This window comes from Struthio camelus, chromosome Z (genome assembly GCF_040807025.1).
Source record: "Struthio camelus isolate bStrCam1 chromosome Z, bStrCam1.hap1, whole genome shotgun sequence".
NCBI lineage: Eukaryota > Metazoa > Chordata > Aves > Struthioniformes > Struthionidae > Struthio > Struthio camelus.
Genome location: NC_090982.1, coordinates 61,068,795 through 61,357,152, shown reverse-complemented (window position 1 = coordinate 61,357,152; position 288,358 = coordinate 61,068,795). Strand labels below are relative to the sequence as shown.

General features: G+C 41.6%; 4 protein-coding genes across 23 annotated transcripts in view; 1 reads left to right on the top strand and 3 right to left on the bottom strand.

Annotated features, from left to right (window-relative positions):
* Positions 1 to 115,114: 115,114 nt before the first annotated feature.
* On the bottom strand, positions 115,115 to 248,363 carry LOC138064647 (rho guanine nucleotide exchange factor 28-like). 12 transcript variants are annotated; one of them, XM_068928190.1, is made up of 38 exons: positions 248,294 to 248,363; positions 247,540 to 247,611; positions 239,401 to 239,444; positions 217,247 to 217,394; positions 214,643 to 214,936; positions 201,006 to 201,189; positions 198,786 to 198,966; positions 195,314 to 195,386; positions 190,856 to 190,902; positions 189,315 to 189,375; positions 168,889 to 169,019; positions 166,155 to 166,432; positions 163,389 to 163,584; positions 161,900 to 162,011; positions 158,734 to 158,814; positions 157,704 to 157,743; positions 156,985 to 157,108; positions 155,486 to 155,618; positions 155,053 to 155,108; positions 154,042 to 154,093; positions 153,298 to 153,445; positions 153,081 to 153,202; positions 152,051 to 152,191; positions 151,405 to 151,655; positions 150,415 to 150,537; positions 149,901 to 150,018; positions 148,786 to 149,040; positions 147,664 to 147,740; positions 146,779 to 146,957; positions 145,984 to 146,078; positions 145,029 to 145,211; positions 142,209 to 142,343; positions 141,367 to 141,461; positions 137,848 to 137,886; positions 137,711 to 137,758; positions 135,390 to 135,869; positions 132,891 to 133,191; positions 115,115 to 116,218 (listed from the first exon to the last, which is right to left on the bottom strand). In XM_068928190.1, the coding sequence occupies exons 3-38, from the start codon at positions 239,431 to 239,433 to the stop codon at positions 116,061 to 116,063; spliced, it is 5,172 nt and encodes a 1,723-aa protein (XP_068784291.1). In that variant the 5' UTR covers positions 239,434 to 239,444; positions 247,540 to 247,611; positions 248,294 to 248,363; the 3' UTR covers positions 115,115 to 116,060. The 12 variants fall into 12 exon arrangements, with proteins under 12 accessions (XP_068784291.1, XP_068784295.1, XP_068784294.1 ...); XM_068928194.1 differs by having other exon boundaries at positions 168,889 to 168,956; XM_068928193.1 differs by having other exon boundaries at positions 214,646 to 214,936; positions 248,294 to 248,356.
* An 8,738-nt stretch (positions 248,364 to 257,101) lies between these two features.
* On the bottom strand, positions 257,102 to 267,006 carry LOC138064640 (U3 small nucleolar RNA-associated protein 15 homolog). Its single transcript, XM_068928101.1, has 12 exons — positions 266,851 to 267,006; positions 266,206 to 266,298; positions 265,911 to 266,095; positions 264,675 to 264,853; positions 263,834 to 263,959; positions 263,051 to 263,186; positions 261,827 to 261,911; positions 259,346 to 259,495; positions 259,047 to 259,148; positions 258,694 to 258,827; positions 258,099 to 258,157; positions 257,102 to 257,568 (listed from the first exon to the last, which is right to left on the bottom strand). The coding sequence occupies exons 1-12, from the start codon at positions 266,938 to 266,940 to the stop codon at positions 257,345 to 257,347; spliced, it is 1,563 nt and encodes a 520-aa protein (XP_068784202.1). The 5' UTR covers positions 266,941 to 267,006; the 3' UTR covers positions 257,102 to 257,344.
* Positions 267,007 to 267,246: 240 nt separating this feature from the next.
* Positions 267,247 to 277,731, top strand: LOC104152928 (ankyrin repeat family A protein 2). 9 transcript variants are annotated; one of them, XM_068927910.1, is made up of 10 exons: positions 267,247 to 267,318; positions 268,062 to 268,462; positions 269,414 to 269,485; positions 270,547 to 270,705; positions 271,184 to 271,249; positions 272,471 to 272,568; positions 272,732 to 272,857; positions 273,260 to 273,326; positions 273,422 to 273,502; positions 274,311 to 277,731. In XM_068927910.1, exons 2-10 carry the CDS (start codon positions 268,174 to 268,176, stop codon positions 274,379 to 274,381), a joined length of 1,029 nt encoding a protein of 342 aa, XP_068784011.1. In that variant the 5' UTR covers positions 267,247 to 267,318; positions 268,062 to 268,173; the 3' UTR covers positions 274,382 to 277,731. The 9 variants fall into 9 exon arrangements, with proteins under 9 accessions (XP_068784011.1, XP_068784012.1, XP_068784009.1 ...); XM_068927911.1 differs by having other exon boundaries at positions 267,248 to 267,313; positions 274,534 to 277,731; XM_068927908.1 differs by having other exon boundaries at positions 267,248 to 267,313.
* Positions 277,732 to 286,129: 8,398 nt separating this feature from the next.
* The window catches only part of LOC138064844 (transcription factor BTF3), a 7,394-nt gene continuing 5,165 nt past the window's right edge, over positions 286,130 to 288,358 (bottom strand). The window contains exons 5-6 of the mRNA XM_068928977.1: positions 287,060 to 287,116; positions 286,130 to 286,509 (exon numbers count right to left, since the gene is read on the bottom strand). Of these exons, the coding sequence (XP_068785078.1) occupies positions 286,463 to 286,509; positions 287,060 to 287,116 (104 nt within the window). The 3' untranslated portion in view covers positions 286,130 to 286,462. The remainder of the gene's footprint in view (positions 286,510 to 287,059; positions 287,117 to 288,358) is intronic.

Genomic DNA, 288,358 nt, shown 5'->3' with positions numbered 1-288,358 from the left:
TTTCAACCAAGTTCCCCACAGTAAGGGCATTAAACTACTGGGAAAACTGGCAGCAGGAGTGGGACTCTAGTCATATCTTTTCTGGAGTTTGCCGAAAAGGACCAGTGTGGTTTAGGCTCCAGGCTCATTTTCTGACTCTGAATCCAAAGTGAAGGGATTAGATACCCAGCTACTTTTGAGGAATTGCTCTTAGGCTGTAGACCTCACCTTGGTATTTTGTGCTTAGCTTAGAGCTCCCCTGACCTCTGGGAATGCCGCTCTTCTGCCTCTCTTTCTGCCTAAGCATGATATCAGGGTTGGGCTCCTAACTGAAGGCTGAGAAGTCTGCTGATGATACGTAACCTGAGAATAAAGAACCAACTTGCAGAAGCCAGGCTCCTTTTTGTAGACTTAGTACTAAATCTTCCTTGCCTATTGTACTGATTTATCTATATTCTATTAACTTTTCCTCCTGTGCCTGAAAGCCCTAATCATGATTATAAAGTATACTAAACTCTATTTAAACACAGGATCCTTAGCCCTGGCAGTTGAATCTCTGTTCCCAATTGACTGAAGTCAAGATGTTCGGGCTATGTGGAGCAATTGATAAGATCAGGTGTTTATGCTTCAGTCTTGAAAACAGCTTTCATGTGTACAGTGTCTTGAATCCAGTGGGACTTCTTAACTTTGTAGAATAAGACAGTGTTTGCAGGCTGAGGAGATCAGACAGCTACAGGGGCTGCACACTTCTTGTAACTGGGAGAACTGAGGCCAGTTTCTCCATTTAGCACCTCTGAGCATCTTGGCCCTGTTGGAGATGGGAAGTGGAAATGCTCAATTGCCACATGGTAGACAGTTTTCTTAGTATCTTTCTGCTAGACTGCTGCCAAAAGATCTTCATAGAAACTTGCTCTCCTGAGGTTTTTCTAGCCCAGTTTACAAATCTGCACATTCTGAGAAAGGTCAAAGACATTTCTGTTTTGTCTGCTTCTCTGAGCTGATGGAAACCTTCCAAGATCCGCCCAACATACCTCCAAACAGACTAAAAGCTGGAGTCAACACCACACTCAGTTCATCTCACTAGGTTGAACTGAAATTGCATTGATATGTGTTTGTTAGTGATGACAAACATGACTGAAAAGTTTTCTGTTTATTGAAGATCTGAGTTAGTGAGGGGTTACCGCACAGGCACAGCTCACTTAATATATCTGGGTATAGTTCAGACCAGGAAGAAGGGTATGAAGATAGACGGTTAAATTAAAGAAGGAAAGAATAAACTCAGTCACTGTAGGATTCTGGAATCACCTTCCTTCAGAGACATATGTTTCTTCTTAAGCTTGAACTCTCCTTAATGCTAGTGCTTCAGATCTGAAGATGATTTGTGCTGATATCAACAGGAAGTTCTGTTATCATGCCAATGCGAGTATCGTGACTGAAACTTAACCTGACTTCTGCTCAACCACGGGTTATTTTGCACTAGAATTAAAGTCTTTCTGCTTCGAGGTAAAACTCAAACAAAATTCTCACTGAAATCAATACCGTTTACCTGAACAAGGTCCACAGGACTCGGCCAGCGTAACACACAGATCTAAGATATGATTTCATATAGCTGGAACAAAGAGGGGAATATACTCAATGTCAAATAAGACTACAGATTATGTCAGTGTCCTGTGTTGCTTTCCATCTTAAACAGTCGAAGTGATAACAACAACAACAATGAAAATGAACTAGTTCTACCATCTTTCTGGCACTCTGAGGCATTCAGGGAGTCTCAGCCTCCAGAGACAAAAAATGCTATATAGCAACATTGACAAGGACAGACATTCCACTGGAAAACTCAGATTATACATGGGACTTGGTGGTTTAACAGTGGCAAAGGTTGCCCAGAGAGGTTGTGGAGTCTCCATCCTTTGAAATATTCAAAACTAGACTTGAAACAGTCCTGAGCAACCTGCCCTAGGTGACCAGGGTGAGCAGGGGGCTTGGACCAGACGATCTCCAGAGGTCCCTGCCAACCTCAATGATTCTGTGACTCTGTGATTCGTAATCTGTCCCAGGCTCCTTCACTGAACAAATTCTTATTAATAGTTCATGCATCTGAAGCAGTTTGTTTGCAGTTGTGCTTCCAAAGAAAGCAACCGCATATTTGGGGGAGAGACATGTCGTGCAACTGCTAGGTCCGCATCCAATTTGAGGATAATCAGAACCCGACACTGACTGTTCAACAATTAGGAGTATTTTAATCTGTTGATGTTGCTTAGATGAAGACGAGCATGAATAGGAGTTTTCAGACTAGTTACACACCGGGAGATATGTATGCAGAATTTACTCTGTAGTTAATCTTTTCAGTCTTCCACATCTGTTGGAATGCATACTGACCCTTCAACCAGGCTACCTCTAGTAAAGTGTTCCTGGCTCAAATAACCACTTGAAGTGTCTCAATAGTTTCCAAACAATTTTCTTCCTGTTTAGTTAATGTTAAAGACCTACATCCACCAGGCAGCTAGAGATTGCATTAATTTTTGATGGTGGACACAAATATTTTTCCCCGCCTTGGGAGGGAACCAAATAAAAATCATCACAGAGATGGAGGCCCTCCTTTATTTTCCTGCAAAGTGTTAGAAGGGAGGGAGAGCAGGAACTTGCCCTTCCCCTGTTGCCCAGGAGCCTGGCTCCCTATTTCCATTGGCTTTAGCCTTGCCCGTTTGAAGCACTGCCATACTCAGTGGTGCCATACTTTGCTGGATACAGTACTCCCTGCTAATAGCAGCACTGAAAGAAGCAAGCATGAGCTGTGCTCTCCTCTGCCCAGTATGAGCCTAAATCTACCCTCTGCTATGGTTCACACTAAAATCTGATAGTGGCAGAGGACACCATATGTCCCCCTCTGCTGCCTCTGTTACGGAGGCAGTAGCTATTGCAGATGGATGGTATAGATGATCTACAGTGCCTCCATTAAGTCCAGAAAGGATAGTGAGTCAGAGCCTCTGGGTTCATGGGGGAACGTGCCTGAGCTTGAACCAAGAACTAATTTGAACCATTATTTTTCAAATTGAACCTAAACTGAAAGCTACTTCAGCACAAACCCACTTGCATATTGGTATCATTTCAAAGAGTAGCTTGACTTGAAAACTGCAGGCATAGCCTGCAGTTTTCAAAGCAGAGCTGAGCAGAGAGATAGACTCAGGAGCAGGGGCAAAAAAGCTGCGAGAGAGAGCTGCAACACATCTAATCCGCTGCCAGGATACGCCACACTATTGAGCTCTAGTGTCACGTTAATGCGCTCCAGGACCTGCAAGAGCCTCCTGGTACAGCAGGGCGCTGAGAAGTGTGAATGAACCCGTGTGCAAGGAGCTTGCTGGGGAGCTCCTCACAAGCTCTGCACTGTGCCAGGTAAACACATCCTCAGAAGGATGCCTCAGTGCTAATCCCCATTACTGCGAAAAATGTTTATCTTCTGTCTATTACAACCATGATGAGCTTCCATCCCCTAGATCATGTTCTGCCTTCCGCTTCACTAAAGAGTCATTTGCTATCAGCACACTTTTCCCTTTTGAGTTGCTTTTTAAGATAAAGCAGATAGATTGAGTGTATCGGGTTTCCCACCACCAGGCATGTTTTATGGATCATTCATTCACTGAGTCATGTAGCTCTTTTGAACTATTCCCCATTTTTCAACATCAATTTTAAGTGGGAACACCAGATTTGGCTATAGTATTGCATTTGTTCATGTCAAGTTATAACAGTAACTGGGTTAGCTTGAGTGGCTTAGAGATAAAATATCTGCTTTTTCCATATGTTCATGTTCAACCTCATCAAACTAATGACCCTGGCTGAAAGAATAAGACTGTTGCTGGTATTTAATTCATTTATTTTTATTTACCAAAGAACCTGTCCAACTTTTAGACACCTGTATAAATAAGACTTGAGAAAAAAAATATATGCTGTGGCTCCATTTGTTCTAGTTCATTCTCCTTTGAGAAAAAAATGTAAATATGCGTCTTAGTTTGCTCTGCAAGTCAGGAAATCTTAATTAGAGAGGTGAGGTCCAGAATATGGGACCTTCCATGGTGACTTTCCCTTTTAGTCCTGCGCGAGGGATTCTCTTTTCAAATGCAAGAAATTGCTACCCCCCTCAGATTTCTGTCATCCTAGGCACCATAGCATTGCAAAGGAGAAAGTGCGTGATGAGTTAGGATCAGCAGAAGGGACTGAGCTGTCCGATGGCAGAGAATCACCTGAGTTTCCTATGTTGCTGGAGGAAGACCCATTAACATAATTATTGGAGTCCTTGAGCTCTGGAGGAAAACTTACACTGAGACATTTGAATTCTGGGTCCTGTTGTGCAGTGTCTCATGGCACTTCATTCGTACGTAGACATACCACTCCACCGGGGGACAGCACAGGTCTGTTGCTTAGTGTCCAAGAAAGTCAATATTCTACTATGTAGGTGGTTTCTATTCACTTCTTGCCAAAAAAAATTAATAAAAAAAAAAATCCTTCCTGTCTTTTTTGGCAGTGCAGCAAGTCTGTTTCTCCCTATTTTCCATTGTTATGGCTTTTGAAGAGGTGGGTGGTAGAGGAATTTTGAGTAGGGAGTGAGGTTTTCTGTGTGTTACCTCTTGCAAAGTCCCCAGCCAGCAACAATGGTGAGTATCTCCGTTTCAGCAGGTGCATTTTCCAGAAGCTAGCTGCAGAGTGGGGGAACAAGTTTAGTCTCTGCAGGACTGTACACCTGCTTCTGCTCAGTGTATTAGTTTCATTTCTCCTCCTTTCTGCCCTTCCTATAACACCCCCCTCCTTGTAGCTAGTTCTCTACCTCTGAGAGGTTAGAAGTAGCAAAAATCTATATGATCACCTAATCTATTTCCCCATCATTTAAAATCGCTCCCTCCAGCATATTTTCTCATGTTTTGTCTGTCCGGGGTCTCACAAACCTTGCAGTTGGAGGCTAGAGATGATCATGAGGCCCCAGAGAGTACTTTCATCTACTCCAGAAATTCATCTGCTCTTAACTGAAAGATGTGTGTGTATGAATATATATGTGTGTGTGTAATATATATATACATTTATATATGATGTTTCAGGTTTCTCACATTTATTTCCAGAAAAAAAAAGTGCCAAAGGCATAGTTCTTATAGATTTAATTAATAAAACATATGCCTGATAGAAGTTCACAAAAACATCTGTTATTTCATTTTGAGAAATGCCAAGTCTGCAGTATGAATGGCATCCTGGCCTGCTTCCAGCCTGGATAATTGCATTCTTCCTACCTGTGAATCTTCCTGCCATTTCAGTTGGATGTAGCATTTCTTCCAACCTCCTTTGCCAAAATATTCTGTACTATTGCTGTGTATCCTTAAATGGCCACCGTGTTTCAACCCAAAGATGACTTTCTATCCACTCACAGATTCGGTAATATCAGGTACAGACCAGGTACAGTCAGCAATGCTTCTGAGATGGAAATTTCATTTTCAGAGATATTTAGAAACAGTGGCTATGCAAATATGCAGTAAGAAGTACTGACATAAAGATAGTGCTAGGCTCACCTGGCTGTCCGTCTTCCAGAGCAGACACTGGCTTAGGCCTCCCTGGCCTGGCACGTGGGTAGAAGCAGCACCCACAGATCTGTGCAGGGACATTGCTAGGCTTCTCTGCTGCAGAGCTTTCCATCGGGCCACCTCCTGCACACACCACTGGAGCTGCGAGAAGCTTTTTTTTTCCAAATTCCTGAAGGGCAAAAGTTGACATCTGGGCATAAGTGTTTTTTGCTGTAGTTGTTGAAAAGATTGAGACTTCAAATGCAAATGAACAAATGAAAACATTTTAGGCCTCAACTCTTCCTCATACCATTCTGTTTGTTCAGGTTTCTGGCTTGCTGACGGGCTAGTTCAGGATCCTCTTGGCACTCCGTGGTCTGCACAACACATCCAAAGTGGCAAGAATGCTCTTTCCCAGTAATTGGTTCTGACTTCTTGGTGAAAAGAGAAATGAGACTGATACCTGTGTAGAAGAGTGAGCTTACAGCCTAAACAGTAGACCAAAAAAGACGGAAGGCATGAAGAACCAAAACTGAGAACCTTTTTTACCATAGATGTGCATATAATAGTGGAGCTGCTCCGCAGCACAGCCCCTGCACACCCCCAAACCCTCACCAGGTGAGCTGGCAAGAAAGCAGAAATCTGCCCAGGGTTTGCAGGAGATCTGCTGGAGCTGCTCACAAAACCTTGTCTTGTCAAAAGCTGTGTGTGGTTGTCTTTGACTTCCCCTTTGCCCCCGGGGTGAGTGACAGCAGAGGGTGCCAGTGTGCTGAATCGGGGCTTCTGAAAGCGCTGGAGTAACTCTCCTGACTCTGGGCTTGCCTCTCCTCTGCCAGCAGAAGAGTGGGACTAGAGAGGGGCTCTTTCAAAGTCTTTCCTTGGTCTCATCTTTTCAGGTATTTTCATTCCAAGAAGCGGTAAGGGGCAACCGCTATTCCTATGGCTTAGAAAAATGCAGGGATTGAAAATATCAGCGTTTAAAGTGAGAATGCTAATCACAAAACTTATTTCCCTGGAAAGCAGGAACAATTTTCAAAAGTGATTGTGCTTATTCCAAAATTTTATTCCAAAACAACATCTAGAGGAAAAAATCAACCTCGGTATTTCTCAGAATTTGATTTATTTATATTCCATTGTTTTTTCTCTGTACAATACAAAATTGCAACACAAAAGGTGGATACTGAGTGGTCTTTTCTTCTCAAATTAGTTATTAGAATGATATAAAGTGTGAAGGGGAACATCTATGTAGATTCCCTTTAGATTCCCAACATCAAGTCCAGAAACATGAATGACGATAAAAGTGGCTCCTAATCAGTCACTAAGCAAGGTTTATTAACAGGCAAACTGTGGGAAAGGTAAACTTTAGAAAAGTTAAGTACCTGAGAAAGGAGAGCAGCTAGCAAACAGTATAAAATACAATTTCACAGTAAAGTGACAAGTGAGTCACTTAAATGACATGAAATTGATTTTTTTTCCACTGGAACTGTGCCTTGTTTTTCTGACATACATAATGAGGTCCTGAAAGTTTATTTCTGCTTAGTTTTAACTGTTTTTTATGTGCTTGGCTTTTGTCTGAGAAATAGGAAGAAAGTATTCCACGGTTTTCTGCTGAGCTATCAAGCGGGTGACCTACATATTTAATAATGATGCTCCTTCTTCAGAGGTATTCCTAAGTGTCTGGTTGCTTCCTGCGTATATGCATATATGTCTACAGAGTGTTTTCCACAAGTGAAGGATATCATAGCCAAAGCGCTTAAGTGACTTGAGTTACCTTTACATAGCCAGGTGTGCACAGAAACGAGCTCTTCTGCCTCTCCTCTGCGTAGGGCTGACAGGATTGTAGAGCTGTGCCTGTGTGGTGTTAGCAGGGCTTTATCACTGCTGGTGATAACCTTCACTGGCATCTCTGCTCAGCTCTGCAGTGGGCAGTGAAAACAGGTCCTGAGTTCCCAAGACCTGTCAAGCATTAGATTTAGATTCGTATCCAGCTAAACTTTGAAGACATCGTTCCCTGTAAACTTCTCCCCAGCTCTTTTTCAGGCTGTCTTTGTAGTGTGCCTTCACTAACTTTCAGCCTCCGTAGAGGTTACACAGAAAAAGAAAATGTGAGTTTCTAACGAGGAGATTTTGCAACAAACTCCTTTCAGGCTTTCTTCCTGCATGATAAATGAGAAAGATGAGGAAAACTGCCTTCTCCCCCTTAGAGCTGTGCTCAGGGCAGGCTAGGTGTTTTGGACACAGAGGAAGGGCAGAAGTAAGGAGACAGAAGTACTTCTTTTCTTTTTGCTTTTAATATTCTGTTTACCAACAGACACTTCCCCCTCAAAATCCTTTGTAATTTGAATAAGGAAGAAGGGAAGCCAATGTGACTGCACTTCAAATAAAAGCTTCTCGTGGAAAGCCTGAAGTAAGTGCAAAGGTACACAAGGTTTGTTTAGCTTGAAGCAGAGAAGGAACTTTTGGAAATAACCCTTCAAGATAGCAAACATAATTTGGTTTACATTTTGTCTCCCTCCCTGTCTGCAAATGCCCCCATTTTAATGGCGGTTTTGCTTTGTTATAATCAATGACAACACAGTCAGTTGGGCTCTGTTCTTTGCAAACTGGGGCTATTCTTTTATGAAGGAACCTGGTTTCTCCCTTCCTTACAATACCCTTTTGTCGTGCAATGGACATCTTGCAATGAGTTCTGAAAATGCATGCTCATCCACCTGCCGCTGCACCCCAAAACCGCTGGGCCTGGGTACACACAGGCCAGGGCTGCAGAAGTAAGTACTATCACGTGCAAGTAGTTCAGGTTAAGCATGTGCTAAGGTTGAATGGTTTGAATCTAGATGTTGTAAACACCGCTCACATCAGGTCCCAGGAATCTCGTGCGTGCCTTTAGATGCCCGCTCAGGGGGGGGGTGCAGTAATTGAACTGTTCAACATGCAGGTTATATAATTGAATACATCCTAAGAAAAAAGGAAATCTCCCAGGAAATGTTTATTCTGTGAACAACAGAGTCAGATTTTCTTGCTTCCTGACACACAAGGAGATGGAACTGCAGACGTCCGCTTTTCTCCAAGGCAGCGCCGTCGGTTCGCAGCACTCGCTCTCCCACGCTCCCCTCCCACTGCGCCTCGCCTCCCTTCCACCTCCCGTGCAGGCGGCGGGACGTCGTGGCAGGCCAAATTCGGTATCGCGTGTCTGGGTAACCTTTCCTCTGCTGTTTGGGCCCTCTCTGGCTATGCCTTTATTTTGCCCAAACTCTGCCTAACAAATCTTGCACAAACTGCAGGCCTTGCACAGCGCCATGAGCGCAAACTAGTGCAGCTGGGTTAAAGAAAACATTCAGCCACCCCATATCAGAAATCATGTGTGTCATCAGCGTGGTACCGCTGCAGTTTCTCCTGCCGTCCGTGTGCAGAGCGCTCTGCTCACCAGGCTCAGGGTGGGGAGCCTAAAACGTCAGACATGCCACAGAGCTGTTGTGGTTTAGCAGATAATGGTGTGTCAGCTGAGCCGCGGTAACCGGCTCTGTCTCTGAGTGTGCGTGTGTGTGTATGTGCGTGCTCTCAGCCCATGGTAAGCACAAGGTGAAATATGTTAGTTTAACTCCCAGTAGAAGAATTTTAAGCTAGTGAAATTCATCTCATGCCTGCAGCCAGCTAAGAGGGCAAAATATGCTTAGTTAAAGTATTTCACATGTTAAATTGTGTGTTTGGGCCTCTAATCTCTATATGACTCCGTCTGCAGGTTTCTCCTTTCCCCTCACAAATGCCCTGTGTTTTCCCCACAGAAGGGACCTATCCACTTATGATCTCAGCCTGGTCTTATGAACACTTGTAGGTTTTCAGAGGAGGCCAAGGAAAATTGGGGCTGTCGTCATGGTGCCCTATGGCATACAATTTTGTGTTAAAGTCGCATTAAATCGGAGCCAGTTTAAGACTCTCCAAAGCTCCTCCAGCTCCTAGCTTGTACCTTTCTTGTTTAGACTATGTAATAACTGTGATGTCTTGCTGGGATAGGAAATTATTACCCTTGCAGTTTCTGATCAAGCACACCATAGATTATGCAATGAGTACTGATGCTAAGTTTCAATTTTCTCTTCAATTATTCACATTTCACAGTATTTAAAGGGAAAGCACATCATTTGCAGGACAAGATTTTTCCCATCCCTGCCAGTCAGGTAACAAATATTTGCTGCAACTAGTTCACCCAGCAGAAGAGCAAAGAGCCTTGCCTCCCTCTTTAGGTGAGGCTTTAGTGCAATGTATGCACTAGATAAATAGCTTCTTCGTGGGGTGAAAATTATTATTGGAGGGTACTCTGGAGAAGCACTGCCTGGGGGAGTCACCGTTTCCAGTATTCAGTGTTACATCACGGCTGGGTCAATGACCTTTTCAACTTGGCTGGGAATCCACTGAGAAACAGCTGTGGTGTTTTTTCTCTTGAAATGCAAAAAGGAAATTCCTTGCCTTAATGTCTAGCATTGTTAGCATCACTGCAGTAAACTTCTTGGGGATTTTGTAGAACACTCGGTGTTGTTTTTTAACTGTGAAATGCTGATTTGTTTGTCATTTATAGGGGTTACCCCAGGGTGAGCCAACACAGTTTAGTCTTGAGTTACTTTGGTCCTTGAGCCTGTAAAAATGTTGCAGACCTTTAAAACCACAATGGGAAACAGATTACACAGAGACATATTTTGCTCCCAGATGCTGAAGAGTTTTGTGCAGAGGCAACCAAGCTCAGTATTTGGAGACTGCAATTTTTCTGCTCTCATTCTAGCTCTGATAAAACATTTGCTAAAGTCAGTCACTGATATACCAGGGAAATACCTGCTATTTTTCAAGTAACAGTATTACAATATATTTCGGAATCCAAGAGATCAAAATGTAAAACATAAGAAATTGCTATGTGAAACAGCAGTGAAGTCTCCAGAGTGGGACTAGAGACATCCAAGAGCTTTGAAGGAATGAAGAATTGATGTGACTGAACTTGTAGCAGTAACAGATGCAATAGGTGGATTTTCAAAATGTTCACTGATAGGCAAGTTTGCTCTGGTGAAGTCAAAAGGAGTTTCACTATTTACTACGAAGGCAGAAATAGGTTGATGGTGTGCAATTTGAAAAATCTTACCTGAGACGTCATTAAAGATGGCTGTTATCCTGGAGGCCTGGATTGCAATGAATATTTCACTTGTCACATAGAATAAAAAGGTCGGTCTGGTGTTGCCCACCTTACTTCTGCTCCTTACAACACCTGCACCACGACTTACTCCCTACCTGCCTCTGTTGCCATCTGTCTTTGCTCCTGGCCAGTCCTGTTTGGGAATACCTGCACAGAGAGGTACATGAGCTCTTGGGAGATGGAGGGAAGGGTCGGCGTGAGTATTCAGGGAGCATGGAGAGGAGCAAAGGGGCATGCAGACAGCTGGAGCAGGAGCTGTACGAGGCGTGAGCTTGCTTAGAGATTGCCTCCTTGCTCGCTATCTAGGCTAAAGGAGAAAGCACTAGCTGTAGGATGGACTGTTTATATTGGGATGGACAAAGTCATTTTATCACTTATCATTTAGCCAAACTGGAATCAAGGAAATGTAGGGAAACTCCAGTATCCAGTCTCAGAAGGGAGCTGCGCCTGGCTAGACGTGTAAACCACAGGTGAAAGGCAGCCTCCCTGCCGCTCTCATCGCTCTGCCCCTTGCTTATCACCACATGTAGGTTCATCTCTTGTTTCTGCAGCTCTGCCACTCAATATCTAATTTTCTCTGATATCAGGATTCTTCTTCACACTACAGAACATAAGCCCCCTTAGATTTAGTGCTCCCATGTTCACAACAGTCCTGTGGATTTTGTAGCTCTGAGAGTGACATCCTTACAGAAAATCCTGTGTGAGGTTGTTTCCAGACCTCTGAGCCTCTCCTTCCTGTTGGGGGACAAAGATTTTCCCTTGTGTTTCAACTTGGTGGAAAAATTCTCACCCTCAGGAGACGATTGGCACCAGTGTCTAAAACTCCATGGGCTGAAGCAGGATAAGGTTTGTCAATATATCACAATTGCTGAATTTGTGCTTAGCATTGTTTCTCTTTCATTCTACCTTCAGGTAAAAGGCTATCACACTAAGTTACTGTGTCTGTGGCCCTGGAACAGGTGCTCCTGCTAATTCAGCCAGTTCCACAGAAACAGTGTGAAGAGAGGGTCAAAATTTCTGATTTTCAAGACAGGAAAAGAGCCTTGCTAAGAATGATCCTAGGAAAAAAGTGGCACAGTAATGAGGTAACATTTGGAAATGACGTGGACAGATAGATAAGATAGTCCAAGTGAGAGGAATCTATGAAGAACTTCTGCTGGAGTAGAGAAATCTAGGTGGCTTTATGGCAGACAAAATTCATTGCAGACGAAGGCAAATTAATGCAAGTTGGAAGGAAAAATCAGAATGACGTATTTCTTGGCACTAAATTAATCACAAGCATCCAGAAAAGAAGTGTCGCAGCAGACATCTTAGCCAAACCATCTGCTCTGTGTGCATCAAAAGTGTTGGCAAACTGTTAGAATGTAGCAGGAAAAGGATAGAAAACAATTATGAAAATAATATAATTATATAAACCAGTGACATGTCCTCTCTCTTCATTCCTGGTCACCTAGCTCTAAAATATTAGTGCAAAAATAGTAAGAGCCCAGAGAAATACGTGACAAACATGGTTAGAGAAACGGAAATGTCTTTTATGTAAGGAGATCCTGGAAAGTTTAGTGATACTTAGATTAGGGAGGAAGATAAGTGACAGCACGACAGAAGCATACCAAGTAATGCTGTAAGGAAGGTAACCTTTCTCATGAAACAAAAGCACGTGGACATGAAACTGAATAACAAGACATTTAAAACTGATAAAACAATACTGTTCATATAGTGAATAATGGATTAGTTAGACATCCATACAAGCAATGGGAACAACTAGATTCTTTTAGAAAAGGCAGGAAATATAAAGGGACTTAAATCTTTGTGATTCAAGGCATAGACCAACCATCAACTGATAGCATTAAGGAGAAATTTACCCGTATGTGCAGGTTATACTCTTAATATCCTTTTGGAACAACTTTTCTGACAAGAATTTGGGCACACTTTGAAGCAAGGTACCATAGTGGAGAGGACACATCGTATGTTGGACAGGCCTTTGTCACTACTGAAGGTAGCTATGTCCACACTGCCTGCTGTGGTGGGGAAGAGCAAGACCTGCACCATATATAAACAGGGTAGCTGAGGCACTGGAAGTAGATGAGGTGCCAGGGTGCCATATCTAGGATTTCTATGGCAGAAATACCTGTGGATATGCATGGTGAGTCCAGTGCTGCTAAGAGGCATTGGCCTTAGTGTGCATGTTCTGCTTGGGGCAATGACTGATAGATATGCTATCCATAACTGTATGGATATAGGCATACAGTATAGGCAGTAGGTTTAATCTCTCCAAGATTTTCATCTCTATGGTGGCCTCTGATCCAACCTGACAACCTGAAAAAGCCATCAATTCTGGATGGAAAAAGGAACCAAGTCTGGGGAAGCTGAGATGCATGGTAGCCTTATCTAGACTTGGCTGCATAGAGCGTTGTGGGGGCTAAAGTACTCTACTGAGAGCAAACATCTGTGGAGATGCACCCTCAAATTTTTCTGTGTGAGTAAGGACAAAAATTTCTAACAGATGTAGTGCAGCAAGTAATTGTTCAAGATCACTTTACCATGCCTGACGTCCTTGTATAAACTACATGCGCTTGTTTATATGAAAAACCTAGAAGCGTTTCTTGACGACATGCTGGTGAAGTCATTTTGTTCAGTAACTGGAAATGATGTGTATGTTTTGTCTTAGTCCAGACAGGAAGTTGTACAGTTGCTTGTCAACCTTACCATCTCCTTTTCTGAGGTGCAGTGATATGTTAACTAGAACTGATTGGCACTTTTTTACTCCCAACAAAATGGTATTTTGGTAAGTGTTTCCATAAAACTTCTGCCTGGAAGATTTATAAAAAATTAGATGAAATGCTTTCTACCTGCACTCTTCGGAGTATTGTTCTGGCCTATAGGAAACCCAAATTCTAAGTCCTTGATCTTCCTGAGATGCATTGTTTCACTCTAAAAGAAGTGGCTGAAGTGTTCCAGTTTGAGTCAAAGGGTATCTCCTGTGTCTGCATCTCCTGAGTTTCTGGTAGCCAGTGGTGCCACAGAACACTTGCACACACAGTCAGAAGTTTCATTTTCACTCCAGTATGAAAATCATATTTCAAAAATCATAAACGTTGCCAAAGAAATGGAACAGTACTTCTCTGGGCACTCTGGATGATTTGTCTCCATTTACCACTCACCTTGGTATAGTATAGATAGTATCTACGTATCTGGTCCACCCAGCTTGTCACCTGGCAGAACTCTTTTCCCAAATGTCAGCCTTTTACAAGAAAAATCTATGAGACAGTTCCTCGAGCTCTTGGATGAGAGCTAGATCTCTCCAATTCTGCAAGCCCAAAGGTACCCTGGATGTCGTGGTACTACTACTGAATTCGCAAGGGTTCACAGACTCACTGAGGCTGGAGGGGACCTCTGGAGATTTTCTAGTCCAACCCCTTGCTCAGACCAGGGACACCTACAGGAGGTTGCTCAGAACCATGTCCAGTCAGATTTTGAATATCTCCAAGGATGGAGACTCTACAACCTCTCTGGGCAACCTGTTCCATTGTTCAGCCACCCTTGAGTTAACATTTTTTTTTCATAAGTTAAAAATGAATTTCCTGCCTCTTATCCTTTCACTGGGCACTACTGAGAGAATCTGGCTTTATTTTCTTTGGTAGGATCCCCCTGAGCCTTCTCTTCTCCAGGCTGAAGAGTCCCAGCTCTCTCAGCCTCTCCTCATATGTCAGTCCCTCTCCTCCAGTCCCTCAGTCATCTTTATGGCCTTTTGCTGGACTCATTCCACTATGTCCAAATCTTTCCTGTACTGGGCAGCCCAGAACTGGACACAGCACTCCAGATGTGTCTCACCAGTGTTGAGTAGAGGGGAAGGATCACCTCCCTCAACCTGCAGGCAACACTCTTCCTAATGCAGCCCAGGATGCTGTTGGCCTTCTTTGCTGCAGGAGCACATTGCTGGCTAATATGCAACTTGTTGTCCACCAGGAGCCCCAGCTCCTTGTCTGCCAAGCTGCTCTTCAGCTGGTCGGCCCCCAGTATGTACTGGTGCCTAGGCTAATTCGTCCCAAGGTCCTGGACTTCACACTTCCCTTTGTTGCACTTCATGAGGTTCCTGTTGGCCCATTTCTCCAGCCTGTTGAGGTCCCTCTGAATGGCGGCACAACCATCTAATATATCAACCACTCCTCCCAATTTTGTTGTAGCTATGCTGATGTCCTTGGGGCTTCTCAGGCAGCCAGGGGGCAGGGGCAAGGGGACAAAGGTGAAGAAAGGAGGCTTTTGAGGGACTGATCAGGCAGGCTGAGACCAGCCACCGTCTAAGCATTACACATCTGGAACTAAGGGTGAAATCCTGAGGATACTGAAATCAGAGAAAGTTTCACCACTGATTCCTGCTAGGCCAGGCTCTTTGGTCTTCTTTTCAAAACTGTACTTGCTTTTTGCTTTCTTCACATATATCTTAAACTCTTTTGTTTGACTACTGGAGAGAGGCCTTTGGTCCCTGAGACAAGGACACTGGGTCAAATCTCCATGGTTGTTGGGCACACCTTGGCTATAGCACTGTTGAGTTCAGTGGCTTTCTTCCAGCAGTTCACCTATCCATTATGTTTTCCTCAGAGGATCTGAGGAATAGTTGTCATTCCCACTTAGGTTATCCATATATTTCCAGAATGCAGGTGAACTGCTTAATTAGAAACATCTTCTGTCTCCTAACAACACAAAAATTTCCCAGCTGGAAAAAAGGGGTTTCTTCATCAACAACAAAGCAGACGATTATTGCAATAGGACTTGCTTTCCTGTATTCTTAAATTGAGTTGTTTAGACTGTGGTCAATGAATATATTTCCTACTAAGCAGAAAGAGCACCAAATTAAAATTTCATTCTGTGAAATGATTCTCCAAAATGTCTAGCTCTCTCCAGACTCCTTTAGCTATCAGATAATCTGGGCAAAAGCTTTGTCTGAAATCAAGAGAGAGCTGGAGTTCTTACCTCTGTCACTCTCTCCCTCTCTCTGTCTACACACACAAAGAACAAAGTTTAATAGATAGCATATGCTGTTCGCCGAGCCTTTGTTCCTGCCCCAGCAGAGTCGATGCACTGCCAAGTCTCACTGAGTTTCAGTGTGTCTCCCCATTTTTGGCTTCGATTTCCTGCAATCTGAAGCAGTCTCACATAAAACTCTGAAGATTCACAGTACATTGAAATGGAAAATTTGAACCATCACTCAGAGAGTGCATTTTTCAAATCTGACTCCTTTCAGAGACCAAAACTTGGCAGGTCTGCCTACAGTCTGATAAGGATAAATGAGAGACGATTAAGTCTCCTCCTTGTCTCCATATAAAACCCTAAGCAATGATCTTTGGAAACTGACATATCTCATAAAATTAATGAGTATGCTGTAAAGTCCTCTGCTTTTATTTTTTGCAGGTTTTTTGTTTTTGTTTTTTTAACACTATTTCAGTACTGAAGACATTAGATCTGCCGTCAAGCTTAGGATATTAAAAAGGTGTCTAGTCTGTGGTCTAAGATCTTAGGTATGTGGAAAGATATGGTGGCTTTCCATCAATGGCTGTGTAATTCTTTAACCTGCCTCCTCCAGGGGAATTTCCTGGGTGAAAAAAATGTTGAATTCCTCTATATTTGGCCTGTTGCAATTTGTTATTCTGTCTCTTTCCTTTGATTCTCACTGATAAATTGTTGAAGAATTTCACAGACTTTTAGCTTTATGACTCTTATTAAAGGTCAAATTGATTAAGTCACAGTGCACTGATAAAACTTCATGAAATACTGTGAAAATGTGGAGGCTAGAGACTGTAAACTGAGATGGGCTGGTCCTGAAAATCCCAAGAGTTTTCTTTTTTATGTCTTCAGGGTAGAGAAGAAATATCTGTAACTGTGTGGTTTGCTGATGAGTTTTTTTATATCAGATGTTTTCTACCTGGTGGAGAACAATACTGCATGGTACGTGCTGTTTGTAAAGTCTACTTGAGACAGGCTGAGATTTTTTTTGCCTTGAATTTGACTAATGGAATATATTTGAAAAGTCTGCAATAAACCTTTATCTTTGTGTATTGTCGCTGGCACATCAAATGGGTGTGAACTTGCACGCGGACGTGTCTAATGGCTTGAGAAATGCCCTGCTAGACTAGCAGGATTTTGCAGTCTAATGATTTAAATACCCAAATTATCTTGAAATAATGTTAAGGAAACACAGTTGACAGAAGCTGACAAAAGCAGGGAGATGCAAGGTTGGGGCTGGCATTCCATCCCCCAGACATCATATTGCCCTATGAAGAATAACAAAAATGCAGTGATTCAAGTAAGGGAAGGTCAGTTTGTTAATTTTGCGTGTCCTGGATGCCGACTCTCAGTCGCCTTGCTTTTACAAAACTGAAATTACAGGCCAGTTGAGTGAAAGCTGGAAACTGCACTTGCTGCCAAGAACTTTATTCTGAGATTCTTACTGCAGCAATGAACCTGCTCTTGGGGTATCCCCATATAGTCATGGGTTACAGATACCAAGTAATTTCCAGGAGGCACAAACGTTTCAGGAGGCCTATGACAAAAGCTGAGCTTGTGACTCTCTAGCTGTTAGGGTGGTTCATAACGTTCTAATCCGAGGTCCTGTCTAACCCCTCAAAAGATATCTTGGGGCACGCTAGTCATTTCTGGCTCTTCCTCCTGGGAAGCTCCAGGTAACAGTCTTCTCCCCTCTTCTTCCCTCCCTGTGCACTTGGATTGCACCACCTGCCTTCATTTCCGTCAGCAGGAGGTCATCACTAGCACAGTGCAGTAGAAACTGCACCTGCAGGTAATGAATCTGCGGCATGGATCACAGAGCAGACTTGCTTAAGGTGTTAGACCCATACCCAGACACAAACGTGATCCAAAGATAGGTTGGGTTTCACTGCGTCTTCCCCCCTACCAGGACAAAAGCAGATTCTTGGTAGCAATGCTCATAGCCTCAGCAAGTAAAGCTTCTTCCTCTGCATGATCCAGGATGCCACCTACACAAGATACCCTGAGGTGCGACCCTCCCTGGACACCTGCTTTATGAGCAATGACATGTTCTGAGTTTTTCCTGCTGAGCAAGAATCAGAGCTTTGGTCTGTGGTGGATTGAGTAAGGCCCAGCTTCGTTGTTGTGGTATAGGAATGATTCATTGCCTTTGTGCCACAGCGAGCACGTGTGAGGAAACCTAATAAATATCCCTATTCAGCCAAAATAATGGGGAGAATTAAATTGGTTGGCACTTAGATCAAAGCTCATTAATGTTGCATCTAACACTTGACAACCAGAGATAATATCAGAAAGGGGGTTTTCTTATGCCATTTTCTGCATGTGCTGCAGTGATTGTTCATGTGTAATGAGATCATATCTTAGCAAAGAATGAGAAATAGCATTTTTGCCGGTTGTCAAGACCTATCTGAACATAAAGTTTGTTTAAACGCATTTTTTTGCTATGAGCTCATATTAAGTATCAGCAAGTTTATCCATCTCTAATTTAGTTATATGGTCATTACATGGAAAATCCACTTCAGATAAAGCAAAGCATTTTCATCCTCTAGTTACACAAGTATCAGGTCACAGCAATTATGTGCAAATATCAGATACCTCCTATGCCACTGCATGGTTAACTTGTACACGTTCTGCACTAATAATGAGGAGCTTATTCTGCACAACAATGTAGTGAATGCAGCATTGCATCAACAGGATGAATGCAGTGGACAAGTCTACTGAATGAGCTGTGTGTGCCTCTACGCGGTCCTTGTTGAAGCGCGCCAAGTCTGATAAATATCCCAAATAACTCCTTCCCAGGGGCTGGCCTTCATGGATAGCAAAAGCAATAGCACAAAGCAATGCAATGCTTACACTAGCAAAGGCTAGTGTAAGCCTCCCACAGTGTGTTTGACTGTCCTTACCCTACTGAGCTTCATTCCTTTTCTGTGGACTCCCAACCTACCTCTTGTGTGCAGGAAGGAGTAAATGAGCCACACCTGCTACAGCATTTCAGCCATCTAGCCTTGCCTTTCCATCCCTGCAGCCAAACCCCTCACACACACTTAATCACTTCCCTCCTCAGCTACTGCTGTCTTCGTCGCAGGACTGCTTTCTCCCTTTGCTGGTCTGTCAGGATTTTGCTGCCAAAGTCATCTTTCTTATTCTGGCCGTGACATCTGTCTCTCTGGATGTTGGCCCATTTCCTCGTTGCTCTCTAAAGAAGTCTAATGTCCTAGTCTGGAAGACCTTCTGTTGTGCAGTTCCTCTCCTGAAATCTAACCTGGTTTCTCTACCCTGTTATTTCCACTCAGTCATGCTGGCTATCTCCCTTCTCCCACAAAAGTCTGCATCCCCTCTTCCCCTTGTTTCACTGGCCTCACCAAAGCTGCTCCTTCTGGCATTTTGGCATTTTGCCCACAAAAAGGAACTGAAGAAAAACAGCAAAAAGAGCCATCCATATGCCTGTGTGCGCCTTACTGACACCACACGCTCTTGCTATTGTCACCTTTGTGCTTTCCCTTCCCCATCATAGCCTGTCCATCTGTGACCTGCACTTGCATCGTGTATGTTAAACATATTAATTCTTCGGAGGAGATATTTTCTAGTGTGCCAAGCTGACTGATCAGACATGCCCACAGAAGAATTTTTGTCATATAGCAATATTCTCCTATAGTACAGAGCTGCGGTAGACAAGCATTTCGGGTATGGTGAGAAATGACCAGATATATTCAGGAGGTACTTTTTAAACTGTTATATTAGAGTAATGCTAACTGCAAACCTAAAGGAAATGGTAAGGCAAACAAATTTAAAGCAAATCAAATTTTGTAATAACATTGGAACAGAAAATATCATCCTTTGAAACTGTGCAAATTAATCTTGACTTTTTTTCTGGAACAATTTAAAAATAAATGGTAAAATAAATATTGCCATCTGGGCCCACCATGTGAGATGTATTTTGAGCTCCAGTAAAGTTGGATCTTGACAGAAGAATCTGACAGTGCAAATGCCAACTGACCGTTAGCTAAAGCAGTCTGATCACAATTCTATTGTTGCTTGTCTCGGTGGCCCTGTTCAGAAAATAGCACAAGCAGCGCCAGACAGAAAGCGAGGGAATAACAAGCTTCAGTCTGCAGTCGCAGCAAAAGCCAGTGCTCGCACTACGTTGACCATAATCAAGGCCATCAATCACTTCTCTAATGTATTCTTCCTGGCTCCTGCCACATCCATATTTACCAGATCTATCAAAATCTGCCTTTTGTTTCCTTTTTCCCCTCAGTGGCTTGAAGAAAACAAAACCGAAGCCAGCCAAAATCTAAAAATTTGTAAGATGTATTATTCACTCCATACAATCAGATCACTCCGAGAGAGCTGTTCCAGTCTCCTGGCTGAAGATCCCAGGGAAGAGGTAGGCAGTAGCTCAGGCTCTTCATAATTCAGACTGTACATTTGTTCCTTTTAAACGCATCCATTTTATCATTTGTGTGCGTGTGTGTGTGTGTATGTGCGTGTGTCTAAGCCGTGGAAAAAGCTCACACAGCAAAGCTTTCACATGGTCCTCACCTGACAGTCTTACCCATAATCTTACCCTGTGTCTGTGAGGCAGGGAAATGAGCTCATTTCTGTTTGTACATGTAAGCACCTGCATTTGGTGCATAATCTCTCTCATCACCTTTTTTGGTCAGTGTTTCTAAATCACAAGCCTGTCCATATCTACTTGATATAGAAAAGCAACTTAAGGAAATGCAGAGAGCCCCAGAGAAAGAAGCGCTAGATGTCCTGTTTTATAATCATGGCATCCCTGCCATGAAGGCTATCATCTATCACAAAAGGACCAAAATTCAGTGAAGAAGCCAAAGAAGGGGTGTTATGAGCTGGAAGGTGGACTGCCTTCTTCCCTAAACAGAGGTCCACATCCTCTCTGGGAGGGAGCAAACCCACACAACCCACACACTCGTTCCAGAGTCCTTCCTCTCCTTCCAGCATCGGTCTTACCCGAACTGAGCAAAATCCTGAGATCCCAGCTTAAATAAGAGGTCACAAAGCCCAAGTCTATTGACTGCAGTGATAACCACCAGCAACCTGACAGGCTCAGGCTTCTTGGAGGCATCATGGGTCTCTATATCCAGACCCTTACCTCTGAGAGGTCGACACACTGGTAGAGTGTCTCTGCAGTTAACACCTCGTATTCACTGCCACTAAATACTTCCAGCGACATAAAAATCACATTCCTATAACATTTTTTCAGAGTAAAGACATATTTATATATTTTTCAGCCTTTTTAATTATACGCATTGAAAATTAGTTCAATCTCAGACCCATGTTTCTCAAAATAGCCCTGCTACTTTATGTTGTCTCTTCCTACCCCACCAAATATTTTGGTATATGACCATCTTCTGAGTGGCCTTGGATGATCCATTTTTTCTTTGTATAAATCTGCTTCTCCATGTCTAAGTAGGATTAATAATATTTAACTTTTTCACTGTGGTTCCTTGTCATGTACACACTTCTGAGATGTACAGAAAAATTGAAAAGTTTAATGCCACTACCTTTACACAAGCTATATTTTTCAAAATTCTGTCAACAGGGCTGATTTTAGAGGGACTCTCAGAATGGAACCTAAACCTTTTCAAACGCCTTCAGATTATTTCTGTTTTTATGCAGTACATATATTTTTTTCCATTAGCAGTAAGTTCTAAAACAGGGCTATTCACTTGTTGGTGGTTGGCAGGAGCTCAGCGTTCCAATGTAAAGTGATCTTTTTTTGTCTGCCAATAATGCAGTATTAACAAATTTGCCTTGATATTTATCTGTTTTTGTGTCTGTTGTTAGACTGTATGAAGAAAATAAAACTTGGAACAGCACAGCAACCATAATTTTATGATATCTGATATGGCACTGAAGACTTTCCTTCAGCAATTACCAGTTTGAGGCAATGCAAACTCCTATCATGTAAGACGTTCGCTTGCACGCTTTCCATCACTGGTCATTTCAAGATGCACCTTCTTTCACTGTCCCAAGAGCTCAGATTTCATTCCTGATGGCTGGAAACTTAGGTTTGTTCCCTGTCTTATTATTTTTTCTAGCTTCAACATAAAACGCAGGGGCAGCTGAACCCACTGTGAAGAAATATATATCTTCTCACATCCAGTATTTTAATTTTCACAGTAAGAATATTCGGTTCTTGTCATTCTAGTGCTTCCAGCATCCAAGTCAGCATATATTAGTGCTGGACAAAAAGTGCAAAGAAATGGCATGGTTAGTGTTTGGTTTGTCAAAACTTTGTGGTTAGAACTGAAAAAGACCCCAGACGGAGATGTGAATTGCCAGTAAAGACTTAGCTTAGGATACAATGAAACCGATTAAAATCATCATTGAAATCGCACAGTCAAAACACAGCTAATTTGACTGACCAAAAGCTTCTGCAATTTTGAGATGACAACCTATACATGTTCTAAAAATGCAGACTAGCCATTATCAGCCTGATAATTAAGATCTTTTGACAAGTAAAAAACAGCTTAGTTGAAAGAAGTGGCTTTAAAGAAATTTCTTGAACTAGAATTTCAGAATTCAATATTCTTCTCAGATACTCAAGTACTCACTGCTAGAGTAATTCCAGCTCTCTCTCTTGCCTTCTTATTCTACTGCCAGGTATCTGCTTGGGATAGGATCCTGCATAGCTTCCAAAAACAATTGGAGTGCAAAGAAAAGCATGCACAACAAGAGGCTGACAGTGCACCAGTTTATTATTCACAACTCGGTCAGATCAGTGGGCTGGAAATGTAAAGAAATTGTGATTTTTATCCAGATTGATGACTATTTTTATTGTAATATTGGTGATCAGCAGAGGCTTAGTAATAGTTGTAACAGATGTGGCCTCCCTAACACTGCACATAGGAGTCTTCTTGCCTAAGAGGGAATAGTAATTATCCTATGTTTTTCAAAACCGCCAGCCTGCAATTGAGTTGTCACAGCCTCCCAGACACTGCTCCAGGCACCACAGATGGTACCAGCTGACACACTTGGGGCATATCATTATGAGCATGTGTAAAGCACATGATCTCGACTAGCTTCCTGATAGCTAATGCATGGCAGTGTCTCAGAGAGCAAGATCTTTCAGGAGGCAATACAGGCTTTGCGCAGCAGCGATATGATTGCGGAGAATGTTCAAGAGAGGACACATCTGAAAGAAATTGTTAGCAGAGTTACAGCAGGGAACAATCAGCTTCTGTAACAAAATGCTTGTTTCCAGCCTGAAGTATCCAAATTGTTTTTATACGAGACCCAAGTCAATGCTAACGAAGGCCTTTTCTGTTTATTTTTAATGCTTCATCTATTGGATTTGCTGAAGATCATTGTTTAAGCTGAGGGTGAATGCATTAACAAATACATTTAGCAGCCCATTACAAATGATTTGTGTGCCAGGGGAGTAATAGGTTTGTGCAGCTAATAAAAAGAAAACAATTGCAAACGTTCGCTTGGAATTTACAACACTTTGTTTTTAGATATTCGGTTTGAGGCAATTGGTTTCCTAAGTCTGACAGTAACATAAATCACAGCTTGAAACTCACTGGAAGTAAAATTAAGTCAGCCTAGTGAGAAATGGAAAATACAATAAGTGTCATAGCATACAATCTTTTAGAAAAACACCTTCAAAGTAATTTATGCTGGTTAGAAATTAGCATTCAGTGCTGCCTCTCTGATAGCAGCCATGCAGTACTACATGAAGTGGAGCAGAATGCACAAATGGTTCCACCAAAATGTATTTTGCCTCTCTTTCTGTCCACAAACTATGTGTAAGCCATATCAAATTCAGCTATTTTTTGAAATTATTCACACTTCTCTTGGCAAATTGGTTTTCCTATGCAAACATCATATGGACAGTTCACTGCAAAAAAATGGATATTCAGAATGTGAAGAATAGGCTGTGTTGGTTATTTATACTATGAGTTGCTTAGTAATGGCATATAAGTAGTGCCTGGAAAACTGTGTCCAGGTCTTGACATTATTGTGATATAAATGATATGTACATAAACTAGGTACATGCATCTTGTGGTTTCTGTGAACTGAAGGACTCAGATGCAAGCAGTAAACAAAGGTTAGTGTTACACCCATACATAAACTTGATATGCATTGTCTTGTAAATCTTTAAGAGTACAAAATTAGAAATAATGTTTGCAAATACCCCTAGTCATGAGGTTTCAGTGCTTAAAAAATCTGAGGAAAGTGAACTTGGAAAGATTATGGCTTTGATCAAATTAGCTTTCACTTCTGTGTCCCTCCATTCTGTTTTTTTCCCCATTTTCATTCCTATCTAAGCCTGAGTCTGCATGACTAACACGTTCCTAGGGTATTCTCCATGCCGTCGACATGAACAAATGCATGGTCTGCTACATTTCATGAAAATTCAAGAAGCCCTGTAAGGGCCCTAAAAGGCACATTGGGCCACGTTCTAGGTCAGTTTACGTTCCGGCTAATCCTATATAAATTAGAGGGACTTTCTGTATATGAAATCTGTGCTGGATTAGTTTCTCATACAAATTGGTTAGAAAAAGGATGTCAGTAGTAAATTAGTATAACTGTTTTGAACATGAATCAGGCCCTGCATTACCGGACAAAACTCTAAGATAAACTGGAGGCCTCTTTGATTAGGTTGGACCCATTTCTTTTTGATGTGACAGCTAGAAGCTCCAGCTTCTGCTTCCAGCTAGAGTCTAAGAGATCTTGGAGTCAAACACCCGCCCAGGATTAGGGTCCAAGTCTCCCATAACTCAGGAGGCCATGCCTTGGGCCGGGGGGGTACCGGAGGGGCAGATCTTGTTATCTTTTCTGTTGGCATGGTCCTGCTCTGCGTAAAGAAATACTTACTCATGGGAAAAGGGAGTTATTTCTGTGGAGTGCCCCAAGGCAGTGTCAGCACAGATATCCAAAGAACACTTTAACCAAATAGATTTTCCGCTCTCACCATAGTCTCATGAATTTGACTCCAGTATAAGATCATCTTGTATGTTGGATACATAGGTCAACATATCATCCCAGTGTTGTGTTACCATAGTCTTCAGTTCCAAAACATGTATTTGAAGTAATTCAGTCCTGTTGGTCAAGATAGATCTAACCCTGAAAGGGCTTAAACAGTAGGATGGCAGCTTCCGATTACTGAATATTTTGAACTTCATATTTGTGCATAATAAATTGACCTCCATCTCTTTTTCAGATATCGGCTGTCCCTCAAAGGCATTGGTTACAACTTGTTTGTAAGCAGACAGCTGTCAATTGCACGAGAGCTTTCTGTGAAAGAGGTAAGCATCTGGAAAGAGCTGTGAGAGTATCGCAGCTTTCATGGCTGACTGAGCAGTCCCTTGCTCTGTGTTCCCTGGCTCTTTAGATTCAGATAGGGGACTGACCATCTCAGGACCTAGTTATTATTTTGGTGTCTCAGATTTTCCGTTTGAGCATGAAGAAAAAATTGTGAGGGTAGCCAATGTGAAGTAGAACAGTCTTTGAACGACAGAGGACAGTACTCTGGGGCAAAATTCAAATAAGATTATTTTCCACTTTTTAGTCTCTATCTCAAAATGAGACTGAAGTTTCCTAAAGAGCTAAAGTAGTTCACTGAACACTTTTACCACCTGTTTTTCATTGTTATGTATCTTGGCACTTACGAACTATGACTAGAAGTTGCTGTGCTATGAAATGGGCTATCATTATTTTTGGATTTACTGGACATGAGGAGCAAAGTTTTTAGAAGGTTTGTGGCACTATTTTATACAGGCTGGACAGGCTAGGGAATTTAAAAGATTGTCATTTAGGCAGAGCTTTCATCTGAATCTGAAGGAAGGTTTCCTGAATCTCAGAAAACTTTTTCTTCCTTGTGTTGCAGTCTGATCTTATTACCTTTAATTACACCATTTACAGCTTGATCATTTCCAAAATTCTTGCTATTCTTCAACATCCCCCGTTTGTGATTTGGGTTGATTTGATGATTTGGGTTGAAAAGAATCAAGATCCAAATTATTCCCAGTTCCAAGGTGTTAAGACTCTATTTCTTGCTGAACTACCACACTGGCTTGCTCACTCTATAATAAAGCTAAAACCTTGTAGCTAAGCCACCTTTAACTGTGATTCGCTATCTACAGTGAAATCCAGCTCTGAAACTTCCCTGGTTTGAGGTTTGGTTTTACAGAAACAAAACTAAAACCAGAAGTCTTCACCCCATGTGGAGGGTCATACTTAGAACAATAAATTCTTTTTCTTTATTCTTTTCTAATATGATGAGAAGTTGTGTTGGTGTGAGACGAAAGCATATCTAAGACCTCCATTTGAAGTTGCAGTGGGAATCTTAGGCAGTTAAAGTGAATCACTCAAGCTGATAGCAAGGTTTTGGCTCAGTAGGGCTCTACATATGATAGATGACTGTGAGACTCTTAATGATCACAAGTTCCCAACTCTCAGCTTCAGTCTCCAATGAAAGTCTACCTCTTTCAAAATATGAGACTTAACAACATTTCCTTACTGCTCATATGGAAAAAATCTGGCGCTCTAATCCATGTGTGTGCCTATTTTGAATCCTGCTATAGTACCTCACTTTTAAATTACTTTGTTTCTAGGCAAATCATTTATCCATGCCTGTATGTTTGGAGAATCCTATCTTTCCATAGGGCTGTGAGGACACACATGCGTATAACCGTTTCCTGCACTATATACCTTATTCCTTCATGCTCAGGCAAGACAATATGATGAAATATCAGATGTTAAATAATAGCACAGTTATATGTGAAACTTGAATCTTCAATTCTATGTTTTATTCTGCCAGGCAATCCTGACACAACCAATTCACAGCAAGAGAGCCAAAGACTGTAGTTTCCATTGTCAAACTTTTTGTGGTAGGCATAGATCTCAGCACGATACTGAAGTCATTTTGTGTTTCAGATGAGACTTTTATGCTTATTTTTCGCTCTTTTCTTCATATTGCGTATTTTATAGTTGCAGGAGCTCTATCACAAAAACATTGTTAGAACTAGACAGCACTGAAAGAATTGTTCCTGTAAGCAGTAAAGCAAAGAATTCTGTTGCCCTGCAGTGAACAACAAGGTAGAGCAAAATCTTCAGAGACAAGGTGGGGGGCTAGGAACTCCCAACCCAGAGGCACAGCTCCTGAGAGCTCTTCCTACCAGGAGGTATGACTAAAACACAGAGATTCACTGAATTAGAATAGTCAGAGGGAGAACAGAAAGAACACTTGCATTGGAAATGAGCCTGACATCTTCACTCAGAGTAGAAAATAACACTTCCCAAAAAGTGGATTGTCAGCAATGCAACACTGTCAAATAAGGACAGGCTTTTGTTCAAAAGGAAAAGGTAAACTAAAAGAATCCGTTTAGAGATTCTGTTATCTATCTCAGTTGAGGTGGCTGGATGACAAAGAGGTCAGGATGTGAAGACATTCAGTCTAGTAAGATGTATCAGATTTATGTACCTACTACAGTGCTTAAGTTCAGGACAACAATGAGCAATTCAGACCTCATACATTCCAGAACTGCCAGACCCTAATTTCTTATGCAGTCAGGGAGAGAAACATGTCTTTTGTAGGAATGCAACAGATTTTGTCACTCTCTGAAAAGCAGAGTGGCTGCGTTTGGGAGTATTTATTTTCTTTGTGATATTACAGTTATTAATTGTGCAAGTAATTAGATTAATCCTGAGATGAGTTTTCAGGAAGGACTTGTGTAGGATCCAGCTAGAAATCTCATGATTTAGCTCACAGTGTATAGGGGAACAAGTTGTTTGGGCAAGAATAATGTTTTGTCTTTTAGCAAGCTGCTTGGTCATTCTAATCCACATTCTTGTTTTAAACAAGAACAAGTTTTCTGTCTCATGACTGAATGTTATTTTTAGGACCTGCTGAGCTTTTGTAGATCATGTGATACATGTTGAAGATGGAATCTAAACACATGAGAAATTTCTGGGTAAGAGTTCCTCACTGCTAATTTTTAGATTTCACATCAGCCTATTTCCAGTGTCCTGCGATGACATAAGGAGCCCACCTTGGGCCTCTGTATTTGATAGCCTCCTACAAACAAGTTCATGTAACTCAAGACTTGGTAGAAATCAGTCATTCTTTCCTTGTTTGGATTATATCATTTTAGTGTAAGCTAATATATACTTAACTCCAAATGAAAACGTAAAAACCTCCTTTGGGATGCGCTTACCCATGGAGAAGCTGCGAGTTTAGCTGTTGCTCAACAAAGGAGGAAGAGCCTGTGTTTCAGCACAGAGTGTTCACTCACAGGGAAATATTTGCTGTTACAGCTTTTTTCTCCTCTGTTTTGCAGTCCGAGGAAAGGCAAAAGACAGGTGAGAGAGCAGCTGGGGAATGAGGGCTGGGGTTGCACCCAAAAAGCAATAGAATAGATTGGGTCAGGAACAGGGAGTGCTCTTGGCTCTCATCGTGCTTCCCTGCCAGCCAGCACTGCTCCCTAGGAAGCTGGCAGATAAAGCCAGAAAGGGCCAGCAGAAAGCACAGCTCCCACTTGATCTCCTCTCTCAGGCCATGGAAACCCTCGGCCTATTGAGAAAGAAGGTTTCTCTGCTTGTTCAAGGGGCTCTAGCTTCTGTCCTCCGGGCAGTTGGGGAATTTGCCTGATCAGCATTTCCCAGCTTCTGGGGTGCCCAGTAGGACACAGTCTATAAATGACTTCTTTAATTAGTACTCCCAGAACTTCCCTGCACCATTAATGCCCAGTTAATGGGCTAGTTAATTCAGAAGAACCTGAGCAGGGGAAAAGCCTGGAAACTGTAACTTTGCTATATACAAGACAAGATTATCTTGAAGGCTCAGCACACAGATATGGCTAGATTGTGGCTACAGCCACTTGAACAGGTTGGAGGGGCTAAAAAGTCACTACATGAACAGGACATCAGAACATCCCAGTTCTAACTGCCAGTGTGGGGCCTTTGTCCCATGGTAAGAGGCAGGTAATTGCAGGTTTCTTATCTGTCAGTGAAAGAGGATGTACCCTCACATTTTTCCTCAAGTAAGAGCTGGTGCACAAGCAATTACAGTAGGTCAGCAGACACACCGTAAGTTCACCACCTAATTCCTCCTGCAGCGAGTCATTCATGTGCCCATATCTCATGCTTTTACAAGAAGCACTTGAGGGCTTTAGCTCCTGTGTTTGGATTCGTGCTAACGTTAAAGGCTGTTTCCTGTGCGTTGGCTGTACATAAGCAGTGCCTAGCTGCTTTAGAGCTCCACTACTGTAACCCTCAGCAGTGTCAGCTGAGAGCAAGCTCCCGTGAGAGCAGCCAGATCACATCTGAGACCTGGGTGGGGATGGCCAGTGGATCGGTTTGATTTCCAATTTTATAGAGTATTTCCTTTTCCTCTTTTATAATTTTTCCATATTAATTTCTCCCTGCACTACCTAAAGAAGAAAGCCAAGAATTCTTCTTGCCCTTTATGTCCTGCTGGAACACCTTGGAGTAGTTGTCTGTTGAACTTAATCTTGCAGACCAAACTCCTTGTTTGCATACTGACTTGAGTGTTGGGAGTACAGTGCTCTGATTAGATAGTGTCAAGTTGCTCAGATGGCATCCAAGATCCAATTGCGTTAAATGGATGACACTGTAAATTAGATAAACACAGAACATAAACATCAAAATACAGGGCCATATCTCTTGGAATAGTTTCTAAGCAGTACCTGATGAAATAGGGACTGTATCACATTTTTATCATCTACTCCCAAATCTAACTACCAGCTGTAGCTGAAGGTCTGTTCAGGTACTGAATAATATTTTATTTTCTAAAAAAAGTTTCAATAAGCAAAAAGTAATGGAAAAGGAAAATAATAGGTGATCTGCCCATTTCACCTGGATCCAATTGCATCTAATCAATTGTTTTGGATGGAAATTGCTGAGTTATGGGCATTTGGTGTGAGATAACTAATGTCCTTTACGTAGACTCAAGTTCTGACCCTGGGGACAGAGATCTGTTAAAGTAAGACCTGACATTTTGCCCTAGAAGTGTAAAGGAATATGTGAGGTTATAAATGCTTTTACTTGAAACATTCTCAGCTTCCTCGGAACAGATGGGTCTCACTAAGAAAAGAGGCCAAAGCAGTCTATTAGTGTAACTCATCTCTCTGAACGCAGAGGCAGGTAACTTTCCGTTTTCTCTTCAATCGCTAAGTTTTCTGTTGGCCAGTGTAGCTTCTGCAGTTGCCTGGTATGGCTGTAGAAGTCAGAGTGACTAAGAGTAACTGAGTGAGCCTTACCCAGTGCTGTGTTTTGCTCATTAGTGCGTTTTCTTGTTTTCAGACAATATCTTTCTGAACACCTGAACTCCATCAGGAATCAAACAGAAGGCCAAGAAAGGCCCGGAGTCAAAGGGCTTCTGGTGCTGAATTCACAGCTTCGCCCCAGACTCTGCTCTGACTTGCTGCAATTGCCAGGAAGTCGGGAGGGGAGTGTGTCCCAGAGAGTGCAGGAAGGCAGAGCTTCTGCTGCCTTGTGTCACCATGCTCACAGTAAAAGAGAAGAGAGGAGGCCAGCTTTACTCTGCTAGGTACGTAGCTCTCATGAAACCTCTACTCAGGGCACTGAGTGCAACAGCATACACAAGGAAACTTAAAAGGTTTTCATGTTCAGCCTGACTGCTTTTCTGAGGTGTAGCCAAATTATAAGTATCTCTTGAGCATACAGAATGAGCTGGAAATGCTGTGCATACAGTCCTACTTCTATAAGGCTTTTACCTTCTGTTGGAAATGGAAACATCACAGTAATAACCTTGTGGTGATGTGTCTGGGTTTCCAATTTTAGTTGTAGCCAGTATGAAGAAAAAGATAACTAAGATATGTTTATTTTTTAACCCCTCTCCCTCCCACTCCCCAAAGGGTTTGCATGAATTTTTTGTGAAGGTCTCTGTCTCTTCTAACTTTATTCCAGTCACTTCACCCATCTGTAGGGAATAGGAAACTTTAGCATAGGCTTGACTCTGTTCTTGCTGGCATTCAGTGGTCTGTGCCACTGATGACTGGATCACCATGGCACACCTTGGCTGTTCACACAGGTCTCGGTATGCTTTACCTGCCTTTTGGAGGCTTTATATAGAACTGCCTGAATTGTACTCTTGTGCTGGCAGGCACCTTGGGTTTCTGATACAGTATTTTGATAAATATTCTTACAGTATTCTAGTAAAGGGCTTTAAATTCCTGAGAGCTTGTCATCTTGGGCTGTGGTCACGTAGTCTCTTTCCACAGCAACCGTGTTGCCTGAATGAGACTCCGATTTCTGCCTACTTGCTGCTCTTTCCCACACCAGATGGAAGTTACTGGCCCCTCGTGCCTGTCAAATGAGCTGATAGCATTAGGCCGTCTGTGAACCTTTCAGTCAAAATAGGCGGGATTAGCACAAGCCTGTTAGTTGTGCCGTGTAAGCCCGTGTAATGGGAACATGCGAGGCAGGGCTTACACTTGGAGGTGAGGAGAAGCAGAGGCCAGCAGGCTCTGCAGCTGGCATGCTGCAGCCCTGTGAATGCCGCCTCCTGGTCATCTGTGCTGCCCCGGGAGGGATGCCCTTATTCGAGTCTTGGCATCTGTACAAATGCTTAGCATGTGTGGGCTTGTGTAGGTAAGGGGAGAGTTTAGATAACAAACGAATTAGCCCTTCTCCAATTTGTTTCTTAACAGTATTCATTCACAAGGAAATTAAAGAAGAGTGCATATAGACTGCAGTCAAAATAGCAGTGAAAACTGCCCTTGTACTAGTGCCAATCCCTTTTTGCACAGTCTTCTCAGATTTCTTTATCTCACATTCTGCGTGTAACTTTTCAGTGCCCAGCCTCAACACTACTGTTTTTCAAATCCTACGGAGCAATTGTAACCTTTAATAATTACAGATGCATGAGCGTTTTTCCCCTAAGGCCAGCAGAAGACAAGGATGGTAAATCACCAGCCAAGGCACTCTGTGTGAAATACATTAGACAGCTCAGAGCTGCAGCTAGGGAGATTTCCTTTACATTGGAGAACCACTATGTCCTCATGAACGTAGTGCACATAGTGCATGACGGTTTATGTACGTGGCAACTCCAAATATTTGTAAACATGGATATTCATAATACACCTGTCATCAAAGCAGTTTTGAGTAAATCACAGCACAAAAGTACCACTGGGACTGACTGACTGATGTCTCAGCCCACCTCATAGTTGAGTGCACACAGATTTGGGGATGTTCTCCGCAGACAGTTTGGTCACACAGGCAATATCATTTACTTACACTAATTAAATGTTGATCATGTTCACACACAACAGGTAGACTCTGCTAACCTGTGTGTGCAGAGACATTTTTTGACAAGCAATGCGTGTAAGAACACGTACGTGCACAGTTTCAGGGATGCTAGAGGAGTATTTATGCATAACAGTTTCAGACTCATGCTTACCCTCTCTAATGAAGGCAGTAAGGATTTTTTCCAACAGTTACTTTCAAAGCAGAGATACCCGTTTTAACCTTTAAATAGCAAACATTGAAGAAAGCCTGTAAAAAGGCAAGATATAAAATATTCTTCACAGTACAGGTGAGAGTGAAGCTGTGCTTCACAGGGAAGGTTTTACACTGTGGTGATGCTGCATGGGTAGGGCACACAGCAGTCTCTTGAACTCATGTAAGCTTGCATTGTTCAATTGAGGCATTAGAGAAAACTGGGTTTCTACTAATTTATATCAGCTGAGGATGTGGGCCACTTATGTCATGCTGGATTTTCATTATATTTAGCGTAGTATTGCTCTGAAATGTGCAGTTAATTACACAAGTTCCTGTTTTAAGTTCCAGAGTAACTATTTTCCTGCCAGAAGTGGATTGCTTTTAATAGGATCGTGTCCCTCTGTGGCAATATGTGGTTATGTATACTCCATTCCCATCCTTATTATTAATGCTCTGTATCAAGAGAGTACAAACTCAAGGGGAGAAATTCTGCTGCTGATAAAGCCAGCGGTGTTCAGTAAGACCAGGTTCCCATCAGGGCTTTGCATTCCCACCACACCCTTTTGCTTGTCAAGCTAATGAAGCATCTCCACTAATTGCACTGGAGGGGAAAGCACTGGTCTGCCTATAGCCCTAAAGCACAGTCACATCATTTTTCCTCAAAGCAAGTAGGTCTGGCTATATCCTTTGAATCTCACAGTTGCTCCTGCACTTTTAACCCCTGGCTGTAGATATGTAGAATCCATCAGGAGATGCCTCCCTTCTAGGACAGCTCTGGAGCAACCAACAACCCCCCATTCCACCCCGCCACTGCCTAAACATATAGCAAATGAACAGAGCATCCCCTGAGGAATACGTGAAAGACACAGATCTGTCATCACAGACTTCACCATCACTCCCCCCCCTCCCACTTTGCTCTTCTGCTGAATAGTTCCCTTTGACATGAGGGTAATGCCTGTTGGTGTGATCTGGCAACCTTGCAGACTCAAAGTAGGCTGTGAATCATTTTTCTCCTGAGTGGATATTCTTTATTTTCCTCAATGTTTTGATGTGCTTTTGTAGTGAATTTCACTTTACTTTTGTGGCAGGCATAGTCGCTACCATGAGTAAAACTAAATGCAGACTTATTTCTTTGTGAAATGAAATAAATATATATAGGCATATAGGTTCTTGTCTTTGTACACTTATATACACATGCATACATACAGAAACATGTTTATATATAATAAAAGAGAGTATATTCTACTTATCGTAGATATCTAGTAAGGCAAGATTGCAATATTTAAAGGTACCTGATTTACCTTTGTGTTCATACATTAGACCTTGCTCATGAAAATATTGTTTGAAGAATTCGCTGTCAGGGAAATATTTGCTGCACAACTTTGCAACAGGAAAATTTTTGTAGCTCGATGATACAAAACCTATAAATGCGTGATATCCTTCCAGTGAAGGGGCTTTCCAGATGGGGGAGAAATGGGATTTTTTTGTGTCTTTTCATATAAAATATTGTATGCTATAGACTTGATACACCATACTTGAGATGGATTCTCCTACAGCATATATGCATCTCCTCCTTTATAACTGCTACCTCTAGTCAAACAGCAAGGCAGCTTATGTATGCCTGAGTCATTAACAGAGCCAGCATGATCCGTTAAAGGACAGGGAATACAGTGTGGAGCTTTAATAGATAAGGAGAAAATAAAAGTAAGGTCAGAATGGAAATGTTCAGTAGAAGTCAATATGGCTATTAGAGAAAAAGATTCAGAAATGTCCTAGAGAGACAAAGAAATCACATCATTATACCAGAAGATGTGACAGCCCATCCTGAAATGTAGTTTTTTCAGAGAGATGACCCCAGGCAACGTGGCTGTGTCCGAAGGCATTCATTCGCAAAGTTTCGGACCAAGAAACTATTGTGAATGTTTCCCATGGACCACCATGCCTCCTCTTCATAAACCTTGAGCTGAAGATGTTTGGAATTGAAAAGGAAATCCCCCTGCAGATCACATACAGTGGCCTTGAGGGCCACCGACACCCACATTGCACAGCAGGGGAACTGCTGCCCTGGGGGAAGAGACCATACAGCAGCCACCTCTGACTCACCTACTACCTGACTACTGAGAAGAGGAAAATGAAGTCTATTAACTCCCATTCTCACTGGAAATCCTCGGTTGTTTTGCCTACATGGGGCCATTGGGAAAATATGCTGGGCCATTAATAAAAACCATATCGATCTTGCTGTGCCTATTTTTGCTCCTCTAAGTGCAATAAAACTGGCAGCAGCGTTGCACTGAAGGAAATGTCACCTCCGTCTGCTCCCTCCTGCATTTGTGTGGGAAGGGAGGTGGCAAGGGCTGGTTATTACTTAGACAAAGCTTGAGTTGTTTACACTGAAACCTTCAACATACTGCTCATTCCGGTATAAGCGGATCAAAGCAAAGGGCATTATTACGTATTTGTGTAGGCCCAACAGAGTGTTAGGCACTTAATTTGCCATCTTGGCCTGTTCCTTTTGCTGTGATATTTCAGGCAGGGATTCCCATTCATCAAGTTGATCCCACTGTGGGACTGGAGCACAAGGTCAGCTATCACTGGCTCTGTCATGCTCAAAGGCTGCAGTGCTCTGGTAATTAAGACTGTTAGATGGGAGGGCCTCTTTTCCTGCTATTTGATGTAGAGTAGGTGCAGATGAAAGATTTATAGTTTTAATTCAAATACAGGACTTGTCTTTGACAACTTAATTGTGTTTGCAGAGAAGTTCTGGACCCTTTCTCTTGCCAAGTCATTACAGAAAGGCCTCACATCTTGGATCTACCAGGAAGCTGTTTGGATTAAAGAAATAACCAAAGGGACTCTGCATTAGTGCTGATAGAAGCAATAAACATTTGCTTGTCCTTCTTGTACTTGTAGTAAATACGTTCATGTTGGCTTTAGATGGTCAATTTTCATACTTCAAGACCAAACTAACTTTTCCCTAACTTTTTGCTGTGTCTATACTCATCTCTATAAATCAAATTTTCTTTTTTAGAGATCCCTTATTCAAATCAGTTAATGAGGCTGGTAAAATGAAAGGCTAGACTGAACAGGATACTAAAACCAGGTACTCATTTCTTTAATAAAAATGTAGTTATAAATAATAAAACCTGGTTTAATTCTACAAGGAGAATTGCTTTTACATTTACTTTATTATGTAAAATCACTGCAATATTTCAGTTATTCAAATCTCCTTGCACCTATCTAGTAGGACCTAAACATACCAATTGCAAAGTGAATTACCTAAAAGTTAGGAATCACTCAAGCCATCTGGCTAGTACACCATATTTCTCAAAGGTCAGTATGTCGTGTTTGACTTCATGCTAATTTCCTTGGTCACCCGTTTTGCTTCTGTCAGTGGCTGCTGGGAGAGGTAGGCTGTTACACGCTGAGTGGACAGAGGGAGGAAGATGATGCACTTCAGCAGATTATGGGGTAATTGCAGATGGTGAGAAACACTAGGTACTGCAGTACCTGGGTGCTGTGCCTGGCTCTGGCAGCAGTGACTATGGTCAGGGGGTGGAGACAACATACCTGCAGGTTACGTGGTTCATTTGTTCTGAAATGGGGCCTGCAAAGGTGCTTGAGAGTCTCAGGTTTGCAGTCTGGGCAGTAGCCCCTGTTCTGTTTGGGATAACCTCTCAGACCTTTACACAAATCAGCCCTTTTACAGCAAGGAAATGCAACATGGTCCATAAAAAAAAATGCTTCCTACTTTTTGCACCCCTCTGCACAGATTCACACTGGCAATGTAAAGGAAACAAAGCTAGACTACTACTTACACGGCCCTCGTTACAGACTTGGAGGTTTTACAAGCATTGCTGCGTTTGTCCTCAGAAAAAGAACTGAAGTGTAGAGACTTAAAGGCTGGCATTTAAAAAGACATTTCAGCCCCTAAAGTGACTGATGGTTTCCCAGTGGGATTATACAGAAGACCTCAGGCAGACGTTTTTGTCAGTACAGATGTGTATCTTCAAGCTCAGAAGAGCCATTTGATAACTGGCCCAGAGTCACACAAGAAGCCTGTGGCAGAGCAAGGCCCTTAGCCCCCATCTCCTGAGTTCCCAAGATCCAGTATTTCTCCTACATAAACAACCTTCTGCCAGCAAAGCGCAGCTTGCGGTACGTGGTTTGCTCCCTTGCAGCTCTTCTCCAAAGGGAGAGTGGAGGCAGGGGGCTTGCGTATACTGGTGGGAAGAAGCACAGGCGGTATCAGCAGCGACATGCTTGCAGGGGAGAGAGGGAGGAGAGGGAATGCCGCCTCTCCAGTACATGCAATTCTTGCTTTATGCGCTACAGTGCAACTTCCCCTTTGAAAACAGTAACCCAGGGCCTGTGGAGAGCAACAGACCCCTTTTAAAACTATGAGAGGGAATGCGCGAGGGGAAGGAAAGACAGACATTGGGCCCAGACATTTTAAAAAAATAAAGATAATTGCATTTATGCTGGGTGGGGGAGAGAGGGAAGAGCTTTTTGTTTTCATTTGAGTCTAGTTTCCAATTTCTGCCTTACAGAAGAGAAAAGCTAGCTTCTGAGGAAACTGAAGGCATATAAAATGTTTGATGAATGCACCGGGACCCTCCCCATGCAAGCAGCTTTGCCTGTGGCTCGCCAGCCTCCCACCAAAGAGCACCGGGACGTGTCTGCCTCGGTGAGTTATGTTGAGAGAGGCTGACCTGAGGCGGTCCCCGTGAGCCCGCAGGGGAGATGGCCTCAGCCTTCCTGTGGAGCTGGTTTCCTTCCGCTCCCGGGGCAGCCCACGTGGCCCGGCTGCGCCTGACCGGAGCACCTGGAAGCCAGGCAGTCGGGGTCAGGTGTTTGGTCTGGGAGTGGAAAGGGAAACAGCCTTTCAAGGGGTCGGGTGGCAGGAGGGGACTGCTTCTGAGAGCCCTTAGATGCTGCTATGACCATCATCATTTAAACTAATTGCAAACAGATCACTTATAGCACAATGATTATATAAATCCTCTGAAAGCTGTCACATAGGTTCAACTTGCGCTATGCAGGCGTAGGAAGCAGAAGACTAGTGCGAGTGGGAGAAAGATGACTTTTCAGTCCTTCCCAGATGAGTTCAAATATAAATTTCAAGTACTGTGCATACGCTTTGAGCATGACTCTCACCAGCTTTTTCTTTTCCTTTTCCTTTTTTTTTTCTTTTTCTGCTGAAATCGTATACAAAGGAGTAAGTATGAAACAAGGGTAATGACCTTCAAAGACACTCGCATACTTGCAGTCAAAAGTAAAGAAAGCTGAAGTGTATGACAAGGACACAGATGCTCCGTCTGTAGCAACCTCTTCACCCAGAAGGTAATGTAGCAGTGGTGGCTCCTTTTTCAGGGGTTAGCAGAAGCGACTAGGGCAGCAGAGCAATTTCATGGTGTCAGCGATGTGACTCTCCATGAAGTACATTAAACTTCTAGTCTCTTGTTTATATAAATTCTGCAACTAACCCCTCCTAATAGCTTATGTTAAGAATAAGTTTGTCAATTTTACATGGCTAATGGTACCAACTGCTTTGTATGTGTTGTAATCTAGATTCAGCCCATGTATCAACATGATGAAAAGGGGGCCCTTCAATCGAGAAGTGGTTTGCCCTCATGTTCAAGCATTTACCAACCTGGTTGCAGTGTGACCTCTGCAGGACACAGCTTAAGATAAAGGCTTTTCTGCCTTTTGCAAAAAAAGCAGCTCTTTAAATAAAGATCTTTCCTGCTCAGTGTGATCTGGAGCCAAGGCCGCCCAGCAATGTTTACATTCAACCAAAACACTGGGTCTGCGTTCATATGTTTTTTTACCTCAGAATATCTTTTTAATTTATACATCCATGGATCTTATTCATCTTCCAACTGGGTCCAAAATGCAACTTTCCTCTGCTTTTGCTTAGTGTTCCTAACAATCTGGCAGCGCACAGTAATTGTACGCACGTGGTTATAGAATACAGCTTTATAAACTAGGGAGTTTTGCAGCCTTCAGTTCTACAGTATCTCATCATGTCATTCAGTGGTAGAGCAGAACATGTGTCATGAAGTGACGATGCCTCTGCTTAGAAGAACACTACAGAAGCAATGAGAATGTATCTGAGGACAAAGTTGGCCCAAGTGTTTAAAAAGGACTTGAGTTATTTTCATGAGCAAATGTTGACAGAATTTTGAGGCTTATTTTCAGTGTAAGAGAGAGAAAACTTCTATAGGAGAGGAAAGTTTTGAGATTTTTGAAAGTTTTCTGACTGGGCTGGCTGTCCTTGATACAGAAAAAAGGGTCGTGAGAAAAGGCAACTTTTCACCCTCTCTGAAAACCTTAGCATTTTTTCTCTATAAATACCTGAAGGTGGATTTAGGAGCATACTATTAGACATCAAGCTTTTTAAGTGCTGACCAGTAATAATGCCAGATTTTCCCAACTGCATCTTAAATCCATTGCTTCTTGTTATAACCTCATTAAGTCAGAAGCGTGATAGATATTCCTTTAGCACATCCCTTTATATTTCTGTAGTCAGTTGTCATCTGTCTGTTATTTTTCACATCATTTATTGTATGTGTTACTCTCTCCTGAATTCTAGAGGAGACCCCAGACAGTTCTAGCGCTGTGGGTGTATGATTTTGGCAGGACTGCTCAGTTGCTGTTCCTCAGAAATAATCCTGCCTTGTTGTAGGGCCGGAACTGCTGCAGCAGAGCCTTTCTAATTACCTACAAATGCTGAAGGGAGAAATGCCTCCCCAATGTAGCAGTTGCACTACTAGATTCTGCTCTTGTGGAAACTGGTGGGAAGTTCCCATTGGCCAAAATGATACTGAATCATATGCGAACCGTTTGGTGAGCCTTTTGGAATGTAAATATAATTTCAAATGATTGTTGTGCATCTCGATTGCTCTTTAGCAGGGTAAATTAGCTGGCATTGAGCTGCCATGGAAAGACTATTATCAGTTACAAACCAATTAATTTAGAGCTAGCTCAGACTCTCTGCACTGTCCCTTTCTTTCTGCAAGACAGTATAGATGTCACACTCTCACATTCTCTGGGTTTTAATCAAATACATGCCTGAAAATGCCACGGTGTATTGCAAACCCTCAAAGCTATTTAGCTGTTTTCTTAAACAATCAGAATACCTGGAGTCCTGGATGGTTGCAAACAGCAGGTAACCATGGACTAAATGTGTGCATATGTTTCTGACAATAATGCATGTAGAGTTTCAAAGCATATACATGCCTGCAAATCTTTCTGGATTTCCCACATCTTTAAAATCAGGCCAGCCATTTGCATCTTGCAAGTATAGAGAAGATGTGCCAGATGACAAAATGAAAGGATATAATAATGTTGTGGACAGGAATATATATCTATTGGATTATCTCCCACACAGATCTGATTGATTGTTTTTTATATGGACAGCGTATTTCTTTATTGGAGAAATAGCAATTCTCACATTACAGAGTGCCATCTTTTAAAATATACTTTTGATTAATATCACTCAAAAGTTAAACATTGAGTTAGTTCAGTTCCTTCCAAGGAGGAAATTCAAATCCACTGGGGAAGTCACATACAACATGCGTAAACTCTTTTGCGGATGGAAAATGATGAAACATCCCAGAAACATCATTATTCCTCCCTACTTCCTGAAATCTGTTCCTCAAATCCCCCAAACTAACAACCCAATGGATTTATGATTTACAGAGAGGTCCATGGGTTTCTTAGACCATTCACCCAGCTTTGTGAGGAAGTGAGGGATTACAGCGAACTACACAAGTAGGTCAGCCAAGGTTCACGTCTTGACTTAACTGTAAGTTGATGGTGACGTTTTCCAGATATTTATGGGGAGTTCATCTTAGGAGATGCTCATTTTATAGACACAGGGTGGAATTTCCTAAAGCAGGTGTTTCCAGTGCCATGTGCATCCTTGCAGAGTAGTGAACACTTCCATCTCACTGGCTTTTTCAAGGATATTTGAAACGTGACAGAATGGTACCATGCTCAGTAGGTGGGAGAGGAGAAGGCTAAGACTTTTGCTTTATCCCCATCAGCAGCTCATCCCCGCTCACCACTCACACATGCATCTTGTGCTAGATAGGCTCCCAAAATGATGCAGGAGGGAGGTGAAAGTGTAGTTCCTTCCTCTCCACACCAGGAAGATGCTGAGGTCCTTGCTATCAAGGGATGGACAATGTCTCTGTAGAGTTAATCCTGAGTCAATGGAGCTCTAAGTCATAGCATGTTCCGTAAGGGAGGTCTGTGTCTCCAAGGCAGGCTGGCACAAGTCCACCTAAAGCTCTGGAAAGCACCGATAACTGTCTTCTGCTGTGAAATACTATCGCTGTAAATTTTAGGGTTGAAATCAGCAGCAGTTCAGGCAGGAGACTGCCTAAAAGCAAATGGTACACTTCCAACTCTAAATCTCTTGCTACTCTTTAAAATGCCAGATGGTCGGCTTATCCAGCGGTCTAATTGTGGCTGATAAAAAGCCAGGGGTGTGCATGTTGCTTTGCAGATAATTTTAAAAGGGCAGGTCTGGACCATGGATGGCTTCCAGTCTGAATCAGACGTAACACAGTACAGGATGGGAGTAGCCCAGCTGGGAGCGAGGGCTGGAGAAGGTGAGGACTGAAAGAGTGAGAGATCACTCAAGACCCTTCTGGATGAAATTTCCCTAGCAATGCTGGTTGTATGCATTTTGAGGAGACATTTTGACTGGTACTTTGAACAGAGATGATTTTAAGCGAGTCAGTGCTCTGTGGGCGTGAACTGGACCCCCTAAATCACTAGTCCATCACTAGTTGGAAAACAATGGTCATGGTTGTTGCAGATCCTTGACTTCAGAGCATTTGGAAATAACATTTATTGAAAGATAGGAGCAGTTTTCCCTTGAAGAATATATTATTGCTGCTTGTTGCAACTGTTAACAAGTGTTTCTAAAAATTGCCACTTCTTGCTATCGTTCTCCTTCATGAGGCTTAGAAAAATTCTGGAGGCAGCATTTCAGATTGTCTTTGCTCCATTTCCCGCTCGTTTGCACCTACTGAGGATCTGCCTCTCTTCTGTGTTAATCAACAGCACCACAGATGTTGTTGGTAAACCTTGGAGCACGCTGGGGTCAGCCTCAACTGACCCTGTAAGATGCCACTACAACATATAACAAGATATGGCCTTTAAGATTTCTATGAAATCTATTAGAGTATTTCTAGGAATATTTCTGTAATCTAAACACAAAATCTATTGAGTGACTGATGCTGAAAGTAGCCCAGTCTTGCAGATCGTTAAGAACAAGGAAGATTGTTCTTCACAAGGGCAGGATGTTTCCCATTAGCACCCGCTGACTTGCCCAGGAGCAGTTTGCAATTAGCAATACTCAGAGCGATGATGCAGCATAGAGAATACCATTCAGCCCAGTGGTGGCCAATGTATGTTGGAGGAAATGCTGCGGTATGATATTAATGCATTAGCTAGAAAAATCTGCAGAAGGAATATAGTCTTTCTCTCTTTAGGACATCTTTTTTTTCTTTTTTTCTTTTCTCTTTTCACATGTATTTGGCAATCTGGTGCCCACACAACTTTATAGCTTTGACAAAGGGAGCTGTAAATTTTTATTTTTAATAAAATCCTCTGGAAAGAGAAGTGAAGGATTTGAATTCTTCTGACTTTAGCCTGCTGTTGCATTGATATCACTTTAACTGATGATGAAGCTCAATTATTTTGCTTCAGCAAAACTTGAGTGTAATTTACCAGGCACAATCTTTTGTGTATAGGAGAAAGAGCCCAAATGCCATTACCTGTAAACAAGATTTGTGCCACTACGTCCCATACAGAGATTTGGAAAATATATTCACATAGGCCTCTGCCCAGGGAGCTCGGTTGTGTTGCTGGTTTTAAGGCCAATCTAAAGGCAAAAGCATAAATCTAAAAATGTATGTTAGCACTGGGGCGTGCAAGCCCTGAATGAGGGGCAACAATGTTTTAACAAAAGGGATTCATATAGGAATGTCATTTCCTGAAGTTGTATTACCTCTTTAATTGAATTAGCTGTACTGAAAACTTTTAAAATCTGGAAATCACTATCAAGAATGCATTACTGTGGTCAGGGTAACCGTAACAGGTTTTGGATCCCTTTCCCTAACACTTTTTTTCTCTTCCTTTCTCCTTTTGAGTGGGTAAGAAAGGTAGAAGCAGCATCCCTAAGCCATTCCCTGACAAATCATCCAGGCTGGGAATGAGGGGTGCCTCCCTCCCTCTTTTCTGCCTGCATGCATTCACTGCCTGGATAGCTGCTCTCTGTTTTCCCTGAGGACAAGGTAGCATGCTGGATGAAAGCATCTCCTGTACTGGATCTGGCCTGCAGGCCACTGCCTGAAATACACCGCAGCGGCAATGTACTAAGGTATGACCCTTCTTTATAAACAGAGATCGCGAAGGCTGGAGCTGCAAAATGCGAATGGTGTACCTACGTTTACACATACCAAGATGTAGTATTCTCGTTCCCTTTATAGTACCTTCATCTCAGCTTCTCTCTTACACAAACTCAGTGTTGTGTTATGCTGCCAACAAGCTCTAGATAGTTTGCAGAAAGAAACTGCAAAGATTGCCAGTGGACGGGGCTTTAAGGAAAACACGTGGTTATCCTGTCCCCCTCCGTCCTTCTGTCTGTGAGCACTCACATCCTAAGGCATAGGGACTGTTAGAGGGTAAGGTGGGAATCTCTGGGGAGTTAATTACTGCAGTGCTGGAGCACTGAGAAGGATGGATGTGCTCAGTGAGTCTGTTTATGACAGATAGATCCTGCCTCTGAGCACAAGTACCATGCACTGCTCCACAAGCAGGCTTCTCCCACGGCAGGTAGCCAGGGCCGCTCCTACAGTTTTCCGGTAGAACTGTACCAGTAGCCGTGGGGGGAATCGTCTGGCTGCAGTTCATTCCATACTGATGCTTCCAACTGCAGAGATCTGCATCTGAACTAGGATCTCTTGGGGGATCTGAGCAGATCTGAGGATTCATTTAGAGTCATTGGAAATCTGGTGGATACGGTCAGCTGAGTCTAAAGTGCTTATCGCCTTTACTTAAACAAGGTGTCTACACTGAGTCAGTATAATTTAACTTCTCTATATTCAGGGATAAGATTAGCTAAGGGTATAAAGAGTTTTAGTAATGAATGACCCAGGAGGAAGACGTTCCCAGACTTAGTAATGGTGGAGTAGCAATAAGAGTAATTAGTTAATAGAGCAATTCTGTGTGTGCCATCACCCCTTTGGGTCCACATCAAGTGGCACTGAGGCCTAAATACCTTCTCACTTGAATTAGGCCAGAATTCAGAAGCACAGTTTTGAATTTAAAACATTTCCAAATTTGCTGGTGCACAGAAGGAGCTTGTGCAAAATGGGTGATTAGATGTGTACCCCTTCATCTGCTTGACTGCAAAGAAAACTGATGGACACAAATGCTTTCTTTGCTGATTGGACTTTTACAAGTATCAGCTAGGTGATGGCTTTTTCCAAATGCCTTTTGTCATAATTGACACTACACCTCATCATGAAATCTAGTTCCAAGAGGAGAATCAAGTGACAAGGAATTTTTAAAACGGGTTTATTTAATACACTTTGCAGTTTAATCGTGGCAAGAAATGCTTCTTTCTTCATGAGCATTTGGCTCTCTGGGCTTCGGATCTCTAGGCTGAGCACAGTAAGAAACTTTTATTTCTTTTAGACTATCGGCTTTCGTCCCATCTGGCAATCAGGAAAACACAAAGTAAAAGGGTGTTTCCAACAGACTCCAGCTTCAGCAAAAGCTTTTTCAAGGTTTTTAACCAATTTTGGGTCTGCATCATAAAGCAAAAGGAACAGGACAGTAAGTGAAGAGCTGTGCTGTGTAAACAGATTGCTGTTGATGTGTGTTCCACAGCTGGACTTACGGCTACAGTAACTTGTTCTGATGTGATAAAATTTTAACATCCAGACTTCATGTGCCAGCTGATAAGCGATGAGGGATAAATTAAAAACAGTTTCATTAGCAGTAAAGAACACTCTGTATCAGGAGTCTGTCAATTAGGTGCTAGCACAGAGCATTATCATTATACAAGTGCCTTTTGGCTGTAAATGACTGTCCAGCACCTCCATTAGAAACTTGGGTCTTGAGGCTCGCTAGTAGGAGGCTCATTTAAAAGTTCATTAGGCTAAAACTTGGCAGACTGCTTGGCAGGCCAGATGTGCATTTTTTTATTTTTCAAAAAATTATATAAATCAGTTCAAGGAGCTTTGATCTAGAATTTGGCAAATAGCACACAAATCTCATGGTTTTATGGGGATGTTTTTATTCCGGTTAGGCTAACAATAGTCTCCTTAAAAAAAAGTGCCTTGTAAGCAGCTAACCATTCAAGCTAACTATACTGGCCTCCTGCATTTTCCCCTTCCCCCTTCTCAAATACTGCTTGGAAATGGCTGATAAAAAATACATGAACATGTCTAGTGGCCTTGTTGCCATGCTTCAGTGCCAAATTGAAACCATGCCACCCCATAACAAACCTTGACCTGCAGTGTAATTGCTCCATTTTTCATGGTTTCCTATTCTATCTTGGCCATTTCAAATTGCATTGACCTGCCACCCACTATCCCCGACAAGTTACCAGTCAGGAGTCCAGCTTTTAAATGAAACAAGGTTTTAACTCCAAAATGGCATGAGGAATGTAACTGCTTCAAGATGTATCATGTATTGCTAACCAAAGCCTGTAGTGCTACCTAATATATGACATCCCCGTGGTAATGTCAGCAAATGCTACTGCAGTGCAGAAATAGCTGAAGCTGCCTACAGTAAAGGGAATGAGAGGAAAGGTTATAGCTGTACTGGTGAACTTCATCTCTAGAAGCTTTCAAAATAAATCTGCTATTAGAGCTAAATTTTCACTGAATCATGTCATAGATTTCCAGAGGATTTTGTAAACTGAACAATATAATCTGTGATACAATGAAAAAAGGTGCTGGATGGCTAAAATATATTTTCAGTGGACTACTAGTCTTTTAAAGCAGTGGTGAGTAAGCCTCAGTAGAGTCAGAGTTCTCCTGATACTTTTGAAGGTCTCTCTTTATACTTAGATGCAGGTTAAAATATAGGCACTATAATTGCTCTTTCCAGGGTCCAAGCTCCTTCGGATGCAAAATAAAATGAGGGTATAATTTTAGCTTTCATTAATTTTTAGAATATAATGACTGTTTCTAGCCTACCTTGATACAAAGCACACCTTGAAAATCTAATTGTCCTCCTTCGACTGCTGGCTGCCTGAAACAAGAATTTGTGCGGTATGAACCATCTGTGCATCTTAATCACTAGAATATTGGGCTCCATCAGTGTGCGAGTAACAGGACTTCTGTGGCTGAGCAAAATGCTGGATGGCCTGAAGCATCCTCTGAGACGTATGATCTGGTCTTAGAAGAGTAAGCTGGGGGCCTCCTCAGAGCAGGCAATGCTTTAAGCTAGTGCTGTGGGCAACCAGAAAGTGTAAGAGGCTCTCCAGCCCTCTGAGCTCCCCCAGTTTCTTATGCTATCCTATGGCAGAAGGCAGAGGAAAGGCATAATTTTGGAGGAGAAGCACCTGCTTCTCCCAGACGAGGTCTGCTTGGCCCAGTAGGGACTCTTTCAGCTACGAAGAGGGGCCTTGCATTTGCTTGCTATCAAGTTCTTCAGTGTTGTTTCTTGATGTATGGTATTAATAAGGCAGGTGTTTTACCCAGTCCAACTGGTGTTTTTTTCCCTGGAGAGGTGTAATCCAGGGGTGTGGGAGAAGGATGTTCGTGTAGTAAATATTTTTTTATTTAAAAAGGAAACATTTTTTTTATGGGGGATATGAGCAGTGTTTAAAAGCTGCAGAGGTAGACACTCCAGGGATCAGCTGTAAACGAAGGTTAAGCCTCGTGAAGGCTCCTACCTTGGCTTTTTTATTGGGATTGCTATTGTGACTGAGGCCTTGATGTTTTATTACCCTGGCCATATGGTTATGTGGTTTTGGCGAAGGGTGTTTGGCGAGGGGCAGGGGAAAGGGAGAAGGAAGGGAGGTTGTTGTTATTGCTGCAGTGGAACAAGTATATTCAACTTTCCCATTCTAGTGTGTCCTTACTTACAGCATATGGACACCAATTCCACATTCTTTATGGGGAAATCACATGGGCATTGTTAAATCATTTAATCTAAACTTTGAAAAAGAAAAATAATAAGGTGATTAAGGGCAACCTGAAGCTACTTGATAATGTGATGCTGATGGGATGGGATCGTCTTTCATTACTGTGCTAGGACGAACACTAGTTGCAGAGCGCAGGGAAGAGGTAGGTGGTGGATTTTTCTGAGTTTTTTTCATATGGCAGCTGCTTATGTTCTTTCCATTAGAAGAGAGACAGATGCACAGAGAGAGAGCTTCAATGCCTTCTGCAGAGAGCTCTATTAGTTCTGAGCTGAAATTGAACCATGCTAATTTTAAAGCACTGCAATATAACCATTTTATTTCCTCCAGCTGTGAGTCTTGACTTTCAGCTGGAAAGAGGGGGCACAAAGGCAGAGCGAAAGGAGGACTGGAAAAAATAAAACCACAGGATGCCTGTCAATACCTGCTCTTGAGTTAGGAGACTCTGAGCACGACTAGATTTGAGAGAAATCATTAAAGTACTGCCTCTCGCTGGAAATGAGCACAACCCTCATTCTTGTCTAAGTAATCAGGATGTACAATTCAAAGATACAGAGTCAGAACTCCAGAATTCATTTCCTCTAGAAAACCTTTTTAGGGCGTTAAAGATACTGGGAGGGCATCCCAGTATCCTAATAGAGTGCATGTGATAGACGTGCTATCTCAGTTCTTATCATCAAAGAAGCATCAGTGAGAAGCCTTTTCAAAGAGACAAAAGGGAATTGGGCACTTAACTCCTACTGAGTGCCTAATTCCCCTCTGTGCCACTGAAAACCTCTCCTTAGAGGAGTAACCAATGAACTCTGAAGAACCCATTTCCAGATGTGGATTTATGAATTTATGATACTGGAAATTCTCAGCAGTGAAAAAGTGCTGAATTTATAGTTCATGTTTGGATTCTTTCAAAGAGGCTCACTTACTAGAGTATTGTTGGAGGTTTCCCTAATACCTGATATAAAAGTTTAGATGATTAGAAACATGAAGGAGTGATCAGCAGATGCCCACAGGTTTGCAGGAATTTGCTTTGGTGACATTTATGAAATGTTAGAGAAGTTGAGTGTTCCCAAAGTATCAGCGTGCACTTTGCAAGACGTCTGAGCGATTTCGTTCTACAGAGAAAATGAAAAGCGTCTGTTTTTTTAAGTCATTAATGAGATGTGGCACATGCTGCACCACAAATTTAAAAGCCAAGTGCACTTTAGGACCTGCTTTATCTCTCTGTTCTTTGACCGTCTACAGTAAATTAATGTAGTTTAACACATCGCACTCAAATGATGTCATTATTCATCCCATTATTTTTTGACATGGTGTAACCAAGTCACTGGACACTGCACACTGGTAGTGTGCAGTTTAGGTAGTGGAAAGGTTCTTCACAGTTTGAAAGTGACTGAGCCTGAGCAGTAAAACTGCAAAACTGCACTGTGAGTGGTAGTGCTCTAGCACTGCCTGAGCTGATACTTTGCAACTGCACACTAACTGCAAAGCAACAAGAAAGGACGAACATCATTGGTTGAGAATAACTCTTGGAAGTGCCAGAAGGGTGGCCTACCGTCTCTCACTAAAAGGAGAGGGGAGGGAGAATTGCCTTGCCTTCTTGGGGCCAGAACTATGGCATTTCTCTGAGACCTGCAAATTTGTTCCAGGCCGTCTATGATATTGCAGTGCCAAACCACTAGCAGCTAATTACATTCCTACTAGCAGAGCCTGGCTCTGGCAACTCAGTGCTTTAGTGGCCAATATTTTAGGTATTATCCTAGGTAAAACTATTTGTAATACATGAATGCCAGACACATTTCCAATCGTGTTAAGTATTAAAAAAAAAAAAGGAGGGATAGGCAAAAGGTGAATTTAGGCTGATGTCCAACAAAGTGCATAAATGCATATGTGCTTTCAAACGTGTGAAATATCTCATTGCTCTTAAAAGGACAAGCATATGTCTTTGCATTTAGTTTACCACTTTACAGTTGTTTTTTTATCTCGAGTATTGTGAAAGAGCTTGATCATCAGGCCTAGAATCTCCTGTCTTGGAGAGATGCTAAATCCAAAGCAGGCTCTTTTTTCCTGTGAACAGCCAGGAAGGCTGATGGGGTAATATGCACACTTTTATGCCCTCTGTCTGGAAGCAGGGCCAAAGGCAGATTACAGACTTACAGGGACATGGCCACTGAGTCTACCTGTTTAATGTGACCTCTGGGTAGGGGAGGAAATACGAAGCTTTATCTACTTGTTTCATCAAGTGCCCTGGAGCTGCTGCTACATGGCTGCTACTGGGGTGACGATGCTGAGCCAGGCTTACAAAGCCCAAAGTCTCATAGAGGTAGGCTGCAAAATAAGTATACAGACTTCTCAAAGGATGGTGCCGGCCTAGCTATCGCGAGGTCCTCTGGAGACTTACAACAGATGCCAGTACAGTCTTATGAACTGAAAGGTGATCATGACTCACCTCCAAAAAACGCTTATCTTCCCCCTGGAGAGCTTCAGCATCTGGTCGTAGCAACTTGGCTGCTCTTTGGAGCGGTACATTTTTCAGAAGAGAAAAGAGATAGTGTGTAGAGTTGCACTCCTTATTCATTCCTTTCTCTGTGGTGCTTTTTATTGAAAGAGTTTCAAAAAGAAGTTTTAGTCAGGGCTCCCGGGTTCTGATCCAGGGCTTACTAAGCATTTTAGTGACTTCCAAGAGCTTTAGATAGATCGCTGCATTGTAAACTTTCTGTGACAGGCGTATATCCACTACTGAGTAAACTCTACCTGTAGTGCAAGATGTATCACATTGGCAGCAATGAATGCAGGCAGGACTCAAACATGCATGGAAAATTAGATTAGACACTTTGATCTAAATTCAAAGGTGAGCAGAAGTTAAACCTTCTGGCTGCTGGTAAAGAAACATTTGCTCCTAGTAACCAATACGAGGCAGGTGCTAACTTGCTGCCATATTAAATGTTTCTCGTCCTGTTACCACCACCAGAGTATTTGTGCCTGGCAGAAATACTTTTCAAATATTGTCAAATTTGTTTTGTGTTATGCCAAAATGCTTGTTCTTTGTGGAAGGCACCCCCCCATAGTGCACCTGCAGGCTGCAGACTTCCATTGCAGCCACCACACTGCCATTGTTTGAACTTTCTCTACTCTGAACTCAGAGAGTCCCAGAGAACTTGGGTTAGTGAAATTCCACTGTCATAGTAACTGCTAATTATTTTTAAATAAGTCTCTCTTCACCCAAACAATAGTTCCTTATTATATATCGTCACAGATCTCTCACGTCCTTGCTCCTCATAGGATTGGAACAATTCCTTGTATGCCATGAAAACACTTCAGGAGAAACATAAACCAAAATCTTCTGGTCATATGGAGAAGGATTAGGTTCGCTCCTGTGCTCCTTTTTTTAATCTCTGTCACCGCCTGTATTGCATAACAATTTTCAAGCAGAAATCCCCCATTACTTTGATTAGTAGTTCCACTTTAAAATCAGTGACATAATATATCCTTTGGGAAGGAAACACATTCTGAGAATAAATGAAGGCCCAGCTTTCTGGATCTTGGATCACTAAAATAGATCTTTTAAAACACAAACCAACTATTTAAGAAGCTCCTAAGAGGCTTCCAAGGGAGAGAAATATTTGACAACTGGTTGGACACATTTTTAGCCTGCTAATTTCCCTGTTTTCGTTTTGTACTATTAACCTGCAGGAAACAAATACAGTATGTTAGCTAAACACCAACTGCACAACAAGGAGTGAACTGACATGACACAAATCATAAACGATATGATTTCTTAAGAGGTCTTGTAAAGGGCAAGAAATAGCTTTTGTTCTGTTCATCTGAATGCATTTGTGCAAGAGTGCTCACGGTTATGCTAGCAACCTGAAGCTGCCCTTCCAAATCAGCGAGCTTCTGGGTTTTAATCACTTCAAGTACACGAGCTATTCTAGTTACCAACAGGGAAACAGTTGCCAATCATAGTAGAGAAAAAAGCAGACCTACTGCAGGGCATGAAATTAAATTTTCCAGGTAGTAGCAAGTAATTGATACCACAATATGACCTTTGCTTAAAGCAGCCAATTTAGAGCCGTATGGAACAGCAAATGGGGTTGGCCAAAGCCTGTGACCACCAGCAAGGCTGCTGAGGAAAGAAATGACTCTAACAGGACTTTCCACTTCCACTGGCAGGTAGCTCAGTGGCTTTATAACCTACATGAAGTGAGGCTCTCATCTGATGCAGACCGTGGCCCAAGAATATTTTTATATAGATTTATTTTTAATAGGTCTTTTTTTGTAACGTGGCTTGATAAGACTTCAGCAAATATGCATGCAAATGACAATTCTTCTTGTTACTAGCCTATTGTTTGTAGGCAATGGCAATTTTTCTCCTGAGCTGATAGCTCAAAAATTACTTAAGAGCTTGTCTGAGTAATCCTCATCGTACCCTGCTATAGAAATCATGCATAGCTTCTTCCAGGAGGACTCTGAACATCTCTTTCCATCTCCCAAAGTCCCTGAACCCCTACTGACCCAGTAATAAGTGAAGCTGCTGAACTGTGTGTACGATCCACACACAGCCTGGAGTTGTCCCAATAAACAGAGGTGCCTGGGGAAGGCACACAGTCTGCCCGGCCATCCCAGCAATCAGGAGGGACAAGCAGTGACCAGAGGGGTGTGATCTCAACTGCAGCCTCCCTTGGCCTCCAGAGGTGCCCATCTCACCAGCTCTATTGCCCAGAGACAAAATCAAGAGTGGCTAAACCTCCAGAATAGATGCCTCAGCTAAATGACCAAAGCAAAAGAGGATGAGTTTTGGTCCACCTGCTGAAGCCAATAAAAACTTTTTCCAAGAACTGTGCATCAGGATCTGAACTCTCATCCTCTATCAATAAAATCAAGACGAGCTTTGTCACCAACATGACTGTATCCAGAATCAGGCTATAAAATTCCAGCCACACAGAAGGGAGCCTTTGCAACGTGACTGCCTTTCACACCTTACGAAATCCAGCAGCTGCTTAAAAATGAGTCCTCATACCCCGATTCCTGAAGGCCTTTCTATGTGTTTTCTCAGCATATTCTCCATAATTTTAGTGGGACTACTTGTGTGCCTAAGATTAGGCACAAGACCAAGCAATTCACTGAATTGGTGCCTGGAACAAGCTCAGTGTCACTGAGGCTTCCACACCGAGTACAGTGTATAGTACTGAATATCAAACCCGTTGCTGACATTTTTGTTGCTCTGCTGTAGCAACAGTAATGCATTCTCTCAGGCCACTAGCATTTAAAGCTATGTACTGAATACGAATCTAATACAGCCAAGAAATGCTGAAAATGCTATCAGCTGGGAGAAATTAGATACATATCATTTGGAAATGCTCCTCCAACCCCATTTATTTCCCAGATTATTTCTTCTTACAAATATACATCCATAATCAGACATGAAATTCTAGCTATTTGAGTAGAAATGCTTCCTGATTTGGGGCTTATTGGAATACAAAACCAAGTGCAGAAGCAGGAAGAGATTTAAAAAAAAATCCCTACACAATTAGATTTAGCTCTTTCAGCCGTATAATTTTATGATTGCAGAAAACTGAAAAGTCACAGCTCCTCTATTCAATTTAGATTGCAGTCAGATTCTAATTCAGATTTCAATTAACATTTTAATTTTAGAAAAATTGCCACAATAGTAAAGAGAAAAATGAGCTGCAGGGACTCTCCACACAAAATGAAATGAAACTCAAAGTTCAAAAATACAAGGCTGAATAGAAAACCGTTGTGGTTCATTATGACCACTGCATACTAGGGAAGGGCAACAAAGTAGGACCTGTCCTTTTCCCTTTTGCTAGGATTGCTACAAAAATAACTGATCTTGCCTTCCTGCAAAAGAGACCAATAACTGGTGTAAACTCTTTAGCTGTGGGTAGCACCACAAAGGAAAGACGACCCTCGACTGTCCTGCTGTCATAGCTAGACCTCGCCCTCATCCTGCCGTCGCTGAATTATGTTACTCTGGAAGTGGCAGGGATGGCTTGAGTGTCTCTGAAGCAGGGAAAAAAAAAATTTTTGCTGCCCCAGGATGAGGACAAAATGATCTCCTGGCGTGTGTGGACGTGTGTGACCTGTTCCCTCGCATCCTTGCGCGCACACAGGGCCCTTGTTCCCTCCCTCGGCACCGAGCAAATCCTTCCTTTCTGCCTCAGCCCCCGCCGCTGGTGTGAGGCACCTTCCCCTCACAGGGAACAGGAGCACGCCGCGCGCTCCCCTGAGGGTCCCCCCTTGCAGCCCCCTGGCCCTACACCCATGGTGGGGCCACCTCGCTGGCCTTCGCCGCCCCTCCGTCAGCTGCGCGGCGCGGCGCGGCGCCTGCCTCGGGGTGGCAGAGCTGCTCACACGCAGAAACCGCTGCGGTTCCCTCCACTGGTGTTTTTTGCCCTGGCGAAATAAAGCCTGGATTTGGGCCAAGCAGGTGCGCAGGTGTTTTCACATTGGGCTTGATTTTCCCCTGCCAGCACTGCCGCCAGCGCGCCGCGCAGGAAACTGCCCTGCAGTGACGCAGGTACCTTCTCCACCCACTTTTCAGGCCCAGAGGACTCAGCGAGGGTTAGGCAGCGAAGCACTCCGATCCGGCAGTAAGCCCAAGTTCAAAGTGGATGCAGAGCTGTGCTGTCCAACTCTACCTGAAACCGCCAAAGCAAACTCGGCAGAACACCCCCGTTTACAGCTATCGTTATTTTTCAGCCATCACATACCACATACGACGTGGACGTAACGGCAAGGGAGGCTCCGCGTAGCGAAGTTTCTCTCTCTCAATTTCCCTTGCTGGGCGAAAGCCCGCTCTGCCTCTGGCAGCTGCAGCGGCGCCCCAGGCCCGGCAGACATCCCGTCTGTGCCTGCCTCACCCGCATCCCCGTCCCAAACTGGCTCAGAGACCATTAAGGCCAGGCAGGGCTGCTCGAACCTTTTCACCTGGCTTCCTGCAGAACAGCCGATAGATTTTACCTAGTGTTGGCCTAGGAAGCCCTGGCTGGGCTGGGAAATGTCTTTCCAGAGGGGAAGCTGGTCTTTGTTTAGAGCCTGACTGAAAGGAAAAGAAGGCAAGCAGCCATGGAAAACGGCGGCCGCCGGCGAGCGTCAGCGGGAGCGCCGGCAGGCGCTGAGCGGTGCCGGGCCTCGCTGGGATGCAGCTCACAGCGCTGCTCGCCACGCACTGGTTTCCAACTTGAAATGATGAGATTATCCACAGGTTTACTGCGGATCCTTCTGGCCAGTCTGAACCAGCGCTCAGCTAGTCCTTTCTTAATTAACCTCTGTCCTGCAGACTGTATGATTAAATAGGCCGCTGCTTCTACTCGGCTTTCAAGTTACCTGTGGTCTTCTGCTCCTTCAGAAAGTTTCACCGCCCTGCCGAAACCAACCCATGCTGGCAATGGGAAAGCAGAGGGCTGAGAATATGTGCAAAGAAATAAACGTTTTCCCCTCGTTTAACAGTATAAAGGCCAAAATACATTTTCTGTGAAGCGATCTGACGGTTGGATATGCTACTGAAATGCTGCTCTGGCTAGAATGGGAAATTTGAAGAAGCTGTTTGAAATTATAATCTGGACTGCAGACTGGACACTACACAAAGCTGACACATAAAGCATAGGATGTTTTTTAACTCACCCTTTAATATTGATAGTGGGTGGTCCTGACGCCAAAAAAATTGTGGCATAACACTTTGCTACTTGCCCTAGATTACTCGTCTGGATGTTGGGTGTAAAGCGGGTAAAAGTACCCCTGGGTAAACACGATAATCGCTATCCCATGAGGCGCTCAGAGCCGGTGTTTTCCGGCAGGGAGAGCAGAGGCCGGCTGGTGGGGCGCCTTGGCCAGGGTGTGCGGAGGGGAGCACAGGCAGACGCCTGCACCATAAGCAGAGGTGCCGGGGCTGCTTGCTTAAAGGCCAACCTGGGTGAGGAGGCTATTAGCCCAGCAATGGCCCAAATCGATCAAGCCTGCAAAAAATTAGGGCTTATTAGCTTGAGATTAATTCCAGACTGAGAAAGCTGGAGCGCAGCAGGCCCCGGACGCTGAGCCTGCACAGCGCTTGCTGCGCGGGGCGGCCCCAGCTGGCTCCGCCGGCTCCGTTCTGCCATGCCCCCTTTTGCAGCTGGCCGTACCCAGTGCCCAGAACATCTCCAGCCAAGGGCGCCCGAGAGCTGGGGGGACCGTCAGCGGGGCTCAGTGCGCCGCAGAGAGGTGACTGCGGTCAGGAAAAAGGTATGAGCTGAGGGCTCAAAGAGGTACGAGGACAGTAAAACTCAGCTCATGAGTTTCTCAGTTCCCTTTCACTGTTGGCCTGTTCTAGCCAGTCTCTCTCTCTCTTTTGTCAAGCCGTGAAATTTCAGCGCTAATCCCTATGAGAGGCTAGAACAGACAACCTGTCTCCTGAATTTACTCATCATCAGCTAGATAACTACCTCATGAAAAGAAATTCAGCAAACGTATTATTTTTGTCCTAATGAAGTGCTCTTTCAGTTCAGTGAAGGGCTGTATGTCCTCAGCCAGCCCTTGGTAATTCTGACCTTTTCTGAGGTGCAGTGTCTTGGAGATTGGCAGCTAGCCCGGGGCAAAAGCCCTCCTAACAGAGCCCCACTGAGACCTAGGCAAACCAACACAGTAAGGAATTCAACAGGCAATCAATAAGACAGCCATCAAAATTAACATTAAGGGTGTCTTGTAGGGAACATAATTAATTTTATGATACCATCTCGGAACTAATATTTGAGTGTCATTAAGAGACTACATTGCTTTCAGAGCTTTTGGCTAAAGTAGTTATCTAGCAGTGTGCAGGTTGTTGTTCCGCCTAAATCAAACGTTGTGGGAAATAATGTGTAAAAAGACCCAGAGTTTTTTATAAGCTGTGCCACAACTCGCTGATTATATTTGTGTAGCCATCAGAAGCTTAGTGTTAATTTTTTGAGACCTTCTTGTATAATCTCTGTAATCTCTTGTCCACAGCAACTAGCAGCACCCTTGTTCAGTTCACTGTTACGTGCACTATCCTGAGAGCTATATTTAGAAAATTTGCTGTAAAAAGATATCAGTATTAAAAAAGTGCTAGAAATAGACTTAATTTACTTAACATTTATGACTGAAATTAATATTCTATATGAAATGCTATAATGTCTATATGCCTATTTGTATTCTTTGTATGTATAAATATGCGTGAACATGTGCACGTCTATATGCACACAACATTTTGTACTGTTATAGGCCATCTTTATTAAAAGGTAACAACTCCTTTAATCTCAAAAAATGTCCTGATCCATAACTATAGATCTACACTAGCCAGAAGAAGTTTGATTTGGGGAAAAAGCAGGTATGGTTCTGAGGTTCACAGCTGTCTCAGTTTTCTTTACAAAGAAAATCCAAAATTCCAGATTTTAAACGTTCTTTCCATACAATTTCCCCCCACAAGAATATGCGTGGATCAGAGTCACAAAATCCTGACTTTGAGGCTTCAGTTTAAACTCTTTGCTTGCCCCTCATTTAGATACAGACCAAAATGTAAGAAAGAATAAGAGATTTTCTGCTTCTCAAGATGGCAGGGGTCTCACAAGATGAATGATCCTCATGGTGTTTTTATTTTAGGAAGAAATCTGACAGTACAGATTTTGGAATTTTGCCAGTACTAAGCCTTAATCTGAATTCAGCCTCAGATCTGAACACTGAGCTACACCTCGTGCAAAGTCTCCTCCAAATAGTTGCCTAGTGGTGAAGAGGAAAATAAATGTTTTCCAGTCTTATTTAGGACAGTACTCCATCCTATCTCACAGCCTTTTGTTGTGATATTGATTAATGCACAAATCTCTGTCTCCTCAGCCATCTATCTCAGCCATTGCAAAATGTGAAATGGCTTTCCTTTTCCCATCATAATGATGGCACAATTGATTTCTTTTTATCTTACTGGTGAGGTGACAGGAAGTGGCAATCTTTTATTAATGATGTTTTTGTGTCATGCTGGTCTTCTTAATAATCTTTTTACCTGACAATGGGCAAAAGTAACACACAACGTATAATATTTGAGTTGAGATCCTCTAATTAGAAAGTATTCCATTTTGACCTGCAATATGCAAAGAATAAATGGAAATGTTAGCAGAAGCAAAAATAATTTTGTTCTGCTAGAAAAAATTTTATCAAAAAATAAGCCTATGGTGGTATTTCATAGGATCATCTGTTGTTTGTAACTTTTCACAAAAGCATCTGGAAATAGAAAGGGGCCATATATAGACAGTGCATAGGCTCAAATTCCTAGAATGTTTTGAGGAACCCTATGAGAGCTGAAATCTCCGGGGCACCAGCTGTACAATCACTATTGTTCATCCGCTGAGAATCTTTACAGCAGCCTTCTACAAAGAACCACTATGCTGTCTTAATTACAAGTTTAGAAAAAAAGCCAAAGAAAATTTCTGGCAGCACCCAGACTGACAGGAAATTCAAACATCTTCAAGTATATAAGCCAATGAAGCTGTTGAAACTGAACCCGTTTGCAAGGGGATTTTTTTTTGATGTGTGCGAGATGAGCCTGAGGCTGGAGGTGACTGTGTCAAACGGAATGAAAGAGCAGGAACAGGAGGAGGAGGGAGAGGATGAATAGAGCACCAAAACATGTTTTTTCAATGAGTGTTTGGTGGGTGTTACCATGCCCCCGTCTAGCAACGCTTCTGCCTCCGTGCATCCTGCATCCCTGCACAGCACAGTTTGCCCTGGGCACAATGCCAGCCGTAGCTGAGTAGTTGGGACTTGCCGGGCAGGAAATCAGCATTTCCTGATGCCCTTTGGGCAGACCATGCCCACAAGGCTGGCATAAATTCTCCTCCTTTCTAGCATGTGCCAACTACTTACAGAGACTGACACTGTAGTTTTATTCCCTTTCCACATTTCCTCTGCTTGACACATGAGGTGCCATCTCCTCAAATTTTAATCATCGGTATAAATTCCCTCTAGCTTCCCCTGAGTTTTTTTCAAAACGATCTTGTATTTTTGGATCTAGCTGTATATTTATTCTTCTTGATCGCATTCACATTCATGCACATACACATAGGCACATCCATTTTACAACTACGCTTAGCATCTGCTTAAGGTGAACTCTGGCAGCCAGACAAAACACAGCCCATTTTGATCTGCCAGGCTTCAATGAGTAGAATCTATCGAACTGACAGCAGCGGCAGCAAGATCACACAGCACATTGGGAACAAAACCTCTCATATATTGGGAAATTAAGATTTTTGGGACCCAACGTACTTGGAAAATGGAAACGTACAGAAATATAATTTGCTTTCCTGAGGGGGGAAAAAAAGCTAATTTTCCCATTAGTTAGCTATTCAGTCCTTTACTCACATTCAGTAATTTGGCTCAGGTATAGAGCATTTCACTTCCTATAGCCATTGTGTCCTTGATACTGCATTTAAGTGCTCTGCTCTCTGTTCTGAGTGGGTTGTTCTTCACAGCTCAAACCAATAGCTGTGAGGTTTTGGTTTCTAAAACAAGAAATCTCTTTTTCTTCCAAAAAGATTTCTATCTTGGCTATCACCAAGCAATTTCTTTCCTCGCTCATACAGCAACTACATAGTTCTTTTCTGCCTGAAATAGAATATCATCTGAAGAACTACTGGAGCTAAATTAACAAGCTCAGCTAGTGACTCACTGTAAAGTAAGGAAGGATTTGCACAAGCCGGCTCCCCACACAGTGCTTCCTGCATAAGAACTGGCAATGATGTCCTCCTTCCCCAAGCTCTCCACATGCTGTCTGCACTAAATAAACAAATCATTCAGGAAGGGACACAGTTGCAATGACCTATGGGCCATTCCTGCTGCTAAACAACTAGTAAAGCTGGCAAGGTGCAAGAAGGACTGCACCTGCAAATTTGGAGGAACACTCAACTCATGTGGCAGTGTGCTTGCTCGGGGCCTTGCAGCTGGAGGGGTTGAAGGTGCTGTTCCTTTTAAGAGAGAGTTGAGCTCCCAGTAATGAACGAGTTCTGCGGAACTTAGCATTGTAAAATATTACCAGCAAAACTATGCAAGATGATGCATTGGTGTCCCTGCATACTCCACGTATGGACGTCTTTGAAATGCTGTCACAACAGTCATAACATTAGTCTCAGGAAAATCATCATTGCAAATCACTGCGCTACCAGATCCTGGAGGACTAGGAAAGATTAACATCTAATTTCCATGCTTTCCAAATGCACAAATCAGTTCCTCATGTTGTAGGGAACAACTACTGTTCTTGATTGGGGTGAATGCAATGAGCTTGCACTTCTGTAGCTCTGAAAGAAATACGACCCTTGATCATTTTTTCTTCTTAGAGCCAAATGCTCTTCTGATATGTTCTGCTACTGCTGTTGTGGGTGCTTTCCTTTAGCCTTGAGAGAGCTGGGCTGGCCCTATGGTGACAGTGATAAACCTAAAACTCAGGTAAGAACAGGCCCCTTTACCTCAGCTGCCCTTTGCCACCCCAGACTGCCTCCATCCTGTCTCAGCCTTTCCTGGGGGAGCAATCAGCCTGCAACACTGCAACTGGCTGGCAGTCCTCACTATTCCCCAGCTTTCATGCCTTCTTTCCCACTTTCTGCTAATGGCTCTCTTTCCTAAGCTCTTCAAAAGCAGAGTATTACATGCTTTGCAATTTGGTTTGTATATGTCTTTCATTAAATCTGCCTGTTCTACTGAACTAATCTCACACTTTCTGCGCCTTGCAGATTAGTTTGCTGTTCAATTCCACAGCTCTCTGATGAGACAGGCTTTTTTTTCAGGTCTGTGATATTGCTTTCATGGCTAATTTGCTGTCCTCTGTTAGAGTAGGAATTGATGAATCTACTAGCATTGCAAATCTTCTTCATCATGTTCTTAAGGATTGCCAGGCCTCTAAAAAAATAAAACCGCTTCTGTCACTCACTCAGTTTCATAAAGATTACAATTTGCCATAGTGTATTTTATAGTGCGCTTATGTAGGAATATCTGTGGTAATATGTATTTATAGGACACTAATAATTCTATAACTTCGCAGCGTTAGCCAAAGAACGAGTCTGGGGAAAATAAGGATGTGAATATGTTCATCTACTTCTTAGATTGCTCTTCACAGTTTATAAAACACTTGGTGTCCAGACTATAACTTAGGTGGAAGCAGAGGGTCAAATCTGCAGCCAATGAAAGCAAAAAGAGTTCTAATAATTCCAGTACTTTTATCTGTATACAGTAGTTGAGACTCGTTCACAAGTTAGAAATATTTGGCTTCCTTAAAAAGAGTGAAAAATCTTGCTCTCAAAGTGTTATTCCATTTTATGTTTTCCAAAACAAACAAGCAAAAAGGAGGGTGCAAGGTTCAGCCTGAATCCCTGACCTGGCCTGAAGCAAAGTCACACGGTTTCATTGGCCCTGCAGAGAGAGTGACCAAGCGTTATTCAGGGATGGCAATGGGTGGCTAGAGGCAGGGAAAGGTGGGCATCTCTTAAATTAGCTTGCTGTAATCAGGAGCTACACCCTCAAACCAGGAGAAGTACTTATAGTGAGCAACTTCTCTGCTGTAGGAACTGCTGGTGACTCTCGCTCAAATACATACAGGGAAGGCAGTTGTGACTTCTATAGCATGAGGGAGAGCTACAATTCAGATCTTGCCATCCCTTCCTAAAATTGTAACAAAAAATCCCTTTTATCTCCTATTTTTGTTTGGGAGCCAATGGGAAACCTCTCCCAAAAGCTGAGGCCTTTGAGAAAATCAGTTTTCAGATATGGGACGGGGATTTGGCAGGATGTGGAAGTTCTTCTAGTGGCATTTTGCTATCTTTTAAAATTCCTTATTTTAAAAAAATCTGAACAGTTGTTCAAAGTAGTATTGAGAGCTGGGTCAATGGTCCACAGCAAGTTCTGCTGAGCTTAGAAAGTTTGCAGGAAAGCCAGAGTAGGCATGAGGAGGGGGATGTCGAAGGGAGGAGGAGCATGGAGGCGCAAGTGAAGGCTTAACAAAGAAAGGGGAGGCTGAGGACCTCAGGTACCCCTGAAGATTAGGAGTGCAGCAGTGCAGAAGAGCAGGACCGACTTATTCCGAGCCCTAAGACATGTCTCAGATGTCAGCAATGCAGGTTAAGAGCTGTGGTCAACAGCCATCTACCTGCTCTGCAATGAGGCAAAGCAGCAGTTGCGAGCGGTGCCTGGGTAGCCAAAACCAGCTGAGTACTCATGGCTCTGCAGATACTGCACCTTCTGCTGGGATCTTCTCCCCTCCGACTGCTTGTGGCACCACCCAGTGCAGGGACTGGCTTTACAGTGGAATGGTTGACATTTACTTTCCAGGACATAATGCTATTTGTGTGCTGTCAGCTAGTATGCCTATCCCTCTTCCTCTGTTGCTTTGAAATGCTAAATATTTACTTTCTTGCAGTAGGAGCCATAGTCCTTGATGTAATGCTATCTGCCATATAAAAGCTAGGGAAGGTGTCAGAGTGCAGCAGGCCCAGGATAAAACCCAACACTTCTCCGAGGATGAGGGAATTATAGTGCCCTAGTAAACCAGTTTCTCTGGATACTGGCCTCAGGGGCTCCTTTCACATACATGGGGGCAGGCTCTGTTTTAGGAAATTGGCACCAGCCTGTGCCAGTGGGCAACTGTTCAGAGAGCCACGCTTACATGCCCCCTCAGCCCTGCGAGGTTCTTATTCTTGTTAAAGTAGCAGCCTTTATTTGGCTGTAAGATTCATCTCTATTCCTAGCTGCAGGCACTTCCCCTTGGCAGTTCTTATTTATGGGCTGAGGTGCTGCTGCAGCCATGAACGGCGGAGGGTTAGGACGCTTTCTTTGTCTGAAGTGAGAATGAGGTGGCAGCTTTTGCAGCCTGATTCTGGCCATTTCCCTCCTGTCGGGGTGCAAATGCCAGCTGAGGTCTGACACCTTGTTTTATTGTGTGAAGACTGGAAAGAGATTTCTCAATTAGCTTTAAATTAACTGCCTCTTGTCATTATGAGTTCCCCAAGGATCGGTGTGAGGGTGCGCTTGAAAAGGTTGTTAGGCAGCCTGCCTCTGTGTCCACTATCTGGGCATCAACCAGACCGTGCCTGCCACTTCTCATCCCCAAGTTTAAAGCTTTAATTAGGAACCTCCTGCATGTCCAGTCTTCACAAGCACCATCTGGCACACCACAGAAAATATGCTCTGTTTTCATTAGAGGCAAATCCTAGGAAAGTCGTCTGTGTATGTTAGAGGCAGGGACTGGAAGGACAGTGGATGAGGGTGAAAACTTCCAAAGCATTTCAAAGTGGAAAGAATCTAAAGGGAAAATGAAATCTGCATCCAAGTCTGGTCTTACATTCAGAATATTTATGATTATGATGTTTTACACAAACATTTTCATTGTCAAGACTTCTGCATATGGACTAAGCTGCAGCATGCTGGAACACGACCACACTTACTACTTCCAACGCCAGACTTGGAAAATATGAGACTTCTTTGTATTTATGGCTTTGCTTTTCAGTGCACATCGTCACCAAGACTGAACAAGTCGTTTCCTCAAGATTCACAGCAACACAAAAAGTTTTTTACAAACTAGAGAGCATCTGGTTAAATGCAAATCCTTGAACTGACTCTTTCTGCAATTTTGTAATACCCTGCACTCAGAAATGTCTGTAACTTTTTCATATTAATACACACATCTATGTTCTTAGTAGGCTGGTAAGTTGTAGAGCATAATTCTAAATACCCAACTGTAGCTACTGAGACACAACTCTAACAAAAGTAGGAATAAAGAACAGACACTAGATTGACTGAAATCTTTAAAGCATATTAGAAGGTGATCGCCTGTGGTCTTTGTGTAATATCTGTCAGTCTAAGAGAGAATGAGGAAATTATCCAGGGCACACCTTGCAAAGCTTAGGGAAAGGAAAGCACATGAACTAGGATTTGTATTTGTGATGCCTCTTCCTTTAGTAGAGTGCCATTGGGCTGAAGTGTAATTGCTCCAGCCCTGCATGCCACCCAAAAAGCACACAAAGATCATGTCTCATCCAGAGCTGGCTGCCATGGGCTGACCAGATTTATCCAGGGCAAGCTCAGAGAGAGCAAGCAGTATGATGGAAGAAACCAGCAAACAGATCTTTCTTCCATGCTGCAAATTACATAAGAAGAAGTTTTAACAATTCACTTCAACAGGAGAAGCACGAGCCCAACTAGCAGGGTAAAGAAAATATAAACAGGAGAGGCGAAGTCTAATGTGTCTGTACCAATTGTCATTTTAAGATATGGATACAGGGATAGAGCCTTAGAAAAATAAGCAGCATGTATAAGGGACAGTGGCAAAATACAGAGGTGTTTGGGAGACTTTATGATGATTAGGTTTCTTACTGCAAGAAGTAGGTGTCTCATTTAAGCTTAGTTTGGACCGTTATCTGTGCATGGAGCTAGTGAAGACAGCTTTTCACATTTTTCGCAAAATGTAACATGAAAGTGTTATTTATTTCTAGTCACTTTGCGTGATACCTACAGTACAAGTGGAAGCACTCAGGCTAAACTATAATTGAGAACCAGTTTCTCTTAACCTTTCTTTTCCCTGTGTTCAAGGCTGTTTTTCCTAAAATTGGATACAGCATTGCTGTAGTGTCATATTTTACCCTGGAAATGGATGCATTTTCATGATGAAATTTATTTTATATGTTGGAGGACTTCAGGCTCATTAGCCTAATGTATGCTAAAATATTACTAATGTTCAATTTGGTTTGAATTTTGGATGCAAATTCCATTCTGTGCTTATTTCATGGGAACTGCTGGCCTTAACCCTCAGGGTTTAAATCCCCAGATGATAAGAAATGCCATATAACCTTTAACATTCAGGAAATTGAAACATACTGGGCCATTATGCTTTGTGGTTACACACACAGAGGAAGGATCTACTCTTTCTCATCCTTAATCTTGTTTGCCCAGATCCCGTGGGGAGCTCCCAGGGGCCACTGCGGGCACATGTGAGAACGGCAGTCTAGCTGTAGGTCTCCAAAATTCACCTTCAATGGCTATTCCCAAAAGCAGCTGGAGGGCCACTTTCCGCAAGTGCTCTGCTCCCACTGAGAGCAATGGGGTGCTGGTGGGTGCCTACCAGCTCTTTTGAAAATCCTAATTGCAGGCACTGAATGCTTCAGCAAATCTGCTCCTCTCTTCTCCCTAGGAAACTCTCACGCTTTTGAACTCTCTGGACACAATTACGGGTCAAAGTCTTTGTGACCAGCTCTGACATTATGGTTTAAATGACATTTTGCCTAGAGGCATTAACATGTCCTTCTCTCAAGTCGAGCTGAGAGGACCTTTATTAGCTCCTAACTGTTGTTTTGTTAATCTAATGAATGGCTCTTTAGGAAACAACAGAGAAAATGCTTATTAATGGTAAAAGCTTCATCCATTATAAAGCACCCTGCCCCCGAAGAGGTCAGAAAACGATGGAATGTAGAAGAAACTCTTACTTTAAGCATACCCGCCAGTCTCAATTATTCACCATACCAAACAGAGTTGTCACAAATTTTGTCTGATCCTTAGAGAAGGTAAAGGCCTGCTTCTTACAGGCCCCTAGTAAAAACCACTAAAACCCAGAGACAGCAGAATGGTTATTGAAATGAAGATTTTTATCAGTGAAATAACATTTGCGGCTGTGTTTGGCTAGAATACTGCACCTCAAAGATTAATTGCTCCAAGCAAAAAGTGGGCAGAGAATTGGGTATCATGCTACTGATGCTCTAAGAAGATGTCTTAATCATATTTTAAAAGATCTTGAATGTATTAATCATCTCATCTGGAAAAACTTTTTTGTTTTGGAGTGAGAGCCATTAACTCAGGCACCACTTATAGTGACATTAGCTTTCTAACAAGAACAAATAAAAGTAAAATTATCCCTTACCTCCAAACCAATGTATAATTTTGCACAAGAATATCTGATTTGATCTTCTCCTGACATAATGACTCAGCTGCATTTCTTTCATATTCTGTTTTCTGCTCCCTCAAGAGAAAGAGGAAGTAATGCACTTGCTGTGTAGGGACCTCTTTCAACTACAGCCTCAGAACAATTAACATTATCTCATTAGCTTTTGTGGTTCCTTGGAAGCAAAAAAAAAATCCAGATTTTCCTCTCTCCATCTGCCACTATTATTCAGCACAGACAGTTGGGTAAGAAGTTGCTTTAATTTGAACAAAATCTTCAGGGCAGAACTCCACGACTAAGAAAATGAATGTCTAGAGTATTCTGCTGCTCCCAAAATGGCTAACTCGGTAGATAAAATTCATTTATACACTGTTAAAGACAAAGGACTATTTATTTCTCTTTTCTCTCTCTCTCTCTCTCTTTTTTTTTTTTTCCCTTCCACAGTGGCAGTTTACTTGTGTAAAACCCCCACAGAGTTAATGCACAGCTTGTACCACAGATGGCTGGCAGGATGCATTGCACTCCTACCCTTGAATCCTGAGCTATGGACCTATGGTAGGTTGAAATGGAGACATAAAGAGTATGCAGGCGTCTCAGAAGAAAAAATCTGAGATTATGATCCTGTCTATATTTAGATTATGGGTTATAGTGAAACAGGGACCTCTAAGTTTTCTGAACTGCAAGGTCTGCCTGGCCAGGGTCCGGGCTGAAATGGGAGGTGCCAGCGGTAGTGGGTGCAGGCTCCAGCTGAAGGGGTGGCCAGGCATCAGGCAGTGCCTCCTGACCATTGTAGGACATGTAGGACATGTCCGCACTGCACTCGGAGGTGTGACTGCAGCACTTGGAGCCTTCCAGTTCCAGTGCTGCTCTATCCTGGCGGCACAAATGACATTTAACAGACACTAATTGTGTCTTAGCCAGCCTTTCAAGGTAAGCTTTTGCATGGGACTTTTGCGCTCATGGGCCTTCAGCACATTATACATTTGTGAGGTCCTGTAAATGAAACAGCAAAGCACTACAATATATTTTGCCCTCCATCTCCACATTTCTGGAATTACATCGAATTCACTCCAAGTAAGTAAGGTATTGTAACTCCAAGTAAGGTATTGTAGCACCAAGAGTTAGGAAAACGTTCAGCATATACATTCCTAAATATATTTACTATCAACACTCTCAGTAGGCTCAGTGTAAGTCTCTACAACCTTGTCTGGAATTTTTCTCTGGAACATCAAGGAAAACGATACTACTGCTCCTCAAAGGAGACATCCTGTTACCAGTGAAGTTCATGCCTTTCAAATCTTTGGTTTTACAGGGCACAGCAGTTTAAAGTAACTGTTGTATGTTCTGTCATCCTTCCTTGCAAGCAGATGAATACAGCAAACATCGCAGTAGCAGTGAAAGTCCCTCGTACAGTCAGGATCAATACCTTACTCTTGTAAGTGCCGGTTTCTAGCGGGGGGTGTCCTTGGTGGGATGAACAGCTGTCCTCAGCTCACTGCTCTGTACTTGTACAAAATTTACCTGAGAACTCCACACCTGCCCTTTTCCTCCAATAGACAATTTCTAACCATGGTCAATCTTATTTAGGACATGGTTCAGTAAAGCATATAAGCAACTACTTAATTTAAAGCAGATATGTATTACCATTGTTCTTAAGGAGCTAGGTTAGAAGCCAGCTAAACAGGCCTAATAAAAATACTCTTGAAGCTATAACAGAATAGTTATTTCCGAAATGATTTAAGTGGTCTAGAAACTCATTGAACAGACAAAAAGTGAAAAGTATATCTATTCTTACCCCTTAAAAAGCTTTTCTGGAGTTACAGCTAATTTATAGAATTTCTTGAGTAAAGAAATGTATCCATTGTCATTGTCTGGAGAAGATTAGACTCATATCTAGCAGAACAGTACTATGGTGACAGCTGCTAAAGCAAATACTGTAAGAAACAGCTATACAATTTTGAAAAAGTGGACACAATTTGACCTTGCTGGGAGAAGGCATAACCATAGTGACTTAAATAAATTACTGCTGTTTTTTCAAGGCTGTAAGTTTGACCTAGTAAGTCTAAACAGTGTCAGAGGCTGAATGCCCCCCTGCCACTCATCCTCCATGACTCGACTGGCTGTCTGAAAGGGAAGGATGGTGCTTTCTCACCCTTACAGTGTGTTAAGAGGACCTCTAGGATTGCTATAATCATATTAAGATCCTTCTGTGCCACTGCTCTTTACACCATACCTATGGAAACTGCAGCTGAAATGTCTCCAGAGCTCTTGCAGGGTCTTTCCCAACTGCAGTTTTCTGGATATAGACAGTACCTTTTAATCACCTGTCTAGTCACAACTTCCCACTTTTCTGATAAGTGCAATGGGAGACTAGTTATCAGTTCCACAGAACTAGCATAGCTCATGGATATCATGTTTGTTTTGTTTGCCCAATTAAAAGATCGGGTGTGAGTTTAAAATTCCCAGAAACCGCAGCAGCAGCGTTGCACTGCATATGGCAGAGGAAATGCAATTAATATGTCTGTCTGGAAGCTAAGAGGATATCAGCAATTGCTATCAAAACCAGAATTCACATGGAGATCATTGCAATTCAAACAGCTATTTGACCTGACTTTCAAAAGACCAGAATAAAGTAGCCTGATTGGATTCCTCAGGGAATCTGGTGTTCAGCTGGGAGAGGCTTTAGCTTTGTTAACTGTCTAAGCACTGGCAAGTGTTTAAACTGGAATAATAAGGTTTAAATTCCCAGGGTCAGCAGGCCAGCGCAGAGAGTGTAATTTTAAAAGAAAAGCATGCTTTATAAAGCAATTAATAAAAGTCAGACCCTAAGGTGGCATCTGTTCCATTTATTTCAAGAAAGGCATCGCAGAATATCAGCAAATTGCTTTATTTCTTTGCTTGAGTTCATTTCAAAATGTATCTAATTGTAAAAGATTCCCCAGAGGACTGCCATCAGGTATAGAAGTCATACGTAATTCCCCAGGGTTCAGCTTTGTCTAAGAAACTGTAAGAGGCATTTCACTGAAACTGCACACCAAACCAGTTATATAAAAGTGGCAGCCACACATGCTCACGTTCAGGTAGGTTGAGATTACCAAACAAAACAAGCCATTGTACAGTGTTAATTGCTAAAAAGAACCACTAAACCTTATTTTATTTCCCCTTTTCCTCCATTCTTAGTTGTGTTAATCCAGTAAGTGAGCAGAAGTTAAATATCACTGAAGATGCTATTTTAGGACATCTCAGATTGGCAAGAATCATAATTAAATGGTCATTACAGTCTCTTAATCAGCTATGTCTTTTCCTTCTGTGTTTGAAACATTAATCTCTTGCTTGTTTCAGTACAAGTTATGCTATAACTTTTATACAACAACCTTTGGTCTGATCATATAGCTCTACTGCAAGTCAATGGCAGCTTTAGGTGACCATGGAGCAAGCCTTGTCTTCTTACTTGTGCTGTAAATGCCACATAGCTCCTATAAATCAAATAAACTACTGGGCATTGGCAAGATTTTGGCTTTGTGCTTCTGCTCTCATTCTAGACTTGCAAAGAATACTTCAGTCTCAAGGACCCAGCCAGCACTTAAAATAAACAAGCATTAGGAATTCATTAAAAAAGCAAAATAAATATATACGTTTCAGTCTAGAAAACATTGATTTAAATTTCCCAGCATTGTCTGATACAATTGTGATTACTTATGTTACTCATTTCAGCTCACCTGCTCTGATGCCGATTTAGCCGCACCGCAGAGACTGTGTATGTAAATTATCTACATAGATTTGTGATCTGACCTCTCCACCAGAGCTTGTGCAATGCATTCGTATGTGCGGAGCACGCGTGTGGGATCTGAGGGGTCTGTGCAGAGTGAAAATCAGAGAACATTTTCAGAAGTACTCCATATGTTGCCTGCAGGATCCATTTTTAAAACAGACATAGCTACCTCTCTCCTGTTGAACTCAGCATAACGAGGTACCAGAGTATTTCTTCATAGGTTGGCCTAGTTCTTGTGAAGATACGTACCGTATAAGTACACAATATAAGACAATCCATTTGAACTGGTAATAATTCAGGTTTTTACCCTGAGTTCACAAGAACAGAATTAGATCCTTAGTGGGGCACACACGCAACTGACAAACGTTACAATGTTCAACCAAACTTTCTGTTCAATAATTTATACTAATTATTCTGCAGTGAAAGTGTATCATGATATGGAACAGATTATGCTTGAAAGGACAAATCTGAGACTTTCATTTTGAGTTATTCTCTAGATTATAACCAGAATTTAAAAAATAAAGGGTTATTTTACAAAGCAGTCTTGAGCAGCAGAATGCTCCTCGAGCAAAGTGCTGCTCTGTGCCTCAAGACAGTGCTCTTCCTTGTCTATCCTTTGAAGATAACTTCTACTGATCTTTGAAACGTGTCCACCTTGGGGGTTATGATAGTTCAGATGTGTGTGAGCCTGCTTGGGAGCTGCAGTATTTACCTGCTAGTCATAACAGTCTTGCAAAGAGCTGAAATTGAATACCCAAACAGTAGAAAGAATTTTGATGGCATTTTTTGGAGGTGAGATAAATTAAATTCAACATAAATAAGGGGCACAGGTTTTCCATGGCTAACTCGCTTTGTATCACTAGTTAATTGACTTGTAATCAAGGACTAATCATGCCAATGATGTTAATAACCCACTATCCATAGTTAATTCTTCTGAAAATTGCATATAGAGGAATTAGCCTTGTTCAGTTATTTTTAAAGACTTGCTCTCGGTTTAATTGATCAAAATTGTCTCTCAATTAAGATCTGTGTTTGTAAGTATGTACAGAATAGCCTGCTGTCATAATACATAAAAGTACACAGTGTTTCTCATCCTAGGGGAAAAAAATTCCTTTACAGCAACCTGAAGCCCAAGGCAGGAAAGCTGAATTTGCTTCCATGTAGTTCCAGCACTGAATGTGCTTTGGCAACATCTTCCATATATTCCAGAGGCAGGAGGAGGGAGATGGTTCAGATTTAGTTGTCAGAGCAGAAGACTCCTCTCCCTCCTTTTTGTCATCTCAACCAGTCATGAGGAGGTAAAGTGGAAGGCATTAGCTTAACATGAAGAGCTATGATTTTCTTCGTTATCTTCAAAGGAGGCAGCATCTTGTCACCTGCCATCTGTTTTACCTGCCAATTAAGGTAAGATACCTTTACTTTGATGTTTAAGGTTGGCCAGCAGCATAGCTTCTTCCTGACACTGCTGCACAGTATGAGGAAACATTTAATTCAAGGATATTCAGTGTTTATTGATAGAAAAAGGAAAACTCACCCATGTCTCACTTCTCCGTGTATCTAAAGCTCGCATTACTATGGCATTGCTGACCTGTAAATTGGCCTGTAAATAGTATCAGTCATCTGACTTTTGGAATAGGGAAACACCACCAAGACTAAAGTGCCATTACCTCTCTTGACCCTGTCTCCCGACACCAAATATGAAGCTTGTCATTTCCAACACCATGAAGAAGACCATCTTTCTGAGCTTGTCTAAATATTGACCCAAAGTGGAAGAGTACAGTTTGTCCTTGTGCACTTTCCCCACGGCATTGCAGCTGGAAGGTTACAGATCATGTCATTCATTCCCTGTGAGCTGTTGGTTGCTCAGCAGTTTCCCAGATAGGGCGACGTAGACAGCCATACAAGGATTTAGAATGGCAAGTTAAAATGAAGATTTCCAGGTACATTAGTAATATGACTTAATAGTTAGAGCCTTATTTGTACTGGCTTCAGCAAAATAACTGTATCTAAATATGGAATCCTTTGATGAAGAGCTAGTGTCCTCCCTCAAGACATGGCCCTACGTAGAAATAGGAGCTTGCATAGGATCCGTACCACTCGGGGACTGAGAAATGACATTGCTAAGGCCGTCAGTGCAAAAAAGGCTGGGGTATGGCATGGGTTTTTGTGCCTGGGCCAGCAGTGTTCAAACCTTCGGGATACCAAAGATTCAGCTGCAGTCAGCCACTGTGGCTATAAATGCAAGGACAAAATTTTTTCTCTATTTGCCTTCTCCTGCACCCATATGCAAAAGTTAGTCAATCCTGACCCTAAGTGATTAGCTGATTGTTGTGAAAAGTTAAGAACAAGGTAAATCTTTACATCCCAGTCTCACTGTGATTACAGCTTCTAAGACAGCAATTAGCCATCCTTCCCTGCGTCCCATCTGGGAGAGAGAAATAACATGTTACCTTCTGGAATGAAGCCTCCCTTACATGTTTTAACCTCTCTAGGAAAGTTCATGCTGGGATATTTACAGCCTTTGAGTCACTGCAATAACTTTTCCTTTGAAATCTTCAAATTAAAGGAAAGAGATTGATATTTCATGCCCTTTAGCTCTAAACAGTGGATTTAGAAAATGGGTTCCAGTAAAGTTGCCTTATAGAAAGAATTTTACAGTATTTGCTATTTTTGCTATATTCTATTATGATTATCCTAATTTGATATGTTTGACTTGCAGTGGTCCACAGGGAGCCATACAAGGAGACAGCACCCAGCTGGGCTCATCGGCACTCTCAGGTACAGCACAAGGATGTTTGCTGCTCCAAATGATCTATAATCTAAGTAATGTTTCAAAAAATAGTATAAATCGTGCTGTTCAAAATAGTGGTGGGAAATCAATACCTGCTGTGTTCCACAGCACACAATATCTGTAAAGAAAGATTACGCTTGCTCTGTACTTGCTCTCTTTGTACTCCCTTGTTCTGTTTTTTTACAGTTCTCATTCTGAGGTTATGAACCCTCAGAGGATGTAGCACAGTTATCCATGAACCTTAACTCACCTTTTGCATTGTACTACATAGTAAGCTCTATCATTAAAAATATTGTCAGAATCTGTCCTGTGTAACAAACAATGGTAGTAATCAAGTATTTCATATGTGCACATAGCACCTCAGTTTCCAAAGTGCTGGAAATGAATCTTTACAACACTCATGAGATAAATACGCCATGCAGTGGGCGAATATTGTCCTTTATTCAAATAAGGAATTGGAAACAAAGATTTTTCCATGCTGTAGAGTTAATGCGAATAGTTCCCAAAACATGGTCCTGAGGAAAAGCCATGATATGTGGTCTGCAGAACTGTAGCTCTTGCAGTTTAATATTAAAAAAGTTTGGTTGGAGGAATCTTGGTGGTTGGTCCAGAAAGTTTGGGAACCACTGAGCTATATTAAATATCACAATACAGTAATTTGACCCTGCCCTAGAATTTGTGTCACCTTGTAGTGAAAACAATTAATTGTGATGTTTGTGAAAAGGATCTGATTTTATTCAGAAGGAGTTTAGAGAAAAGATAAGCAACGTCAACCTGCTGCAGCCAGTGTCACAAAGCAATAATGTGATTGGGTTTATTCCCTCTGCTTTGTCACTGATTTGTAATGGTCTTTCTTGGGATCTCCTCAGGACAGGAAGCAGATCTCCCTCTAGATATTTGCTGTGCATTTCCTAATAACATAGGCAAATAATATATTTCCTAATAAAATAGGAAAATAATAGATATTTCACAAAGTGAAAATTGTATCTAACTAACTGTGGCATTAGTGTTAGAAATTACTTCATTATTACCTCTACAGCCAACCATAGTGGACCGCTTTAAAAATCCCATCTTTATCTGCCTGCCTGCAGAGCATCCTGTGTTTTAATTCTAGGAAGAAATCAAGTTTATTGCAAGTAGTTTGGATGATGAATTTGGCTTTTTAAATGTCATTCTGTTTATAAAAGTGCCAGTGTTGCTTTTATTATCACTCATACCAGCTAAAAAGATTCTTAATGGCAAAACAAAATAACTGAGAGAGACCCTGGGAACCTCCATGCCAATGAACTGACTGATGATAGAGCAGGACTTTTGGAAACAACCTTCTGGACATCCAGATTGCATGTAGGAGGGGGAAAATATTGGGTGGGAATGGGCTGCCTCAGAGCCCCTTCAGGTTGCTCAGAAGAGACCCTTAAATCAGTTGCGCTAAAGGCAAAACCTCTCTCGGTACCATATGCGGTCACTAGACTCATAGCCAGCAAAGTTTCCAGATTTAAAACAGGTATTAAAAAAATCCTGAATAATGAAAGCAGAATTCTGCAAATGAATGCAGCAGCTTCTCTAGGAGCCTTGGAATATATTTGCCTGAATATAAGGATGGAGATGGGGTTCAAAGAGATTGCCCACCTCTCTGGCAAGCTAGCCTTCCCTTTCTCTTCCTAATTTTTTTTTTTTTTAATCACATTTTGATCTGCTTTTGAGGAGCGCGCCATCAGGTGCAGCGAAAGCCCTTTCAGTGGCCTCGTATCTCCGGCTGCAGGCGGTAGCAGTAAATCAATACCTCGTCCTTCAATCATTTACACAGTGCCACGTTTCAAGGAAACGCACCAAAATGACAACCAGCGCCAGCCACCCCTCCTCACGGCCAACCCTAGAAGGGGAAAAAATCGGGGAAGGCAGGTCGGTGCTAGCGCCGCGGGGCGCCACGCAGCTGGGGTCCTGGCCGCCCGCGGCCCCTCGGGGGCAAAAGCCGAGGGAAAGGAACAGGGTATTAAAATAGCTCGTTACAGTCAATGACCCTCGCAACCGGCTCTTTTGGCCTGAGCCCCAGAGAGCCCTAGAACAATCTAGAAGCTGCCAGTGTTGACAGAAAAGCTATTTACAGCGAGGCAGCGAGTGGCGCACGTGGTGCTGCTAACAGCTTTCCCGGCCCCACGCTAGCTGCGAGCGTCCTCAGACGGCTGTCGCGGCCCCGGTGGAGGGCAGCCGGCAGGCGGAGGAGGCCGCCGCCTCTTGTGGGCCCGGCCCTCTCACCACGGGGAGGCGCTTAGCGTCTCCTTTGCTTGAGTTTCTGGGGAGAAGAAATGAGAACAAAACACGGGCAGGCAAAACAAAGCTCTCCCGCACATCTCCCGGCTGTCAAACCTGAAATCAATGGCTAAGGGAAGGGGCAAGAATGATCAGGCACCGGGAACCCCGAACGCAGTATTGCAAAACGTCCTGGAAACACGCTAGCTTGGCCTGACGTGTTCCCGCCTCCGGCCCAGGGGAGAAGGAGGGGTGCGGGAGCCCTGCCGAGCTGCCTGGCCGAGGGCCGGCCGCGGGCGGTTCAAGGTCAGCTAGTCAGAAACGCGTGCCAAGGGTTTTGGCTGTCCTCGACCGGCTGGTGTTCAAAACGGCTGCTCAGGGAGCGCGTGCGGACCTTGGCGTGCTGGGTCTCAGGCTTCGCTGCTGGGCCGTGCGGCCTCGCTCACGTGCTCTGGTGCAACACGCTCTCTCTCCATCCTCTGACAATCCACGTGCGAATAAAATATGAAAAGAGGATGCTCATTTTCACACTGAATGCCATTGCTTTAACTAGGTATTTTGTCACATGGCCAGCATTTGGTCAGAGTTGTCAGGCTGTCTGAAAGAACCACCCAGAAGCGAGGCTATGGGAACTGTAGAGCAGTGGTACTTTGCATTTCTACAGCCCTTCGTGCCAATGGCTGTCAGCGTGTGGATGCGCCCTGCCGCGTACCCCCGTCCTGCCAGCCAGCATTACGCTCTTATCAATACTGTGCAGGCGCCTGCCCTCGCCCCTGGTGCGTGCGGCTGCGTTGAGCAGCACCGCTCCCTTCCCTGGCTGTCGCTGGAGTCGCGCATAGTTATGCAAAGCAAACGTGTCAGCTCCTACAGCAGCAGTCTTCGGAAAATGAAGTCCCTGCACTTGCCTCTTAGCAGGAGGAAGATCACAACTTTTTGGTGTTTGAGTCTCATCTCATTCTTTTTCTCTGCTAATGGAGCTGCCTTGACTTCAAAGGAGACATGATTTACAGCGCAGTGAGATCCTCTTATGGCCCTGTGAGTGTAAACTGCTCTCAGATGCTCACGCGGATTCTCCAATCGTCCAGCAGGGTAATAATCACGCCGGGCCTAAATTCTGCCACCCCTTCCATAGCTGAGATCTCACTTAAGTCTTACTAACAGTAGTGAGTAAATGTGAATCCTTCATCTACCAGCATCTGACATCGCATGAACAGCAGTGGGATTAACCAGCAGGGGCCAATCACAGCAAAAAGTACTGTGATGTCAGCTGTTAAACCTGGCGTCAATGCTGTGAGCTCGGTACTCTGTTCCAGTGGCGGGGTGAGGATACACACTCTTACAAGGGCTTATCATCACCGACGTTAACCACAGTGTCCAGCTCAGGAGCTAGGGATCCGTGTGAGCATTATTATGTGCTCATGGGAAAAAAAAAAAAAAAGAGGCATGAATTAATAATGGTAGCAAAGAAATAAAAAACATGCACAATTTCCTTTTCAGCTACATTGTGTGTGATGCTAACAGGCATCGTTCTGCTGAAAGAGTCAAAACTTTCCAAGGGTTTCTCCTTAAAGAGAAGTCTTTATCACTCTATCTCAGACTTGGGAATAAAGACAGAGCCATTAAGGAGATATAGGGAAAGCAGGGTTGCTGTTGGTTTGTGGAAACACAGATGCTGTTTCCTACAGTGAGAATAAGCACATGTCAAATTTTACAGAACCCATAATACCATTTCTTGAGAGGAAGGAGGACTTAAAATATCAAGTCAAATTTTTACCAGATAAATTATTCTACAAGTGTGTGAATGTCTACATCTAAACATTTGTTCTTAAAGAAGCCCCTCTAGCTATGCTGCAATAGAAGCTGATTAAAGGACGTGCTGGAATATCAGTTTGAGACAACAATCAAGATCTGTCCTGATAACTGCAAGTTTCCACAACGAAATTCACACCAATACAATACATGTCAAAAGCAGTGCGTTGGCAACGCAACAAACTGTAGGAAAAGGACAGTAAAGGGTATCAGAGACTGATCACAAGGCTTCAAACTGGAAGTGCAGCCAGATGAGCCTGCAGATAGCTTTCAGGCCCTGCGTTTTGATGTACAAAGGCAGAGAAGTGCCCCTGTCACTGGGGAGAGGAGCTGCCTCTTGTTTTTCACAGGGAACCTCCAGGCAAGAGGGTGCAGTGCTCTGCTGGCCTAGCTGAGGCACCGCAGGCTCACACCCTACCTTACGCTGCAGGAACTTGTTCATGCTCCAAGAGCAACTTCTGAGCATAAACTGTAAAAACAAGGCAAGCCTGTTTATTGACCCCATGAACAGCATACCAAAATCCTCATATTTTTGCAAACCACAAGCAGCCCACAGGAGTCTGAGGGGAAGGGAGGCTCAGGGAGTTGCTCGCAGGCAGGAGATGACCATGGCACTGTGGAAGTCCCACTGCTTTACACCCGAGCGGGCCAGCTGGGGCTTGCTGCTGAACTCTTGACTCAGCCTCAGCTGGGAGCCCCAGCAGGCGCTGTGGAGAGCCCTGGCACCACCATGAGCTCACGGCCTCCCAAAGAAACCTCACCCAGAGGCTTTCACAGTGACACAGCCCAGCCGTTGTCACTTGGTGAACCTCCAATCTGGGAGCTGCACTGGTTCTCCAAGAGAGCTGCATATGTCTCCAATGCCACAGCTGGCACCTGTGTGGGCAAATGAAGAATTTACATAGTTGTTATGGCTGAAAATAGTGGGGAAAGTTCATGAGATTTGGTGCAGAACAGCCAGTACAGTACTAGTTCCAATGTCTTCTATTGGCCTTTCCAAAATCAGCCTCCATGAGATAAAATCATAGGATTAAACTATATGCATACTATAAACTATGCATAAATATATGCCAATTATACAGCATAACAGGGAAGGAGTATAGGATGGGTACTAGGGTGGAATAGCTGTTAGGCTTTTAAATTCCCACTTTCACCTATTACACGCTAACATCCCCCTAAATACCTTGTGTAGCCAAGCTCATAAAACTAGTACATTAAGCAATAGCTTTTGTCAGACTTTTTCCGCTATCCTGAATTATCTAGGTTCAATAAACACTAATGATATCACTTTCTCAATTTTCCCACAGTCTCACCTGATTAGAAGAAGAAAACATTAGCTTTGAACTACAATAGCCTTTTCACCTTTTAAACAGAGTTTCCCCCATCCAGAGGAGTAACTTTTGTAGAATTCAGCTTTCAAACATTGCTACAAAAATGGTATCCAGAACCACAATGCCCCGAAGCCTCTGTTCTGTGCATCTTGCAGTGGATTTTCACCCTGGGGGCCTCAGAGGCCCCGGGGTATCTGTGGGCTACCTTTATGAAGTCTGTAAAAGGTAACTAAGAAAAGCATGTCCCTGTCAACAGGCTAAAATTTGCTATCTAGGTGTCTGCACCTTCACTGAAAAAAAAACCCTGAAAACAACTGTTATATAACACAAATATAAACTATGATAATTTTTTTTGTGTTAGTGTGTACAGAGCTGAGATTTATGCACATATGAGCAAAGAGGAAACAGTGTGTTACACATTAGAAAGAGGAAGTGGGTGAGGTTTGTTTGTTTGCTCTTTAAGGCTAACAATAATCTGCAGTCCCTCTCAGAAATGTATGAACTGTAGAGAATCAAGAACTGTTTTGAATTTGGGTAACACTGCTACCAATTTTGAGGGTTTTCAAGGCATAAGAGGGGATGGGCTCGTTACTGGAGGCTGAGAGTTTAGCTGTGGTATTCGAGTGGTCCAAGTGGTTTGAATTGAACTATCCTAACATTGAGCTGGACTCAAGTACCTTACAAGAGGAAAGATTTGCAGGGTGGGCAGGAAACGGTTCTATTTTCCAATACTAACATTTGTCTTCAGCTTAGCCTTAGTTCATCTATGGCTGCAGCAGTTATCGTGACACATGCTTAGGCCATGAGCAGGCATCCACTGCAGAAACAGCTGCCGCTCGCTGCTCAAGCCCAACTCACATTTTTCCCCGTTTTCCCTCTCTGCTCCCTTGGACTTCTTCCTTTTGCTCTGCCCGGCACTTGGGGCATGTCAGCGCTCCTCATTACTTCAGTGCAAGAGTCCAACAGTCAACCTTGCAGTCAGTCTAAAGTGAGCATTGTGTCAAAAGAGTTAAAAATAGAAAGAAGGTTGGTGAGCTTTCCTCAGTAGTCTGTAATACCTGTCAGAAATTGAAGTGGCTTGTGCCTCCGCTAATGTTTGTCGACCGGTGTTCCTGTATGGGGCAGGTAATCACTGAAACCCGTGTTTGCTCTCTTAGTCTGGCTATTACAATGAACAGAGCAGCCTGTGATAAGGTAGTTATATATTTTAGAGTAGGTCTAAGTGACAAGATGCAGGAAGGAAGAGAAGAGCTGAACTCTGGAATTTGCACCTGAGTTTGTTGAAATCCCCGTACATAGGAGTTAGCCATGCAAATACTTTAAAGCACGTGAAGTGTGATCAGTTATTCAGCCCCAGCTAACACTATATTATTACTGAATGAGTAATAACACACTATCAGACCATATTTGCCTTGGCTGGTGGGTGGCAGAAAGCCATTATGGGCTTTGTTAGTATTAGTTTGCCTTGAACAACTTCACCTTATGGAAATATATTATTTCGCCTTAAGACATGACATGCCCTCGGAGGCAACCAGCGTGTTTTACTTGTGCAGCTACAGTGCTTTTGACTTCTCTGTTCTCCTTTTCTCTCAGCTGGCTTGTCTTTAGGCATATCTGGTGATAGGAATGTGATATAGTTTAATAGAGGGGAAAAATTGATGAGGATCTAACACTCTCAAACTGTGTAATCTTCCTGTCCAATTCAGTGTACTACCACTTAGTCAAACTTCAATACGATAATTAGCCTCTGGCCCCTTTGTAGCCTGCTCCACCTAACTCGCTGGAGATTTTGAAGATTGCTGCTGTTCTCTCCCTCTCTCATTACTGCTCCTGCTGCCTGAACGCTAGCTTCCAGTCACTGCACGTAGGAGGCTTGGGAGCGTCTGGACACACAGAGTTAAATCAATCCAAAGGTGATTTGTATCACATTAATTTTTTTCATGGAATTTGCCATATACAACAGAAGAGGCTCCCAAATGAGGTAATGCACATGGAAGGCATTGATAATATATTATGACAGGTACAGTAAATTAATTTGGAGGCTACTATAAACAGTGTGAGAACATAGATTTTATTGCAGTTTCTTCTGTGGAAAGATGGCAGAAGTATCTCTTTTCTTAGTAATTTAAGAGACTGTAGCTGCTTCCAAAATACTCTGAGGAAAACTTTGACTTCTTAGACAAGGGAGACTCCACTTGACTGGCCGGAGTCCAGTGGAGCTTTAGCAATTTAAACCAGCTGAAACCATGGCCCATAATACTGTGTTTACACCCTCAGCCCTGGAGAACATTTAAACAGGACCGATCCAAGTTTCTACAGCCAGTGGAAAGACTAACATTAATTTCAGAGCTAAATTGAGCCGTTAGCCAGACTGGGTTGATTCATTTCAAATGAAATGGAGGCATATACAAACACAAGTAAGTCAGATTTTCAGTTTCAAAAGGACGGCTCTGAGAAGCTAAGAGAACTGATCAGTGAAGCCAATTAGGCCAAAGAGTTCAAAACTATTTACACCAAAGGAGACCTGGAATTTCTTTTCAATAAAAACTGCAAGGAGCTCTCTGGAATTTGCAGCACAAGAAAGGAGGGCAACTTGCAGGGAAGGGCTGCAGACTGAACTGGATGGAGAACCACCTTAGGCAGTCCGGCAGAGTGTCTATTTGGAAGGGAGGAAAAAGCTAATCAACAAAGAAAACTTCATTTTGGAGGCCAGGAAGCAGAGCGCTGAAGTAAACATGGCCAAAAGTCAAAGCGAGTTAGAAGTTTGCAGAGGAAATTAAATAGTAATAACAAAAGGAAATCATAAAAAGTTATTTAGCTATTGAAACACAAAGATTTTAAAGGGGAAAAGAAATGGTGTTTTTATACCGAGAGGATTAGAGCTGGTGTATGTGTGTGAAAATACTAAATGAAACTTTACTTGGGTTTTCCGGAAGAATATTAAAATACAGAGAAAAGCAGGACAGATATGGGATGAGTGTAAGGAAATAGAAAATACCTCCTCAAAGGAGAAGCAACACTCTGAGGGCTGCACACGCTCCGCCAGCAGGGAGCAAATCGCTCCCCACAGGACTCGGAGAGCTGGCAGTGACTTCTACTAATTTTGTCAAACCATGAAGGAGAGGAATCCATATGGCCTGAGCACAGTAAATATAGTAACCATAATTAAGAAAGTGAACTTACATTTAAAGACATGTTAGCTTGATTGTAATAGTATGCAAGAGTATAGGACAAATTTCAAAGGAAGGGCATCATTAATGACACAATGATTAATGGAAAATCAAAAAAACAACAACAGCCTGGGTCTGCCAGATAGAGTACTAGACTAACGGAATACTTTTGTTTGGTAAGAGAACCGATTGCTTTGAAGAAGGAAATTGCAGTAGAGCTAAGATGTTTGAATATCAGTGAAGCACTTGAAATATGGGAAATTGTTAGTTAAAATGAAGAAGCAAAAAGGAAAAGCACAAGAACTGTAGTAAGAAGGTAAGAAGTGGCTTTAAAGGGAGATGTCAAATGCTTGTGCTGAAGGAACTGGGATCCTTTTTTAGCTGGTTTCATTAAGGACTATGATTGAAAAAGTAGGTGCATGTTAATGAAATTTGCTGATTAGCCAAATGCAGGATGCATCTTGGCAAAAAAACCCACATCTGAACATGGTACATGGAGAAGTAGATAACCTGCAAGCCTGAAATAATAATAATAGTTTGAAATTTAACCCTACAGATTTCAAGATCATGCCTTTAGTAACTAACAGTAGGATTTCTACAGTAGTCTAGGGATTCATCAGTTGGAAATAACACAGAAGGAGAAAGTCACCAAGTTTGGTATGACTGTGAAAAATGCAAAAATGATCGTAGAATTTATAAAGGAAAGTATTTCTAGTAGACAAAAGGAAGTATTCACAGCTTTGTACAGCACATTGATCAGATGTTATTTGGAATATTGAGAACAAGACCGGTAACCTACACTCACGGGAAAGGCATTCCTGTGGGAAGAACTGAGATGAAAAAGCAAAGGGGCAGTCTAGTCTCTGAGAAGAGATGGGAAGGGTTTGTCTTCCTTAGCAAAGGCTCTAGCGTGCTTGAAATACTGATGTGTTGGCTGAGTAGAATATATATACCAATGTGTGCTTGGGATTCAAAATCCAGGTGTTCTTGCACATATGTCCTTGTAGGGACCAGCCCTCATCTTCCTGCCTTAGGTTTCTCTAGGGTGGTAGCAACCTGAGGGAAGGCATATGCCTGAAGGTGCCCATCTCCATCTCTGGAGAGGAGATGGTAAGGCCTCTTCTGCTCTCCATCAGGTTTGGACTGTCCCACCTGACACACCAGGGAAGGAGTAAAAAAAGACACCTTTAAGATAAATGGATGCACTAATCAGAGATGTTCGTTTTTGAAATCTGTCCTTGTTCTTGAATTATCCCTCTGGGTACAGATGACCAGAGGTCTGACTTACAGCAGGCTAAGCTTAGGATACAGGAATCCTGCCTTAAGGGCTATATCCAAGGGTATGCTTTCTTATTCTAAGACATTGAGGTAGGGAGACTTTTTTTTTTTTTTTTTTTTTTTTTAATGCAACAGGTCAAAGTCAAAACTATTTGTCTGGGCAACAGGGTGAGGTGGGCTCAGCATCCTCCTCAGCCAGGAAAGTTCAAGCCCATATTTTCTACTTCTCATAAGAGAATGTCCTAACTGATAAGCTACAGGTGAATCTGGGATATGGATACAGCCCGATTCTCCTATAAAGCCCCTCCACTAGGCATCTAATAATGAAATATTGTGAGCCTATGGAGAGAGCAAGCCAGATGGAACAGCTTATTAAGAGGGCTTGACAGAGAGAAAGGTAGGCAAGCAGAGTGATAGCCTAAGCCTTGTTCCCTTATGCCTTTGGGATAAATAGAGATAAAAGTAACTGGTTTGCCCTTTCCTGGAAGCATGGAGGAAGCCTGCAATGTGATCTTTGTTATAAATAGATGACGATTCTGTAAAAGACCTGGAAGGGCAATGTATGTGCCCCTGTGCATAAAATCAGGTGGTGAAATGAGGCCTGTATCACATTCCTCAAGGGACTTGTACGCGAAGCCCCACAGCAGACACACACACACACACACAGGCATGCGCAATGGGTCATCTGGCTGCCATCTGGCCAGCTCAGCCAGGATGGTAGCATTCTGGGCACAGGTATTAGGCATCAAAGCGCTGGGGAAATGTAGGTGCCTCTCGGGCATCAAGCGTTTTGATGAGATCACTGTGGCTCAGTCTCTTGAGTGCAGTTGTCTAAATTGCATTACAGGTGGCTGAGGTCCTGGTTTTAGCCCTTTGTGGGGAATTCATCTCACCTAATTAATGTCAGGCATCAAGTCTAATCTAGTTGTCTGGGCTCCTGCAGGAAAGGAGATAGATGATTCAGCGCTCCTGCCTTGTACGCTCCTCTCCAGCAGACACATCAGCCTTCCCACTTTGGAAGCCTCTCTGCTGATTACAGAGACAGCTTGACAGCCAGCTTGGATGACACACCTCGCTGTTTGAGAGCCAACATTGAGTGGGACAAATCCCACAGCGTGGGCCTTAGCATGTAAAAATTAGAGTCCTGGGGACTTGGGCTCCTTTGGTGTTCAGCTGCTTTTGAGACTCGTACCTGGCAGAACACAGACAGAGAATCAATGATCAGCTTGCCTTTAAGAGACTTCATGCCAAACAGATGTGGATCAAAGAGTTTATGAGCTCCATTGGCAAAGATGAGAGATTTTTGCATGTTCAGCAAACCTAATCTCTTTATTTAACTTTGAAAATTTACAAGCTCTCCTGGCGCAGTCAGTGGAGCTTGTAACCTTTGTGATCAGATGAAGCCAATGGAACATATATTATATGAGTGCCAAGTAGTTCAAATGTTGCTTTCCCTCTTTCTTTCTTTAAAACAGCAGGAAAATAAAAGTAAACAGCCACCATTAAGATTTTTTGTTTTTAAAGAGCTTTCAAACCCCAGGAAATCTCCCAAATTAGAGAACCCGCAGCAAAAAATAATTCTGTCCCACTTATCTTTCTACCTTTTCTGTAAAGTATTTATTATCAACACATAACAAGACTACAGAGATTATCATTATTCTTCAATTGGCAACATTCACTTCAGGGATATCTTGCCTGTTCTAGGGCTTGATTTCTCAACCTGAATTTTTTCATTAACTCTAATGCTTCACTTTTAATTATCCTCATATTGGGAAATGACTTGATACAAATAATTAGGAATGCCAGTTTGATGTAGGAGTTCACTTACCACACACCTACTCATTTTCCTGTTTGCATTTGTGTAACAGGGCCCTGCATGTGTAGATAAACAAAGATGAGTGCAGTACGTCTGAGAACAAGTCAAATAAAGAAAGAAGCAGGTAAGCCAAGCTAACTCCTTATTGCCAAAAAATTCTGAGCCCACTGGATGCACCAATGGTTTAGAAGGAGCTGAAGAATATTACCAAGGAAAATGCTAAGATGGAACAGGACGGGGGGGATGGGGGGGTTATGTGCCCTGAGGGCAGCCCCAGCTGCCCCAGGATCTCACTCCCAGGCTGCAGAGGCAGCCAGCCCAGAGAAAGGAGCAGCTCAAACCAGCCCCCTGGACTCAATCATCCTCAGCGAGTGAGCCCACTGCCTACTGCACACATCTGGTACAGGCGGGCTGCAGGCTGCCTCGGAGGCATTTTGGTGGGGTGGGGTGGGGTGGGGTGGGAAGCAGAGCTGCTCTGGAGACCATTTTCCAAGGCAGTATATAGCCTTGAGTCGAGAGTTTGATTGAAAAGGGCTCACCTTAAAATGCTTCAGAGTGGGGGGGAAGGGGGAAAGTCATAGCAAAGACGTTTCAACAGCGGTTAAGGTGGAACTTCTGGCACCCCGCTTCAAAGGTCACATTGCTGGGAGAGTCTGACCCAAAGCCCGTAATGAGAAGAGAGCAGTCACAACCCTTTGTGTGTGAGTGTAGCTGTACATAGCACTGCAAAGGTGCTATCAGAGAATGAAGCAGTGTCTTTCACCTCTCCTTCTTAAACTTTTCACCCTGCAATACTTGTGAGGTTATTTTAACTAGCAGAGTTTCCACATCTCCTATGACTCTTGTTGCTCCAGAAAGTGACACCCGAAATACCTCCAGTATTTGTAACACATTGGTTAACTGAAAAGGGCCCAGGGCCACTGGAGTTTCATAGACAGGTAATTTTTTCCAGAAAGGATGGTAAGCCTTGGCTTCTAGGAGCCAGGATCTGTGAATGTTTTGTGGAAGAGTATGTGTGACTGTAAGAGCAAAGAGGTGATCATAGGAAAGGAGTCACAGGTTTTGTGCTGTGTCGGGTAAAGTCTCAGGTTTTCCACACATCAGGGATCTCAGGCTCTGCAAGTTACACTGAGTTTATTATTGAATCAGGATATTTGAATCTGGATCTAGATTTGGATCATCTTTTCCATAAAGTCCATAAAGGCTCAGAGCTAGGACTTTGGTTTCAGCTTCAGGTCTCCAGAAAGCTTTTTCTTTGTCCTCACTGTCCAAACTCAATTTTAAAGCTATCTTGTCAATTGTTCCTAGGCACCCATGAATACACATATGCATGCACATATATTTCTTCTCTATCTTTTTTTAAGAACAGCCATCTTTTTATAACTAAAAGTCAATATACATGCCTGTATTTGATAGCTCATCTCTGCAAGGACAGGCAAGCTGGTTATTTTTATCTCTATTTAGCCCAGTCTCCTAAGGAAACAAGATCTGACTACCTTTCTCTCGGGCAATCTTTCATCTTGACTTTTGAACTCGCTACCAATCAATCACAACCAAATTTGACAGAAAGAGAGGTCTTAATTTCTAGTTTTGTAGAAAACAAAACTAGAAAGTAGCTGCCTAGAGGAGATAGATTAATTTCTCCAGTGAAGGCCAGTCCTCAGCGTGCCCCCTCCAGCTAGGCAGCCAGCACGCCGGACTCCAACGCCAGCCGGCCCCAGTAGCAGCTGATGGGGGAGGCGAGGAGTCTAGAGGAGGAGACTGGGGAGGGTGCGGGATGGGAACTGGAGGACTCCGCGGGGAGCAGGAGTGTGGGGCACTGGAGCTGTTGCGCTGATGTACAGGTGGGCTGATCTCATACGTTTAAACTAAGTTTTAGCTTACGACACGTGTCGTATTCAATAAGAAACATAAAACAACCTAGCCACCTTGTAAAGGTACAAAGAAAGTGGCATCACCCTCCCTTCAAAGAGACTGTTCATTCACGTAAAAGGTTCCCAGACACTCTTTTTGTGTTTAGCAAAACAAACTCCCATTTATCTCAGTATTAGCAGGGGTAAACCAAGAACGTACCACTTGGAAGTGATTTTTCTGTTTCTGAATGAGAGGGAATTTTGCTCTTGTGCTTCTTCCTGATTGGTGGGATTTTATGTACAAGCACCCAATTTCTGTGCCTAAACATGGAATGAACCTATATACAGGCCAGCAGTACCTGTCTTTTTGATATATTTCTGGAATGGAGTAATAATGGGCTCCTCACTAGCCCCCTGATTCTGTCTGTTTTTAAAATGAAACATAGCGCAAGGGTCTTTTGTGCCCTTCTTTTGACACGGTCAGCAAGAGGACGCTGATGACAGGTAGCTAAGTTCAAGGGCAAATTTTTTACAGACTATACAAGCCAACTTTAGCAAGAACAAAATTATTTTTCAGCTCTTCGTGTGAAAGTGAGTGTGTTCCCCCTTTTGCCATTTGGCAGGTGCAAGCCTTCACTGCTGCTGCCCGTGGTAAGGTCTGTTACATTTCTAGGCACCAACTTGAGCGCTAATGCTCTGTCTGCTTCCGCAGGAAGTCATGCTATTCCCCGTCAGTATGCGCCTGCGTACTTTTGCTTTTAGTTACCTGAAGTAGAGCGCAAGCTTTGATTTGTCATCTCCCTGCATGGTAGCGTTTCTCTGCAGACACATACAATCCTTCCACAGAACCATTGAGGAGACCTCTCGTGGCCAGCTGCAGCATTTTCTACACTGTTTTAATTAACACTGTTAAAGGTAGCATTATTAGTCGTTGAACCTACTGTACAGGGGGGAATCTGAGAAAGGAAGATGTAGTGATTTGATTAAGGCCACAAAGTCACTGTAATCCAGGTCCCCTTTTCTGCTGTCTCTCAACTCTACTACAATTTTGTTATTACTTGTAAAGCTCCACCATAGGTAAGCTTGTAGTTCATTTGATCTCAATTAATAATGGCTTTGTAATCTCTGTGACAGCTTGTTTTAATTTTAGTAGTGGCTGAATGTCACCATCCTTGTTGCTATTCATGTCCTCCCATCAGTTTCCAGGCAAACTCCTTCCTGCAGCACCTTAAGTCACCTGACACCTATACATTTCTTATAGTGCCCTTGCATGCAAACACAAGCATTCAGAATCATGAGTCAGGCCTCAACACTTCATGAGTGTCTCTTAAAAATCAGTAATTTTGGTGATTTTTTTGGTAATTGTACTCTTTTGGAACGGGGGGAGTTCCATTTAGGGAGTTATGGCTCACAACATGTTTTGACAGAAATGTAGGAGGGTTTTCTCACACATTCCTGTGAATCTGGTTGCCCAGTCCCTGTCTGAGTCCACGCAGACCACTGTTTTCAGTTCAGCCACTTGTCCTCATTTTCAGGTCTTGCGTGGAGACAGTGAAATTCAGCTAGAGCGCTTCTCCCAGAGATGGAGTTAGGGCACAAACTCGACCTACCGCTGCCGAGAAACACAGTGATGACTCAGGCACCAACAGAGGCACTACTAGAAGCATTTCAGTTTGGCAAATCAAGATGAAAGAACTTGAATTGGGGGCATCAAAATGCAGTCTTGGGGCTGACAAATCCTTACTGAACACACAACCCAAAAGTGAGCACCTCTCATCCCGCAAAAGCACTTTGTGTTTCAGCCTCTTGTCTGGACCGAGGCCGAAGGCAATGGGAGAAACGCTGACATTGCCTGCAGCACTTTTTGTTCTGACCTGCTCTTGGGAGGAAGGCAAGTGAAATGATATGGTTAATCTTTACCAGTGAAGGCTGAAGAGAGGATCCTGAGCTATCTAGCTGCCAGCTAGCGCTGCCTTGGCAACAGTTTAATGGGCAATGGCCTGTACTTGAATGACTTCAAGAAGAGATGTAATCAACCATTTGCTATCTTTCTTCTTTCCATTAAGTTCAAAGTACTATATAATCACTTCAATTTTCTTTCAGCAGTGATAAGGCTCAAGTATAAACCACAAAGCCTGAACTCTCAGTCAGGCTCTATGCTTTATCCTGGATTTATCTTCAGCCATCATCAGGTGCTGTCTTTCTGCCTGACCCCATATGGAAACCGGCCTCCAAGGAGGGTCAAGCACTCACTTTCATGCTCATTTCTGCTGAAATGCTTTTCCTGGCAAGATTAGATAAAACAATTCCCTTTCATTTCAGTCCATCCCAAGTAAATTCTTATAAAAATCTACTTTAAAGCAATTCTTTTTCTTATTTGCTATAGGTTTATAGATTTAGACTATGGTCAGGCTATTTTTATGTTCACTATGCCAGGAACAAAGCCCAGTAATTTACTTGCTTGTGGGAAAAAATGATTTTTATCTTAAAAAGGCATTTAGAAGATATTGTCAAAAACTCCTCTCCCAGTCATTACCTGGTCAGAATCTGCAATGTGACTCAAAGCTAGACACAGTAAAGCAGTTAGGGGTACAGTAGGTCTTAAACAAAATTTGCATTTTTCCCTGTACTTTACATTAAAGAGTCGTTGATAAAATATAGAAGCATCCTCCCTTAGCGATGCTCCTGGGCATCTTCCAGTCACACTGCTCTCCTGTCACTTTTCCAGCAGCCTGTAGCAGGGATTTCTGCATCCCTGCATCTCTGATGCAGGACTTTGGTGCCAAACCCCAAGCGAGGGTGGCCCGGCAGCCCCTCTCACATGGCCAGCAGGCAGTACCCTCTCCGCGCTGCCTAAACAGAGGCCAGTGTGGAGACAACGCATGGAGACGACGCTTCCCTGTCCACATTGTGCCTCTCCATTCAGGAGGGTTAGAAACACCCCCGAGCCGCCCCCGACCTTCGGTGTGGGGTGCGCGGGGAGGCTGCACCCGGCAGCAGGGTGTGCATCCTCACCGGGGAGCTGGCGTGGCGGTGCAGGGGGCCAAGTCCTCGCTCACAGGGAAGAGCAAAGTTTCACTCCATAAGCCAAATGCCAGGATACACGCATAACTTGAAGTGAAATCAGTCATGTGGTAAATATTTCCTACGGCCTTACACATGCACACGCGTGTGCCCACATGCACAGGCATATACCCACATTTTCCTCTATATGCATACAGATGTGATCCCGTGCACAGCTGGTGGCCAGAGCACATTTGAAAATGAAATACAGGTGAGTATTCACATTTCAGTGTCTTCATCACATAAGGAAGGAGGGAGCTTCTTGGTGTATGATAACATGACAGGACATGCAGCGAGGACACAGAGCATTCAAAACATTTCATAGAGTTTGTGGTGGAATTAAATATTGCAGGTAGGGCTAGTAGCTCCACCCATTCTCAAGGTCACCAGACATTTTCCATTGTCAGACCCTGTTTTCACTTCCTTATACACCAAATGTTGGCCATTCGGACAGATTTTATGTGTGCCAGATGTTTGCATCAGGTTTCTGCAGTATTGTTTTTTTTTTCAGTTGTAGAAAAAACAGTCCAGGCACTTAAAAATATAAAACTAGGAAAGATATGTTTCTTCTGCAGTTATTAAAAGAATATTCTTGAGGCCCTTTCTCTGAGCATCTTTGGTGTCCTGTCACCTTCGGGAAAGATTTAGCAATCTGAGTGAGATTGCTTTCCCCTTGTGCACTGCTTTCTGCCATCCCACAAAAACATATGCAAATTCGTCCAGCTTGTAAAACTGTAAAATCAGCTATACTGAGTAGAGACTTTGATCTTACTAAATGATATATTGAAGACTATTCAAGCAAAATCTGCCCTGCACACCAGGCTGCAGAGAGCTCCTGGGTCAGCTCTCCCCAGTCCATCGCCTTAAGTGATTGGGAGACCAGCCCCCAGCTGGGGGAACAAAGTCAGCTCTCCCTTTTGTCTGCTGTGACTGGGCACTGAGGATCAGAGAGCCCTGACCACTAAACATAAGCCCAAAAGGCAGTGTGCACCCAGCTGTGCTACATGCACCCTAGCACTTCCCCTCACCCTGTTTTGAGCTGAAGGGAAAAGGCCTGATGAGACCAAGGAACCTGGTTCGACCAAGGCAGGAAGGAAGGACGACGATTCATAGGAGTGAAGGGGATCCCTGTGGTTGGACGCGCTACACATATACTGCCTCTTCCAGGCGCTCACCCAGCTGCCTCATAAAAGCACCTTTCTTTGCCCATTGTCCGGGTGGAAGGCCACTCCATACTCTGATATTTAAGCGTCTTCCTTTAAATTACAGCCTAAATGTCTCTGTGGGAAGTTTGTAACCACTTATTCTCTGCCAGTGCTGTCCTTTAACGTTAAAAGTGGTTTTCTTTCTTATGTATCTTTTCTTGGCTACCTTTGTAGACCGTTGTGATATTGCTAGACTGTGCAAAGACAAAGCCTGGGTATGGAGCTCAAGAGGAGAGCCTGGACCTTCAGTATGGGGAAGGAGAGGCCACGGGCTGGAGAAGGGGGAGTCAGGAGGGGAGACAAGAGGTTTACGCAAGAGAGGGAAAGCTGCTGTGACTGTGCAAGTAGAAGAGGAAGGAAAAGTATTGGGGGAAATACATTGAGAGACCGTGCTGTTCCCCATGCAGGCTGTATAGTCCTCTCATAATCCCCATGAGTGACCATATGATACCATCTCTTTGTTTAAAAACCTAGGAAATTGAACACTAAATCCTACGTGAAAATTGCCTGAACAGGCTCCTTCTGCTATGGCTTCTGCACATACAGCATCCAGACCTCCCCAGGCTAAGTGCCGAGCCAAGGAGAGGCTTATTTCTAGCCCCAGTCCTAACTCCAGTAGGAGATGATGGAAGTGTTCACCCTTCATCCTCTATCAGCTGCTCAAAAATTCCGTCTTTCCTCTAAGGACAAAAAATAAACAAGAAGAAAGAGTGGACTGTAAGACACATACTGCAAGCCAGATCTAAATATCTGGGCAGCAGCTGCAGTGTGACACAAGCGTCAGATACAGTCACAATGTTTTTCTCGGTAGTATCCAGTGTATAGGATGGACCATCCTCAAGCATGAAGCAGGAGAGTGCTGTGACTGACAGTATTGTTTGAAGAAACCTGAAAGAGCAAATGCTCTGCTATGTAAAAACTCCCTGGCAATGAAAATGCTAATATCCCGTGTGTTACAAAGTGCATATTTAAACTTAGGAACGCCTTCTGACCCAAGTCGATCTGTACCTCAGCTTGCCTGCTCTGAGCTGGCCATAACGCTCACCATCGCCTTACAGACCTAGTGGGAGGATACATTCATTGCTGTTTATGAAACGTTCAGGCTTCATAATGATAGGCACCACAGAAAAGCCCATAAAGCAGTTAATAACTTCATCCTCGCAGCAGGATTTACAGGGATGAGTAGTAAATAAGATATAAAGCCTCATATTAAATAGCAAGGATGGAATAAAACACTGAATAATTGCACACTAAGGTGCCCCATCTGCCCTGTGCACTTAATGAGATCTAGGGAAAAATTACTATGGGATCTTCTGAGAAACACAGGTAAGAATGTACAGGCAATCTTTATCCCACATACCCTACATTTTGATTACTTGATTTTGCCCTTTGATAATGCACTTTAGCACAGTTTCTGGTGTGTTCATGCATCATGTGATATAAACAAATGAAAAAAATAGCCGTACATTTGTCTTACCCTTTGCACTGCTTTACCATCGCTGGCCATTTACTCTTCTGGAAAGAATTACGCAGGGCCGCTGCGTAAGGTAGCTCAGGTTTCCAATACAATATCCTGGCTTTAGGTGCTTGTCCCTCAGAAAGCAACATACGCCAGACTGGGTCTTAGCGAAGCACAGAGGGAGGACTGCAAAGCTGTAGACTTTATTAAAACCCTCTCACGAATGAGACATCTGCCCAAAGTGCACGTTTCAAAGGCTTCAAAAAAGGATGAACTGCTAGAATTCACATTCTGCCACTACCCACAGAGCCAGCAACTTTCCAAACGCAGCCCCCCGCCTCTGTTTGAGGTGGTTTCATGGTAATGACAAAGGCAGCTGCGCACCTCAGGTTCGAAATGGCTGGTTTTTCCCTGTCTGCTTATGCAGCTGACTTTAGAAACGGGTGTTCTCGCCCGGGAAACACCTTTCCAGGGGCTAGCTTCAGGTGAAGCCCCTGAGGGCAGGTGCCACCACAGCTGCCGGAGCTGCACTCCCCGCTGCGCCCGTGGGGCAGCCCCTGCGCCCCGCTCTGCCCCAGCCCCCTGCCACAGCCATGGTGAGGAGGAGGGTGGTCCAAGACTGCCACCGCTCGCGCACCAGGGGCAAGACGTGGACTGCCATGACCTTGGCCGAACCTTCCTCCTTCCCCTGCGTGGAGCCAACTTGGAGGTTAGTTTGAGGTCTCCTGGGGAGCTGCAAAGTCCCCCCCAATGGCCCAAGGACACCAGGGTGCTCAGCTCTGCCAGGGCTGCGGTGTGAGAGGACATGACCTGGTTGTTGCTGAGGTTTGCACTGTCTAGAGGGTGTCCAGGAGCTGTGTGACGTCTCCTGAGAAGGAGACGTTTTCTGAAGAGAGCTCATTGTCTCAAGAGAGCTGCTAGGTTTAACATAAAAATTAAAACAGTCTATATTATTTGTTTTTCTATGAATACAAACAACTTACATTAAGGATCAAGAAGGCCAAAAATGTAACACTATGTATATAAATATATTTTTAAAAAAAGTCTGTGTGTGGTAGAGCAGTGTGCCCACAGTCACACAGCAGGCCAAGGGCATATCTGGGTAGAGCACGCTGGTTCCCTGTTTCCCAGTTCAGCACTGTTCTCAGGACTATGCTACATAGCGTCACGGGAAATCAGCTTGTTAATACTGGCAACCTGCAACTCAAGCAGCCTGCTGTAACTAAACGATGACTGTTTACTCTGCCGCAAGGAAGGACTGGGAACTTTGGCTGTGCAGAAAGAAAAAAGTGCTCACAGTCTGGCTAGCGCCTCCAGAACCACAGGAGCAATGGTGTGGACACAGTTGTCCTAGTACACAACGCTAGCTCAGGTTTCCAAGACGATATCCGGAGTTTAACGTGCTGATGTCTCAAAGTATAGGTTCCAAGCAACCTAGTATAGTCGCATAGGTTCAACATCGTGTTTAAGATCGTTTTTAATATATCTCTTTTATGGTCGTTCTGTCCCTTTTTTTCTTCTATGCTGGTATAGGTATTTTGTGAGGTTCCTTTGTTTTAGTCTTGATTTTTATACTTGTGGCTTCCTTTTTTTTGTTACTGTTGAACTTCCTGCTCTGTTGCAGCTCATTAAATTATTCTTTTTTTACAGGGCGACTTACATGCTTTCCTCTATCTCTCTCTGGAGATCAGAGTTTCAATAAATATGTTTCACATGGCTCTTGCAATGTTTCTCCTTTTTTATTTTCTACCCAGGGGATGAGGAGAAATAGGTCTGGAAATCAAAGAATACGTCCAAGGAGATAAGTAAATGTGAGAAGGAGCCTCATTCCCCCTGGATCAACAGCATCACTTCCCAGCAACTCCTGTTCAAGTCCTTCAAGACCAATGCAGGAGATTAGGCAGCGGCTGCATTTATAGCTAGCATTGCTCTCTCTCCTTTCTTTCTGAGTTGTTGGTTGTGGTCACTTATTCAGTTTATTTTAGAGCTACTTCTTTCAGGCCTTTCAATAATTTATGTCTCAATAGGGAAAAATGCCATCCAAAGTACCCCCATAAATTTACTAATGTCACCTCAGCTTTTGAAAGCTGAGACCACAAAATCCTGGACTATTGACCTTCCAGTGATACAATTTAAAGCCAAACTCTTAACTTATTGACAACTTATTGAGACTCACACAGACCATTTTAATTGTTTAGCCTGGCTGACTGACCACGGGGGGAGGAAATAAAGTTCCCTTGGAGTTGCTCAAAGCTTTGCACGAGGGGTACCAGCACACACTGCAAAGCTCTGTGCTTTTGTGAGCCTCTCCTGAAGCACCTTTTTTATCCTCTCCATCGTGGTAACAAGAGCTGGCCCTGCCAATGCAAGAAGACTTTGTGTTATCGGCCCTTCCTGCCCTCAGACACAGGAGAGGCCATTCCTGAGAGCTGCTGGTTCAGGTGATGAAGCTTTCCTGAAACACCAAATACTATCACAGCAACACAAAAGTTGTGAGAGAAATAAATCCCTGTCCTGACTGATTCAGTCATGTGTGTGTGAGAGACATATAACAATATGGAGGGCTTCATATCAGACCTCCACACCGCATATTGCATGCAGTGTCTAATAAAATATGAAACATTTAATTACAGTGAGTGATTGCTCTCATTTCTTCAGGACCCCTAGAGCTGTGGTAATTTGATGAGGGAAGATTTGAAAAATGATGCATGAGAACTTAAATGTGTTGATGAAGCACATCAGAAAAAAGTCCCTGCTACCTAAACAAGGGCACTGCAGTACTTTTAAAAGAAACGTGTAAATTTTGACCCAAAATAAAGGCATCTCTCTTAGAAAGAATGAAATGTTTCTAGACTAAGATACAACAAAGGACACTGAAAAATCTCTGGTTACTCTTACAGGCTTCTCAATTAATTTATTATTTTGCAGAATTAAAACGGATTCACTGGTAAAATCCAGTGAGATGTGATCTCTGTGATTAATCAAAATTATTATTCACTTGAAGGGCTCCTCTAAGGCAACCTTATTTTTCCTCCACTCGTCTGCTCTGGGCAGAAAAGCAGCCCCTGGGCAGGCTGGCTGGCTGATGAACTCGTTGCTGGTCCATCAGCCTGACAGCCATCATCTGGGCTCAATTCACAAATTAACCCTCCGCCCCAATATAGTACCTTAGCAGGACAGAAAGGAAGTAGAAACAGCAAATGGAAAAAAATATAGGCAGGAGACCTCCCTTGGTGGGATGGGCTGGTGGGGGGTGCTTGGTCATGCCCACAGGACATGAGTAACAGCAGCGGGAAGAAGAGCAGAGCAGAAAGGCTGGAGCAGGGCATCAGTGCTTCCGCTGCTTGTGCTTTCAGACCATCAGGGTTACTCCAAACATACCTGCAAGTTACTGTCCTGTCGCCTATGAAGAAACTACTGCATTGCCAGCCATGTTTTTATAATCATTTATGAATTTTATAAAAGGAACTTAAGAGAGAAAGAGCTATATTAATACAAATCAGAAGAATAAAAGAACTGCGGGGTAGATAGGTGCTAAAGGACTGCATTTCATCTTTTTAGTTATTTTGCAAAAGAGCTGTCTCCCTGCTCAGGGCTCTGAGAAGGGTATGCAGGACTATTAGAGGGGGAGGACATGGGAGACCACCTTTAAAGTGCACCCACGCTGATATGGCAGCTCTGAGGAGACAGCCCTGGGACAAGGCTGTGAAAGGAAAGCACAGAGGCTGCTGATGCCACTTCCACCTCTCTCCTTTGATGAGTTTTGCTTTTCAGTCTCCCTTTGGTGCAAAATGCTGCTAACTGATGACAGCTGCTGAACACCAGCACAGTCTGATTTTTCACAAATGGCCACTTGACTCAAACACACTAATCTACAGCTGGACACGCAATGGTGTGGCAGCACAGGAACACAAGTAGCTATGATCGCTTTTAAATGCCAGTTTGCTTATTTGGACGGGGGAAGCTGGGCACATGCCTGAAGCAGCCACTTTTGTAAATGAGCCTGGTAATGAATCAGCTTTGCAAGGAGTGGTGCAGCTGTGGTGGCACCTGCCCAAACACCCCTGCTGCCCCCAAGCTGGCTACGAGGAAATCTAGCTGCTCTTTCCTGAGGGCTCTCAGTGTCTGGGGTCTAGCCCATACCTAGACACCCACCTTTTAACTGCAGGGCCTCTGGCACATGACCACAGTGCAAAATCTGTCCAGCAGCCCTTCCTGCTCCCTGTTCCTCAATCCAGTCCTGGCTCCTGAGGCTCTCACCTGAGCTTAAGCGCATCGTCTCCCAAAATGTTGAGTCTTTTGTCCTACAAAGTATCTTCACAAAGCCTGGGGCAGAGAGGAGAGAGTAGACATGCAGGTATAAATAGCCTTTGCAGAAACCGTGTGAAGATGCTGTTGTACTTACTTACAAAATAAAACGGGACAGATTAGAGACGTCCTTAGAAAAAACAACAAGCTCCTGAAGTGCAAAAGCCCTCAGCCCAGCTGCCTTCCCCACAGAGATCCTTGAGAGTCCATCACGGTTTGACTTCTCTGACCTTGAATGACACCTATGCCAATCTGTCAAATGCTCACCAGCTCCACTCCTGCCTCCATCCATAGCTTCTGGTGTCCTTCTCTGTGACTTTTTTTTTCACTTTGTTTCTCTTTATCTCTATCTCTTTGTCCTGGGGTGGGTAATATTTCATTTTCTCCACTGCTTGCAACTCTTCAGATGTCAGGAAGGGCCATCTCCTCCCAGCTCTGGCAAGCACGTTGTCCCCAGGTGCTTTGTCTTCAATAGGTGGTGACAGAGTTTGCGCCATCGTCGCTGGTTTGGTGGAGAGCTTACCCAGCTTGCCTGCCCCTGCGGGTTACAGAAGCAATGCAGCAACTTCTGCCCCCAAAAATCTGTGTACCTGCCTGAATCGATCAGCTGTACAAAGGGGCTCCCCAAATTGCTACAGCATCTTTGCCTAAAAGGCCATAGCATTACTCCAGCTACAGGGAGGATTTCTTAGCCTGCCTTTGTCGCTTGCCTTTTGAATGGGATTTACAACTTTGATAACTGAAAGGAGGGAAGTTAGGACTTGCATTCCTGCTCTGGGGCTCCTGAGCCAGCAGCTAGACAGCCCTCTCAAGGAGGAAGGGAGAAGCCAGACCTTCAGTAGTTTGGACTGAAGGAGGTGGTGAAGCACAGCTATAGCTCTTGAAACACTCACAGAGCTGGCAGGGCTGAAGTTATGTTAGTGGATAGGATTGCCCAGAGATAAGATGCAGGGAGAAGCAAGAAGGCAGCGAACAGCAGAGCTTTACAGGGTACCGCAGAAAGTTGATGAGGCTGCAAGAGCATCCCCTGAAGGATGTACCTCACTCTGAGTAATTAGGGGATGACAAATGACATGGGAAACAGAGAAGGACATTCTGATTCCATCATTAGTGTTGAAACATTTTCTTAAATGAAAAAAATTAGTTTAATGGACTATGAGGTAATTTGTTCTGCACGTGCTCTCCTCCCACAGCTCCGTGCCAGCAGGCAGTACCATCAGATATTCTCACATCGGTTTCACGGCAATTACAAAACACAGAATAACCTACAGAGACTGGTTACTTATTTTTAGCATTGCTGCTTAGATTGCTTAGAACTGCAGAACACGCTGAGTCTCATTGTGTCTAAGAGGGATTTAGCTACAGTTTAATCCCAAACCAGAACATCCAAGGTATACCCCTAATTTAGCACCATGAAATTTTCTCTCTGAGCCCTGTAATGCTCCCTTTTCATCCAAACTTTACAAGTTTTGTAAGAGCTTATCAACTGTTTTCAAGGTGCTGTGATTTTATAATTTGGAGAGCTTAGGTGCTTGGTATTTGTTAGTCATGGGCTTCTCTGAGCTAAATTTGCCTTACCACAAGGAATGCATGTACCCAGACGATTTCCTCCCACCTTTCCATCACACGCCTAGGCAGGCACCCAGTTTTGGGAGATGCTGAATTAGTCATGTGGCACTGCCCATGGCTATTGGGAAACAACTCGCACATCTGCTGTCTTGGCATCAGACAAAAAAATGCACTTACACATCTGAAACCCAGCTCTTAGGAACAGTAAAGGTGTGCATATTGTTTAAATCTAACCCCGGTTGTTGAGGCAGCTTTTGATTCTTCTCTCACTTGCACTGTGCTGTACAGCTGTGCTATTCCTTTGGCGGAAGAAATCCTTGCTCCCGACAGCAGCCCTTGCTACTATTGAAGTCAGAAGGGGAACATGCCATCTCCTTGGGCTAGAGTCTCAAGCGGTATAAATCAGCATAACTTCTGTCTCCACTATATTGGTGATATGCCAGTTCCCACTGGTTACAGATCTGCCCTTACAGGTTTGTAACTCATCTGCGCCGTAGTTTGCTGATTTCCTGGATTAAGAGCGTGAAGATGGGAAGACTCTGGGAGGTGACAGGCACAGTTCGAGCAGCGCGTGGCATGGCTACGTTTACCTGGCAGTGCCAGACAAGCTGCAAGGTGCTAGAGAGCAACTGATGCCATCTGGGAGAAAAAATGTGCAGGAACATGCCAGCCTTCCGCTCTATCAGAAGTAAGGACTTGCACCTCTCCTCTACGACTGCCAGTGTTGGTAGACTTCAAAGCCTTCCCCTTTTTCTGAAGGGATCAGCAGTTTCTCAGCTCGAGGTGGCATGAGTAATCAAAGCTTTGTAAGCATGCCATAGCATTTACAGGGGATGTAACTCATACAGAAATAACAGATATATTTATGGATCTGATATTTTGAGCTTTGTGTAGCCCATAAGCAAAGAAAGAAGAGAATTAATGTAAAACCTCACCGATCTGACGTGACATGTTTTACAGTCAGAGCTCACTCTTCCCAAAAGCATAAATGACTCTACATGATATAGGAGAGTGAAGGAGTCAGATATAATTATCTACACTGTTACACAGGAGAGCTAAATAGCCTAAATCTTAATGAATTTCCTGTGGATGAAGCAAACTGTAGCTGGTTCTGAACAACTTGCTGCCTGCTTCAATGGCATTAGTAATATACCTTCTAATTTTAAAATATCGTGACATAGGACACTGAGGGCAGTTAATCCAGAACTGTGATCCCCAGTGTGTTGGCAGCATGTTTCCCTCAGAACCAACGCTTGCATTTTTTTCTCCCTGCTCACCTCATGCCAGCTCTTTGCCCTTGCCTCTCGTCCCCAGCAGTCCCTGCTTTTCTACGGCTGTGAGTACCAGCACGGACAAGAGAGAAAATGTTGCCCTTTCAGTAGTCCTTTTAGAGCACGCTTGCCCAATTCAAGCTGGCCAAGATGACCGACATTTATTAAGCACCATATTATGCTGGCCACCCCGCGATCCAATATGCACGTGAGTAACAGTGACTCCTTGCAGACTTCCCGCCTTCTTCGGAAGCAGCGACATGTGCAGTGAACAGAATTACTTCAGATGGTCCTGAAGAAAACTAAGCTGAATGAAAAGCGAAGACTCTTGTCCCGATCCCTTACGCTGATCTAATCATGTGCCGAAATGCCTGACGCCTGGGGGGACAAACAGAGGTTTTACCCTAAATGGGTCTCTACTTTTTCCAGGTGGCATTACCATTTTTCCAGTCAATCTGCCTCCTTTGGGAGTTCCTCCTGCTTGGGAAGCGCTGCTGTTCCCCTGCCCCAGCTCCCACATCCGCACAGTGAGGGGCGTCCCTGCTTGCTCCCGTAGGCAGGAGCAAACTCAGCCTGGCTTCGTGGGCTGCGAGTCGGGTTGCAAAACCAGGAGCTAACTGCACCCAGCTCACAGCTTTCACATTCCCTTTCAGGCAATAGCCTGGACTTTGTCTCCATGGAAATGAGTGACAACATTTCTGCTGGCAATCTGCAGGCCACAGCTTCAGCCTAGGAACATCATAACCAGCCGTGGGTTTTCTAGACCGGCAATTATACACCAGCACGAGGCCATTTGGCCATGAGAGGGGAAAAATGATACATGGATTTAAAGAGCGCGCACATAGATGGAAAGAAAAGAGCACAACGCAGAGGTGTGGGGCAGGTAGGCACCTTGCAAAGAGATGGGTCAGAAAAACGTTCAAGCCAAGCCAGTACATCCTAGCACATGACTTTGCTTCCAGCATGGGGAAAAAGAAGTCTTTGCTATGGTTTTAGTAGGGCTGATTCCTGGGTGAAAGACCTCCTGCAAGAATCCAGGACTCTTCCTAGGACTCTCACAGCATCTCATCCACCACAGCGATATCAAGAAAATAATGCATCAGTAAAACAAGAGTAGCAGAAGAGACATCCTTCAGCAAGTTACAGTTGGCATTTTCCAGATTTTTTCTAAGTTTCGTGAGTTACTTCAGTGAGGAAAGCAAACTGGAGCTAGCTTTCTTTGCTGTAATTGTATTTGTTTGTAGGGCTGTGCCAAGCTCTGCTTTACCGAACAGAAATAATCCTACAGCCAGGGAATCCCAGCCCTGACCAGAAATACAGCCGCTAAAGCGTCTCCCCAGCCCCAGTACGAGTCAGGCCCTTTACTCTGCGTTGCTTTGCTGGGGCTAACAGCACGGCCCAGCCCCATAGAGGGGCTCAAGCAGCCAGATGCAGGCATTGCTGCTGGTGCACCCCAAAATTCAGCACAAAGGGAACCCCGTGGTCACCCTCATGTTTCTGGGGCTGCCTTCTTGTCACAAGGCAACGTTTGCTTTGTAAAGGTCCTTCTCCTCCCATGCTCTTCACAAAGAGCACCAAAAGCCGTTTTTCTTTCCCTTCTCAATTTTTTCTCACTTGGCCAGGTTGAACCCATGTCCCCTTTGGAGCTGAGCCTCCCCTTGTGCCTTTTGGCTGACCTGGAAGAGCCAAGGAGGCAACCCCATCTCGGCTCTGCACACACAGGATTTTCACTTCCTCATGGCTAGACAGTAAAGCAGCCTTCACACGCTTGGCACGCCGTCCTCCAGACATTAAAAATGAAGCTACAGCTCTAAGTCGGCAAGGCAAAGAAACACACAGGTGGCAAATCTGGAAAAGACGATTGTGCGGCTCCATGTAGAGCAGGGCAGTGATTGCTTGTTTGCACAGAGTCGCAGCCCAGCGCCTTGTGGGGGAGTGACTGGGCTGCCTTTTTTTTTTCTTTTTTTGGTGCATTCAGGAATAGTCCCACTGCTGAAGGACACAGCCCTGCCTCTGAGTCCTGCTTTTCCAGATATTAGATGGAGGCACACTGCAGCCCTCAACTCAAGCAATTAATCATGTTCCTTAAACGTTGTCGACAGAGGCTTGTTTCTCATTAAACCACCTGAAAGCAGATCTACTGACAGTCCCAAGAGGAAAATAAAGAAAAAAGGTATTTGTTTCCAGACACAGTTCAAAGGCAACAAAACTAAGAACTGCTGAAACAGAAACAATTATCATTAATTTTTTTCCCCAGCCTGAGACAAATTCCCAGTGCAATGTCCTGCTGAGGCAGAACAGCATGGCTGTCTAGAGATACAGTCCTCCCACATGAGGTAGCAGGATGTAGCTTGAGCAGTGGCAAATTAGTGGGGCAAAAATCATATTTTCAACTCCAGAGATGTAGATGAGCATTAATTCTTTGATGTCAAAGATACAACTATAGGTTTACATTAGCACAACCAAGGTTCTGGTCCTAGAGCTGTGCAGTGAAATATGTTTAGACAAGCACATATAGATGTGTTTAGAGATGGCTAGGCACAATATGCAATGCATATGAATCCTCATGTCCCTGCTTGGCCAGCAGGACGAGCAGATCCCAGCGCCACGTTTGTGTGAATTAGCAGAATGGTGAATACAACGGTCAGAAGTGTCAGTTCTCTTCTGCAAGTAACAGCTTAAAATCCTTACAGCTGGTGGAGGTACAGGAGGCCCGATATTGGCTGCAAGTCTGTTTTTTTCTGTTTTTTTGTTTGTTTATATGTATTCTCTCTACATAAGTAAAATGTACCTGTTTTTGTGAAAGGATACAGCTGTGTTTCCTAAGTCTAGACTTTGAATTCATTGCTTTTCTTATCTCTTGGCTGCCTGGAAAATTACTGCCATCTGGCAAGCCAAAGATCTAGGCAGTGATCAGATAGATAGGAAGGTCTTGGGAAATCCAAATAGTAAGCAAGTCCCAGAAGCATTTCTGGCAATAAGTCCTATGGTGGCCTTTGCAACTCCATTACAACTTTGCTAGGCCGTTGCTTTTCTAGCATACAACGCTCGCGGCCTTAGTGTATGGGAAGGGTTAGCTGGACGGCTCTGCGGAGAATATGACCTGCCCTCTGAGATCAGTCATGGGTACTGCTGAAAACTTTGAATGGCTTAGTACAGCACCTTCTCCTCAGTTCCCATCTATAAAATGGAAAAGATCTTCTCTTTCTCCTGCAGCTGCACCCATTCAGCTTTGCAACAGGCCATCTAGGTAATCTTTTAATGTGAGGTGGGATCGATGATCCCGCCCCTGCTGGCAGCGAGCAGCACTGGTGTGAGAAGGGTCACGCTACAAACGGCCACGTCTTGGACGTGCACGTCAGGAATAAGGCGGACAACTCCCTTTCCCGCCCTTCTGCACCCACAGAAAAACTGAATACAGTGAGGTCCCTGGTGTCCCTCTAGGATGCGGATGGTTGAATGAGACCCAAATGCTAAAGCAGTTTCCCAGCTTTCTCCCTTGATGATCATACCTTTAGTCCACTTGAGCTTGAAGGGGAGAGTCAAAAAACTATGTTGGCCAGACTCCCATGAATCTTCAAAGTCTGTAATTTGCTTTTGTTTTCCAAATCATTTTTCCCGACTGTCAAGAGGGAAAGTCACTCAGATCCTCACAGTAGAATATCAAAGGAAGCAGTGACATTTACGAAATTGAACAAATGGGTACATCATCCTCAGATGTGACAGACGCCAGACATGCCTCCCTCAGCCTTTGCTCTTTCCTTTAGCAAGGCTGAAATAAACAACTTTCATGATTAATGAGAAAAAACATATTGAAAACATCAAATAATACATGATCTGAAGTCACTGCAGCCCTGACATCCCAAAGAATATCAGAGGCAGTCGGATTTTCCAATAAATTTTACCAATTGCTCTAAGTCCATCAGAAAGCTGATTACCTCCTCTGTGCCATTAGATCCTCAGCAGCCTCTCCCTTGCCCGGGCGCATGGAGTCACTCCAGGCCAACTGCCCGCGTAGCAGGTGCACATTGCGGCAGAAGGCGTCTGCAAAACTTCTCCCCAGGAGTTATGTCACGGCTCCGCGTGCAGGAGCTGACATTCATTCGGTCGAGGCACCAAGGGCAGCAAGCGAAGGGACAGGCCACCCTCCCTCTTCGTCACCCCGTGGGTCACATGCCACGTGCTCTAGCAATGGCGCTTGCTCGGCAAGCCCTTCTGTCCCTGATAAATACAGGAGCAACTGTGTGTCTGGCTGGCCCCTTTCCTAAATGCTCACGATGGGATTTGGCCTGGTCCCGCTGAAGCCTTCTCCTTCGTTTCAGGGGGCTTCTGAACAAGCTTTAAAAAAACCCAGTAACCTCAAACTACTCATCAGTGCAAGTGAAAGAACTTGAAATTCAATCCTCTACATTTTAAATATAATTAGTAGGATATAAATGATAAAAAAGAGATACAAATTGCTTTGAGTATGTACATTTGTGTGTAAAAATACCTATTAAGATCACAGGCTTTCAGCAGCAAATTCTAGATTATCTACAGATTTTATTGTATAGCTTTCATAAACAACTGACACAATGCGGACTGATGTATATCATGTTTCAGATCCTCAGTTGCCTTAGGTATTATTTCTAGACAGCATTTGAAGCCAAGGCTTATGTTCTTCAGTCCAAGAAGAATCTTTTAAGGAAAAATATTCCAGCCCACCTCCTGAACCTACCTCCTGCATAAGATCAGCTGAATTGAAGGTGAAATAAAACAAATAATCTGGAAGCAAAATTCCCTTTTGATATTGTTCTTAAGGTAACACAGTTACATATCATCCCTTACAAAGAGCAGTGAGCGCATAATAGAATCTAGGGTAAAGAACAGTGACCACTAGAAGTGTATTGATAGAAAATAATGCTATGTAATTGTGTAGTATGGAATTTGAAATAAGAGTAGAAACTTTTCTACACAGCAGCAAATGTCTATTGAATATAGTTCAGAGCAGTAAACATGCTATCTGCCTTGTAGGTCAGAATCAAAAGAAAGGAGATTGCAAAACCCAAAAGAAATGCCAGAGCACTGGTAGAACAATGCAGATAATAAAGCTTTTATAGGCTGGTAGACAGGATGGGCCAGAATAAATATAATAGTAATTCTCACAAAATCAGAGAATAATTTAGGTTGGAAGGCACCCCTCTGAAGGTGCCTAGTCCAACCTTCTTCTCAAAGCAGGCCTAACTCCAAAGTTAAATCAGGTTGGTTAGGGTCTTGCCTAGTTAAGTTTTGAATGCCTCCGAGGGTGGAGAAGCCATGGCCTCCCTGTACAACCTGTCCCAGAGTGTGATCACTCTTATGGTGAAGAATTTTTCCTTTAACTACTTGTCTGCTAGGACCCACAGCTCCTTCTCGAGTCCAGCAGAGGGCTAGGAAGACTATTAGGGGACTGGAGCATCTCTCCTATGAAGAAAGGCTGAGAGAACTGGGACTGTTTAGCCTACAGAAGAGAAGATTGAGAGGTGATCTCATCAATATGTACAAGTATCTGAAGGGAAGGCGTCAAGAGGATGGGGCCAGACTCTTCTCCGTGGTGCCCAGCGACAGGACAAGAGGCAACGGGCACACACTGAAACACAGGCAGTTCCATCTGAACCTGAGGAAAAACTTCTTTTCTGTGAGGGTGACAGAGCACTGGAACAGGTTGTCCAGAGAGGTTGTGGAGTCTCCTTCTCTGGAAATTTTCAAAACCCGCCTGGATGAGACCCTGAGCAATGTGCTCTAAATGACCCTGCTTGAGCAAGGGGGTTGGACTAGATGATCTCCAGAGGTCCCTTCCAACCTAAACCATTCTGTGATTCTGTGATTCTCTAGGTCTCCAGGTCCCTCAGGTCTAGATCTCCCAGACCTCAGCCTGCAGCATCACAGAGTTACTCCATCTGAGGTGCAAGACTTTGCATTTATCTTTGTTGAGCCTCCTTGAAGTTCCTGCTGGCTCATTCCTCCAGCTGGTAGAGGTCGCCCTGAGTGGCAGCACTCCAGCATCCTCATCATCTCCCCCTATTTGGTGCCACTTGTGAACTTTGTTCTGTCCCATCATCCAGGTTATTGATGAAGATATGCAACAATATTAGCCCCAGCATTGGTCTCTAAGGAACAGCACTCATGAATCACTGACCACTACCCTTCAAGCATAATGGTCCAGCTATGTTATCGCCAACCCTGTAATTCATGCATTCAGCCCTTATCTCCCCAATTTGGTTACAAGGATGCTATAAGAGACCATATCAAAAGTCTTGCTAAAGTCAAGTAATAAGTTTAGTAATAAGTTGCTAAGGAAAGAAATCAAGGCATAAATAGAGAACATGAATGAATGCCTGTTCCTGCCCTATGCAATAAAGTTTTAGCATCAAGCAGATCCTGAGAAAGCTCTTGGGCTTTTTGACATGGAATATGCAAATCTGTTTAACAGTATCCAAGCTTGATTTCAACAAGTTAGCTTGGATACCAGAAACAGTTTAGACACAGATGCACAGCGCTCGCTACAGGTCATTTTCCCTGCCAAGGAGTTTAGCACATGCAGAGCTTGAGGCTGTCACAGCTAAATTTTGTCTAGTACCCAAGGTAGCCGATTTATACGTAGCTGAACATTTTTGCACAGTGTTGATCAGTGTAGTCATATTCTAATAACCTTCAGATACAAAAGAACATTTCAAGAGTTATCTGAGATCTCACTAATGATGACATACAGTTAAGGACCTGAATTTGAATTTGAAGCCCAGGAAGAGAGAATGATACATGGAGAAGGCAATCTAGTGAGGAATTGTGGGAATGCTAATAAGGGAATCATGTAAAAATATAGTGACATTTTGATGTGCATTAATAAGGAAAGTGAAAAAAAATTCCTTGACAGAAATAGGTGGCAAGTAATTATAAGACTGGCCAGCAACATAGGGATCTGCAGAGCCAAAGAGCAGGGGCCTGGGGCCAAAAGGTTTCTGGGCACCTACCTAAAACTAAGCAAGCATCTGAATTGCCATTGAAATCAAGTAGCTGGTAACTAAATATGCATATTCAGAAACTACTTAAATAAGAAGAGTATTAAGTGTTATATTAGGAGAGTATGCTGTAGAAGAAACTATTTTATGCGTTTAAGAGCACGTGGACAAAGCTACACTTAAAGAAATGGTACAGGTCTCATTCACCTAATGGTGCAGGATTGAGACAGAAATAAGAGCGATATTATCTGAGCTGAATTCACTGGAATTTCATCACAAATCTGGGGAAACTTCTCCTGGATGGTTTGTTTCATTTCCGACATCTCCTAGGGACATGGTAGCTGAATCAATACCCCTCGCTTATTTCAGTCCTTTTTTATTTAGAAGGTTATGTATGTTTAATTCTAGCACATTCATTTCATCAAAACCATTCAGCCATTTCTGTTGATTTTTGAACCTTTTCTCAAAGATTTATTTTTTTTCACATTGTGGATAAGACTGTGCTTTTCTTTCTGCAAAAAAAGTTTTCTAAATCAAAGTAAGAACGAGCAAGCCTCTCATTAGCAACAAGAAAAACAGAAATAAATCTAGACTCATTCAAAAAGCAGGCTGTAATCGCTTCTAATTATTTCCATAACCCTAAGGAAGCCACACTTCCCAGGAGAGTATCTGAGATAATCCTTGAATATTAAGAAGAAGGAGGAAAATGCAGCAGATTTAGCAGGCAAAGTGGAGAGAGAGAAAGAGCGGACTGAGCACCTGGGGAAGAGACATGCTTCAGCATTTATTACTCTGACTGTTATTTCTTATAGTCTGGAAAAAAACATACATCCCTTTTCATTCCTTAGTCATACAGATGATTCAGACAGTTTTATGCTACAAATAATTCTGTTTTTAAAATACGTATTTCAATTACCTGATTATTATACGAGCTGCAGACTTGGGTATGAAATTTTGCCAAAACAGCTTAGAAAATCATTTTTTAAAATAGGATCCAAGATGAGAATTATGCCATAGAGATATTTTATTTAATAAGTCTCAGAAAGTTAACATCTTTGCTTCTACTCTCTACCTTTTTAGATAAAAGTATCTAATTTTGTCTTAAAATTATGTGTTGTAGTAATACATTTTCCTATTCAGAAATGCTGGATCCTTGTCCCCCCTCACACGGATCTTCTGAGCTTCTGCAAAATTTCACTTGGAAACACTGAAAATAGTTTTCTTTCACTGTAGAAATGTGTGCAATTTTGAGAAACCAATTTCTCTTTTTCACCAAAATACACTTAGGAAACATTATGAGCAATTTTTTGCATTTCTCTTTCCACTAGCTGCAGTCCCAATACAACCAGTTATGCACAAATCAGCCCAGATCCGGCGTGCTGTGTTCCCACCTCCCGAAGGCCTGAATGACCAGGTTCAGGTAATGTTTTCGCCATGGAATAGTTTTTGATTCCCCCCGCCCCTTACTTTTGCACAAGGCTTTGGAAACTGGGGTGCCCCCCAGCACCTGCAAGGCCTGAGCGCTCCCCTCCGGCTGGGAGGACGGCGGCGGCAGCGCTGGCTGGCACCACCAGGTCCACCCTCCCTCTCTGGAGGTGACCGGTCCTGTGAGTGGTCCCTTACTCTTAAATAACCTTCCCAGAGATGTTAAGAATACACATAGAGAATTGGGCACTATTAGACAAAGCGGAAAGACTTAATGCTGCCTTAAAAATCTCAAGGCCTGCTGCAGCAGTGGGGTGACGCTGCAAACCACTGCTGCGCAGAGGGCGAGGACGAGGGCTTTGCAATGGCCTCCTGGTGCTTTGAACTCAGCAGCGCTCCCCAGGTGCCAGCACGACAGCAAGGAGGCCTAAACTTCACAAGCACATGCATGAGTGTAAGCTTCTCCCTCTCTTCACATGCATGCGTTTATGTGTATATACATATATATATATATATATATATAAATGCCCCTAAAAGCTAGGATATGTTTGAGCTTGTTAGACTGAAATTAAATGCCACTCTTTAATCCTAATCTATTTCACAGGTGAACCGGCTCTTCTGAATTCCTGGATGTGGATGGGACATGGAGGTGAGCTTGTGCCTTTGACCCGGGCATTTTCACGTGACACAGCATGACCCAAGATGGATGCTGACTTTGATGGTCCCTTTTTATTTTATTTCTTTTTTTTTTTTTAATCTGCATTTTTGGGCAGAGCTAGAGAGGAACTGCTTTTCATGCACCAGCAGTTCATTTTACCGGGAAAACTGTCAAACATAAAATATGCCGGCTATCTTTCTCTTCCTTTGTTTCTCACCCACATGCACATGCACACGCACACACGCTAATTACAAGCAGAAAGCACAAATGACACTACATACTTCACAGCATCTGCTCAGGCCTTAATTAATCCAGCCTTCACACGATCACCATGGCAACAATGCTTACCAGACTCCGCTGACTTGGAATATTCAATAGATAATCTTACACTACATATTTTATTCAAATTATAGCCGTAGAATTACTACTGCGCTGGCATTGTAATGTCAGCGCTGATGGGAACAGAGTGAGCCCTCGCGCTGCTTGACCCCTCCTTATGCATTACCTCATTATAATGTATAATGATGTTCAAGCTAAGTGACATTAAAGCAGACACACTCTTTTTCAGTGCCTATGAAAAAGCCCATTACCACGTTTTGTGTATGTTTAAAAGAAATGCTTGGGCTTCAGAAAATGAATAGGAATATTTTTCAATGCTGTTCCTGGAACTCATATCATCAGGCCAATTCCTCTGTGAAAATATCAACAGCAAAAAGACTTTCCCTGGTGTATTTTCTATCTGTCTAGTCCTGATGCCTTCCTTCTCAGCTTCGTCTCCAGGCACCTTCGGCAAGGTGCGACCCCCCATTATTTAAGCGTTAACGGAAGTTGGAGCAACAGTGGCCGCCAGGGCTAACGGGAGAGCTGCGTATTTTGGTGGCTGGTTTGGCAAGGGAAGCCCTGTCACCAGCCTTCAGCTATCTCTCCTCTTGCTCTGCTGCTTTCCGGCAACAAAACCTCGTCCCGGACCCCAGCGCACGCGGCCCCAGCGGCCCAGAGCAACCCGCCACAACCCGGCCTCCCTGGGGACAACAGCCGACTGGGGCAGGCAGCCTCCGCATGGGGTGACGCACCACGGACAATGGGATGGAGGGCACCCTGGCGCGGAAAGCCGCCGCGTGCTTACATCTCATAAACCGTTGTGTCTTTCCTCTGGGTATTAAATTACAACTTTAAACACTGACAGCACATGCACAAGGTTGGAAAGAATGATTTTGCTATTGTACTCAGAAAATTATGTTGCTCTGAAGGTATGCACGAATTAAATGTTAATCTGAGTGCAGGGATAATCTAATTATTGCTTCTTTTTGAAGTAAGGGAAACAATATTTACTGAATAAATTACAGATCTTTAAAGGTAAAACTTTCTTTGAAGATTAAGCAACACACATGTTGTTAGTTATTATAACCATGGTTGACCCCTGTTGCTTTGTAAAAATTGAAATGAATTTTGAGCTTTCACAGAGATGTTACATATCCAAAGGCGTTTCACTACTGCATATCCTTCTCAAATGTCTTTAGACAGTAGGTGAAATGACAGCATAGCATCGATTACAAAATACATGAAAACCTGCTTGTGTGATCTGTGCACAAGCGCACAGCTAATCCACACTGCAGGAGAAACCTCCGTGGCAGCACCGAGGCCACTCACTGTGGCTGCACCCATGGCACGGGGACACGTGACATCACCTCTGGGGGCTGCATCACTCCCCTGGCGCCCGGGAGGACAGCGCTGCGGTCCAGCAGCTCGCAGTGCCTGCAGCGTGGCACCCGCATCTCACCACTCAGCTTCAAGCGAGATTCTTGTGGGAAAGGCCCACGTGCTTGGGTTTGTGCGGGAGCAACGCTCCCAGCACTGGCAGGGGCCTGGGGACGAGCCCGGGCTCCTGCTGGAGCGATTGGCAGGCACCAGCCAGACAGGGTAGTATAATCGCACCCTCAGACTGCTCCAGCAGTGGGTCCTCTGCCCATCGAAAAAGGCTTTCCGTGGAAAGAGATGATCCTTCTTACTACTGGGGCATGAATTCCCAGGCCTTAGTAAACCCAGTCCAGCATATTCAGCTTTGCTTTCAACACTGGTTTAGTCTAGAGCTACACAGTAGCTTAATTATACACAAAACCAAAAATTTTAAATAATTACAAATTATTGTGATGATAATGGAATTTGATGGAATTCTTGTATAGAATTTTTCATTAATAACTCTCTGGCCACTCTACAGAAGAAGCTGTTGCCGCTGTTTCTTGTGCTGCTTATTTCTCCAATTATTTGAGTCTGTATCACTTTGTCTGGTGGTTTATAATCCACATTTGAAAAACGTTTCATTCAGCCAGAGCATTTTGTCTCTAAGTCTTTAAAGTTTGGATTCAAGTCTGCATGTTCCAAATATTTGAAGGCCTTCAGATCTCTTTTATGTTCAGGCCCATCTCTGTAATTACCTAAAAATCGCTGACAGACGTTGCAGAAATAATAGGTTGGAAACATCTGAGCAACGTTTAGGGAAATGTTTCTGCTTATCAGAAGGCAATCGGGAAATTAAGTGGTGCACACTAATTGAGTTACATTTAATTGAAATTATAGATGGAAGGACTGCGTTCTGGGGAAATTCAGCTGCTCAGATGTTGCAAACTCCAAATTTCCCATAAGAAAGAATATTCTGAGGTTAGTATCTGTAAACCATGTCCTGTTGTGTGTGCTTTTTCAGAATATCCTAGACGTATTTTGACCATCTCAGGGGCTCTCTCGTTTGTGAGATTCCAGTGTAGTCCTGACCATGAGACAAGCTGAAGTGACTAACACCTTACAAATAAACTAAACTGCTTCCCCTCTTTTTGGTGGTCTTGGACAATGCAGGCATACTGCCTTTGAAAACTGTTATCCTGATCTTTTAGAAGTGTTATACTATAAATAGAATGAGAGCACCTGGAACCAGGTGCCAAATGGAAATTGAATCGTATTTACTGTGCAAACAGAGACGTCCAATAAAGCAACCGATTATTCCTACCATTTTCAATAATTATTTTGTATTGTGAGATAGTCTAGTACTCGGCATTCAGTTTTACATACCAAGAGTCATTTCCCAGAGTTGTAAACCACCTTTTAAAATCTGCACGTGACCGTTCAACCTCGAGTTACATACCTGCAGGATGACAGCCAGAAGGACTGGTGAGCTGGGGTGACTCACAGGCTCCTCCAGGGCCTCTCCTCTCAGCTGGGAGGTGAAGCAGGGTTGAGTATGTGGCCGAGTTCCAGCATGACTTGCTCATATTGGCCTCAGCAGCACCAAATGGCGTGCTCCTCCCACAGCTAGGTCTTCGGGTCACCAAATTTCCATCACTTTCCTACTGATAGTCCTCTGAGAGCCCCAGAGCTAGAACATTTTGCTACTCGTCCACTCTTCCTGTTAGGGCCAGCCAGAGGAGCGTGCCTCCTAGCTTGCCTTGAACCTCAGGGAGCACCATCAGTTTCTCAGGGAGTTCACTCCCCATCCAAGATCACCCCAAGCAGGCTTCGCCCCCTGTACCACTGAGTTTCACCTTCTAGTAAAAAATTATTTTGTGCCAGAGTTCGAAAAATATCAACGCAGGTCTATATCCTGGAGCTTTAGAGGTCTCCTGAGGACTCAAACAAAACTAAAGAAAATGATCTTGATGAGCCTTCCTACAGAAAGCCAGGGCAGCAACTGAAAATTAGATCTGACATGCTCCCAGTAACCTGTGTCGCTTAAGAGATGTGCCACAACATTCAACAGCACCTAGGGTTTCCTACAGTCTTATGACTTACTGTCCAGATATTTTACATGAATGTAGTCTGGATATCAAATGAAGGGTAAGTGAGGCCAAGTCATCATTTTCAGAGTGGGACCAAGTCTCTAAAATATCTGGAGAAGGAAGAGAACCTTACTCACAGATACAACTATGTGCAAGCTTTTTCTTTCCATAGGGCATCTAGAAGTACTCCCAGATCTCAAAGTGAATGACTGATTTGATGTGAGCTTCAAAGGAGGCCACACCTCCACTTCAGATCCTCAAAGTCCTTCCTTTGCCTGCAGCATTGCCACTGTCCAGCTTTCATTTAGATACAAACCATTTCTATACTATTCAAGAATCAGGGCACTTGGAAATAATTTTATAAAGTCCATGCCACCTTGTCCCTTCACCTGGCAACTGCACAGAAATGCTAAGTAGGACCACAGTTGGTTGTATGGGACTCTGCAAGGGAGACTAACAATAGGGGAGAGGCAATATCATCTCCACTAATGTTCTCTTCCAATAGACAATTTGAGTACGTCACCCTGAAAATTTACTCCTTACCCATATGGGACATCAGTAACATACATTCAACAGCACCAAAACCTGCAGGGACATCTCAGAGGGTGAGAATGGTTACCCTCTACTGAGTGAAAACAGGAGCTGCTCAATCATTGCCATTAAGGCTATTTCCATCCTACTGGTTCCCTTGCCTCTGGATTGTACTCTGCTGAGGATATTTGCTTCAGTTAGATGAGTTTATAATTGGCTTTCAGCATAAGGAGCCCTTCAGCTTCACTAGAACAACTGTGTGCATGTAGAACAGAACAAAATCTTTGCTTCCAGTGATGCATTACTTATTTCAGTCAGGATTAACACCGATTTCTCACATTTCTTGCGCTACTCAAGACCAGCGTGAGTGGGTTTACAACTTGATCTGAACGTCCTTGACGGGCTGCACCCTGGAAATCCAGACGTCCTGTCGTTTCACTCGCGTATGAGGGCAGAGGACATGTGCTGTTTGACAAGCTGTCTTCAGCTCATGGGATAGTTTATCCACGCAGGCCTCTGCAGCGAGTTGTGGTAGCCTGGGTTAGCGAATGATTTGCACCTCTGCATAGCTCCTTTAGGCATGATTTGGCAGTTTTACAGAATGCTGATGGGAAAGTTTCCTTGCGCCTGTTAAACAGCCTCTTAGGAGAAATTCTTTGTTTCAACTTGTATGCTTCAGCTGTCACTTTTGTAAATATCTCATCCTCTCTCCATCTGGCAGTGGGTTTAAAAAATATGGCATTTAACCAGTTCTCTGATTATCAGTCTAACAAACAATAAGCAGTTTAATAATTACTGATTTTTTTGTCTGAGTGGAAGGGATCTATGAAGGTGCTTAGGAAACATCCCGCAGGTTAGATGACACTTCCTGCATTCTCTACGCCCTGCTCACCTGTTTCATGTTTCTTTTCTCTCCTTCCTATTTCCACCTAGGATATTTTGAATTTCAATCTCAGAACTCTGCAGGTGCTCTGGGGCTGGCAGGGAGTCAGGGTAGGTTAGCAGCTAGCAGGTAGGGGTAGGAAATAGCACGAGAAGCCAGTGAGAAAGCAGAGGTGGTACCTCGAGTACAGCTCTTGCACCAATACTGAATCTGAAAAATCAGCTCTAGCTCTAAGATGAACCCTCAAATCCCAAGAGAAGTGAATGAGGAAATGGGTCCCTTAGCCTGCTGTGCCATCATTGGGACACATGGCTCAGTGACTGGTTCAGGAAGAAGGACAGAGGACCCAGAACTCCCTGGGACTGAACTCTTCTAGATTAGGCATGAGGATGAACTGAGCTGAGCCTGAGCAAGCAAGGAGAAGAGGAAGATACTCCCACACGGCTCATCACCAAGGTGGGCAATGTAGCTCCCCAGGAATTTGGGAGCCATCTACTGACCTGGATAGAGCTGCCTGCAACACTGATCCACACGTCTTTAAAAAAAACGTTGAAATTCCCAGATGACATCCTGGAGCATTTCACCATTGCCCATAAGATATCTGCAAGTTCCTCCATGATCCTCTTAGTCTTTGGTGATCTCTTAATATATATATAAACCGAACTGTTTGTTATCTCATGAACTTTTGCAGAGCAAAGAGCTGTACTAATGAGAACACTTGAGATAACTGCCAGCAAGAACTCTGGGGGTTGGTTGTTCCTTTGCATTAAAGCAAGGCAGAAGTCTATTTTCACATCAGCCTGCTAAAGGAAGCCTTTGTGCAAAATGACATTCAAGCCATTCTCACAGCCTCATCTCAGAAGCTCCTAGTAGGTGAGACAGGAAAACCTTTTCGGAGATTCAGCAGTTAACATGCCACGTGACTAAGACTACTGCGAATCTTAACAGCTACTTCTGCAGTGCTTTTACATGCAGATATGTACTAGGGACAAGTAAACAATAAATGCATCCCTTTACTTCAGGAAATAAGTCGGGACTTTGATTCAGTAACAGAGCAGACCTCCAAGCTCCTACAGCATGCTTAATGCCCCTTAACCTATGATGTTTCCACCTAGAAACTAGGAACACGGCACAGAGAAGGCTTTGAGCCACAAGGATTTGGGGCTGGAAATCTTTTCAAAAAGCAGCTTCCTTAGAAATGGTATCTGGGAACTCTCGTTATTTCCCCGTTTGTTGTAAAACCGTATGGAAAATTGCCCCATCTGCAGCTTCTGTGGCATGCAAAATTCAATCAGTGCATGTCCCTGGCATGTTATTTACAGCTTGTTTGCTTTTCTCTGAATGAACAACTGCATACATATGACTTTACCAGTGCTACAGCACATTGCTACAGAATTTACACCAACTTGATTGAGATGCAGTGAAAAGTCTTACTCGCTTTTGTCACCTAAATGGATGGCATATAAATTAATGCAGCCCACAGGGCACCATAAGGAAAATGACTCATGTTCCTCACACGGCAAATCTTAACAGATTTTTTTAAAAATCACCTCAGTAAACAATCTTCAGGGAGTTCTACTGAGAGGCCTAACCTGTATTTAATTCAGTCATTTGAAAATTACACCTGTGCATGGACAAGCTTTGTGAAAAATCTCTAGAAAATGCAGCTAAATGTTTTGTTTACCTTACACTGTAACAACAGCAAAGTGAAGCAATTGCTTTATTCTGGCCTCATCCTGTAAATGAATGAATGAACGCACAGCTCTAAGGTTCTGGATCCAGCCCGCTATAAGCCTGAGCCCTTCATAAATTTCTTCTTCACCATTTTTGTAGATTTGCTGAAAAAAGTTTTGCTGCAAGTTTCCCTTACAAATCTTTCAAAGCTGTAAGATATGATGGCTTTACTATCATACAATGACATTAAGCAGAATGGGCTGGGCAAAGTCTAGGTTTTGCAGTGAAAAAAAATCCCCTTTTTCTTAAATGATGGAAGAACGTTGAGAAATTAAAAAGCAATGAGAGCCCAGCCCAGTGCAGAGGAGGCCTGCAATAAGGTAACTGCTATTTTAATTCCAACACTGAAATGAATGACTAAATTCTGTTTTGAGCCTTCAGAGGCAATATGCCTTGTGAAGCATGGGAAAAAAGAAAACACAAAGTATGGGATCAAAAATAAATAAAAATAAATATAACAGGCCTTGCAAATATGTCCCCTTCACTTGTAATAGAGGTGAGTGGGGGAAAAAAAGCATTTTGAATATTTTTTTCTAATTAAAAAAGAAGAGGAATCATTAATATATGCCTGACTGTGACTGGAAATGCAGCCTGCTAAAATAGCTGAATCTCACTGGGGCTACACTTAAACTCTGCTAAGCATTAACAAATGCCTGAATAATGCAAAGTTCAGGGGTGCATAATACATCTTGTTATAAAGAGCACCTGCTCAAAACCATACTAGCCCATAGTTTAAACATTTTCTACAATTAAAATACCTAAATCCAGAGGCCACCTGCTTCCTGCTTTTGCCTTCCTCTGGTGTCTTAAGTCTACTGTAAACACAGGTGAGCAAAATAAGATGCTGCCTGATGGTAGAGGACTTCAGGAATTTGCACAACAGCTGCAGTATGGGCCAGCCACTTTCGACTCCCAGCCCCTTAATTAAAGCTGATGAGAGAAGCAGCATCCGCTCTTCCTCTCCCAGTTGCAAGGTACTTACGTGACAATTCCCATATCGGGTTGGGACAGCAGCCATCCATCCAGCAGTTTGTATTTGACAGTAACCAGGACCAGATGTTTCAGTGAAGGCATAATAAAATGCAGAGTGAGCAAGTATGAAGAAAACTGCCCATTTTTTTCCAATTTCCCACTGATCAGCAGGCAATGCACATAGCATGAGAAACGTTGCATGGCAGGAGGTGGTCCTGCCATTCAGAAACTTGCTGAAAAGCTGTCCAGATGGCAACCCCAATTATATTGCTGGCTGGTAAAAGAGGGAGGTTATGGACTGTTCTTACTTTAGGACCCTCAACAAGAGGGTCTCATTTTAATTTTTGTCTAACTGTAATCTTGAAGTTTGAAAATAGAAACTTGAAAATACATCTGTAGGCCCCATCTTTCCCCGGGGCCACTGGAAAACCAATTAATCTCAGCAGGGAATCAGGACCTATTTGTCAAGAAGGTCGGTGGCACAGTTGCTAGTCCAAGATAGCAGCCAAGCGGTAAGCCTGGTGGTAGCCTAGTAACAAGCAACTCCAAAAGGACTAGTTTTGAATATTCCCAATACCATGCCAATCCCTGGAAGAGAATCCTCCACAAGAGGAAATCCATGCTGACAAACATCTACCATCTCAAACCTTGCAAGAGGTTTTGCACAATGCAAGGCTCAGAGCAAAGCGGAAACCATATGACACTTGGGGCTTATCCAGGCAAACATGCACAGGCAATGCTGCGCTCCTCTGCCCTGCGAGCTGGGTGAACGCAAAGCAGCTCTCATCCAGGAGTCCTGCTGCACTGTTCCTGGTCTAATAAGCCATGCTGAGCAGCCCCTAGCCAGTCCAGAGGGCAGGCACGGCAAGCTGAGGGCTGCCTGCACCTGCTGGAGTGGCACAGCCTTGAGTTTGCCAAGCGCGGAAGGAAACCTTTTCCTCCTGTTTTCAAGCCTCTTTGGAGGACCTGCTATTGCATCAAAGCTGCAGTGAGAGGCACAGAACATTTATTCAATTCAACAAAGGTATACAAGGATTTCTGAAAGACAAAAGGCACAAAATAGGTCCTGGTTTCTTACTGCCTACCACACTGATGATCTTGTGAACCTGAAAGCAAAAAGGTAGCTAGCTCTTATGTGGAAAAGCAGCAGAATTCAAAGAGGTTCAGTTAAGCTAAAAACATACAGTTCTTCCCCTCTCCTCTCCTTTGAGAGGAGTGAGAAGGTTTCATCTGGTAAATCTTAATGCAAATATAAGTACAGGCACTTATTGAAATGAGGTGCAGTTATAATACAATAACAAACTGACTTACAGCATCTCTGCACAGAAACCAGCAATAGCATCAAACTGATGATAAGCTTTGAGACATGAACACTTGCCAGCAATTAATGTTGACACCATAAAAAGCATCCTCCTCTGAGCAGTTTCTGAGCCAAGCGACAAGGAAAATGACCTAATATAGCCCTCTAGTTAAGGGTAGATAGCGCATTTTAACAAAGATTATAGCTATCGTTCTTATCGTGCTGTCTTTTAGCATAATATCACAATTGTTAGAAGGCTACTGATCCATACTCTGAAATCTCAAATAGCAAGTTCATACCTCTGAGTTTGCCCTTTGAAAAAGAGGACTCAAGAGCAAAGCAACACCAGCATTCACAGCTCTTGGTGGCAGCTTTACAATTCCAATACATCATGTTTCCTCTGCTTCCCCTTGCTTCTTGCGAAGCATTTGAAATCACGTCATAAATTAAAGATTATAAAAAAAAGGCTTTGAAATAACTTAATCGTTATATTTATCATGGGGCAAATTTTGCACTGAATATTAAATACTATCCTTAAAGCCATTTGGTCATACAGAGAGCAACTACATACAATTAGAAAAGCAAACACAATTATATTCCAAAGTGCTACTGAGATCAGAAAATGAACCATCAGAGGTAAACAATATTTTCCTCTACTCTGTCTCCACTTTCTGCATCCTGCTGACTCTCTGGCTGGTGGTTCAGCAGCGCATCTACCCGCGGGGGCTGGATGGATCCATGGTTTGGACGGCCTGTTTGGGGACCCTGGGCCTGTGATGCGTTTAGATCTGCAACACACAAGAGAAAGACATGTAACAATCCATCTTCCTCAATGCCCCCGCACTCATAAAGAAAAAATACTGACTTTTTGATTAGCCGATTAGCAGTGTGTTAAAGCACTATTTCCTGTCTAGAAAGGAAAACACTTCTGCATAAAGAGTTACACCAAAACCTAGAGAAAGGTATCTTATCCAAATATACTGAAATCCTTCCAAGCCTTTCCACTGTTTTGCAATGGTGTAGATCAGCATCATTATATTTGCAATAGTACTAAAAGCACATGCAAAATGATCTATAAAAGAGTTTTATACCCATACTTTACTAACAAGACACACACTAATAGAAAGGCATAAATGCTCTAAGAGTTGGGCTGGAAGGCAACATACAGTACATAATTATCCTTTAATAGCAAGATAACTCTTTATAAAATTAATACAGTGTCCAATGGTACATAAATTTTACTTGCCAGCCTTCTCTTTTTCGTGGATAAAAAAGAATAAAGCGAGTAAATCTCAGTTAAGTCTACTTGACTTGCACTTTCAGTCTGTAATAGCTGTATAATCGTCCAACTTTTGCGGCCAAGACTATCTGTGTTAGTTCAGGCAAACCACCTACCCTATTCTTGTTTCAATCCTTAAGGTGCAAAGAAAATACTTGCTCCCAAACACGAATACATTACTTCACAAGGATCTTCATTTGTTATCTTTCAAATCCTACTCAGCTTTCTGTACCACTCGGGAACTACACTGTAGTTGGCACTTCTGCACCTTTTTTTCTGCAAAGCAACATTTACCAGAAAAACAAGCTGCGTAAGAAGGAAGCGCGTATTGTCATACTTGGGGATGAGAAATGACCGTCTGCACTCAACAGGGCTGCAATGCTTGCTCCTTTCTTTTGACTGCAATCCCAGCCTGACCTACCTCTGCTCAGCACAGTTAACTTTTCACTCTTAACTCTACAAAAGTGACCAAGTAGGAAGAAGCAGAGCTTGGCACCATTCCCACAGTCAGCATGGGTAAAGCCAGAAGCCACCCAACCCAGCAGCGAGGCTCTTTGAGCCCTCTGTCATTCATGCACAGAGGTAAAAAGGCATTTTGTGCCTCGCCTACTCCCTAACCCTTCTCGTAAATGTATGTGCAATCAAAACCTAGTATAAAGGAGATGCTTGTTTTTACACATGGCGTCACTCCCAACGGTAGCAATTTCAAACGACGCCTGCTCACATTTAGCATTCCCCAGGCGCATGCAGCTTTCTCCAGTCTTGCTCACTGAGGCAACAGTTTAAGGAAAAATAAGTTTGCTGGCACCTCCAGAGCCTCGGCCTCTGCGCCGGCTGCCTCCCTGCCACTGGGCCTGTGGAGCGGTGGGAGATGATTATGCCACGGGCATGTGGGAACACATCGCACCACGGCCTCTGCCTTCAGCGTACTCTCCGCTTCCATATTCGCACAGCTGAGGGGAGCAAACAGGCTTCGCGGATTTGGCTTCCAGTATGAACTGAATATATGCTGTGACTGCCACTAAGATTGCCGGTCTGTGCCAGCGGCAAGGTAGTTATATACCAGTAGTGCTGGGTCATAACAGAGTGACACAGGATGTCAGAAAAATAATCCCACGTTTCCTTTGTTTTGGTTTACACTGGATTGAAACAATCAAGTTTTGCTCTCAGTGAAAATCCAGAATAAGTCTTGATTGCGATTCAGTTACTCTGCATTTGCAGGATTTGACTCCTGAACTTATGTGAACAGTCCTTCTTTGTTAAAGTCGACATTTGTGTTTATTTCTTTGTGACAGCCATATTAGAAAAAGATTACGATTTGCAGATACAGATTTAAGAAACCAGAAATATCCTATGTCTGCTCTTATTTATGGAAACTGTATACCTTGGTTCTATTTATTTACTAAAAAGAGCACTACCAGTGAAAGGTCCTCATCCTCTGAACACTTACATTTCAGGGTAATTTTACCCACATTAATATTCCTTTTAAGTCCTACAAGTCTATTCACCTTAACAAAGTTAAGTACATAAGAATACCAGGCAGTAAGCACTTATTTGAAAGATCTGTTTCCAAAGTTTATGAAGTACCTAATTGGAGAAGCCTAATTACAAATTTGAAAAAACCTAGAAAAGAAAAAGAAGTACCTTACACGCAATTATTTTCTACCATCAAAACTAAACAGTAATTGCTCCATCAATTAAAACAGTAGCTGTTTCCAAATCATTTCTCATTAACTGTTACCATCCTGAGCAGCAAAGCTAAGCAATGGAAACTGACTGATCTAGGGGAAAAAAGTCAGATTCTGTCTCTATGGAAATAAGTGACTGATACCTAGTTTAGCTGCTTTTCTGTCGTTCCAGTTCTGGGGCACTAAGAGATCCTGCACGGTGGGAGAGTACCTAGGAGGCGAGAGCCTGTTACTACCGGAGTGACGAGCCGTTTCTGGGGCTGGAAACGTTCTGCCGCATGGGACAGACGACGGCACCGCACGGGCTGGTTTTGGCCGCGTTAGGGTGGGACAGAAGACAGGCTCTGCCTAACAAAAGCACAGCGTGGCCCCAGGCCGCGGCAAGCCACCTGGAGGTGGGCAGGGTGCCTGTTGTCTCCTGCTTTGTGCCATGCTGGGGGCAGCTGAGCCTGGAGACCAGCTGGTAGCACAAGAGGCACTGAGGTGCCAGGATGGGAGCAGCTGCTCCAAGAGGGATGGAAAACTGCCCAGAATTGGTAATAAGAGCCTCAGGTGAAGGGAGAGGGGAGGAAAGGGGACCTGCTGTATGGTTACTGATATGCCGGCGCAGGCTCTTGTTATGCAGAGCAGGGACAGCTGCCAAGAAGGCTTCCCCACGCTCGCCGGCGCGTGGCTGCTGCGCCCGCAGCACGGGGGCATGGGCTGCCCTTGGCACTGAACAGCCACTGCGGTGCCGAGAGAAACTCGCCTCTTTAAATGCTCCTCCAAAACAGAGAGGAAACCTTCAGAATCAGGCTGGAAAGTATTAGCTGCTGCCTACTAAACAACTCCAACAACTAAGAGTGCTCAGCAAACTCGCTCCCCTCAAAAAAAGAATTATTTAGGAGTGCGTGCAATGAGCGGGGCAGAGGACGGCTGGCTAACGTGGCTTCCACCGAAGGAGACTGCCCGGAAGCTCCAAATGTTCATCAGAACCTGGTGGTGCCCCAAGGCCGCACAGGGGCATGCACACAGGCAACCTCCCAAGCTCCTTCTCAGGCCTGATTGCTGCAGGGTTATGACTGACAGTAAGAACTCCGTAGGGATTATGTGCCAGGTAGATAAGGATCATCTGCATTTTACGAGCCTCCTTTGTTACGATCTTAACTCACCTGCCAACATCAGCCACCAAATGAGTTTTGTAATCTTCCTTTTCCTAGTCTTTAAATTTGCCATTTACTTCTTCCTTTCCTCTGCTAACTTTGGAGCTGCCAGAGTGCTGCTGCAGCCTGGCGTGCTCAGCTCAACAGCGCGCCCAGCAGCCCGGCAGCCACATCATCGCCAGCCTGTGGAGCCCAAGACGCTCCACTGCGCCGCATTGGACTCTCACTGGCCTGGGGCACACGCGGCCCCGCTGCCTGGCCTTGCTCCCACCGGTGCTCGTACGCAGCAAGGACGAGCAAAGGTGACTGCACCTGCTGCACCGTTCCTCTCTTACACCTGAGTAATACAATTTTTTCTTCACATTTAGACAAGCGCAGATAATATTATCAGATGACCAAAGGTTTAAGGAAGCTAAGGTACAGCTCAGAGCCTGTTCAGACGGCCTTCTGTGAGCCTCCACAGGCCCTCAGCTCCCCCCAGCGCCGGCAGCGGCCGAGGGCGGTCGGCATCTCCCCGCAGCCAAGCCCCTCGTGACTCTAGCGAGGCTGCTGGGCATCGCCAACACCGCTGCACGCAGCCACCTGCCTGTTCAAAGGCCTCATAAGGAACAGGAGATTCCTTTCTCCATGCCACTAGCCCTGGCCAAGGCAAACTTGCAACGGTCTGGGGCATGACTTGAAGGCTAGCCATGTCCTGCAATTGGGCAGACGCCCTAAAGAGGAATCCAAAGGCTTCCCTTGATAAAGATGAACCCTGAGAAAGCTTGGAGCTTATGCACACGCTGAAACCGCTTCTCAAACTATGCACAATTTAATTCTCTCATAACAATTCAGCTAGCTTTCTTAAAGAGCCAGATCTGCAGCTGCACCAAGTATACGCTAACCAAAAGCGGCCCCCCAATACTGCTCTTTCAGTATTGGGCCGATCAAACTCCGCATCAGAGGGATCTGCTCAAGGTCAGAGAGACCAGGTATGAGGTGACCTGCTATAGCATTTCAATGTTTTGGGGCCATGTAGCTAGTTCAGCCCAGCAGTGCTACACCACAGCAAAAAATATCACTTAATTCCAGCTTTTCCTTCTTTTTTCCTCAGCTCAGACTATTTCATATGTGCTACAAAAAATCAGTGAGGTTTTGGATTTTTTTCTCCTCAATTATCTCAAAAGGAGCTAGAGGCTGTTTTAACAGAATTCTGGAAAAAATCACAAATTGTCTCATGCACACAGACACATATTGCCAAATCCAATATTAAAAATGAATCGAAATTTTGCCCTGTTTTTCATAAGCATAGCTGTAGTGTAATGAGGACAGATATCAAGCAACAGCACAGAAACATTTTAATCCTACAAAAGGCATTTCTAAGCAACGAATACGTAACAATAAAAGGCAAACTGTACACCTGAAGCATGTGGACCTCAGTTCTCAAAGTAGCATCTTCTTCCAGATTCAGAGAACTATCAGCTATTGCCTAAAAATATGCTAATATGGTGCTGGTAGATGAAAAAAGTAGCATTATGCATCCTCACTTCCCTACCCTCCCCTTCCCCCAGCACTAAGAGACAGGATTTGTGGCATAATATAAACTTGACAGAAGGTAAGAGACAAAGCAATGGAATTTGCACAAATCTGAGATCAATACATACCCAAAACAAACACAGCCCTTGCTCCTGGAGGGGGAAGGGGGGGGGGGTACAAAAGCCGAGTAAACAGCTAATTAGTCACACTGATTCCCTCCTCCTATCTGTTGTCAGAGGATGTAAGCATTTCCACATCAAACAGATGCCACAGATTTTCTCCTTCACCCCCCTCCCTCTCCCCGAGAATCTGAGCTCTTCAGGTAGGCCTGCGGTGCCCGCAGCGACGATTACCCCGAGGGCAGGAAGACGGTATCTAGGCACTAGGAAATACTCCAGGCAAGAAAACTCTCAAGCGTCTGTGTTTTTGATATAAAGCCCTCAGTTTTTCTCCTCCAGCTCTGACCCTAACTGGACAGCATTACAGGCAGGTTGGAAGGGATTTCAGGAGGTCTCCAGTCCAACCTCCTGCTCATTGCAGGGTCAGCTGTGAGGTCAGGCCAGGCTGGGTACCAGAGGCTTTTTCTTCCCAGCTATTTCAGGAAAAAAGGGAACTCACCACATGGACTTTGCAGAAACATAGTATACACTGAATGAGGTTGCTGTGGTTTTCACAGCTCTGTGTCTTGTTTTAGCCCTGTTTACAAAATAAAATTTCATTAAATGAAGAGAGATTTATGCCACTTCTAGCATCAAACGTGTTAAAGATGCTTAACACCATTATTCCCTTTGAAAAAAAATACCTGGAGTTAAGTTTGCTAGTTTTTATACCAAGTTCATCTGGACTGACAGCTGACACATCAACTTCAGCCCAAAGCTATGTGAAATGGCAGAGCTGCTATACTTAATCCCCACAGCGACACTCATGCATAATGCAATGCGCAAGCAGACACCTAAAAAACAGTGCTAAGTGTAATAGCACTGGGTCTGGGACATTCAAAGGAATTCAGCGGAAACAAGCTCTCATTTGCCATTGCAATTCAATAGCAAATGGCAGCCTAACTTCTGTAAGCTTCACTGAAAAGTCCCCACCAGCAATCCTGCCACGGCTCCTTGTCTTTAATGATGCTCCTCGTGGTTTCTATCCAGAATTATTAGTAATAGTCAGTCCCCTGGGGAGCTCCAGGCATCTCAGCCTCTCTCCCCTTCCGTGCAGAGAAAGGCTCCAGGAGAGGTTTGGATTGCTTTTTTAGTGCCTACTATGAACTTTCCCAATTTCCAATGGATTTTCCACATTGCAGGTTCAGTTGTTTATGGATCTGCTAGTTGGAGGGAAGGAGGGGGAGAGGGAACAACACAGGGCAACACAAAACCTGCCTGGGCAGCACAGCCACAGCCACAGCCACCACTGATGGAATAATCAGGCCATTTCTGCTGCCTAGCACTGCGGAAGGTATTAGGCCCCTTTTGTATAGAAATGCCATCTCTAAGATTTGAGGATCTGAGGACAATCCTCATTAGTTTCACTGGGAGATGAAATCTCAAATACCCTGGAGAAGCTGGACTTTAGCACCTCAGAAGGTCCAATTTTACAGCAGGAACTGAATTGAATTTGTTTCCAGGTCTCAAAAACACGAGGGAAATATTTTGACCCTGAAGCTTCCAAGGAAAGAGGAGCCCAATCCATTTCTCAACTGACTGAATAAGACAGGAAATCAATCTGAGAATTTTAACGCTGCTATTTACTTTTAACCAGCCCAACAGAAGAAAAAACAGCTGCTCTATTTCTTAGGCAAACAAGCATCTTCATGAATAAGAGGGTTTTTTGTTTTTTGTTTTTTTACAAAAAACAGATGAGCAATTAGATCGGAATAGATCCTAGGTTAATCAGCCTCATCAGGTTTTGGTGCATATTTTTGTTACAAGACAGAGAGCAGAAAGAATTCAAAGTCTATGATAATAAAGATCTGCAACACAACTCTTCTTTCATGTCCGTACTCTGGAGTTTTGATTATGGTAAAATTACTGGAAATGTCATTATACTGTATGTTTCTGTTCTTTGTTTAGCTGCTGGCTTAGATAAAACAACGCGTTGCTGTTTTCTGGTTTCACCTAATTCCTTAGAGAGGTTTGGTCCAGAGAATTTGGACCAAGTTCTTGGATAGTGTGAAATATACATTTATTCCGCTGAAGCTGCCTTTTCATAGAGCTTCACAGTAGTTCCAACTCATTTATTTCATACTTGTCTTAAAGCCTCAGGTTTCGGAGTCATGTGATGATGTAGTCCTTTCTTCTTTTATTAAAGCAAGCAAAAAACACACTCTATTTCTAACACTGGCGGTATCAAAGACAGGATTTCAAAAACATCTCAAGCTCAGACACTGTCAGTGACAGTGCTTTAACATCAAGTTCTTAACATGCCCCTAAGTTAAAATAATTTTAAAATGTAACCTACTTACAAGGCTTTGTTATCAGTTGTGTTGGCTTTAAAGCACATAACCTCAGAAATATTTCTGGCATGCTGCTTTTAATGCATATCAATAAGAGAGGCTTAAAAATAGACCTGACTCTTAATCATAAACTGTCTGTGCATTAAATATCCACAGTCTCACATTGGCAGAGCGTACTCCCTGCCAGCCGTCTGCAACTGCTTAATATTAATTTATTTAGGTATGAATTCCCTATTAAGTTGTCTTTGTGTTAAGCTTTGAAGCTTTAGATGGTCAATTACAGACCCACACATGGTCCAACAGGTATTCTGCTAACAATGAACACATGTTTTATTGACCTACTTCTTTTCCAGCTCATTAAACACAGCTGCCCTCAAACGATCAAGAGAAAATAATCATAAAACCCCAAGAACACCCTTCCTACAAAGGATCACGGCGCGTGTTACCAGCGGCCTGTGCCGGCCCCAGCTCCACGCGGCACGACTGCCCTCCCGTGCCAGCCACCCAGCAAACTGCAGCCCTCCAAGGGAGGGAAGAGCAGCTACCTTATCCAGCTGACCACAACGCTGAGGACGCACAGGTAAGCACCTGCAGCCTCTTAATTCAGGTGCCTAACTCAGATATCTGAAACGAGGTGCAATTGCCACCCATCCCTGCCATGCAATCTGCAGACTGTTCAGCCAGGGGCTGAAGTTAAAGCAAACTGCAGTCCGTAGGTAAAGCTCCAGTTTGAATGCTAGCTAGAGAAACAAAAATCCCATAAAGATACAGCCCCAACAGTGTTTCCAAACATTTGACAGCTGATGAAACCAGTTCTGCTTTCTGCTAAGGGCCCATGCGTTCCTCCCCCACCATCCCAGTTAACACACCACAGGTAAAATGCTACAGTGCATCTTCCTCTCCTTCCCTCACAAAGAGCAGAGCAGTCAGCATTAACCCTGAAAAAACAGCATCTCTGGCCATGAACTCACTCCTTTTGAAACCAAGTGGGACATTTACATATCAAAACTATTGTTTTCAGCTCTCTGCTACCACAGACAGACATTAGTGTGCTGATTAACCTTGCTTCATGTTTTATGGTGTTTTTTTCAAGGACAAAAGTTTGCTTTGAAATAAAAATTAAATCAAAGACCTTGGAAAACCATCAGGCTTGTCCCCAGCTTTTGGGCAGTCTTTCAGATGCAACACAAAGGAACACGTTCTGCACAACGGCAAATATTTTCTTTACATAACACGAGGGCGCTACTTTTACAAAAGCGGAAGGGGCAGGTCATTTATAAAACACTCTCAGCCACCTCCTAAGCACCTCAGTTTTAAATGGTGGTTTCCCAACAATAGACCAGATCCAACACCTTTCACTCGTAAATGCTGACAAGATCAAAACCCAAAGTAAGAGGCAGAGGCTTAGTATTCTAAGCCAATATGAAGAGTTGCTGCAGAAGCAAAAATAATGCTAACACCTGTTTCAAATCAATTACATGCTAATCTTACCCTTTAATAGAAGGTGCTGTTTATTAATCAATGTAGGAAAAAATATGGGTGCTGCTATAAGAGCTAGCACCTGAGAAAAGCCTCTTATCTGATAGTCAGAGATGCTTGTTCTCCACTGAGCTCAAAAGAGAGGAATGTTCACTAATTTTTGCAGTTTGAGTATTAACACTGCCGTTCTTTTATCTTCCTGTGTTTTCAATCATGTTGACAGGAAGCACACATTGATGTTTGTTTCTTACAGTCATTAAAAAAACAGCAAAAATTGAACAGTTGCACATTCCACAAGTTTTGCATCGTAAGCATAGGAAGTTTCAGGGTGTGATCAAGTATTTTGAAATGGGTGCTGCTCTTAATTGTTTGCTAAATGCTCTATGAACAAATAACTGCTGTGAAAACAGTTTGCATAAAAGCTAAGGGAAGACTGTACATCAAAGGCAGAAGAAAAGCACAATTATCAAGCAAGCATATGCCTTCCTCCCTTCAGCCAAGTGCTCTTCTGCCGCGAACGGAACACGCTGGGATCTGCTCCCCTTTCTCTCTGCTATGGGTAACACCAATCTCACCCTTAAGCCTGAATTCATCACCGCCTGCTTCCATCTTGCTTTTACTCCAGGTTGTCTTCATCCTAAATTTCCCTGAAGAGCCTCTGTAGCTCCTACCTCAGCTTTTGCTCTATCCTCTCCATAGCCTTCCCGCCACTGGTTTGAGCACTGCAGCTCTGCCATGGTCCCAGCCCATGGTTCCAGAGCAGGAAAAAGTGGTGCTACCTCTTTGCACTTTAAAATACCCTCCTCCACTTTTTTCCATGTTCAGTTCAAAACTGCCTGTGTTTAACGCAGAAGCCTTTCTCAGGATCTTCTCCCCCTTCCCTTTGCCTGTCTGCTGTAGTGGTGGGTTCCTGCGCATGGGAGACAGCTTCTCAGCAGCGCTTGCTGTCAGCAACAACTGTCCTGCAATTCACAAACCTCAATTAAAAAGAGAAATCTCTTTTCATCCTTGCCAAATACACTCGTTTCTCTGTCATGTGTTCTTTAATGCGGGAGTATATTCAATGGCTTTTAAAGGCACATGGGTTTTTTGGATTTTCATATGGCAAACACTAAACAAATACAGCCAAATCACATTTATTTTGATAGCATTTCATGTTTAAGCTCTAAGCCAAACTTCCAAGGGACACTGGAGGAACCTAGGCAGGTTATTGCTGGAAATCTTTCCACCTGATTAAACTAAACAACATCCATACCAGCACCAAGGCTCCTCCCCTCTGCTGCCCCACCAAAAATTTACACCCAAAGGAAAGTCTTCTATAGCATCTGAGGAGGCAGAGCAAGATACTCCATGAATCTCCTCTAGCAATCTGGCTACTGCCAATATAACTTATGTGGAAGGCAATCCGGTGCTCTGGTGATGAATGCCAGTAAAAGACAGACAGACAATCTTCCCCGGTTTCTCAATAAATATTTAACAGCAGATGCTGCTGAGGAGGTTTCATATTACTGTAAGACTTCATTACTTTTACACAACCTGCTACAGGCTATTTCCTGGAATATGTAAAGTATAAAACTAAATAATTAAAATGACATTGTACTTTTCAAAATAAACCAGACAGATACATTTGGTGACTCAGCTACATGATTTTCCTGGGTGTGTTTGCATACTTGGTATCTTGCAAAATTTGATCATCCATAAACAGCTTCTCCCTGCCATTAGGGTGCATTATTTATTCATACTTGTGCATCTATTTCAGGCTTTAAGTGCATTACAAAAACGTATACAAAACATTTTTAATGTACTAAAGCAAGGCACTCCACCAGGCCTCCACCCACAGATTACATTACACAAGAAAAACACGGACCTCCCAACGTATCTTCCTGACATCGTACAACAATTAGCAAGACTCTACTGTTTTGTGACTTCTTGTCCTGAGAGGTCACCTCTCTCCCTGTGGACATACTGCCAAAGTCTCAACTCGGCACAACTCCTGAGCGGCAGCCGCTCAACTATAAACCAGGAGGAGCAGTTCTCTGGCAAAGCGTTCCCTGAGTAGAGTCTTCTGCTTGGAAATTTGCTCCTTTCCCTCTTTCTAGTTCCCTGAAACCCAGACCTGTTGGAACAACCTTACCTAAGTACAAAATAAATCTGTGTATAGGAGCTGATGGTCCAAACCACTCCGATCTCATTGATGCTAGTAATCCCACTGACTTGAAAAGCCACTGCACCAAAGTTGCTGGAGCAAACTGAGAAAGACATGTGCAGTTACCCAAGTGCCAGCTGCACCTCAAAAGAAAGAGGGTGAACAATCTCTACACTCCATTCATTATTATAAAGATATGACCCTATTTTTAACTTCCTTCCTAATAAGTGAACTCTACATGAGAAGGTATTAGAAAGAATACAATCAGACAGGCATTACATAGGAAATTCTGTACTTACATTAGTACACAAAATAAAAAGAGAACATTACTAACTGCCTTAATTAAAAAGTTATGTAATACCACTTCATCCACTGCGGTTATGTTCAGAAATGAGAAGTATTCTGAGATAAGAAAACGAGTAACAGAATTATAAGCCCCTGACACCAGGGAGCTGAAAAGCAAGTCTTACTTGAAATATACTAATTGCAAATGACATATAACGACATATTTTTCACTTTGGTATCACTTTGCCATGTGATTTAATCCCTTTTGCCATCTGCTTGAAACAAATGTCAGTGTTATTCCCAAGAGGAAAAAATACTTCCCCTGTGATTCACTTCCACCAAGTGTCCCACAGACACTGATGTCTAATGGCAGAGCATGAAACTTGGTGATCTGTGGTATGAAGAGCAGACAAATTCACTGTTACCAGTTGCAAAGTAAAGCAAAATCTTACTACTTCTGCTAATTCAATGTGATTTTCAACCTTTAAGATAAACGTGCTGTTGCTATTCAACTACACTGTCTTACGCATTTCCATCTCGTTTCATTTTTATTACAACTTATGCTGAGCACTGAATGAGCTCTGTGCATACCTATGCAGTCACCCACACTAAGAGTAGTAGTATATTAGACACAGAAAGGACAATTACCCAATTTGGAATTAAATGGATGTTCTCAACTTGACATCTAATCAATTAAAAAAGACAGAAAGTTGAAGGCAGCTCAAAATTTCACATCTGCCCAGGAGGCTCCTTTACAAATCTGAACCTTCATTATCATGTTATCCTCTAGTTTTAAGCAATTTCTCTCCCTTTCCCTTCTCAAGTAAAAGGACAACAGAAAGAATTCACTTACTGTGCAGGTAAAAAATGGCAATACTGGCACTATTAAAAATGCCATGAAACACACTGGGAAAATAAACTCAAAATACATGGAAAAGCATCTTTGCACACTACTCTGCAGGTGATAAGGGGTTGGTCTGCAGAGGGCTACAGAGGATGCTGTTTCAAATAGGAGACAGGTATAGTGGGTACTGTACAGGGTATAACTTTGCTTTAGTTCAGAAGACGAGCGAGTCTGACATGTTCAAAAGGAGTTTATACAGCAGTAGTAAAAAAAAATTAACTGACAACGGTCACATATGCAGAACTGTGATGACCTTTTTTGTACCTGTCACTCATTATTTAACAGGTTCCAGCCAATGAAAGCGACCTTATTCAACAAAGCCCTCAGTATGGGATCCCATTAACCACCTCCAGCCCTGGCAGCAATAACTATGCTTATTTGAATAAGGCCCTAAGTTACTGACACTTAGGCACTTGCCAAAATCCTCTGCTGGCTTGGAACCATGGAGTAACAGCTTGTACATTTTCAGATGGCTTTTAACACTCTGTAGTACAAAGCATATTTCACATGATTTTTATCACGCCTGCATCAGCTTTACATTGTATAACTCTTCAGACTACAAGAGATGTGTCTCACACAAATACAACGAGAAATCAGCCAGGCCCATACACTACCTTTCTCCACTTCCCTGATGCAAACATATGCAGACACTTTTGTACAATATCATTAGGTCATAACCAGTGTTAAGGCTGCTGAGAAATAATGTGTTGTTCTAAACCTCATCTCAAACATTACCAGTGGGAAACTAAACCAAATGAATCTGATCTACAGTTTTAAGAACAGGTTCAATAGAACAATCACCACTTATCTGCCTTAAGGAACAGGAAAGGAATGTCTTTGAAGAAAATCTGAAGTTATTGGATGCTACACATTGTTTCTTTTTGTCTTTTTTCCTATCACGAATTAAGTATTGTACATCTCTAGAAACCACTTTTTTGGAATGAAAACCACTGTGAATGGATTCTTTTGCCAAAATCAAACCATCTCCTTTGCTTATGTGCGTATAATTTCCATCCTTTAAGAAAGACTAAAATCACATCAGCCAAACAGAGCCCCCCTTTTTTTCCTCTGGTTTCCCATTTGGCTGTCTATGGAGACCACAATTTTTAGTATGCTCCCAATTCAGATTTAAACTACATTTTTCTTTATATCATGCATAAAGATCCTTCATGCTAACATTACAAATGTCTGGAAAAAACTCTCACAATCAAGTTTCAGTGCAGTTTCGCAGATCTATCACTTTTCAATTCTATTTCTGTAGCTACAACATCTGAATAACAAAAACAAAAGGCAGTAGCAGGCATTACAACACTGTACTTCAACGCTTAAAAGAATTAAAATTGCACGGATTCCTAAAATCAAAGAGGTGAATCCATAGGTAAATCCTTAGGCATCACTCCGGCTAGTTAACCTGACGTGTCAATTAAATGCAAGATGTAATTTATTCAATTCTCAGTCTAGCCTGACACAAAACCTATATTTCCCCTGATTCCTAATTAGCTAAAGTAGTTGTCTTCTTTCATGCAGATAATGTCATAACCATTAGTGTAAAGCATTAAGACATTTTTCTTTCAGCCATATTTTCCTGCTGTTGACTGACACACCTTTTCTAGTGAGTATACTTGTGCCAGTTTCTGCTTTGTGGGAACTTGCCCCAAGGGTCTGCAGTGAAGTTCCCTCCCATACATAAAACAATGACATATAATCATGATGCTAGCTATGTGAAGAGACATATGTCTTACCTTAGAAAATATGAATGGAAAATTATGCACTGGAGGAATGTAGCTATTTCCATTTGGTTATATTTATGAAGTTAAATTGCACAGTACTTAACATATGGTAGAATGCAGCATGATCAACTCCTTGGCAACATGAACAGGTAACGTTTCTAATTAAATAATTTAAGGTTTTTTGTTGTTGTTTTTTGTTTTTAAACAGACCTGACTTCTTATAGGATGCCTAATAATTCAAAGAAAATTAATCAAAACCAAGAAATGTCTATCGCATACCAGGCACATAAAACGTAGTATATGCAAGATATGGCCATGTACAAGATACGTACGTTTCCAGTAAACCATATGCATAATGTGTTTTGTAACTCTATTTTTACTTATTATTTAGGAATAATTTTACAAATAGGGTTACAAAACTTCACACACACAGCTCACTGAAAAACGCGGAAAACTGTCATGAAATTTTTGTCAGCACAGGGATATGAAAAGTTTCAGCTAGCTTTCAAACTCTTTCTGGTATTTCTTTCATTGCATCCCCACTGGCTTTCTTTCACAGTGATCAGAGCTATTTATTCTGCAGAGGAGTCAAGAAATACAGGCACGAGGTCAGAGATCTTCTTAGCTTCTGCTAAAGTCTCTAGGGAAAAAGCATGGCCAGAAAACACCACCACAAAGGAATTCGCTTCCTCGTATGAAATGTACATACTATCCAGCTTGATTCACATTGCTTAAAAACGACTAATTTACTTCATTTCCATGTGCAGAGCCATTTGCTGGGGCTTCAGGTGCCATCTGTCTTTCGGGGGAAGTTTAGAGTTCTTCTCATTCCCTGTTCCCCATACGGCAGCTCATGGTGCATGACAGCGCTAAGCCTGAATCATGCAGACTCATGCACTGCACGATCACGGTATAAAATACTTGTCATCCTCCAGGTTACAAATATGATTATGGAATGTGATCGCACATCTGTCTGGGGGGAGGTTCACAACCCTGCCTGCTCTAGCAATGTGCTGGGGGCTTCACGACACCATCTGCACCATTAGGATCCTGCAAGTATCTGCTGCGTTGCGTTGCCAAAGGTGTCTTATGACTCAAGTAAGGCAGTAACTACGTTTTTACAAATGCAACTTAGCCTAACCAGAGAGATTTCAACTAGCCTGTTACTCTACCTTTCGGTTAGGTTTTGTAGCCAGTGTTGCTTTCCAAGCTGCTGGGATTGCACTGCTGCCCTGTTACCAGAGCAAGATAAGGGTGGCTACACCAGAGGCAGTGACAGCAGCTGAACGCAACACTGGCCTGATGTCAGCCCACTGTAAGTGAAGGGTATCTTTACTTTCAGAAGGCTCCACCAGCTTATCTCAGAATCAGTGCAATTAAACTGGTGCAAGCCAGTTTAATTAAACCAGCCTCTCTCATGTGGGCTCAATGCAGAGTATCCTGGTTAGCTTGCATCTGAACCTTTGCCAGTGCAAGCTAATCCACTTTTGAGAGGTTTAAACCCACATATGTGTTCCTTTTCAAATTTGCACTAGCTTAGCTAACCTATTACTAAAATGGCAGCTTCAGTCAAACCCAAACAAGTTTCACCAGGCTAATTATTTAGGCATTTTTAGAACTATTAATCTCTTTTACTAATCAGCTTGGCTTGCTGATTGCGGTGATGAGACTAGCCTGCCCTGCCTTTCATTATAAAATGCTATTTTGGCAATCTGTATACTGAGGATGATGATGTGCTAGGAAGACTGTAGTGGATGCCTATTTAATATATTACCAAGAGCATTAAGGAGCCAGTTCCTTAATCAAGAACTTTTTTGTTCAAAGTACAACTTCAACAGCTGCACTGCTGGAGTGCTGACTTGTCATATGTCACAGGGATCCCAAAGGAAGTCGTGTGGGAGAACCTGGCCAGATCATTTAATCTATCACACCAAAAGTGCACGATTGTCCCCTATGGCTTTCAGATGTCACGCGTTCACAAGCTGTTCTACAGCTCTGACCGTAATGAATGAATGAAGATACCAAGTGAGATTAAAACTAGCACTGTGCAACAAGAGAGATAAAAGCTAGATACTTTAGAGTTTAGCATTAGCATGTTTGTAAGCTCTTCGGGGAATTTCCAGGGCACTGTGCAGTGCTCAGATACAAGCAATCCTCTACTCATTTTGGTAGCCACAATCAATAACTACCACAGAATTCACATATCTTTTGGGATTCTGGCAAAATACAAAAACAAAAAAAGGTAATGTAGTAAGAGCTATTCTTAACAAACAGCTACTCATTGTTAAAGATGATATTATCCTTTAGAAACAATGCCATTTTCTTTCCACAACAACAGAGAGCCTTTCAAGGTATTCTCCTTCATCCCCAATGAAGAAAAGAGGATGGTCTTCAAGCAGAGATTATTGCTTTAAGCTGGTATATCAAAAGCTGTTCTAAGTTGGAACCATCAAGTAATGCACATACGTTTTACAGCAGCCAGTAAAATGCAAGAGTGAATGCCAAAAAAAAAAAAAACCCACACACATACACACACACACACACACACACATAAAACAAAACAAAAAATCCACAAATGACTGGGAAAGGATCTGGAAACAGCGACATGCCAAATACCTTTATGCAGACAGAGATGGGATATAGTGTTTGCAAAAACTTACTGTATTTTTGTTCTGCTCAACTCATTTTCTCCTCTATCCTTGACACAACAAAGGGGAATACAATTGTTTCAGTAAAATCTATTGCTTTCATTGCTGCCAAGTTGCCTTCGTTCCTAGAACTAATCATTCTGAGAGGTGGCATAGTGCCCGTGCTACCTGTTAAATAAATAAATTATTAATTACCATTGTTAAATGCATCCTTGTTGCTTTTGCAGGAGAAAGACACCTGCTGGTAAGGACCACAGGATTTCCAGAGTTCATTGGTCAATGCTCGCTGATAAGAAGGGTCCATTTTGAGATCCACCTGATTTTCACTAGTCCTTGCTGTATCAGAATTTGAGATGTGCAGCCCATACACACCATCCTCATAAACTAGAGAGGAATCAGATCTGTTGAGACTGCTTAGAGACATATGCACTAGAGCTTCATTTAAGTAGAATGAATTTTCACCATGCAAGCTGTCCGATGAATTATGTCCCATTATCTGCAGAAGAAAAAAAATCCAAGAAAACAGCATTTTCACCTTTGCCCAGCTCCAGAAGAATCCTCCTACCAGGATTCTATAAGTTAACTGCCAGAAAGAGTGAGCATCCATAACAAACAGCCGCTTATTTTCCAAGACATTAAGACTAAAATATATTAAATTGGTTGTATGTTCAGGAATAAAACAGCAATAATCTAGTATATTTTGCCTTATCCCCTCTTAAAATACAAGAAGACACAGTAAAAATTGCCAAATAGCAAACAACAAAGGGCTGATACCTGGGAGGTACTGAGCTCTGCTTACTCATTTTAAGGGGTTAATATTTTGCCCAGTGGCTCAATAAGGGAACATTTCACATATGTAAGTTTGTGTACACTGCAATCCTAAGGTAACATTGCACCTTATATAGACATGGGAACATAGGCAATAGGACCGCGTCAGTCAAATCAGGGAAGGTAAATAGCATTCTGCAAGCTGCACATGGCTCTTGGGGGCTGAAAACGCAATCCCTGCAAAGACTCCCCACATGCAGATATTTATCAAGGTACGCTCATGAAAAAGCAGGAGCACAAGCCATCAGTGGCTGCAATATCTGGCCATCCAGTACTTGCTAGGAAACTTAGGGCTCAGCATAACTGCAAAAATACACGGCTGGGAGTACTGACTGACGGGGCTACCATTCAGTCAGCTCTCTGCTGCTGCAAAGATTGTGATAGTGGAAAATGCAAGATAAAGAAGATCCCAAGGGCTAGCATGCATTAAATGCCATGAAATTTCCTTGAAATAAGAATACAAGTAGTCTTATATATGGAATACCAGACTGAGAACTACTTAAAGCTTGTGGCTCTTTGACACTAAACATTTTATTATTTTGGCTCTCAATCTGTGAAGTACAGGCCATCCCTGCATCAGGCTACCATCCTTCAACCTTCTCTCCTCCCAGAATTTCAAAAGTTCTATTCATTAAAATTGACAAGCAAGTTCAGTTTTTGTTTCTCATCCATTTCATAAGTACTGCCAAATTAGTCAAAATTTTATTGCAAACTATACTAATATGTAGTGCCTTCATTGTTCAGGCTGGGCAAGCATATAGGAGTAAGTCATGTTCACACAGTGTTCACAAAAGCTGGATGAAAAAGGGGAGGTCAGAGGCCAATCCTTCATCTTCTCCTTCGGGCGCAAGCCTAGACACCTAATTGTCACTGCCCATTACGGGTCAGTTGCCAGCTGAAGAACCAGTGAGGTGAGGGCCTGAAGAAGGGCTTTAAAATGTTTCTTGTGAAAATGAATACTGGGGGAAAAAAAGTTTGGATCATGGAGCTTTCAAAACATGCAAAATCTAAGCAAAAACGTTTTGATTTTCAAGTGCTTTAAAAAACAGTAATGGAAATCAAGACACCATTCACCGGTGCAGGGCCTAGAGCCTAGGGCCCACTTGGCGGGTGAGCACCCAACCAGTTGAGTTCGGAGTCAGCCTCTCTTCCTCTCTTCTTCAGCCTCAGCTTCAATAAAAACTTAACCATTTTTACTATTAAATATTTAAGCAGGCTCAGAGCTGATCTAAAATACATCAACTAACAATGACTGTCTTTAGGCAATTATACTGCCAACAGTATTGAGATGAAGCACAAGGCAGCCACACACCACCTTCTTCCCCACAAGAGGCTGCTTGTTGCAGGTGAACAAGACAGTAGGCAAAGGGGCTGATATGTAGGCTTTATGGCAGCCAAGAATTTCCCACTTCTGGAGAAGCCTTTGTTCATCACTGCAGACAGTGCTGTTGTCCAGAAATAAGAACAGCAGCTGAAGATCCTTCATAAAAGCTTTAAGTGGCTCAGACATTACAATGATTTAGCTTTCCTCTGAGAAATGAGAGCAGGGTGTCTCTTGCCAGAGGGAAGTAAATGTTTACTCCTATTACTTGGTGGCAAAGCAGAATAAAACACAGATTCTCCTAGTTACAATTTCCATCTCCTCAATTTAATACTCATGGGTCTGAGTATGATTTCTGCAGGGCTCCCAGCTTAAAATAAAGCCCTTGGATACACGTGAACCTCAGCTTCTCACACACTCGCTCATTAAGTTACCAACCAACAAACGAGACTGCTCTCAAAAACCCAGACATGCTAGTCTCTTCCTCCATGTAAGCTTCCATAGCTCTGGAGTTAAGGATATAATAATGGTGGGGAAACACATACCTCATGGCTCCCTGAGGATGAAAACAGGCTGCTTTGACGACTCTGCTTCCAGTGCCAGAGGAGCTTCTGCTGCATTTTCACACTGTCTCTTTCTTTCTCCACCATTTTCTGGCCCTCTTGGAGCCTTTCCAAGCTCTGTTGATACTCCTGCAGTTGCAGCTCCAGTCCCTCACGACTCAGCTCAAGCAGTTCCTCTTGACACCTGCATTCCCTCTCCCGCTGCCCCAGTCGGCTCTCCCTTGCCTCCTGCTCCCGCTGCCGCTGGTAGCATTCCCGGGACCAGCGCTGCTGCTCTTGCTGAAACTGCTGCTTAAGTTTATGTATGTTTGCCAGCTCCTCCCTTTGTTTTCCCAAATTCCGGTGTTTTTCTTGTTCCAGGAGGAGGTTTACCCGAGAACTGTGACCCCGACTGGTCTTCTCATTCTCTTGCAGGAGTAACTTACGGAGCTCTCTGTGGCTGTCCTGGATAGTTAACGCTGCCTAGTCAGCGCAACAAAATCAAAAACAAATGTTTAAATACTAGCATTTATCTGTTTTTTTTATTAAACAAGCATTATATAAAAATGTTTCATCCTTCCTTAACATCAGCGCTTAATGCTTTCTTGGAGTGTATTCATCATGCAAGTTCTGTGTTCAAGCTTATATTAAGAGGTGTTTCTAAAAGCATTCAACCATTTCAAGCATTTTTAACAGTGCTTCTCATTTGCACTTAGTATCGTTATACGTAATGTTTACATTACAGCTGTGCCTATGCACTTCAATTACAGTTGGGGCCCTGTTCTATCAGATGATGTTCATTCATGGAAGAATACAGGATCTTTTATGGTTAAAGAGAGCACTAAGGCAATGGTCTAGCAGACGGGAATTCTGGGCTTAAATCTCTCTCAGCTACAGATTTCCTGCAAGACCTTGGATGAGTCAGAGGCCAGACATACGCTAAGAATGCTACAGGGAAAACTGCACTGTTTCCAGTGTAGCTCACTCCAACCCTAAAGCTCTCCTTGCTGACCTGCACCAGTGTAGTCTTACTAACATCAGTACTACAGGTACTTGCCAACACAGCCATGTCCTCAGGACTTCTACACACCTGACTGACTTCTCTGTGCCAGCAGAAATCTGTAGTGTAGTCATGATTTTAGTTTTGCTGTTCCAATTGCTTATTTTACAACAGAGATAGCTATGTTCCATCCTTCGCAAGGATGTTGGGACGCTGTTTGCATTAAAGACTGTGACATCCTCCAATAACATGAAAAAAACAGCTGGGATTAAGAAGAAGAAAAAAAAGGAAGAAAGCCCTGGATCTACAGAGGCATTTAATCCACAGTCTATTTCCAAGAGCTGACGTGGGAATCCACTTCAGGATGCATTCCCAGAAAATTCCCACAACCCAGTTACCCCATGCCATGCACCCCAGATAGACTCTTTAGCTTTATGAAGCACAAGGCAGCCACACATTCCCACATTTCTTGGCTCTTCCCCCAGTATTGGGTCAGTTCCAGTGATTTGTGAACAGGGCAAGGACAAGATCCTCTACTTTTTTCTCCGCATCTATACGGCTGGCTTATGCAAATTTTCATGAACAATAAGGCACACTGCTGATCCTCTACTGCCTTTGGTATTAATTATGTATTTTTCAGTTTTCCCAAAATTTTGCCTAAGTTACAAGCTTTTTATTTTGCTTCTGCATTGCTTCAGTCCACTTAATTTCCAAGCCCAAGATTTCCAGGATTATTATGAAATATGCTAACGTCAAGACGACTGAAAAATCAAACACATTGAAACAAAACATTTTGAAATAAAACCTTAAAATTGCATCTAAATAGAAAAAAATAAAAATGTTCAAACTTGGCATGAAAGAGGGAAAAACTTCAGACTAAGGCCCTACAGAACGCACACAATAATTAATTTAATCAAAATATGTATAATGGGTTGATTTGATACTACGTGGCAGTGTACTGTTTAGAAGTAGCCAGGAGACTATTCTAAACAAAATACTTAGCTTTGAACATTTAGAACTATAATTTCAGAAAACTCTACATGAAATGGTATCAATTCAATTCAGCTTTCTCTCTAGATTTTTGGACTGTACACACATCCTTCTGGGGAGGAAAATGACCTCCAAGCAAGCATTATGGAGTTCTTAACTGAAACACACCTCTGATCTACATTAATGATATATTATATGACAAATTACGCAACATTCAGAAGAGGTGAATATCACTGACAAGGTCTAAAAGTTGGGCATGTTAAAAAAAAAAAAACTTTAAAAAGTAATATTAAGACTCATTACTCTGATACAAAGTTAATAGTGGAGTAGTCACCTGTATGCTGTACAAGAGACGGGTTAAATTCTGGATTGCTTGTACGATCTAGAAAATAAAAGAGAAGGATTTTCAAACCTTTAACTGCTGTTAACTAAATAGTTACTACATTCTGTCTGGGGTTTAAATAAACTCACCTCTGTCCCTGTAGATCCTGGGAAACTCATACTTCCTCCCTAAAATAAACATATGTTGCTTTAAAAAGTAGTTGTTAACTTTACAATTGTATCTTCTATGTATTTTTTTTTTAGCAGTGGAGACATTCATATTCCTAATATATGCACTGCTGAGTCAAACCTTTTTGTGGTTATGTGAAAAAAGACAGAAGCAATAACCTATGAGCACCAATAATTCAACCCTCGAGTTTCCGTGGAAATCACTAGAGATTCTAAGCACAACTGTAAAAACAAAAATATTTCATCCACAATTTTAATCCTCTTGTGACTAATGCTACACAGAAAAGATATTTCCATTCATGCTTTGTTTATTTGACAGTTTTGAAATACAGTAACCAGACTTCTGTATATACAGCAGAGTGAGTTTAGATTACTTATAGTTAGATGAAACAGCTCAAGATTCTTCAAAAATCAAGGTACTAATATAGCAAGAAGCTAACAGAAGTTATGTTAGTGGGTTGTGGTGACTGCCTTAAATGTGCTGTGAGACATTAAGCCAAGGCTGAGTGCCTGCTGTCCTCTGAAAAATGTACCAGTGTGCTTACTACTGTACGCTGCAGCCAGGCTCGCTGCTCTCTGAGTAGACTCAGCCATTTTACACTTTCCACCCAATTCCCTTTTCCTAAGAGCCTTTTGAATTTATGGGGTGAAGCCACCCATAATCCTTTCCGTATGAAAAACAGCTCCTCTGAGAAAGATAAGGTGAAAAAGTGGAGAAATAAAACACAATCCCTTCTGAGGCTACACTGAAAAGATTTCCTGTATGATTTCTGCTAGCTTTTTCTGAGGAGCAGAGGAGGGTATGGGAGCATTTGCTCTCTCTCTCTGATTCTCTTCAGTTCTCTACTGAGTCTCATCTTCCAATATAGAGAACAAAGGAGCCGCTCAATTTAGCTGTGATAAACTGAAAATGAGGACCAAAAAGGCCAGGCCCCAAAATACAGCTTAAAATGCAGACAAGTTAAGGGGAAAGTGAGCACCAGCTGCTGCACTTCCTCCACCCCCCTCCCTCCCTTTTTCTCTATTATTTCCCTTCTGTGTTTGCTTTCATTCCCCCATCTTCACCCCCTCCTCTTCCCCCTGCACCCCCCAGACAACTGCTCCACTCCACAGAGAGCAGCAGCAGATTTCACATGTTTGTCCCTTTGCAGCACGAGGACTGACACATGGGAGCTCTGCCTTCCCTCTGCCGGGCTCCAGGGATAAGCCGCGCACAAGGAGGAAGAGCGAGGAAAAGAAGTGAGGGAGAGAGAGAGGAAGGACGCGCAGGCAGGGCGAGAAGGAGCTAGCATACAAAGGAGAGCCCACGTGCTCAACAGCACGGCAGGGTCAACTGTCCCCTTTCTTTTATTCTTTGAAACCCTATTTAATTTAATAGAGGAGGTATACAGTGGGATTAAAGGCTCAGCTTGCTTTGGCGTCGCTAAGTGGTAGCAAGTGGCCAACCCAAGTGCCTACAGTCTCCTCACAGCAGCTGGACTTCGGCACCAGGGGATGCAACCAAGGTACGTTTAGCCCAACCAGCTGGGGTAAAAGCAGCATTGCAGCGGCACCAGTACAGCTTCAGCACAAGTCCTCTAAGCCTGGTTAGGACTGAGGCATCATATTCAAGCCCACAGTCCATGCTGCAGGCCACCACCCCCTGCCACTCTCCCGCAGCACCCTGGTTCAAAACTAGGAGCAGAAGAGGGTGCAGGCCAAGACAGGGACCATGTCCCATGGCTGCCCGCTTCAGATGCCCTGTGCTACACAGGCAACTCCCTCCTGCTGTGTGGTCAGCACCCAGCCCCAGGAGCTCTAGCTTTCCTTTTGGTGTCCTGGCTACTGCTTTGCAAGCCAGCTGGGCTGAGTCCCCTCAGCCAGCTCACAGGCCCCAGCAGCATCCCCAGCAGCCCAGAGAAGTTGGAAGAGACCCTCTGCCCTGAAGGCCTCCCACACCTGGTTCCTGTGCTCCTTCTGCCATCTCCTGGTAAGTCTCATCATTACACAGCAAGACGTGACACGAGTGCTGCCCAAATGATATGCTGGAACAGAATAATAACTAAGGTTGGAAGGGCTTACTGGAGGTCTCCTGTTCCAGCTCGCTGCTCAAACCAGAGCTAGCTTCAAAGTTAGATGAGACTGCTCTTTATCCAGTCAAGTCCGGGGAACCTCAACAGATTGAGACCACACAATCTCCCCGGGCAACTTGTTCCAATGCTTGACCACGCTTCATAGTAATTTCTTTTTTCCTCCCTTAGATACAGTCAGAATTTCCCCTGCTGCAACTTGTAACCATTGATTCTCGTCGTTTCACTATGCACCTCTGAGAAGAGGCTGGCTCCATCTTCTCTATACCCTAATGGCAATGTTCTGGTGTGCAGCTACTGAAACTTTTAACGGGCTAGATCTGAACTCCTCCATGCTCTGTCAGGTTGCTCTATTTCATTTCACCTAGCTCCTGTACTCCCTCATGTTTGGGGTTTTTTTTCTGTTTTTTGGGGGAGTGGGTTTTTTTTGTTTGTTTGTTTGTTTGTTTGTTTGTTTGTTTGTTTGTTTTTACCAAATCCACTCTTCTTCCTACCGCCTCCTAGCACAGCAGTCTGGTAGGTGATGACCCAAAAGCTAAACGTGAGCCAAGGTTTATAGGGAGATAGAATATTAGGAGTTTTACAGAAAGAGCTAGGCAAAACAGACAGAGTTTCAGGCCCTCAGACCTCTTTCAGATCTGATGCAGACAGGCTACCCCTAACGCTAAATATCTAGCAAACCTTTTCTATCAAACTTTACATTCAAGTCATGTATTTTCTATTTTCATTTTGTCTCTCCCCTTTATTCCTTTCTGTGGTCCTGCTTCTCCACCCAAGGACTCCACTATTATAGTTCAGTTTATTTCACAGCAGTTCATACTGCTCTTGCTCTAACGTTCTTTGATGCTGCTTGAAATTTGTCGTTCATAATTCTGCCCCAAATTGACTGTTAGATCTGCTTTTTCCACAGATTCGTTTAACAATAAAAACCTATTTTTTTTAAAGAGTCCATCCTATTTTATATGCTTGTTCTTAGTAGGAAGTTCTCCAATGCGTAAGTCGTCTTTGCATTAGCTAAGGTCTCTGTCATTGCAGGAGGCTCTCATCACCTTGAGAGGAGGAAGAGGGAGTAGAAGGAATAATATTGTCAGCTCCACAGAGATGGACGTGCTGAAGAATGACAGCAGAGAACCAGGCCCTTAAGCAGCCCATACAAGTGGTACTGGATCTGTAAGCCCGGCAGGAAAATTGTTTTGAGTATGAATCTGTTTATGATTGCTTTTTTAAAATTGATTGTTAACTACAGTGACCTTTATTAAATTGTATTATCTGAACTTGGATGAAACATGCCTATTCTGGGCATTGGGTTTTGGAACAGTCTTCAGATACCCTGAAGGAACTTCAACAGCAGTTACACTCCCAGTGCCTAGAGTGGTAAGAGCAACACAGCAAGAGAAAGCAGTTACAATACCTTATCCTTGAGACTGGCAACTGCCATTTCCTTTTCAACAGGGCTAGCACTGAGATAGACTTCAGATGATTCTTCATCTCCTTTCATTTCTGCATCTAACAAATAAAACCCCCATGGAATGCATGAGAAAGGTATCAAAACGTATTCTGACAAATGACACACTTTCTTACAGCTACTCACAGGATCCTAAAATTAGAGAATTACATAATTTGGAGCTAGCTAATAGATTCTAGGGATGAGAAAAACCCATGTGGAAGAAAGGATGGCACAGGCAGGGCAATCTGGTTTTCCTACCTTAAATTTTTAAGTGTTGCACTTACAAAAGTTAGGATATAAATACAGCCATATCACTGAAAATGCTCTCCAATAATGTTTTTTTACGGGACTTTATTTCCTTTTTCTCTTCTAGATTAGAAATCCATGTCCATACCTTTTTTAGCTGAAATGATTGGAATGTCAATCCTACCAATCAATTGATTTTCAGACCTTCTGATCAACACTGGCTGACTCAGGAAATGGCCTACACTGCAGTATGGATTTGCTATGGAACCAAGAAAAAATGGCTAGAAAGCATCTGGGTCTTATGTATGGAGATATGCAAATCTGACTCAATAATGCTGACTGCAGACATGTGTTATGGAAAAGCTGTAGTGGCTGCAAATATCTGTTTGTTTCAATGAAGCCATAGGACAATTTACACTATTTTAACATTTGCCCAAAGACAACTTTTATTATATTGTTTTCTATGGATCCTGCCATAGATTGAAAAAGCCTTCCAAAAGGAATTCCTGTATCAAGTAGTCTGACAATTTGAATATGTAAAAGCATTAAGTTTTACTCACCATCAGGAAAAGATTCCAGGATTTCATTCACACTAAGTTTGTGTTTCAAGCTTAATTCTTCAGTATTTTCCTCTGATAACCTTTCCGTTTCACTCACTTGTGATGATGATGTTACAGCAACTTGGAGACTTTCAACTAGAGAGGAAGACATGAAGAATTAGAGATGCTTTAAGTAGGTGTTTTATGCCTTGATCAGTGACGTAGAATAATAGAATAATTTATGTTGGAAAGGGCTTTTGGAGGTCGTCTAGTCCAACTCCCTGCTCAAAGCTTGTTCAACAAGACTGGGTCATTCAAGGCTTTGTCTAGATAAGTTTTTAGTATCTCCAAGGACAGAGACTTCACAACCCCTCTGGGCAACCTGTTCCAGTTTCTGACCACCCTCGCGGTAAATCATTTTTTCTTTTATTTAATTGGAATTCCCCATGTTCTAGCTTGTGCCTCTCTTCCTACCACCATGCACCTCCAAGAAAAGTCTGACTCCATCTGACTGAAAAGTCTGACTCTGCATCCTCCCATTAGGCAGTTGAGGACAGCAAAAAGATCCTACCAAGCCATCTCCCCTCAAGGCTGGACAGACCCATCTCTCTTAGCCTCTCCTAACACATCGTGCGCTCCAGCCCCCTAATTATCTTGGTGGCCCACTGCTAGACTCACTCCAGTACGTTCATGTCTCTAGTACTGAAGAGTCCAGCACTGGACATAGCACTCCAGATGTGGTCTCACGAGGGCTGACAGATGGGAAGGATCACCTCCCTTCACCTCCTGGAGACTTTCTTCCAATGCAGATCGTGATGCTGTTTGGCTTCCTTAGCCATAAAAGCACGTTGCTGGCTCATGTTCAACTCACCGTCCATCAGGACCCCTAGGTCCATTTCTGCAAAGCCGTCTTCTATCCAGTCAGTGTCCAGACTGTATCAACATGTGGGGTTACTCCATCCCAAATGTAGGACTTCATATTCACCTTTGCAGAACTTCTAGAGGTTTTTCTCAGCCTTTTTTTTAGTCTGTAGAGGTCTCTGTGAATAGCAGCCTACCCTTCAGCATGCTGATCACTCCTCCTAATTTGATGTCACTTTGCTGACAGTGTATTCAATCCACTGTTCTTTTCGTTAAGGAATGTGTTAAACAGTATTGGTCTCAGTATTGATCCCTGAGAATTCACTGAAAACAAGTCACCAGTTGTTCTTTGTACTGCTGATCATTACCCTTTGAGTCCAACAGTTCAGACAATTTTTCATCCAGTTATGCAGCTCATATCTCATTTGGCTATGAGGATACTATGGCAGACTGTGCTGAAGGCCTTGCCGATGTCAAGGTAAACAACATACCATAAAAAGTTGTCCCCTCACCATAAAAAGTTGTCCAGCTGGTCTGCACAGTTTGCCATTGATAAATCCACACTGGCTGTTCTCAGTCACCTTCTTGTACTTTATGTAGTTGGAATTTGCTTCCAGGAGGATCTGCCCTATCACCTTCCCAGGGATTGAGGTTACACACTGATCTGTAGTTTGCTTTATCTTCTTTCTTGAAGACGGGTGTGATGGTTGCCTTCCAGTAATGAGGAACTTCCCCTGATCACCAAGACCTTTAAAGATGATGGACAGCAGCCTCACAATGACATTGGCCAGCCCCCTCAGCACCCTTGGATGTATCTCACGGATATCTGTACACCCAATTGGCTTAAGCACTCCCTAATTTTATCCTTAGCTACCGTGAAGAAGAGTCCCATAGACTTTGCTACTAGCTCAGGAACCTAGTGCTTTTATACTGGAAAATGATATCCATGAATCCATGAATTGCTGTAAATTCATTACACTGTGCTGAGGAACCTTGAAATCCAAGACATCATCCACAACAACATGAGAGAAAGTGAAAATCAGAAGTGGGCAGAATTAGGTGTATATTTATAGGCTACTAGAATGACATCTACCATAGCATCACTGGCTTATATTCTCTGCCTAGAGATGAATTTTTTCATTAAAAGTGCTCTCTGACTTCATAATGATGATGGAGGTCAACCCTTGCTGCTTTATAGACTGAAATGTGGTTATTTAGCCCACTCTTCTTCTCACTCTCAGTGATGCCTAACTTTCGCATACTTGACTTCTCAAAGAGCTCTGAACTCTACGTGTTATAACCACAGGAAGGCTTTCTAAGTACAAGGCCCATGCTGGATATGGCTTAGTTTACTAGGACTCTTTTCAGCTAAGTTTGACAGGAGTTAAGTTAAACTTCCAATAAGACAAGGCAACCACAAATATTGTTTCCCTCCTTCCTTCAGAAGGCAGCACTGCAGGCAGGACAATGTGCTCAGCTTCCCGCCAGAAGGTATGCAGAAAAATACAGCTCCTACAGCAACTATGGCAGGTCTTTCTTGGCAAATCTGCCAAGATTACTTGCAGTTTGGTTTGTATGTGACCCTACATGATTCTGATCTGTCACCAGCCAACCAAAGTAGGTGGGGTCAGGGACCAGACACTATACTGTATTGCATCCTGTGATGTACTTTATAAGCCTGTACTGCAAGGAGGCTAGCTAAAGAAACTCCTGAGATGCAATCTAGCACCTTGGCCCTGCTTACACATGATGGTTACGAGTCAAACACGTTCCTTCTCTTATAACCCGATGGATACCACCTCATGCATCTGACAAGTATAAACTCAAGAGACTTTCTCTTGAATATCTTGTTGCCGAGTTTTGACAGTGTCAAGCTCTTGAGACTTGGCAGAATCACAGCACAGGGCAACATAGCTCTACTTTGATACTTTGAAGTATTTGCTCACTCAGGAGGCCACCATTTCATTTTTCCAAACTCACCTTCCCTGAGTGCTGCTGCCAGCAACGAAGCAGCCTGTGGAGTTTCTCCAGAATCAGGTTTGATAAGGAGGTGAGGTTCTACATGAACATCCTCAAACCCACACATATCTCCCAGTTCTGCATAGATATGTAACTTGTCTTCCAAATAACTGCAGATCTGCTGATCCTGGCTACTCAATGATTCTGTCAATGGAAATTGAACACTCAATTAACATTTCCCATCCTGCAGGCAAAGTGCATCCCTCATTCACCGTTCTAATCCTTACGCTACACAGACACTGCTAACTCAAGCTAGACAACACAGCAACAGAGTTGCACAATGCCTTTTATAGGTGGCCAGGAACCAAATCTATCCTGTAGTCTGACCTGATGAAAGCTGGCATAGACCATGGCAGAGAGCTAGGCCAGTGCCCTACCCTGATGAGGCAGCCTTGGCTGCACTCTGGGGCTCTCAGTCACCTTCTGTTGCACTGACAATGAGCAATGCTAAAAAAGCACCTGGCTCAGGCAGCCAGAAGAAACGCTGATTCAGGTCAGGGAAGAACATCAGCTCTCAGTTGAGGAGCCCCTCCTGTGGCTATCTCAAGGAAGGACATCACTTGCATTTCTCTCCTCTAGGCAGTAGAAAGATGTGCAGACTGGATGTAGGGAAGTCAAGGAAGCTATATTTATCCCCATAAGCTACATTTTCATATTAAAATCAAGTAGCAGAAGATGAAATGCCATAAACTAGCACTAAGCCACACAGTTAGTCAAGATCTGAGGTATTTCTGCAAACAGGAAACTATGCCAGCTTGATGTCAATCTGGGAAATTCAATGTTTATTCTGAAAGCATCCATTTTTTCTTTTCTTTTGTAGTCACTGTTACGCAGCAAAAATATAAAATGCTTGTTCAAATGAGGAAAACATCATCTACCCTGCGAATTCTGCAGAGCAGCAGGAAAGGTACTATACCTTGACACTTCTGAATTCTGGATGCTTTGGCCTCAGCAATACGTCTGTCCTCATCAGATTCACTCATTTTTCCTTCTTCTTCTTCTTCTGGACAACTTTAGAGATGAAAGACAAGCAAAGACAGAAAAAGCAAAATCCGCACATCATATATTAATCTCCAGTAAAGTGCTGCATCTGCAGTAAACAAAATACATTAACACCAACTTCTGCTACAATCTAGCAGCAAGCTACTTGTCTGCTTCTTTAAGAAACAGTAACTAGATATAAACCAGACTGAAGGATTCCTTTTAATCAAACCAAGACTGCATTATGCAGTGAATTGGTGGCTGGCCCTCATACAGGTTTATTGTGTTGATCATACCCTGGGACTCATGAGGAGCAAAGCTCTTCCTGCCATTCCTCAGGAACTGACACCAAGGTAATAGGCCGTTTTTATTGAAGTGACAGGGGATTTCCCCAAAAGGGGCCATGTGGACACCTGCAGGACTCTGAAAAGCCTCCAGTGCCAAAGGCAAAGGTAAAGAAAACTTAAAATGGCTTGTAAAGACATCTCATGTGGAGAGGGAAGGGTCTACTGATTCAGTGGGAAAGCACAAGTAACACTGGAAATTTGGCAGAACTGATCCTAAGGTTTTGGCGTTTGTGAATCCTGAGCTCAAAGGAAAGCCCAACCTCACAGAACGGATCCAGCGTGCAGAGCACACTGCCAGCAATATCCAAATCCTACCTTGAGACTACCAGACCCTGCGTCTGCTTTGAACTAGCAAAATGAAAACCAGAAGCCTTTTCCTCTACCTTTCCACTGCATCTTGAATGTGCCTCATCCAGTTGTTACGTTCCTCTTTGGAGCTGGTGTGAACCTCATACATCTCAGGCCCTGCAGATGAAGCGCTAATCAGAAACATCCCCCTTTCTTCGTTGGCTACTTCTCTTACTATGAGCTTCTGAAGGGAGATAACTGAAGGCTTCTGGTCCTAGTGGAAACAGTCACAGCACATACAGAAAATAACTTATAAAACCTTCTAAAAATCTCTTATAAGAGACCACAGTCTTAGAAGAGCATGATTTTTCAATTAACTGAACTAACTGTAATCTTATCATTTATAGCCAGCACATGAGTCTTCTCACCAAGCGTGAGGCTGCAGTATTTCAGTATTCAGACATCTTCCTTAATTATTTTGAGAAATACTTTACACTGCTCATAATGAGCAAAGCATTGGGCCCGTGCTAAAAAACAAATCCCAGAGGCTCAATGGCACTGAAGCTTTGTATTTATATAACTGGTTTGGGAGTTTCTGTCCAAGGCTTCTCATATATAATATATGTGTTTACTACTACATTTGCAGTTAAAATAAAACTTCAGTTTGTTTTAACAAACTAGAAGTTAAAATTTATTTTAGACAGTTGAAAGAACTAGCTCTGCTTCCCATCTTCATGATCAGATGAGACATGAGCCTAAAAAAATCTCATCATTCTGCTATTTTCATCCCTCTTCCTACAAATGTTATTTAAATTTGAAAATAAACTTTATTTTCCATATATTTCTGTATTCAGTGTTCTGAATACACTACCAGGATTAACAAAATAAATATTTTGTGGGAACAACCTGAAAAAGGATCTAACTTTTGAGAAATATGCAAATAAAAATGTGATGTATGTATTTAAAAGGCTGATACTTACAACAGCTGCAAAGATATATTTTTGGTCTTTTTCTTGTAAAAACAGCAGCACATCAGTTAGAAGCAGAGCTAAGATGTCTTGAAAGGAGAAAAAGTAAAGAATGTTTTTTAATGAAAGGTATTACAGTTGTAGTTAACTACCTCTTTTATGTTTAAAGAGGGAGAAACCCTGATCAATAAATATCCCATAGATTCCCACAGTAAACTAAACAGGAAATATCTGCTTTACACTATGGTCTGCCCAAAGCAATTGCAAGCCATCGCTTTATATCTCCTGGGAAAGACAACACTTCCTGCTACCCACCCTCCTGCAGCAGTGCTGGAGTTTTTGGTCCCCACTGGCCCAGAGAAGGAAGAAACACTCACTCAAATGTCAGCGAGATTTCCCCAAGCCACTCACAGGCAACTTGGCAAAAACTATTCCACGTAAATTTTGTTTTGTCTATGCTGTAACATATACTCATAGCAAAATATAATACTGATGAAAGTATTTCTGGAATAACAATGAGCAGACAGCTTTATAAAGTTGCACAGCAAATATTAATAAGCTCCAAAAAATGAACGAAACAATAAACCCAACTGCTACATGTGATTATACACTGAAAATCAAATTCTGGGCTTGAATATAAATATCAGGCTCCAGTCATATTTGGCTTTAGATTTTCTTTTCCACTGAGGATGTCACAATACTACTGAAGAACAGCACGTGATTTTTTATGTAGTATTCTTAATAGTCAGTACTGCAAACAATATAAGCATACAAGTGAAGAATCTATGTTAAGGGATGAATCTACAAACACAGCAGGAACTAAAAGGAAGGACTGGAGGGGGAAATGCAACAGAGTGTCGAATGCAAAAAGCTCCCATTTTCCTAGGCTTTGTATGGGAACTTGTCTTACCTAGATATACAGCATACTAGCCACAAACAATGGCATCTTCTGGAATCACTGTCTGAGCAATTAGTGGCATATTCTCAATACCCTTACCTCACAAATTCATGTTGGTAACATAGTGTAATAAGGTATTTTCTCTCTTAAACTTCTCTCTCAAGCTCTTCTCTCTTAATCTTTATATGCTATTTACAAATAAAGAGTTAAAAGACTTTACTACTAGGATGGAATACCTTTGAAACGTCCAGTAGCTGTTTTCCAGTACACTAAACCTTCATGAAGAAGTATCCTCTCTTTTCTCATCAAGTCCTGCTTCCTGAAAACATGACCGTTTTTCAGCTTTGTATATGTTTTGTTTTCAGTCCTACTAAGAATTTCCAACAACTTTTGCTTTTTCTCATATTCATTAACTTTCAAATCTACTGCTGCAATCATGTCCTTAATTAGTCGAAAGGCTTTGCATAGGTCTTTATGTTCTTCTGTTCCTTCTGCATGGAAAAAAAAAGAAAAGAGAGAGAAGACATCATTCCTTATTTTACGTGAACCAGTCAACATGATGCAAGGCTTAAATCAGTACATATGTCATTTTAAGTAGAACCTGGCAATCAATTTTCTGGAAATACTAAAGGCATCTGCCTTTCCCAGAGTTTGTCTTGAGCATTCAAAGATGACATGTATCTCAGATTCATTCAGTAGTCAAAACTACATGTCAAATAGTTTCTGACAAATTTATGGGCCATTAGCGTTCAAAAAACTTTTACTGGCTATGTAAATCATATAGGGTGTTACTCTTCTAACTAAATGAAAATAACTTGAAATGTGATTTTAAGCATGAAGGGTTGGCTTCTGCATACGCAACGTTCTGCAATATTTCCTTCTTGCCCATTTTTTGCAGTATGCCAGTAAGTTATTAACATTTTTTAAATGCTCCAAAAAACAGCAGTGGTCATTCAAACTTTGTTTGAAAATATGAACACTAACTCATGAAACATTTTCCTAACCCTACTTACAAAACACTCCACTGGAATACATCTTAAGAGACTGTCCAGTTGTTCCCAAATTAGTTCACATCCTGTATTCAAGATGTTTTGCTAAAACGAATACGCTCTTCTAGACTTCTATGACTTACATGGCTGAAACCTTGGAAATTTTCACAATCTAAATTTGACAAAAAAGATACACCAGATGCACTGTTCAGATGATATTTGCCTCATAGTAGATAATTATATTGTTCTGATTCTCTACAGAAAGTGGATTTCATCCTTTCTTATTCTGCAATAGTGCACACTCTTACCTCAAAATTGCATTTGGATTCCACATATGAAGCACCACTTAAGCTTTCCCTCACCTTTTGAATATTGCAATATCCTTTCGACCAGAACAGGGTATTTGGTGATTCGCTGAGTGACAAGCAGAATGCATTCAGGGATTCCTCGGCGTCGAGCCAACAGATTACTATTTCGCAGCTGCAGAGACAAAGATATATACCTTAGCTACTAAACACATATTAAAATAACAATTGACTAATAAGACATGTCATCTAAATGTGCTAGAATAAACTAAAACAAAATGCTGGGTTATCTGAACCACCCCCAAGGAACAGTTGCTATCCTGAGGGAGGAGGTGCTTTATAAGAGGAATGTGTGTAATACAGACTGGCAGCCAAAGCTTTCACAAATTTGAAATAAAAAAGTAATTTATCAGCTTGCTGATTAAGAAGGCAACACTTGGCTATTCTTATTAGCTATTAAAAGAGAGTTACTGAAGGTAATTTTGATCCGAAATTTAAATAAAAACTACAAGCTATATATCTATTTTCTGAGTATTCTGTCAACAGTAATCATATTTCCACGAAAACTTACTTTAATAAAATTCTGGAACTTCTTGTTTTGTTGCAACTCTTTGAAGAGATTAACGGCTTCTTTCTGATGGCTACAAAACTCTCCATATATCTTCTTCATTTTATTTGCATTTTCCTCTGAAAACTGAAGAAATTAAAATTGAATTGTGCTCAACATTGCATGACAAAGGAAGGCATATACCTAAGGATTAATACATTTTGTGCATATATGGAACTTGTAAATTTTAAGTTACTTGTTTGTCAAGTTCCCTGGATTTCACTAGTAGGGTCTGTCACTTCAGAATGTACACAAGCTAGTCATTTTTAAGAGCAAGAACAGGAACGTAAGCCAGACAGAACACAAGCTGCTTCCATTACAACCTTTCCAATAATGGCTTGAACAACTATTACTATAACAGTGTTTCTTCACCTCTTTGCAAACATGATCCCTTTTGAGGCTTATTTGCATCCGCCTTACCTTCACCCCACTTCTAGACAGGATAACAACAGTTTGGTTTCTTTAGTTCAGTGGAGTGAAAAAGGACTAACTGAAGGTGAAAAACTGCACTCCGCTCATCGCAGGAACTGAGCTGTTCCAGCAAGCAAAGGTAGTTAGCTGTTCTACCGCTAACATAAACTGTACAGACTGCCTCTCCTCCATTGAGCAATAGCTTGAAATACACCACACCACATTACTACAAGAAATGAATGGGTAGCTTGTTTTCCACACTCATTCAGTCCTTCACACCTCTGCTTAGATGCTAATGAAGTGTATCCATTACTTTCAGTTTTTGCAATTCACTTAATGATAGGAGTGGCTTTCTACTACAAACAGGGTCAAGTTCATCACTACTCACAGCTGTCAGCAATGATTTTCTCTCATTACTATTTCACCCTGTAATAACCTGGAGGGGCTGGTCTTTAAATTTTATGAGGCAACCTTAGCCCTCCTCCTGTCCACAAAAGTTTTAAATTCAATAAATCATCAATAAATCAGATCTGATGTCTCTACCTGTTGCACAAGGATGTCTCCAATTCTGCTGATTACAAAATTACGTTCACTCCCCCCCTCACATGATTCCTGTCGTCTCTCTTTCATTCTGCAGAAGAATTGCCTGTGAATCTCCAGTAGTTCATCTAAGCAGGGAAATATTTTGTCCACTGTGCTGTGGTCCAGCTGCAGTTCTTCCTTCATCCCTTTCCTGAATATTTCAGACATAATGAACAGGGTATGGACGTGATGCACTTCTGTTTGCATCAGCTCTGCAGTACAAAAGAGGACAGCATAATATAGTAATCACCTGAACATTCTGCACACATTCTATGATAGATGTGAGTAATGTTCAAATATATGGTCATAAATGCTTTTTCTACGTTAGCCTCAAACATAATAAATTATGTCAGCAAAAGACATAATTTATCCACCTCTGGCATGGTTATCTCGACTGTACCCCACTGAACATGCCTTTGGTAGTCCCAAGAGTTCAGCAATTCCTTAGCTCTAGAACACATAGTAAACTGTGAGAAATGTTCTTTGAATCTTATTATGCTTACTGAAGTCTATCCATCCGTTCTCCCAGTCATAAAATATGTAGGTTCTCTTTCTACTTTCTATGCCAAATTGTTTTCAAACATGCACAAAACTTTGAAATACTGACCAAAAATCACATCCTGCCTTTTGATAACATCCTTTTCTTGCTTGCTGCAGAATGCTGGATCCACAACAAGACTCCAGGACTCTGCCTCAAACTCTTGCGCATCTGTGCTGAGATCAGTCCACTGAGAGGAATCCACATCATCTATAATAAAGCATAAGTCTCAAAAGCACCAGCCATATGAACAGTAAGGGAAGTTCCTCTGCACATGCACACCTCCTCAATAAAGTAAAGGGAACACATCACAGGGATGAACTTCAAACAAGATTTCTGCCAATGTTAACAATGGTTTCACAACAGAAAAGCCTGCCAAATGTGAATATCAGTACCAAAGGCCTGAAATGCAAATGCAGCAGTGGGGAAGAGAAGAAAAACAACCCATTTTTTCTCAGATTAAATCCTTACCTTCCTTTGCTTGAAGAAATTTTTTGCAATTTGAAAATAAAATCCAACATTTCCAGAAGTACCTTTTGGCACTGGAAGGGCATTGGCCATTTTGCAGATGTCCAGCGAGGGATATCTGCATGATCCTTTGTGAATGAATGCCCTACAGCTTTGAAATTCAGTCACACCTAACAACAGAAAATGCCTATTTCTATTCACTTCACAATCAGGCTGTTTTAAGAGGGCAGTTTGCCAGCGGGAGGTAAGATTTTGGGCCACTGAGGAAACAGAAGTGACATAGGTTTATCTACCGCAACGTATGCTGTCAATGGAGATGATTAGATGAGAGCTGGAATAAAATATGCCAATATATGTTTTACCCACTGTTTTCCAATGGCAACATCAAGCAAAAAAAAAAGTTTTAAAAGTTATCGAAGAGTTCATTATGGGGGGAAAAAAAAAAGAAACGGCCATATTTTAAGGCTAACATGTCTGATTGTGTCACTTCAATGAAGGATACATTGTAATTAACAAAAGACAGCTGCTGCTTCTTTAGTAGATGAAGCACATTCCTTATCCATAAACAATTTATCTATTTTGTATTTACAATATAGATTACAAAATGCAAAATCTGTGCAGTATTTCTCACCTTCCATCATAAAAGAATCCATTGAGGAAAAGGTCCCTAGCACCTGTAACATCTCTTCAGATCGTGACTTGGACCTCCAGGTGCTAGTCTCAGAGTCTTGTTCAGGAAACGGCATAGATCTTCTATAGGAGGAGAAAACCATTGATTTAACATTTGCAATTTTCCTAGAAATGCTGAATGATGTATTTAGCATATTACTCTGGCAGCTGCACTCTACCTTTCAAAACTGGCACTGGGGACACTTTTGGACAAGGCGTGGGATTGTTGTGAGGCTTCCCTCCTTCCAGCAGACAGTCCGATAGGCACAGAGACAGAAGGATGCACTGAGGAGAACACAGGTTGGGAAATGTCTCCAAGCGAGTAATCTGAGAGGCAAAACAGTTGACAACCAATAATGGTATAACATAAATAGCATAGTTATACTGTGAAATGCCATCTAGTGTTGATACAGACCCATACCAGGTTACCAGGAATGTCCCCACACGGTACAGGACCGTGATGGTCTCCCACAGAATGGAAAGATACGCCCATAAGCAAAGCTGAGAAGCTCTGGCATGAATATCATAGATGAGAAAACAATCTCAAATCATTCATGCTCTTAAACTGCAACTTGAATATAGGTGACCGAAATATTCATGCACATGATGAATAATGACATACTTGAAAGCACAATACAGAACTGGCTACTTTTTATTTCCATTCTCACCGAAAACAAACCATTGTAAAACTCCTACTCATGTTAGTAGGAGAGTTAGTTAACCAAGGGAATTTCCTCACAAAATCCTACTTATCTGTATTAGGTATTAGCGATACACCTACTTTCCTGCACACGTTGAAATCATAAAGAGAAACATATAAATGATGAATGAAAGTTTGTTTTGCCATTCCCATTACTTTCTAACATAGGCTCAAGTTTGAAGCGCTAGGTTTACATCTCCTAGCCTACTACTAAAGTACTTACTTGTTAAACCAGCTTGTGGTTTGTTTTTATTATGGTACCTCTCCTGGGATTTCTGAAAGAGAAGAATGTTATGAAATTACAATGAAATGATAGCTGACAACATGAACAGTCAGGTAATTTGCTTTCATATGTCACCTCATAAAGATGCTTCAAGAAAACTCTCTGAAATCACGGTCCTAATTTCTGCTAATAACTAATAAACTAACATCAAAGTAGAATATTATTTGTACAACAATACAAAACTAAATCTATTGATTCTTTTTGCAAGGTTATCACATGGCAGCTACATACAAAATAAATAAAAATGTCTTTTTTATGTGCAATTAAAGCCTTGTTTACCCCGAAGATTCTGTATGAAAACATGTTCTCCCTGCTAACCACCAGAATGCAAAACCCAAATACACCAGACAGGCACACTCCACTCATTTGAAAAATGACTTGTTTGGCTGTGGTGTACTCCTCTGCAAGTCCTTTTTTATCCCACGAAGGCAAAAGCCCTACATGTCAATTTTTGAAAGCTGCATCCTTTGTCATGATAACCACACCACGTCTGCGTTCCTACTTAAAGGAACACATTTTCCATCAGCTTTAGTGCTGATTTTGCCCTGTCTGCAGTGGCAGCTCAATACTGGGAAATATTGCCTAGGGGGGCTGGGGAGGCTCCTTCTCCAAAGATTTTTCAGAACACGTTAGACAAACATCTGCCAACACCATTAGAGAAGTGAGTCTGCCTCAGGGTGAGGCGCTGGAGTAGGTAACCTCCCAAAGCCCCTTCCACTACTGTTTCCCACTACTCCAATTCAGAGGATCCCCCTTTCTACATACATTTCTTGTTCAAGTACACTACTTTGTCTGTTGCTCACATCAAACGTTTGACATTCCTGTAGCCCTCCCTGCATAGACACTAGGTCTGGATGGTCTGTGCGTACTTTCTTATTTTCTTCATCTCACTTCTAGGCCTCTTGGAAAGCAAATATGCTCTAGTAAGAACAGTGTGATATAGGAAGTTACCTTGGTGCACACAGGAGCACACTCCTTACAGCTCTTATGCACAGTCACGCTGCAATCTGAAAGAGAAGGCACGTTTCAAAACCTGAAGCTGAATGGGGTCCTCAGCCGGCAGAAAATTCTGTTTTATGGCTTCACCGTTATTCCTCTTTCGGGTTCACTTACTAAGGAGCCTCGAGGCTGCATTGATGTTACACCCCCTGGCTAGGGAGGAGTTTTTGTCTAACGTGTTTAGGTTAGGAGATGGCCCTGGTCCCTTCCGAAGCTAGCAGCTGCTGTCTTCTTTCCCTCTCCCTTGCTGACCTCAGCTCTCTACACAAAGCAGGCATCTCCAAACCTAGGCAAGGTTCCTTTTTGAAATAAAGCCCTGAATAATGATCTTATGTCAGGTTTCAGAGCGCTCTAAATTCACACATAAAAGTTAGTAACTACTTACAAGAGCACTGCAGTGACTCCTTTCCTAGGAGGGCCTTTTCACAGGCTGTACACGGGAGAACTCCTGAGAAGGTCCCATTTATAAAATTATGTCTGTTCAGTTTCTCTTTATCTTTGGCATCTTTATTTTTTGTCTTTATCCCCAACAGCAGAGGCAAAAAAAAAAAGAAGGGACATTAGAAAAGACAATAAACTGACTCAATCTTAAAAACACTAAAGCAACTTTTAAGATCAAATGATTCAAAAACATTTATTCTCTGTCCTGGAAGACTTGGAACAGAATACTATATTATTATATTCAACATTGTTTAAGGTTTAAAATGATAAAGGTTTTGCTTTTACTGGCAGCTAAGCCAGCAATCTTTATCAAAGATGACTGGCAGATAACTTCATAATCCTGCAAAAAGGAAAGGAGCAGAAGAAAAATTTAAAAAGAGAGATTGACTAGCTGCACACACAGGTATCAATCAATGCCTGTTTCTCCCTGAGGCATACATGCAAACTCATGCCTATGCAATTACACGTACATTTACCTAAATATATACAACTTGCCTTTAGATCTTAAAAGAGACCAGAAAAAAAATAGTTTTAATGAGCTTTAATGAATTTAATAAATTTGGCTTATTTTTACAATACTTCTGTTGTTGTGAGTGCACATTCCTCCAAGCAGTCCTAGTAGATATTCTTTAGGAGACTGCACAGATACTCACTTAGGTATGGCTGCATGACTAGATATACACGTTCATAGCCAGTTCTACTACTATGAGTATATCACCCCAGCAGCACTTTGCTAACCATCTTCACATAGACGTATTTTAGAATATCCTGGGGAAATGGGAGGGTATGTTAGAAAGCCTACAAAACTGCTGAAAGGCCAGAGAGAAACATCCTGCAGGCCAAAGCATCCCTCAAGCTGCTAATTGATGTCCTTAATCTAAATTTCAGGTAGCTCAAAATTAAACCATAAATGTTCTAAATCTTCCTTTCACACTATGCTTGACTATGTAGGCCTTGAATCTGCAGCTCTTTTACGATAAGCAGTACTTATTCATGCAAGAAGTTCCATTAACTTCAAATAAGGCAAGTTCAGCTGATTATGTGCAAACGTCAAAGGTACAGACTCAAGTACTTACTGAGAATAATTGCAGGAACAGACGTACACCTTTTACTTTTGTATAACAAAGACAATTATTTCTTAAAGGTAATTCAGAAATTTAAAATTTGGCTAAATAGTCAAATGAGATTATTGGTAACATTAAAAACGTCCAGGGAAATATTTGATTTGCTAAACTAAGCCTACTCTTTAAAAGGATTTTGATTTTTTTTTTTTTTTCAATATGAGGGCCCTACCAGGTTATCCCACATCTGTTTTAAAATTAAAAAAATAAGATAAAAGCTTCTTCCCAGTACTTAGGTGTATTGCAATAAATCTTATCTATAATTCATTTAATTACAGTGATGTAATTATAAATAATAATATAGACATAAATCTCAAATTACCTTGCACTTATTCCGTGTACTAGTCATCCTGTTCATCAGAAAGCTGAAAGTTCGACTCACTTTACACTTTTCAGACTCAGTTTTTGAGGGTACAATATATTTATCCCATTCCTCCTCCTGAATCCTAAAACACAGACCGGGGAAAACAACTCATTCCAGTGGGAATAGCCTCTTAAACCGGAGCAGAATCTGGATGACATTTGTTTCATCTAACATTTACAATTACATGGGGGGTTTTTCTGTTTTAACTGTAGTAATTAAAGTCTCTCTTTCTAAAAAGGACTAATACCAGCCAGGGGGGCGCATAGAATATGCAACGTGCTGCAAGTTTGCCGTGACTATAATCGTTATCAAAAGCCTCCCTGTTTTTATTCCGGTGTTTTGCATGTCTCTTCAAATGGCTCCTGTGGCACAGCAAACCCCTCTGTGGGATGAACAGCGGTAGGAGCAGTAGCAAGCTGATGGCGGAAAGGCAGCAGGCGCTTAGAGCTCCCCCGGTCAGGGCGCACCCCCTCCAGCACCTCTGAGAACCAGCCGGTCCGGGGGGGCTCCCAGCGGAGAGGAGAGGCGGTGCGAAGGGAGGGCCGCGGCCAGCCGCCTCTTCCCCGCGCCGCTCCCTAGATGGCATTCTTGCACAGACCTGCTCCCAAATCCACCGAGAAATACCGTGCTGCAGAGGACGCCTTCCCCGAAAATTCACGTGTGACAAGTACTGATACCTTTTCTCTCGCGACTGCTCGGGCAAACTGTAGGCTCGCTCTGCAAGACATAAACAGTGAACACGCACTCAGATCCTTACGTCAACACATCTTTTGGAAACGCCCGACCCCCACCAGACCATAAGCTTGTCATTAAGCGCTTGCAATGTCATTTGAAAATTAGGAAAGCAAAAAATATCTATATTAGAAGCAGCTGTTCCCAAGATAGTACCACTGCCTATCAAACGTCGTGAAGTTGACAGAATCTGCCAGAACCAAGACTGACAACAGAGGATGCCAGTCTCTGCAAACAGACAGTCGGTGTTTAAGAGCAGGAAGAAATACTTATTTTTTGTTTTTCTAAACAACACAGACCGGAATGATTCATCCTTCCTTCTGCTTTTTATATAATTTGTTGTAAAATATCCTAATGATATTCATCTAATATTTGCAATTACCTGCTTTATTTGGCTTTAGCTACAGTATTAAACATTTTTAAACCCCTCTCCATAGAGAGGAATATGCACTGCACAGAATGCATAATAGGTTACATTTATGTCCTGGAAACAGTAAAGAGGACTCAAGGAGATACTTTCCAACAAACTGCACAAAAAGTAGCTTAAAAGATGAACCATTCAATAATCTGAGTCGTTTAGAAAAATAAAAGAAAGGGTCCCATCTACTATTTCTTCCAAGTTAGAAGTCATTTAGTTCTGTAGAGATTATTTGCAAAGCTACAAGTATGGTTCAGAAAGGTACTCAAACACCTGCCTAACATGTAAGCATCAGATTATGCCATACTTAGAAGTTAGATACAAACTTAAGCACACTGTACTGAGTAAGTGTGCCTTAAGACAAATACATACTTTGGGTTAGCAAGAGCTAGTATATTTATCACAGAAGTAGCGAGACTAGAACGGCATTTCAGTTAGCTGCCAGACAAAAACTGCGCAACAGGATGCTTTCCGAAGAAACAAAGACCAGGTACCCATGGAAGACGGAGACAGCCTCATGCAAAACAGCACTGTTGGGTTGTCACTGTGGTACTTACTACAGGGGTGGAGCAGAGACACTGACTTAGAGAGTGAAAGAGCCTGAAGGAGGGATCGACCACTGTTCATGAACACACCATCTACAGAGCAGGGACAAATCCTTTACTGTTACAGACTGGTAATGCTTTCTTGAATAAAAACAGGTAGTTGTTTTAACCCTGAGCATATTGAAAAGCCTTCATCAGAAACAGATGGTGATTTCCCACTTACTTCTTGCACTTCATGTTACAAAGATTAGCCTCTTGCTATCATGTATGTGTCTGCTTTGGCTAACATCAGCAAGCGTACATCTCATTGCAACCTACTAGTTCAGCTGCTCCTCTCTCTTGCATAGCTAAGTTTAAGTGAGATGACAGAAGTGGTGGAGCTGGCTTGCCAGCTGGGCACAGGGAAAATGGCAGGTTTTTCAGTGCACAGACATCTGAATGGACCTAGGTACAGTGCCGCTGTGGCCCGTGGAGATCAGGATGAATTATCTGACCTTACTTCTTGGACCAAGCTTTAGGGCTAGTCTGCTTCCAGTAACCAGATGAGACTGCTGAAATCTAGCACAGGTGCCCGCATTACACAGTAATTACTGCTGCCGGCTGCCAAACGCTGTGCTTAACAGTTCTGTCCATGAAAAACGTTGGCAAGGGAGGGATGGGGCTGCTGGTGGCAGGGGTTAAGGAAGCGCCAGTAGAACCTGAGCGGACATTGGCCTAATTCCCAGCAGCGGGTGAATGCAGCGCACGCTGGATTTGTAGTATGGCCAGCAGATTGCCCGCTTCCAAATCTTGAGAAGGACAGGGATTCCACTTTCCCCACAACATCAGGTAAATGCCTAATATTGACTGTGGGGGAAATGAAGAGAGAATGGACAGGACTTGGGTCTGAGCCTGGATCAGGCCAAAACAGGTAATGGTATCTGGATGAAACTGAATGGTCTACATGACACCAGTGGTCCCTTCAGCTATAAGTTCAAAGGAATTCTGGTTTAACGTTAAGCACACACTAAAGGGCTTTGCTTATCTGCTATCCCCTACTTCTGTGACCCATTTTCCTTATTTTCTTCTGCCTTGTTGTTTTTAAAGACTTCTCACCAAATCTGTAGGATACAAACAGTTACAAACAAATTAAGCGACATGGAAAAATATAACACAGCTACAGGCGGCAGGCCGCATGCTAAAATCTTACAGGGAGTCACAAAATCTTATAGTAAATTGGAGCAACAGCCACCATCAAGGTGCTTGTTGCACTTTTTAATACAGTTTCCTAAGGAAAAAAAGATTTCTGCCATCACTGTATCTGTCTGTCCATTAACTTTCACCACCTTACCTTCCCCACAACTTTTGAACGTTACTAGTTTCAAAGTTAATTATCACATTTCTACAACTGTTGTGACAACAGGCTGCTGAGTAGGCGAGAAAGACCCTAACTAATGCTTCAACTGAGAAAAAAGCTGCAGTGCCCATTCAGCAGTCTTCCCTTCTACCTGGTTCACTGCAACTCGCCACTAGTCATCACATGGCCTGTCTTGCTCAGGACAAGGGAGGAAGTTTAAGGTATACTGCAGGGAGACACAGGCTGAAATTACAACAACAGACAGGGTTATAAGGGACAGAGGACACAGACTCACGGAAAACCAGGCTTCCTTAATTCTACTACTCATAGAAAAACTTTTTGAGCTCTGCAATTGACCATTACACGACCATTCCACAACTCTGCAAAGATTTCATAAATATTAACTTGGACTCAGTAATAACATTCACATACTTAAAGTGAAGTTTGTGTGTAAGTCTTCCAGGACTAAGTCAAAAAAGAAAGCCACTATAGACATTAAAGATGTCTGGACATCAGCATAGTACCGAGTTTACTGCTAAAAGTTTTCGCCAAACACTTTGGTGAATAAAGAAAAGTTATTAATGTATGTCACTCATTTTAGGAAAAATAAATTTTCAAAGACTTCTGCTAAAGAATCTGTGTGTTGGGAGGTTTATATTTGGGGATTATATTGGCTTGCTACAGCTTGCTTGGCTTTAATCTATCCCATTCACACTTATAACTAGTTAGCATCCTGGATTTTAACTGCACGTTGCATCAAGGCGGCAGCAGCAAAGCAAAAGCCAACTAAAGGACATTAAGTCATTTATCTCTCTTTCAAACACATATTTTTTGGCTACTTACAATTCAAAACATATTTTTCTGCTGAAATTAAGCCAGGTGCTTTCTCAACACATAGCAATCTTACTGAGAACGCAGTGAACCATTTCATTTCTTGAAAAGCCAACGCTTTTAAGTGATGTGATCCATAAGAAAGAGCGTATACATATTTCACATTTAACATAGTTTAAATATAACCCATACCTTCACTGAAGAAAGTTTGGATTGTCTGCTAAATATGAAGCCGCATGTTTACAAATGAAGGATGATAGAAACAATTTGTAGAAAATTACAGGCTTCCTGTTAAGCAGGACAGTCATTTTCTACAGCACAGTAATAAAACGTGAGGTTCTTATAGAATTTTCTTTGGGTAAACGCCTGTTCACTTGCTATAAATCTGACATCCTGGAGTGACCAAGAACGGGCTTAGCTCAGCCTTACTGGAGAACAGCACGTGGACACCATGTGCCAGAATCCCTGCAAAGAAACCTGTGACTTCCTTTAGAGCAGAGAGTGGGTTTTGCTCCCCACCCTAGAGAGAAGACCACAACCCTCCAACCAATTTCTCGTATTCCCCAGGATTTACAGGAAGATGGGGCCATTTGCCCATTAAGACTTTGCCCCTGTGTCAACTTTAGCCTCTTCCAGCTCGGACTGGGCTTCCAGCTGGAGGTTAAGGTAAGACTCTTTGGAGAGTCTTAGATTACTGCCCTGGACCACATTACTTTTTCTGACTAAAGCTCTCCCTGTCACAGTTCCCACACCCTCCCAGATGCTGTATCCGTGGAGGGCATGACAGAGGCTGTACACAGGAGAAAAGCGAGGGAAGATGGTAGGGGTAACTGAAGGTAACCAAATGCTTCTTTCACATGGCTTGGCAAGGTCTGTGTATACAGGGACCTTGTGCGCACAAGTATCAGTGAACAGAACAGGCCTGAGTAAAGATGTTAACATTACATCTGCAGCAGGCAAACATGGGAGGAGGCAATGCAGATGCAAAGCCAGAGCACAGGTGACACTGACCTTCATTTGGATCACCGACTGCAAAATCTCGGGGAATGCAAGGTCTTCCTAGTAAGCCTTTGGGTGAGGAACAGGAGTAGGAGCGTGACCGAATTCCAGACAGTAAGCATTCCTAGAAGGAATTGCAGTAAATGAAAACTTGTATCATTTTGAAATTCATCAGCAAAAGCAGCAAAACAAATCAGTGACAGAATTTTTGAATGACAGAGTGCTGACCACGTATGTTTTTCTTGGTTTCAGAAAAGTTTGAAATTTAAGTAAAATATCCGACTACTTCATTTCACTTTGAATTCTTAGAAAACCTGTCCTACTTCCACCATGAAAAATTGTTGTATGTTACAGGAAAGAATTTGGGGGTACAAGTTAGACTAAGAGAAAGCTTACATTTTTCTCCAGTTTGGTGGCAAGCATCATCCAGTGTTGCTTGCCATTTTATCTGGCAGCCAGGCTATCTGTCCTGCTTTTACTATGGTAGCCATTATCTTAGTGCCTTAGTATCAGAAGAACATTGGTAATTACTGATGTCAGAGTTTACAAAGTAAACTTTGTTAACTCTTTTACTTTACAAACTTTTAATTTTACAAACTTTTACTTTGTATAAATAACTTTTACATTACAGTAATACTTATACAAAGAAAGAATTTCTCTTTTCCTTCTGCATTTTTCTGATTATGCTTGAAACGACTTTCAGATTCCCAAATATGTTAATGGTATAGCTGGGAAAGAACCCCTCTGTTTTTTGATAGATCTTTTACATTTGCACAGAGTGAAATGTAAACTTCTAAACTGCTTACAATATTGTTTGTAAAAGTAGCCCTAACAGAATTCAGTGTTTGTGCTGGACTCTTTTTCTCCCTCCATGTAATCATTTGCTGAAGGTCAGATGAAGCTCTACAGAGGCAAGAAGTCTGCTTAATAAAATAATAAACAATCCCTATTAATAAAAAATAGTTCTGTGCATGTGTCAAGATTTCCCAGAAATGGCACCACGGTTCAGTAGAAATGAATGTAGCCAGGACACTTTAGGAAACTATCATTAGGAACAGAGATTTGCACTGGTCATTGTACAAAATCCAACTGACCCTTCCTGCATCTGGCAATTATTTTTAAAAAAAGCAACAGGCCGGTTTCTTTACAAAGTTGTTACCCTTTCACATAACTACAGCCAGTTAAACATTTCCTAACTAAATACATTGTGGTTAGAAAATGCTGATTCACCAAATCTGGTTTACATCCTTTGAAATAATACTTCTGATTAATTACGTTTTTTTTCAAAGCTGAAGTGAAATTCTGATGGACTCTTCCCTGCACTGCTGCTGAGCAGCTACACCCAGGGAGCTCCCGTACACCCTGCTCTCCAAACTGACTAACATCTATGACTTCCAGCTCGGAACTGATTTTTCTCCTTTAGATTCAAATACAATGTCTCATACATTTCCAAGGATTTACTTAAAAGGAAAACAACTCAAACCAAAATAATATTAAATACCTTGGGCTGCAGACCGGTAGATAAGGAAAGCGATTCTGCCCGGCTGATGTTAAAATCAGCGCTCGTCTCAGAAGAATCCAATCCATCTCTGCTAGAAGCCGTTGCCTCCGAAGAGCTGAGGGGAGGGTAGTGAACGTAGGATCTGTCTGAAACACTTTCACTTCCGCTGTCTACTTCAAGGTCATCAAGACTTGAACTGAAGCAGACAACAAATTCTTTATTTCCCATGTAATAAGTATCAATCTTAATGCAACAAGAAAGATAATTCTATATGCTTTGATAAATGACAACCACAACCACCATGATTATGTCAGGTAAGTCATGTTTTGAGTCCCCTCTCATGTTTCCCGGTGATTGTACTCAGTTACTTGTACAGGACTTATCTAACCCAACCTCATGGATCTACTAGGCAGATGTTTGCACCTTCCATAATCATGCAGACTCCTACCACAGTCAGTAGACAGCAACCTTTGGAGGATGATTATCAGACTGATGTTAGACATCTACCTTTAAACAAGATGTTTTGTTCCACACAGGTACCTGCATAGGTAACTCTCTACATGGACTGTAAGGAGAACCGAGATAACTAGCTCAGATTTTGATAAGAAGTATGCAGATATACTTGGAGATTTGTGTGTGTATATATACACACACATATACATACATGCATTTAAAGGATATAACGTGGCAATTCACAGATATCTTTTTCCAACATCTGTGAACTGATGGAGGATGGAAGAGAAAAAAAACAGTGACACAGAGAGATGGGCTATGGTCTGAGCCAGTTTGTGACATTAATTTCAAAACACATAAATTTAAAAGTAAGTAGGACTATAAAGGGACTGAAAAATCTCTAGCTACGCCAATACTTCAAACATTCAGTGACTACTGACATGCTGGTGTTCTTGAGCAGAACAGCGCAACAAGGTTTCCTAGCGCTATCACGCTATGAGGGGTTTTCCATGATGCGTCCTGTTAGCCGCATGTTCGAGTTCATGGTCTCTTTATTAGCGTGGCTGGAACGAATGGTTGATTGCTTGCAATAGCATTCCAGCCTTAAAGCATAAAACTCTAAATCAGGTGTGGCATTTCTAAATAGCCAAAAAGTCCACCAGGAATATTAGCACAACTACACCTTTATACTGCACTAAAATTCACTTTGTTAAATAATAAATTTATCAGTATTGTCCAAAACTACTTCCTTATTACACTTCTGGAGATCATCTTTCACAATGTTTTCTACTAATAAGCCATGTGGCTTCTCAGAAATAAGCTATTTAACCTCAGGATCAGTTAGTGTCACATTTTAAAGCTAGAAAAAAAAATAAGTGTCTTCGTCTTTTGGTACTTAAGAAAAATAAGCATAAATAATTTCATTTGCATTGATGTTACAGCACTGAAATTCTCCATCAGTGCTTACTGTGGGTACCTTACCATGGAAATTTCCTTGATCTATAAAAATGGTATAAAGATCTGCTAATTAACTTGCTACATACTCTGAGATCCTTGAAGGCAAGTGCAACTGGAATTATTACACATAAAATAAGACTATTACTATATATTTGGCTCGCTTACAGTTGATGTACTAAGGTCAATCACTTACCTCTGAAAACTCATATAAACTCCGAAAGCTCATATATAGGTACCTAACCTAGGTCTTTAAAAATGTGGGAAAATTCAAATATGTATAGGAGGAAAAAATGTTTATGACAGAGAAGCAGATTAGTTATGACAGTCCACATGTGATATCCCCATAACTAGTAAAAAAGAAAAGTTTTAGAAAAGAATAACTCATAGCCAATCTGACAGTTGTTGTCCTCTCTCTCTGCAGTAGGAGGATTTTATAGTTGTCTAGGAAACTCAGAGAAAATGTTACTGACCACTGTAATTGACATTAATAGACAGCCACTACTGCTACCTTGCTATGTGTTTTTACACACAGTGCCCTAGCTCCAATTAGTCCAGACACTCTTGAGAGGTGAGAAATTCAATTTCTATAGATTCAAATTTTCTTGTGTCAAAGAGGCAACTGATTTCAGGTCTCTTTTACCCAAAGAAGCAATAAAACTGTAACACCTTTTTTTTCAGGTATTTGTTAAAAACAAAAATTCAAAGTTTCTAATTCAAGCCCTACCTACAGTCCGGAAACCAGCTAGTTCCTAGCATAACCTAAAGCCGTCCGAATGAGGACCCTCAGACAACTGGCTCTGCTGATATCAGACCTTCTGTATGGGCAGAAGAGCAGAAAACAGTCTGAACCTATCAGAAACGTGAGCTGTACTGAATACTGCTGTCTTTTGAAGTGAAAAAACATACGCTGTCAGGAATAGGTTGCTCCTTCCACAGCCCACTGCAAATAGAAAGACCCCCATTGACTTCAACAGATTTTGGACCATTCCCTTAATGGGAAATACAACTGAGAAACCAGCTAGGGGGAAAAACTGTGGTTTCTGACAAAAATGCCACAATGAAAAACACAGTGATCAGCTGTCCGAGACAAAAAGGTATAAAAGCATAAATTTGGTTTAAAAATAATCAATTTACTTTAAAGACATTGTTATTTGAAAGATGTATGTGAAGAAAGGTCTTTATGACCACTTTATAAAAACAAATCATTACGCCGACACAATTTAAACGTCAGAGATTGAAACCAGTGATTCTACCATGATGAAAATCTTTATTATTCCAGGTTCTGCCTTATCTTTTGAATAAAAGATCATTATAAATAATCCTAATCCTGGCCACACCATCAAATTAATTACATACCTTCTTTTCTTCATGTCAGCATGAAGTTGGCCCCGTTCCTTAATAAATCCATGGGTCTTGACTGGCAGGTATGAATCTGCTCTGTGTCTCAGACCTACGTTTTCTCCGTTTTTCACTGACATTTGATTGCCTTCATTTGGATCATATATATACTGGTCATTTTCCTCAAGGGAGGGAGATGAAGAGCTCTTAGCCATTGAGGTTGAACTGGTGGGATTCAGACATGTTTCACTGCTAACACCGTCTCCATGAATGTAATTAGCCTTTACATCTCCAGCCTGCAGGGGGAAAGTGAATGCTGGTAAAAGACAGTAAAAAGATGAGGACCCTTCACTAGATTATAGTTTGCCATTTTATAATAGTTATAAGTTTTGCCTTTTTTTTTCTCTACTACTTTTGGAGTACATAAATTGGAGACAAGTTATATGGCTAAGACATTCTAGATCTTGCACTAGTTTTTCCAGAATTATAATAGTGATGGTTTGGTATATTAGTCTAATGGATTTCTCACTCATATTTAAGCCTTTATATTAAATGTATCAAATCATGTATATACTGCTCACATTTAAAAAAACCTTCTTTTGAGTAAAGCAAACTACATGCATAATACATTAGCGTGGGGATATATGGGGGGAAATTAAAATGTTGCATAATTTAATTCGGAAAAATTAGTCTACACATCGTGCACATTTTTTTATTTTTCCAGCACCGATTTCATAAAGTTTGGGACAAATGTAGATGACCTGGAACAGAGGGTCTCTAGGGGAGGAAGGGAAAGGATTTTTTCTTTTTGCCATTAAGCAATTGTGGGTGCCAAGCACCCCTCCTCTTACACAAAGAAGGGAATGGCATTAGCAATTACGTTTACTCAGGTTCAGTACAGGGATCAGGATTTAGACCCTGGTTGGTAATGATTAATTCTTTGTGAAAATGAGGTTAAACTCTCCTGTCAACTCTGCAAAAGATACTAATATACAGTTTACTGCCAGTCTTCTAGTTAGAAGTTACTGTCATCTAATTAGATGCTAAATAGTACTGAAAAGTCACAGAGCCAAAGCCCGCTGAAAACGCTCAACCTCAAGAAAGTATCCGTGTAAGCAAGAACAAAGAAAGGACTGCAAGTGCTTCCAAAGCCCTGCTATTTCACGTTGCTGACTTCCTCCTCTACAGCCCCACGTGGCATGTGTTTTCATCCCTATTGTAAAGATGTTTCTTGTAGTAAAAGACACAAAGAACTGTTGACATTTTTACAGCAGTCTGCTTTTGCATTCAGAGATACACTGTATGAAAGTCTGGAATTACTTCAGTTGCACTGTGCAGATCATATGCAAGAAGGTAAAATGCTTCTCCCAGGTTTTATGCAGCTGTTCCTCCCTTCGAAGTCGTTGCTGCCCGGGCAGCGTTTCCACGGTGTGGTGCACCGCACTGCGGGAGCTCCTCGGGCAGCAGCTGAGAGGGGGAGCAGCTCCAGCTCCTGCCCAGCGGTGCTAAAGGAGAACTTGGCAAAAGCAGAACAAGGTTGAACCTTGTGGCTACGCCTTGAGCTGTGATCAAAGCGGAAGGTCCCCCAGCAATATACTCAGGCAATATCTATATTTGTAATGGCACTGAGAATTTTGCAGTTCTGTTCTGCAACAGAACCCAGATATTGTTAAAATCAAGGGTTCAGAGATCTGCATATATATTCCCGTACCAGATGCTCACTGCTTGGTGGGTTTTTTACGTGTATCTCTGGTAACCCTAAGAGTGTTTTGAACACGCCGAACTCCGAAACATCTGTCTCAAACCTTCACAAAGAACAGGGTCTCCAGCAAATGCAGCAGCTGAAGTGTTTCAGGAAAAACAATAGGAAAAAAAAATTTCGACACTCTTGTAAAGTCTCAGGACTCTTCTATGGCCTGATTCTTCCTTACTCCTGCATTCTGTCTTCTGCCCTGGGAGAACCCAGAGTGCATTACACATATATACATCTCTTCAACCATCACTGAAACGCAACTACGTTCCACTAAAATTTGGCAGCAGTTTAACCACACAAAATTATACAAAATAGTCAGATTAGTCCCCCTCTCCAAGTTACGATATCAAAGTGTGATGGTGGGGAAGGGATTTCAGATGTAACACTGGTGATTCAACATAATTTTTTCAGGATGCTTTGTCTAATCTCCACTGCTGGTGACAAGTAAATTACGAACATGAATACTAAGGGGCGGGAAGGATCTCTAGTATCAAAGTGCTCTATACCAGTTGTAGGATACTGGTTGTACATTTTTGACCAATTTCTCGTTTTTGTTGAGCTTAAAAAATTAAACTAATAATTAACTTACTAATTACGCAGTATCAGGAAACTTTACTCTTTTGTAAATGTACACCAAATTTAGAAAAACTGAAGTGCATATGAACAAAGCTGCATTGTGTTAATATATCTCAGAGAGAAACAAATACCGTTTAGTTCACAGAACACAGGAGAAAAAGACCGTAGGACTCTCTTACAGTTCTTCCTACAGGCTAGGCAGAGTAATTTCTTTCATTACTTGAATCTATTAAAAGGGATTTCATAAATTAGTTACAAAATACAGCTGAAAAGAATAAGGTATTCCTGTTCTTATTTTAGGGCTTTAAAAAGTATCTACACCCCATTGCTGATAGAACCAGAATATTCTACTATCACTCAAGTAAGTTATTTTAACAGAAGACAATGAAAAAATATATTCCAAAAGTTCCAGTATAAACTTACTTGGTTTACTACCATGCAGTTTGCATATACTTCATCACTTCCGTTCAGCATGGCAGAAAGTCTGGCTGCTGCAAAGAAAGTAGGCAGAGTTTTGAATTTCTTGAGAACATCAAGGGTAGAATGTCGCTGTTCTAGAAAAAAAGAAATTGTGGAAAATACACAATTATTTGTCATACCATTTTCATATATATGCGTGTGTGTATATACATACAAATATTCTATATATACACACACACACACACCTACCTACACACACAGAGCATAATAAAAATGATAAACTTTAATCATTAAGCACCAAAAGTTAGGATTACAATTTGGGTAATATTTATCTGGCCACTCCAAATACTGAGAATTTTCTAATGGGCTAATATTTCCCATGTGTTTCTAGAAGCCAACAGCTGACAAGCCTCTTAAAGGTACATTGCAATGATTCATATAACTTAAAAAGTTTTCCTTTATCTTAGCTAGGGATGCCTTCTATTTTCCACCTGTGGTAGAACTTTGCAAAGATCTGTAGTTGCTGAACTATAGCTGTCCTAAATAGGATAAGATTTATGGGCTGGGATGAACTATTCATGATTATGGTCTGTAAGTTACAAATATCTAATTTCTGATACATTTTGTAAACAGAATATAGTTCAACTGCAGTCAAATAATCAATCACCTTCCTAAAGCATTCTATGTACTGTCAGAAGCATAATAAAATATTAATCTCATCTTTATTTGTTGCTGGGTTGTGTTTTAAAAACAGTTTTCTACTTTAGTGTTTTATTACAGTGCTACCAGTAAAGTAGAAAACTCTTTAAAAAAAAAAAAAAACAGCAAAAAAGTGAGAGGTATTTGAATTAAATGCCATTTATAGTGCCATTACAGGGTGACAGCAATCGATCAAAATTTGACCTGTGACGAGGATGCTATGGGTGAAGGCTGTATCTGACCTGCTTTTTCTTCTGAAATGATAAATCATCAGTTTCAACAACAACTATTACTATTTCAACTGTGTGTTCCTGACTCCAGATATCACGAAGAGTTGCATGGGCTGACTGTATTTGATGGCTTTGACTAGCAGAAAACCTAATCAAGTGCTAACGAAACACTGTTAGTCTGTCCTGTAGGCACACTTCTCTGAAAGTTGCTTATGAGTATGAGGAGTATACATCAATCCATCAGAGAAGCAGTAAAACATCTCAGTTCGAAATTTTCAGTAAACTAAACTCCAGTTTGTCTGTTATTGAAAATTAGGCAACATGGAAGGGCTATTAAGATTATTAAGTGACTGGGGCATCTCTCCTCTGAAGAAAGGCTGAGAGAACTAGGACTCTTCAGCCTGGAGAAGACTGAGGGGAGATCTGATCAACATGTACAAGTATCTGAAGGGAAGGCGTCAAGAGGATGGGGCCAGACTCTTCTCCGTGGTGCCCAGCAACAGGCAGAAACTGAAACACAGGCAGTTCCATCTGAACCTGAGGAAAAACATCTTTCCTGTGAGGGTGACAGAGCATTGGAACAGGTTGTCCAGAGAGATTGTGGAGTCTCCTTCCCTGGAGACATTCAAAACCCGCCTGGACGCGATCCTGGGCAATATGCTCTAGATGACCCTGCTTGAGCAAGGGGGTTGGACTAGATCTCCAGAGGTCCCTTCCAACCTTAACCATTTTGTGATTCTGTGAATTTCTTTTTAGTTTGTACCAAGTACAACTTATTTTCTGCCATGGTGGAAAGGAAAAAATACCATTAAAGACTTTCATTCCCCAAGCTATATTTGTAAGATAAGAGAACTGCATTTGGAAGGTGCCTATGGCCATCAGATTGCAAAAAGTGATACCATGAAGAAATGGTGCCGATTAGCAACTACCTTTGTCTAGATCTGGTGCATTCATTTCTTTAAAAAACTCCTGGATCACTGCCAAAATTGCAATGCTACACCACAGTTTTCATTTCATTTTAAGATGTTATCTCATAAATTCCAAGAACAGAAAGCTCTGTATCTACTGAAAAACTGGAAATTCCCATTTAGAAATGGTACACCATGAATTATTTAGTTTCTAATCCTGACAGGCCTTGTGCGCTCTCACAGCATTAAAAATATCCTTATACATCTCATTCTGCTTTTCCCTCCTGCAGGAATTTTAACATGATTTTAGTGAGTGTGCCATCCTGAGAACTGCTAAAGCTACAAACCATTTCCTTATGTTTGCCAAGATCTTGAACTCTTTATTTATAAATAGCATAAGTCATTGTTTTCTACAGCAGTTCATCGGATATTGGCAGCTAAAATCATATGGGAAATGTGATTTAGCAAAACAGGCAGCACTTTTTTGTGGCAAAAAAGTACTTTCCAAGTGGTAATCTTAAACCAACAACCAGGAAGAAACAAATTTTGGGCTCTACTTTGCTGCTTGTATACTTATTACCTTCCCCAGCATGCTCTTCCTCTAGTACATAATCATACTGTGTTTAACTGTCAAGGACAGTATTCTGCTCCAAAGCTAGGCTGAGCAAGGTATGGCACGTACCCTTGAGAAACAGTCCATGCAGGACCTGGTGAATCACAGCGTAAATCAGAGCCAACTCCTACTAAGCCAGCTTCCTGACTAAAGCGACTGTCCCCATTGCTGGGGTCTCTACAGTGAGATAATGGACTTTGCTATGACTTACACATCCCGAGCCAAAAACAGCAACAATCAGCCTACTGCAACATTTTTATTTATACAGCAGCTTCTAATACCACATTTTACATAGTTTTAAAACTTTATAAAAGAGGAACAACCTGGTACAAACTTCCAAAGAAAGCTGTTGCAAATAGAACAGGATATATCAAAATATGTCGTTATCTGCAGTACCTTCAGTCACTGAATATTTGTCCGTAATCTGTATCACTGGCAAATACAATCTATTTTTCTGGCAATGTTCCAGTCAGTCTGTTGTTAAAGGTGAGATCTCTAAATGTTTATGGGGGCTTTTAATGAGAGGACAAAAGCCAGCAGGTTCCTTTGGGCTGTGTGATGCAATGTGGTGCCCCTGCTCCTCCAGGAACGGGACTGCTCCTTCCTCTCACTTTCCCGCCCCCTACAGATTTCATACATGCATGAAGGGACAGCTACATCAAAATTTGTAATAAGAAAGGTATTTCAAGACTTTGCTGAATGCAGAGGAGAGCATTATTAATTACACATTGACCGTGCTAGTAACTTATTTCTGCTGCAAAGGCCAGCATAGTTTAAAAAGTGACAAAACCGTAGCAAATGTCCACATCATGCACTGAATTCCTTCAGCCCCCTTACTTGCCTCCCGCCAGCTGTACAAGCCGTTACAAGCCATCCTGGTCATACAGGCACCAAGAGCAGCACTTCTACCAGTTTAAAACGGAAGCAGATAATAGCCCACTGTACCAGGTGCCACTATCAATATACAGCAAGTCTTTTCTTGCCCAAAAGATTAGGAGTATCAACTGAACGCATTCTGAAACAAACGTCTCAAAAATCCTCTCTGCCCATTCAAAGTGGCTATTCTCATAGCACATGCAAGACTTCGGCACAGTATGCAGAAAGGCAGGTAAAATGCGTACAAGTCTTGCACCAAACACCACTATAGTGCCAGAGGCATGAGCCTACCCCACGGATGATGCGATGTTTCTGCCTCTGACTTGCACTGGGTTTTTTACTGAACAGAACCCACCTTGTCTTCTAGCAAGTAATTCAAGAAGGTAAAAATTCCTGTGGAGTCACACAACTAGCTCTCCCTGAGAGTTGCTCTCAGGCATGCTAAAATCATCTACTTGTAGGCTACACCACCCTCTTTTGGGCCCTGGGCACCAGCATTGGAGTTGTGCCTTTCTTCTCAGTGCAGCTGACACCTGGCACCTAGGAAGAGCTTCCACCACCCTCCTCCTCTTCTCCATCAACACCCAACAGGGCAAACTGGCATCTCTTGTGACAGTGAAAGTGTCCTAAACCATTTTATCTGCCCGAAAGGTGTTGGTACTGGACTGCAGGGTGCTTACTGAGAAAGATATTGACACAGATACGACACAGAAGTATTCACTTAGCGCTCTGGACTGAAATACATGGCAAGCACAGCTCACCAACCTGCTCCTACTGCCAAAGCTGAAGGTTCTCAGGCTGTATATTGTACCACGGCCAGGAAAAAAGAGTAAAATAAAGGCATGTTTCCTTTAACAGAGCATGTGGATCTCTGGCATCTGCCTGGTAAACAGATAGGAAAGATGTATGTGTTATTTAAACATAGGTGAAAAAAAGCCACAGTGCTGGGAAGGATAATCTCCAAACATGGATAAAAGGCCTTGACCAATGAATACTAGGCACAGGCTTCCTGCATCTTCCGTCATGCTGTCATCAAAGTTACACAGCAAAAGCTGCACATTTTACCAAGCACAAAAGCTTATAAAAACACTCTTTAAAACACAAATGATCATCATAACAATGACTTAAAACATGCTTTATGTTGGCTTAAGAAAATGTACAGCCTTGAACGACCCATTCTGGAAAACAACAAGAATATAATACTGACGATATTTTTCCACAAAAATAAAAACATGTATCATTTTATGAGAGGGCACAGAGTAAAAGAGAAGTGAAATACATCAGTGTGACCAAACTGAGAGCCCGGAAAGAAATTACAAATTCCCTTGTCCAGATGCAATGAATAGTTTTCAGACAGCTCATCACAATTACCCCCAGCAATCTGAACAAGGGTTAATATATAACTGGAAGTAAGCACCAGAACTATGAAGTAAGAGAAAAATGCAGACAACTAAACACATGGGTCACACAGGACTACTGAAATACTCTTCTAAATTCACAGATGGTGATCTGAATTTGGGGAAAGAATTCCACAAGTTCCTGGCAAGGCACTGACCAAAGTGACATACACTTCTGTAGATGTGGACAATACGACCAGTTTCAACGGGGCATCTGCATCGCTAACTCATGAGTCTTAGCCCTCCATTCATTCACTGCAACTACTCACGAGATTAAAATCAAGCAAATACATAAGAATAACAGTACACTCCGGGGAAAGTGAGGGAGGCCTTTAAGTGCTGTTGTCATAAACCTCAATACAAAACTGTCCCAAATCTCTGGAGTGGGAACTAAAGCACTAAGTTTCTTGCATACGGACAGAATCAGGCACCTGGATGCTGGAAATCATATCCAAGATGTTCCAGATGTGCTCCTAAAGTAGCCATTAAGAAACATTGAGGAGAAAGACAGTTCTTAAGCACCACCTTTGCTCTTTGTGACTTAAACCCAGCGTGCGAGCAAGTGCCCCCTTCCAACACAGATTCATACCTCTGAACTCTCTCCCTGAAGCAGGCACCTTAGCTGCTTCCAATAAATAAATGAATATATGAACAAATATAAGTTGGTGTCTCATTTGACACAAAGTACAACAGATAAAGTACTTTCCCAAGATAAGAGATGCTTGATTTCAATTTCCACCTCTGCCTGAGAGGCTTCAGTGCGTAACTGTCACTTCCCAGGACAGCGGGACAGACTTGCCAGAGAGACACTCTCAGAACCCATGAGGTTGTTACAGCCTACAGGAAAGCCTCTAAGAGTTGCTGGTTTTGAGAAAGTAAGACTGTGACCCCAAGGATTACGAATACATCTGAGGGGAGAGAAGAAGAGACCTGTCTTCTGGCCACTTCACATTAAAAAACAAAATAAATACCCTCAAGGATCTTGCAGTACAGATCAAAACTTAGACCCCTCCCCAGTCCAGTCACTAAGCTGGAGTCACGGTCACATTCTCTGTTAAGCCTAATTAATCTTTAATTATGCCTTATACACACGTGCTTCAGCAGGAGCAGGGGGAGGAGGGGAGCGCCTGCTGCTCAGCAACAGGTAGAGACTAACGCTGGAGGCTGCAGCCTGCACCCGCTGCCTGCTGCCCCGGCCCTGGCCCTCCGGCAGTTCGCTGGGAACCCGGGGGCTCTATCACCCCCTTCAGGGAAGACCGAGAGGTCTCTGAGCATGGATAAAAGCTGAACTTCGGGCATCAGGAAACTTAAAATTTTGAAAACATTCGTGCATACGGCCCAAGGCAGGGTCTGAGAATTTCTGCTTTGGATTTAGCCATCTGAGGTCTGCACAGCTCCCTATTGCCTGCACCCCTGCCTCCCAGGAGGAGCGTTGCCAAAGGCATGTGCCAGACCATGAAACAAACAGCATGCTGCTTGTGTGGAGAAGGGAGGAGGCTGACACTTCATTGCCCACATCAGCTGGAGCACACAACACATGATTCATAGGAAAGAGTTCGTGATTTTTGGGGTGGGGAGGAGAGCGCGACACTGATTCCTGCCAGCCTCTAACGTCCTCTCGCTTACTGAGAGTTGAACTCCTACATCACGGAAACGTAGCGGCGAGGTACCCTGCCCCACCTGTGCACCAGCAACGACTGCATGACCGGAAAAAAACAGGTCACGTTCTGCTTGAGGAGGAAGCAACAAAGGCAGCCTTCCCCCAGCGAGGCAGGGAGCAGATCGCAAGTCCGGCGTCCTCTTGCAGAGCCACTTCTCCAGCCCAGCAAGCAGCCAGGATTTCAATGCCCCAAGCACAAATGAACCCTCAGCGTTTATCCATTGATAAATTCTGGGTGCGCGTACGCTCAGAGCGTCTTCTTGCTCTAACAACCCCACATACACGGTCATCTGTACATAAAAGCTGCGTGTGTTGTTATACTGTTAACACTTTTGGGAAACAAGATGCAATACTAACACAGAAAACACCAGATATGTATACAGTGGTGAAGGATAAAAACATAACGCTGCCTAAAGGTAAAACAAAGAACAACAAAAGTGCCATATAATAAACTCAATAAAATGAGTTCCCACGAGATATAGAAAGAATGAATACCACAACTTGCAAGGTATTTCATCTTCTTTACAAACTATATATGCAACCACACACATTACAGAAACCCCTGTGCTCTTGGGAAATAATGGATTAATGACTAAATCCCATGAATGAAAGTAAAAATCTCAGAAGACTTTTTGCAAGTTAAAACGTGCATTTTGTACACATTTTTCATTTTAAAATTTAAGGTCAAAGTCTCAGCCTGTATAATCAGCATAATTCTCCTGGCTCATTGTCTTTAATGACACTGATGGATCTTATTTCTCTTATTTATTTTCCCCCCTTTCTGAAACATAAAAAGCAATTTTGTGCAAGGAATAAGGAATTATACTTTTCCCATTCTCTGTCTTCATTTCTTTGCTTCTGTCTGAATGCAGTAAAAACTATATCCCCATTAAAGCTTTCAATGATAATTCTTCGTAACATAAACTTGTTGGTCAGTGCCTTTAAACCTGCTTAAAACACACTTTATCATAGTGACAATATTTACAACGCTTACCTCCCAAAGACTTCTCCACAAAGGAGGACTATATCTAACTGCACAAGGATCTGTGTAAAGAGAGCAAGTGAGCTGTCATCTCTTTCTTTTACACAAAAGGAAAGATTTTCCTCTTCATTCTGATGAGACTTTTGTATGTAACTAAAATTTTTCTTGTTCACTGTTGAGAGATATTTAAATTACAAATTTCCCCTTAAATGAAAACAACTGTAACTAGCAAAACTTTCTTGTAGTGGTTGCAGTGCTGTTCTGTAAGCTCCTAGGGTGTCAGAACTGCTCAGTGAAAGCAACACATATAACCAGAAGAAAAAATCCCTTAGAATAAAGAAATAAAAACAATGTTAAAGAACTATATATAATTTGGAGAAAACACTTTCTTCTTACTTAAAAAAATTCCAGTACCTCTATTTACAAAAGCGCAACTAACAGTGAGGTAGACTTCTGATAAAAAGGAAGAAACAATCTCATCAGAGTTGTGTATAGGCACCTGTGCGTAAGCAGACAATGAAAAGGAGGCAGAGCTATTAAGCAAGAGTCATTTAAAAGAAAACAGCTTTTTCTACCTTGTCTGGATGCCCTTCTTCGAATCCTCATCTTAGGTAAGGAAGGCCAAGAGTAATTAAAAGGTGAATCAGAGTCTGAGTCCATTTTTTTTTGCTAAGTAAGACACAGCAGATTCTCAAACTTGCACTTTGTTGTTCTCAATAGCAAGTCAAGTCTAAGAGTGATGTAAAATAAAGGAATGGACAAAGAAGGATCAAATTGCCCACTAAACACAGGGGAGGGAGAAGCTCTAAATGTTTGCTCTCTTCAGGCGTCCAGGCATGTAGACAGATCAGGCTGCAAATATTAAGGCAAAGCAAGGAGGTTGAAGTATGGGAGCTTCAAGTGGGGCTGCTGCATCCGTGGTCCAGCGCTATTTGAAAGGTCGTTGTGTGCCAATGAATCATTAACTCACCTTTCCATTTTCATGTAAATGAAAACAATAGGAACTGAGCAAGGAATGAGAAAATATGTCTCAAAAGTAAACAAACTATGGCAAGCTTTTTCAGACTTTGTTTCCACATTAAAACTGGGATATACAAGGACTCTCAAACTGAAGCCAGGCAAAATGCCGAAGTGATAGAAGCCAAAGATTGATTAGTGTTCCTTGCTTACTGTTTGTTAATCTGCTGGACCCTGTATTATTGCAAAGCAATTCTTCCCCTCTCCGTGCTTACAGCTTTGGCAGACTTTGGGATGTTGCAGCTGGAAAAGTACTGATAACCCACTCAAAAGTCTGTAGCTCACATCTTTCTAACTCAAATGAGCTCAAAGCTTAAGTGTTATAAAGAAAGATTATGCTGTCATTACAAGAGCTCTCTTTCCAATAATATTTAGTCTGAACAGTATTTTCTCCTTCACACGGTCACCAAGTTAGACAGTGAATCATAAGAATTTTGTAGAGCTGGCACCTTTACAGCACTGGTCTAACCTCATAGCAATGCACAATACAGCTAGTGACTAATTTACAACAAATCCTCCATTCTTATACAGTCTCCCTGAACAACTCGTAGGCAATTAGTATTCAGTAGGAACTCGTTATCCCCTCCCCCAACACTACACAAACTACAATTTTTAAACAGGCTCAAATGTGGCTATACAAGAGCTAATGCAAAAATAGCATGTCCAGTGTTTCTTAACCAACTCCACCAAACACTTCTTTTAGTTACCCCGCAATGTATGCGTTTCTGTACTCCACATAAAGGAGGAGAGGGAACGTGGATCAGCGTAAATGTCAGTTTTTGGAAGATGATGACATTTGAGCTTGTTAACATTCCTTACTTCACTTCAATTATTTTTCAGGCTGCTGAGGTCTGCAGCACTACTTCTGTATTGTGTTTCAAGTGATTCCTCAACCCACATTTCAGTGAGAGATAACAATGTATTTGTTGAAAGAAAATAATGCCAATTCAAATGCAAATTTAATTCAAAACCCATTATACAAACATCTATCAGGATTTAGGCATAAAATAATTATTACACAAGCACTTCATAAAGTGCACACATTACATAAAGCAGAGTTGAAACAGATCATTGTTCTGCCTTTGCCTTAACTGAAGTTCTGCCAGCTTTGTTAGGCCTGAAAAGAATAATTTGCCCCAGACGCTAGAAGCTTTAGACTTTCACTTTAAATATTAGACACTCCCACAGACTTTGTTTGATTTATATGTATAATTAACAACCCCAGGGAACTACAACAGACAATGGATGACTGAAAATACAGAGAGGATATAAATCCATGGTTTAAGCGTCCACTTCAAAATATCTCCACTCCCTGGAATGTCAGGTTCAAACTGCACTGATAAATCCCCTGGATATACTGGAATGCGGGAACTGACGTATCCTTCCACACCTGCACTCCGTCCGCAGCAGTCGCGTACCTCCAACCGTGGCCACAGTTTAGGAGGAAAGGAAAAGACAGAGCATATTTGTTGGATAACTTGTTCACTTAGGAAATGTCTTCCCAACTGCTCAGACACAAAAGACTTCCCCTGCACGCAGCAATATTCCCTCACGTAACCAAGCGTGCTCTCACTACCAACGCGTACTCAAAGCCCTAATTTCAGGCAAGCAAGACTGCCGGCAGAGTTCCACGGGTGAACTGCAGCTTACATTTAAAGAGCGCTGTATTTCTTACACTGGCTTTAAAATCTCACCTTTCAATTTCACTGACTATTCCTTTGTGCTCTTTTCTATGAGAAATGGTAAGTTTTGCTTACTTCTGTGATATCTCCATTTCGGTATCCTTTCTCTAAATTAACCAGCTCTGACTTTTTTCACCTATCCTTCAATCAAAAAAAAGTACACTTACTCACTTCCACTGGTCTTCCTGGACTTCTGGTTAGTCCAGGACGGGACGACTAGAATGGAACAAAAAACACTCACAATGAGGACATACAGCTGATGTATTTAATAGCATTAAACTACTTTACATGCTGAGACATTTACTTTTCTGAATGACCTCTGTACACCGAATAAATGTTTTCACTGACTGTTCAGTTTTTGCCTGCTCTTTCTCTGAAACGAGCAGAGTTAATTTAGAACCTTCTAATACAAATGAGTAATTTAGGATTATTAAATAATTTTTTAAATTACAATCCTATTACATAACACTTAGACTGCAACTATTAAACTTCAGCTATGATAAAAACCTGCCCATTTGTTCCTGCTGTTTATCCTCTCTTTCTTGGACAAGCTTTAGGCTTTTCGCCTGCTTGCCGCAATCTCCCCTGAATAGAATCTGGTAGAGGGATTTGTCAATGACATTCTGAAAGTGCAGATAAATTATCAACCTCTCTTTCCGAACTGTTGGTTGAATATCACTCACTTTATTTGCTCTGTTCGAGCCTTGTGAAAGATTTTTTTTTTCTTGTTTTTAAAACTCTTTCAGGCAGCCATGAAAGACTTTATGCTGCTTTATGCCATAAAGAAGGGCTTTGCCTTACAGTCTTTGGCTAAAAATGTTTTTCTTCCCATTCTTGCACTTTGTGGGATGATCCAATACTCTTCTCACCTGCCAGTCTTCATTTCCAAAGTGACAGCATTTCAGTGGTGACATTTGCATGCAGCTGGCACAGGGATCTGGCAACTTATAAGATAAAAGGTGCTTTCTGGCTGGAAAATATTAACCTTACTTTCCATTAAAAATGTTTTCAATTATGTACACCAAGGTATAGATGTGAAGTGAAGATAATGAACAAATGTTTTTTGTGTGCATTACCTAAGGCCAATGCTTTTGATAAACGCTACTGTAATGTTTTAAATTCTTTCACCCAGCACTTGCCAAAACACATCCGTATGATATAAATGTTTTTCAGAGATATTACAGTCCATTGTCTATTGTCTGACTGTTCCCTCAGCTTGTGGCAAGACGGAAGGAAGTACAGGAATGCAACTAGTATTTGCAGTTTCCATGGAGTGGCACTTTCATCCCTCAGGAGCACGCAGAGGACAGCCTCACAGAGGGACACTGGAGAAGAAGGTGGATTCTCTTTCCTGAAACCCTGCTAAATGAACTCCGCCGTCGGTAACTCTCTGTCTCTGGCAGACCAGCGAGTCAAAATCCCTTTGAGTCAAGTGTCCCCTCTCCAGATGGGGAATGGATGCACATGGGATAGAAAACTGAGCTAGAGATGACAACCTGAACAGCAGGGCTGGAGATGGTCCCCACCATTGGATATGGGTGATGAGAATGACAGAACGACAGCCCAGAATGTCCTATCCAGCTTGTTCTTGGCAGAGTCTCCTGCAACATTAGGGATGAAGTTGATTTCCTCCAGCTTGATTCTGCCCCAGAGCAGCAGAGCCTGCAACCATTTCCCAAAACTGTGCAGTTTCAAAGGGAAAGAAGGCCCTGACATGGAAAGAAGGTGTAGAAAAGGCTAGGTGCCCTTCTCCACTGACCTCTGTGACTGTAGGTGTATGAGGCTTTCCTTCCATCTTCGCTCTGCTTTTGTTAAATAGACCACATCTTCCCATAGAGAGGGTCTGTCAAGATGCCTGGACAAAATATCTCAAAATGGTTTTTTAGATTTAACAATTGCTTTAAAATTCAGTAAATGTGAATTAAAGGCGACTGAAATCAAAGTGCCATCAGCCAGATCCACACACTGAACACATACCAACTCTAATGCTTTTCCCAGCTGCCCATGATTATGTGATGCTTGTATGGACTGCTGTCAGCAAGCGTCACAGTTCTCGTTGGATGGCTCTTCACACAAACCGTTTTCACCACCTCTTCTCTTCTGCCAAGTACCTGTGTTTTTCTGATGAAAATTTATTTACTGGAATTGTTAGAAAACTTTGTCACTTCCCTATTCTCCCCCTCTCTCTTTTCCAAATTATTAATGAATATATTGAAAAATACAGAACCAAGCCCAGATCCATAAGGTCTTGGCACAGGACCTCTTCCACTTTTTTTCATGACCTTTCTTATTGTTTACATTCTGACAGATGTTTCAATTTAGACCACTGTCACTTCTGGACAATTTATTTCCTTAGCCCTTTGCACACGAGGAAAAGTGTGATCTGTTGAGGCCTCTCAGAAGTAATATGGCAGCTTGTGTTTTAAACTATTCAGCAATGGATCTTGATAAGTGCAGGCAGGTATCCATCGGTATGGCAGTATTTGGTGGATCTCCTGTCTCTCTCAGTAGCACTGGGCAGCAAGCATCATCCCTTGCCATCTGAAAGGGGGAGGGGGCTGGAAGGGAGGGAGTAGGGAGTTTCCTGCACTGTGCACTTCCCATGACAAATACACCTGCTTCTCACTGTGTCAAACCTGCTGAAGCTAAGGGGTAATAATTCCAACAGTATGAAAGAACAGTAGTGTTTAACTTCACGGAGCCTCTTCCTCTCACCACCAGTTAATAAAGTGGCATTTTGCTCTCTCAGAGAAGCACAGTCCTGGGTAAAGGCAGATCTCAAACCTGGGCACACTCTGGTATAAGACTAAATGGCCTCGAGACCTCAAATGCTTTAGCTCCTGCTTACACCTCCCTTCTTGCAAGTATTTACCAATCTTTCCATTTAAAAAGCTAAAGACAAAACCCACCCACACTAGAGATGCCTTTTCTGTAATGAGCAGAATGTAGACATTTAGACAGACACTAGGAATATTAATGAAAAATGAAAGTAAGGATATGGTACTACAAATTTGAGTCAATTTTTCATTGACTAATTTGTACAATTTCTTGGACGTTAGCCTAAAAACGAACACAGAACAGTTGCTGTCTTCACAGATACCTTGGTGAGAGCGGCAGGCTACCCTGCCTCTCCCTGCAAAAGCTGTTCTAAGCAGACACCCAAATTTACTGAAGTACTCTAAAGTCAAGGCAGGATGCTGAAGAAGCAGAGTCAATTTGTGTGAACTGCGTTCTGGATTGCTCTAAACTAGAAGGCTTATCAGAAGTCAGTCCAAGTATTTTTATGCTCCACTGTATTTACTTCCATGTGGATATACCCTTTTACCCACGTCAAACACTGTACATGGAATCACATTGCTGTAAACCATCCAGACTGAGAGACCATCCCGTTTAAATTTATATCAAACACTAGCTATTCCCTTGCAGGTATATTTCTAATTACAATGTGATTATGAAATTAATTTAATAATACTTTTAATGTTTCATCTGAAACTAGGAAACTAGTTTCCTTTGAAACTAGGATGAACAGCTACAGTTAGAACAGCTATAATAAGAACATTCTCATTTTAAAAATACTATGTTTGTGATATTCAAGGAATGATGCATTATCCTGCAAAGAGCTATTAGCAATACTTATCTTTCCTTTGAAAACAATTTTTTTGTAAGTGCTAGCACTTAAGTCTTGTTTATTTGGTAAATTAAAGGAGCAATTTACCTTTAAGAATTTTATAGGAATAGCTTTGCATAAGCTATACTAGTAATGTAAAATCCTTGGAGAGCACCTGAAAGGTTGGGATGAAGAAGGATGGCCTCAGAGTTTACAAAGCTGAAGCAGTAAACACATCTCCACCATCTCTGCCCAGTCCTGAGTCAGTGCAGCTCCAAAGTGGATCTATATATGCATGAACTGAGACTTTGTCTCAAACTCTACAGGTTGGGCAGTTTACTGTCCCAGTGCTGGGATTTCACAGTGCTCCTCAGACCCAGAACATCTCTGAAGCCTGATTCATGACTGATTGGCAAAAGATATATACATATATTTTTTTAACAGCACCATTCACCTGATGCGGGTTAGGAAAACAAGCTCATTAATACTACTTTCACGTGATTGCGGTCAGTATGCCCTGACTCTTGAAACAACTGCGAAACAGTTCCAACAAAGTGCATAAAGAGATAATTTGCCTAAATGTTCTCCTTGTCCAGTATCTATTCACATCAAAAGAGTAGCTTGGATACCTAACACAAATGTAGATGGAAAGCCCATTGCTGTTTGTCTCTTATCCTGATGAAAAGGTCTCTGGAGTTTATTTGCAAAAGCTTCAGAATTAAGGGCTAGAGTCAATAAAAATCGTTTCCTAGTTTCTGCTCCACAGAGGCTTGCACAAGCCCCAGTAACATTGAGAACTCACATGGCTTTACATGAAAGTAAACTGAAGTTTGAATTGGACCTGGTTCTTACTGAAGTTTCGCCAATGACTTGCTTGTTGAGTCTACACTTATGCTGGCAGTCTGCACTACCAGAAAGTTCACCAAAGACTAATTTCTTTAAAAACCTAATTTTCCATGTTTCAGGGAAGATTTCAAGGGAAGGGCAGCCTCTCAAGGAGGAAGAAAGTTGAGAAATGTGTTCATATGTGCAATTTCAAGACTACAACTATTCTCTTCACAATTTATTTCTGGATTATATCTCACATTTGAAGAGTAACTTGACATAAGATATATCCCAGATTGTATATTTACATTAGCGTGAAATGAGACCAGGCAGAAGACAGGCAAATGAGCCTATTTAAACACCAGAAAAAAGAGCCTCTTTCTGAAGGATTATTTTGTTGAGCAAATTTGTTTTGGATTTTAGGCAGAGGAGGAGGACAAGTTCTGGGAAGCCAGACAGCACATGTTTGTAACTTGTTCATTTTTCTTTCTGTCTTCCTTTTGAGGTTAACTTGAATTATAACGTCTCAGAAAATCAAGAGTGGAGGAAACTCCAAGAAACAAGAGCAAGCTTGTTTTAGTGCTTAATGCTGCTTCTTCCAGATTTCTCCACAGCTTTTTAATTAAGCTCAGTTCAGGCTCACATCCCAGGAAGATTTTACTTCCCTCATCTTCTGTAGCTTTCAGCTATTCAGCAGTCCTCAATATTCAATTGTTTATAGACAGTTCAAACAGATGAGAATGTTTCATTTGCTGAAATAAACTAGAACCAACTATCTGTCGTTTAAAGGTTGTTTCTAGCAGGACTCTGACTGATAAGCCGCAGGTTAAGCCTCTCATCTGCAAGGCGCGTGGAACTGCACAACAGTTTTGCAGAAGCAGAAAAAGCAACATAAGGATCTCTGAGAACTACAGTGAAAAAGGGCAGAATATAACTGTCACAGTCATTAAAAGAAAGCTGCAGTAACAGCTCCACAGTTTTCTTCAGCTATTATGTTTCTCTGCCACTTTCAAACCATCCACCCTTTAAATAAAAACGGGTTTTTAAAAGAGCCTCTCTCTACAGCAAACATCCAAGTGTTACAGTGTCTCTTCCTCACCTCACTCACTATGGTGTTTCTCACTTCACAGATAAGTAACTGAGACGCATGGAAAAGAGAAGTGACATGCCCAAGGTCATACTGTAAATCTGTAACAGAGCAGAAACTGAAGTAAAGGCCTGCGGCTTCCTGGACTAGGGATACAATAGCCAGATCACCCGATCTCTCTCGAAGCTTACGAAGGGAAGTGCAGGATTGAAAGTTGCTAGGAAAAAACAAAGCCGACCACAAATACATAAGATCTGCGTAAGCATTTATCACAGAACTCCCATAACTGCCTCAATAGGCAACATTTAATATACAAATTTCACTTCTCTATGAATAGCCATAACTACTTCCTGTAGTCCTAATACCAAAACAGGCATACTTGACTCAAAGCAGTTCCAAATGCAAATATTTTGCCCATCAAAAACAAAATACAAACAAGGATAAAAAGCAAGAGAAAAATCTGACCTAAATCAGCAGAAGCACTAATCATTTTACAGACCTAACAAAAGTCGTGTAAAGGCAGGAATCCAGACAGCGGGACAATGCTTTTTTTTTTTGACAAAAAAAACTTTCAAGTCTTACCAACCACGGTAAGGAAATCTAATTAAAAAAGAACAAAACAGTAACATTCAAAACAGATTTTCTGCAGATTACAGTGCAGCCCTACTGGTTTGCACAGAGAAAAAGATCATTATGTTCTGTTCCTTAAACTGATCTGTGGTTAAACTGGGATTTCTGGAGAACCATGCAAATCAAAGGACAGACTCAACTAAAAATGTTTTGTAGCTGCCTGGTCACATACAGAGAATTGCCAAAAATTTGACATCAGGATTTTTGTGGGTTTTTTTTTTTCTTTAATCTAAGTGCAAAACATGGCTCGCAGAATTTTTTTCACCGCCAGCAGAGCAAACAGAATAGATTAGACAGACACAGAATCCACCACTAGGTCACTGGCACTGTAACTAGGTCAGCAAGGAAAATATTGTGAAAAATTATCAGTATCCTGCCTTCCTGAAGTTTGGGGGGGGGGGGGGGGGCGGGGAAGCTGTACTTCCTCAGAAGAAAAGCTGGGGTTAGATTTTTCTTATTGGAAAAAAGAAACTTTTGCAGCTTTACAAATGGCCTTGTGAACATCCTCTTTCCAAACCAGCTATGCAAAACAGGAAGGAATTATAACTTTAAAAACATATGCCCTGCTAAAACCATCACATGCCCAACAGTAACAGCATTCAGCTGTCACCTCCTAGACACCCTCCCAAAACGTACAGGGCTGCTGACTCTGAGGATGACAATGCTTGGCAATCATACATATGCTTAATATTGAAAGAAAGAAAAAAATCTTTTTTGTTGCTTCCCTTTTCGTTTCTTTCCTTCACTCTCCCCAACAGGATATTATTTTTCTCTCTCAATCCTTCCAGTATGTTTTCTTCCACTGAAAACAAGTCTTTTTTTTTTTTTTTTTTTTTAAAAACACAAAACAGATCTCTATCAATTTCCAGTAGAGAGAGAGAGAGAGGGGAAAGATCGGCAGGTGTGACTAGCATCAAGCTCAGGAGTCTAAACACAACCCAGTGTTCAGGCTAATCTAGCATCCTACTGTGCCCTGCCATCTACTCTTATTCCATCAGTTCCTGAATATGGCAAAGCCTCCTTGCAGTAGAAAACATCCAGTGTGGTTCACAAGGCTTCGCAGCAGTTCCCTTGGGTGCCTGCCCCCACCCTCGCCAGTGGCGGGGGCTCTCCAGCCCTCCTGGAGGATGGGAGGCTCCCCACACAGTACAAGCCAAGGGCAATAATCCTAAAAATTGAACTAGAAGACTCAAGTGGTGCCCAAGGCAGCCAGGTCCCAAACCAAAAATGAAGACAAGGAGCAGAGGAGATAGTACCCTTTTGGAGTCCTACTGAGCATTGCCAGCATGCCCTGCCACGATACTCCCAAAGCACCAGGTATCCAGAGCTGCCAGGTCAGGGGGGAAGAGCCAGAACGCTGCATGTGCTTGAAATGTGGGAACAGGGGAGGTCTTTCAGGAGCTGCCCTGATTAGACTGATTTTTGGTAGAGGTTTCTAAAAGTAAGAACCATGTGGGAAAAGAAGAGAGAAGCAGGAGCAGGAGAATTTACACTCATTCAAAGACACCCATTCAAAAAGCACTAATATTCTTCCTCTTAGAAGTACTCTTTGATTTACGCATCCAACTTCCTAGTGAGACTCCAAAGTCTGCTCGTTTCTATTCATTCTTCTTCACTCAACGCCCCCTTAGCTGTTTTCCCTCTTCCTCTCCCCCACTGACAACCATTTCCATTTCTCCCCTTATCCCCCACTGTGTGCTTTTCCTGCCAAAAATGTTGCCATTTAACAACAATGCCAAACAAACAATTTTTTAAAAAGAAATTTAAGGCAATCCGGGATAATAAAACCATGACATCTAGCAGTATGGTTATATGGGTCAGGTTAGAACATATACTGATTTTTGCATTCAACTAAACTACTAAAACCAGTTAAAGTCAACTTCTAAGTTATTCAACAAACTGCATTTCCATTCTTCTTCGGCCCTTCCCACTTGCACCTTTCATACCACATCCGACAGCCTGCCTTCTCCCCAGCCTGCACATTAACCCCATCAGCCCTCACACACAACACTGATCGGAGGCCCTCCAGGCTTTGTTGAGGTCAGTGGCAAAATCCCATCAGATGTCTGTTACGAGCATTTCAGCCGAGTTCAGTACTCAACAGGGAGAGGGGCGAGGAAAGCCCAGGGTGCAGCAGGCAGACAGTCCATATTCCACTACTTAGGCAGGATAAGCACATTTGCAGTTATGGTGACTTACATCTAAAACAAGCAGAACTGACTTCACTTCAATTTCTCCACAAACAGGCCAACTTCTTAAATGTACTATAGTGTAATTAAAATTTAGGGAAGAGATAAAGGGTGGGTGAGTACCTTTTTCAGATAGAAGGTAAAATAGGTAATCTTCTTAGTTATAATATAAGCTGAGCCTGTGCTCAGGACAAAACGTACATATATATATATATATATATATATATATATATGCATGCCTGTGTATGCATATTTGTATATATTTATATATATATAGGTATATGTGCATGCATTTATATAGTATTTATATTTTTATATACACATATGCACACACATATATACGTAAGTATGTAAAAAAAATAAACAGGCCTAAGAAAATGCATCTAAATCAGTTTCTAAGCACTTAAATCCTGTTCTGAGTTGTATGTGAATACACTGTGCTTCACTCAAAAGTTCCTTGCAGAATCTACACCCTGTCACTCCTAACTAGAAGGATGAATTAGGGTCAAAGTCGCTCGCCTGTTCCTGCAGAGGACCCAGGATCTGCCTGCAGCTGCCCATTCAAGCATCAAAGAGGAGACAGACTGAGCTGGTCTGAAGCTAGAGGGCCTGGCTCCTGTTCCAGTGTCACAAGCATCACTGTGTAAATGATGCCTTAGAAAGAAAAGGCATTTCAGGGGTAAGAGAAAGAAATATCAGCTACAATTTCAGAGTGGAGAACTTCCACTCTGCCAGCTCTTAAGCTACCTTATGTTCCCTCCAGATGGTGTAACTGGAGCTGAGACTGGAGCATGTGGCTTCAGATTAGCAATCCGTAATCACTCCCCAATGGCTCCACACCCTCCTACACTGAGATGCAGTCCAATACTTTGGTTTTGCTTGACAAAACAGATTTGATCAAATGGGCACTAACATCTCACATATATGCACTGTATTTTTGTGAAAGATGGGGACTGCTACTCTGTGCTATGCACAAAGCACTTAAGTCAGAATATCTTTGAACATTACTACTAGAATAACTACTACTAGTAGAATAACAAACTATTTTTGCTACTACTCCTGATTCCCTTGTGCATCTCCCATATTCCTTGGATGGGAGAGTAAAACAAGTATGATAACATTTTTGAAGTATAGGCATCCGACACCACAATGATTAGAAGAACTAAAAACTGGACAATGATTATAAGGAGAGATTATTATTAGAATATGCTGCCAGGTTCTTATTTTACACCTTTGTCTCTGAATTTACTTCAGCTCATTTCTCTTTAGCATATAATACCTACATTCCTGCACATATATATCCCCTCCCTTTTCACACACACAGAGTAACTCTTAGTTCTGCAGCCACCAAAGTTCGCATATGGCCTGTCTGAACGCCACCATCTCAGCTCCTCCGTTCAAAGGACAGCATTAGACCATAGGCAAACTAAGCCAGCCTGGCTCTCTCTGACTGGTACAGCAGCTGCCACTGGCAAAGCTCAGTTACTCATTGTCTTTTTCCTCTTTACTCTGCTTTGCATGAGCCAGTGTTTGCATTTTGTTATTGGAGCTCTTCCCAAACCTGAAATTATTCCTCACTGTTCCCTATGGGTCTCTTTCGATAAATGTACTATCTAGTGTAATTCGCTATAGTCTTTCTACCAGTCCTACAACACACTTATCACACTTATCAATACACTTATCACTGTAGCATCTAAACATTTTTTCATGCTTTGTTTAATCTTTAGCCACGTATGCTAGTTCTATTAGAATTTATTTTAAAGGGTTTTATTCCTGCATCAGTTAATACACTGCTGAATAATCCTAGAATATCACGATACTGTGTGAACACACAAGCTATCTATCCCAGAGGTGTATCAGAAGAGGCTCCTCACGGACATAAATATGAATGACTTGATCCTTTGCCAAGCTATGCTGCAAAGTCAATAACTTTCACATTATTTTTAAACAAACTGCCTTGTGTGTATTTGGCATTACAGTATAGATCACTAGCTTTTTGGAAGTCAAAATGATTAATGATTTCTTACCTATGCCCGACAACACATGATCTTCATTCCCTTTAGAAGGAACCACAGAATCTCTGAAAGGCTAGAAAAATAAAACTTGAGCTAGCTCTTTGAAGATAAATGACAAAATTTGAGCCATTTTAATAAACACAATAGATAACGCCACTCCCAGACTCTATAAAAGATATGAGTATGAATCATAAAGCTGACACTACAGGCTCAAACAACCAACGAAGAGAAGTCCAACCCAAACTACATCCCACTTTCCATGCAAACTCCAACCCCCAGTTTGCTCTTCCCTTACGAACTTAGCCGCGCTCTGACTAGTGAACACAGTGTTTTAGACAAGAGTAATCAATTTCCAAGAGGGCTCCTTCTCTATTACCTGAGTTGTTCACTCCTGTAGAAATATCACAGATCAGTCTGTTCTTTTACAGAGTGAGGCATGGCCTTTATTGCCACCTCAAAAGAGACAGGCAATATGGTACTAGAATGTTTTCCCCCAGCAAGACATATGAGTGCCACGCTCTGCCCCAACATAATTTTTCAACGTAGACTCCAAAAGCATACAGAAGCATACTCATAGCAGTAACACAATCTGTGTCATCTCAAAATTGTAACATCTGAATCCCAAAGAAATGACTGATCTTCTGCATAGTTGTCAATTAAAAAATGCTAAAGAGGTTGTTCTTTTATAATAGTGATCCAATAAAATTCTCCAAAACTCAAATGTTAGCAGAAATTAATCGGTATACCCTTTGGAGAAGTTATTACCATTACCAGATTTGCCAATTGTTTCTCTCAACCTAAATCACTGTTTTAGCTTCATACCAACTGAGCTAATAATCAAGCTCCTTTTTTGAAGGGTGATAAAAATATAACTAAGACAAAGTTCTGGTTTTGCAACCAGATACACAAAAATAAAAAGTAGAATATAAAAACAGGGAACAAATACAGGTGACTAAGCATAATGGGATTTTTTGCAAATACTGTTCTCCTCTAAAGGCTGCTAGATAACTCCATGTTAAAATCCATCTGAAAGACAATGGAAGCTGCCTACTTTTTACATGAATCACTTTTCCCAGTCAGTCCCAATCAGTTTTTGACAGGTCTGCATCTGATCTAAGAAACAATCCAGTTAAGGATTCACAGTAACCCAACAGATACTTCGCAGAGACTGACTCCTCAGACATAACGAATCGTGCCATCTTAAGGGTGAAGCTTGTGCATATAGGAGATGGGTTTTGCCCCTGACATGCTTGAAGCTGAATTGTACGCTCCCTAAAGGAACCAAGGATCACCACAAACACAGGAGCTTTCCGGTCCAAAAGTAGAGCTTGCTTTTTCGACCTAGATTTCCGGCCCACAACCACGTAACAGGTTCCTTCAAATAATAATAATCTAAACACGTAACTATTCCCGCAGGATAGGAATGGACAGGAAACATCGTTTGGCAGGCATTCGTCATCTTATTTATTTGTTAGCTCTGGGAGGTGCTCAGATAGCCTAGCAGAGGTTGTTCTTCCAAAACTTAAACTATTTGTATAAGGAGAAATCTGTACCTTCACATCATCCTGGGACAATTCATCCGATGCCAAGTTCACAGGACCTGTAAAAGCAAAGAATCCTTCTTTAAATAACAAACAAATTCAGTTTGGGTCTGCATTGGTTTGTGCTGCTGATCTCTCTCCTTTTTTCAAATAGAAGGGGGGAAGCAATGAGCAAACAAACATGCCGGCAAGCCAGAACAATGGCCCTTTGCAGCCCCTGCATCTCCCCAAACTGGCATTCCAGTGGGCACAATACGAGCGAGATGCACAACAAGTGCTATGTTATTGGCATGAGCCAGTTATGAACAGGCTATTGAAATTAAAGAGACAGGAAAATATGGTGATTCGTCAGCTAGCTACTGATTAACCCTAAAGCGCTCAAAAGACCAGCAATTCTAAAAAAGCTCTGCCTCACACAAACTGCGCAGAGCCACTGGGCTGGTTTTTTTCTGAAAAGATTAGATGCATTTTTAAAATTAGGCCTTGCTTTTTCACAAAAACAAAATAAAACAAAAACTTAATTTCTATCACTCTCTTTTTTATAGTTTCTTTTCCAGATCATAGGAAAGGACACAGTAAATACAAAAACAACGACTGCGCTTTGCAAATTTTGCCCAAACACAGCCTCCAGCACTACTGTAAACCAGCAAAGAGGAGTAATCTGGCTACTGGAATGCAAATTAACATCAGTGTCCCCAGGGCTTCCAGGGGCATCATTATTTTGTAAATATATTTTAAATAATAATAATTATATCACCACAGTTATGCTAGTAAATATGTTTCTTTTTATACTGAATATTTTAATTTAAGGTTCAGGTCTGTTCTCAGGCATACAGACACCTCTCCATACTTCAGCTCAAGGAAATGAATATAAGCACGACTCAGCAGCCAATACAGCACGTTTTGGGGAACCGCCTTGAGGAACAGCGGTTCTTTCAGGACCTCTCTCCTTTCATAGTACTGCACAAAGTCTAAAAAAAAAAGCGCCTTATCAATATTCCTTTGGAAGAACAACTCAAAGACAGCTGTTTGTCATCTAAATGACACAAGCTCCAGCAACCACGACACCACCTGCAGTTCTCTGTAGGATGAAGTTCTGGGACGCAATATGGACCCCCTGAAATCAGTGTGCCTGCTGTCAGGGACCTCAGCAGTACCTCTGGATGCTGGCTTGAGTCAAGACCACAAAGGATTAGGTCCATGCTAATCAATATCTGGATTGTTAACTTTTAATTGATTCACTTTATTTAATTACCTTCTGCTACAATCAAACTGACCTTCCCTTTCACTCCAACGCTACCTGCCACACTACTAGCAAGGCGGTGCAACAGTTGCCACCCTTGCGCAGCGGCGATGCCTCTCGCCTGGGGCAGGGCGCACACTGCGCAAGGTGCACGGGGCCAGCAGCACCACAAGATACCACTTGAGCAATTCCTGACTCTGCCCCAAGCTTGCTAGGCAGCTTTACGTAAGTAATTTTATCTCCCTGTTTTAATTCTCCGTTTGTTAACTGCTGCTAATAATTCCCTTCCCCTGCGAGAGAACCAGGCATGCTGGGAAGCACTCACATCTCTTGGGGCAAAGCAACAGGAAAACAAAATGCCTAGATGTAAAACTGGGGCCTACAGGATGGTCGTGAAGACGGTTCCAGGGTCTACCAGCTTTAAGGCCCAAAAGGTGCCCTGGACTGGCAATAAGTCTACAAATCAAGTTCTAATACATTAAGCACAATCACAAAGCCCAAATTACTATACAAATCACTCCTGCCATCAAAAAAATCATCCCAGGCACCACTTAGTCTGTTCCTTCTAACTATTTCTTCTGTAACTGTTATCATAGAACCTGACTTTAATAAGTTCAGTGGGAGAAGAGGAAAAAAGCTAAATTTCTGAAAGCTCATTTCAAGAAAATGAATATCCAGGTTCCTCTTTTTGTGGTATTGACATGCAATTGGCATTACTGCTACTCAGTCTTACAATTCTTAAAGAAAAGCCATTTCCCCTATAACTAGTAGTTACCCTACAGAAGTAAATGGCTTATTGCTCCAGATACCTGTATGCAGTTAAATTATGGACATAGAATTTCAAGGTCAGCAAACATGGAAAAGAGCAAAATCTACTGAATTAACCAAAACTATTTCACCTTTGCTTTATATCTTTACCGGATAACGTACCATTCCATGTATTACTTAAGTTGCTATGGGAGAGTCACTGCTAAGCTAGTAGCACCACCTTACACTAACCCACTGCTTTGGTTTGATTGCATTTCACAACAAGCAACATACTTTCTGCAGCAACCTTTAGCAGATAACACCTCAGAGCTTCTGATAGCATTGTGTTTTAAAGGTTTGTTGACCTTGACTTTAGGCCCACCTAGAAGTGAGCAAGTATTACATGTTAGAACTGCAGCTGTTTTAAAATTGGAGGGGGGATCCTGTTATGACATTAATGCACCAAATTAATGCCCTGAGCTTAGGGACTAATTTGTAAAGGAGTTTCACTGAATGCAACTGAGAACATGGTAAAAAGTACTCTGTTAATCATTTCATATGATTTCTGCTTGTAGCAGCAACAATTTTAACTAAATTTCTTGAATGCTTGCTAATAAGAGCATAAGACAGACTATCAGTCATCAGTTGTATTAATGACTTCTCAATACCTGGTTTTGGTGGTGGTTAGCAAAAAAGGCAAAATAAACGCTCAGTGGATATGGATGCAATACAGAAACCAAAAACAGTATCAAAACATGGGAAGATCAAAAAACTTTACTGCCTATCAGCGTAAAAAGGACTCCTCATTTTTACAGGTAGATAACACAAAATGCAAAATTTACTAGTTTGATTATTACAGCTTGCTTGTTCAAGTCTTGGATCCTGCCAAAACGTGGCATACTCTTCTTGCCATTGACCTGAAGTGAGAATGCTTTTTTTAAACCAGACACAAAACAACTCTGTTTCACCAAAGCATTGAATTATTGCCTTCTATTGAAAACACTAAGAGGCAGGTGCCCAAACATCTTTGTGAATCTCGGCTTGGCAGAAGAAAGTGGATCAGAAGCTTTATCATCAGAATTCAGGATAAGACTAGACATCCTGAACGTGCGATTCCCTCTCCGGGGGGGGGGGCCGTGTCCATTGATGTTCATTATTGGCTTGTCAGACCAAATTAAAACTACCTAAGGCAAAATGTCACAGTAATCATCCCGCAGAACTTGCACTGCCCAAGCTACTGCCACACACAAGTGTTACCAGTCTGCACCGTTCACCTTCCATCTGTGAAGAGCCACACGAAGATGATGCTAGCCAGACTACGGCGCTCAGACTGATACACAGAACCAACCTGCACGCTATGTTATCAAAGTCAGTCACATACCTTGTAAATTGCTGCTGTAAACTTACAATAACAGCTTCACAGTCTGCAAGGTTAGTAACTGTCTTTGTCTCTCTGCAATTTTACATTCTGTCAGCATTACACTTGTTGCCTGAACACTGCTGGAGAATTTCTAACACTAACAAGGAGCTACACAATCATTGTTTCCCTGGTGTATTCATTCACTTAAAGTTACTAGCTGATGCCATTTGGAATTGTAGACCAATTCTCTTCTCTCAGTCTGGCCTTGATCACGTAAAACGCTTATGCAGGTGCTCATATTCACGTGGATTTCAGTAGGACTGCCTCCAGCACAGCAAGTTTGCAGGTTTGGAGCCCTCTCACAGAACTAACCATTTTCAGCTAGTCACCTCCTCCATATATAGTGCCAGTCATATAAACAAATGACAATCTGATAGAAACTTTTAATTCCTGACAATCATATGTAAATGCCCACAGTGCCATGCTTCTGATTCTTAAGGATGTCTTTTTTTGTGGTTTTCTTTTCAATTATAAGAGATTCCTGTTCTAAGGTACATAAGGCTGTATCTTGGTAGAGAGAGAGCATTCCCATCAGAAAGCACAGTCCTGCAATCCTTATAGAGGTAAACTACTCCCCAAAATACTGAATGTCTAATTGAGATACATGGGAATTTCACCTCAGTAAAAAAGTCTGGGCTAGTTCCCAAACCTATTCATATGGAACGTAATTCTTTTTTAATCTGCTCTTATCTTATTAACTTGATTTATTTGGTTTTACTGAATTTGCAGGCTGGAGCATTAGTTCAGCTAAATACTGCCCTCTCCTGGAACTTACTGATACTTTTGTTGCTCCTACAATAAAATCAGTAAGGTTTTTCCAATCACTACAAAGGTCTTAATGTTTTGTAAACAATTTCAGTTTGACATTGGAAAATTGATGCTCTGCAGGGAGTATCATGATTTACACAACTCTTACAGCGCATGACTTGGGTATTCCACTGTCAGGTCTCTCATGTCATATGAACTATGTGATCTTCCTGAATAAATAAATGGTTTAAGCGTTTGTGCCAACTTTCCAGAGTTTTTAAAGACTGTAACGTTATGGAATAAAAAACTGTACCTTCTACAGAGCTTGTTGTACTGCAGGGCATTTTTGGACCTTCCACTGTCTCAACTTGGTTTGAATTAATACTCTATAAAAAAAATCAAAAATGACAGTAACTGTATTGGATACCCACAACATTTAGGTGATTACTCGAAAATGAAGTTAAAGACTAGTAAACAAATATGTTATAAGTAATATTAAAAGGATCGATAGAGATTCCCCAGAGCATTGGTTGCCCCTGGGAGGAAAATCAATAAAATGTTTTCAACTACAGACAGAAATTACTTTCTACTTGCAATACACAAGGGATCTAAAACATCAGATTTAGCATTTGTACTTCACCATTTATAACTTTCTTCTCTATGAGAAAAGAAACACAGGAGTCAAATCTGTTCAAAACAGCTAACCTTGAAAGCATCCCTCCAAAGTGAGAGGTTTTTACAGACAGGGAAACAGAAAGGAGCCTCCGTGAGGACTAAGCCCTGACCTGGTGGCCAAGGCTGGCCAGAAAGCAGGACCCGCTGCCACCCAAGCGCCTGCTCCCCGGCCGGGCTGGCCCCTCCATCCGCTCTCTGCCTCCTCCCTGCTATATTGTCCCCGCTATTGGCAGGAAGAGGGGGCAAATCCAGTCCCTTATTTTAGCATTAACCTTCACAGATTACAAGAAAATGGGATGGGGAAGACAACGTCTCCTTTTGTGCTAATCTACACCTTTTGTTGCTTTTAGTCTTTTCCTTCTGCAGTTCGGTTTCCTGTATACGTCTCATCTAACAAAGCAGCAAGTAGAGAAAAGGTTCGGTAACGTAAGTATGAAAGAACAAAGTCAGGGAAACACTGGGCTGAATTTTGTAGACAAACTGTTCTGAAAGCTGCATAGTCGTCCAGCTAGCCATACCCTACCTTGCTGGGGCTGTCGACACTTTTCTCTGCCCCTGCAAGTCTGTCTGTTTTCAAGACTGAGTTTCCTGCTCCTGCAGCTACTGGGCAGAAACAGGCTTCTGGATTCACCTCCTCCTTGAGAAATTACTAAATCTATCTACACCAGGCAAAAAAATTACTTTATAAACATAAATGATCGTAATCATTTCAGATAATTATCCTGGTGAACAATTTGCCTCATTTTGTTTTTTTTTTTCTTTTGCTTTTTACCCTGACACCATTTCACATTTGGCATTTAGTCCCTGGATTTCTTCTCTCACGGAGGATCTTTCCCCTGCACTGGCTGCGCTACCTCCAGCAAAAGATACTGCCAAACGTATCCCCTTCGCTGGCTGATGAGGGCTGTTATTCACAGTGTCAGATTAAGCACGCAGACATAGGGCTTGTAGTGCTCCCTCCCTCCAGTTTTCCTCCAAGGGCTGGTTGCGCAGTCCCTGCAGCCTCGCTGATGGACACTGCTGCCACTGCTGTGATTTTTGCACTGAGGAGCTTGTTAAAGATCAAATAATTCTGAGCTCCTTCTCATCATCTGCAGAAATCCCTCCTCCATGCTGCCTAGCAAACTCACTACATCCATGGGTTTCAACTGTTTTGACATGCAGGGCCCCTAAAGGTTTCCAATGAAGGCATAGTTCCCTGTATGGATAACTCAAGCTTACTGACACCATTGCTTGTTTTAACTTTTTTAGGCTTGTCAGGAATAGTCCAGGGACTGATAGGAACCCACAGACCAAACACTGAAAAATATGCACTAGAAAGACTGGGATTTTCTTGAGTGAATTAAGATAAAAATAGTTTGTGCTGTTGCCTAAGCCATCTATTTCATACACACAAATCCAATGCTTCATATCATCATAACTGAAGCAAGCCCTTTCTTTTTAGTGCATGGCTTTTTCTGACCTAAACCTAAAATAGCAGTGTGGTCATTTATGTGGTATCAAGATACAATAAAATAGATGTACAGTCTTAATCTGCTGTAGATGAGCTGAATACTCCACCACAGCGACAAATGCTACTTCTATTTTAAAAAGACTATGTATTTTGAAATCTGCAGTGCCCACCTTATGCTTTGGATCCAGCTAAAGGCTGCAAGTCCTTGTTTGCAACAGAAAGAAAATGAATTTTACCTTACCATTTGCTTATAATACACAATCTAAACACGATAGTTTGTTTGTCCCCCCACCTCAGGATGACACGTGCTATGTAGAAAACTAACTAAACCATGTGATTTTCTCCATTACTCTGGCTTATTTCTGCTGTGTGCTAATACTCTTAATTAAAAGTAGTGCAGTACTGATACTGAGGGTGGGGGGTGCCCACAAAGCAGGATCTAGACTGCAGCAACTACAGGAATGAGCAGAAGAGAAACCCACAGCTGAAAGTTGGTTTTGCAACCTTTAAGGCTATTTGTCTCCTAAAACCTTGCAAACATCTAACACACTACACTTTTTTCCCCCCTTTCAAAGGCTGCAAGAAGAACAAAGATTTGATGAGTACAAGAAAAAGCCAATGACATAAATAACAATGCATTCATTCTTCATTATAGTCTTAGTTTTGCTATTGGGTTTACTATCGTTTCCACGGAAAAGCTGCACACAAATTGGAGGCATTCTACAAGCTACAAATATGGAATAACTTTTTTCTACTGGAACAACTAAAAATCTTGGCAGTGACTATATAAGATTATATGCAATGATTATATGAGAAATCACACTTGAAGTTTTCCTGTTAAACACACAGATCATGTTTTAAGTTTTAAAATCATGTCTAATACAGTAAAGATAACTCAAGGAAAAGTAATATGTAAATAAGGAATCCTGAAATAAAACATGGAAAATAAAAGCTAAAATTTAAGACTAGAAAACGAAAAAGCAAAAGCATTTTAGTACGTTTTTAGCTCACTAGTTTTATGTAATCATGCGGACTCAATCCAAAAATGCAACTGCGTTATCTGCATAGCCTTTAAAGAACTTGAGTTTTCAACTATTACCCTCTTTACTTAAATTTAGGCACGTCCTGAAGGATATCACAACAGTATTCCAGACACCTTACAGCAAAATAAGACCTAATACACCATAACTAAATTCCTCTATGGCAAAAACTCTTTCTAGCCTGCAGTTCTGCTGTATGTAATACACTGGGTAGCTCAGGTTTGTGACAAAGGCTCCCAGGCACTGTGCTAATACAAAGAAGAATGGAACTAAATTAAATATTTAAAATAACCAATGGGAATACGAACAGCAACTGAATCAGAGACAGAGATCCCAGGTGTAGAGCCCACACCAATTCAAAAAGAGCTTGGAAGGTAAAGGAGAATTTGAAAAAGTTCTCAACACCTCCTACCCTCCAGCTTCACACATACAATTAGCTACATTAACCCAAAGCTGAAGCCCACACGATAAACCTTCGTTACACTGACCATTACTGAAACAGGCGCAGTTTAAACCAAAAGACTATTCAAGAAAAACATATCCAGCTTGAGGAGTCTATAGCTGGAAACTATTGGAAAAAAACCTGTGACAGTGCACTGAGCTGGACTGGTACCTACCTTGTAAAGAAGAGGTCTGTCCCAGAAGTATTTTCTGAAGAGTTTAATGTCCGACTCCAAGAAGTGTTCTGCGGTGTGGTTAAATGTCAGTGTTAGAGTTCCTGATGAATGAACAAACCGTAGGCAGGCACCCTCGCTGAGCTCAGCTCTCGAAATGTCAAACGAATGACTGCCCTGGAAACTGAAACAACATGCTCTTTAAACCAAAACAGATGCTCTGCGCACAGGTAGAATGAAAACATAAACACAGCACGCTTCCTGCCTGCCGTCGGCACGGACCTTCAGTAGGCTAACGTGCTCGCTATACAAACCGGGGGCAGAAAATCTGAAACATCCACCCAAAACACAGCTGGGCAAATAAATACTTGCCAATGACTCCATTCAGGCCTAAGAAAATTCAGCTACTTACAGGCGTCAGAGGGGAAAAAACAATGACTGCACTAGAAATGATGGTTTCTAGCTAGTAAAATACGCCAGTAACAGCAAGCCATAACAATACCTATTTCTCCGTATTGCTGTAAATTAGCAATAGTACCTTTTCCTGTTAATGTTGCCATATATAGTAGTAAGACGCGACTGGCAGCTAGCAGGTTTATTATCCCAGTACAGTGAAAAGCAGAAAGTATCTCAAGGGAATACGGCATTGTTTGGATGTTACAAACAAATGAGACATTCATAACATAATGTACTGTGTCAGTGTTTTAAGTAATTTTCTCAGACAAACTGAAGCATGCGTAATTCTCTCGCATAAACTATACGGTGCGCGGAGCCAGAACCGAAAGAGCCACATTCCAAAATAAAAATGTAACGGAATTCTTGCATATTTTCTCTCTTTGCAAAGAAAAGCCAACAGGGAGAACAGGCTTCTGATAACGACCGTTTGGTACCACAAGACACATATACACCATGCAGCTCCTCAGGTCTGCACAGATGCAACTTCAGACAGCCGAAACGTGCCAGAAGGCACTTGTCCTTTAAGCCATTTGTCAGCGTGTGGCAGCTCTCTGGCAAAAACAGCCTCGGAGCTGCAGGACTGGGTTTGCTACTGACTCTCCCTTATTTATTCAAACCCAAGATTTTACAGAGGTCACAGAGCCTACTGAGGCCTTTGTGAAACTCAAGTCCTTTGCTTCTGCTTATATCTCTTTACATCTATATACATTTATTTTTTTTTTAAGGGATGTCTTTACTTGTTAGTAATAGGTCTGGATCCAGCTGCAGTAGTGCCACTGTGAGAGGTACCTAATGGCACGGCTGACCCTCCATTACTTAATGCAGAGCATGTTGGGCATGGATAACGGAGGCTCCAGGGCCCTCCCTGGCCACTACGTGCTCTCTAGTTATTAACAAGTTAGAGCACTACCGTAAACCCTTCACAGCTATTTTTATCACTTATGCTGTTTATAAACTTGTTCATTATTTCTGAGTATTTATTTGCATTTTCAAAACTTGGGCAATATAAAGAGACGACTTGGTTTCCCTTTTGAAAGATGGCCGTTTTGTTTTCCCATCTTCCTGTACAAGCTGAAGCCATGTCACAGACCAAAGTCACAGCACTACCAGGGAATGATATTTAAACTGATCTGAGAAGGCCAGCTTTTTTTTTTTTTTTTTTAATATTTTCTATTTCATGATACACTTCTACAAATGTCAGGTCTTATCATTCAGATTTAATAAAAAAGTACCTCATTTCAGAAGAAGGAAGGTAATGCATTTTGCCCCAATTTTGTTAATTTTGCACTGTTAAGAGCAATAACTCTAAACACACAACAGGTGTCACTCAAAGAAAGACAAGAATCTCTTCAGACAAGTGTTTCTCTAGCAAGTCCAGTAATATGACTGCCTGTTACTTAATAATTTCCTTTTAGCAGTGTCATAAATCCAAAATTCTGGAATATTAAAATAAAATATCTTAAAATACAAATTAATGTTAAACACAATTTATTATTCAATTTGAAGGGAAAAACAAAATAATCTCTAACTGAATTACAATAATTGCTTAAATCACACAAGTGCATATATTGACAATAATACTATTGACTGCCAAATGTAATGATGGAGATGCATCATAAACTTCCTTTAATTGTAAATATCAGTTTACAAGCTCAAAACGATAACGATGACAAGAAGGAACAGAAACCAACACAAAATTGGCAGCAGTACTCCACATATCCCTGAACAGGCAAGAGTTTTGCAGAGGGAGAAGACCATTATACTCACTTTGTGAAGACCTCAACAAGCCTGGAGTGCCCATTTTGTAAAGCCAAATCTAATGGTGTTGCTCCATCTTCATTAGGTAATGCTAATGCCAATGACCCACCAGGCTGGGCTACTAAGAACTGAGAAAGTTTAACTAAACCCAATTTCATCACAAGGTGAAGAAGTGTTTCTTTGTGTTCAGGCTCTGGAAAACATAACAAACAAACAAAAACTTAAAAACAAAATCCAGCACTTCCCCATTGATTTGCTAGGAAGCACCAAATGAAACTTGTCTACAGAAATACCACAACAGAAATACCTTTCTGATTTGCAAAGGTATTAAGGCAGAATCCTTCTTTCACTGAAATCAGTTATACACTTAATGGCATCTGTGGAGCTAAACTAGGATATCCAAATACCTAGATATAGGTATTTAAATTATTTATTTAATAAATAATATTAATATTTAATAATATCTAATTTCAGGAGTTAAAGAAAACTCTTTGAATTAGATAATCTCAGCATTTCTTTCTCTGTATATAGTATAGCAATCAGCACAAGGGATGTCCCAATGTACTATAGAAGATAAATAAGAAGCAATTATCCAGCTGCTTTATATTGCCTCAGCAGCACAAACTATCTGGCAGTATGTCTAAGTATTTGAATTTTTTTTTTTTTTAAGGGTTGTGATTTATCAAGGAAGGCTGCTTAACAGCACAGTAAAAGATCCTTAGTGACACAGTAAGCCATAAGCTAACACGTGTGGGTAAAACGTACATGATGAAAGGTGGCTTCACCTGCCAATTTTTCCTCTCCACTTTTTAACGTATTTTCATCAAGTTTAAAGGGGGTAAAGCTTAAAATAAAATTGCAGACAACAAGGACTAAGTCATCAGATACTGATTCTCCTGCACTCAAAGCCTTCTCCAGCCTTTCTTCAAAGAAAGGTCTGTCTATCTATATACATTTGCAAACACAAAGCCTTTGCAGTTTAAGGGTGACAAATGAAATGAAGCTCAAGTGCCACTCAACTATTCCTTAGACTGATATTTTGGTATAAAGCTAAATATAAGGGCAGACTTTTACAAGAGTCAAGTATTTAAGGGCAGGTACCCTACAGCTCTCAGAAAAACTGGGTGAAATCTATTAAGATTCTACTGATTTATGAAATTCCACTGAAATTTTATCATCCTGAGTCAAAATATTTTTTTCTACTTCATTATGCAAACTGTTCAGAATATGTTATTGAAAATTACACGTTCCAGTGACAAAGGAAAGGTGAAGCTCCTAATACGTATGTAGGTACGTGCACACATTGGTGTAAATAACGCAGCAAAGAGCTGTCAAATTTGTTCTCTGCATCAGCATTTCCAAGATAAAAATGGATGATAGAAAGCAATCCCCTAAATAGAGAGGGCAGTTACATAGCCAAGGAGCTAACAAATACCTTTTTCAGAAATGCTCATGCATGGAGCAAAAGCATCATGTAGTTACATACAAATACAGCGGCTCATAGCTGATTCTGAATCCCATTTCATCACCAGCACATCAGTAGTCTCCTATTCAAATAAAGTGCTCTGAAAATGTCAGGAATATGTATTTTATAGAATCATCAAAAAAGAGTTTGAAGAAGCCTCGGAGGTCTCTAGTCAACTCCCTGCCTTAAGGTAGGATCGGCTCAACCTAAATTATTTCTGATAAACATTTGTTTAACTTGTTCTAAAAACCTTTAAATGACAAAAGCTTTTCATAACCTCCGTAGACAATCTATACAAAAGCTAATTTACCCTTAAACTTAGAAAGATTTGCAATGTCTAACCTAGCTCATCTTTTCTCAATATAAGCCTGCTGCTTCTTGTCCCATCCAAAAGGGGCATGCAAAACAGTTCATTGTTTTCTCTTTGCAACTTCCTCTTACATAATTGAAGGCTGCTGCTGTGTCTCAACTGAGTCTTTTCCTTTCTAGGCATCTAAATGGGAGAGTTGCTTTCTGAAAAGCTGGACCTTTTGGAACGTCCTCTCAGAACTGAGGTCTAAAAATCATTAGCCTCTTTTGAAAATGTTGGACTTGAAGTGTTTTAGTATAAAAACTCTGCATCTCCACATCTCATAAAGATGCACATGCCAGAACGGCAAGGAATTCTGCAGCAAACCTAAGGAACTTGCTCTACCTCTCCACGGGGAAAATTCTTGAGGGATCTCTGCTGATGATCAGCTTTTGCTCTGAACATTGGATGGCAGCCCATCCAGATTTTTTACCTTTGAGTTTAAAGTATAATCAAAACTTTCAGATACAATCAATTCCCCGAAAGCCAGGTCAGGCCTCCTGGATAACATAACATTCATGCGTCTTGAATCTTAGATTTTGATTTTTTTTTCCAAAAAATAAAATGAATTCCAGACATCAGATCCATAAAAGGGAGCTTCAGGACACAATCTAGTGTAGTGTCTGAAACTTCTATTTCATTATGGTGACAGAAAAAAAAAATCATCTCCAACCTTCCCTCTTGTTTGTGGCTAGCTAACACATAATCTGGTGCATTTGCTTGCCTGTGCAATGCTTATTTCCTCCCCGGGTTGTGAGCACTAACATTGGTTCTTGGTCTCCCCATTTTAGACTCCAGGCAAAAATTGTGCCCAGCTGAGCATAGGATCTGTTGCAGGATTTTAGGCCACAGGAGAAAGTACTGATCTGTATTTTTCTCTCAAAGGCCTGCAAAATATTTTAAATTCCATCTTTGGTAGACGCTGATGATTGCTGCACTTTAGCTATTAACAATAATCATTAAAAGAATGAATTATAATATTTACATATGTATTAGGCAAGATGGCACATACATTTCACAGTTTTCAAGTGCAAGCTACCTTTAAGTCCACTGAATCCAGCTCAAGTATATGCAGAACTGCTTTGCTAAATAGGGATATAACTGTTCATATATTTATGGTTAAGTCAATGTTCAATATTTTGCTGCCTTGGGGTCCAAACTATAAACAATATGTGTGTCTGGGCTGAAGTATACAGTAGTTGTGAGTTACAATAATTGCACTCCTTGTTACGAAAGATATGCCAAGGAGCTTTTCAGTATAACCAATTCAGCCATTTTTCCTTAAACAGATAAATTTTTCATCTCATACAGACAACAAATCACAGCGGAAAATTTCTGTTTATCTACTGTACAAAACATAGACAGCAGCATTTAAAATATGTAGCAGCAACCATAAAACAAAATCAGTCTCTTATCTAGGGACCATCAGTACACCCTATGTTTGCAGCGAGAGACCTAGCCCAGCTCCAGTGCCACGAGCAACCTGACAGGCTGCAGAAGGTATATTGGCCCAAGATTTGCAAGCCTCTGCCATCTCTTCAGTCAGCCCAGTATGGCAAGTGCTGTTTTGGGTTTGTATGCAGCATGAACAGCTTTTCTTCCAGGAAGGGAAATGGAGAGATGTGTTAGAGGAAAGAAAAAGTGAAGAAAAAGTTCCTTAAAGCAACATGGGGATCTGACTCCAGTCCACAGCTAAGAGCCTGACGTAGCATTCCTCATCAAACACTTTGGTCTGCCTGGATCCAGGACCACCTTCTACAGATGAACATCTAAGTGAGCAGGAGCCAGCTTTCCCAAAACATATCCAGAGAGAGTGGAAACGATGGCTGAGGTCCCTCTTCAAAAATTAAAGAGCTCGGTTCAATTTCCTCCTCAGGCAGACAACCTTCACTTTTCTTCAGGTCACCAATTTCATGTGAGCATTTCATGTCCTGTCCCCGCAGCTGCACAGAACTTGGGAATGGGTCACGGTGCAGAAGGAAATCCAAGGGACATGGAACTGGAGGAGAGCAAGAAAGCACCAGCCTGACTCTGTAAGGCAATGATCAGCTGGAAGAAGTCTCTGCTTTTGGGACACCAATGTGTTTTGCATTACACCATCACTGGATGTGAAAAGAAATGATGTGGGGATACCCAGGTCTCTCACTGCCTAGCAGAATGCCCTAACCATTCAGGTATAGTACAAAAAGGTTTGCCACCATCTTCCCTTTCCCTTGCTGTGTATCTGAATGGAGAACGATCACGTACTTCTGTGCTTTGCTCTGGTCTCGATGCTACTTCTCTACTTTAGGGAGAGGCGCCCCCAGTGACTTTAACAGGGTCTCGCTTTTGCCATGGGTCTGGAGTTCAGCTGAGCAAGGGGGAGCCAGGCACCAGTGCTCCCTCCCCCAGGTGGTTACCCATACTCAGAGGAGTCTGAGCTTAGGCACCCAGGAAATGCTGTGCTCCAGACAAACATTATTCATTTGCATTTGCAGATTAGCATGGACACTAAAGCATGGGCTTGCAGAATTGCTCCTTGGTCTGGAGTAATTAAATTCTGCCAAAGATGCACCTCAAATGTGAAAGTGGGTTCTTTGGATGTTTCTAATTAGATCATTTTTTCCTATATAAAGTGTTCAAAAGCAGCCAGCACAGAAGTCCACTCTAATTAAAACACTTCCAAACATATCAATTAAGCACAACAAGCATCTGATTATACATTAACAGCACCCCAGCCCTAAGATTAAACCCACAAAAACAAAAGGGCAAACTTTACTCTGAACCCCACTGCCTGACTAAAACTTTCCCTTTGGCCTCGGGCCACTGCATTTCAATGTATGTTGTAATATTGTAAAAACAGCCAGATAAACCTGCACCGGGTAAGGCAAGGCTAGGACTTTCCTGCTCAGCAGAAAGGGAGCACTTAGGACGACTTCCATATTCATAGATAGCATTCACTCAGCTCTGATGCTGCTCAAATACAGTTATACTTCTGGCCCAAACCTTAAAAATAATACGGTATGAATTAAGTTTTCCACAAAAGAACCTAGTTTGAAAAGTAACTTAAAGAACACTAAATTAATACTCTGTTGTCTAAAAACACAAGCTACAATAATATCTTCTGTTATCTCACTACAAATATTCTGGTAACTAATTTTTTTCTCTCATTAAGACATAAACAAACTCCTTCACCTTTAAAGCCTGCACTATGGACACAAAACTGAAAAGGGATTTTCTAGGTCCTACTGTCAAGACCGTGCCTTCTACAGACATCAAAGCAGGGAAACTCTTTTATGAGATTATCAAGTTGAAAATTACTCAGACATTTTCACTGCCAGTAACTGTAATGGAAAGGCTATGGCAGAATCACAATGCTCCAACCTAGCAACCGTCGTCTCACTCTAGCCTAAATTTATTCACAGCCAGTTTAAGTGTGTATGTCAGCAGGATCATGCTGGCAGCTCAAGCAGCTGTTTTCTCTCTTCATGCATTTAAGTTAGAAGCAGCATTCAGGTTCCTTTTCAGCCTTCATTTCTACAAACTAAGTATTTGCTGGGCTACTCTCCTCTTGTCACCCCCATCTGAGCTGCTTGGGAGTGATCAGCAGCTGATGATATAGAGTCATTACTAGTAGCTTGCTTTGCTATATTAAAATCTGAAATACAAACTTTGAAATCTGAAATATTAGTGGAAAGGTAAATCTATTCTTTAAACATAAAGAAAACAATTTTCACCATGAGGCTGGTGAAATGTCCCATGAGGATGGGATAGGCTGCCCAGGGAGGTTGTAGAGTCTCCATCCTTGGAGACATTCCAAACCTGACCCTGAGCAACCCAGTCTAAATTGGGCAGAGAGAGGGGCAGGGCCAGGCAACCTCTGGCGACCCCTTCCACCCATGATGCTGTTCCACGATTATTTTATGATTCTATCCCATGACCAATAATATCAAAGCAAAAAGTAACAAGACATGACAACAGCTGACTAGCTTTCTAAGTAGACCTGCCTAGAGATTTGCACTAAAAAAGTAAAATTCTGAAACAACTTTTTTTTAAACAATTTTTTTCTTAAGAATAGTTTTCAGTTTCAATTCTTTCTCCTTTCACCTCTTCCCCTTCTAGCTTCTCAATGGGACAGAATGAACGGCATTTTTCACTTTTTTTAACTTTTCTTTTCTTCCCCTTCCTGTGAAAAAGATTTCAAATGTAGAAAAATGGCAAAAAACCCAAACTAAATACATTAAAAGAAATCAAGAAAGAAAAATAAAGATGTTGAGAAAAAATAAGGAACACAATCTGTTCAACAGTGTTCAGTGGCAAAAGGAGGAAAATCAGAAAAAATAGTGAGAATATAAAATGTTTGCAACATTTTCACATTTAAATGAATAAAACATCATTTTCCATCATGACACAACAGTACAAATTCCTAAGATTTGAAAGATGCACTGCTGGCTGATAAATACAGGGTTAGATACTGCAAGGCAGGTGGTGCTGTGAAGGAGATGCAATGCAAAACAATGTCCTGATAGCGTATCCTGATTTTGCAGCCAAAATACTCTGAGTTATACCAAGCTAAGCCAAACACAATCTGTTTTCAAGATTAAATAAATCCTTTTGTTCTTTCTTGCACCTGAATCCCCTCCTATGTCCAAAACAATAAAATAAAAACAAATATTTCTCTCTGACAGAAATGACTAAGCCCTTTCTGGGCTATGGATCTCATTCATTTCCTGGAAGGAGACTGAAAACTCAAGACTTGTGACTTGAAAAAAGGCAGGAGACATCACAACAGGCTGACAAATTCCAGTTTTTCCTGGCTTCATACTTGTATGTATTACTATTCATTTTCACATTTTCCATTAGGTAAGAGATTGTTTATAAAGTGGTCTTCAGTGTATCCCATCGCTGCAAAAAAATACATATGTACTTAACTTACATTGCAAGTGGTTTCGTGAATAGGCAGCAGTGGCCACAACACATAGGTACACCAGACAGTCTCTCCAAGGGCAGGGCTACTGTGGCATCTACCCTTCCCAATTACTGAGGAACTGGAACATTTCCCCTCTGCCCCCCCCCCCACTTTTTTTTGGCTAGTCCTCGTATTCCTCACATCATCACCTGCCTTTCTATGCTGCAGTATCTCCTAGTCCCTCCCCTCGCATCCCCATGCTGCCCAGCTCTGAGCCTGCCGAGAAGGGAGACGGAGGAGCTGAGTACAGAGCTGCGCGTAGGCACATGTTTTCCAGGAGAAGATGAATTCCAGGCTCAACTTGGCCAGCTAGGGTTTCTACCATCAGCTTGGTCAAACCAAACCATCAACTGCCATGGGACTACCATAAACTGTGCAGAGGTGAAGGAGGCAAGGGGGAAAGTTCAAACAACATCTTAAAGGCGGACCTTAAGAAGTCTTGCCACTGCAGTTTTACCAGCAACAGCATTAGAGAACACCATCGATAGGCCCCACGTGGTGACGGCTGCACATGGTAACCTCATCTCCTCAACAGATGAGGTTTCAGTTGTGCTTTCTGCTTGGGCAATCCCAGCAAAGAAGTGAAACAACACGCAAAACTTGCTGCGAGCAGAGGGATACTTCCCTTCCATTTGTACTGTAGCCAAATGCTCTCTCTCAGGCTGTTTAATTTATAATGCTTCTTTATTGAGCACTACTAGTGTGCTCGACACAAGATAACAGCAGTCTCAAAGCCAGGTGCAGAGAAGACCACAGCAGAGATGAAGCACCAACCATACCAGCTCAGACCTGAGATCAGTACCGAACCCACTACTAAAGGAGGGTACAAAAATCCTCCTAAACCCCACTATTTAGATATTGGCTTAAATATGAAAATTTGACTCTAGTGTCTCTTACAATACTTGCTCTACTGACTACTGTCATTCTGTATACTACTACCACCTCCAACTACTCAATCCTTTTCCCGAAAAGCCCCCTTGATGGTTGGGGAGGGTCTCAAACATCTCTTCTCTGATATTTCTATTACAGACTAGAAGAGGAGGGCTGTATGTTCCCTGGGGAAGTCCAGCTTCAAGCATGCTTGCCAACATCTTCATTCTCACCACAGTTTTCTTGGTTATCAGCAGGCACCGAAAGACACTCCTCTACCTCCTGATGCCTGTGCTAGCATCTTTCCCCATCTATCCCGCACAGTTTCTAAAGGGTCTGGCTCCTACAGGGCCAAAAAGTTGTCTGGTTCTCTAACTCTGTAACTTGTCTGAATAAAAAAGTTTACCTCTCCTCACAAACCTCACAATATTATTAAAAAAATCTGCTGTTCCCAGTATTTTCCTAATTCCCTGAAGGAAAATACAGGCACTTTGGTCCTCTCCTCCTTTCCTTCAAAATACTGAAAATTCCAACTGAGGAAATCACAGACATAATTTCCTTTAATTTAGACCAAAAATACAACATGCCTCAGCCACACATGAATGGATGAAGCTTATCAGTAATGTGTTCAGCATCAAGAAGGAATAGTAACAGGATTTACATAGAAAAAGGCAGTGGAAGGGAAATAAAGTCTAAAATGTCACAGAAAATGGAACAGTGTTCCACAAAGGCAGATTAAAAATCAACGAGTTTGAATACTTCAGTTCATTTTGCAAGACCTATTCCTAGAAAATAATTATGAAGTACTTAAAAAAAAAAAAAAAAAAAAAAAAAGTTCTTCATGAAAGAGAATTAAGCAAGTATGGACACTGGTCCCTTTTCTATAATCTACAATTAATTTTCATAATTCAGGATGTAATTTTATTGCTACTACTAATAGCCTTAAATCTGAAAGAGCTCTCTTCCTCTTGAAAATAACTGTAAATGGTGACAAAGCCAGTGGCAAATGTTCTTGTTTAATTAACAGCACAGTTAGGTCACCCAGACAACCTGAACTCAGCCTCACAGCAATGCCCTTAAAACAACCAGAAACTGAGGCAACCTCCACTGTGTGTGTTTATGTAGCACGAACTCCTGGGCACCCGCTCCCCCTGTGACAGCCAAGAGAAGTAAGATTCAGCGTGTGTCAAGGACACAAAAATTGCAGTGAAGACACTGAACCTATGTTTGATGGCCCAGAAAAATATACAGGTGTAGCTCATGACCTTCCTCCCAAAGCCCTATTTCTAGAGCTCCACAGCCAAAAGCATGGACAGGTGTGGTGCTGGGAGCCAGGGACAGAGGCCCCCTAGGAAAAGCACCTGTGAAGAGGAGCAGCGGCCCCAGGTCTCAGGGAGCAGCAGGAGCCGAGGTGGTGGCTCCCCTCCTGGCCACAAGCTCTTGCCGAGGTGACCTGGCCTCTGTCAAAGGCAGGCACTTCCCAGCGCATGCTGAGCTCCTACTGCCATGTTCATCTCTAACTTGGACAGGAAAAGCCCAGGCTGGCACGGCAGTCTTGACAGCCGCCAGTTTTGAAAGATTGCCGTAACTTGATTCTATTGAAAGAGGAAAGGATACGTTTTCTGAAGGTTACCTTGAGGCATTTTTCTCATCCAGATTAGATCATTCCATCTTTCTTTTTTTCTCAAGTAGGATAAGGTATCACAGCTGGACAGATTACTACATTCATTTCTATAAAGTCTTTAGTCTATATTCTGTTCAAGAGAAGGAGTTAAAAAGTCCTATCACAGGAAGTATTTAATTTTTTTTGCAAACAGAAAAGTGTGGGAAAAATTTTTTTTCAACCAGCTCTAGCAAGTTATATGACATAATATTTACTAATGATTAGCTTCCTAAATTGAATGATCCAATTTGCAGAACAAAAATGTCTTTTATAAAGATGCAATTAGCAAACAAGCAGCTTCTCCCTCTGACTCCTTCCTACACTTTTGCCTGTCTTCAAATCCACCAACAACTAAATCCCTTAACCACAGCATCTCTGTCAGGACCTCACGCAGCCGCCTTTTGCTCTCGCAGGAAGTTGGTTGTGGGCCCGGTGAACAGAACATCCAACCAGTTTTTGTGAGTGGGCAGCTTGTGACATGGTTGTCAAACAGGCACTTACCATAAGTGAGGATTACCAAAAGGTTCATGCTTTCTTGTTTCCTTTGTTGAACTTAAATAATGTGTCTAACAAGTCTTGACCTGTGCAACTGCGCTAAATTCCTGAATTATTTGCAATGTTCCCTAGACAATCCAGTCTCTCTCTTTATCCAATCCTTTTTATACCTTATAAAGGGAATACAAACACTTTTTCCAAATACCAAAACTCCTATGAATAAATTATTCTTCTGTCTTTCCATCTACCCACATGTCTCTAAATCCTCAAGAAAATGAACAAGGTCCAAAAATACCAGATGGTGTAACAATTTTCTCCAGCAATGTCACTCAAAAGGAAGTTTTTTTCCTTATAAAAATAGCCTAGCAGCTCTGAAAACTGACAGAATCAACAGCTCTTTAGTCTCTTAAGGTCCTAACTAGCGATGGCTGATAGCACCCTAATCTTTCACAATACTGATACGAAAAAGAACATCCTGATACTGTCGAGTGTCAAGACACTATCAGACCTTTTGGGCAAGGAGTTGCAGGGACAGCCAGTAGGGAAAGGAGGGTCTCCCCCTCTTCTTAGCTCCTCAGAAACCTACTTCTCATCTAGTTTCATCTTTCAGGCAGAGGAACAGTGGTGCAGGACAGCCCTGGATCACATCGTGATGAAAGATGAAGAGCCTTCTCCTCCTCCTCTCCCCTGTGTTGGGACCTGCAGCCCTCCTACCCCGATTGTCTTAGGCTTGCTCCCTCTCCTTCCCTGCGTGGCCAGAGCTCCCTTGACCACGTGCACCCTGCAGCTTTGCTCACCCATTAGCTCAGGGGACGAAAAACACTCTGGTGGGGACAGAGAGGAGAAAGAGGATGAATTAGTGTTTCTCAGGCTCAGGTAAAATGACATTGTGGCTGCAAAAAGGATCAAAGCTATACTTTCAGAGTATAGCTCTGAACAAGAGCGAAAGGACACAGAAGCTGAAGAGAAATTATAAAAATCAGGTAGAGGTGACCAAAACAGACAGAATGGGGAAGGAGGGAAGTAAAAAAGAACTATTTAGGGATTTATAAGGTCAAGCATTGAATACTCAGTCACTGTGGCTGAGCCAGTTCTCCTGCCAATCTGACTGTACACTCCTCGAGACGGGCCTTTCCTTATTTCTGTAGGTATGCATAGGGCCATAACCCTTTATTTGAGCTATCCAGGCCATTTTGCAACAGATACACTAAAAGAACCCCACAGACAAAGGCCCCAAAAGGTCAATATTAAGACTTCCCTAGATCTGGAAGGTTAACACTGGCAGAGTTGCATTAATGGGGATCCTGCAAACTTCCCCAAAGCCAGGACACGTTTTGTCCAGCTTCAGCCTCGGTCTCCTTTGCTGTACAGACGCAGTGCCTCCCCACTGTGGGCCTGGCAGCAACACATTTACTGTGCTGCACGTAACCTGACTCAAAGGAAAACCCAGCAGTGTCAGGCTGAACCTCGGAGAGAGAGAAAGAAGAAATGACCAATGGCCCTTGTGCTGCAGGAGAAGCTATTCACAAAGCTTCAGGGACCACCTACTCAACAGGAGTGAGCAGTACTTGTTTTCCTGCCTGACAGGGATATTCCCCCCCGCCCCACTAAGTGAATCGCCATGCTAGCAGCATGCCCACCTGTGCCTGGGAAAGAACAGAGTCGACCACCCTGAGCGTAACACAAGCAACAAGGGCAGGCCTACGTGGGCTGCCTGCCCACCAAGAGCTCCTCATTAAGCAAAAGCATTGCTACCAGGCTCAAAGAAGTCATTTTCAGATTTTGTTTTGTTTTGCTTTATCCAGAAACAAGAGAAGTGATCCCAACTTAATTTAAGAGCAACAACCATGGTATAAACTGAGACGTGACCTCACATGTGGACAAATGCCACCTTGAGGACTGCCCGACAACCTGAGCTGCATGCAGGAACGCATACCAGCTTAGCACACAGCTGTATCAAAAAAGGGATCCTCCTTCTGCATACGATAGGATTTCCATTTGACCTTTCAGGGTTACTGAAAAGCTACAGATCATTAACTACTGGCTAAAATAGAATCAGAAAATGATATAGGAAATCTACAATGTAACAGTGCTAAATCAAGCAATTGATAATGCAGCATGCTCAAATCACACACACCTTACATTTCCAACATTCACAGAGACTTCGTGCAGTGACTGGAGCACATGCCCTTGCTTTTCTGCTGCACTCTACGCTTTTTTTTTTTTTAATGTAACACTTAAATCTGAAAAGCAAACAAAGTATGAAAACCACAGAGAGACAGAAGTTCTGTAAAAGCCTCATGAGGGCTACATACTCTTTTCAGTATGAACATTCCAGTACGCTTCAAAATTAGCAATTAACATAATTAAAAGTTAAAGAATCCTGATATCTGGATAATAGCTGCCCTGGCAGAGCTCTGCCTGGTACCAGCAAGCTGGTCTCGTGACGCTCCAGACCCAGAATACACCCAGCAAAAACTTCCACGTTTTATGCAAGCAGGTACCCAGTCCGCTTTGCTCAAACATCTCTCAGTACCTCTGATATTCAGCTGATATTTCTGGATTGTTCTTCAACTGTTTTTGATGAAAAGCTTAGCAAAGTCTGTGAAAAAACTACTGCTGATTTCTTTGGCCTTTGAATCAAGCTCTTGATTGCTAAAATCCAACAGTTGTTCCAGCAGTTGAGTAATGCCAACAAATATTTACTATGCTCCAAAATGAAACAAGGTTTATTTTTTTGTTTTGTTTTGTTTTTTAGTATCTACCCAATATTTGAATGAGACTTGGTGGGATTTTTTTATATCTTTTGAAAGAGCTGTTTACAAGAGACACCAGAAAAAAATCCTTCTCCTAAGGAACGCAGTAGCAGGTTCCAAACTATCTGTCATTAAGAATTAGGAAGATTTAAGAGAGGGGGAAAAAAACCTCACTCAAATAAATGGGCTAAGTGTTGTGCTTTTAGTTCCCTACAGTTTGCATGAATCTCACTTTCAGTTTGGCTCATATGGAAATTGCCTGCCCTCCAATTTTTAGCAATTTAAAGTACTGAAAGGAAAACAGCCAGAAGTACCAAATTTTCAATGAAAAACATGTGAAGCCATCGAGTTTAACACTGTTTCCAACCTCAGCTATAAATCAGCTGGGTCTGCAAAAAGAATTATACTCTTCAGCAAAATCTAACTACAGTTTTGTGTTTGCAATGAAACCTGAAACCAGGCAAATTTCACCCGATTTTGTTACAAAAGTTTTTAATAACAGGCTCCAATGTAAAGTTTCATGTATATTTTTCATTCTACTTCCTCTAAAAAACATAGCTACAAAACTTCTTTAATAATACTTTCACCTAAGGATGATCACAAGTCCTAAACAAAGCATAAACACTGACAGTACTGTGTTAAACAATATATTTATTCTGTACATTAGAATGCCTACAGTGACATATTCTTGTGTTTTATGACACTATATCTTGTCTCCTTTTTGTTTGTGTAACTTTTTAAAATATTTCACCTGACTTGAATCATGGTGGAGATACTTCACTACTACAATGCCTGCTTTTTTTAAACAGACAGCTCTTTAATCTTATAAAGGCAGAGTCTATCTATTAAAAAGAACTAAATTCACAGTGAGTCAAAGTACAAAAAGCTTATGGAGAGACTGAATAACAGTTATCAAACCTTGCTCAATCTCTAGGTAGAAAACAAATCTCTGATTACTCCTCATTCTTCAACAATTTTTCATCATAACCACAGAACAAAGCATAAGGGTTGAGAACCTTCAATAAAATAGTGAGATACTCTGTTCTGCTCTGTACAGTAAACCATCATTAAAAGTTTTCCAGTTTAAAATAAAATCTTACCACCTTCTGAGTAGTTTCCAAGGATGTTCCATGTTGATGGCAATTCTTCATGAGCAATGGCCATCATCAAGTCATTATCCAGGGACTGCAGATCTTTCATCCTTAGTTCAAACTTATCAAGTAACATCTTGTGACTAGTGGCAGTGACACATTTTGCGTGATTAACCAGAAAACGAGATAACTTGCAAGACAGATTCTCTCTGTAAGTGACAGGACAGCTGCCGAGGACCACAGGTGAATATCCCTTTGTGTACATTAACACAGAGACAGAAACTGCTTCTTGGCATCCATGGCCTGCAATTATAATGCAAGTTAATCATTAAAATTAGCTATGTTCAGAAAATACATTAGTTTTTCCCCCCTTTAAGACAGAACTCCGACTACTCACCCAGAATTACTTATTCTCCACTGATGAAATCTACTTCTTGTAGGGCATCCACCAGGTATTTCTGGTGATGAACTTGGATTTGACTAGACTCTGAACTGACAGTCCTCCCAATTACACCAACATAATTGATTTTAAAAATAGCCTTTCTAGGTGAAGGTTCTTTAACCACAACAGAAAGAATAGGTAACTACATCAGGATGAAACGCCACAAAACACAATCATAAAGCACATTCAGGTATTTTAGCACCCACAGTAATTTCCATCTAGAGATGGCAATTTCCCCTTTCCCTTCAAGCACTACATGATTAGCATTGGCCCTAAGAGAGAAAAAGAAATAACTGCTCACTGAGCAACCACCTCAGTGGCACAGAAATGACTCCAGTATGCCTCTTCAGAGGCATGTGCAACCACTGCGCGTCTCCTATGCCTTAGTGGGCAGCGCCTAGACACAGCCACAGGCACCACCATCTTCAGCATGCCAGTACAATGTTTCGTGTCATTTGAAAAAAAAAAAAACACATCACTGAGGGTAGAGCATATATAGTAAATAGTCCAGCAGTGGCTCTTTCCAGAGCCCTCTCTTCCACTGTGGTAGGATCAGTATGCAATTTCTGTCATTCTCCATCACTGGACATTCTTGGGTAAGAATCAAGAAAAATGAGACACCCATGAAAGGAGTAGCAGTGTGGCCTGGAATAGGAACTCTGAGGAATGTATTTCTTTATTAACACCTACACTGTATCTACCAGTATCTCCTCACAGGCCAAAATTCAGAAGCTCTTAAAAAAATGCATGTTTCATGCTTTTGGCAGAGTGGATTAAATACTGTATCAACTAACTAACTTAGAGCTGGGATCCACAAAGAAGCCCAAGGCAGTCTGCGACCAAAACCTCTCAAGCGTCTCTTGCACCCCTTCTCCTTTGCCATCCAAATGAGGATGGATGTCACACATCTAAAGAGGTGCAAGCTGTACTCACACTTCTCACTGGAGAACTGAACATAAAGTATTAAGAGTGCAAATCTAAATTCCCCAAAGTAGCCCTAAATAACTAAAAGCATATATATGCAATCTAGTTGCTACAGAAGCAAGCATGTGCTTACCAGATCTGCAGTTGTCTTTAAAGTGCTCTGCATAGCTTTATGTTTAATTTGGCCACTACAAAACAACAGTAACCACGCAAGGACTATGTTTTAACCTTAGTCTTTATTTTTGTCTCCTAATGGTTCTGTTGAGAACCAGCAGAGGATTATGTGTTGCCTGTAGCCTGCTGTTTTTATTCCTAGCCCAGATGTAATCATTTAACAGTGTCATTTCAGGCCTCTTCAAAAAAATGACTTTGCTATCCTGGAATAAGCCTTGCATTACCTTTTCTCTAATTGTATTCCATGATAATATTTTACCATTTAATGAATTAAAGGAACAACCATGGAACAGCACAGAACTTTCCCTTTGCATACTCACTGGTTATTTTCAGACTCTAAACCTCCTTTAGAAAACAAGAACAAATAACAAGTAGATCCTACTGCATAGGTACATCATGTTTATACCACCTACTCACACAAATGAAAAGGTCACAAAGCACACGATAAAGACGACAACCAGGTCTTGTGTTACATCAACAAAGGGGAAAACGTCAAGGCAGAGAGATGGCTGATAGGCAGCACAAAGTCCCCTTACAGTGAGACGCCCCTGTTACAGTTCTTCCCCCACACCTCCTCAGCATATCCAGCTTAGGCAGAGCTCCAAGCACTTCACGCTGTCACTGCAAGAGCCTAGCAAGCCTGGCGCACTACTGCATGCAGCGATGGCCCAGGCAAAGACATGAGTTTTGCAGGTGTGAGGATGCCTGGAGGTAAACAGTTGTGGCAAAGGCTGGGTTTGTTGAAGAGAATTCTTTCAGATTAAAAATGATGCCATGCCTGAAGACTGCACTTTTGTGCACATCCAATTCTGCGAGCCCAGGAAAGCCCTGCCTGTAACACTGTAGAAGCCTGAACTGTTCTGGGGAATGAGACAGACTGCTGTAAGAGGCACGGTCAAACTCTGATCAGTAAAACTCAGCCTGGATCCCGAAGGCCATCCTTCAATTCCTTTATTGCTTCCACAACAGAACCACAAAGCAGAGTGAAATCTAATTATCCAGTCGTGCTTAGCTTCAGAATAGGGGTGGAGTATAGCAAAGAGAAGAAAGATGTAAACAAGAGTAACTCTCACCTGGAACAACGGACTGAAGAGCATTATCACTAATTCGCTCAGCAAACATTACATGCCTCTTCACGGATCCATTGTAAACAAAGTAAAACTCAGCATCTTCTGGGAGGTAAATGTCTTTGCCAAAAGTTGCATTTATAGTCACCTGTCCCTGAAAAATGAAAGCACCTTCATAAACATCCAGTAATTTTCTCATCTCCAGTAAAGCTATTAACACGTATTTCAGATACAAATTTATTATAACCTTTTCAACTCTGTATTATGCAGAGTCTGTGATTTAACAACAAACCTGCTATTTTCTATTGCCACTCAGAAAATAACACTTTTATGACTGCACAAGCAAGGGTGATTTAAAGTTTTGACTTTAAATAGCACGTCTTTTACCTAATTCCTTTCATCCCAACCATGTAAACGTATCTGAATTTTAATTAAAAATACATCAAAATAAGCAAGTCAATGAACCTGAGAATTTTGCTTTTTCCAAAAGCACTCTTTGCTTTAAAAACATGAAAATTTTGAGTGAAAAAAAATTCAAAAGTGCTTGAAATTATCTCAGACTTGGTTTACAAAACGAAAGCACTGATAAAATTCTACAGCTGACTCTGCTAGTTCCAGAGAATGCTAGTTCCCAAATATCTGTCCATGTTTTTTATAATAAATAGAAAGCAACAAGCCAAGAAAAATCCGTTGTACAATAGCTTCAAAAAAGAACAGGAAAGGGATCTGAGACGCAGCAAACAATAACAAACGTCTGACATGTCTGCAGGAGGAAATTTAGATGAAGTTGCATTTCCTCCAAGAGGAGGACAGCCTGCTCCAGCAGGGTTCCTGGTTGCCACGGGTATTCTAAATAAGACAGAATTGTCCCAGCATCTGGCTAAATTGGTCTTTTCTGGAAAACGCACTGCAGAAGGATATCGCAACGTTTCACACTTCCAAAGGACACCTAACCTGCCTCTATTCGAAACAGCTATCACAGCACTGACCCAGCTGGATCCATAAATAAGTTTGGTTAAAAAAAAAAAAAAAAACTACATCAAAGCACCACACAGTATCACAGAAATTTCTGTGACTGAAGAACGCAGTTACGCCACGACTGCTCTGACAAGCGTCGGGCTCCTCCCTCCATCCGTTACACAACTACTGAGTCTCTTTGCACAAGGTGCCGGATAATTTGCTGCTGTGCTTGAAAAAAAGCACTTCACCATCCCCAAGCCACCTGTACCCGGCTCCCCACTCGGGTCCACTCCAGCCTTCCCAGGCCCCACGCTCGCTCGCTCGAGCGCGGCAGGACTCTTGCGGGCCCCTTCACAGCATCGCACCTTCCACAGCCTGCCCTAAGGACGCCTTCCTCATCACTCATAAGAACGTGAATCCTGCATTTGTTTCCCTCTTCAGTACAAGCAGGTCTACTGAACTAAGACCGAAGAGGCAAAAGCTAGCTTCAGACACAAAAAATCTTCCTTAAATAGGATTGTTCTTGTAAGGACAGATGTAAGCAGCATTAGGAGTCTACCATTTGGAGCAAACATGTCCGTCATCCCCCAGAAACCAAAAGGCATCTCTGTTTATCAGCCTCAAGTGTTACTGTAACTGCTAAGAATTTTCTCTTATTTCTCCTTGGTTTGTACATTGTTGTTTATACATAGAACAGAATTGCTTTTTTTTGCTTCTATTATTACTTAGAGTTTAATCTTTTTTTTTTTTTTTTAAACTCTTTTTATGTTAGACATGAATATGCCATTTCATCAGTTGAGTGATACTGCGGATGGCTTTTTGGGGAAGAAAGGAACATGGCAAGTCACTGAAATAGCTCAAATCTTTCCATGGACTGCTCTAATTTGTGCTTAGTTGACAGCAGCCAAGTTCGCAGGAGCAAAGCAGAATTTTATCCACATGTGCACTTCTCCCAGCTGCAACTCCCAAACTAGCTCTAAACCCTCTGGACTCCTAATACTGCAGGATTATGCAGTCAGCCAGCTTTTACACTTTGCATCAACTGCATGAAACAAAGACGACATTTTGTGGCAGCATTTCTGATTTCATAAGCCTACTCTTAAAAAAAAAAAAAAAGAAAAAAAGAAAAAGAAAAAAAAATCAAGCCCATTGGCTTACACCGCTCTTTTTCCTAAAATAATTTAGATGCAGTGAAGACATAGGAACATCTTAAGAAGTGGTGATCGTACTGCCTGATGTACAGGCATGAGGGAGAATTTCACAAGTTCTTGCCTTACAAAGTGGGAGGGTCAAAAATAAGAGAGGAAGAGACAGGAAAAGATAGCTGATGGGTATGAGATGAAAAGCTGTTATTTCATGACTCACACCTTAAAACCCTCCAAAAGAACAAATCGCTAGTAAGGTAATGACATTTTTACAGAAGGAAGGTAAAATGGCAGCTATCCTGCATCTGGCCAACCAATTAAGTGATTCATTTGGCAAATCCCATGTGATCCAAAATGAGGGTTAAAACCTGTATTACCAGAAAGAATTCAAAAGTAACAGAGAAAGTTACTTTCAATGGGAATATGAAGCTGCACATTTTGGATGTCGTGTGATTAACACATCTGGCATTAGATCCAGTTATTTCACAAAGTACAAAGCCCCTATCATCATCTCTCTTTTGCCTTCACATCCATCCTTTCTTCAGACATTGTTATTTCAGATTGCTTAATGCCATATTTTTCTTTGCTACTGTCACTACTAAAACAGGCATCAGACTCAACAGTTTGTTGTCCACACCGCCATAAATGGCTTATTCTCCAGTATCAAAGTACCTCTTTTCTTCTCAACTATTCCTGTCCAAAATATCCTTCCTACAGTCATGTCATGTCCTCTTTGCGTTACCTGAAAAATCTTTCACAACTGCATCCTGTTACCCCTGGAAATCATCCCTACCCTTACATCCTTTCCTGTCCCACCACTGCTTTCCACAACATACGTCACACCTGGCCATGTCCCTGTGCCAGCTCCGCTGCTGCCCAACCTCTCACAGGACATCTTCTCACTTCTCTTCCACCCCACGTTAGCCTTTCTGCCTTCCTCACCCGCTTCTCTGAGCTACAGCCTTCATCTGGACTTCAAAGCTACATGACAGCCCCTATCATAGCTACTCCGTATTTGACAAGGCATATTTACTGTACATTGGAAATATTTTGATACTAATCTCCATGTTAGCTTTGATCTTTTTAAAGGTAAGATACGCTAGCCACATCCTGAACAGGACATGAAATATAAAATCTTTTTTGCTGAAGGCAATGCCACTGCTGTTCAAAACCTATCTAGCACTACATTGTAACCTGAATATTTAGGCATGTCTTCATTTAGCACAGTTTTTCTTTGGTGCAGAGTTGTGCCTTTTTAACACCTGGTTTCAGCATAAAGCAGTATTTCCATTAGAAGCTTCAGGGATCTATAATGACATGCTGTAAAAGGAATGGAGTTTATGGGACTATGTGGAACTAGCAAGAACCACCTCACACTGTGTTTGATCGACTCCTTCCCCACATTAGCAAAATCTTTTTTACATTTTAATTATCGTACAGTTCATGTAATTATTAGATAGTATTTTGCATATGTAGCATGTATGTAACTAGGCCTATAAATTAATATATATAAATTGAAAAAAATTTTGATGCTGTAATACAGCTAGACAAGATCTCAAACAGATGTGACTAATGGAGATGAATTTCCATTTGCACTCCTGGCATAAATGTGTTTATTTGGCAGACCAGTCTTTCCCACTCTTATGACCACTTGCAGTTTCTTCCAAACAGTGTTGACAGAGGTTTCTTTATTACACACATGAAAACATAAATAGTATGGAACATTGAGGATACTTTTATTGCTGCTATGAGAGGTGTTCCAGTATATATCTATGCATACATCAAGTGTGCTTTTCCATCTCTTTCACAACCGTGAAATGAACTGCAGCAAGATCATGCTGCAATTATCATGCTGTTCATTACCTCTGCATGAAGCCAGCTTTGTGACCACAATCATTTTTGTCCAAGACTGCAAAGGTCCCCTGCAGTCAACTCTAGAAAACATTCAGGTAGATATACTACAAGGAAGTAGTGTTTGTTCTGAGCCTCTTCCAGACACTGCAGCTGAAAAAGCTGAACGGATTCATTCAGCTCCCAAGGCAGATCAGTATGCAGCCAGTATCCCTCAGGAACAGAGATGGAGGGGGAGAAAATGAGGGAAAAATCTGTCAGCTAATTTAGTTCTTTATACTGTTTCTGGATGTATGACCTTGTCTTTAGCTGTACGTAACTGCAGATCATTCAAGAGAGTTGACTTTACCATGCAATCAGTCCTGGACACATTTTTGAGAGAGCTGCCAACCTCACTAGCAATGACTATATATTTCTTCCAGAACTTTGATCAACACATGGAATATCTTTGGGCCAGAAAACCTCTCCCAAAGACAACACACCCTAGCATTTGCCACATGAAGGCCTGGAGAAGCTCCTTGTTGGAGACTGATGCAGGGAACTTTGTTGGGAAAAAACGCTTAGACAAATATGAATAGCCAGGAAAGACTGCTACACAAAGAAGTGTTGAAGAATATATACACTGTAAATAACACAAACTTTCAAGGCCACAACCACTTTGAGTTATTTATTGTAACAATTACTAAAGGTCAGTATTAGAAAGATGCAAACAGAGCTTCAGAGACATACAGGAACTTGATTTCAGTTAGCCTCTCTGTACACACGAAGTAAGCTCAGCCAGGCAGAAACCCAGAACCCTTAACTTTAGCCCTTTGAGAAAAGGGCTTATTTTATTAGCGTAAATCTAAGGGATGCTTTATATCTTTCCATTATACCTAGCCCTGCAGAGGCATTTATTTCCTCCCCTCTCTCCATTACTTCCTCATTCAACTGGGCAAGGACAGCCCAGTCTAAGGAACTGGATGCTGTGAAAGAGTACAAGCTACTTGCATGGTTGTGAAAGAGTACAAGCTACTTGCATGGTTTTTTCCTCTACATACAGACAGACTTAGGGAGTGACAGACGTAGCAGCAATTCTGGCTCCGTCCTCCTGCTTCTGTCCTACAAGGTACACAGGAAGGAGGGAAGTAGGGTGGATCTTGAAATAAGATGCAGTAACATACCCCTCCACCAAAGCAACATCCCTCTGCTTCACAAGTCTTTCCCACAGCTTTTCTGGGGATACTACCTCTTTGTAACACAGCTTCCTCTTGGCAGAGCCTAAGCGCTCAACCCAGGCTCCCCACCAAAACACATATCCACTAGACTATTATATCAATTAAATAGTGTGAATAAACAATGGTGAAATACAATACCAGGAGTTCCACAAGAAATTCATATTCATAGAAAAAAAATTGTTTGACTTGACTATCACTGCACGTGGGGAAAACCATTTGCTCCACTGCTTCCTACCCCGTTTTGCAAGGAGCACCTTCTCAAATCTGCAAAAAACTCTGACACTGACCCATCACTAAAATACAGAGAGATTAAAGTTAGGGTTATCTGCATTCCAAAGTAGGTAATTAAGCCCTAATTCACATGTAACTATTAAAGAGCAAAAACCACAGAAAAAAATGACAATATATGAACTACCTACCTGAAATTGAGACATCGTGCTCCTAGAAAGCGACATTTGTTCTGTGCCTGTTCCAGACACTGTAGCTGGAAAAGCATCCTACTGACATACTTCTTCCAATACAGTGTGCATTTCTAAATACAGAACCAATCTAGACCTAGCAGTTCTCCTTTAGGTACTGAAATCCAAACTAGACAAGCCACACAAGCCACTCATCTTTGGAAAACTGGCCAAGTGGCCTGAATACAAGGCAGTTGTGATAGTGTGGACAGGACAGGATTTTTCTGGCAATTTATCAGTTGTTAGGTAAGGCTTGTCTTTGACACTATTTTCACAAGCTCATTTATCTACTGACAGTTCAACCTCTCTCCTACCCTTTCTTCTCCCTAAAAAGCCTACTTATTTCCAGATGAACTTGGAAGAACATATCATAGGTAGTTATAGGTTTATTTCTCTAAGTATGCAAGTATGATTAAGCATTCTCAGAGTCCACATGGACATAAAATAATTCAATCCCCTTTTAATTAAAGCAAAAGAAAGGATGTGCCACTTCACCATCTCAGCAAATAAACACCATCCATAATAACAGTCAGTTCCTCACATAAATGCTAGGGATGGTGCCATGCCCTGAAGATTATACAGTGTTGGTTCTGGCAAGCTTAGAGAGGAAGAAAATTTTAAAGGTAAGGGCCATTTATTGAGACCTGCCTGCTATTACCTTCCTTAGATTTACATCTGGGTCACTCAGAATGAATACTTCGACTTTGCCCAACCATCTCAGGAACATATCAGAACTGAAGACTGGAGACAAACAACTAGGACTGTAACTGTAGAGAACTTCAGCTAGCCAGAAGCTCCTCTGATTCTAAAAAGGCACCAAGGAACATGCTAAAGACCAAACAAAATTTTTGCCAATCACCTCAAGTGCTGCATGGACCTCTCCCCCCCACCCCTCCAAAAAAAAAAAAAACCACTAATCTAAGCAAAACTTCACATAGAATACAGGGCAGTAGTCCAATCATCTCAAGCTCAAAAGTTAGAGAGGCAATGATCACCCTCTCACAGCCTGGATCTAGAAGAAAAATATAAAATATTCAAACAGAAGAAAGAAAATAGTGTCAGGGACCAGTGATTTGTGAAATCCTGGATGCAACGCAGGGTTCAAGAAGATTAGACCTCAACAGGCCCCTCTGACAATGTAGCAGGCTGCACAAAATCCATTTATTAACATGGGCAGGATCCAGAAGCTCCTGCTTTTATTAGATCCTCTCCACATCCCCCACTGGCATCACCTTCATATCTCTGGTTTCAGTCACACAGAACCAATCTCAAATAGAAATTGTACAGAAGGAAGAGCCACCCTGTTTAAAGACCATAGGAGAAAAGTGGAGAAAACTCCAAGAGGAGTTTTGCCACTCAGTTAAAGTGGGTCAGGATTACCATTGCCATCTGTGAAATAACACAAAAGCATCAAAAAATTCAAGCTGGCTTCCTTATTTGCATTGATGACAAACACCTTCACAATGTGATATAGCAGTATATCTTATTTCAGGGGTTTTGTTTTCCAAAAAAACTATATATAAGGAGGGGTCCAAGTTTTCCAGCCACAGTTACATCAATAATACCAGTGCCTAGAAGGATAAAACCCATTGGCATCAGGGGAACAAAGCCTGCTCCCCCGACCCATTACCCTAAGAGGACCTGCACAGTCCAGGCTGGTGCTTGTGCATCACCAAACAGCCCCATCCATGTGCGAATTCGCAGGTCTGAGAATGACGGTCCCAGCATGGGGGTGAGGATCAGACGGGTGCGGGTGCAGCTACCAAGGGGCATTGAGACAGATCCTGATCGGATTCTTAACACGTTAAACCTGTGACTGAGCAACTGTTTGACAGCTTTGCCCTCCTTGGGATTTAGAAAGAAAAGTGTATCTTTGATTATTCGTGATAACGCTGCCCTGGCACTGGAGCCAAGGAGATTAGGAAAGTTTGTGCTTTGAACGGGATTTATAGGTCTAAGCACTCTTTCAATGTAACCAAACAGGTTTTTCAGACATATATTTTTATTTGGTTTCTCTAGGGAGAACAATAGTTGACAGGGATGGGCAAGCAGCAGCGGAAAGCAGGGTTCCTGGGACATCACGTCCCAAGACCCAGACTGGAGGCAGCCTCCAAGTCTCAGACATGGAACAGTGAAGATCTGCCCTGACAACCTTGGGAAACAGCTCCTGCCTCCAAGCAGTACGCTCATCATCATCTGCATGAAGGCTGTGTCGAGGGACAGCTCAACCACTGCAAGGAGAAACTAAGGGCATGCTCCCTACGTGAAGGAGAGAGAAGCAGAGCAAGAAAACCCTCAGGGATGAGGCACCATGACTACCAGGCAGGCAGGATGGGCCTAAGGAGAGATCATGAAACTTCTAACATGTCTGATCCCTACTTTGCCACAAGTTATCCTTTGTCCAAATAAATAAACATCTATGAATTTCCACCTTAACCTGAACTGAAATTCTGTTTTGAATTCATCTGGGCAATACCTTCTTCACTAGCAACCTGCCCCAGTAAAACAGATGCAATGCAAAAGACCGCTAGTGGACTGACAGACTTAGTCCACCATACTGACTATTGCTGAAAACTTAACAGTTGGTTCCTACATTAGTCTAAATAGTCTGGATAAACCTATTTTCCTGACAGCCTTTTACCATAAAAATAATTACTTCAGTTTTTAGATACTGTTAGCATGCATCCTAAAGTACCCTAAAAACCTCTTTACCAAACTATACAAGCAACATAATAGCTTAAGATAAAAATGTATGAACTTGGGGTTTGCAAGGATATTATCTGTACATATAATGGTATAAACAGACCTTAAATCTGTAATTACAGGCTCTAAGGAAATTATATGTGCAGGGGTAAAACATGGCTTCTTTGTTCAAAAAATGCTAATCCCAAGATCTTGAAGTAAATGAGAATCCCAAGTATTGCTAGTAATAATGGGGCTTTTATCCTCTACGCAAGCTGTCATTAGCCACTATAGTTTAACATAGATATGCATGTTAAACAGTACATTCCAGTATAAAGTCTACATTAGGCATGCAGGCAGTTTGACTTCAGAATTATACTTACTTTAGATAATTAAAATGAGCACGTTAAAACTTTTTCTTAACAATCCTGACTAAGACAAGACCTCAAAATGCTATACATAGATACACAAAATTTAAGGCCAAGAGAGACTATCCTGATTATTTAACTTATAACACTATAACATGAAGGAGGCTGGATAATTTTACTCATTAATTTCCTCCTCTTTACATAGTCCCTGCCAGAGTGTGAAGTCTAGTTCTTTTATCAGAACAAGACAAGAGCATTAAAACATTTCTTCAGTGTTCAACAGACTCGCTTCAGAAAAACTTGATAATTTAAGGTGAATTGTTTGAAGGTACTTTAGATAGACCTTAAATAAGAACAGTGGCAAGGTATCTTCCCTGAGCAGCCATATAGTTTTCATGACCTTTGTAATGAAACTTAGTTGCAACAGTCAACAATCCCATACAAAAGGTGACAAATAACCTGCGGGAGAAGCAGCAGACAAGTTGCAAATAACTTTTTTTAAAATACAGAACGATCATACCTAAATCATTAACAACAAGGACGTAGTTATAAAACTAACCTTTCTAATGTTCAGTGATGTTTTTATAATGTTCAAGGGACACTTCTCGTGGCTAGACTGTAGTAAACATTGTCACTGAATTGTTTAAGAAAGCATATGCCTACCAACTTGAAAGGAATGCAACTGGCCTCAAGGCTGAACAAGCAATGAAACAGCAATTATGCACAAGGAAGGAAGGAAGAGTAGCAAAGAGAAAGACAAAATAAGAGATAATAGCTGAACATTTCATATAGGCATTAAGTTACAAATTGTAAAGCTAAAAACATCTCCAATGAAAATAGGGTTTTTTTTCCCCAATTGAACTAGTCAAGAGAAGAAGCAACTGAGTATAACAACAGCTCTATTGTATCTGCAGTAACGGGAAAAGCATAATTAATTCCACATACAAGTAAGGTATGTGATGATACGGTCGTATTCAAAATAGTATTACACATTGCCCAGAAGTCTACAGATGTATTTTTATAAAAATTAAACCTGCACATAAAGGTGGTTTGAGAAGAGTCAAATCCACTGCTGATTTATGCTGGCAAAACTTCACCAATATCAAGTGAACCTCACTCATTCACACTAGACCAAACTTTGGTCCTCCGTGTTTGTGTGTGCACAAGCCGCTCTTCTGGTGCACAGGCAATAGCTAACATCAGACTTTCAAAACAACATGAGCTTTATGCACCAAGTGTTTTCAAGCGCTTTTTCAGTATGAGGTAGCTTTGTAACAAATGCAGAGAAAGCATTTGTGCAGAAACCTCTTCACACAAGAAAGAAACATCTCCCCTATCTTTCGTGAAGGTAAGTCAGGGCTTTCCTGATTAGCAACTGAGGCAGCTTCGAGTTCTTGTCAAAAGAGTGACAAAAAGGAGTTCAGTGACCACTTGCATCTCAAATCATAACCTGAAGGATGCTTCCAACAAGGTCTCACAACAACCTTGAAGAGAAAACTCCCAACAGAGAAAAATTTTAATGAAGATTTATAAACCTCCTTATTTTGAGATGACATTTCAGCGAGTTCACCATTTTAGGTTAGATTCAATGCCTTTTTAAAAGGGAAAATAAGTCTTTGTGGTAGCTGTTGCCACTTTTTTGGATACTTAATAGCCAGGGATTATCTGTCCAAATAAATATTTACTGTAAGAAAAAAAAAAAACAAACCCAAAACATTCATGTATGTGCAAATAGATGACCAAAGTACACTTTTCAAACAAAAAGAAGAAGAAGTCTGGAAGGGATCTTGAAAGGTTAACTAGTTTATTTCCCTGCCTCAAGGCAGGATCAACTCTAGCTAAACCATTCCTTAAAGACAGTTTTTGTCTAACCTGTTCTGAAAGCACAAGTCTGCACATAGTCCCCTAATGTGCAGACCTGGGGACTTTTTCTCACCTAAACAGTTCCGTTTGGCCTCTCCCTGTTCCACAACTGGCACATGTTTTAACTTTTTTTCTAAGAGCTGAAATGTTTGGCCTAATAAGTCTTTGACCTTGATACATGATAACTGGGTGAAATGTAATGGCCAGCAATATGCCAGAAGGTTGCACTAAATAATTCAGTGTAGCCTCAATTTCTGTACAACTGTTTTCAGGCACAAGTTCAACTCAAGCCTGCTGACAATGCTGGAGATTAATATTTTTTAATTATATTTAATAAGAAGAGAGAAATAGGGCTGCTTTTCTTTTTTTTTTTAATAGAAGATCAAGCCCTACACCTTGCGGGTTTTTAGTCAAGCTTATTTTAATACTCTCCTCAGTGACAAACGGAAGTATATCTACTGTACTAGGATTCTCCGAACTTGCACACGCCAGCATTTTTGCACAGTTGATGCTTCAAAATAAGCTGCATGTCCTGCTTCCTCACTAGGCTAGAGTAGGTGACAGAGGCTCACTGTCTTCACAGAGACAGACAGAAGAACAAGTTTCTTGCAAGATTTGGCCCCTGGGAAAAGGAACTAGAATCTATTGGAATAAAAACTGCAGGAATCTGAAATACTGTATACTTACAGTAAGATTAAATGCAATTCCTCTGAAAAGAGGAAATCCAATCACAAGTAACAACATATACATCTGCAAGGCTTTGTGATGCTCTGCACCACTAAACTGCTTTTAGTATTACCCGCACTAAAAAGAAATATACATTAGACATATCGATGTATTTAACTCAGTGCACATACAATAACCCCAGCCACTTCTCTGGTCCTTACTTTCCATAGCATCATCTTATGACAACAAAATGATCTCCTCAGTCTCATTTCTACTGCTGCACTCTCTTGTTTTTTGCTAGCTGTTCCAGTTTGCATTTCTTCCCTCCCCACCACACAGCACTGTCCCAAGAAAGGTGTAAGGCATAAACACAGCAGGAGCTTACAGTTCAGCAAGACTGCAAAGAAAGGCTGGCACCATTTTAGGCCACAAACATGCACCATGCCCTGCTGCCAGGAGGTAAACAAAAAAGCATAATGCTCTGGTGTGGGTATCGCCTAACTCTCCCTTTGCACTGCTGTGCTGGTATCTAGGGTGAGCTCAGAGCAAAGGAACAAGCATTACTAGCAGACTGAAGGGATTAATTCATAATGGAAGATCAAAAGCCACATAAACATAAAGTATAACTTGAACAATCAGCCATTTCAGGAATATATTCTAGTGCCAAACTCAGAAGCTTAGACACTTCATACGATCACAAGTGGCTGGTTTCCCCCAGGACCTGGCTGCAGAAACACAAAATTCAGGTAAAAGGGACCAAAGCCTCAAAAGATTCTGCAAATCATAAAGATGAACAGAACGATTCAAGAGAAAAGGCAGATAGTGCACCCACCAATTCCTTCCTCAACATAAGCTGATGAATGCTAAGCTGCTGCTTTTAATCTATTTAAAAAACAAGTCCGAAATGACACTAATCTCTCCTTTAAAGCTACAGCTGGCAGCTAGACCATTTACACTTCTCCATGAGCTGCACCCAGTCATATTAATCTGACTCACGACAGACCTGTGCACACAATCTCATTTCTGTTGAATTAGTGAGAGCGCACACGATGCAGAGAGCTTATGTCGGCTTTGCTTTTTATGCCTGCTGTATGTCAGCAGCAGGAAGACAGACAATACCTGATCTGGCTGCTAGTACAGAGTTAATCTACCAGTGTTGTTAAACAATCTAAACCTGCAGAGCAAGTTCATAGCAAATCGATGCTTTGCCTTACAGGGCCGTAACTTCTCTTTTTAGTCTGTAACTAGAAGTCTTAAAGCTGTGTTTAGTGCCTCATCAAACTACGACAACAGGGAAGGTGGAGAAAAGTTTTCAGTCTCCCAAGCGGTAAAGTAATCGACACTCGTAGAGAACAGGACACTTTCTACTTCTGGAACTGCTTGATAGAAATAAAAGTAGTCTGGATGCCTTTCTCAGAAGAAATAGAAATTTTAAAAAAATAAGCATTACACAGTACCAAAACACCTATGAACATTCTTGTTGGTTTGTCATTAAAACGTTGTTCAGTATTTTGCTGTCTACAGTAACACAATTTATCTTGGTGTATAAAATCATATAAACATACAGAAGAATTAAGCAGCTTGGGAGTGTGCTGTTTACAAATACAGGTCAGAAAACTTCCATCATAAGGCATATTAATAGAAAATGAACACCTATTCTGATATTAACTGAAACAAAAGAGGAGTTACCTTTTTCAATCAACTTGACTAATAATAGATAAATATCAGATTACTTCTTATTCTCACAACACTGCTAAGAGTCTTGGGTGACATCAGGGCTCCACTGTCGCAGACACTGTACAAACACAAGTGCACAGTCCCTGCCAAGAAATATGGTAATCTAAGGAATTAAGCAGCAAAATAAAAAAAAGAAGGAAAAAAATAATACACCAGAGCAAAAATGATCCAATTGCTAATGGACGTGCTTTGCAGTACCCACTCTTTTCCTTCATATCTTTTAAAATAGAACTCATTGCTTTAAATCCATGTGCTCAGCGTCTCACTCCGGCGGCAGCTACGCGTCCAACCACAAGCCAACCACTGTGCGGGCTCCTCTGTGCGCACACCAAGCAGCCCGCCCGCCCGCCCCGGGCCTCACCTGGCTCCCACGGGCACCAGCAACAAAACACGCACTGATTCTAGCCAGCCCTGGATCAGGCCAGTAGACATAACTCTGTGCAGCACCAAATTCAAGTTGGAAGCCTGCTGCACATTATACATTTTTCTGCTTGTTTGTTTCAAAATCGCCATCTAATAAGACGGTGACTTTAGCCTGGCTGAATGCACAGACTACGGCCCAGGACATGGCCAACCCTACTGCCACAGAAGGCCTCTCTCCCCCGCTCCCGTAGTGAGGAGCACAAAAGCAAGGGATGGGCAAGACAGGGTAGAAGCAGGCTTCTTTCCCAAAAGCGCTGGCCGGAAGAGATTGAGCACGTGACAAGGGCAGAAAAATTAAAATGCTGCATCCTCCTGTGGGACACTACCCCTTTCCACCCCTCTTCCCCCCTCAACTCTTCTTAGTGCAGGGGGGAAAATCTAGGAAGAACACAACTTTGCAAAGCAGATGACCAGCTACTCACTTTGGGAACAACATGTAAGCCCTAAGTTCCTACTTGCTGCACGCAAAAGTAAGGTGGAATCCTATACCATTTTGAACATCAATCACGTTTACCAAATAGAATACGTTGTTGAACTATTTCTATTAATTCTGTTTTCCAGTTCTCATGCACTTGAAACCTATGCGTTTGTGAAGAAGGATAAGAACTGCATACCTTGTTAGAGCTGGAGGGACAAATGAGATTAACTAATGTACTTTAGAAAATCATTCGGAATTTCTATCTGCCAAACAGGATGACTCGCAACTTTTTAACTGTCTCGCTGAATGTTTTTCAATGCCCCTCTGCCTACAGACCTCTAAACATTTTCCAGCAGAGGGGAAGATGTGCTCAAATTACTCCTGGCGATACTGCTAGAGCACAAACAAAATCCTGTTTGTTTAATTGCTTTTTGCATGGATGTCAGTGCAGAACTGAAATTTTTCAGAAGAGTTCAGCGTCGTATGAACATCAGATTGCGCTTTACCACTGCCTTCAGCTGGAGAAACATTAATCAGTGCTGAGCACTCTGGAAAAATCTCACCACAAAGGTGCAAACAGCACAAATAGAAGTTGCTGATGAAGTATCAGATTAATGCAGTTTCTGGACATGCACTGAAATCCTCTTTCAGAAAGAACTCTCTACCATCCTTTGCTTTCTGAGCTTTTCAAGAGGACTTTAATTCCTCATCTAAACCCAATTATATTTGAGTATGAAAAAGTCTAACTGCCTTTAATTTACTCAGCTATAGAGCAGCCGTTAATATTCTGAAACTGGCCCGGAAGCAGTTTGTGTAAATATACACGATGAAAGCGTGTAATGATTTTTTTCCTCAATGCCGCTGCTGTCGAGTGTGCAGATGGTGCAATAGTACCAGGGCTATATCAACAGCAGCAGATGAAACCCAGCGATGCTGGCTGCATAGAGCTCCCCTGCTTCTTCCTTGGGCAGCGCCTACTGGCTTATATCTTTATTTACTCAATAATGAAATGAGCTTCTCTGCAAACTAAAACCTTTTAGAGTGAATTCTGCTTTGCCACGTTTCTTACCCACAGAAACCCAGGTAGTTAAACTCTCCGTATGTACAGCAGCCTTTGCTTCGAAGTACCTTACAATTTAGTCCAGGAATTTGCTGCTGCTGTTCTCTGGGCCTCATGGGTATGAAGTCTGCCCCTTATTTCACTTTCTCCTTCCTTCTCCTTGCTATTTTTAGAAAAAGGATGTAACAAATGACTAATCTTAAGAGAATCTTACTCTACCTTCTACTGTCAAGTTATCTGCATACACAGTCATCATGTTAATAACCGGGTCCCAGAGAATTATGCCAACTCGTCTTTGACGAGCCAAAATATCTCAGAATAAGAAAACAATGAAGATGCTAATGAACCTGGCTGTAGCCTAGGTGTTTGCCCAAACATTCTTGGAGGGAGGGTATGTCCTTTGAAAAGGTAACAAAAGACCAAAAACTTTGAAACTGTTACTTAATGACAGAAGGAAATAAAACAACATAGAACCAAAGGATAATTAACTGAGATACGTTGTAACACAGACATGTCTTTGTAAGGATAGGCTACGTGCATATCGCCTGTGATAAAAAAGCAGCCAGATTCTGTCTTGCCTATACTAGCATAATTTCTAGTTTTGCACTCCTATCTTAAAGACAGTCAAGCCAGCAGTAATGTTTAAAATAGTGCAGAGAGGCTGCCAATGACTGGCAGCAAGGAAACCACATTATCATCTCAACCTGCTGAGAACAAGTCCGGCTGCAGGTCAGCAAAGGCAGCCAGGCGGCACACGTCACTCCTCTATTGCTGCTACCAAGGCCAAGTTCCAACAAGGGCAACGACGAAGGAAAATGCTAGTGTAGACAGTGCGTTTGCGCGTGCAGAGAACTAATAATCTGATTTCAGGACCAGCAATGCTGTCTCAGGTACTCCAGATGCTCATAGGAACAGCCTTCGGCCTCAGTTCCTCCCACTCCCCTGCAGGACTGCGAGCGAGGAGCCAGAGCCCCAAGCCCAGTCCCTCTGGTCCCTCGTACGCAAGCATGCACTATGCCCACCTAAGCTCTGGCATAGCCCCTGGATGTGCTGTTTTCCCTCCGTTGACTGGAGCAGGTGTCTGAAGCAGCTGTGCTCCTATCTTTGGCACCCTAAATGAGATGGGATGCACCCGAGCCATGGATATGCCATGCACTGGAAGCAGTTTTCACTTATCCTCAAGTAAAGCAAACCACCTCACATGAAAATGTTCTTCAAACAGACATACTTAACATCTAAGCAGGCTGCAGAAGAGGGATGCTGCCCCATTTAGAGCGCTAGGTTAGGATTTGAGAAACCTGGAGTTCCTGCTTCAACACCCCTTTGTTATGTTTTCGGCATGTTACTACACTTACAGCACTTCAGACCTTCCTTGTAAATGAAGCTAAACAACATTTCACGACTACAAAAGAGCACTGTGAGGAACAGTATGTTATAAAGATTATCAGGCATTGAAATTACTACAGTAATGGAAAATGTAGGTTCCTAAAATAGAGAGAACTGAGGCTATATGTCATTGTCAAGAACAAATCACTGACCTAAACAAACAAATGGCAGGACAAGCAAAGAACAGTTTGCAAAGAGCATGCAAACTCTGTAAGGACTTTGAGGAGAAGTACTATAAAGAAAAAAGAAAAAAAGGGTAAGAATCCCTCCAAAAAAGTCACACTTTTAGCACACTGCATATACTTTTATCCTTCAAAATATCATCGCATGATAAATTTTGTTTTAAACCCAAATAGAGCAAACATGCTTGCCTCCTTCTAATGCACATATCACCATACACTTTCTCCAACAGATAAAACAGTTTGAAGTTAAAAGAAAAAGATAAGTACACAGATGGATAACTGCAATTTTAGTTTGTTTCCAGAAAGCTATAAATGGCACCATTAAGTCAAAACACAGAAATACAACTAATCTACTTTTGAAATGGCAATTCACTTTTTTGCCTGAATTCACGCTAATGGGAAATTTAAAATTTTCCCATTAGTAATCATTCTTTTTGGTACATCAACACTTTTCACTATTAAATAAACTTCTCTGCAAGAAAATTGGGCTCATGAAAACTTTCGACCCTCTCCAAGTTGTTTCTTTTGTTCTCCCAGAAAACTTTATTTGCCAAGACTCTTCAATCAGTAATAAAGAACTCCACTTTTTTAATAATATTTCAATGGGTGCTGTCCTAACAGCTGTTGATACAGTGCGAAAAATTCATTTTGCCAAAGCTGAGCTGAGCCCATAGCCTGACGTAGGCAAAGAGTAGCACTGACCTACTCCAAGGTGGGAAAGTCTCAAGGCACTTGGACGTTCTCCAGATGCAAACAGCTTGGTGCTACGTCCTGCCCTCCTGCAGGGAGGGCTAAATTCAGCCCTCCCCAATCCAGTGAGAGGAAATCCCGCTGCACTGCCATAGTTTGTAGGAATACTTCAATATATCAGTACTAAACAGCAAATACATAAGCCCTCCGACCTCCTTGGGGCCTACGCTTCACCGAAGCAGCTGTAATAGTGTGGGAAACAAAGCTCAACCTCAAACAAGAACAAACTCGCACAAACGCCTAGGAGAGTTAAAGTGACAGACTGGGTATATCAGAATATGAGAAAAATTAAATAAGAGCTTTGATCTCAAGCATTTTTAGCTGACTCCAGTGAGAGAGATGCTGGCAGGCAGGACAATTTGGTATCTTAGCAAAGTATATTTGGAGAACTAGTAAACAATGTACAGTAAAAGGGTATTAATATGCTAAGAACAGAAAGGCCAAGTGGAAGTTTTCTTTTCAGACAGATCTTGATCCTCAGAGTTTGGAGCCCATGTCCCTGCCTCTTCTCAGAGAACTAACATCTAAATATTCCTCTGGAAAGATCAAATCGACATGTAACCTCCCACTACTCCTTGGAAGGAAAGGTCCCTCTGATGCCTACAGGGAATTGTTGTGGAGATCCTCTTTGACTCAGCATCTCTTTATTTCTCTCCACTACTCCCAAGGGAAACATTTATCAGGCTCTCAGTAAAGATTAATCTACAGACTTCTCTGAGATCACTCATTTTCCCCTCCTCAAAGCTGACTGCTCCCACGGTCTGTTTGCCCCATGGCAGCAGGATATTTCTTTGCCAATGTCAAAGATCAGTGCTGATGATCACTAACATTTCTAAAAAAGTCACCTACCATTAAATAAGGAGGGACTTTTCTAAGAGAGAGATTTGTTTTTCCGCACCAGCAACTGCTTTCAACAGGATTCAGAACTGCCATATTTAAATTCTTTAATATTTTCAAAGTGCTTTGTCAAATACTTCACCTTTTATTTAAAAAAAAAAAAAAACTCTTCTCGTAATTTTTTTTTCCTACAATGATACTGGTGGTTGCCTAAAGACAATATGGTCCCATTTCATATACTGTGTTTACTACATTGCAAAATTAAAAGACTCAGCTTGCTGCTCTCCTTACAGAAAGGACCAGATAAATATAAATTTATTTGTATGAGTTAATATATACAAACATAATTGAAGAGGGAGAAAGCTACTTAAATTCAAGTTCTACTCACTTAAACAATATACCATTAGTATTGAAAGACAAAACAATATGTACAATATTCATGTATTTATTTATGCATCAGTTCCTCCAAGGCTAGTCAATCCTGAAAATTAGACTGGCTTATAAGGAGTAATTTTTTGATGTGGTTACCAGTATTTTGCAGTCTAGAAGCCGGAAACAGGCTCCTCAAATTAACTGAAAAACATGTACTTGAAATATTTAATTTTCTGTTTCATTACCATTTATTTTTTAAACCATGACATTTATGTGTGTTGTAATTAGATTTTAATCGTATTGCTGCCACTGAAATTACATATGAGGAAAAGTGTATCAAAATAATGCATTTTTGAAATTAAGTAATTTCATAAGTATTTTTTTAATTATATTCCACAAAAATCATTTTACCTAGCAAAGACCTTAAGCTTTCCGAATATATTCCTTTTTATGTAACAAAAAATAAACAGTGGTCACTCAGTTGACCAGACAGATTTGCAAGGAAATTCAGTACTGACAAAGTGTGACAGTTTGAAATAACAGTGCTGTATGCATCCTCCAGCTTTGTAATAGTTGCTCACATATATCAAGTCAAAAAAGTATCTTGCATATAATCCTTAAAAATTTTAGCAAGTGTATTATAAACACAGAGCTGCAGATACTCTCAGATAATTTACATGAAATACACATCTGTCATACAGACATTCTTAGAATTATGAGGGGTATAAAATCCAGTTGATATAGATGAAAAGAACACTTGAAAAGAGTATGAAAAGTTTCCTAATTTTGGACCTAGCATGTGGTAGATCTCTCTCTTGAACAAACATAAACCTATGTTTTTGCAGAGGCTGGAGAGAAGGGCTATTTTCTATCTATGGTCTCTTTTGACCATTTTCTTTGACAGATTCTTCTGACAGACTGAATACAGACGACTTAGGACTAAAGCCTATTTTATTCCTGTGGAAATTAGCACATTACAATTCGATGCTGACATTTGTCAAAAGTTGCATGTGAGCGGTATACAATTGTCATTACGTTGTATTCTGCAGTCCCACTACCCACTTTAAGAGAGACTGGAACACATCAGAGAAATACCTGAACTGATTCAAATGCAAATATTTGTCATATTCCCTCAGAGCCTTCCTGAGAGATGCTTTCTCTATCCTTTCTTACTAATGAACATTCACTAAATTTTAGACGAGCTCAGCTAGCCAGAGAACTGCTTAATGTAAACTGTCCAAAGAATTTCACAATCAGAAAGGACTTTCATGTCTAATTTAAATATTGACTTGACTGTGTTCTCCAGCAAAGTCATGTAAATAAAGGAGGAGCTGCTGGAAGGAGTTTCCAAAACTGAAGTAATTGGACCTAACTAAGAGAAAAGAAGAGCCTTGACTCAAGGACACCTTCAAGAGAGACAGACCTCTTCCACCTTCCCAGACACATCCAGAAGTACTCAATTTAGGAACAATATCGTGACTGGCAAGATTCTGAACATGCAACATTGCAGCTGCTAACTTCCACCATGCACAGAAGCAGACCACACCAGAATAACTTCATCAACCCCAGATGATCATTATAAGGTCTGCAAAGAGCTCCTCAAGTTTTAGATGAAGGTTGAGGGACAACTTTTGATCTTTCTCAATCACCTTAGAGTGTGATATAGTCCCTTCCCAACCCCTGCACAAACCCTTGAAAGACTTGCTTACCCTTCTTCCCACATACACACATCTCTTCCATGCTCTCCCACGCGAAATACAGGAGACTGTTCAGAAATGGCTTGAGCCCCAGCTGCTGGGGCTTACCCAGGGTGCCAACCAGAGTAGATGCCCCTGCTGCATCTTTGAAAGTTTCCATGTCACGGTTACCCTCAGGCCTGGGAGAATCTCTGCAGGCCTCCCAGAAAGCCACCACCTAACCCTATTCCCTCACAAGGAAACAAGTTGGTGACTGCCTAACTGCAGTTCAGAACACTCTCTTCAGGTTTCTGGGAAGCTATGAAATTTGCCCACTGTGGCTGGTGTGAGGCTATGGATGACAACCAGCAACTTACTAAAGCTCAGTTCTGATACGTGCTTTCACTAGTACAAAGCTTAGGGTACATGTTCCCAGCTAAATCAGATTTTCATCTCATTCATCCTACAGCGGACTAGTAAATCCTGAGCCCTCTCCTCCTCCATTTATGAGCATCTAGTTTATAGTGTGTTTATCACTATTAGTCCCCAAATGCATAGCTTTGTATCATGATCTTATTAACTGAAGTAAATAAAATGCAGGAAAATTCAATCTGCCCATGTGACAACTGAATTCTGCTCAATAGTAAGTAGTACCTCCCAAAATTATGATATCCACAAATTTACACATATTTCATGAGCCTACATCTGGCCCTCACATCAGGGTTATAATCAAAACATTAAGCAGAACTGGCCTTAAGTCTGATCCTTTAGAAATATCACTTGTAGTATCTCTCTCTCTACTCTAATAACTTTTTGCAATATAACCCACAGTAGTATCCATCTATCTAGCTCCTTATCTGTCTTACAGTTACAATATTAATCTCTGCCTTCTTCACCTTACATACGAATTTCCTGTGAGACACAGGATCAAACGTTTCACTTACAACTAGATAGATTAAGTCCACTGAATTGTCTAACTGGTCAGTTATCTATCACGGGAAGGTATCGGGTTTGTCTGATGCAACCACCTATGATAAAATCACATTGAATTTTATCCATTATCACCATGTCCTTGATTAGCCTCTCCTTCAAAACGTGTTTTTAAGATCTTGCATACAACTGACACCACATGAACAGGCCTCATTAATCTCCCTCTGCCTTTTTTGCCATTAAAGATACTGCAACTAATTTTCTCCCACCTGAGGTTCCCACCACCAAGATGACAAATGCAACAAAAACTCTTGCTGATGGGTTAGTAATTCTATGTTCTTTCAATCCTCCTGGTACAGATGATTTACGCTCCTCCTCCATCCCCATTTAATAACAATAAGCAGTTAATAGTTTTGTCATCTTTCACCTTTCACGACCCTTTTGGTCCCCGTTCAGCCTCTCGCTACCCCTGTATACACTAACATTCACGTATCTCTGCTACTATCATTCTAACTGAAAACCAAAGCAGATCAGCCCAGAAAAGACAACCACGTTTTATTAATAATAATAATGACTGGACTGCCAAAGTTTTAATCCTCATACCCACATCCCAATTAAAGGGCCTAGTAAACTAAATTTTACTGACGCATGTCCTGACTTCTGTTAACAATGGTTTTTGAACTCTGAGTTCACCTATTTTATCCAGTCACTTCAAGTTTCACACAAAAACTCCATTGCATTAAAAAATGTCAATCTACTCTTTTTTTTTTTTTTTTTGAGATTAGACACAACTTTCTGCTTCAAGGAAGTTGAAAAAAATGACAGTTTTGAAGTCTGTAGAAAAAAACACAGCTGTAAACCATAGGAAACTAGGGAGGGAGTGTTGCCGCTTTACAAACTGTATCTCTGTTTTCGAAAACTGAAATTGAGAGTATTGAAGAAGAAAGAAGAAAACTGTCATCATAAAGGGAAAATAATTTTAAACTAGCTTCAGAGAAGTGAATCACAGTACTGAAAACATCATCCCCACACATGTCTGCATTACACAGCAACTTTCAACAGCCTAAGGTCTCAGACAACCAGAGAATGGTTTTTGGTTTCATTCATTCTGCTTTTGAATGAGCTGTTATCCAAGAGAAAGCAACTCTCAGGGCAGAAGCCTAATGTTGTAGGACTTACATAAAGAGGTACTTCAGCGCAGCTCAACTCCATTGTCACGGCATCTAGAAACAGAATAAACGAGTGGAATTATTACACACTGAATCAGGAGGTATTAATATTTTTATATCCTCTTCAAGTCCGTAAACTAAGCTAACATTTTTCAGGATTAAGGAAATAAAGGATACTAAACTTATCATATGTCCAGTTGCCCTAAATTTCTCCAGAATGAGGAAATGCTGGTATAATGATGCCTGTATAATGCTGGAGGAGGGGTGGCTGGTTTTAGTTAACATGCTGTGTGCTTTTCACACAATAGACACAGTAAACAAAACAGGTCAGCAGAGAGCTGAGCCCAGCCACTGAGACGCTGCAGTTGCAGTAAATGGAGGACTGTGAATTGTATGTAGCCTTTCTTATCTCTAGAGGCAAAGGAAAGAATTTAAATTTGACCTAGAGATGTAGTTGTAGCAACGTCGTACTCCACAGCAACATCCCAAACATCTGGTTCCAGTATTTTAGTAACTTCAGAGAAAATATCCCCAAGGTAGGTTGCCTTAGACACCTAAACAGCAAGCTACTGATATAATACATCAGTGAAGTTATAATAATTACAGTCATCATTGCAACACTGATTTCTAATATTGTATTTCAAACTTGCTACATCCTCAAAATTCATACACTAAAAATAACATCCCTGACAAACGAGAAAAAGCATACCAGAAGCAACTTCACGTCTTTCGAACGAACGGTAAGGTGGGTTCCACAGCTACGTGCAAACCTCCCGCCGCTGACCGAAACAGGCTACAAAAAAGAAAGCCTGTCTTAAGAGGAGGCTGCCTCAACTCAGATGTGGCCTTGTTTTTAAGGTTGAAAAGTTTCCAAGAACAACACGCTTGCGCAGCACACAGCTTGTTAACGCAGAGGTATAGCCTGCTATGAGTCAGAAAGGACTTGAAAAGTTCCCTTCCTACAAACTGCGAATACCGAAGGCACAGCTTCCATCAAAAACAAGAACGGACCCCTCCAGCACACACTCCTTTTAAAGCGCACAGTTTGTTAATAAACGTCTCATGGTGCCTGTCAATTCATCTACACTCGCAAGTAGCTACGTTCTTGTGGTTTGACTTCAGTACAATTTTAACACAAAAGAAAAAAACACTTTACAAAATCACTGGCCACAAACGATCGGCCAAAAACAATCTTTCACATTGTCAGAAAAGGGTATCAGGCAAACGCTAATCCAGTCAGCCTAGTCAGCAGACAGAGGGGTTTCTTATTTTCAGCATACGGAGGAAAAATCCTGTGGCTGACTCCAAGGTGCCTGACTCTGACAGAGAGGGACAAAGCCCTGTAGCTGCTCAGCAACTGAATCCTGACTGTAACCTTGAGAGTAGCAGCGTCTGAAGCACACCCCTGTTTGTGCAGAAGAAACATGGTTACAAGAGAAATTAAAAAGCTGCAACATTAATTCCACAAGGAAAACTGCAAGGTGGAGCTTTTCCGAAGTGTCACATTACAGAACGGATGAAGCACATAACTTCTATCCCGGACCTGTCACCAGCTCACAATTACCGCCACACACAGATTACATACATACATAAAGGGCATGGGCATCATTTAATGGTAGGTTGAGAGACATAACACAATTGCTCTCCTATTGCTACACGCCAGTCAGCTGTTTTACACCATTGCTCTATTTTGCTATAGGAAATCCCCTACAACGGTTTTCCCTCTTTAAAGGAAGATATCCAGATTAAACTCCATTATCTCTTCTGCAAGAAAATATGAGCACGCTCAAATTATTATGCCGTGCCAACAGAACAAGATTTGCTTTTGATAATTTTTGTCCTAAGACTTAGCTCGACCCCCACAGCCTCAAGAGGCTTATGCAAATATCTTTCTCTCCCTCAAAGAAAGGATGAAGAAGGCAGGCATGCCCCTAGTCTTCCTACTCTACCGCAAGTGCGCATGAGAAAGCATAATTCAGCCCCTCCTTTGGGGGTTATCATTGTACTAACAGGACAATAAAACCCTTTTATACCGCGTAAGAGAAACAAAATTCACTGGAGATATCATGCCTTCCTAACTTCAGCCACCTTCCCCTTCATTGATGTTACACTGTGGCTCCTCTGAGGGTTTGTCTCTCCGTTCTGAAATACTAAGCACCTAGCTCAGTATTGATCCTGAACGGACAGATAAAATGAATATTCAGGTCATCTAAAGCGATCAATGTTTTTTTTGTGCAGCACTCAGAAGACATTAGATGTTGAACACTGACTATAACCACTTTGAAAGATGCTCGGAAATATTTTCTACCTGACACGCTCCTGACAAACCAGCTTATAACGATGTTTCCTGGATGCGAAAGGGTAGCCAACTGATCCTCTTTTTGCTTTCCACAGAAGAACCCACGAATGTCAATATACAACACTAAGCAAACAATTCTGCTTTTCGGTCACTCTTAAGAGTGCCAGTTGTGCAAAACCCTTTCTAAACAACTGGCTCACGTCTTTCCTCCATCCAGGGCTTGGCTGCTGGAAGTCACTGGGAGGGGCAGGAGGAAGAAAAGGATACACATTGAGAGGAAATACTCAGCTTAGGCCACTGAGCAGCTGTTCTGCAATCTCTGTTTCACACTAAGGGACTGAACAAGATGATACTAAGGTATCATCATCATCTGCTACCCTACCATTCACCTCCTCTGCACAGGAGAGGACTGCTGAATTCACAAAGCAGCAGATTCTCCAGGGTCTGATAGATGCAATGGAGACAAGCGCTCTGAGCCACTAAGGAGCGGTTTCTCCGCACAGCAAGTGCGGGCTCCAGGTTCAGTTCCCGACGTCGTGGATATACATCATTTCACAGAGCGGAACTTGATCTGTTCCTCTGACAGCTGTGCCTCCGACACAGAAACCAGCAGGACTGACATCTAACAGACAGGTCCAATTTCAGGCACTGCCCACAAACATCAAGCCCACGCAATTTCAGAAGGAGCAGGATTCATCTATACACAGAAAAAAAATCCCTTTTCAGCTTCCAGTTTGATTGAATTTAGCAGGAAATGTAAAGAAAGCATTTGTTGTGATGTGCTGTAAACGGGAGAGACTTGCAGCATACATTTCAGGCAAGTAGAGGTAAATATGCAACAAAGAATAAAAAAATCTTTAAAATAAAATAATTTACCTAACAATTTTTAAAATCTCTAGTCTCCCATTTGATCTGGTAGCAAATGCTATTTCTGGTCTCCTGACCAGATCAAGTTTATCGACATGAGCATGGACAAATATAGCTGTGTTTTATCAAAAGATGCAATATATCTCAATAATCCCTCCAACATCCTTCTCTTCCTCACCCAATATTTTATTTATTGGTTGCCAGTTGTGGGAATCTTATCTATCCATTTGCTTTCAACACTACCAATTTTAGCATTTTATAGAATGGTTTCCCCAAGTATCAAGACATGCCAGCGTTAGAAAGACCGGAAGAAGGAAACATAGTGCTGGAAAATAAAAGCATCAGAGACTGGCCTAACTGCTTTTTAATGGGAAATTTGCCAACTATCAGACTTTTTCCACTCCTTACACATTAAAGAAATTAGATAAGGGAAAGCCTTACACAAATCTCAGCATAAAGGCATTTCTACTGGTTGACAAGGTGACCCTTTAGCAGCCAAAATGCTCTTCCCCCCAAGTCCACTGCAACTACTATTTGGCTGTCCTAGCACCTACTGTGTATCACCATTTTCCTAGACACAAAAAAGGGTATTTCTGGATCCTAGAATAACTGGCTTCCAATTCAGAATTTGACTTTCTCCTCTTCCATGTAAATAAAGAGTATAACTGTGGGAGAAAGAAGCAGAGTAGGTGAAAACAGGACTCAAGACTTTGATCCTGCTCTGTGACCAGACTGCTGCACTCATATGGACTTAAGTCAGGGCTCCAGTGCTGTCATCATGAACACCCAAGGCTCATTAAGTAGGACCAGGCTACAGGTTGTGTAAGCCTTGCAAATTGCTGCAAAGTATAAGCAGCAATATAAAACATACGTTTCACATTTCTCTTCCATACATCACTTCAAAGTTAACAAAACATGAGATCTTTAGGCCCTACTCCCTATATTCTCCTTTTGGATCGCAATCTCACACCTCTGTACTACAGACTACTGCTGCTTCATTGACTGTAAAGCAAATGACAAAGTCAAAACTGTCAGGCCATGTAAATAAACTGCCAGTGATACTTTGCAGGTGCCTGAAGAATTTAATTCTTCTTCTCCCTTTTTTTTTCCTCGTGGTGGCCATATTTAGACTCATGTCTATAAAACACAGAATTACAGTTCCATTATTACCATTAAGACGAGCATGTTAAGTCTTGATTTCTGACAAACTGGAGCAACAAGAAAGAACGAGTACGTCCCACCCAGAGGCCACTAGAAGGTAAGCAAGCATGTCAAGTGCATCATTCATGGGCTTTAAAAATTCACTATCTTTTTCTAAGCAAAATATCTTGTAAAAGTCTAGTAGCACAAGCATTTTAAGATGGCCTCTACCTAGCTCTCTTCCACTTGATGACTGTGTTACACGTCACTCTTATCACTGCTATATTATTATTTGTCACGCAATAGCCCCTACAGGCTAAGTGCTGTTATCAACCCACATGAGTCTCAGGCAGATATGAATTATTGTACATCATACTGGTTTTCTACTTCTCATATCTTAATAACCTTCAAAAACTGTGAGATTCCAGTACAGTACTCATGAACCAGCAAGTTTCCATTAACAATGTTCAAACTGCTTTTTTTCAACAAACATGGCAACCAAACCAAAGTGTATTTTTGGATTTACAGATTCCATCAGAGTTACGTATGTATATCAAAAGGCTCAGTCATGGCTTCTAAAGCACCAGAAAACATGCTGCACAGAGATCGGGTCTAATTTGGTAAAGAACGTTCTTTTACGTGCAGATCCTTGCTCTGGACCTGATTAAAAGATCTTAGGAGAAGGGGAAAAAAAAGTAGCAATCTGAAAATAAATGTATGATAAATACTACATTCCAAAATTTGGAGATTTGTAACTTTCTAGCTGAGTTTTTAAGACATATTCTTACATTTTTATACCTATTTCTCATAAAGATCTATAGCACGAGGAGGTTAAAAAAAAAAGCAAAACTCTTAGCTAGCAACTTGCAAGAACACTCATTTACTTCCTTCTAATAGTATCCAGAGTGAGAGGTAAAATAAACCCTTATCTATTAAATTTATAATGAAGCAGCTTGCATTAGTCTTGATTACTTCACCACACAGTAGTTGCTCTCCTAACAAGTGAACAGGAGAAATGTAGCCAAACACCTTTTAATATAGCCTTCACTTCAACAATCTGAGACAAAAAGAAGCTTAAATCCTCTTCTAGAAAATGTCACTCCACTCATGGCTATCGTATTTCTTTCAGTTTGTTAAAGCCACAGCCATTTTGTGCTCCTTTGCAGAGAAAATAAAATCTCCAAAAAGGGTCACATTTTTTAAACTTTTAAAAATAGATTTGGGTTTTAACATTAAAAAAAACAACTCCAGAAAAGTGACTCATAGAAAAAAGCCTGTTCCTTAGATTAGCAAAATAGATTCTTTATGCATTCCTGTATTAACATTCTTAAAGTAGCATTTTCATTTCAACTAAAAATAAAATGGAGCTCCAGATTTTAGAAAACTCAGAAATGTAAAACTCGGGTTATGCATTACTGAAAGACAAAAAGAAAACTAATACATATGTAAGGTCACTAAAACAAACTTAAGTCTGTTTGATACTACTGTCAGACTTCTGTCTCACCTCCAATATTTCTTTAATGCCAGTTTTGAGAGATTCTTTTTAATGAAGAATTTTTGCAACACTTTTTAGAAATTACCACTTCATATTTTGCATACAGTGAAGCCATTATGCCAGAGCAAAACCTGAGAACCCCATATCCCAGGCTCCCTTTCTTTTCGAGTTCTCACAAGTACTCTACAAGATCCACATATTTCTCATATACACGAGACACATTAAGGAGTTTGTACTTGCACATTTCACTGATAGAATAGCAAAGAAGCGGACCCGGAGATTTTTGGTTTTATATATGCATTCAAATATATGCTCCGACATGATCTGTGGCACTTCATCACCACTCAGTCTTGCCCATCCTCAGACACGCTGTAACTAACGAACCAAGTTAGGGGATACATCGTTTGTCTAATGACATTGCTGCCCATCTTCATGGGCAGCTAGAATTAACTGTCTTGAGAACGCTGTTTATTTAAATTAGGAAGAGCAGAAGTACATCTTGGTTTGCTTTGGAGAGGGAAGTCTGTCTCGGCATCTACAGGGTAGCTACAGGGCAGACTAAGGTTATTTGGATGACCTTATCTGTGTGTCTTTATATTTTCAAATATTTGGACACTCTCTAGCATTGAACATTATCAGACTGCTTGGTTAACTATATTTGCTGAAAACTATGTACTACTTTCTCCCCACCCATTGAAAATTGAAGGGAAAAGGGATTATCATCTGGAAATTTTACTGTTTTTCAAATTCACAAGCTCTTCAGGAATTTTTTTTTCCTCCTACAAAACTCCCTTCTGCACTAAAATGCTCCTTTCATCCTTCAAAGCGTGTGAGTGAAGGTCTTAAGCTCAAACAAGGAGCTAGAATTAGTTCCATTCCCCTCCCAATATTAGCTGTGCATAACCCAAGCCCACAATTTCAATTTTGAATCCAAGACAGCTAACTGGAGAATCTTCTTGCTGTCTCCCCTAGAATGTGGCAATGCACTAAAAAGTGGCAGAAAACTGTCATGGCATAGCTCCGTGTTTACTGACCAATCACTATTTTCACGCCAAATTTATAGATAACAGAGATATTCTCTTCAGCTGCCACCTCTGTTAATTCAGCCCTAGCTCCCAGAATCAAGGTGTTTTTCTTTTTTAGTTGATGCTCTTAACTAGTACGTAAACAATTCTGCAAACAAAATTTGATCACGTAATTACGTTATTAATGTGCAAGGCAGAACAAACTCTACAGCCATTAAGAGTAAGAAATAAATTTTTTGATACCAAAGCCATTAGATAAAATTCTGATATTCACTGAGGCAACTTCCGCTAAGAAAGAGGACTATTCCACCTCAGAGCCCTCCTCTAATCAGTAAGGTAGTTTACTGGTACCTGCTTATTGACAGCTTTCAGTTTCTATCTCAATGATGCTCAACCTGTAAGATAATTCATACAGCTCAACTAGATGCTAGGACATTAATGGAAAACCTGTGTGTAATTTTTAAAGAATTTCAACTGACAACATTGACAAAAATTCTGAAAAGCATTCCTGAAAGGTAATAAGACATAGTAGATGTAGTAATATCCGAGCTAATATAGAATAGGAAAAAAAAAAAAAAAAAAAGGAGGGCTCCAGTCAAAACAGCATGAAAACTACTGGTGCAAATGAAGACTTTTATAGATTTAATACTTGGGCACAAACATTCACTGTAATAAAGCCACGACTTGCTGTGCTAGATAGTATGCTAGCACCTAAAAGACATGCTGTAACAGGCACAGAGAAAACATGTACCTGGCTGAAGATTACAGCATCCCCCTCTTCTATAAGCTAGAAACCAAGACACAGATGTCAAGTGACTGACATGAGGCCATGCAGAGAGCTGATAGCAAAGCTGAAAATTGGAACTGGATCTTCTGAGTCACTATGTTAGTCATAACCTATCCTTCCTATATCCTGGTACAAATTCTTGTTTAATGTGTTATTCAGAATAAAAAAACGTTGAGCCATTTTACACGCCATACCCTTCTGAAACAGCCCCGTAAAGATACTATTCTCTCGGGAGATGACAGGAACTTCTGAGTAACAGCAGCAATTTTAGATGGAGAAGACGACTACTACTGCATCATATACGATAACAAAGTATTAGCAGAAGTGCCTGCTTTATGAATCAAGTGAGAGGGCCAGATGAATGTCACGAGAGGATCGTTATTAAGACAGTCTATGTGAACACTTTCATTACTGCATTTAATACTCAAAAATTGCCCTGGAGGAAGAAAAAACATACTTTAGTACTTAGTCTTTTCACAAAATGTTGACATGTTGCTATTTTATACTGAATGCTCAAAAGAGAGTTATTTTTTTACCTATGTGGAAAAATCCCTCTCATTCAAGTGACTCCTGAAATCCTATTTCTGCAAAGAGAGATTGAATTGTCCCTATAAAAGAAAAACAAAAAACTTAAGTCATCCATTAGGCTTCTTAACACATCCATGAATTTTCATAATAACTTACAAGAATCACCTGTGTTTTTGTTTAACACCAAATATAGAGGCAAGAATAAGTCAGTAAAAAAAGGCTTTTAAAATCCTTTTTTCTGGAAAAAAAAAAGTCAGTGATCAGGTTGAAAACTTATGTAATTCTAAATTGCCCGTACCAGAGTTAATTCAACAAATCATTATGAAGAATTATTTCTAGACTTTGTTTTTCAGAATTTTACAGTTAGGAAAGGTTTCTTTTGCATTTTTTTTTTCAGTTGGAAGAGTTAAAACGTCATTTACCACAGAAATACTAACACTTTTAGGGTTAAAAATCTACCCTACCCACTTAGCTACAAGATCTAAGGAAAAAAAAAGGGGGGGGGGGGGGGCTTTAAACGGGAAACAACAAACGGGGGGGGGGGGGGAAGGAAGCCACAGAAACCTTCTCTCCCCTCCATTTGGGGAGCTCAGAAGACAATTTAAAGCCCCCGGGAAGTACTTTCCCGTGGCGCGGCCGGCCCGCGGCACCAGCGCGCACTACGGTCCCAGCCGGCGCCAAGGCTGCGCCTCCCGCGCACCGCCGCCCTCCTTCCGCAGCCCCGGGCCCAGCAGCCCCCCGCGCCCCCGGCCCCACACCTACCCGCGCCGCGGGCTCCCGGCGCCGGGACCAGCGGCTGCGCGGCAGCAGGTGCCCGCGGCGCGGCGCGGCGCGGCCGCCCCGACGGAGGGCCGGCGCCGGCCCCGGGGCAGCGCCGCGTTACCTGCGAGGGGCGTCCTGGGCACCGCCGCCGCCGCCCGCGCTGCCGGGGGAGGAGCGCGGCGCTGCTGCCGCCGCCGCCGCCGGGGCCGCGCCCGCGGGAGCCGGGGGGGGCGCCCGGCCCCGCCAGCCCGCGGGGACTGAGACAAAGCGGCGCTCTGGTCGCCCCGGGGCGGGGAGGGGGGCAGCCCCGAGGCACCGCCGCGCCAAGCCGCTCACCGGGCCGCGCCGGCGCTGCTGGGCCCCTCCGCGGGCGGGACGGCAGCGGCCCCGACGGCGGCCCGGCCCGGCCCGGCCCGGCCCGCAGCGCCTTTCGGCGGAGCGCGCTGCCCTCTCCCGGCCGCAGCGCGGCTGCAGCCGCCGGGGCACGGCGGCCCCGCGGCACCCCCGGCCCCGCCGGCGCCCCCCCCGCCGGCGCCGTCGGGCTGCGCCCAAAGGTGGATTGTTCAGCACTGGCCCACGGGGCGGGGGAATAAATCTCTCTTGGTGCACTTTAACTTAATAATTCTTGTCCTGTTTATTGGCCAGCTTCCCCCCCCCCCGCCCCCCTTCAACAGCAACATTTTAACGCAATGCTGTGGGGATGAAAAATTTCATGCAAGCACTGTAAGCAATACATGAGAGACAGCTACTACGCTGTAGCCGGTGCTGGTGAAGCATCGGCTAGAACACTACATGTAGCTGTGTGTTCCTTCATATCCTCCACAAGCCTGGGGAAGAGCAGAACGAGAAAGCAGAGGAAGAGGAAACATGAGGGAGCTGGGTCTGCTCAGTCGGGAATCAAAGCCTAACTAGGTTCCAATTACTGATTTATTGAGCAATGCTACCACTTTAAAATTAACTAAGCCAGCTGTCAGAATATTAAACAAATCCTCAAAAACTATCTTCTGAGATGAAAGCATGCTCTATTGCCATACCTCTTTTCCACCCTATGCTCTTTTCTCACAGCCACTAGGATACTTGCAGATCCTAACTTCTGAACTCTTTCCTCAGTCAAGTACAGCAACGTGAGCGCTGTTAAAAGCAAACAAAGAAAACCCCAACAACTACAAACCCAACACAGCCGTGATCTGCTGTTCTCCAGAGGCTAGACAAAAAAAGTCAGCTGACATTTCAAAGATTAGGTTAGGTATCAGGAAAAAGCAACAGTAAAAGATAATGTCTTCCCTAAAACTCACTAGGTACAGAGATCAAAAAGTCTTCCTTCTTAGGGGTTTAAAAGAATAGTGTGAGATCAGTTATGCAGACTTATTCCCTACTTAGGGGCAGAGAATGAGGCAAATGATCCCCTTTGGAGCCTCTCTCAGACTGATATTTCCATTAATTCTATGATTTTTGTTTGTCTTTTAAACTGTTAGCCACATATGGCAAAAATAGTGGATGCATTAAGTGTTAGTATTCTGTGTGGATAGGAGAAAAAAAAAAAAACAAAACCACCAATGGACATAAGAAACAGCCACAGAATTCAGGTCAACATTTCCTTTAAATCTGATTAGAAGGTCCTCATGTTGCTTTCTAAATTAATAGAAAAGCTGCACGCAAGCTCTAAATACATTGAAAGCTCCTAGTTAGGAGCACAAAATCACTACCAGACTCAAACTTCATAGCCAAAAATTCAAGCTTCTTAGTGATTGGTCTTCTTACCAGATGCCCTTAAGGAAATTATAGCCTCGTAATTCACTTACCTCCGCCCATCTGAATGTATAATAGTTTCATCAGCCTTTTTAATAAGTAAATATATTAGACTGCTGCAACAGAGGACCGGTCATGAACATACCTCCCTGTAGCAGAGGTAAAGAAATCAATTAAACCCCCTGCTTCCCTCCCTGAATTTTTTAATTAAAAGAGCCTCATGGCCTTACATGGTGTGCGTCTACCTTCAACATTTGAGACCTTTCATTTGTTTACTCTGTGTAGCTTATCATCCTGGCAAACATCTCCTCAGAGTGCAAGAAAGCAGAGTCTTTCTGTGCCTTACTTCTCAGGACTCATCCCACAACTCCATGAGCTCTCGGAGGTTAAAAAAAAAAAAAAGAAAAGCCATAGGCCACAGTGTGATCAGGACTTGACTTTGGAAAGTTGTATTTGCAAGGAGACGGAATGAGGAGCAAAGGCTGATTGAGCTCAGCCAGGTTAGCGATAGCTTACAACAAAAACATTACTAATTTATAGCATCTTTCCTCTGCATCTAACCCCAGCGTACTTTACTGAAAGCAAACATAAGGATTGCTTCACTTATCATGGAATATAGCCGTATCTTACCTGCAAGCTATCCAACCGCATGTTATTCAACTGCATAAGACAAGCAAAAACATATCTGCAGCAGATCCCCAGGATTTCAATTCCAAATTTTCCTGACTGCAAAAAGTTATGAAAAGAAGTAGTTAACAGTTGCAATTTAATTTATGTAATTTCCAACATTAGTAGCAGTACACTAAGATGCTGACTTCGATCTCAATTCCAGAGAAAATCCGCTCTAGGATTTCCATTATTAAAACAAGCATTATGTACATGTTTTATACATACTGGGACTACAGATGCAGAAGTTTTGCTAGAACACATTCGAGTATCACAGCAGAAGAGCCACCCGCACACACTTTAGAGACTACCTTTATATGGTGTAGAGCACTCTAGCATCGACAAAACAATCATTGCCTAGGAGTTATATGTCATCAATTAATGTTTACTCAGTTTTTTCATGGTGTGCTGAATGGTTTTGCTTGAATGACAAACATGGAAATAAGAGGTCATTATTATCTATTATTCTCAATACAAGCATTTTGAGGCTATGGGCTGCTTAAAAATAGTGGTTCAGGAAACAAAGCTCGCTCTCTCCTGTTTTTCAACTGTAAAATTTGTGTGATCTTCCCTGAACATTTTGTCTGGCCTATAAAACTTATAGTGAACTTGCAGTATCCTATAAAAATATTCCATGTTTTTCCACAGAAAGTCTGACTTCTTTATTGTGCAAAATTTCAGGATATTAGGTTCACAGCATCCCACCACACGATATCACTGAAAGGTAGCCTACGACTATCCAGGACAATGCAAAAGGGTCTCAGCTCAGTATTGCAACCGTAACCCTCACAAACTGAGCTCAAGTACATATACAGATGAAAATCAAACATTTGGCAAGATTTGCCAGAGGCAGCTCAGCCTGTGTTGCACAAGCATGGTTACAGTCATTAAAAGGTTTTGTTTGTTTTTAAATGCAGAGACAGGATAGATTCTGAAGACTAATTGCTATCGCTGGCAAAAGCAATGACACACTCCTCATCCATATGGACTTCTGATGCTGCTGAGCAGAATCAGAAGAGATTTTGGAATCTATGAAAGGGTGCATTTTGTTCTTTTTTTTTTTTTAAGGGATTTCTTAAGCCTGCCTCAACGCACTTGAGATTTTTCCTAGTACAGCCCAGGCTTTTATATTGTCAGTGAACTCATGATATTTCAAATCTAAACCAAAAGATCTTTGGCAGAAAGTTAAATGATGAGAAAGCATAGGAAAAGGTAATCTGCACCAAAACTTCAGATTTTAGATGCATAATTTTTCCATTTACTGTTGCAACTACATGAACAGATTTGAGTTCTCTCAACTTCAGAATTCAATGATTAAATAAAGGTTATAACTCTGCAGGTAGTAACATATTTCATTTGACAGTGATCAAACACTAAAGGGTAGGTTCCCTTCTGGAATAAGCATATACCTTGCGACAGCAACAGAATTAAAGTAAGTTTCTTGTAACAGCTTATGTATTAAATTATGCAGGATTTCAGCCAAGAGGGTTTGCATCTTGATACACACAGAGCAAGAATATTTCCATCTTGGTTCATATCTGTCCATCTCCTCGTACTTCCTGCCAAATTAAGCAATCAGAAATTGCTTGATCAGCCACTTCAGTGTTACAATATTGCACTTTCACAGCTTTAGCCTTCCTCTTCACATTTTACTGTTTTCTGTGTCAAATCCTTTGCGCTTTGTATAACACTCTTTTAGCAACCACCACTCCCGTTGCATCTTCATAAATAATGTACCTAACCCAGCCCCCTTCTACCTAAAGAAGGGGACAGTACACAGGTTAGTTCTGCAGAATGCCAAACACACTTAGGAACATAAATATTCCCTGCAAGAAAAAACTGACTACAGACTGTTGCATCCAAACACCCTGCTTTTATCTTATTTGCCATAGCAAGTTTATTTTAAAACAGTATTCACTGTATCAACTTTAAAAAACTAACCCAGTCTGTCTTAATTTATATGCTATTGGCACCCAGAAATTTCACTTGATGCTGTGAGTTTCAGTTAAATGCCCATTCTCATGGGGTGACTGAAAAGTTCTATTTGCTCATAACGAGTAATGTCCTCATTCATCTGGAAGTTAGTCTTTAAATGGCCCAAGAAAGCAAACATACACAATTATATCATAAAAGGTACATTATCTATAAAAAAAAGCCAAGAGGGAGATGTTACCTGCGACTTCACCACTGAAATTCTTAATGGCCTATCAAAAACCAGGTAAAGCTAATAATGCTAAACAAAAGAACAAGCAGCCTCCGTTCTCCATCCCTTTCATCTTGATGCGTGTCAAAACACATTGCATTAGGACAGCAAAAATCTAGTATTTTATAAAAGGGGAAACAAGAACAGAGCTGTGAAATAACATGCCAAATGGTAACTCAGTAGTCCTGCATTATCTGACAGCCTGCAAGTGTACTTTCATGACATTCAGTTATAAAAATGTTCAGATAATATAACCTATATCCCAACTGAAGAGTGCAAAAGGAGTACTCAACTTCCAAAGACTATTTTAATAAAACTGCATCAGCAGTTTAGTACAAAAGTAACATAGTGTTTTAATTATAAGCTCTTTATGTCCAAGACCAAAGTTTGCCCTTATTTAAAGCAATGTTTTAAATGGCTATCCTCCAGCACTAAAGTACTTCAGTGGTTCTTGCTTTACAAGGCGCACATAAAATGTGAGTTCTGAAGCCCTCTCCTACGGGAACAAGCAGAGATGGATTTTACCACTCCAATATTATGCTACTACTTCTGTACAGATGGCTAATAAAGAAACTAGTGAGCTGCCATGGTTTACAGCCTAGATTCTCACAGTACTTTCAGCAAACAGCATTCTCGCTTATATGCTACAGCCTTAAAGGACTTGCTGAAAATGACACTCAATTCTAAGATGCTAATTACAATCCCACACCACTTGAATGGTAAAGAAGCCGAAAAGCGTTCCATTTTATGATGGAAACACGTATATAGTAAAGCAAGCCCTAGCAAGGCAATAGGAATGTCAGTTAAGATAACCCAAATACAAAGTACACAACTGGGGGGGGGGGGCCCAAAAAAAAAGTAAGCGGGCCCACTCAAACCGCTTTCTTTTGTGAGATTTTTTTAAGTTTGTTTCAATTGTCTCTTATTTTTGAAGTCCTTTATATCATCATAATGCCATTAAGTCATAATGTTAGAGCATAAACACTGTTGGTGTTTTCTACTGTCTCATAATTAGCTACTCAGCTTTGAACAACTCAGCTGACAATTTAGGAAGTTCTAGCGGCATGGTCTTCAAAGCACATCTGTTGAAATAGAAAGGTATGAACTCTCATGAATTTTGAGCACTTAAGTAATTTAGCAATATAAGTTTCACTCATTATCAGAAGAGGTCAAGGGAAAAGAGACCAGCATCCATCTTTCCTGACAAATGCTCACTGGAAGGTTTGCCAAAAACCACCAACCAACCAGCTCATCTCTCTTCTTCCCAAGTTAATTCAGGTGGTTGAAGAACAGGAAAGAGAAATGTTCAATTTAATTTTCTTTTAGAAACCCAGTCTATTTCTGATTGCATTAGGCTGGAGAGGCCTCTGTGCTAACAATGCCTCAGAGGCATAACAATATTCTGAAATAGGGGAAAGAGGAGATTTTTCCCTCGTTTAAATAAAAACCTGCAAAATGCTTCTTATGAAAAGGATTTCAAAAAAGTGAGGAAAGTGTATTTCATTTAAAACTTGCTGCTCTGGAAAAAGTTATATTAACAATATTTCAAAGCCAAGCTAACACGGTAACTAATTCTCAAGTGACCCAGAAGTCAAGAAAGATGCTGCGTGCAAGAAAACCACTGTGCTCTCTTTTCTATAAGAGCAGAATCCCCCTTTTCACAGAATCACAGAATCGTTTAGGTTGGATGGGACCTCTGGAGATCATCTAGTCCAACATCCCTGTTCAAGCAGGGTCACCTAGAGCATATTGCCCAGGATCACATCCAGGCGGGTTTTGAATATCTCCAGCGAAGGAGACTCCACCACCTCTCTGGGCAACCTGTTCCAATGCTCTGTCACCCTCACAGTGAAGAAGTTTTTTTTTAAGGTTCAGTCCAATGAACAATTTTCAATCCAATGAACAATTAATTTTAACTATTCCAGTTCATCCCATTCCATCTCACTGCTTCAAGAACGTTAGATTCCAGGGCACAAGGTAACAAACTTCTGGAAAAATAATTAAACTACAAGAACTTTAGGCTTACTTGCAAAACAGCAAAAATATACGTCTGACACTGCATTAATGCATTTTAAACATTTACCAGCACACAGAAACAACTGCAAACTAAGTTATTTACAAAAACTTTGTTTTTCACTGTCTTATTGAATGGCAGTCTATTACAATGTCGATGTTTGAAGTTTTTAAAATAACATCATAGTTAAATAAAATCAGAACATAAACAAAAGGAGCCTCACTGGCAATAACAAAGCCTTCGTCCGACTCCTCTGTAACTTAATTATTTAAGTACTGAAAAAAAAAACTTGTATAATAAAAACAAGTCTTACTACATGAGGAAAGAAATCAAGAATAATTTTCATAACAGACAAGAGCAGGGACACAACAGACAAGTTTGACAAACAGGCTAGGTGTCACTTGAACAAATGCTAGCAATCAACACAGAGATAGTGAATCTGGTAGAACTCATAATACATCTGGCTTCTTCTACTCAAGTACCAGAAAAATCAGTAGGGCCAGTTGGATAAAAGAGGCTCCAAAATACAATTTTAGTAGTCTTCTCAGAAACTGAGGTCTTAAATAACATTTGGTTTTCCATCTTCTTTTATCAAATTCCCATTTGTATAGATGATAAATCACACCTGCAGCCAGTTCTACCTTGGCAAGCTCAGTTTGTAGAATAATATGAATGGAAAACCTTGTAATAAACTAAGCTACTGTAAGTTCATAAACTAATTGCTATTTTAATTTAATTTCTTTCTGTGGTTCCACCAGCAACACATCAAACTCCAAGGCACTACAATGGATACATGCTATGAGACTATCTAAAGGTAGTCTGAGTTTTTACTGATGATAATCATACATTTGATGTCAAGATGAGTGGTCCTCAGGTAGCGGAATACCAGGCTGCCAACAGAAATATCCACCTTCAACTACAAAAAGTACTGAAGGGTCATGGAATACAGGAACTCCAGCAAGGTAACACAACCCACCCCTGAAGCTTGGTTTTGAAGTCTCCTAAGAGACTTTGCCTGATTAGGTTACATAGTTAAGTAACATGCTGATTTGGTAAAAGACATCAGAAAGTTCAAGTGTATTAACAGAAATACATTAAAAATAATAAAGCGAGCAGTGAGGAAAGTAAGTTCTCATGAACTTGCACCTTACTATCCCCCTATTACAATTATCTACAATCCCCCTAAGACTTCAAAACATAACCTGCAAAACCCAGCAGCCGAGAAGGTATACCGCTAACATATTAACTTAAGAGCTGACCAGATACTGCTCCACAATTTTTAGTCAAAGACGGCTAAGATTTTATGCAGAGCTTGCAAGAATTGTTCAGGTTATTTCTACCATCTTTCACTGCCACACCTGGGCAAGTTCCTTTTGCAGGAAGATCATATTATATCTCAACCGTATTTCAGCCCTAGGGAAAACACAAAACACAGAAACAGGTTAAGAAGAAAGTTTTACCTTACTGTCTTCCCACGTGGGTATACCGAAGGCCACCCAACACCTCTTTCCAAAGTATACTATCTCACTCCAGAGCTGCTTGAAATTAAGCATGCAATTACCCCAGCACTCAAACGCATACTGGTAACAAGGCAGGCTTGTGTTACATTTACTGTACAACAAAAATTATAGGCAATATATATAAAGCAATTCTATTTAACTGATGATTTCCTCATTGATGTGGAGTTTGTTTATTCACTAAGTGAATTTAATTTGAATTCATTTCCCATTTCATTTCCCTTAAGTAATTATCTATTTTCTTGAGAATTAAGTTCATATCAAGGTCTATGTACTCTTTAAAAAATGAAACTGGCAAGTTTTTAAATAAACATGAGCATATTTCTTCTATTGCACTAAAAAAAAAAATCACGTGTACCCGTTTTCTTAAGTCATCTTGTTGCTTCCTATGAATTCATGAAAGTCTGAGGTGGAGACTAAGCAGAGAGAGAAAACACAATGCAGTCAAGTCATATCAAACTTACACTTGGTTTTATTCCTGTGTCCAGGTACCTGAGATTGGGTATTAACCAATTCTTATATAAGGCTGATGACACATTAAAATTAGACAAACCTCTATTATTTTCTGATGAATAAAAAGTGGAAGTTGCTGACTGTTTCTCTAAATCAAATAATGACTTAGTAGTATTGGGTGCACAAAACACTCTTTAAAAGTTAAATAGCTTTGGAATAAAACTTTAAAATTCAGTTATTCAAAAAATATTACATGGAAAAATCTTGAAAGAGTCCTTTTTTTCCTCTGTCTTCAATAATTCTGCCTCTTCAAAAACACACTCTGCAAGAGAACTTCTGCAGAGAAGGGACGTTTTGAAAGCTGCTGTTATAAAAAGTTACCAGGAGAATAGGTCATATATTTCAAGTCCAGGCAGTCTTTGCAGCAATTTGTTGCGATGGTTGTCAAGTCAGTTATTCATATCTTGTTCCAGAGTCTTTGTAAGACCATTACTTTTGTTCTCTTCTAGGTAAGCAGCCCTTTTCTTAGTCAAAGTAGCAAAAAGCGCATCCATCATTCCCAAAACTTCTAGTAGTTCCTCTTGATAGTCAATCTCTTTTCCTATGGCTTCCTGGAGTTTCAAGAACTGTTTATCAACAAGCGCTGACTGTCCAACCACAGGCTGATAAATGTCTGCAAAGAAACAGTCACTTAGTAGTCCACACATCTATAAAGACATGAAAATTATAGTGGCTAGATAGATACACATTTAAGGAGTCTGGCAATAGCTGGATGCTGTGGACAAATAACACAACTTCAATGGTGCTCTAAAAAAGGTGTTAATTATTGGCATATTCTCACAGTAATGATAAGTTGAACTAACAGAAGCAGAAATTTTTACTACCTCAAAATAGTCTTTTTACTACCTCAGTGGAGAAGCTGAAGTCACTTGAACTATGCAAGTACGGAAATATAAAGCATCAAATACATTTAGTACTGATGAAGAGCTTTCTGCAGTCATCGCAAGTCAGACTCAGATACTGAGCGTGGTCAAAGCTATCTGGATCATTCTTTCACCGCTGATGAACAAATTTATAAAATAAGTTTGTACTTATAAAATAACCCATATAGGTGTGATTTGTTAAAGAGATAGCACTTCATAACACCTTATTTCCAAACTCAACATTAGGGCTTTGAGAATCTTCTTTGTGTGTTATACTTACCAGTGATCATATCTGCAACAGTTACCAGTACAGGAGTAAATCTAGGCTCAATCACACGCCTGCAAAATTAGAACACAACCCAATTTTACCATTTTTGCCAACTGTCCTTCTCCTTCCACCAACTAGTTGCAAGCAGCTTTCTCATATACAAAGATTAGACTTCTTTTTTCATAAAGAATCCTCACAAAGCAAGACTCGCAGAGCTGTGAGTCAAAAGACTTACATGCGGTATTTACCCTTTTGCAGAGAAGGCAGCAAGGTATAGAGGACAAGCAAAAACATCAGGTACATGCAGACGTGAGTTTCATCAAGACAAAAAATAGCAGTACTAGAGGTAGAATATCAGGCAAAGAGGGAAGATACACTTTCTTTGTGTCTCTCATATTATCAGCAAATTTGTTTTGTGCTAACATGTAAACTATTTCAGTACTCTGGGTGAAATCCTAGACCTTGATATCCGAAAGCAAAAGGCATACAGATTTCAGGAGTACCAGTGTTCCACCCGTGATCTCTTGAGACTACATGGCAAAAGCTAACAAGAAATGCAGGCCTCAAAGTAACTGCTCAGAGAACATTTTTAGAAAAAACAAAATACCTTGTCACAAAGGTAAGGAGGAGACTAATTTGCTTCTCGTCTCGGCCAGCAAGCGCACTCCTTAGTGTCCCTCTGCGATTTAGTTCCTGCATGACTGCAACTGTAACTTCAGGAGTATACAGCCTGATGTGGGGCTGGACATACATAAGAAGAGTTTAGTACCAAGCGCCATCTTCAAACACAAAACAGAGTTGATACCAGTTTGCAAATAAATAAATAAGAATGCCCAAGGAACTCATGTAGGTTTGATTCCTTTCTAGTTCTACACTAGAATAAAGTTAGTCTGAGATAAAGCAAAATTCATTTCAGATGACAGAACTCAACTTTGATAAGACAACACAACAGCACCATACCTCCAGTACTGCATCAAGGGCCTTGGATGACTGAAAGCTCTTCAGCAGCTTGTCATACTTCCTCAAAACACATTTTCCAGGTTTACTGACATAGAAATCCTCCTAGAATTGAAAGACAAGTTCAGAGTAAGGCAAACACGTACACAACGGGTTAAATAATTTATTATCATGAAGAAGCTTATGTGTCTTTGCATCTTTCCTTCCCCCTTCCTCTTCTTCAACACAGCCCAAGAAAACAACAGCAGCAGCAACAATGAAATCTTGAGAACTTCAGTATACATTTTCTCACCCCGCCATACCTGTTTTGGCATGTAATTTCTTCCTTTTACATAGGTTCTATATGCTGGCTGTCTCTTCTTTTGAGACTTTTCTTTGCTTTCTTCGGGTTTTCTATGTTTAACATTTAGCACCCCATTGGTCATGCCTACAACTATGGTTTCATCTTCAGGCTAAAATGAAAAAAAATCAGTTAGCAACCTAGTGTCTTTGTTTGATGATGCATGCTATACCATCGCAGCTTTTTCAATTTTCATGCTTCATAATAAGGCTCCAATCACAGGAATATAGAATAATTTAAGTTGGAAGACACCTCTGGAGGTCCTATGGTCTAGCTCCCTGCTCAAAGCACAGCCAGCTTCAAAGATGCAGTCCTAAGCAACAAGATCTAGCTAACAAACCTTTGATGTTAAAGTTCAAATACGCGATAACATCATTCTGTTTCAGGTTGCAAACGCCTATAATTCATGACTGTTTTTTAAATGGTGTTCGGTTCCCTTTGGCCAATACATGCTATACAACAAATACGCCATTCGGCTATTACACGCTATACGAACAACATCTATTAGAAAGCTATCACTGAATAGCAGTTTTGAGAATAAAGCGAAAATTGTTCAAAATATCAGTCACTGGTACAGATTCTGTATAGCAAGGTTATATTTATTTAATGCTAAAGGTTATAATAAGTGATGCATGGGGAAAAATAGTAACTTCACATACAAAACAATGGTTTCTGACCTATTACTACTAACAGATAACTCTATGAAAACATCAGCTTAATGCTCAACAGCTGTTAAGAAAAGCAAATAAAGTGTTAGGAATTACTATAGAAGAAATAAAACAGAGGTCATTATGCCACTGAATAAATCAATGGTTTGCCCACCTCTTAAATCCTTGGAGGATCCTATTCTCAAAAGATAGTAGCAGACTTGGAATAGAAGAATCAAAAAAATAAAAAAGAAGAATACAAGATTGGCTTGATTTGAGGTAAAACTAAGGGAGGTAGAACTGTTCAGCATGGAAAAAGGGCTTCTTTTACATCCCTCCTCAGATGTCCTACAGAATCACAACAGGCATGGATGGAGACAGTGGATGGAGATCAGCTGTTCAGTCTCTTTCAGGAGCATTAGATGAAGTTCATGAAGGTTAAAATGGAATAAAAGGGTGTAATTCTTCACATAACAGGTAGCAGACCTGTGGAACTCCTTGTTAAAGAAGTCTTGTGAACGTTAAAAGCTTGCACAAGCTCAAGGTGGGACTGAACAGGTTCATGTAAGAGAAATCCATTGAGGGTTACACAGACTATATCCAGATCAGCAAATTTCCCACCTTGAAATAGTTGGGAGTTTGGGAAAGTATCAGGAGACACATCATACATGCTTGCCCTGTTTTTACTTTTCCGTACGCATCTGCTTATGGCTACAGCTAGAAGCAGGGGTCTGGGATGGGAACGACCTTTGGCCTGACCCAGCATAGCTGTTCTTATGTCCTCATGTGACCATTTAAAACTCAAGGTACTTAATCAATATAAAACAAAAGATTATATTTGAAAGATGCCTACAGAGATGCCAAACTACAGGATTTGCCCCTGATGTTTTGTAGTTGCTACAGAAGCTTAAGGGCTTTGGTTTTTTGGTTCTGTGAAAAATATGCCCTACCTATAATCTTCACCTCAAGCTAAGTCATTCAAAGCTCGTTATAGCTCTAGCCATCTTGTACTCACTAAAACAGAAAGGTGGGGAAGAACAAGGGAAGAACCCCTGCGTTCCCCATGGTTCCACTAAGGGAAGGGAAATAGCAACGTAAGAGGGCTGGTATCCCTGGCATTCCATTGCATGTATCCCTCAGAGGCTAGATAGGAGGGTAACTGCACCACAACAGCAGTGTTTACAAAAAGCGGTGCTGGCCTTCAACCTTCCTCCCAGGTCGTTTATCCACTGGAACTCAAACGGCCTGGAGAAACGAGTGCCTTTGTTTTCTCTTTCTGAGACAATGAGACACCCACCTGGACAGACAAGTTCGATTCTGGTCATACCTATGCCATCTTTTATTCCTCAGACCAACCTGACACTAATGACTTCTAAGGAAGGTTCATCCCATTCCAGATTTTTCAATCAAAAAATGCATTACTTCTTCCCTTTACCACTGCCATGAAAAGAGACTCAAAAGGTTCCTGAAAAGCAAAAGATGAGTACAATCTTCTTAAAAGCCAAAAGACATGGCTATTTCCTTGTGAACTACCTGTCTTCCCCATGATGATGATATTGTCCTTGACACACACACAATTCTGTACTGATTTAGCAAGGTATTCAGCAACTGGTACCTTATCTATAACATTTAAAACTTCTTAGTGCAATGTTTGCTAAGGAGCAATATATTCAGTGACCCTATTTTGCATGCAGAGAATTCTTCTGAATGAACAGTAAAAAGCAAAAAGGAATTACTTAAGCTACTTAAAAGTTGTTGGTAATTATCTTGCCTACAAAGGTTTCTAATGTACTTACCGACAGCGCAAGACTGAGGATTGATGTTGCATAGTTAAAACTGTGGACTACTTTGTAGGAAGTTGTACTGTAAATCTTCACATGCCTATACAGAAAAGTAATGATTAAAACTTTGCTATTAATACCTTATTGTAGACACTTTGGAAGAATTTCATCCTTCTAAAGTTCTGTTAGATCAGTTTAAGGAAACTGAGTTTTTAAACAACACTCTCTTCAGACTACCACTGAACTTATTCTTCATTATTGTTCCTGTAATAACAGAAAAATTCTAATAAAAGACACGTAAAAGGCAAGAAAGGATTACCCTTACCCCCAAAAGGTGACAACAGGGGGAGGATACAAAAAGAAAAAGAGGGAAGACATAGAGACCATCTGAATCTAGCAACACTTATTACGAAACACTAAGACAGCGTTTCCTCAAACTCTTTTTTTTTTTTTTTAATTTTAAATGGAAGATCTATTTACAATTTATGGAAGCAAATACATGGATATTATTGCCTCCTACTGCTGTTTAATGATCTGGCATTAAAAGCATTGAATGACAAATAGGTACAAAGTTAGTGATCTTCAGCTCATGCTTTCTGAATACAGTACTTGAGTAAGCCTAGGAAGTACCAGAGGAAGGAAGGAAGAGAACAAATCACTGTCATTTCAGGCTATTGGTTATGTCTCAGAGACAACAAGTTGAATAACTGTAGTCAGCAAGAGGAGGCGGAAGTAGGAACAGAGGGACATCCTGCAATGAGACCATATTTGACTTGTGCACCTCGGGCGCATCCCTTCCACTGATAAGAGTCAGTTTGAATGACAGGAAGAAACTTACTGCACAGATACGCAAAAATAGGGTCTTTTAAAGGTGAATACTAATAGCGGTTTTAGTGACTGCATTAAAGTAAAGTAAGAATGGTCTCTTTACCAAGACTGCAAAGGTCAGTTTACAGATTCAGAAAAACGAATGCTCACTGAAAAGTGCCACACATCCATTCCCAACTGGCAGGTGCAATTCCCACCGATATTCAGGCTAATAAGAGGGAAAGGCAAGGGTGTACTGCAACATGCACCTTGGACCAAAAATGTTTCCAGATAAATTACATCCCTAACAATTAAAAAAAAAGTCTCAGGTCGAAACATCTGCACAGCTTCATTCTGATATTTTACCTTCAAAGGGAACAAAAGAAATCCTAAGGAATTTAAATCACAACAAAGTCATAAAAATATACTAACCTGTCCAGGGATCCTGACAGTAACCTTTGTCCAGAGCTGTTCAGGCATAAACAAGTAACAGTTTTATGGTGATTTTTAAGTGAAACTAGCAATTGTCCACCTTTTAGTACATCCCAAACTTTGACATATCGACCTCCTATGAAAAGGAAGCACACAGAATGGTTTTTGACACAGACACACACACACACACACACAGAGTTCTGTTCCTTTGTTTTCAGAGTGAAAGTATACACTGCTTCCTCCTTTGTAACACTGAGCTTTCTGTACCTACTCAGCATCCATTACAAACAAGGGACAAGGCAGATAACAAGTCTGCTCCTTTTTTCAGGTCATTCTGCAAGCACAGCTGACTATCTCAATAACCTCCTTATAAAAAAAATTTAGATTCGGCACTGGGTCACAGGACTTCTGATGCAGTAAGAGGAGACTAAAAAGTCTTGCTAAGCGTCATCATTAAGAGAAAGGTACAGTCCCATCCTTTCAAAACAATTCTTAAATACGTTCTTTCTTTCACTTCAGCACTGGGTCAATTAAAGTATTTATCTAGCCATTAAAATTTTCTTTTATTTTTGACTGACTACAACAAAAAGCTAATCAGAGACAAAATACCTCTGCCTTCACCCTCTGGATCAACACAGATTCCCAAGGAAGACCTCTAAGAAATCCACCTGTTAAGTCACTTACCATTATATTGCCAAATAAAAACATTACACAGGAATTAAGTAGCTGAAATGCCTCTCAAATTAGGGCCAACAGAAAAGAAAGTTAATTTCATTCAGGTACCTGCAGATACTAGAAGCCCCCCAGAAGGGAAGAGAAGCACACTCTCCACAGGCTGGCCATGTTCTATTGTCATGACACTTTTTTTTGTTCGTGCATCAAATACTTTCACAGTGTGATCATAGGAACCTGTAATCAACATCATAAATAACTGAAATTTAGTTCTTGAAATAGTTTCACTTTCATAAACAGCCACATGCTACAAGCTAAAGGAGCTCCTGCCAGATGGAAACAGCCTTGAACTATACATTTAAAATACCCAGTGTTTTACCCAGTTAATTCACAGCCTTCAGACAGCATACAGCTTTCAATTCTAGACCTATCAACATGTCAGGCCTTATATAAAGTCTTAACCATATTTTCCTTTCATTCTTAAGTGTAAATATAATAACAAAAATCAGAAAGCCTGATGAAACCTGTGTCTTACGCGTCTAAACGTTTAAGTTTTAAGACCACAAGTTTTAGGCTGCACAAATTACAACGGAACATGTCTCCTTCCAAAACCTGACAAAGCATTTCAGTCAATGCCAGCTAAAGGATGAATTCACAGGACTGACTTAAGCTTTCAAAGGCAAGTAACCTTGGCAGGCTAAAGCACAAACAAAGTGCACGTTAGAAATGACCTCAACTAAGTTTCCCTACAGGTATCAGTGTTACGACAGTCAAACCCCTTAAAACAGAAAAACAAGCAAAAAGTAAATGACAAAGTAGGCACAAAGCAGGAGGACAGATCTTTCATGTTTAATTTGTAATCAGAGAGATCCTCCTGGATCAAAGAGAAACCATCTTTCTCAATTTTTCTTCACTTTGATCCAAAAGAAGCATTTAAAAAAAGAAAACAAACCTGTTATAAAGACATCTGCATTCAGTTTACTCGCACAGCCACATCTCACGTAGTCCGTATGCTCGCTGTATGACACAATTTCTGTAGCACTGGGAATATCCCACAAATTTGATGAATAATCATCACCACCAGAAAATATTCGGTATTTATCAGACAGAAAGCCCACTACATGAACAGCTCTAGGAAACAGAATCCACAATATCCAAAAGTTAAAACATATACTTGTTTCCAGAACACTTAGTTTGTCTGCAGCATTTTTTAAAATAAAGTATTCCTTCTACTTTAGAAGTTAAAAATACTTTAGTTTTTGTATTTTCAGCTGGAAAAAGATCATGCTGACGGGTGCTGATCTAAGCACCAACATGATCTGCCTTAAGTGTTTTACAGGGCTACTGGATGCTGTAAATTTTTTGTTTCTCACTGAGGTCTGTATATTAGTACTCTAAATTTCTAATTAGTAAATTTTAAGATTGGTTTGGAAACTCTTCTTATCCTTTAAAATCACTATTCAAACCCATATTATCACTGTAACATCCCAACAAAGAACAATCTTGACAGAAAACACAGACACCCTGAAACTTATTTACGGGTAACCTAGAGTCATAAGATAAGACCCTATCTGCAGCCAGAGAACTACAGTGCAAACACACTCTTGAGTTCTGCCTATGTGCTTTCCAATTCTATTAAAGTGAGTTTGTTGTTGCTGTAGATAGATAAAATATCTACAGTTTTCCACAACACAGCAGTCTACATAATCTAAATATTACTGCTGTGTTCTTTCTATAAAACTGATAAGCCTATTTCAAACATTTTTCTTCTTCTCACTGGAACATAAGAGCTCCTCCTCTTCTATCCCCCTGCCTTTCTTTTTTTTTTTTTTTCTCCAAGTGTTTTTAGAACTCTGTTTCTCCCAGCATCAAACAGAATTTGCTTATCACTACAATGTAGTCACAAGACTATACATACACAATATATTAATTAACGGACACCTGCCTGAATTAGAAGATACATTTATTCTTCCACGTACTCAATTCATTTTTGGAAATAAAAAAATATATATTGCCACTCCAAATCTGACATTAACATTTAAAACCCCTCTTTTCAACAAGATGACTGTGAGACAGTTGGATATAACACAGATTAATATTTTTAAGATTTCCAGCAACACGCAAAGCAGACACATGTAAATGCACGAGCAAGCTTATACATACAAGGAACAAAACAACACTGTCTTACTTAGTATGACCATCAAACTGTCTCAGTGGTGCTCTTCCACTGATATCAAAGAGTCGAATGCTACCTTCTTCACTGCCAGCAACAAGCAGTTTGCCATCATCTCTGTATGTGGCACAGTAGGCAGCATCTTTGAAGCGAGAAAATGTTTTGATTGGTTCCTGAGAGTAACGACCATAAATGTGGATCTAGCAAAACAGGAAGACATTAAGTTCACTCATATGGTACCAAGTGACAAATCAAGTAAGACCATTTACAAAGCCAAAGAACATAACAACCTCAAAAGAAGAGCACTTACCCTTGAGGAGGCTGTGACAGCATAGTTATATGGAGAAACTGGGGAGAAGTCAATCTTGTTTATGGCACCAAATTCCTTTATCTGAACAGGTGTCTAAAAGAATTGTAATAAAGATTCTCAAATATACAGAAGTATGCTAGCAAAAACTAAAGTAGCAACGCTAAATCTACTATTCTTTCAATACAGTACTCAAAATCCTCTCTGGGACCTATTTACTTTTTAAAAACACTCCCATTAAGTTTCTCTCCTGCCAGCCTTCTACAGCTTTGTAGACTGCGGATGCACTTTTAACATTTCTTATTCATGCCTTACAAACGATCCATTAATTATGCATGTCATTCGAGCACACAAAAAGCTCATCCATGCACGCTCAAAAATAGTTTGATTACGCTAACGAAGGCGATAAAAAACACTTCAGGACACTAGCTGTGTGCATCGGGGCCAACTTGCGCTACAAGTCCGCCTAGTTTTCTAGGAAGTCATTCAGCGAGCTTTGACACAGGACGGAACAGCGCTACCGAGACGGCGGCCCGTTACTCAGAAGCTAGAGGGGCGGCGGCGGCGCCCCCCGCCGGGCTGCCGGCAGCCCTGAGCACCCCGAGGCGCGGCACAGCGGCCCGGGCCCGGCGCCGGGGCTACCCGTACCTTGTAGCCCCGCCAGTAGAGCGTGTCCTGCGTGACCTTCTCGCCAAGCCTGGGCTGCGCCGGAACCACCACCGGCTTGTAACTGGCCATCGCGGCCCGGGCGGGCCCGCGCGGCGCCTCCTCGGCGGGCCGCGGCCGCCTGCGAGCCCTGCCCCGGGCTGCGGGCCGCCGCCGCCGCCGCTGGCTGGGCGGGCCGGGCGCTCGGGGGGTGGGTGCGGCCGGGCGCGCCGGGGGTCCTGCCGCCGCCGCCGCCGCCTCAGGGAGCGAGCGCCACGCCGCGCGCCGCCGCCGCCGCCGCCATGGCCCGCCCGCGCCTGCCTCGCGGGAGGGCAGCGCGCTCGCGAGAACCGCGTCATCCCCGCGCGCCGCCGCCGCTGCCCAATCGCAGCCGGCGAGCCCGCGCAGCGCGCCGGAAGTGACGCCCTGCGGCCGCCTCCCCGTCCTCAACGGCGTCGGCGCTGAGGTGAGGTGGGTTGGGTTGGTGGTGCCGCCCGCTGCCGGGCCGGGCCGGGCCGGGCCGGGCCGGGTTGGGTTGGGTTGGGTTGGGTTGGCGGGAGCTGGGGCCGTCTCCTGCGTGGGCGGGGAGCAGAGCCTCGGGTCGGCGAGCGCCGCTTCGGCGGGTGTCTCCCTTCGGGAGCTGCTGTTGTCTGCCGGCCGCTGCCGCGCGGTCTGCCCTCGGCTTAGACCGCCCTCAGTGCTGTTAAACCATCCTAAATAGCCTGGGCTGCTTTCCTGTCGGCAGCCTGAAGGGGATTTATCACTTTGTTACGTGTATGGTAGGACCCTTTTATTTCACTTGGCTTACGAGGAGACTTAGAGTCATGAAGAGACGCATAATCCCTTTAATGCTTTCCTAGGCAATGAAGTAATCTGCCTCTTACCATTTTTTTTCAGTTCTTGGCATAAGTGGTTTTTTTTCTTTTTCTTTCTTTTTGTTACAACTAGACTAATATTCTGAAATTTTTCTTAAACTAAATTCCTATTGCCTTCTGTAAGGAGTTTGGCTTGAACAGCCAGCCACATTAGAAAAAATAAACAGAGGATTTGGTTAATGGCTTGTGTCACCGGTGACAGAGGTATCTCAGTGTGTTTTGAGCTACCTAAAATGCCGTGACTGTAATCAAAGGAAGTTTGGTGTGTCTTTATGCATTATTTCACCAGAATGTTGTTATATAATATCCAAACTGAAGAATGTTTGTTTTAAATTGCAGATTATTTTAATGTCCCTGTTGCGTTGGAGACAGTTTGGTTGACTGGAACTGGTGGTGGCTAGAAGCCATGAAGAAACATTTTACGTAGAACTTATATGACGTGACTGAAGCCATGGCGTCTTCAACAAACTTAGATGTTGGAGCCCAGTTAGTTGTGGAAGAATGCACCACTAGCTACAGCCTTCCACCCATGCCAGACATTAAGGTGGAACATCAGCTTGACCCTAGCACAGAGGAAGGCCCAGCTCAGAGTGTCACAATGGGAATGAAATTCATTTTGCCCAACAGATTTGATATGAATGTCTGTTCGCGATTTGTGAAATCTTTGAATGAAGAGGACAGTAAAAATATTCAAGATCAAGTTAACTCTGACCTTGAAGTGGCATCTGTCTTATTTAAAGGTTGAACTTTATGGTACAAATTGTTGTGTGTGAACTGTCCCACTGTTAAGCTAATATGTTAAAACATCATGTGTGTGCTAAATCTGTGAAAATCTTCTGTGATTTGTTCCCTTAGAATTTTTATTATATGCAGTCAATAATGGGCTATTAATGTAAACTGATTTCCCCCAAGATTATTTTTATTTGAAAAGTAGTGGCACAAAAAGTCTTTAATGTACTTAAGAGCTGAGGCTGATTATGAAAACAACCTTACTTTTAGTGGCTAACTCTCCAGTCTTACCATGTGCTACCCACTGCTTTATATATATATATATATATTTTTTTTTTTTTTTTTTTTTTGCAAAACATCAAAACATCACTGAAATTATTAGATGATCATCTCAACTTCAATACCTTTGTGTTTTAGCCTTTCACTACTACCATGATAAAATAACATAGTTTATATGGTTGACTTTGTTTTATTAATATGGCTGCACAAAGCCTGCGGTCACTGTGGTGATTGATTTGCCAATTTGGTTTCACGCTATTTGGAAGTGAATATTGCCACAAGTCCGTAAGCTGTTCCCTGCTGCTAATCTCCACCTGCTGCTGTGCAGCTTCATCAGAGTTGATTGGGGTGTTGTCATGGCTGGGCTTACCTATAGAGAACAGAATGAGGATTTATTTCTGTTTCCTCTGAAAAACTGTTTATCAGCGTTTGCTTTAATATTTCAGACTGTTAGTAGTGTATCTTGTCATTGTGTTGAACCTGACCCACTTGCTGTAGCATGCACAAACACAGGCCTATTGTGGATTTTGATGATTTCTGTAATTTGTATTGTTTGGCTGCAGTTCAGCCATTGTAATTTTCAAACTTTTTTGATTTGCAGGCCCTAAGTGCTTTCTAGTGGAGCTGCAGACCCGAACGGCAAATTTAGACCTGTCAGCAATAGGGTTTTTTTTTTCCCTTAGGTAACATTTGTACATTTGTGAACCCCTTAGAAGTAGTCCTGCGATCCAGGGACCGCAGGTCAAAAATCCCTGGTAGGTCTCTTAATTCGATAACCTCAGCTGAAGCTATTTAAATGGTAAACAAAGTGTAATTTTGTTTTCATCCTGTTGTCCAGGGTCATTTATAGGTCTTTTAGTCAGTTCTCTTCCCAAACTTGCACTTGAGTTTGTAATCATGAAGTTCTTTATAGCGTGAATTCAGTGTGCGTATTAATTAGCTTCACCTCATTAATTACTAGTCCACGCTAGTGTCAAATCAATTTGGCCAGTAATGGAGTTTTATTCTTCACTGTGTCTTCCCAGTGTTTAATCATTCAACTTTTTAAAAAAATGTTTGGCTTCTCGGCTACTTCTCAGAACCACAAGCTATTCTTCTGTGAATAAGAAGCCAAGACAATGCATACGTTCTGTAATAAAATGCTATTAGATTTTGTTAGAAAGCTAGAAAAGTTAGTACACACAAACACAGCAATAGTGAGTGACTTTGAATTCTCATTGGTGTCCTGTGATTGCATTTTCTACAAGTTAGTGTGGAAGATCTTTATTCTTCTTGGATAAATATTCATAAGACATTCATAATGCACTTAAAATTTTGTCAAACAGGAGTGGAGAAAGTCCTGATGAAGAAATTTAGTGAAGGCTGGGTCCAGCCATGCTGTAGATCGGTTAGACAGTAGGCAAAAGGATGAGCTGAGAAATTACATGACCACGGCTGATTCGTGTTCATTGCACTGGCGAGTGTTACTAAAGATATTACAGGTCAGGTAGTGCTCTCTTACTTGATAAACCCATGCCAGACATGAGCAGAATATCTAGACAGAGGCTCACTTCATTTAGATACTAAGTTGTCTCTGGGTGATACTATGCTATACTTACCTGTGGGGTATGAGTACTGTTTTAATGCCAGAGTGAATGCAGTCCTTTCTTCGGTCACGTACTACCGCAGCGGAAAAAGCACATGTTACAGACTTACTTAATGCAGGTTTTAAAGATCTTGGGACATTGGCGCTTTCTAGTTTGACTTGGAATCTGCGGATTTCTTTTAATGATTGTACTAGCACTAAAATCTTGTTTATTTTCTCTATTCAATGTAGCTGAATGCAACATCCATACTTCTCCTTCCCCTGGTATCCAAGTAAGACATGTTTACACTCCATCAACTACTAAGCATTTCTCACCAATAAAACAATCAACTACCCTAACTAACAAACATAGGGGAAATGAAGTCTCTACAACACCTCTGCTTGTAAATTGTAAGTATCCTTCTGCCTTACTGTTAATAATTACTTTTGTGAACTGTAAGCTAGCTACTTGCCAGATTTTTTCCATTTTGCTTTGCTCTTTCAATGAACGAGCTGTAATGAAGGAAGAAAACATTGAGATAATCTTGTCTAATTTCACATTGTCCCAGCCATGAAATGGTAATCCACCTGCTATATTGAGTTCACGACTGAAGCATGTTTACCAGAGAGGATCCAATTCTTGATTTGAAAACCAGAAAGATTTTTCTGATTCTTCGTAACCTCCAATTTTATGTGCTTGATACAGAAACTTTTTAATTCTTAAGACAGTAATTACAATTCCTGTTTTAAAATAAGGTGAAATCTTCTGTATGCTCTCAAATCCAAGTTTTGTATTGTGCAAGCAAACGGACACATTATGCCCAACTCCAAATAAAGTGGAATGAAAATTTGTGTGCATGCTACGTGATTTTGCTTCCCTTTTTTGCAGCTCTATCAGTTCATCAGCTAGCTGCTCAGGGAGAAATGCTGTATCTGGCCACACGTATTGAACAAGGTAAGACTAGGAGCTTAAATAACTCCCTTCTTTTCCCTGTGAGGGATTTATACCCTATTATGCTTGAACTTGTCCCTGAAGCTGCACAGAAAATCTCCAAACGTGCTACAATATTTGAGGTATCTGTTCTTTGGAAATGTGGATTACTGTTTCGTGTGTGTCTCTCAGTGCTGTGGTTTGTGTTTAAAATGAAACATTATCATTAGAGGGAACTGTAGGTAAATCCCTTCTCCCCCCTGCTCCCCAAGCATGTAAATAATCCATGGAAATGAGAGAAGAGAATCTCTTAATTCTATCAGGGGAGTTGCTTTTTTAATGTAATGTGAAACACCTTCCTATTAATGGTAGCTTTCCAGTTGTATTTGATCAGTTACCTACAGAGCTCTATGTTGGTAATCTAAGCAATGGATCACATTCTGTTCTGTCTCAATGCTATATTATATATTGAACAGACTGAATGTAAATTCTTATTGTACTATTAGTAATCAGGGTTGCTTTCAGTGAATGTTTGTTGAAATGTTTATGGAAAGCAGATGATGAGTAGCTTAGTGTGTATCTATGAATAATTAACAAATTATATAAAAAGCAAATTGATTCTAAAGTGTCAGTAACAGTTAAAATGCTTATAATAGTGCTATGAGAAAGCATGGATTTTTTTTTTTTTTTAGAGAGTTTAGATATAAAAGATTAATTCAACTTAAATTTTCAGTCGGTCTTTCCAGAAAACACCCTATTGATTACCCAGGCTTTCCACGGGGATGGATTAATACTATCTATATTGCTTTACAAGTTAACTCTTTAGAAGATTGTGTGTCTCTAACTGTACTGAAAAAAGCACTTTCTGCAGTATAATACAGAATGTAATTTCCTTATTTTCGAGGCAGCCCTTCTCTTCTCTCCAAAGACATAGCCCAAATTACAGACAACCCGCAACTCTTGAGTAAAAACAGAGCTTCATTTATAGAACTAAAAAAATTTTAAAAAACCGAACTCCTAACTTTTAATTTGGCTTATTGGATTTTTGGTTTTTGCTTGTATGACGATATTTGCATCACCACTGGGATAAAATGTCGTTTGTAAGTTCACATGAGAGCGACTGCTAGGGCACAATCATGCCTCAGTTCATTCACAATGGATATGTCAACACATTTTTTTTCTACCACAGCTCATACAGTGCCTCAGTGAAAAGGATTACTGAATTGTATTTTCTTCTATAAACAGAAAATGTAATCAATCATAAGGATGAAGAAGGATTTACCCCTCTGATGTGGGCTGCTGCTCACGGGCAGATAGCAGTAGTGGAATTTCTCCTCCAGAATGTAAGGAAAATAATACAATTCATTTGAAATTTCTTGATCGACTTCTTAGCTAATTTGCATTTCTAGGTTTGTCAATGCTACTATGTATTTAAAAGTGTTAAAGCTGAGTTCCCTGTGAAACTTCACTTCAAAGAAAATTTTTTTTTAATTATTATTCTTTCAGGGTGCAGATCCTCAGATGTTGGGGAAAGGGCGAGAAAGTGCCCTCTCACTGGCTTGCAGTAAAGGATATACAGATATTGTCAAAATGCTGCTTGACTGTGGAGTTGATGTAAACGAGTATGACTGGGTAGGTCTCTGACTGGAATTTACCAAGTTGGGTGTGCTTTGGTCGGAAATTTGAAGCAAGGCACAGCACTGGCTTGGGTTTGAAAATTGTTCTACCTCTTCTGAAATATCTGAGGTTTTCAAAACTTTATATAGGGTGCTGTTCAACAAAGTAAGAGAAGCTGGTCCTGTTGGTTCTGACTTTTTGGTGAAAAGAGCAATAAGACTGATACCCTTGTAGAAGAGTGAGCTTATAGCCTAAGCAGTAGACCAAAAAAGATGGAAGACGAAGAACCAAAACTGAGAACCTAATTTTTACATAAAGCTTATGAATTCTGTTATTGATGCACAGAAGTACTGGTATGTCAAGGAATTACAGTTGCTCAACCGTGAAGTGCCTAAAGGCTTTTTCCTGCTTTTGCAGAATGGAGGCACACCTCTACTCTATGCAGTACATGGGAACCATGTGAAATGTGTAAAAATTCTTCTTGGTAAGCAAACTGTCCAAACTGAGCCATCAGTAATGAGGTGCTATGAGTTCTCACTGTCAGAAATCTGAGTCTGATTCTTTTCCTATTTCATATAGAAAGTGGTGCTGATCCAACTATTGAAACAGATGCTGGCTATAATTCCATGGATTTGGCTGTAGCCTTGGGCTATAGGAGTGGTGAGTATTACAAATGTAAATTCTTTGATTTTTGTCTTTACTGCTCCTTGTTTATGTAGCTGCTGTAATAGGCTGGTAGAGTTTCTGCAAATATAAGAAGATCCCTGTCCTAATTGTCTTTATACTCCTAAATGTTTTAGGACTAAATGGATAAGGCTATTTTCTGCCCTGGTACAGAAACCAAGGTGCCTTGTGAGAAAAATCTCACCTAGCTGGATCTGTACGTTGGGGCACAGATAGCAGTGAGTAGAGCTGATATAGCCATCAGCTGAGCTGCTCCACTACTCAGTGCAAAGTGTATGTGTTGCACTGGACAATGATTATAGAGGCCTGCAGCCCCCCAGGACACTCACTCCTCACTCCAGTGCTCTGTTTGATTGACATGATGCGAGTCCCCTGTCGGACTAGCTCTAGCAGAGGAGGCCTTATCTTGGAGGAAGGCAATGATAGTACAAGGATCAGTGAATTAGGCCAGTTCTTCCCCATAGAAAAGAAAGAGGCAAAGAAGGGTCTTTCCATTGTTTTTTTCTGTCATGCTGCCTTATTTTTGAAAGCTATGAAATCTCTCTATTTATGGAAATGAGCTGAATCCAAACATAAGCCTGACATTGCACGTGTAGCTTCTCTAAGCAGAGCCTTATGCTTTTCGGGTAGCCAGTAACTTCATGGATATCTAACTGTAGGACTCTTTCAAGAGTTCAATCTCAAAATGTTCAACAGCAGTAGTTTCTGATGAGTATTCTTGCCTACTCTCCATTTATAAGCTTACAAATTCACTTTCTGTTTGCTATTTGTCTCTTCAAATCAGGGAACAGATCATCACCTCCCAGAACCATCTCCATTGTATTCTTTTTGCATTATATGAGGCTTTTTCTCTGAAGAGATGCAGCAAACTCAGAGCGAATTAATTTCCGTCTGTTTTTGTTAAAAGTTTGCACAGGCCAAGCCAGCGTTTGTCAGAAAAATAGTTTCGCCCTAAAGACTTGAAAAAACATTGAACGTTGATTAACCAAATTACTTCTCTGCTTTAGTTCAACAGGTTATTGAGTCGCATTTATTGAGGTTACTTCAAAATATCAAAGAATAACAACTGGCTCTTCTGTGGGTTCCAGTTCTCTCTTTGGAGATACGGACTGCTTTTTAGCCCTGTAATCAGTTGTTTATTTTGTAACTTTACCTCAGTTCAAATATTTAACTGGTTTTACTAAGCTTTTTAATGTTTCCTTTTCGTTTATTGCTATTCATTGAAATATGTGATGTCATCCTTTTACTAAAAAGAAGATATCAATTGTGATGCATGAAAACTTGGTGAATAAAAGCAGTTTTGACTGTCTAAATGTTCACACAGAGTGCAATAGGTGGCATTGTGTCTAGTATCCTGCTGGATCACATCATTGATAATATATTCACAGGAAGAAATTTGTTTAGATTTGAGGTATATCACCGTAGACGGTAGATGTTTTTACTGTTAATAGTACCAAAACGTGCCCCGTGTGTGATTTGTTTTTTGAGATCCTCGGTTAAAATTACTGTACCAGCTTTTAAAAAAGTTGATAATAAATTGGAAGACTTGGATGATGGTAGTTTAATTCCTATCAGATTTCTCTCCGCACCCCTATGTCTTCCCATTCTAGTTCTAGAACAACTGGGTGAGGGTGTACTTATTAGGTATAAATTTCTCAGGGGTAAGGAACCCCCTATGAATTGTAAGTGCAGAATACCTTGTTCCTAAATATCATCCCTGCTGTGACTGAACAGCAGATGTCAGCAACGTGGAAGGAGAAGCCAGAACCCACCGCACTCCGCTCTTTCTCAGCTGAAAAGTCGTCCTTTGGCTGTCCTATTGTAACTGCTGTAAATTTGAACAGCTATTATATAATTTTGAAATTAGGTGAAAAATCAGGGAATGTTGATGTATTTCCTAGTGGACACCTGTGCTTCATCACAACTACATTCAGAGTGATGGGACATATGATATTTTTATATAAATAATAGATGAGCTTTTGAAACAGACTTCTCAGAACTTTTTCCCTGCCAGTACCTATGGATGTCCCATGCAATGTTCATGTCCAGGTTACATAGGCATTTAGCCATTATGTCCACTAGAGGTCTGATGTGTTCACATACATATACGCCCTATCCCCTCCTTTCTTCTGCAATCTAGGGGGAGTGAGCCCAGTTTCCTATTCAATTTGTTCTCTGCCTAGAGCTTAAATGGAGTGGAACGCACACGTATAGGACAGATGAGCTAGTAAGTTCCTAGCTGTATTACTAGTACTGTCTCCCCACTATGTTTAATTTTTCTATTTGAAAATTGTTCCAAACACAAAGCAAATCAGTAGCGTGGGGATGTTGTATAGCGTGCAAATACATGCACTGGGATCCCAGAGAAGGGTATGGGGAAGGCCAGGGATAATCCAGCTGAGTTCTTTGGGCCAAAGGCAGAGAAATCATGAATTCAAAATGCTAGCTTTGTTATTTCAAAGTGATTGAATATACAGCGGGGGAAAATGTGTGTGTGGGGGGGGGGGGGGGGAGCTATATGAATTAAACCTGAATTCATGGCCAAATTTCTCTCTGACTTTGTACTGAAATTTCTGTGGTGTATAAAAAGTGTAAACCAGGGCAGAATTAATCTCTGGAACGTGGTTGCTGTGAGAACCAGTCAAGAGATCTTTTTCTTTCAGGAAGCTGATATCTTATATGGAATGAACTTTAAGGGAGGCACTTTGAAAGAAGGAAATGTAACTGATATTGCAGGTATTAGTGAAATCCTTGGTACGTTTAACTGAGTAGTATTATCTATCTCCCAGGGTTTAACTACTTTTTTTTTTTTTTTTAATATAGGGTTTACATCAGTTTCATCACATCATGCTTTTAGGTTTGATTTGTCAAATGAAAGAAACAGTAAATGTGTCTTGGAAGCAGAGAGGGAAATTATGTTTTATAATTAATATCTAGGAAAATGTAAATATAAGAAGGTATTTAAAGATAAAATAAATCAAAGTGGCAATTACTGTAAACTTGCATATTGGAAATACTTAGATTTAATGGCCTCTGGGGCGGGGGGAAAGTTTTGAACTGTAACCCTTTCAAGTACTTTCATGTTTGTTGAAAATAGAAAATGCAAACTTTTCCTAAAACTTCATAACCTGAACCATTGCTGGTTAATTTCTAACACATCATCTGTAAAAACATGCTATCTAAGAATGCATAGAGCAAAATTTCCTTTCTGTAATATTTGTATTACAGAAAACTTTTTTTTTTTTTTTGTAATGAAAAGCATCCAGTATCTGCTCTGGACTTTGTTTTAAACTGCAGTCAGCATTGACTTAAACATATGTGAAAGAAACTGACCAGTATCTATTACATGGAAATAGAGCTGAGAAAATAGATTTTCCAATTATATGAAAAAATTCAGGGATGTGGAGTTAGATAGTAAAATGTTTCCATCTTTTTGCTTTAGAATTTCAAGCTATTATAAGAGTCACTGTTCATCCCACAAAAATGAATGTAAACGTGAAGAAGCTATCTTCTGCATTGAGAGCCCTTTCTGTAACGCTACTGTATGCTGCTAAAGCAATGCACATGGGATTGGAGTTGTCAGTGGCTGTTGTGATGGTCCTATAGGGAACAGCCAGCAGTATTTCATAAGCTGTAATTCAGGTACCCTGAGGGAAACTTGCTCAGACCTAGCAGACTAGGAGGAGAAAATCTATGTGAAAAGAAAAGTTTACTTTCACTGGGAAAATCAATGTAAAGACAGCACAGACAACTCCTGATTATGTAGTATTAACAGCATGGCCCCACTCCACATACTTTTCTGGGTTTTTTGAGGCACAGTGATTAATTTTTGATTTCTCTTGATCTAAATATTTCTCAGTATAACAGTTCTAGGAGTGGGAAAAAAAAACCTCTTGTCAGTTGTCTTTGGTTACAGTGATAAAATCTAAAAGCCCCGATCCAAAGTTGATGCATGTTTTGAAATGTCAGCTTATGCATTTTGTTTGAATGAATTATTTCTGTAGCCTCTCCCCTCAGCTGGCAGGGAGAAGATACTAGGAGTTACCTTTGAGCCATGCCTATGGGTCTGAATGCAGCACGGTATTGTCGCCATAGCACTGTGAGCCCTAAATCTAATTCCAAGTTGATTCTCCCTGAGACTTTTGACAAAATCACTTGCCAATGTAATTTCTTACAGATTTGTTAATAAAATATTTTAAATTTCATGTTGAGTGACAGCATTTTGTATTCTAGAGTGTTGCTTAATGTAAGTTGCTTTTTCTGATTAACTAAATTATTTTTGCCACATTTTAACATGCAGCATGTAATCATAGGTGTCATGAACTCTGCCTCACGAAGCAGGTTGCCTAGCACAGTTTGATGTAGTAATTATGGCCAAACGCCTCAGAGCTGCTCAAAGTCTCAGTCTCATTCATTCATGTTTGATGTTGCAATGTATTCTGGTCTATTTGGCAGAGAGAGCAGACAAGAAAGGGACTGTCATCTGCAGTGCAGCAGGTAAGATGTTTATTAGAATTAACATTCATTTATAGCTACTAGTGGCTGTGATAGCTTGGAAGCCTTACAGTATAAGAGGAATAGCCTTCATCTGTTGGCAGGGAGGTAAGTGAAAACTTAAGAAGAAAGCAGCTCTAGTCATAGAGGGCAGTGATGGAAACTAACTGTACCAGGGAGAATATGAAGTGTTGCACATCCACTTTAGTTGCTCAAACAATTCCTGCTTTCTCATGTTTAGGCAATGGCTGAGATAGTGTGAACCAACAAAGAGAGCAGAGAACAGCCATAAATATCGTTAATATTTGATAAAAATAAGTTAACATCTTTAAAGAGATTCTTAAAGAGAACATAAATTTAAATCTATACATTTCCATGCAGACAGCGTTCAGGCAACTGAAGAGAAGTTAATCATAGACAGTGTTAGCATTACTATTTGCACATAAACTTGGATGAGCTCTTTGTAATGCTCTTCCCTGTCTGTTCTGGTTTTCACTGGGACCTGTTACTCGTTCCACTCTGTTGCCTTCTTTGTTCATCTGTCTTGTACTCTGCATTCCCACTTGAATTTCTGAGATAGTTGCAGAAAGCAGCAACCTCCTGCTAGACCTTCCCAGAGTGCAGCCTCATCTTTCTCCAGCTTCCTGTGGCTTTTCCCTTGGTTTAAAAGCATAACTGTACCCTATGTTGCTCCTTCACACCATGTAAGGAGCAGATGCCCACAGTAAGGAGCCAGGGAACGTAGGGCAAAACAGAGAACAGGGTTTCTGCTGTCCACACTTTCCAAGGTGCGTGATAAGTGATCACAGCTCCTCACTATGGCACCAGAGGCAAACTCTTGTCCTAGAGCAATGGTGCCTCACTATGGCACCAGAGGCAAACTCTTGTCCTAGAGCAATGATGCAAGGATTACCTGCCCTAGCATTCATTTTTTCAGAGAGAATTCAGCAGCTGGTCTCCAGATGGTATCCGTGTAGAAGGAAATACTCTGTTACTCATCTCCAAAGAGATGGAAGTCAGCCATTCAACCTTATTCATACTTGTCTGAGAAACAACATAGACAAACTTCTACTCATGGTAAACACTAGTTTTAGATTTCCAAAGATGTCTATTTTATAGTGCCTTAGTCTTACCTTCTTCTATTAACCTTTAAGTAATTTTGAAGCACATTCCTTCACGTTCTAATGCGGCTGCTTAACTCAGAACCTTGAAAAGTAGTTCTGGCTCTAGTATATAGCTGTCTTATTTTCTTAAGTGGTGGTTTATGGTTTCTGGGAACAAAAGTGCCAGAAGTAGAGCAACCCAAAAAGGTTATGCTAATTCTAGGTAACTTGTTCTGCCTAAGCAGTTCACATTTGCTGCTCCGGATAATCCCTGGCATGAACCAGATGCAACTCCATATTCTCACAACACTCCAAAGGATAAGGGATTGGGGGGGGGGGGGGGGGGGAAGGACCATTCATATTTACTGTGACAGCCTAAGTCCATTGTGCATTTTTCACTGGAAGCTGATTGTTAGGGCCATTCCAGCACAGTTTTTCCTGACCATTGTGGACCCCATTTTTTTTTCCTTTACAACAATGGCATAAAGCACTGGAGTGCAGACGTGGCCCATCACTAGACTGATCATCATTAGTATTGTTGTAGCAGGTCCGCTTGCACACACCTCCTGCTGTGCAGCACATATGCTTTCAGGAAGTACACAGCGCTCTCTGGCAACAAATGTATAACCGGCTGAATTAGGAATCCAGTCACTTGGAACTTTAAAGATCAAAGATATTGTTAGAGTTTATTCCTAGGAATGACATCTGAATAGATCTTTCTGTTGAGGTTGATTTGTCAAATTAAGCTAGCAGTTCTTTACACATACAGGACTGCAGGGCACGTCAGTCAGTCTTCAGCAGATGAACACTGATGAAGCCAACCATGCACACAAGAATTAGTGGATCAGGGGAAGGTTGCAGAACCCAGTGGAAAAGGAGTTGTAAACTGGGCACAGCAACAAGGTGGATTACAGCTCTGTGACCGCACTGTATAGCTCATCCTTTTCCTTCAAGAAGCACCCTAAGTAATCCCTGAATAAGCTGCTAAAGAAATTCTGACATACAGTGTGGAGAAATTTGCTTTGATTCATTATGTAGACCAGCTGTATGAAAATCTCATTTTTAGCACTGAAATTAAAACATGGCAGACATAGCCAGATGACAGGCTTTTCAGAGCCCACAACTTTTTCTAGAAAATGACTTAAGGGCCTGCATCGTTTTCACAGAAATCCCAATTATTTTCTTGGAAGTATCTCAGGAGAACATATCATACCACAGGATGGCTTCACTCAACCTTTCTAGATCATTGTCAGCTAGAGGACACTGGATGACATGCAATCCACAGGCAAGTCTGATGTGCCAGAACTTCGCCAGGCTTCTGACGCAGTTGAAAAATGGACGTGCCCTGGCTAAACCCTGTAAATCCCTACAGCTTGTATTTATTGCCATGAGGATATATCTAGCTCATCTTAAACAATATTAAGTGCTCAAAAATCCATTGCTTCTGAGAATGCATCATAAAAGCAGCTTGCTCCAATTATTCTGTATCTGTGGTATGATACAAGCCTATTGCAAATATTGGGTAAGATCATAGGCATGCAGCATTGCCGTCGTCTTCAAAAAGGGTTTTGTTCAGACACGTTATGCTTCTCTGCTCACCTAAAATGACTATGTTTCAAGGCGGCTCACAGCCTTCCAGAAAATACGCTGGTGAACTTATCTGCATTAATGAATATATTTTGAAGGTTCAGGTGCCCCTTGGAGTTCAGTTTACAGTCTACTGACATAATTTGTCTGTCAATTCTGCTACATTTTCTAAAGAGACTAGGAACTACATAGATGGGACTTAGTTGAAAAAGGAAAGGTAAAAATAGTGTTAGGTTTTGAAAGGAGCAGTGCTTTATTTTCAAGGAATGGATAATTAAAATAAGATAATAGTAAGTATGAGAAACATATAATGGGATAAAAGGGACAATTTCATAACTGTAAGAGACCTGCCATACTAAAGCAGTATGACAATCCATCTAGTCTGTAGTTCCTGACAGAAGTCAGCCTAGATACCAGTGTAGATATGCACAAGGTCACATACATGCAAGTCTGAATTTCCTATGCTGGTTAAAAAACAAACAAACAAACAAACAAACAACAGAAAAACAAAAAAAACCTCAATGGATCCTGAAACCTCTAGGCTAATCTTTTACCAACAGTAGAAATACAAATTTTAAAGAACATCACCCCTAGGTAGCACTTACTGGAGCAGAAAATGCTGCAGATGTGCACAGGGATTGTCTATCCAAATGCTGCCCCAACCTATGCTAAAGGTAAACCCTGGCTGCCTGAGCTGGCTATGCTGGTGTCACTCTGTTTAGGAACCTCCCTACACCAGGAAGAAATGCAGCATCTCCTGATTTCTAACACTAAGTGATGCAAAGCAGCCAAAAGGTGAATACGTGAACTCTCACATTATTTCTTCTCTGCTGCTTTGGATGCAACCTGCCTCAGGGACAAAAATTTGTAACTAATACCTCAAATCAATGTGCCTGCCACTTTGCTGCCACAAGTGTTCAGTTTTTCACTTCATCTCATTTTTAGCTTAGGTATGAATCCCATAAACAATTGCATTCACGTTAATTTGCGGGATCAGAGCCTTGAGGCAGTAACCGTCTTTCACCGTATGTTTGTGTAACACTCAAGGCTACTAGGGGCAGCTCAAACCCACAACAGTAACTCAACAAGATGTGAGTTAACTGATCCGTAAAGATGAAGCCAAACAATGACAGAAATCGGCACAAGTAGTTATCCTTAATATTTAGCAATGGTTCCTATCCACTCAAATCTGCTCCCTTTACTGCTTAACTCCTACTAGTCCTACAGAGTCAACAACACTGGAAAGACAGGGAAGATTTTAATCCATCACATGTCTTACCAAAACCATTCTACTGTGGCTGCCACTTACACTGCACAGGTGTGTAACTCCAAAGATGTCACAATGAAACACTAATTTCACAGATGTAGCAAACTCAAAGTCTTTGACTCGCACAACCACCATCACATTATCTTTGCTTTGCACAGTCAGAAGCTGTTAGGAGTGCAAGAAGCCCTCTTAGATATCAGCTTGGTCCTTACAGGTGGCAGTCTTACTTATGTAGAGCATAGTTAAGAATTCATTGCAAAACAGCAATTCACAAAATACCACTGTTGAAAGCAGATCTGACCCTTGGGCTCTACTCTTATCTCTACGACTGCCTGATGCGGTTGCACAAAAGAACAGGAAAGCAGCACAGCAGGACTAGGCAGAGTTCTAGGAGCTGTGGCTTAAAAACAGAGTTCCTTCTGCTTCAACAGATACTTCAGACACCCTCATATCTTACTTCTAAAAGCCCAACAAATCATTTTAAATCCTGCTCTAAATAAAGTCACAAATGTTTGCCACAGCTGAATGAATGACACAGCCTGGGATTAGCAGGCAGCGCACAGAAGCTGTTTGGCAGAAGACTGCTCAGTTTTCCATGGCTGAAATTTTTGAGGTGCCAGCTCAAGTCCGCTAGAGATGATTAGCTCAGGGGCAGCACCATGAACAACTGCATTAATCTGTAACCAGAGAAAATAAAACCTATTAAACTCAGTTCTGGGTGTCTTCTGAAAACTGCGAGCGGGGCACTACCTGCATCAACATTTTTCCAATGCTTGGGAAAAAAAAAATCAGCTACTTCTACTCAGTTCAAGAGTGGAATCAGTATTTCAAGTGCAGTGGATATTGGCGCTATTAGCTGCTAACATCCTGCATAACACCAAATCCCTGACTGAATCAAACTAGAGGAGTGTTGCATGAGTTGGTTATTGAACAGAAAAAGCAAAAGCATTGGTTATGGCATGGTCATACTGACCTTCAACTGGCCCAGAATCAGAACAGTAATAAGATGCCTTAGAATTTATATTTGGTACAGCCTGCATAAGAAAGAATACAAATATACATAATAAAATAATGATTATTGCTTATGTCTTTATATCACTAATTAAGATTTGTTCAAATTCAATAGCAATGCAAGAAGTTGGGCCGTAACTCATCTGTAAAAACATTATGTATCTCTGTACAGCAGAGAAACCCCTGTTAGGATGGCTTTTTCATTGTCAGGCTAGCTTTAGTGCAATGTAAAGGCAATGTACAAGTTGCCCCCAAAAATAAAAATAAAATAAATAAATCCATGGAATGGATTCCAGGGATTTAAGTCCACAACATGCAAAATACTTAAAGTTTTAAAATACCTAGCTAAAAAAAAAAACAAAACACACACACACACCCCAACTCTCTCCTCTTGACACGTTCTCTACATGTATTATCATCTCACCAGTCACTTACTGCTGTAATCTAGGCATCATCTGCTCCACGGACTTCCCTGTAGGCTCTTCTACCCATGCTGAATATTAACTCTACTTTCTTATGTTCCAATCCATGCTCACAAACAGCATGACCAGCCAGATTCCATGAGCTGGCTTCTCAGTACTACAATTTTTTTTTTTTTTTTTAAACCACAGCCAGGAACGTTTCCTCAGAGACACCCATCAAACTCACAAGACTTCAAAAAAAAATTCAAATTATTTTGGGTTTTTTTTTGAAGTAACTCAGGACCTCTTCTAGATCCTCATATGTTATTAAAAATAATTGTAGAGAATTTTCATATTCACACACAGAGAGCTAAATAAAACATGGTTTCACAATCTTGTGAAAAGATTAACTGCTTTTTTATTAAAGATACTAATTTTAAACAAGAGCAGAGTCCTTAAAGCCTGAGAAGCTTAAGAATTATGAAAATATTTCTAAAAATATGTTACAAAACTGCTGAAATTTTTCATTAGTACCCACTACTGCATTGGAAACAAGCTGTTACAAAGCTTATTGTGACATTTCATGCACAGAACCAGAGCATTGCTTTAGCTTTTCTAAAATTAAAGCTCAAATAGATCTTTGTTTCAATTGAAATCTAGGCATCTATTTTCAGTTCTCCATTGTCCCGGATATTTTGAATGGATATATGAAACCATTTTATTTGAGCAAGACTACAGACGCAAGTCCCTAACAGCATAGTTATAATACGGTTACATAGAAGTTCAAGCTAATGAGAAACATCAACACATAACTATTCTCTGTTTCTACCAGTTAATGACAGACTAGGAAGAAGATAACCACATTCCTTTTTAAGAGAAAATAATCACAGTATGGAATCCAGGACTGAGTATTTAAGTGTTAGACATGAAGACTACTATTAACTTCAACAAGACAATTACTTCCATTTAAAAGCTGCTGTAGTCATGAACACACTTTGATCATTTCTCGATCCTCAGTTACAGCTTGCTCACATTGAAATATGCCAGTATTTCCTGACTGGGCGTGTACCTAGCACTGCCTACTCATAACTGAATTAGCTTTAGTTTTGCATTTCAAATATATTAAAAGTCTTTCGGTGAGGTTTTTTTTTTTTTTTTAAAAGAATAACCACCAAGTATGTATACTAGATAGTGGAAAAGGTTGACACTGTCTAGATCATAAAAAAATATTAAATTACTTCATGAGACAGAAACCAGATGAAGCATTTCATAAGCAAATGCTACCATGGCTTAGACAAGAGAGAAAGTATTTCCAAAAACTTACACATTTGACTCACAAAATGGGTAACATTTATCAATTTCTCCAAGAAGTCAACACACACATTTATTTGGTTGACAATTCACAGGAGATGTGGTAGCCAGAAATGCATATAATTTTTATTTTTATTGGGCAATTACCTTAAGGTTACCAAACCTATTTCAAAATTTAACTTTGCATAGTTTGGTTTCTCCACCTCACCTTATTGTCACAGCTCTTCAACAACTGCACTTTCTTATTTGAATTAATTCAGAATTAGAAATATAGTTTACTGATAAAATATTTGTGCACTGAAACAAAAAGTAAACTGAAATCATTCCTGTAAGTTCTTGCACCTGACCTCAGCCATGTCATGCTTGCACCAGGCTACTGCCTTACCTCAAAACGCAGGAGCTAAGCGGCTCAAACAAGTTCCTCCACTCTTTCCCAAGAGCAACAATGAGTTAAACCATGACAAACCCGCCGGGCAAGCCCTACCCTTTCCCAGTGCGACGAGAACCTTTTTGTTATGACAATCTCTCAAGTTAAGTTTTACCCTGAATTTTATCCTGCACAAAACAGGATAAATTTGCACTTCCTGAGGTATTTGTTCTAAAGAGACAACTTTAAAAGAGGGCTCTACTACCAGCCTAATATCCTGTTTCGGTTGTAGAAGTGATCCGATGTATCACTAACAGCAAAGATTTCCAAATTTCAGCCCAGGAGCTTCAGCTACACAAAGGTCAAATTAGAAGTTAAAGTCTTGTGTCCCAGAAAAATTCCCCTCGTTCTCTGGAACACTTATAACTCATAGAAAAAATATACTCCTGAACAACCAAATATAATTATTAGTTAACACACTTAAAGATGCTAAATATAGACGTAAGACCCATAATCAATTCTATTAAACCTTTCCCCTTCCTATACTTCCATTCCCCCACATAATGGATTTTGTTCAGACAAATGAACTGAAAATACTGAGACAGCATTATTTTAATCTCATTAAATAGTTATATCCTGGAGATACCTACTGAACTTTCCCTGAACACAAAAATGTAACATTAGTATCTCTTTCCTCTAAGATGCCAGCAGCTTGCTACTATTCTTTAAAGCCCAGAAGAAAGTTCTCTCCCAACCGGCATGTTTTACATTATATTAAAACATCATAAAATACTTCTAGAATACAGACATATTTCTTAAATTTAGTAATTAAGTGACTTGGCAACTCAACCTGTAAACACTGGGAATTCATTGATTAAGTCTAAAATGCTCAATTATGCACAGGAAAAAAATAAATCAGAGGCCACTGTTTTCTAACACAGCAAAAGAAAGACGCTCTGCAGAAAAGCAAGATGACCATTTAGGATTGTTTAATATTTAAGGCCAATCTTTACCGAAAAAAAATTTTTTTTCGCTTTTCTGACAAGAAGCCACACTGAAAAGTTATTTTATATTTTTATTGTATGTCAAAGTTCATTAAAGATGGGGTTTTGCTTGTATACAAGTTACTCAAAAATTGTGTTTAGGCAGAGATTCATTAGCAATCTGACTTATTTGAAAGCATAGGTTTGTTAAGTTCAACCAGGCCACCAAAATAATATCGTGTACAAGCAGTAACTAAGAAGAGCTGCAAGGTTCAAGGAGTTCCAAATATTACAGATCTTGAGATCTCAAAAGGAAATTAAAAAAATAACAAATAAAAGCAGTCACAATATAAAATAGCAGCTCCATGTAGCTTTTTCAAGTTTTAACTTTATTCAGAAAGTGACACTTAGTTCAGTTTGCCTCATTCTTTGAAGCTTCATCGAAGTTTTCAACAAGATCTAGAAAAAGAAAAATATTGAAATTAGTGTTACCCACTTCTGCTTTGCCAAATTATTTGCTTGAGTTTGTATCAAGTACTTATGATGTGAAAGAACTTCAGCTTATAAAATACAGACTTGGTAAATTTAAGACCTTCATGATTCATTCTTAGTTAAAGCAAGAAATTTTAAGTCCTTCATTAGAAAGCACAACTCTAAGTACTTTTATCTTCACTATACCCACCACTGAACAAAGGGATACTGAAAAGTTAGCTTCTTCCCACCCTTCTTATTGAATATCAAAGTAATTGTTATGTTAGCCATAGCTATTACTCCTACATAGGACTAAAATGCTATCTCAAACTAATGATCTATCCAGTCTCGCACGGTATCTGAAAATTGCCAGTACTGAATGCTCTAACGTGTAAAACTTCCACAGTCAGTAATGACAGGATAACCTGTTCATAGGAATGTTTTAATATTCTTGCTTTCCTTTGCCCAGTATTTGCTACACGTCATCTCTCAGCAAGATTCACAACTTCCTTTTCCTCCATTTCATGTTTGTTCTTACCTGGAACTTCATCATCATCCTCTTCACCAGTAGCAAGTGGTGCTTTTCCATCCACAGCTGCAATAGCAAATAGTCCAAAAGGATCATTCAAGCTTACCACAGGCATCTTTATTAAAAAGGGTGCTTTTCTATCTTGTTTTGTTTTTTTTTTTTTTTTTGAAACAAACTTTATCAAAAAGGTTGAACTAAACTGCAATGCTCCATACTGTTGCCCCACTGAATACAAATTTAGAATGATCAGTAACAAAAGGAATGTGAACTTCCGAGTGAACTAGGTGCATGTTCCGAGATAGCCTATCAGGGAAACAAGAAGATGCATGCTACAACCAGTTTACTAGTCAGCAACTTGTGGGGTAATCATTTTTAGCTACAAGTGCAAAGACTGGGACTTTTCTCTTAACAGCAGTTTAATTTATTGACTACTCCATAGTTCTTCAAGTGGTTCTCTACCTATTTTACAACATCAACAAGTTAAAAGAAAAAGAAAGGATTCAAGTCCTTCTTATGAGCTTAGACCTTCAAAGAAAACTAAGCTTTAACTGTTAAGCTGCAGGCAGGCAAAGATAGCTAGAGGCTGTTAAAGATATTATTGTTCCTTGGCAAAGTCAGTGGAACCGGATCACACGTTCCGGTCCACATCTCTGCTGACACAGTAACTTCTTAACTATTCCAATTTATATTTGCCAGCGCTAACTAGACTTAGCCATGTCCATTCTAGCAGACCAATGAACACTGGTGAAACTGGAGCAGTATAATGCTAAGAATAGATACCTCAGGGCCCAAGGGTGCCTCTGCCACAACTTTCCTGCTATTCTTAGCTATACCACCAAGGCTGAACTGTCTCAAACTCCCAATCATCTCAGTTTATCCAAATTAATCCTTCTCAATTTTCAAGCAAAGCATGAGGAAAGATATAGATTCACATCAGATCTCCAAAATCACTGCACCCTCATTTTTGGGGAACTAGAACAAATGAATTCATAATCTTCAGTCTGGAGGGGCTTGGGACAAGGTCGCTGAGAACCCTCCTTTTGTTTTTTACAGCAGAAAGCTTTTACAGCTTTAATGCATCTAAGTGTCAAGTACTACATTCTAAAACTGAACCATGTTATTTCCTCCATAAATTTCACAGGATGTACTTAACAGTAAAAGCCTTGATTGGCTTAAAAGCCAATATTCTAACTTGTCTGTATTCTCTCTCATGCACAAAACCGGACTAAGTTTACTTTAGCACCTGCAAAAGCAAGCATCACAGACAGGTCACTCTTTGATGTTAGACTTCCAAATCTAACAATGCAG

Coding starts and splice junctions, on each gene's coding strand:
- LOC138064647 (XM_068928190.1), bottom strand. CDS start 239,433: ATGGAGTTGAGCTGCGCTGAAGTACCTCTTTAT. Junction 155,619..156,984: donor GTACACGGAATAAGTGCAAG/GTAATTTGAGAT, acceptor TTGGGGATAAAG/ACAAAAAATAAAGATGCCAA. Junction 153,446..154,041: donor ACCACAAGCTGGTTTAACAA/GTAAGTACTTTA, acceptor TTTGCCTCTCAG/ATTACTCGCTTGGAGACATT.
- LOC138064640 (XM_068928101.1), bottom strand. CDS start 266,940: ATGGCCAGTTACAAGCCGGTGGTGGTTCCGGCGCAGCCCAGGCTTGGC. Junction 259,149..259,345: donor GAAATTACATGCCAAAACAG/GTATGGCGGGGT, acceptor TTTCAATTCTAG/GAGGATTTCTATGTCAGTAA. Junction 258,828..259,046: donor CCCTTGATGCAGTACTGGAG/GTATGGTGCTGT, acceptor ATGTATGTCCAG/CCCCACATCAGGCTGTATAC.
- LOC104152928 (XM_068927910.1), top strand. CDS start 268,174: ATGGCGTCTTCAACAAACTTAGATGTTGGAGCCCAGTTAGTTGTGGAA. Junction 272,569..272,731: donor TGGAATTTCTCCTCCAGAAT/GTAAGGAAAATA, acceptor TTATTCTTTCAG/GGTGCAGATCCTCAGATGTT. Junction 273,327..273,421: donor ATGTGTAAAAATTCTTCTTG/GTAAGCAAACTG, acceptor TATTTCATATAG/AAAGTGGTGCTGATCCAACT.